Source organism: Chenopodium quinoa, unplaced genomic scaffold, assembly GCF_001683475.1.
Source record: "Chenopodium quinoa cultivar QQ74 unplaced genomic scaffold, ASM168347v1, whole genome shotgun sequence".
NCBI lineage: Eukaryota > Viridiplantae > Streptophyta > Magnoliopsida > Caryophyllales > Amaranthaceae > Chenopodium > Chenopodium quinoa.
The window spans coordinates 3,242,000-3,530,357 of record NW_018744626.1 but is presented as its reverse complement, the minus strand read 5'-3'; the positions used below and the strand labels follow the sequence as shown (position 1 = coordinate 3,530,357).

Below are 288,358 nucleotides of genomic sequence, written 5' to 3'. Positions count from 1 at the left end.
ATGTGAGATCAAGCAATACTTTTGTTTTGGATGATAGGACCAAGCAAAACTTGATACTCCATTAATTATGCACGACCAATGTAAATATGATCGTAACTATAAAACATAAACAAGTATTTATATCAATTTCAAAAAATTACAATTATTTTATACTCCCTCCGTATTTAAAAACTTGCTCCATTTTTCTTTTCCGGCCGTTTTTAAATACTTGCTCCATTTCCTTTTATGGAAATATTTAACAATATTTAATTCATTTTTTACACTTAGTGGACCTAACATAATACTCTCTCTCTCCTCTTATTCTTCCACTATTTTTGCTTTTTACAATTTTTTATTTTCTCAACTACCTCATTACCTCCATATTTTAATACTTTCTCCAATTTCTCTTAAAACTCCGCGCATGGAGAAATGGAGCAAGTATTTAAAAATGGAGGGAGTACACGACTAATACTATTAGCGTGAAAGTGTTGCAATTATTTAAAAACAGATTAATTCATGGAGCATGAGCACAAGTGAGTTTGAAATGATGGATAGTTTAAGTAAAATTGTTAACATCCAGGGCTACAAAGAATGGTTGTGACAGCCCATCAATCACATGCCAAGTGTCCTAATCAATCTTAGCTAATTACACTTTATATGATTTGGTCCACTTTCGTCTCTTCAACACCAGCCGTCTGATGTTCGCCACGTGACCATAACGCCGTCGACCAAGCTATTCTCTCATTGGTTGTACTCTTCCTATTTGATTCTCTCTTGGGTCCCACTTTTTTGTGGAACCTCTTATATTGCTACGAGTATCTGGCGTTTCTCAATGGACTACAAACAGCCGACCACTAATTATCTTTTAGAATTAGGTGTAAGACATTCGTAAAAAACTGAGCCGATCGATCTGGAAAAAATAAACCGATTCAAATTTCAACTGGTGTAATCTTAATAATTAGGCATAAATCAACTTTAAAATAGTCCCGACCTAATCGACTTTACTAAACCGACTCAGTTATCCGAATTGACATCTCATTAAGACTGTCACATGTGCTAGTATAGAAGTTTGACCATTAATATCTTTAATCATCATTCCTTCCGTCTCCATTTCGTATTTGCTTGTTCCATTTAACTTTTACAAAATTGTAAGTTAATACTATACTTGAGGCACTTTGGAGTTAGGAACTCCCTTAATATTCCATAGTAAAGGGGTCTTACTGGCTAAGGGCATGTTTAGATTAACTAAACTAAATTGAATATTTTATGAGAGAAGGAAATTAATTAAGAAATTGGAGCTGAACTGAAATGAAAATAAGCTGAACACAATAAGCCCTAAGTAAAGCTGAATTGACTTGTGCATGGTTCTAATTTGATAGGTTACTTCAATCTCCTCACCTACCAAAAAACAATTGTACTTTATATAATTATATTACTTATCTTGTATATTTCCAATGCTTCAAATCATCAATCATACGTTTAACATACTTGATTCAATAGTAAAGATTACGAGTATTATTTTGTATATTCCATGACGTTGTGGCATTAATATCACAGAATCGATCAGTATTGACAAGTTTATAGAGTGTAACTAAGTTATGTCCTAACAAAATTTCTAGACAAATCATCATGGTGCTTGAAGATGTTTTACTTATTTTAGTTTCTAAATATATAAGTCAACATAAGCTTAATTAAATGAGATTTAAACTCAATGGTCCATACTCCATATGTATCCCATATCCATCCTAAGACACTTTCCAGAGAAACAATCATTGTGCCAGATGATGTTGTACTTGTTCTGTTTCTCAAATTACATTAAATAAAACCCCAAATAGATGAGTTTCTAGAGAGGGAAATAAAATCATAGTGAGAGAAGTTAGAGGATGTATCAGAAAGAAAAGGTATAAAAATTAATATTAAATTGTTTCTTTCAACTTAAGAAGCTTATGATTAACAAGAAAAGTTATACAAAGTACGTACAAACTAAGCTTATCAACAATCATCTTACATCAGATTTCATTAGGGCTAACTGATTCAAGTACATAATTTAAAAATCATGCATGCTTAATCATCCCATTAATTCTACATATTTCATTTAAAACTTACTTTTTTTTGAAGTTATTACCCTTTTACTTATCACAAAGACACAAATAAATATAGTTGTTATCATGAAGTATTATATATAGAGAGTTTATTTTTCATATAATCACATCATTATCAAAAAAATAAATAAAATTTAATGTACGATAGGAACTAATTAAGATCAATTTCATAATAACATCATTGCCTTTTGTGTACTTCTTTATACAAACTCGTTGTCTTTCTTAGAAACACAAATTCTGGTACTAATATAAGATCACAACAAATAAAATATAATATCTTAACAAGTGAATCGTGAAGACGATAACTAAAAGTATTAATTTTAAGAGTCAATAGCTAAATTTTCAAAAGATATTTCTCCTGCTACCTACGATTCTATGAACAAGACATGTACATATAGCCATTATAAAACATGCATAAACAAGCAACTATTTAATTTTAATATTTATTAAAAGTATGTAATGTAAAGTTGTGTGATTTAGATGTGTAAAAATGTTAGTATTCTTTTTAGAAAATAAATTAATTAATTAAAATCACTTTCGATTTCACTAATATAGGAACAAGAAGTCAAGAAGTGTTGCTTTCGTTGGACCCATTACACATGTGTAATAACTTATTAAATAGTTTTAAGGTCCTATTTAAATTGCATCAATTTGTATAATATACTCAAGGATGACTTTTTATATGAACTTTATATTTTGTGGTCGAATAAAATCGTCAAAAATTGATTGGGTGAGTGGTCCCTCCATTAAAAATAATAATATATAAGACGACTCATAAATTTGCTTCAATATCTTTAATTTGATTTGGTAAGGTGGATAAATTGGAGTAATGAATTTGATAGCATTGTCTTAGGATTCAATTTTCAAATATGTTGGTATATTTTGGGCAGCAATTGAAATAATTTCAATGGACTATATGGAGTACAAATGGAGTAAAAAGAAACAAATTATAATCATTTAAAACATAGAGTTCTAATGCAATTATAAGAAATTTTAATTAATGTGGAATTGTGGATACAAGTTGCTTCAATTTAGAGGAGAAATAGAGGAATTTGAATATCCGATTGGTGAAGTAGTTTTATTTAGCAACTTTTATTTTTTGGTCTCACCCTTATTCCTTCTTTCAAATACACCCTTTTTTTTTTTTTTTTTTTTGAGATACCAATAATAATTTCTATGCTCACTTTGGCAAATGGCAAGGATTCCTCATACACTTTGAATTGATACTGAGAGTCTGTTCACATTTACTGAACTGAGTTTAACTAAATTGACCTAATTAGAGCTGAACTGAGCTGAACTATATATTTTATGAGAGAAGGAAATTAGAAGCTAAACTGAACTGAAATTAAGCTGAAGTGAACAGGCCTTAAGTCGAAGTTTTAAGAATCAAACAAATAATTAATAACTATAACAGTTTAGCTCGTAAAAGACTAAATAAAAGACAAATTTTTAAGTCCCATTTTAAGAAGTAATCACACCTTACCTAAAACAACAATTAATAATTTTACTTTTACTTTAACAAATAATTAAATAGCATTACTTTTACCAAACACTCATATTAACTTATCTATCTTCACAACAAACAATTTGTTGACAGTTAACAAAACTTTTACAACTATATTTTTCTGAATAGGGGCTAATAAGGGTCTGTTCTCTTCCGTTGAAATTCAGTTCAGTTCAGTTCAGTTCAGTTCAGCTCTTAATTTACGTCTAATGATATTGCTAATGATATAAAGCCAAATTTCATTCTTTTAAGCTCTTATTACAACGACGACAACAACAACAACAACAACAACAACAACAACAACAACAACAACAACAACACCAACAACAACAACAACAACAACAACAACAACAACAACAACAACAACAACAATAATAATAATAATAATAATAATAATAATAATAATAATAATAATAGTATTAACAATAATAATAATAATAATAATAATAATAATAATAATCAATAAGTAATAAATAATAATAATAATAATAATCATCATCAATAAATAATAATAATAATAATAATAATAATAATAATTGAAATAATAATACTAATAATAATAATCAATAAATAATAATAATAATCATCAATAAATAATAATAATAATAATAATAATAATAATAATAATAATAATCAATAAATAATAATAATAATAATCAATAATTAATAATAATAATAATAATAATAATATTAATAATATGTACATTCGTATATACACATATGTATAGTAATAAATAATCAATAAATAATCAAAGATCACTAATCCGTAGTTAAAAATCACTAATTAATAAGTTCAGTTCAGTTCAGTTCAGCTGAGTTCAGTCAATCGGAACAGGCCATAAGTAGTGCAATTCTTAATTTAGCTCATTTCAACCTTCTTTAAAAATCCATCTTTATGAGATTGATCAAGTGTTAGAAAACCCTCATTTGAAAAATCTCACATGTTTTTATCACAGATTGATACATAAAAATCTCCTTACTTTTTATGAAATTCAATTTTACGTAAATATAGAGAAAAATAATCTTCTCCAGGAGGCTATTCTAAAAGCTTTAAGTTTATGAATTAATGTCCTTTCAAAAAAAAAAGTTTATGAATTAATGTGAAGATATCTTTTTTTTTTTTTTTTTTTTTTTTTTTTTACTTTGTTAATAAAAGCTTTTTTTTTTTTTTTTTTTTGATAACTATAACAGTTGAATGAAAATCGAATAAGATAGTTTTGGGCTTAGATAAAGTTTAGGATTGATTCATTGATTGGTCCATTAGCCCTATTTAGAAGGTTTCTTGGACTGGAGGCCCATATTAACCACACTAAGTAACACCTTAAAATTAATCCAAATTTAATTAACAAAGTGGCTGTAGTTTAGTGGTAAGAATTCCACGTTGTGGCCGTGGAGACCTGGGCTCGAATCCCAGCAGCCACAAAATCGGATTTTAGTTTTTTTGCACACCCTAGCTACATAATATGATATTGTAAATCTTTTTAATTTGTATTTGTTTCTTGTATGTATTGATGCCGACTTTGTGTGCTTATAATTACAATTAACATGGTATCCTTCACATAAGGTATAAGCAAGAGAATGCAAATATAACAATGACATATACATAACCTACATAAGGTATAAGCATGTATTACTAGCATTAGGTCGATCAGGAATTCAAAAATATTTTGGTGAAAAAAGTGCAATTTAACTTTTTCAAAACCTTTAAAATTTAGTTTTAAGCACTAGATTTCTTCATTTTACAAGTTTTGGGTGGTAGCAACACCAAGAATAAATTCTATGTTGGTGTACGAATAGTCCAATAATTCATATGAGCATATTGACCTCATACACTAGCATGTGTGTGGTACACATTAATAAAAGCACATGCTCTACGATGCACAATATAGGTTTCCAGATTATAATAACAATCACAATATTCGACATTTTATAATACGATACATTGTACATGTGATTATACAATAGCATATGTGTGGTACATATAAATATAAATAGAAGCACATGTTCTAGGATGCACAATACAAGTTTTCAGATTATACGAGTAAATAACAATCATAAGATCCCCGACATATTTATAATGCTATACATTGTACATTTGATTATGTGATGACTGATGATATTACTGGCAAATGATTTCCTTGGCATTCACTAGGAAAATCACATATAAAACACCCAAATGCTCTCAAGGCATATGCTGCCATCAAAAACCGCAAGATGGAGCCCATTTTCAACCGCATCAATTGATACATTTTCCTTTAGACGGGACGTACACCATAAAATGGATGAAGCAAATGTACTCTTCCAATGAAATATACAAGTATAATATTACAAAGCCTATCAATGATAAAGAACTTACTAGTACAAAATTAATGATGAATCTTTATTTATACAAAGAATTATATTTATCAATTAATTTACATCGAGTGCTCGAATCCAATTCAATTTCCTGTACATTTTGTACGGAATCTTCATATTTGCAACCCTACTGTAATCCGTCGTCCAAAACTTTCAGAAGTGCCTCAAAAAAATCATGAAATGCACTCCTTATTTTGCTTTTTGGAGGGTATTTCCTTACTTAAATTATCAAAAATTCGCCCTTTTCAATTCAAAACTTGAAATTCTCCTTCAAGTAGTAAACAAGTTCTTGCTGCAATATCACCAAAAAGAAAGAAAATTGCCCTAGTTAATATGTGCACCACATGTAATATGTACTTACTTATGACTTATTTTTGCGAAATGATCCACATTGTCAATGAAATTACCGGTAGCACTCCTAATGAATTCAAAGGTGTATTCAGTCCATTTTTTTTTTTTAAAAAAGGTGTATTTAGTTCAATTTATTTTAAATCAAATAAACTAAACACGAAAATCCTTAGATTATACGAAGTATAAGTTTGTACAAAGTCTAGGAAAAATATGCTTAGGTTATTGATCAAGTCATTCTATTAAATCGAACACACACTAAACAAAATTGATTTCCAAATTTGATTGTTTGATCAACCTAGCTAGCCAGTGGACATGCACGTACTATTTTCTAATTGTATGTGATGAAGTTTGGATTGGTGGAGAAACTTACAAGGAAACAGAGGAGGATGCATCCAGCAGCACCAGGAAAAAACGCGTACCAATAGTTGAGTCCATGAAGTTTAGCTCCATCAATAAATAGTAATGGCAAACTTGCAGCTACACACATACATACATCCACTCTAGTTAGATTAAATTTGGACTATACAATAACTTTGTACAAAGTATACAAATAGAGAAGTATATAAAGATTACCGGGAGGGTGCGTAGATTTGGTGTAAATCATGAAAGCCAGGGAAGCAGCAAGGGAAGCACCCCTGGCTAGCCAACCTGGTCCCAACAGTGTGAATGCTAACACTCCTATTGCTGCACACCCTATTTGAGCCATGAACATGTTGTATTTCTGCACATATGTAGTTGTTCCAAATAAGTTAAGCTAGAATATTTCTTAGCATGCTTAATGTTAGGAGATATAGGTATGTACTAATGTACTATGTAACTATATAATTAAAATATCCGAAAAGTTGCCAGTTTGAAATACAAGCACTTCAACCAAAGAAAATAGAATAAGTACTATAGAGGAAACCATGCACACAATATGCTTAGTCATTTCAAATCACATACATACAAAGTATAAGTCGATCTATTATGGATGACTTCTAATATTTTTGGCGTTAATTAGCAGATTAGGTGATAATTAGCAGATTAGGTTTGATGATGAGGTGATAACTCTGTTGTGTAAAAGACCTACAAGAGGAATATATGTGGTTCCATCAATTTATTGTTACTTAAATACTACTAATAAAATGTTGTGCTGCCTGCAATAGTTTTTTTTTTTACCATACTACCAAAGTAAACAAAATTTAAGAAAAGAATAGCTAAGGTATGCATGTGAATGAGAAACACAATGTCAACAAAAGGTCAAAAATTAAAGGATTTTTTTTTGTCAAAAATTACCTTATAAAACCCAGATTTTATGAGAAACCATCTAATAAAAAAAATGTTGTAAAAAACTACATTTTTTTTTTGAAAAAATTGTAAAAAACTATATAAGAAAAGATAAAATATTATAAAATACTACCTATTTCCACCGTTGACCGACCTCAAAATTATCTCGAAACCACCACTTTCATTCCCAAAACTAACACAACTTGCTTTAAATCACCTCACCACACCTAAAACCATCTTTCAACCTCAAAACAACCACATCTAATCCCAAAAACCACCATCCCGAAGCTTTAATTTATCATCGATCACCAACTCGAAATATCCTCCAACCACCCCGAATATAACCTTACCACCTTGAAAACCAACCCTCACGATGATTTTGAGGGTGTTTTGAGGTGGATCAACGTCGTAAAATTGAGTCAACGGTAGAAATTCGGTCAAAGGTAGTATCTTGCAACATTTTACCCTTTTTTATGTACGTAGTTTCTTACAAATTTTTTTTAATTAGGTAGTTTCTCACAAAATATAAGCTTTATTAGGTAGTTTCCCACAAAAAGTCCAAAACTAAATGAAATACAAAGTAACCTATACACAATGAGGCTAAACAACCTACATATATATAGTCATTGTGATTAATTAAACTTCCTTACAAATACCTCATATTATGTCTAGTATCTAATTATCTATTTTTATGGTTTTAAAATTTAATTCCTATGTACCTTTATTTCCTAGTAATTTTATAAACTTTCTAGTTATTTTCTAGTATCTCTTCTATATCGAGGTTACTCTATGTAGTTTCGATATCTACCAAGTATATGACAATCTCAATTATTGTGCTACCAAACAAATTAAGTGTTCGTTGCTACACATCACACAAATGGACAAATTTGATGATATGATTAACTAGTAAACTACTACCTACCAAGCTAGTAAGCTAGCTTAATAAAAATTCTAAGAAATTGCAAGAAAGATCTTAAGCCACACACAATTGGTAAGAGGATAAAATAGCGTGTGAATGTGACCAGGCTAAGCCAATCAATAATGTGCAATACAATAGTATAGTATTATTATACGCACAAGTAGATATATAAAGGGACCCAAAAATATAACACCAACCAATGAGATATGAAACACAAAGATAGAGTAGAACGTACATACCCGAGCAGCTGGAGATTTAGGTGTGATGAATAAAACAGCACAAACAGCTCCTAATGGCGCTATTGTCATTGACAACCCTTTTGGTGCTAGTATCTGGTCCATTTTTCCCAACATTGCCATTCCCGCAAATGCCCCTATTTTTTCACTAATTTGTTAGCTTAGTTAACATAATTATAGGTATGTAGTTATATAAACCGACGAATAAGTGAGGATATGTGATGACGGAAAGATAATTATTTTGAACTTAGAGCTAAAGTCATGTCTTGTTCACTTTATATTCAGTTATTTCATGAGGTTTAAGTTCAAAAAAGATCAAATACAATTCAAATAAATAACTTGAGAAACAATATGTTTTAGATAAAGCCCTAGACACCCTATTCCATTCCCTTTATTTTCACTTACTATGGATAAAGAAAGTTTTCAAATTAGTGAAAATCATTATTAAAATTTGACAAGAAGTAAAATTTCTTGTTTAAAGCAGGAAATTGAGGAGTCTTTTAGCTAGCCCAAACACATACTGTAAAATGCATTTGTTTTACATTCCATTTTAGGTTGTATCAATTTTATAACAAATCAAATGAAACTCCTTTGATTTGCTTTTAAGCATGTATAATTAGCCAAAAAAAAACTACTAAATGTACCAAAAGGGCTACTAATTGGTTAATATATTCTACTACGTTATGTTTTATTTATGCAATTTTAAAGAAGTGCGTGACATGAAAATTTACCTAGAATTCTCTAAGCTGGGCCACAATGTTGTCGACTTAACGACTTTTTTACCAAAGGCAAATTGTAGAATTTTCAAATCTATAAAATTATGTTTTTTATTTATAATAAATAGTTTTCTCGATATTTCATGATAATTTTTATCTCTAAAATTATTGATAAGGACACTAATGATAAAATTAAATAACAAAGATAGAGCTGTACTACTTAAGTATGAAAAGATAATCACTAGTACTGTAAGTAGTAACTGTTTTAATAAAAGTACAAAACTCATAACCAAAAAATAAAATAAATTAAAAACTACATTAATAACATTATTATGGATCCTAAAATCAAGAAACACAAGATTAAAAAATAAAAGTGTTTTCCAAATCTCTAATATTGCACACATTATATTCAACCTAGATCCAGCATATAATATACAAGTAACTTGTAACGAACAAATATGAAAGCACATTTTTGTATGTAAGATGAAGACGTCCTATCAAATCAGAATTTAGGAATTCACGGGTCAATATGAAGGATTGAAGGGTATTGGTTGAATCGGATTTGATTCTAATCTTAAAACAATACTGTTTTAGGAATTCCCCTCGTGAGGCAGGTTATCGGATTACCAAAAGAATCACAAAAGGAAATGAATGAAAGGGAACAATACATACCAAGAGAAGGCCAAAGAACATCACTAAGAGAAGGAGAAGGGGTGGCTTTATCAGGTGACCAAGTGTCCCAAAGAGGTGCAGCCACGTTAGATGAAGAAGAAGCAACCACCTTTAAACTCTGTCTTCTCTTAGAAAAAAATGTCGTGAATAATGGTCGGTCCAAAATATATGATCCATTATTCTTATTATATGAACAATTCTTGATTAAATTCAATGGTGGTAGAGTTGGAGAAGCGGGTAATAGCAAGGGAGAAAAGAGAAGGTTTTTAGAGGAGAGAGAAAATTGGGTTATCATTGTATAAAGTTTTTTATTAAAATGTTTAAGGAACGATTTCTGTTCTAGTTTGTCGTGCGAAAAATGGAAGAAACAAAGGGAGGAAAAAAAAAATGTGAAATGGACCGACAGTTGAGAATTAAAATAGGAGAAAAGGGGTGGAATAAATTGAATTGTGGGGGAGCTTTTGGTGAAATGGAAGGGTCAATATCCATTATCATGTGGCCATATGGTGTTATGTTTAGCTATTGCATGCATTTTTATTTTGTATACTATGTCTATCTCTCTACTCTATGCTTATCTTACTAGTATTATTTTGTATGTGGGGGACTGGGGGTAGGGGGTGTGAGTTACATGGTGTCCTAGTCTACGTGTGCTTCCACGTTGGACGTTCCCCCCAAACATCCTTGATCGCTTTTGGCTTGGAAACAGTGGCGGATTCAGGATTTTCAAACTTATGAGTCACCATTAATTAATCACTTGTTTCAATCTAAAAATTATATATAAAAAAAAGGAAATTTCACCAAAATGATTTCAATCCAAAATTAGAACATAAAAATACATACTATAAAGCTATTACATTAAACTAACTTTATGATTTTTTACTTAATTAGTTTTGTGGGAAAATATTAAAATTAGTTGCACAAATATAGAATAAATAGAAACAAGAATTATTAAAAAAAAAAAAAAAAAAAAAAAAAAAAAGTGAGATAACTTAAGAAACCAGTTATTAAATATAACAGGTTTCTTTGATGAAATATGAAAGCGTGGCTGACAAAAAGAGACCTATTATCTAGATAACAGGTCTCTTTAATATTTTTAAAAAATGACGTGATGCTAAACTCATGTACCAATAGCAACAACAAAGAGACCGTCTATCTGATATTTTTATAGGTGGTCTCTTTGATATTTAAAAAAACTGACAGTGGTCTACACTCAAATAGAAGCAACAAAGAGATCTCCTATCTGTAATAGGCGATCACTTTTTTTGTTTTTTTGTTTTTTTTTGTTTTTTTTTGTTTTTTTTTGTGCCGGTGAGTCACGTGACTCACTGTGCACATGAACAGATCCGCCCTACTTGGAAAGTCTTAGGCCCTGTTCATATTTATTGAACTGAATTGATTGGAGTTAAACTACACTGAATAGAGATGAAATGAATATTTATGAGAGAAAGAAATTAAGAGCTGAACTAAACTAATTGGAGCTGAACTAAATTGAAATTAAACTGAAGTGAACATGCCCTTATTAGCTTTAAGGCGTGAAGCTCAATCGCACCTAACTTTGGATCATGGGTTTATTTCATACTTTTGCCTTAACTTGCTCCAACCTGGCTTGTTAGATTTTGTAAAGCTAGAATAAAAAAAAAAAGTAAAAACTGATTAATAGAAGTACCAATTACTCTATGGGTCAATCATTCTAATTAGGTCTAGTTTGATCACATTAAATAATTGATGCAATTTGTATTAAACTCTTAACCAACTTTTTATTCAAATTATATGTAAATGTTTTTTTTTTTTTTTTTGATAGGAATTATAGGTAAATGTTGCTTAAACTAGTTATATTTCATATAGTAATTTTGTGATTAATATTATGTAAATGCAAAATTTTCATATTGTTATTTTATGATGAATATTTCCATTATGTAAATGCAAAAAAATATATATTATTAAAACTCATCATGACTCTTTATTATGTAACATGATTATCTATATGTATCGGGTGGATGAAGGACTCCTACAACAAAGAGTGGTCACTATGCCATAGTTCTAACTTTAATTATTGACCCAATTCATATTACTAAAATCATCCGGAAAGCTTAATGACTCAATCTTCAGCCTAACCTGATCCCTAAAGCTTAATGACTCGACTTCCAGCCTAATCTGATCCAAATTTTTCGTCGAACTAATAATTATCTAATATAGAAAATTATATTAGCTTTAATAATAAGCTCTTTGACAATAATTTTGAACCGACGCAACCCAAATTACTTCTTAGCCAAATACGACCCGAGTTGTATGATCCCAATCCGTATCCAACTAAATCACCAATTACCCTCTCTAGAGCTCAGGGCTCGAGTATCACATTTAATTAGTTCTTACGCTACAACAAGTTTTGGTCATATTTAATAGCTAAAGTTCCTACTCCGTATCTTAAATTCTTTAACCTTCATCCTCCAATTATTATCAATCTCATGATTTTCACTCTTAAATAAAATAGAATAAAAATATGCTTATTAGTTGTAAGCTACGTCGAATTAACACAAGGTCTATAAAAGTGCACTAATACTATAATGTACACTAATATATAATCACTAATCACCCAAAACATAAAAGACAAAAGTAATTAAACCCTGAGTAGCCGTCAAACTAATTAAACAATATAATTAGTAACACAATTAGTACAAGCTTAGAAAAGATGCTAAATGATCAATTGACACTTGCACTTTTATTATCTAAAAATAAAGTTGTGGTATTGCATGTTGGGCAGACCAAAGTATATAATATTAATCCATGAGTATAAAATTAATAGTATATGCTAGAATTAAGGTGGTAGCAGAGGAATAAAGATTTAATCAAAGGTTCCTGATTTCAAGTTTTTCAACCATACGAACCATGCAAGAGACCATATATGTGATATTATGACTCAAGTGGCTTATCAGAAGTTTAGTTGACTCTGACATCATATCAATTTTTTTTTAATTGTGGTCTCAATATTATTATACTCTATAGTTGATGATTTGATTAATTGGGGGTGCCTATGTAACTAATTTAATTGTATGTAGTATGGTCAAGATAGTAGACTTTTCTAAGGACGGGGAATTAGAGCTAGACAGTAGACACTAGTCGAACTGTGCAAGCTCATGTTATGTGCCAGCGAATCTTGATACGGTCAAATAGACGTGTTTATAAAGGATCCAAAAATGTCGTTTGGATTGTGCAAGCCAATGTTATATGCCAGCGGGCCTTGTGCTCAAAAGGTCCAATAAGTCTATTGTGTACCCTGGTCCACCTAGGATAGCTGGACCACAGGCGATTGTTCAGATTTTATTACCAAATGTTCAAAAGTATGGACGTGGTGCAGTGTTCGGATTTTTTTTTACAAAATATTCAAAATTTGCAATTGTTCAGATTTATTTACGAAATGTTTAAAAGTATAGGCATACATTGAGATTGTTCAGATATTTTTACTAAATGTTCAAAATTTGCGAGGTTCAGATTTTTTTACTTAATGTTCAAATTTTGCAATCGTCCAGATTTTTTTTACTAAATGTTCAAAAGTGTAGGCGTGGTCATTGTGATTGTTCAAATATTTTTACTAAATGTTCAAATTTACGATGTTCGGATTTTTTTACTAAATGTTCAAAATTTGCAATTGTACAGATCTTTTTACAGAATGATCAAAAGTATATGCGTGGTACATTACAATTGTTCAGATATTTTCACTAAATGTTCAAAAATTTTGATGTTCATATTTTTTTTTTAATTTTAAAAAAATATTCAAAATTTATAATTGTTCAGATTTTGTTTACTAAATGTTCAAAAGTACCAGGTAATCGATCATAATATAACAGATACGAATTGATCGATCGAATTAACTTCAACAAATTCAATTGATATTAGAACAATGATTTCATCTACAATTTCATCTCAAAATCAAAAAAATACGTACAACTTAACGAGAACAGTAAAAACAATCAGTTAACCGATTACGAATTGAAATCAATCAAATTAGCTTTCACAAATCCAATTGATATTAAAACAATTATTTCATCCACAAGTTCATCTCAAAATCAAAAAATAAATTAACATTAATCACAATGAGTTCATAATAACAAACCTGGATTGATATCTTTCGGAATTTAAAATTGTTCCATCACGTTAAATGCAGAAATTTAATGGAAAAAAAATCAAAGAACAGAGGAGAGAGAAAATAAGAATTTGAAAAAAAAAAAGAATGAAGTAATTCAATAAAGAAATAAAAAGATATTAGATTAAGAGAGAGAGAGAGAGAGAGAGTTTCTGTAAAAAAAAGGAAACACAATTTTGTAAAGATGGTGGGAAGAAGAAGAAGAGAATGAAGTTGTGTTTCATTTATACAAGGTTGTGTTTTAATAGGGGTCTAGCTATTTTAGATGGACTAGGGTCCATAGAAGAATTTGTACAAAAGGTCCATGTCTTGAGCTCTTGCCCACTAGTCATAAATGGAGCTTATGTGTGGCCCAACTCATGTGCCATGCCAATGGACATTAACTTTTATTTTTTGATCAATTGGTATATAAACAAGTCTGTCGTACTGGTTGTTAGATTATGGAAATAATCTTTTGTAATTATCTTTGCATATATTTAGTGTACGTGTATATCTTTCCTAGTTTAGCGTAGCTAACCTAGACGCCTAATCTTGCATATATACTAAATATATGCAAAGATAATTACAAAAGATTATTTCCATAATTACAAAAGAGAATATGTGAATATTTGTCGTAGGCTTCTCATTCATCAAAGATTAGTATATATACAAGAATAGGCGTCTAGGTTAAGCTACACTAAACTAGGAAAGATATACACTAAATATATGCAAAGATAATTACAAAAGATTATTTCCATAATCTAACACACCCCCGCAGTCGAAACTACGAACGCTGAGACTGTCCCGAAAATCATCAAATAAAACCTTAGGCAGACCTTTAGTGAAAATGTCTGCAATCTGGTAACGGGATGGAACATGTAATACACGAACTTCGCCGCGTTGAACCTTCTCACGAACAAAGTGAATGTCCATTTCAATGTGTTTAGTGCGCTGATGTTGTACCGGATTACTAGAGAGATAAATCGCACTAACATTGTCACAATAAACCAACGTTGCTTTCGGAATAGGAAGAAATAGCTCTAGCAACAAATTCCGAATCCAGCAGGATTCAGAAACTACATTAGCAACCCCTCTGTACTCTACTTCACAACTGGATTTAGACAAAGTGGGTTGGCGTTTCGAAGACCAAGAAATCAGATTATCACCAAGGTACACACAATACCCTGATGTAGAACGACTAGTGTCCGGACACCCGCCCCAATCTGCATCCGTGTAAGACACAAGAGACGACACAGGAGATTTATGTAGGTGTAAACTAAAATTTGTCGTACCATTAATATATCGCAGAATGCGTTTCAACGCATCCATGTGCTCAACACGGGGTGAGTGCATAAATAAGCATACTTGCTGAACTGCATAAGAGATATCTGGTCGAGTGAAAGTCAAGTACTGCAACGCCCCACAGAGGCGCCTGTAAGAAGTAGGATCATTATACAAAGCACCCTCCTTAGTACTCAATTTGCCTTTGGTGTCAACAGGAGTAGACGAAGGCTTGCAATTCGCCATTCCCTTTTTCCAAAATTTCCTGCGCATATTTCTTTTGAGATAAAAATAAACCATTTTTACCTCTAGTAACAGCAATACCCAAAAAATAACTTAGAGGACCCAAATCTTTCATTGCAAATTCAGAACTGAGCCTAGAAATAATATGTCGTCGGAGAGATTCCGATGAAGCAGTAAGCACAATATCATCAACATACAGAAGGAGATAAGCAGTATCATTACCATGGCGATAGATGAACAATGAGGTATCAGATTTTCTATTAGAAAAACCAATAGTAGCCACAAAATCTGCAAAACGTTTGTACCACGCTCGGGGTGCCTGTTTCAGACCATAAAGTGACTTATCCAATAAACAGACATGATCAGGTTTATCAGGATCCTTGAACCCCATAGGCTGATACATGTAAACTGTTTCATTCAAATGACCATGTAAGAAAGCATTTTTCACATCCAGTTGATGAATTTGCCAAGACTTAGATAGAGCAATGCTAAGTACCACCCGAATAGTTGTCGGTTTAACAACCGGGCTAAAAGTCTCATCACAATCAATTTCTTCCCGTTGAGTTTTACCATCACCAACAAGACGAGCCTTATCTCGTTCAAAAGACCCATCAAACTTGGGCTTATGCCGAAAAATCCACAATGACCGAATAATGTTCACATTCGGTGGCCGCGGAACCAATCTCCAAGTTCCGTTATCAATAAGAGCATCATATTCTTCCTGCATAGCAATTTTCCAATTATGGTCACGAAGGGCATGAACCGGTTTCTTTGGAATGGGTGATATGGAGGTAGAGGTGTGATGGGATTGTTCTCGGTATTTGGGATTTGGCTTGACAATGCCATGTTTACTCCGAGTAACCATGGGATGGGATTGAGAAGGTGAGGAGGGAGGAGAGGAGTGAGAGAGCTGCTCGTGGTGTGGAGCAGGGGCTGCGGGCGCAGGGGAAATCCCGCGACCTGGCAGTGACTGCTGGGCAGCAGCTGGAGCAGGGGCTGCGGGCGCAGGGGAAATCCCGCGACCTGGCAGTGACTGCTGAGCAGCAGCTGTGGGCGCAGGAGTGGGAAGCTGCGGGCGTGCGCTGCTTGGCAGTGGGCTTCGCAGGCACCCCGCGGCTGGGGAGATAATTCCGCGGCTAGGCTGCGGACTATGCTGGGAAGAGAGAGCTGACACCAGCAGCTCGGTCGGCCTCGACGGTGGCGCCCGCTAGTGACCCGGCGGGGATAGTAGAGTGCGGCGAAGCCACACGCTGCTGGGCGCTCGTAGGGGTGGACCGATTTGCGTGGTGCGTGCTAATAGAGGAAGGGTCGAAGCTTGCTTTGTGAAAATGGTGAAGCAACGGATGAGGGCTTAAATCATCTCCTAAAAAATCATAGGTATGGGGTTTAGGAGTATGAATGGTAGAAAATGGAAAAACCGATTCATCAAACCAAACATGTCTTGCAATAATTATTTTCCGACTCGAAATATCATAACACTTATAACCTCTATGATTACTTGGATAACCAAGAAAGACACAAGGAGTAGAGCGCGGTTGAAGTTTGTTAATTTGAGTAGAAGAGAAGAGAGGGTTACAAAGACAACCGAACACCCTAAGATGAGAATAGTCGGGGTTATTGTGATACAATATTTGAGTAGGAGACTTATAATCAAGAATTTTTGTCGGCAAGATGTTGTGTAAATAGGTAGCCATTTCTAAAGCGTGATGCCAAAAAGAGGGAGGCATAGAAGCATGACAAAGGAGAGTGCGAACGATATTATTAATTGTCTTAATTTTACGTTCGGATTTGCCATTTTGAGGAGAAGAGTATGGAAAAGACATTCGGAAAACCATCCCATGTTGGTGACCAAATTTAATAAAAGGATCATTTTTAAACTCGGTGCCATTATCACATTGGAAAGCCTTTACTTCCCGTTCAAATTGAGTACGGATATAGGTTCTAATTCGAAGAAACAAGTTAAAAACTTGAGACTTAGATGCAATTGGAAAGGTCCACAAGAAATTTGTGTAATCATCAAGAAATAGAACATAATATTTGTGCCCAAGAGAACTAGAAACTGGAGAAGTCCATAAATCACTATGAATAATATCAAAGGGCATAGTAGTATGAGATTGAGAGTCATAAAAAGGCAATTTTATTAATTTTCCCAAAGGATAAGAGTGACAAACATCAATATTAGCCTTATTACATTTGATCAATTTACTACTACGCAAAGAACCTAAAATTGCTTTTCCCGGATGACCTAAACGGGAATGCCACACACTCGGAGAGAGAACTGCAAAAGCCGATGGAGAGGAATAAGAAAGAGCTTGACGATCCGAGAAGAAAGGGTAAAGATCGCCACTGCTATTACATCTCATTATTTTGCTCCACGTCTGCAAATCCTTCACAGAAAACCCAAAGGGATCAAACTCAATGGAAACACTATTGTCAGTAGTGAATTTTCGAACAGAAATAAGATTTTTGATAAGCTTTGGGACATGAAGGACATTTTTGAGTTGGAGTGTGTTTTTATTAAGAGATTCGTGACCATAACCTTTAATTGGAATTTTGCTACCATCACCAACAATAATAGAATTATGAATGCTATTATTTAATTGAACATACGAAGACAATTTACCTTGGGAATTTGTCATGTGAGACGTAGCACCCGTGTCCATGTAGTAGTTTGGATCGGGAATAGACAATGTATGCATTGCTTGCTCAATATTGGTTGGTGCATAACCCATAGAAGAAGGTGGATTGGTCACATAGTAGGCTTGTTGAGGAAGAGGCCCAAGAACTCCGGGTTGAGGCTGCCTTGCGGACCATTGCTGTTGGGCTGGTCCCTGAGATGGTTAGGGACATGGAGGCATGGCCCAAGACCCTTGGTTCCAATAGGCCCATGGAGGGGGAAGTAGCCAGGGAGTCTGCTGTGGAGTGCCCTGCTGCTGCTGCTGGGGTTGGCCCGACCAGCGTTGCTGCTTGTTCTACGGCGGCTGCTGGTGGTTTCTCCGGCTGGCGGCGGCTGGCGCGCCACCCCCTTTCCCTTTACCACCCTTGCCCTTGTTTTTCCGGCCACCTTGACGAGGCTGCCCCCGAGAAGAATTTTGTGAGGATTCTCCTTGACCCTGCTGACCCGTGGAATTGGCATGAGAAAGAAGCGCCTCTTCGTGGGTGTCGTGGGTGATGTCGGTGGCATTACCTTGCTCTTCAAGCTCGAGCATGGAACGGAGAGTATCAAAGGAAGGCAGAGGGTTCATATGGCGGACTGATGTTCGAAAGGGCTTATACTCCTCTGTTAAACCCTTTAAAAGCTGAAGTGCCATACGATTATCGGAGACTTGATCCCCAACATTTTTCAAGCTATCCGCGAAAGACTTAAGATGAGTGCAATATGCCTTGACGCCATCAAATTGCTCCAGCCGAGTATTTGTAAATTGAGCATCAAGTTGCAAAGCTCTAGTAGACTTGTTATTGAGAAAGAATTCCTCCAACCGTTTCCACGCATCCAACTCTGAGTCATCATTGTCAATAATCGAATTCATAAGGTCCGGGGAGATGGTATTATAAATCCATTGTCGAACGATGTCGTCAAGGCGTTGAGTAAGAGCTTGTTCAGCAGGGGTGGGTTCGGTTTTCTTGGCCGAAGGATCCACCGGAGGTGGAATTATGTGCTCGATCACCAAATTCGCACGGCAATGAAGTTGGAAAAGAGTCGACCAAGTGTTAAATTGCTTGCCCTCATAATCTAGAGTGATGGGGATACAAGACTTGATGTTGTTCACAAGAGTTGCAGGATGAATCTTGCTTGATTCGGCCATGGAGGAAGAAAGAATAGAGCGGAAGAAAGAAGAGAGAAATAGGGTTTTCAGGAAAGAAACCTAGACTCGTGATACCATGAGAAAATATGTGAATATTTGTCGTAGGCTTCTCATTCATCAAAGATTAGTATATATACAAGATTAGGCGTCTAGGTTAAGCTACGCTAAACTAGGAAAGATATACACTAAATATATGCAAAGATAATTACAAAAGATTATTTCCATAATCTAACACTGGTGCCAAATTTTAAATATGATGTCCTTGCAAGTTATAACTTATAAGGCATGTCCATTGGCATGCTAAGTGCTTACAGACTTGTCTACTTGTGCTTGGTTGGGTAATCTCTTATAAGTTGTGGAATATTAAGTAAAATTTTTGGGCTATATAATGAAAGAAAAAAAAAACGTAGTATAATAATAATTCATGAGCAAGTTTTTACTTATGTGATTGATAGCTAATCATAGTTAAAACATTACACTCTAGAAATAAAAAGATTTTAAATGAGAAAATAAAAGAGAACATAGAAAGGAGAGTATACAAAATTGATTGAATGAAAATTTCTAAAATTTCATGCCTTAGACAACTGGGCTGAGATATGGGCTTGACAACTTGGCCTAGTGATTGCCAAGCTTACTTCATCTCTAATCCTAAACTATATAAAGAGAAAATTTTGGTGAGATTGGACAAACTTTTCTACAAAATTCAACAAGTTATCTTGGTGAACTTCTTGTTGGCTTTTGAATGAATGTTGAATTGAATTGATTAGTTATCAATTAATTTATTTACTTGTGTTTTATTCAAAACAATATATACTACCTTCGGTCCAAATTACTCGCAACTTTGGGGTATTATTTGTGAGATATAAAATATTCCAAAGCTACGAGTAATTTGGACCGGAGGTAGTATATATTATTCACTTGTGTGTGCACGCGACTGAGCATATGTAGTATGTTCGTGTTTGTGGCATATCGACTATAGTAAGATCCTTTAGGGGTTTAGGTCATGCTCAAATGTGCTAGGGTAAATGCTACAGTAAGTAATAACCTTTCGATTAGCAACACATCACCTGAAAACTTCTGCAAGTACAAAAGCTACTACAGTCTGAAGGCTTGGACTCAAGACCTCAGTAATTTTGCTAAGTGCTATATCACATAATGTCCTGAAAAGGCTCGATAAAAATTCGATTCTTGGGGCAACTTGTTACAGTAATGTACTTATCCCCTCTGTTTGGTAGTAACATAATGAAAGTTACTGAGTAATTCTTTTTTCGAAATGTGATCGATCCATTACCAGAAGTACACAAATTGCGAAAATGATCAAGACAAAACAAGATGATAGATGGAATGCGAATGAACATTTGAACACGGAATGCTATTCTAATGACAGTATTTTTTAAGGGTTGCATGACAAAATGCACAGATTAATCAATTAATTTAATATACAAAATCCCAAGGCAGGATTACAAGGACAGTCCATCATTTAGCAATGATCAGACTGAGACTCATAGAAATCGCTAGGGCAAGGAGACATGACCTCTTGTTCTAGAACCTGCAAAACCTCGTTCATTGATGGCCTACGCTCTGGATCTGCATCAGTACATCGGGAAACTATATCGAGTATTGCCTCTGCTGTTTCCTGATCCACATCACGGCACCTTTTATCCACTATATCCTCTAATCTGTTGTCTTTCAATAGCGTGTTCATCTGCAACAACATTTGAGACATGGTTTCACTTATAACCTTTAAGGCTTTAACCAAGTTGGGAGTAAAATAGAATTCATTCTACTAAAGGGAAAGATAAGAGAAATAAGGACTTAGGAACTCACCCAACCAACAACATTCAAGCCTTTTTGAACAAAGCACGGATCAGTCGGTCTTTTTCCAGTCACAAGCTCCAACAGAAGAACACCAAAGCTGTAAACATCTGACTTTTCTGTGGCTCTTCCACTTTGTAGATACTCTGCTCATGAAGTGCATATATTTGGATTAAATTGTTTGAACACCGGACTACTTCCCTAAGGTTTTGTTCTTTTCACGTTAAAATTTTGTGAAAGATAAGAGAAGTTTAGAAGACATACCAGGTGCCAAGTAACCAAAAGTACCAGCGACAACTGTTGTGACATGAGCCTCTTCGTCTTTCAAAAGCTTGGCAAGGCCAAAATCTGACACATGCGGCTCCATATTTTCATCAAGAAGTATATTGCTTGATTTTATGTCACGATGAACTACTCTTGGGCAGCAGTCATGATGCAGGTAAGCTAATCCACGAGCAGAACCAAGAGCTATCTTCAAACGAGTACTCCAGCTTAATACTTCATCACTATAGCCTTGTTCTGTCAATTGCAATTAAGCATTTAACATCAGAAGATAGATACTCCATATTTTAAAATAAAAAATAGTATGGCCTGCTGATATTAATCAACATATTATCATCCACAGTCATGTTCCCCTAATAATATACATCATAAATGCAATTTCTTTCATACAAGGGACTTCATGAAGAGCTTACTAATCAAATGCTCTACTAAATTTCGTTTGCCAGCAATGCCAGGCTTCTTATGAATGTCGTTTATCTTCAAGCATGTATGCAATATATGTTCATGTATTTCAGGTAAGATTCCATGTCCAATACATACAGCTATTCAGTTACTTGGATATATAATCTAGTAAACAATGCATAATTTTTTGGGAAGAAAATTACCATGCAACAAATCATCTAGGCTGCCCATTGCCAAATAATCATATATGAGAAGTTTTGAAGTAGGCAGTCTACAGTAGCCTCTCAAGTTTACTAAATTGATGTGCTTGATGCTGCCCAAAACCTCCAATTCCCGCTCAAACACTTGATCAGATCCTTCACGAGTGCGATCTATCCTTTTAACAGCAAATGTGCCACAATCATTCATGACCATTCTGTATACAGTACCATAGCCTCCCGAACCCACAACATCTTCTTCATCAAGAGCCTCCAGCTTTTCGATGATCTCATACGAGGGATATGGAAGATCACCATGAAACGTTATAAGCTTGGTTCCTGTCCCAGAAGAGAAATGGCTTTAAGATAAATAAAATATTTGATAGAACTCAACCAAAAGTTCCTACAAAGATCTGATGAATGTATATTCTATTCTACCTGCTTCAGGTTCGACTTGTTTCTTGACTTCTGTGTATTTCTTGGCAGCTCTTTCTTTCTTTGATACTGACCAAACCCAAAGGAGAGCAACAACGACTAAAAGAGCCACTCCTAGCATGGACATTGCCCCAATCAACAACCCCTTGATATAATGAGATGACCGCTTAGTTGGAACTGTAAGATAATAGAAGATGTACTGAGCTCAAAAAAGTTTAGATGAATACTCTATGGTTAGATAACAGAAGCAGATACATGTTATTGACAGCAATGATTGCTGCTTACCTGCAGCTTGATCACTCTCAGCATGAGGCAAGACTGCAGGGAATCCAAGTGAGGTCCGGCATGGTTTATGCACTTGTCGCCCACAAAGGTCCAAGTTGCCAATAAATCTGTTACCGAGAAAAGTGATTTAGAGCAGGCAAAGGTACTGAATCCTATAGCACCAGTTAATCTAGCGAAAGCCTACATGACTTATGATGCTAAATCAAGGTCTGTCGAGACAATGGTGGCATGAGTAATACCTCCACCAATCTTTTTTAGTTGACACGATTCTTTTATTACGTTTGCCAAGTTTAATATCTCTATTCAATAATTATCTATAAGTAAAAATTATCAAAAGTTGATATTATGAAAAAAAATACATTAAGACAACGCTACAGTTTAATCAAGCGCCATGATAGACTATAATAAAAAAATTCTACTAACAAGAGCATGTTCAACATGAGTCAACTATTAATTTACGACATAAATAGTCAATTGGGAGTTTACAACTTCACATAGAGCCTCATATCAGAGGGAAACTTATTCAAGTTCTAAAAGGCTAAGGGAGTTCGTATAAGCAGGTCAGCAAGCATGTGTCAATCAAGGCATGTCATTATAGCTTTTGCATTTATGTTCAAATGCACGATGTACTTGGAAAAAAATCTTGTTAGCTTCTTTCATTTAAGATTCAAACTTAGCTTTGCAATTCTGTGAGTTAGGCTTTGACATCTACAATCTTTTGTGATTCAATCAAGATGTTTGGTTTGATTCTCTTATTTATGTTCTTTTCTTTTCAACATGTGGGAGGGAAATTATTATTTAAAAACAAGCTAAGCTCAAATATGATTGTAATTCTGTGATTTGTCCCTAATCCTAAGAATTTACTTGACCTCCGTTGAGGTAAACACACCCCTTGCGGAATAATCAACTGACCAAACAAACCACAAGCACGTTCTACATACTAGTTTGCTCGAAGTCACACTAACCCAAGCAATATAATATGTTATGGAATATCTACACAACTCCAGCTATATCAACACATAAACGCAACAACACAAAGCATATGAACTAACACAATAAACAAAGCAAGGAACACACGACATCTACATGGAAAACCCCTTCAATGAGGAGTAAAAACCGTAGGACAGTTAGGGAGTCCGCCCAAATTGCTCTTATTGTAGTAATGGAATGATACCCAATCATTATTTCAAGTCTTAAAAATGGGTACTCAATTTACCCAACTACAACAAACATAAGAGCTAAACAATGGAGGACGAAATTGAGAAATATCACCGGAAAAAAAGGGTTTGTCCAGCAACCGTAAATCACAAACTGTAGGAGCAAATGACAATCAAGCTGTTGAAAATTAAGCTCTCATGTCCTAAAAAAGATGTCAAAATTTGAGCTAAATCGAACCACGGATGAGCTTCGATCGGGACTGCATACTTGAAAAATGTGAAGTGGTTGCTATTGTAAACTCTATGTGCTTCTCTCCTTTCTCTCAACTAATTACCCTAATATATTTACTCACCTTACTGGCAGCAAGTAAATGATAAATAATACCACCGAGACTTTGTTACCCACTCTCTTCCACGATAAGGCACACCAAAGTCAATAAAACACTTGGACCAAAACTAGACAAGTTGCCCTAAAAATAATCATGATATAATACGGGTTTCTCCACATAGAAAGGGACCCATAGCCCAAGAAATCTCCCCCTCCCACATGGAGGTGGTTACCATTCCGGCAATCAAACAACGAGTCTCAAACTTGCCTCTTGGTAATGCCTAAATCATCATGTCGAAGCCATTATCATCGGCATGGATTTTCTCAAGCTCAAGGAACTTAGCATCAAGAACATCCCGTATCAAATGATATCTCACTTCAATATGTTTTGACTTTGCATGAAAGGTAAAACCCTTAGCAAGATGAATAGCACTATTGCCCACACATTTCTATAATCTAGATTGTCAAAAACTGCTCCCACCAAAAGTGATCAGTAACCGAAAGTAGACTTCCTCGAGTCAATATCACCCACCATGTTAGAATTTGAATAGACAACAAGAATAGGCTTATCACTACCAAAGCATAGCTTCACATCACTATTACCTCGTAGATATCTCATAATCCATTTAACAGCATACCAATGCTCCTTTTCCAGATCAAAGAGAAAACGACTAACAAAACCACTATTACAGGCTTAGTGCAAAACATTGCATATATCAAGCTACCCATAGTTGAAGCATAAGGAGTATGCAACATGCTTTCCTTCTCTTCCAATGAAGAAGGACTCTATTGAGAACTCAACTTAAAATGCAAAGCAAGAGGAGTACTCACTGGTTATGTTTTCTAACCTTTGAAGAAACCCATTTGTGCACATGCCTACCCACCGTGCCAAGAATTTTTAGGGCAACTTGTCTAGTTTTAAAATATTTTACTTTGGTGTGCCTAACCGTGAAAAAGAGTGGGCAACAAAGTCTCTCGTATCATGTACTTGCTGCCAGTAAAGTGATTAAATAGACGAAGGATATTAGTTTAAAGAAAGGAGATAAATACGGAGAGTTTACAAGAGCATCCACTTCACGTTTTCAAGTGCACAGTCAAGAATTCCTAAAATCAACCCTGATCAAAGCTCATCTGTGGTCTGATTTGGCTCAAATTTTGACAGTTCATCAGTGGTCCGATCCAAGGCTTCATTTTCAACGGTGTGATTGTCATTTACTGCTTCGGTTGTGATTTGCCGCTACTGGTGATATTTCTTAATTTCATCCTCTATTGTTTAGCTCTTATGCTTGTTGTAGTTGGGTAAATTTAGTACCCACTTTTAAGACTTGAAATTGTGATTGTGTATCATTACATTACTACCATAATAGCAATTTGGGTGGACTCCCTAACCGTCCCACAATTTTTAATGTTCTCTTTGAAAGGGTTTTCTACGTAAATTGGTTGATTATATCTGTTTATATACTTTATGTTGTTGCGTTTATTTGCCGATAGTGCTAGAGTTGTGTTGATCTTCAAGAACATATTATATTGCTTAGGTTAGTGTGACTTTGAATAAACTAGTAGCTAGAATGTGCTAGTGTTTGATTGGTTAGTTAATTATTTCGCAAGAGTTGTGTTTACCTAAACAATCTGGAATCCGGTAATATTAATACTATTAGAATGATTAGTTTGAATAAAACTAACTATCATCTTCGGAAGAGGAAGATGAGAGACTTGTTGTATGTCAAGAGTTGACATTTACTTGTGTTTAGTGCTGAAAAACCAAAAGGTAAAAGTGAAAAGCCCTTGATAAGTGAGTGCACACTCCATTAGTATGAGGCCATTTAGGAAAGTGCCCAAGAACAGCTCCGTACGGGCCGTGCCCAAAGTGGACACTTATACTAATGTGGAGTGGAGTATGCATGCGGCACAATAAGGTGGATGACACGGGCCCAACAACCTCTTTGTTTATAGTACGCTTGACCATCAATACTTAGCTAGTTAAGTAGTTATTGAACCTTAACTTAAAGAAAAGTTGAATTCTTTTTATCATGAATGCCTAAATAGAGCAAGTTGATTCTACTATGTCAAGAAAAGTGTTCTTGTGGAACTTTGTATCGATGAAATGTCAAACTCTATTGTATTTGATGCAGTGAAAATATCTTGAACCACATGTTAGTATAGAAGAAAAAGCATCAATTAAGATGCATATGGTTTTAGTCATATCTTGAACCATAGGCATGAACCACATGTTAGTATAGAAGAAAAAGCATCAATTAAGATGCATATGGTTTTAGTCATATCTTGAAATTTGGGGTAGGGCTTATTGATTGCATTGGGACAAATTGGCAAGGATACTTAACTGAATTTTCATACACATTCTTGTCATTCGAATGTTTTGTATGTAGTTTCTCAACTAGATTAATAGTACATCATTCAATTTTCAATATCTCGGATAATTACAATCTAGGTTTACTAGTACTTGCTGATGCTAACTACAATCATCCCAAACATATGGTACGAGTACATATAAAAAGCTACTAACAAAACTCGAAGAAAAACCATTCGTTTCTTTGCAACTTAAGTGGTGGACTATTTGTGGCTGCTCATGAGAAAATTGCGACATATTGTATTATTGTGAATATCCTACCTCTCTAACCTATTTTGCATTAATAACAGCACTGATGCTAGATGTATGGTCAATCAGAAAGTCCTGGTGGGATAATTTATTTAAAGTCTATACATCAACAAGTTCAGAATTGTCATGCTTAAAAATAGCAGGCACCAAAGAGTCAAACTGTCAAAGACAGACAAATACAAGCAATATAATCAACAGAAGCTCAAGAAAAAACATTAGCCATCCTAAGCAATGATCTTTCACACATAAATTATAATATGGGCAAGCATAACATACGATTTATTCCCAAAAGAGCTGAGAGAACCAAAATCCGGGATCTCCCCTGAGAAGAAATTAGTTGACAAGTTCCTGTGGCAAAGTAGTGAAATAAGATATGCATAGTAAGTATTTAACAAAGCATTCTGAATTTGAAATTAATTTTCAGACATCATTTCAGAACTTACAGATAGCGTAGCCTTGTTAGCCGCCCTAGGGAGGAAGGTATAGCACCCTTTAATGAATTACTAGACAAGTCCCTGCATCAACAGAAATAAGTATTGTAGTACTATATAAGAATGTAAAAGAATGCAAGGTTTGAAAGCTAAAAATATTGAAAATTGACAAAATTGCAAGGCTATTAGCTAAAAGCTTAGATTGTAATCTTACAGTATGTTAAGAAAAGAAAGATTTCCAATCTCAGATGGTATGCCACCCTGCAGATAATTGGCTCTCAAGTACCTGGAATTGAAGGACAGTTTAACAATAAGACAGTGTCCAGTTTTTACCACAATCTATGCTCTACACGGGCTCTTCATTTCACCTCAAGTACCCGTTTCAAAACCTCGACACTTGATATAACATTGACCACATTAAGAAAAAAGAAAGGGTTTCACTTACAGTGCTTTGAGCTCAGTACAGTTTGCAATTTCATGAGGAATAAAACCATGCAGGCTGTTCTGATGAAGTGCTCTGAGTCACCATTCAAATAAAATATATATATAATTTAAATTTAGGTTTTACATAAATATGACAGAAAATAAAAACAAAAATCAAAGTTTAAAGTAATACTCACAGTCTTTGAAGTTTAGTAAGCTTCCCAATGCTTGGAGAAATTATCCCCCCAAGTTGCATATAAGGTAAATTTCTGAAGAACCCCAAAATCACAAACATTACCAAAATAAAACATGTTTCAAAAATGAAGAAAATTAATAACAAAATGAAATAAAGTAGACATACATAGAAATGACAGTTTGGTCTTCAGAATTACAAGAAATCCCAATCCATTGACAAGGTGTATCATCAGTATCTCTCCAATTACCAAGGGCATTATTGGTATCATTCAAAACATTCTTCAATTCAAGCAAAACCATGCCTAAATATACAAACAAAAACAACCAATTAATTACAATAAATTAAAACTTATAAAAACAATTAACGCATCAAGAAATAACCCAAAAAAAAAAAAAAATACTGTAAATTTTACCATCTGGTGTGAGGGCAAGAGTACAAATGCTGAAAAGGGTAGTCACTAAAATAAGTTTAAAGATCAAAATCAACAAACCCATTTGAAATTTCTTCTTCAAGATTGAATTTTTAACCTTCAATTTGATACTTCTTCACTCATTAAATATAAAAAAGAAAAAGAAATTCAATAATGTGAAGAAAAAAAGTTTCTTTTTTGGGGGGTACTAGTAAAGTTTTGAACTTTGGACAACCATGATAACTGTGAAGAAAGAAAAGAGTGGAGTGAGTAAGTGTTATCATGACAGTAGATTTTTCAAAAAAAAGTTAAAATAAAGGAAAATGCACAAAAAAAAATTAAAAAAAAAAAATTGAATAATTAAATGGGGTCCTTAAGTTGAGTAGTCTATAGCAATGGGGACAGTAAAAATGGGGTAAAAGACAATTGGGAAGTTGTGCTTTGCAGGGAGGAAATAGAGGGTGACTGTCTCTATTTTAATTGGGTTTTTCAATTGGCGGGATTTTTTTAATAAAATACCAACGTTCATTAATTCAAATAAATAAAAATATTTGTAGTGGTGTTACTATTTGAATAATCATTATTATTAGGTTCAAATATTGGTACGAAGTATTAATGTTGTGTTGAAATTTTGAAACCGGGGGAACTAGAAAAAAGAGTTGGAGTTTAGTGGTTGAATATTGGATTTTGTCTCTTTGTTGTTGGTGGATAAAGGATTCGAAAAATAAAGATTGTTTCCTTTTTCAGTGTTTAGTGGGAAAAAAAGGGTTACTTGAAATAAAACGAATTGTATTACAAACTTCTGTCGTAATAATCCGTATTTTAATTGCAAAGTAATGGACTAATGGGTATATAGTGTTTACGGAGAAGATTAATCAAAAACTATTTCAAAATGTTGTTTCTGTTTCTATTTTTGGGTAATACTACGTAAAGATCTTTCCTCAAAAAAAAAAAAAAAAAAAAAAAAAAAAAAAAAAATTACTACATAAAGATCATTATATACCCTCACTTTTTTAACTTTATTCATTGTACTTCTTAAATTACCTCTTACTTTTACACCTGTCTTGTACTTCTTTCCACTTCATATCTCTAACTTTTGTCTACAATTGTATTTTTACTTTTTATTAATGTACTTCATCCACTTTTTCTCCTATTTCTTAAATACCGTGAAAAAACACAAATAACAACACAAATAACATTATGGGACGGAGGGAGTAGTGATTTTTAATCGGTTGAAGGCGGTCACTTTCAAGGAAAAATTTAATCTCAGTATGCACTTGTTTGCACACATTCTAACAATCTTACCCCATTCTGTCCACACAACCAAACCAAGCCCAAACAGCCAGCATCACCTTCAATCTCGAAGAATTCTTCAGGTGGCTGGCCTAAAACTTCTGCCGGCATGTAAAGCTTAACCAGAAACAACTATCATGCTTGTATTCTTTCAAACTCATGCTACTCTCTCTAGTCATAGCAATTAGCAAACCTGGTTTCTATAAATCATAATGAGGTGCTTATCAGCTTATAGGCATCTAGCATCATACTCTGATAATTTGGAAAAAACAATTAAATGGTTGGCTCTAAACATACTGTATATTCTCCGTTACTTGGAACACGTCATTAGGACAATCATGGATGGCACAAAATAGCTTATAGCTGAGTCAAACGCTTGGCCACTTTACAGTGTCTAACGTAGTACTCAAGTTTGGGTAGCATAATCTATATGGTTGTTCAAGATGCATCTGATGTAGCCACATTTGATAGTTAACATTCGATAGTCAAAAAAACTACTTCCTAAAATTACAGTGAGATGGATTCATAATATGCAAGCAACAACGCCTGTATGGCTGCATAACGAAAATTGTCTTCTCTTTAATCAGTCAGATGAATGCAGAATATATCAAAACAGAAAAAGAAATAGTATTCGGTCATAATCAATCTATTTTGGTTTATTCATGCTCAAGAGTATATTCAATGACTCAGAAATTCAGTCCATGGAAATTGAACAGACCAAACTAATCAGGTAGAAAGTACCTGACAAGAATTAGCTTCAAGACGTAGAGAACATTGCAGATCATCAGTGCACCTAAGATCGATTCATCTAGCTCATTTCTGGAAAAAGAAACATAATCCAGAACATGGAACCTAGAAAAGCAAGGACAGCAGCTCAGTAACACAGAAAATTCTAAGCGCGGACAACAGAAAGGTTTAGAAAACAGAACATAGAAGCTGAACGATATAACAAGGAGCAGAGAGAGTATAGAAGGCATGAAGCTATATAAGTGCATTGCCTGTTACGTTCTGTTCTATTAAACACGCTCCCCCAAACAGATTTACAGAAAAAGGGCAAAGGTTGCAGCATAATTATGAGCAATGTCAGAGCCAAAGTAATATAAAAACTAAGGGCAAAAAACAGGTTTTCTGCTATACTACATAAGAAAATTAGATACCATTACCTCAGATTAATTGAACCGGTTTTTAAAGAAGCAAAATGCATAGGCAAGCTGAAAGGACTGAGAGGATGTTAAGGTTTTGCACAAATTTCTCAGCTTACACAGTAATACTACCATACGGATTCGTTCAACTCATTGCTGGAGGGTAGGAAGGCATTAGGCAACTCCATACCATCCTAGCATCCCTGTCCTACAAAAATACCAAGACAGGGAGAGGTATAACCGTACAAGTAACTGCACAAAAGACACAGTCTTTCGTATGTTTGTTTGTACACTAAGTATATAATCCAGGTAGACATAGGCATCCTATGAAGGACAAGGCTCATATTCCATATTATATGAATACATGAATACCAGATATAAATTATAGAATCCGCATATTGAAGAGGCTGCTTCAATAGGCATGTCATGACACCATCTAAACGAGGGTAGATGTTGGAATTGTTGCATAACTACTGACTACCCATTTTATAGCTTCAAAAGCAAAGCAACACAGACCAGAAGATACCAAACTCGGAGCAGCCACAAAATTTGATCATTCTTGAATGAAATCAATGTATAAGTCATAAACTTTTACACGTAAGATGTAACAGCTATTAAGCTCCTTCAATCAAAATGCGTATCCAGAAAATGAAAATAATTACAATACAACCTCTACATGAGAGACGCCATAAACATTAGAATAAAACATGGACCAAAAGATACCATCAAAGACATAAAACAGGAATCCGGAAAAATTCAAGCATAATATAAATTCATGACCTCAGGTAAGTTACAAAGGGAAAGGATAAAACGTAAATGAATTCTGAAATCTATGAAAATATAACATGGACTTGAGGGATTCACCGAACACCTTACATAGATTACAAACATACATAAAGGTAAGGTCAATCCTGAGAAAATTCAAGTTTGGACCTAGAAAATACGAATGCTACAAAGAAAGAATATAAACTAGCTGAATTCTGAAATCAAGGTCAGGATTTCAAGTCTTCAAGAGCCTTTTCCACAGCATAAAGAACCATCTTCTTTATCTCTAACTTATCCTCCTTCGCCTTGTGATTTGGGGGAAGGACTCGAAACTCTTCTGTCAGGCGCACACATTCTGGAACATTTTCAGGTGAGACAAAATCCATAGCAACCTTAATACAGGACTTCAAGTTCCGAACCTGATGGGGACACCCAGCAGGTATGAAGACAGCTTCGCCAAGCTTTTGCACAAATGTCCATGGCTCAACTCCATATTCCTCCTTCAGCTTCCTTTTGTGCTCTTCCGTCAAGTAGAATGTTTGATCGTGAATTGGATGCACAACTTGCTGCACAAGAGACCCATATATGTGCCTGAATTCCTTAAAATGCTTCTGTAGATACTCTTGCAGCTTAGGTGTGTCTTGTCTCCGGAAGATATCCCATAAAGCAGCACCCCCGGATTCTATCTCTTCGTTTAACTTATCATCACTCCTTGGCTGTGCAGTCGGCATATCTATGTCACTCTCCCCATCGCCACCACAACTGGATGAATTAGTCGCTTTCACAGATTTCCGGGAATTTATAGCTCCGCTTTTCTTCTTCCTGCCTCTTTTTCTCCCAGCAGCGGGCTTAACCTCTTCAATCACATCATCATTATTGTTCCTATAGTTTTCTTCATCATCAGCCTTTTGCTTCACTTCAATCTCAACATGTATTTCAGAACCTCTTCCTTCATGATTTCCGGTACAAGACGTATCTCTTTTAGGCCCTTCAGTGGAGCAAACAGCCACAGCAATTTCTTCCTTCACGCCTGTAAGGCCATCACATAGCTTATCAGTGTCCACAGGCTCTGCAGATTCTGCTGCTAATTCTATGTCCCTCGAAAGCAATGATTTATCATCTTCCAGCACTGGTACATTTGAAGGATCTTGGTTAATCAAAGAATTACCAAATTGAAGCTCCACTCTAGGGGTACCATCAACACCACATTCCCCGTTAATTATTCTAAGCTTTTCTCTATCAGTTTCAGTTACATTTCCCTGCCCCGATGTGCAAGCAGACTGGCAATTATTAGGAAATTCAGGAGCAGCATCAAGCGACTGACTACTTCCCAAATCAGTCACATAGCTATTGTCATTGGCAATCGAACTGCCATTTATTTCTTTAAGATCTTGGGCAATGTGCTTCTGCTTCAATCGTCTGATCCTCTGGAGCTGACTAGCATTGAGCTTCGTTTCTGCAGTATGTGTCAAAATGTTCACTGCATCAGACATATCACAGTGTAGTTTAGTCACGGAATCTCCTCGCCCCAGCTCTTGCGCAACCCCGTAAGCAATGTAAGTCTTTGGCCCCAAATCTGGCTTCAGATAGTCGGTTGGCAATTTGGAAGCAAGATTAAGAATGCCACTTAGGTGATGAGTGTACTCCTTGAATGGCAAAGCCTGGACAAATTCAGCACCATGCCTTGGTAAATTTTGATCAAATTCAGTAGATGGTGGCCAGTCTTTCAATTTCAATAGCAAAGGCCAGTAGTAGGGATCAAATTGACACTTTGTGTACCCATCAAAGAATTTATGAATATTGATATCTAACTCACACCAATTAAGGCAATTGATGGCCCTTACATTCAACTGCCTGTCATGCTTTGGATGTTTCAACTGACGAAAAGCACGCCACATGACCATTGGCTCCCAGCTCAAACCACTTGTGGTCTCAAGAACGTCTCTGACAATGATAGGCTCAGCTCTGGCCCAATGCCATTGAAAATGTTCCAGATCTTCATTTTTTATGTCAATGGCAGCAGGGTAGTACAGATAGTTGTCATCAGAATCTTCTCGGGAGGCTGCTTTCCTCGAATTATTATTTCCAAAACCTCCTTCACCCATAGAACTGGTGCAAGAGCAGCCTTGTGAAGTAACTGCATTCATACTAGCAACATTGCAGGTTCCTAATACTTCTTCTACATTTTTAACCAACTCTGAAACTTCTATTGGAAATAAACGCCTTAGTTTCAGCACCCCATTTCCACACCCACCAAGTCCCTGTGGAGGGCAAGGTATGCTACCGTCTACATTTGATTTCCATTCGACTGACACTGGCTGAGAAGGAATGTTATTATTTTTCAAGGGTTCTGCACCAGCATCATTACTAACATCATCAAGAATGTTCTCGTTTTTCAGAGGATCCGAACCAGTATCCAATCTAAAATCAGGAATGTTTTCATTCTTCAAATGTTCTGAGCCAGCATCCATGGTAACATCATCAGGAAGGTTCTGGTTTTTCAAAGGATCAGAACCAGCATCCACACTAACATCATCACAAAGGTTCTCATTTTTCTGAGGTTCAGCACCAGCATCATCCAAACTAACACCATCAGGAACATTCTCATCTTTCAAAGGTTCTAACCCAGCATCTATGCTAGCACCACCAGGAATTTCCTCATTTATCAAAGGTTCTAAACCAGCATTCACGCGATCATTGTTAGAAATTTTCTTATTTTTCAAAGTCTTAGTTTTCAAAGGCTCTGGTTCTCCTCCAAGCATATAACTATATCCTCTATCTACAAAATCCACAACCACATCCTTACCACCCCCTCGAAGATTACCATCCCGAATTTCCCGACAACAAACAAGACATAAATCATAACAACAATCCACACAGCTCCTATGCATATCAGCAATTGAAGTTTTACAATTATTACAAAACATACGTTCATTAAGAGGACAATCAATGCGTTCAACTATTACCTCAGATGGCAGCACACCTCGAATTCGAGCCTCGGCCTCTTTCTCCATCAACTGCTCCTCCTCAAACTGCTTCAAATAAGGCAAAACAGTTTGCAACAAATACAAAGAGTGTTTCTTCTTTTCATCATCACTGATCTTCATCTCTAGTTTCTTCAACATACCTTTAATCCCCCCTTCTAACCTCAAACAAGCTTTGCAATTACAATTCCCTCGACAAACCGGACAAGATTCAACAAAATACTCCTCAGCCTTAGTAGGATACCAATTTTTGATACAAATCAAACAAAATCTTTTCCTTGTACATTTACTACAATTCACAGTTCTTCCCTTATCATTCCTCTTACACTGATGACAAGTATTCGCTCCAATCTCATTCCCATCTCCATCAAATACCTTCTTCCTAACTTTCACCATTCCCACTCCCCTTGTTTTTCTAACATTCCTGTTACCCATTTTCTCAGAGGCATTTTCACAAACACCTTCAGTGCATTCCACTTTCACCCCAGAATCAACACCTTCTACCCCAATACTCAATAACCCTCCTTCAATCTTCACTCCCCCATCAAAACCCACATCCCCTTCATCATTTCCCCCTTTTCTCTTCCGACTTCCACCCCCATTTTTCTCTCTCTCTCCTCCATTACTACTTTCTTCCTTCGGCTTCGGCGGTCGGCCTCGCTTCCTCACAGAAGGCTCCGACTTCGGCGGTCGGCCGCGTTTCCTCACCGGAATCTCAGTGTTTTCCGGCAGATTTCCGTCTATTTCCGCTGCTTTAATCGACGGTTTTCGACCCCTTTTGGAAGTCAACGGCTTAGTATGATCTTCAACTGGGTTCATGGTGAATTGGATGTAGTGAGAAATTACAGGGCGATTGAAAGAGAAGGAAGATTGAAGGATTGATTTGGTGAAAATTGAAGTAGAAGAAACATGAAAAATGGATGTTGCAAAAATTCTAACCGATTTGGGTAATTGGTTTATTTCTTGGATTTGGAGGTAGTCGTGAAGTCGCACCCGGTTTTGTTTCCCACTGTTTAGAATACATCGTACTCGTGTTGCCAAAAAGATGATTTGTTCTTTGAAAAAAACATTGTCAACCGTGCGTTTTTCTTTACACAAACTATTAAGTCACTTTAGCCTCATCAAATATTTCATCTGTCTAGCGGGTTTTTTCTTTAATCCAGTGATCGCTTCCATTGGCGAAATTGTTATTGGTGGTGGTATCATCGACAGCCAGAAACTTGTTGATTGTTGATTATATTTGTCCATGATTGACTTAATAATTGATTGAGATTCTTGGATATTTCGAAAAATGCCCAAAATATCGATTTGGGGCTTTATCTGATGTATAATAGTTAAAATTTACTGTCCTATGTGATTGTATGTTGAATTGTGAGCGTTTTGATAACAAATGCATGTATTTTGGTTAAGAAATGAGCATGTTATGTTATACCCATAGTTTTAGTATGGGACCTTCAAATCTTCAATGGTGGTTCTGTCATTGTTGATCTTTTAATTATTTTTATAAAAGAAATTGTAGTGTCTATATTATATCATATACTTCATCCGTCCCCTTTTGATAGTCACTTATGCCATTTTTGGTAATCCAAAATGTTAGTCACATTTGTTTTTTTCAAATACCATTAATATTACTCCGTATTTTTTTAACCAAAATTATCTCCTATTTGCAAAAATATTTGTGCAAATTTAACTTTATCATGTAAATTTTACTTTCCCATATACTTTAATTACTTTCTCTCTCTGCTTTTTTGCATACTCGATGTAAATTTACTCTTTCAATGTACTTTTGCTACTTCTTATTTATGTTTATTAATTCCCGTGATTTTCTACCAAAAGTGACTATCAAAAGGGAACGGAGGGAGTATAATAAGTTGGATGGTATCATCTATAACAGGATGTGATATCATGTATATCAGGTAATAAAATGAACATATAGTTAACAAATAAAACATATTAGCCAACAAAATGAACATATCAGCCAATAAAAAAATATTACCTCCGTTCCATATTATTTGCAACGATTTGACATAAAGTAGAAAGGAAAAATGTCTAATCGTTGCAAATAATATAAAACGGAGATACTATATATCAACTTACAGATTTAAGCATATCAGTCAACAAAATGATAAATAAATTAATATGAACCATATCTAATTATCTATCTAAGATTTTGTATAAATTCGTATTAAGGTCCTTTAAGATGGACATACCAATATCCCTCATGGCTTATGTAATAGAGATAAAATAAATATATAGACATAGATAAGATTCTTCATTATTACAAGAGTTAATTACAAAAATCAAATCAACTGTCTAAGAATCATATCCTAGCAAAGGGTATTATACACAGTCATATAGAGGTGTAAATATATACTCCCTCCCATCTTTTTAATTTGTACTAACCACAACACTGAATTAGTCTTTAAGTATTCATTATGTTAACGTGGTATTTTCTTAATAATATATAATTATAAATATTAATATTCAAAGTTGTGCATTGACATATCTGCCACTACTGCCAATCAAAGTAGTGTTGCGATTATTATGAAATGAAGAGAGTATTCTAATACTTGCCTAGCAGAAGACAATCATAAACAAATGCCGGTAAAAGATATCACATGTTTCTAATCAAGGGAATTATCTCAGATTCACATATAGCCATCGATCCACTTCATCAATGAGATACTCCCACCGTTTTTTTAATGCGTCAATTTGACTTTTGCACTATTTTCATGTCGTGTATGACTTAAATTTTTTTGCTATTATAAAATAAATAAATTTTATTACATAATATATCATTAGATTCATCACAATGTCTACTTGCATAAAATAATAGAAATATAAATTTGTTACAATTTTTACAAATAGACAATTATTAAATATGAAAAATTGTCTAGAATAATCCGACCTTTGGGTCGTCCGCGTAAAATAATCTCATCTTTGAGTTGTTTTTAAATAATCTCACCTTTCATGCCAATCTTCTTCAAATGGTCCAAACCGGTCAATTAATTTGTTATAACAAGTTACTTGACACGTGTTAGCACCTGATTGGTCCAAATAATAAAATTTAAAAAAATCAATTAATTAATTTTAAAAACACCCACCAGCCAAACCACCAACTCTGCTGCTACTCCCAGCTGTCAACCTCCCTAAATCCGGCCGCAGAACTCCATTGTCCCAGGAATCCGGCCACGCGCAAACTCCCTTGTCCCAGAATTCCGGCCGTCGAACTCCATTAACTTGTCTCAAGAATCCCCCCCCCCCCGATTTCGACCTTGCTGACCACCCCGATTCCGGCGTCCCTGACCTCCCTCATCCCCCAATTCAAGTCGCATTGAACTCCCTGCCCCGATTTCGCGCCAAACCCAATGTCGGGTTTGGTTTGGTGGGTTTTCAAATGGTCTTGACGTTGGCTGAGTTTGGGTTAATGGGGTTTTGGGGTTGGGTTGGCTGTGGTGATTCCGATCTTGAGGGTGGCGGTGGTTTCGAGTCTAGGTGGGATGGTGGTTCTAGGGTTTGGGTTTGGGTTTGGGTGGTGGTGGGGATGGTGGTGGCTGAATTAGTGTGGCGGTGGTGGTTTTTTTTAAAAAAAAAATTGACTAATTAAGTAATGACACCTGACCCCGAAACCTCCAATATTTCTCAAAAAGCGTGGATATTAGCCTTCAATTTTGGAATTTTTTGACTTTTTTTCGCCCGAAAATAAAAATTGCCGAAATGTTTACCATGGTCCCTAATATCCTCCGAGAGTCCAATTGGGTGGGTGGAACCATCCAATTTGCCTTTAAAAGGCCAATTTACCGGATTAAAACTTGCACGGATTTCATTAACTCAAGCCTACCACGAACATTTATGACAACATATAATAATCATTTATGGTTCCAAACGGCATTATATGACCCCGAGATGTATCTCCTAAAATCTCATTTCTTTTCGATACCGGGCCCCGAAACCATCGAAATTTCTAAAAAAACATGGATATTAGCATTCAATTTTTGAATTATTTGACTTTTTCGCATGGAAATAAAAATTGCCGAAATGTTTACCATGGTTCCTAATACCCCCGGGGAGTCCAATTGGGTGCGTGGAACCATCCAATTTGCCTTTAAACGACCCATTTACCGGTTTACAACTTGCACCGGTTTTATTAACTCAAGCCTACCACGAACATTTATGACAATAAATAATGATCATATATGGTTCCAAACGACATTATATGACCCCGAGATGTATTCTATAGAATTTCAAGACTTTTAGGGACCGAGCCCCGAAGACTCCGAATTTCTTAAAAAGTGAGGGTACTCGTCTTCAATTTTTGAATTTTTTTGACTTTTTTTCGCCCGAAAATAAAAATTGTTGAATTGTTTATCATGGTCCATAATAACCTTTCGGAGTCCAATTGGGTAGGTGGAACCATCCTATTTACCTTTAAACGACCAATTTACCGATTTACAACTTGCACCGATTTCATTAATTCAAGCCTACCACGAACATATATAGCTACATGTAATGATCATATATGGTTCCAAACGGCATTATATGATCCCGAGATATATCCCCTAAAATCTAAAGGATTTTCGACGATGGGCCATGAAACCTCCAAAATTTCTCCAAAGACGTGAATATTAGGCTTCAATTTTGGAATTTTATTTACTTTTTTTCGCCCAGAAATAAAAATTGACGATATATTTACCATGGTCACTAATACCTTTCTATAGTCCTATTGGGTGGGTGGAACCGTCCAATTTGTATTTAAACGACAAATTTACCGATTTACAACTTGCACTAATTTCATTAACTCAAGCCTACCACAAACATTTATGAAAACATATAATAATCAAATATGGTTCCAAACGGTACTATATGACACCACGATGTATTCCCTGAAATTTCAAGACTTTTCAACACCGAGTCCTGAAACCATCAAATTTCGCAAAATGCGTGGATATTAGTCTTCAATTTTGGAATTTTTTTTACTTTTTCCGCTCGTAAATAAAAGATGCCAAAATGTTTACCATGGTCCCTAATACCATCTGGAAGTCCAATTGGATGGGTGGAACCATCCAATTTTCCATTAAACGGTCAATTTACCGGTTTACAACTTGCACGGATAGATTTCATTAACTCAAGCCTACCACGAACATTTATGACAACATATAATGCTCATTTATGGTTTAAAACATTATTATACAACCCCAAGATGTATCCCCTAAAATCTCAAAGATTTTCGACACTAGGTCCCGAAACCTAAAAAATTTCTCAAAACGCGTGGATATTAGCCTTCTAATTTGGAATTTTTTTCACCCGAAAATAAAAATTGCTGAAATGTTTACCATGGTCCCTAATATCCTCCGGTAGTCCGATTGGGTGGGTGGAACTACCAATTTGCCTTTAAACGGCCAATTTACCGGTTTACAACTTGCACCGATTTCATTAACTCAAGCCTACCACGAACATTTATGACAACAAATAATGATCATAAAAGGTTCCAAACAACATTATATGACCCCTATATATATTTCCTAAAATAGTTCCAAACGGCATTATATGACCCCCAGATGTATCTCCTAAAATTTCAAGGATTTTCGACACCAGGCCTCGAAACGTCTAAAATTTATCAAAAAACGAGCCTTAATTTTTGGAATTTTTTGAAATTTTTTCGCTTGTAAAAAAAATTGTTGAAATGTTTACCATGGTCCCTAATACCCTCCGGGAGTCCAATTAGATGGGTGGAACCATCCAACTTGCCTATAAATGGTGTTTTACCGGGTTACTACTTGCACCGATTTCATTAATTCAAGCCTACCCCGAACATTTATGACAACATATAATGATTATTTATGGTTTAAAACAGTATTATATGACCCTGAGATGTATCCCCTAAAATCTCAAAGCTTTTCGACACTAGGCCCCGAAATCTCAAAAGTTTCTCAAAAAGCGTGGATATTAGCCTTCAATTTGGAATTTTTTGTCTTTTTTTCGCCCGAAAATAAAAATTGCCGAAATGTTTACCATGGTTCCTAATACCCTCCGGTAGTCCAATTAGGTGAGTGGAACCATCCAATTTGCATTTAAACGACCAATTCACCGGTTTACAACTTGTACTTTTTTTTTTTTATTTACTCAAGCCTACCACAAACATTTATGACAACATATAATGGTCATTTATGGTTTCAAACATCATTATATGACTCCGAGATGTATATAATAAAATCTAATTTCTTTTCAACACCTGGCCCCGAAACCTTCGAATATTCTCAAAAAGTGTGGATATTATATTATTAGCCTTCAATTCAGGAATATTTTGAATTTTTTTTTGCCCGGAAATAAAAATTGTCGAAATGTTTACCATGCTCCCTAATACTCTCTGGGGGTCCAATTGGGTGGGTGGAACCATCCAATTTGCCTTTAAACGACCAATTTACCTGTTTACAATTTCCACCGATTTCATTAACTCAAGCCTACCATGAAAATTTATGACAACATATAATGATCATTTACGGTTTAAAACGACATTATATAACCCCGAGATGTATCCCCTAATTCTTAAATGTTTTCGACACCGGGCCCAAAACCTCCAATATTACTCAAAAAGCGTTGATATTAGCCTTCAATTTTGGAATTTTTTGACATATTTTCGCCCATACATAAAAAATTTCCGAAATGTTTACCATGGTCCCTAATACCCTCCGAGCGTCCAATTGGGTGGGTGGAACTATCCAATTTGCCTTTAAATGACCAAATTACCGGTTTACAACTTGCACTGATTTCATTAACTCAAGCCTACCACGAACATATATGAAAGCATATAATAATCATATATGGTTCCAAACGGCATTATATGACCCCGAGATATATTTCATAAAAGTATAATACTTTTCGACAACGGGCCCCGAAACCTTCAAAATTTCGCAAAATGCGTGGATATTAGACTTCAATTTTGGAATTTTTTTTACTTTTATTCGCCCGAAAATAAAGATTGTCTTAATGTTTACAATGGTCCCTAATACCCTTCGGGAGTACACCTGGCTGGGTGTTACCATCCAATTTGTCTTTAAATAGCCGATTTACCAGTTTACAACTTGCACCGATTTCATTAACTCAAGCCTACAACATACATTTATGACAACAAATAATCATCAAATATGATTCCAAATGACATTATAGGAACCCGAAATGTATTCCTAAAAATTTCAAGACTTTTCTACACCAGATTCCGAAACCTCCAAAATTTCTCAAAAAGCGTGAATATTGGACTTTAATTTTGGAATTTTTTAACTTTTTTTCGCCCGAAAATAAAAATTGTCGAAATATTTACCATAGTCCCTAATACCCTTCGGGAGTCCAATTGCGTGGGTGGAACCATCTTATTTGCCTTTAAACAGAGACCAGTTTACAACTTGCACCGATTTCATTAACTAAAGCCTACCACGTACATTTATGACAACAAATAATTATCATATATGGTTCCAAATGATATTATATGAACCCGAAATATATTTCCTAAAATTTCAAGAATTTTCGACACCGGGGCCCGAAACCTCCAAAATTTCTCAAAAAGCGTGGACATTGGACTTCAATTTTGGAATTTTTTAACTTTTTTCGCCCAGAAATAAAAATTGCCGAAGTGTTTGCCATGGTCACTAATACGCTCCAGGAGTCCAATTGGGTGGATGTAACCATCCAATTTGCTTTTAAATGACCAATTTACCGATTTACAACTTGCACCGATTTCATTAACTCAAGCCTACCACGAACATTTATGATGACAACATATAATGATCATATATGGTTCCAAATGGTATTATATGACCCCGAGATGTATTCTCTAAAATCTCAAGTTTTTTCGACACCGTTCCCAACCTCAAAAATTTCTCAAAAAGTGTGGATAAGCTTTCAATTTTGGAATTTTTTGACTTTTTTTTTTGCCCGGAAATAAAAATTGCCGAAATTTTTTACCGTGGTACCTAAAAACCTCTGGGAGTCCAATTGGATGGGTATATCCATCCAATTTGCCTTTAAATGACCAATTTACCAGTTTACAACTTGCACCGATTTCATTAATTCAAGCCTACCACCAAAATTTATGACAATAAATAACGATCATATATGGTTCCAAACAGCATTGTATGACTCCGAGATGTATCCCATAGAATTTCAAGACTTTTCGACACCGGGCCCCGAAACCTCCAAAATTTCTCAAAAAGCGTGGATATTAGCCTTTAATTTTGGAATTTTTTTGACTTTTTTTCGCCAGGAAACAAAAATTGCCGAATATTTACCATGGTCCCTAATACCCTTCGAGAGTCCAATTGGGTGGGTGGAACCATCTAATTTGCCTTTAAACGACCAATTTACCAGTTTATAACTAGCATTGATTTCATTAACTTAAGCCTACCACGAACATTTATGACAACAAATAGTGATCATATATGGTTCCAAATGACATTATATGACCCTGAGATGTATTCCCTAAAATCTCAAAGCTTTTTGATACCGGGCCCCAAAACCTCCAAAATTTCTCAAAAAGCGTGGATATTAGCCTTTAATTTTTAGACTTTTTTCGTGCGGAAATAATAATTGCCGAAATGTTTTCTATGGTCCCTACTATATCCTTCGGGAGTCCAATTGGTGGGTGGAACCATCCAATTTGCCTTCAAACGACCAATTTAATTACCGGTTTACAACTTGCACGGATTTCATTAACTTAAGCCTATTACGAATATTTATGAGAACATATAATGATCATATATGATTCCAAACGACATTATATGACCCCGAGATGTATCCTCCTAAAATATTATTACTTTTCTACACCGGGTCTCGAAACCTCCAAAACTTCTCAAAAAGCGTGAAGCCTTCAATTTTGAAATTTTTTGATTTTTTTTTCACTCGGAAATAAAAATTGTCGAAATGTTTACCATGGTCCCTAATACTCTCCACGAGTACAATTGGGTGGGTGCAGTGGAACCATCCAATTTGCCTTTAAACGACCAATTTACCGGTTTACAATTTGCACCGATTTCATTAATTCAAGCCTACTACGAACATTTATGACAACAAATAATAATCATATATGGTTTGAAACGACATTATATGACTCCGAGATGTATCCCATAGAATTTCAAGACTTTTCGACACCGGGCCCTGAAACCTCCAAAATTTCTCAAAAAGCGTGGATATTAGTCTTTAATTTAAGTTTTTTGACTTTTTTCGCCCGTAAATAAAAATTGCCGAAATCTGTACCATGGTCCCTAATACCCTCCGGGAGTCCAATTGGGTGTGTGGAACCATTCAATTTGCTTTTAAACGGCCAATTTACCGGTTTACAACTTGCACCGATTTACCGGTTTACAACGGCCAATTTAATTAACTTGCAACGAACCCGACTTGAACCGAAATTGACCCAAACCCGTTTTAACCCTTCAAAACCCGAATTTAACCCAACTTGTTACTAACTTGACCTGAATTCAACCCAACCCGCTCCTAATAACCCGACCCGAATTTAACCCAACCTGTTACAAACCCGGCCAGAAATCAACCCGACTTGTTATTGACCTGACCCATATTCAACACGACTTGTTGTTGACCCGACTCGAATTTTTCCATACCTATAACTTATCCAACCCAAAAAATCAACCCGATCTATTACTAACTCGACTCAAAATTAACACAACTTGTTATTGACCCGACCTAATTAAATTCAACCCAAATTGTTCCTGACCCGATTTTAAATCACCTTAAATGTAATTTAGACCACCTTATTATTGTTGATTAAAGCATTTTGTCTTGGGAGACCAAGTCAGTCCAGTCCAGCAAAATTAAAGAAAGGAGCATCATCTTCAAATTTAAGAGTTAAATATAGTATATATTTGTTGTATGGTCTTGTCAAAAAAAATAAAAAATATTTGTTGTATGGTCAAAGGAGATAATTATCTTCCTAAATTATAGACTATATATAGTTCCCTAGTATATTGCCATATATATTATAGTTAAAGGAAATAATTAGCTTGATAAAAATGATAATTATCTATTTATAGTTAGTTGAACCGAATATGACCTAACTTGGAAATGACCCGACCTGATTGTAACCTGCAAATTATTGTCGTGAACATAACTCGACTTAGAAATGACCCAACCTGATTATAACCTGCAAATTATTTACTTGAACCGAACCCGACTCAAACCCGAGAATGACCCGACGTGATTCTAACCCGCAAATTATTGACTTAAACCGAACCCGAGAATTACCCTAACCCATTTTAACCCGTGATAACCCGAATTAAAACCGACCTATTGTTAACCCGACCAGAATGTAACCCAACCTAAACCCGACCCAAACCCGATAAGAAGTATGACCCGACATGACCTGACTCAAGCATGACCCAACCCAAACTTGACCCGCATAGGTATGGAATTAATCTGAATTGACCCGATCCGAGTTGACCCAACCCATTCTTACCTAACCCAAACCCGACCCGTTTACCCGAATTGACTGCTGGTAACAGTATTAATTGCCAACTTTCTTCAAAAATAAAAAATAAAAAATTGCCAACTTCCGTGTCAACAAAAAAAAAAACAGAAAAGTAATTGCCAAATAGTACTAGATTAAAATGATAAAAGTTGCCCCGTCATTGTTATCGCCTTGGTGGTGCATGTTGTTGTTAATCCTCAGCACATTAGTACATTACTACTTGTAGGGAATAAATTCAGGCGTTAACCTCTAGCTTGAAACCCACTGTGATCATACACTAAAGTACGGTGGCGTCCAAAAGGGAAGAAGATAGAGCAAAAGAATCGCCAACAAGTTTTTAGGAACTTGTAAACCATTCACGAGGTGAAGGTTACACCCCTTAACGATCCAAGAGATCGTCAACTCCATAAGGTCTAGAACCAAATAAGGGTTCGGGGATGAGGGTACAAATCCAACCTAAAAGAGATTGAACCTGTCCTAATAATAGGCCTCTACTTTATTCTGATCGTATTCATGTGCGCTTTTTGACTAACATACAATCAATAGGATTAACCCTAAACCTGTTTATCTATGTTGGTTGAATATTAATGCACAAATAAATCTATTATTGGCGATCACTTGAAATTATAATCACATTAACCCTAAACAAGATTATTAATTATCTTATTAAGCGTGATTACAAGTACCAATTCCCTTTAAACATGCAAAGGTGTGATCAAGCAATAACAATAAAAATCAAGCAACATAATAAATAATCAATATCATGAATAATAATTACAATAATCATAACAATAATCATAATATCATCATAGATAAAATAATAACCATCAAAATAATAATAATAATAATAATAATATATTCATAATCATCATAAATTATAATCATCATAATCATAAGCATATTCATGTTAATATTAAAGCATAATAATAGCAAGATCCTAGGTATGATACTAACAAGATTAATAGCAAATCCTAGCATGTCACTAAGCAATGAAAATCACATCTTTAACCCTAACATGATACTAACAATCATAAATATTAGGAAGAGAATAGGAAGCATCGCAGGAATCATAAAAAACATATTTGATATTATAACCTTTTCCCTAAACATGATACTAGGAGTATCATAATAACAATATAAACATGATTTCTACATCATAACATCAATAAAAACCATTAAAGTACTTACTTTGATGCCTCGTACCTCTTTCTAATAACAAAATACACACGTTAGTAACTTCAAAGAAAATAATAAAACAAATAATTAAATTAAATAATGGAAAGAGAGATTTGGGACCAAACCCTCAGAAATTAAACCTTTCACGTCTAGGGTGAAGGCAACTTCGAATATGGCTAGGTGTTTCTAGGCCTAATGAATGCGGAATTTTGTATGTGAAAAGCAAGTTTAGAAAAAGAAAGAGAGAGAGATGAATGAATTAAGAGAGAATTAGGGAATTAATGATTGCGAATGAAAACTGATTGTAGGTGAATGAAAACGGAGTTTTTAATACGTTATTTATAGAGAAAATCAGTCAAAAAGATAAAATATCAAAACAGAGCACTTGGCGCACGCAAAACAGAGCTGGCGCCAGGCGCCAATGGCTAGCACCAGGCGCCAGGCGCCAATGGCTAGCACCAGGCGCCAGGCCTATTTTTGACGCGTTTTCAAAAATCAGATAAGTTTGCCATACTGGAGGATAAAATCGTATATTTTTCTCGAAAATGCTTTTTGATTTTAATTAAAACTCTGAAAAGTCAACAAAAGTCAATTTATCAATGCTAATTGAATTAGGAATGAAAAGAACCTTCTAGAAGAATCTAGAAGACTAAAACCATTCCTAATTGCATTAGGAATGATAAATCATATTAGGCCCTCCCCTAGATCATTGGGCCGTATATAAAGCTCAAACCGGGCCCAGTTTAGTAAATTGGCCATAACTTCCTCAATATTCATCGGAATTGGGCTTATAATATATCGTTGGAAAGCTCTTGTCAAGCCCCATACAACTACACTACTATTGGACCCATATCATGGACCAACCAAACTGGATTGACTGTTTTCTTTAAAAATAAGTTTTCAAAAATAGAGAGAAGATAAAAGAATTTAAAACTATCTGCAATACTAGACTTTCCACACTTTCGCTTCATTCGATTATGATTCGACGTGAAAGGTACTCATCACTGGGTTTGGTTTTGGGGAGACACAAACAGGTGTCTACACTACTGATATGATAGACTCATGGTCTCCTCCCCCAATAGGATATTGCAAGCTTTGATGGTTCAGCAAGTCTTCATAATTCTACTGCTGGTGTTGTCATTCGGGATGCTATTGTCAAATGTCAATCATATTGCTAGTCGCACTTATAACTTAGGTTCTTGCTCGGCTTTTCTTGCGGAAGCAATTGCCCATCGAAATGGACTTCTTTTGGCCAAGGAGCACAATACTTCCCATATTTTCATTGAAGGTGATAATTTGAATGTTATAAGTATTTTGCAGGGACACTACAACTGCACGTGGAAGCTTCAACTCCTTATGAAAGACACCAAGATCATCTTGGATTCCTTCTCAGCCTTTAATTCTCAACACATCTTTCGTGAAGGAAACAGAGCAGCAGACTATGTTGTGTCTCTAGGTTACTCTACTCCGACCCATTAGAATATTGATCCCTTTTTGGATAGCAAGTTTTTATATTTTTTTACTACAAATTAAGATAGGTTAGGATACGGTGTTGTGAGAAGGCGTTCCTAATTTTTTCCCTGTATGTTACTTTCAAAAAAAAAAAAATGTTGTTGTTAATGTGGTTGATTAAATAACCCTTTATTATTTGTAGAATACATAAAACGCCAATAGCATTAGGATTGGAGCTACTCTACTTGACAAAGAAGGTATTTATAGTTGCCAACCAGCAGAAGATGATAATGATAAAAATTGTCAGGTTCCATTTTATTGATTGTGATGATGGCGGATGTTGTGTTGTTGAATGTGATTGATAAATATATACGGGAGTAACTTTTTCCAAATTTCCAACCATAGATAAGGGAGGGAACTTGTTTTTCTATAGTGTTGTCGACTCTTGGGCTAATTAGGGTGCCAGTCTATTACTTTTGCCGGATAATATCGAATTTTCTTTGCATTAGAATTTAAGAGGGAACTATTGGAGGAGATTCTATGAAAATTTGTCTACTGTCAACCACTTCAAGATTTTTAACGGATGTCCAATATATTTTGGTCAACATATTTTGTATTATATTTCTTTTTAAAAGTTACTGATTTTAATTAACTAAAATTAATTTTACCAAACTGAATTTATTTTTACTGAACTAAAATAATTTTTTTGAATATTACTTTTATACGGTGAAATGAACAATAATTAGTGATTCATGGAGGCGGATGTACTATGCACATGGTACATTCGTTCAGGAAAAAAAAAAGCGGAAAGAACATTATTGACACATTATAAAGAAATGTAAAGAACATTTAGTTAAAGTGAAAAGAACATGGTATAGAATCGTAAAGAACATATATCTAAAGTGCGAAGAATATATTGTTAAAATGTAATGAACATGATAAGAGAACATAAGAGATATAAAAAAAAACAACATAAAGCTATTAATAAGAATGAAAATGACACTATTTTATAAAGAACACATTGTTAAATAATTTTCTTTATCTCTGTGTTATTTGATTGTCAGCGTAATGAATTTTTATTTGTGACATAACAGTCATTGTTTTACTGTAAAATGTTCTTTAAATTTTGTCTTCAGATTGATGGGTGAATATAAATAATGTTCATTACATAATATTATTATGTTCTTTATTAATATTATGCATGTTCTTTAGATATACAAAAAGAACATAAAGTTGGATATTCTTTGTAAAACAACTACGTAGTATATGTTCTTTACAAAATAGTTATATGTTCTTCATAAAACAACTATATGTTCATTCCACCTGTCTTTTTATCAAAAATCCGAATGTACCATACTTGGTACATCCGCTTCCACAAAGAAAATTTCAAGTGAATAGGGCCTAAGCTAGGATTGGGTAAACTTTTTTAGGTCAACTTTTTTTTAAAAAAAATTATTTTATTTTTTTACATTGTATTACACATTGTTAAAATAAATAAATAAAACATTTGGAGACTTTTTTGTTACGATGGAAACTCTTGATGCACTTTGTACGAGTAGTTTGTATCATTTGTTGTGGACAATCCTAAAGCTACAATGAACTAAATTAAATTTTACTGAACTGAAATTAATTTGACTGAACTTTAATTATTTTAACTGAACTGAAATTATATTTATTGATTTTTTTTTCTTTTAAAGTTATGATTTTTACTGAACTGAAATTATTTTTGCAAAACTAAACTTGAACTAAAGTGAAATTAATTATACGCACTGAATATTGTTATTTTATAGTGAAGTGAACGAAGCCTAAATAATTGTTCTCTTCATCTTAAGTGCAGTTCAAATTTGTTCAGTTCAGTTCCTAATTTTTTTCTCTCATAAACAATTAATTTAGCTCGGTTCAATTCATCAAATCACAACAGACCCTACGTGTTTCCTTCACCAAAGAAAGAGGCTATGCAAGTGTGTTTGACCCGTTTGTTAAGGACATTATATCATATCCACAACAATAGTCTCAATTTTTGTCCTGCATAAGCAAGATCTAAAGTATACTTTTCTGGCTCATTGGAGTTATTGCAAGATTTGGAACTCAAAATCAATCAATCAATCAATTACATATTTCAATTAATTACAAATATGATAATATCAATCATTAGACTATTTAACAGCACTACTTATTGCAAACATTGGACGCACTCTCAGAATAGTAATTAGCTAATTTCTTTCATGACTCATCTGTCAATCAATATCTAGTCAATGTTTAGGAAAAATATTGCATTCACATTTTACCCAAAAAAAAAAAAAAAAAAAGCGCATCAAATTAATCTTACGTTCACATTTGAATCTAATCTTTGCCTGAACCCAATATTATGTTTTGCTTGAAAGCCTTGAATGCAAGTATGCAACTTGCATCGAATGTATAGGTATATATATTTTTTAAGCCTTTTCACTTTCTTAATTATTATTCTATGCTAAATTAAGTTCAGGTTCTCAAGTCTTAACCTTTTTAATTGGGAAAATTTGTCTAAAAGGTACTTATATGTTTACCTTTTTGTGAAAAGGGGCCTTATATATTCAAAGTGGTGAAAAAGGTCCTTATAAGTTACTTTTGTTGTGAGGAGGAACCTTGACATCGGAATATGAACGTTGACTTCACTTTTCCGGCATTAACCATCATTTAATATGCACGTGATGTTTTAAAAATGCCTTTTCCTTCTTTTTTTTTTTCTCTTGATTTTAAGGAAGGAGAAGGGATTTTGTGAGAAAATTTGGGAATAGTAAGAGAGAAAATGTGAAAATGTGGGGAAAAAATGAACGAAAGGGCCTTTTTTAAAACATGACGTTCCACCTGAGAGATGGACAACACCGGAAAAGTAAAGTCAATGGTCATATTCCGATGTCAAGGTCCCTCCTCACAACAAAAGTGACTTATAAGACCTTTTTTTACCACTTTGAACATATAAGGTCCTTCTTCACAAAAAAGTGAATATATGAGTACCTTTTTAACAAATTTATCTTTTTAATTTGACACTATATCCATGTTCTCTCTATCTCAAATACACTTATTTAATATAACTAGGTTAAACTCCCGTGCAATCCACGATTGTTAAATATTTTTGACAATAATATTACAAAAATACTACATAAAATATATAAAAGATATTTGGAAATATTTCATCTAGGTATGTAAATATGGAATATGATTGTCAAATTAGAAAGAAAATATCACAAGGTATAACAATTTGTGTAAAAAAGAGAGTGAGAGAGGGAGAGAAGTGAAAAAGGAGGAAAAATTTTCCATCAGATAATGACAAGTGTCATGAAAGAACTTATTTTTAGTATAGGTTAATTGATGATTTGTTCCGAGTATGGAATGGACGATAAGAACAATGCAAGGAACCGTCTTTGGTCCAATATCAGTCTTAGCACAATCAATATATGGAGTGTATTAACTATCTTTGGAGTGATTTGAGGTTTTTTTTTTTATTTTCTTTTTTTTCTTTTTTTTTTTTTTTTACAAATGTGATTAGAGGTCTTGAGGAAACCCATCATATCATATCATATAACTAATATATAAAGCTAAACTTTTAGCCAGATGGCGAGGCAGCGACATTTGGCGTTTCAACTTTTCGCCAAGTGTCGTGCCACATTGGATAGATTTAAGTAGACTTCATAAGATAAAAAAATTAGTTTATAATTCTATTTGGATAGTATTTTAGGATAAAATTGTTAGTTTAGAATTTTATTTTCGATAAAAAACCAATATTTCATATGTATAAATTGAATTATAATTTTATTCAAAAAAATTATTAGATTATAATTTTCAAAATTTATCAAATAAATTTATTTTTTATATCATAATATTTTTTTTGAGCGAATGAAGTAGTTCAAAGCGTAAAACATCAATTTATAATATATACTAATCGGTTAAAATAATATACTTCACAATCTAATAGAATTTTATTACTATATAGACTTGTCAATTAGGGTCGGTTTATGAGTCATCTCGGATTAAGTCACTTTAGGTTATGAGTCAAGAAATGTTCAACCCTTACCCAAAGTTTTGGGTTCAGGTCAATCCAACTGGTTTTGTACATTTATTTTATTTAATTTATTTTTCGCTAATTTTTTTTATATTTTTAATGTATTAAATCGAACATTTTGGAAAGAAAGTCAATGTTCTTCCCCCTGATTATAAAAATTGTTTATTTTTCTTAGACCCACCTCCTTTTTCACGCTTTTTTTTCTCAAACCAAAATTTCTCTATTAAAAGTTCACCATAAAGAGTACATGAATAGTCCATAAGTCAAAGCGTTACGGATATAGAAGACATAATTTCTTAACATTTGTATAAGTTTCAAATGTTAAAATCAAAGGAGGTAGCACAATTCACTTGACACGTGATTTTAATTCATCCAATAAAAAAAATCATAAATAACAATAAATTTGTAAAGCAATTGAAGAAAGACAGAGAAAATACCTGGATAAGAAGGTTGAGGCCAAGAAGGAGGCTGAAATGGAGGAGAATTAGGGCTTTCCAAATTACGAAGCCAAATAACATCATCAACTTTAATTTCTTACCAATTTTTGGAACATGTAAATGCTCATTTGCCTAGAACTCTCATAAATTATCATATAAATTTATTTTTTGTATCATAATATTTTTCAGGAGTGAAGGAATTAGTTCAAAATGTATCGCATCCATTGTTTATAATATATTCTAATCGATTAAAATAATATACTTCACAATATTATATAATTTTATTACTGTGTGTAAATATGTAAAGGTCAGGTCACCAGTCATTTCAAGCAGGTTCATTATTTCAGGTTAAGGGTCAAGAAATATTTTTCACCAATATTATTATTAGTCATTACATGTCTACAAGCAAGTTTAAATCGTCACAAAAATACATCAATTCCTAACTAATTTTGTATCAATGATATGTTTTAAAATTTGACATACAGATTAAAAATATATTTTAAAATTCAATAAATAACCCGGGCATTGCACGGGCAAAAAACTAATCAATATATAATTTTAGGAAACTTAGTGTGATTTTTTAAGCTTCTTAAGGCCCTATAGCCCTTATTCAATTATCTTCACTTAAGCTATGTACTATTCACTTGATTTTATCTTATTTAAACATATTTGAACATATTCGAACTTGATAAACGTTATCAACCTTGAATAAGCAAGCTAAAGGTTGATAAGGCCACACAATTTCAATCAAATAAATTCTAATAAGGTTTGATAAATTTATGTGACGTACTAGATAAACTTAGATAAATTTTTGTAAGATTAGATTAATAAGTTTAGATAAATAGAAATGAGTTAAATAGAATTCACCCTATATGATATGATATTTTTTGATAAAGATGTCTTTGGGCTGGGTAGCGCAGGGCAGGGCTAGGTAGGCCAAGGTAGGATAGTGCATTACTGGGATTTGGACCCATGGGCTCAAATGGACCTATAACAGGCGGAGGGTTGAGCCCAAATCACAAAAAACTAGGCCTCGACCCAGGACTATAGGCCGGCCTAGCCCAAAGCCATCTTTAATCTTAGGCTAGCAACTATCTTTTTCTATTTTATTTAAAAAAATATGTCTTTATTTATTTGTTTTTTATAAAAGTGGGAGAAACTATCATCTTTCTTTTATCTGATCCACCAATATTGTTACGTAGGGTATCTTATATACACATCTAACTAATTGGTCTTAAAGACGTACTTGAATGGTTCACAACTCACAAGCATAAAAAATAAGAAGTATAATTTACCTATTATGTTTATGGGTAATGCTATATATGTAGCCCTAAGGGCTGTATATAAGCATAAATTAACTCTTGGAAATTGTATAAAATTAGGAATTCATGACAAAAACATGCGTAAATCAGTGTAATTAGGGTCTGTTCTCATTAACTGAACTCAACTGAACTGAACTGAACTGAATTGAGCTGAACTGAACTGAACTGAATTGAGCTGAACTGAACTGAGCTGAACTGAACTGAACTGAAATGAATATTTTATAAGAGAAGGAAATTAGAAGCTGAACTGAACTGAACTGAACTGAATTTCAACGTAAGAGAACAGACCCTTAGTGTTTATATTTTGATGATTTCTTAACTTTTTACGATTTTCAAGTGTAAATTTAATACTTATAAGTAGCCCTAAGGGCTAATGTATAACATTTTCCTTTATTTGGGAAGTACTATTGAAATTTGACTCCACTACACTATAATACTAATTAGTGGAGCTTAAGAGAGAAATTAGTTGGATCCATCAAATTGGTTTGTGGACAAGCAAACAATAATTAGCCATGAATTTCGTCCAAATTGATAGCCGTAAAATATAGTTAATTAGTGCAAATTAAATCTTCAATATTGTAAACAAATTAGTGAATTACAGATAATTATGCATCATCCATGATGTCAACAAATTATTAATGATTATGCATCATCCATGCATGATTTTACACGTACACATTAGTGACTTGGATAAGATCAAATAATGTTAATTGTGTTAGCTACATAAGGAAGTATGGGATCATTTTTCCATTCCTCGAATAAAGAGTTTCTTTTGAAATACACCGTATAAAATTGTCTCACATTATATTATTAATACGGAGTATAAAATTAAAAAAATGTAGTCATATTTGTTTCATGCATTTAAAGACGGATCCAGGGGGTGGCCAGCTCAGGCCACGACCCCCCTATGATCCAAAAATCATATAAGAAGTTTAAGCTGCATTGCAATAAGAGCCTGTTCTCTTACGTTGAAATTTAGTTCAGTTCAATTCAGCTCAGTTCAGCTCAGTTCAGTTCAACTCAGTTCAGCTCCTAATTTCCTTCTCTTATAAAATATTCAGTTCAGTTCAGTTCAGCTCAGTTTAGTTCAGTTCAGTTCAGCTGAGTTCAGTCAATGAGAACAGACCCTAAAACGCAAGGTTACTTGGCTGATTTGGTTTTGGCTCACATCTCATAACATGTAGGTTAAGAGATCAAAACCCAAACGAGCCCATTTATTACTTTTTTTTTTTTAATTATTTTTTTTATACTATTCTTTTAATCTTTCTTATTCTTTGTCAAAAAAAATCAAACGTTAAATAAATATTAGTTAATTTATACATAAGCTTTAGAAATTTGGCTCCGTCTACATATAATTCCTAGATCCATCCTTGCATGCATCTTTTCTTTACTTTTTCTTTTTTTTTTTTTTTTTTTTTACTTTTTTCTTTCTTTTTTTAAAAAAAAAAAGTTCATGCATCTTATTTTAACTTATTTTATACTGTAAATAAAATTTAAAAAAAAAGTTAAAAATTTATGATCTTTATTAAGATTACTTATTTTTTTAAAAGATAATTTTAGATGATAAGATAAATAGGTTCAGAAAATTTGTATTTTCTTATTCAGATGATTAAGACAAAGTAAGTTGAATCAACACGACCGGCATTATAATAACACATACAAGATTGTACCCTACAAGAATTTTTTTTTCTTTATTAAAAAAAAATTTACATTTTATTGCTTGAATCTTTAGTCGACTGGTCTTCATCAATCATCATTCATGTTATATTAGGACAGCAACACAAGTAGAGTTGATGTATGAAAACCAATACACCATTTAACTCTGTATGTGTTGAGATTCAAAGCCATAAACAAATGTACCAATAGGCACACTGATAGAAACTTCCTCTCAAGTTAAGATTTGGAAGGTCCATTTTCTTAGTGAGATTTAATCACACATATTTTTTCTTAAAACAAGTTATTAATTAGATCGAAATAAAATTATAAATAGTAGTGGTTCATGTGGTTGTATGCACACACATAGATCTCTGTCCTAAATTTTATTTTCAGGTTAAAAATGTTGAGAATATATCCTAAAGTTAATTTAAAGGAGTAATTAGTAAGTATCGTAGAGTTTAAGTTTTTAATTAATTAGTTAATCAATCAATGTTCCCACCTAAAAGAATTAGTGCTAATATGCATGGTGTGGCTAAAATGTGACCATTGGATCTAAATTTTCGATACAAACATGTTTCTCTCTTACGCAATTATTATAGAGACTCGAGCTTCTCAATTCTATTCTTCCATCTAGTTGACTAGTCTTGCTTATTAGTTTTGCACGTATTCTCAATGACGAGAAAGTATTATAGAAGTATGCGCACGTGGTGAGACGGGTATAAGTTATTGGATATTTTATACGGAGTATAAGTTTTTAAACAATTCAGTTTATAAATATAGATATAGAATTTAAGATACTGAATTGGATATATCAAACTCATGAAAAAACATACCGACTCTCCTAATACATTTTGATTCTCATATTGTAGTGAATTTACAGGTAGTACTCAAAATAAGCCTGTATTTTTCCGTTCCCTTTGAAACATTTGTTTTATATGGATAAAAATTCTCTCTATCCTTTTCCTCGTCACATGAGTTTCTTTTTATCATCTCCCTTCATTTCCTAAAATATCATGCTACTTCACGTTACAATTAAAAGAGAACGAAAAAAAATACTTATGTTCATCTGCCAAACATTAAGTGAGTGACAATCGTCTTGCACAATTTGTACTATACGTTTAACCACATTCTTGACCAAACTAATCTATACTTAGTATTTAAAAACTATAACCAAGGAAAACACACGTCTCCATCCTATTGCACTTCAATATCTTTTTCTCTAATCCAAATGCCACATGTATTCTTACATCATTAATTAATTTTTTATTACACTATATTTCTTTAATTCTTTCATGTACATTTTATCTTCATCTTCCCTATTCCATTCAAGCTTTTGCTTTTCTCTCTTTAATTTAACCACTCCACCCTTTTCTCTCTTTAATTTTAACCCCTCCCTTATTTAATCCCCATTTTCAATTACAATTCCAAAGATTAAATTTCTTTAATCATATTATTTATCACACATTATGACCATAGTGGCTTATTGATATTTCATAATTCATCTTTCAATGCAATTTTTTTTATGAATAACCCGTGCATTGTACGGGTCAAAAGACTAGTTAATAATAATAAAAGTATTCTTAATTAGGTAGATGGTTGGAGTTTTCCATATATACATGTCGACAACAAACGCCTAATACTATATATGATTAATTGATTTTTACATAGGCAGGAATTCCTCATTCACAAAATATATATGATGGTTTAATTTATAATATCTAGATTGATAAGACATCTAAAAGCGTGTATATGTTGTGTTCATCCCATAGTCCGGAATTCTCATTCACATAAAATCATTCATATGCAATATTGTAATATTAATATTGTTTTAAGCAAAAACAAAACAAAATTTGAATTCCTGCATTAATTGTGATGTTTTAACTAAATTTCCCTATTTTATTTTTTTAAAGATTGTCCCACGTTTTTTATCAAGTTGTCTCTAAACGATTGTTGGCATGGTAATCACGATTTCTTTCTACTTTATATACAATCATACATGCTAAATAACATATTTTCTCATCTTTTTAACACAACTTTTTTTAAAAAGTTAAAACTGAAATAAGAATATTTATTTACTACGTATTATTTATTTTAAAAATGGAGTACTAAATTACTTGTGTATATCATACTTCAATCATGCATGCATTATTGTGGACCATTATATTGGAAATGACAAATCCCAATTGGAGACTATTATTAATCCAAAACTTAGATAAATAATATGCACCACATTACTGCTTGCTATAAAGTGACAACCAACATTAATGTCAGAATAAATTTCAGGATACTTGTTCATTTTCCCATCTATATAAACCGATCTACATTTTCAAATAAAAGTATTTAGGAAGCAATATTTCTTAACACTCTCATCTCCCATAAATAATATATAAAATAAAAAAAAGGGAAGAGTTCTTTGCATTGCTAGGTTGCAATAATATGGAGATTGATAAAAAAGAAAGCATGGAGGAGAATAACAAGAAGAAGATCGTGTATAGTGGTGTCAAAGCCATGCCATTTGTTATAGGTACCTATGTCATACCCTCACCTTTTTCCGTTCTCTTTTACAATATTTTTTCTGTCTATAAAAATTCTTCTTGTTTGAACGGTGATTGTCTCAATTAAAATAAAACTTTTTAGAGATAACGGGAAAATTAGTTTTTGGTGAAAGATAGCTTGGAATATAAATTTATGGATAATTTATAAAAATTGTTACACATTAATTTTTACAATAACTGTAGGAAGATTATCTATGATTTACAATGAAAAAAAAATATTTCTTCGTTTTTTCTTAAATGCCGTTTAGTTAGTATTAAAAAACGAAGGAAGTGTATACAATTAAGTAGTTATGCTTTTGTGACCTTGTCTTGGTCTAGTGGTACGAGCTGAACTTTGTGCATGTGACATCAAAGGGTGGAGAAAGTGAACATGAACAATAAAAGTGGTGTTATTTTTAGTAAATTATGCAAAAAAAAAAAAAAAAAAAAAAAAAAATTATGCTAATAGAGTTTCTAATTTGTTATACTTGTGTACAGGAAATGAGACGTTTGAAAAGCTAGGAACAATAGGAACATCACACAATTTATTGGTGTATCTAACCACAGTGTTTAACATGAATAGGATGAATGCTACAAATGTTCTTAACATCTTCAATGGATCAGCCAATTTGGCAACCCTCCTTGGTGCTTACCTTTGTGACACCTACTTTGGCCGGTACAAAACCTTGGGGTTCGCAAGCATCGCCTCTTTCTTGGTAACATACGTTACTTTACGGATTTTTTAAGTGGTCGTTTGGTTGAAATTAGGAAATATTATTTCTAAAGTTAACCTATGTCAATTTTGATTGTAGGGAATGCTATTTCTTACAATGACAGCCGTAATACCATCGTTACACCCTCCACACTGCGCTACAGGCGAAAATTGCGTGGGAGCAACAACAGGGCAGCTAGCATTTTTGCTAGGAGGATTAGCATTTTTGATCATAGGAGCAGGGGGGATTAGGCCATGTAACTTAGCATTCGGAGCAGATCAGTTTGACCCGGAAACAGAATCGGGTAAACGAGGGATCAGTAGCTTCTTCAACTGGTACTACTTCACGCTTACATTCGCAATCATGATCTCTGTAACCTTGGTTGTGTACATTCAGACTGATGTTAGCTGGGGTATAGGCCTTGCAATACCGGCTTTTTTCATGTTTCTTTCGTGTGCGTTGTTCTTCTTGGGGACTAAGTTGTATGTTATGGTTAAGCCCCAAGGAAGTCCCCTTGTGAGTGTGGTGCAGGTCATGGTTGCTGCTTTTAAGAAACGCGGCTTGGAGTTGCCGGAAAAGCCTTCCCTCTCCTTGTTTGATCATGTTCCTCATCAGTCTATCAACTCCAAGTTCCCTCATTCTGATCAATTCAGGTATGACAGTTATACTTGATACTATTTTTAGATGTCCGGAAAAAAATACCGCCACGATTCCTTATGATAACTCACTAGTGGAAACAATACTATTAGTAACTGGCAAAAAATGACTTTTAGTAACTGGCATTGTTAGTTGCAATTAACTAATCTGATGATGTTTTTCTGTGCTTTGTAGATGCCTTGACAAAGCAGCTATCATCACAAACGACGACAAAATCAATCCAGAAGGATCAGCAGCAAACCCCTGGAAACTTAGTCCTGTACAGCATGTAGAACAAGTAAAATGTGTAATCAGAGTATTTCCCATTTGGATTTCTGGTGTCTTCTACACCATATCCATGGTAACGACAGGAAACTACGTCGTATTCCAAGCCTTACAGTCCAACAGAAGCCTAGGAGGAACTAACTTCAAGATTCCAGCTGCGTCCTACACTATATTCTCCATGCTAGCAATGACAATCTGGATACCTGTCTATGACAGAATCGTAGTTCCGAAACTCAGAAAAATGACAGGAAAAGAAAATGGGATAACAGTCCTGCAGAAGTTGGGGATTGGTATGGGTCTTAATATTATAGCCCTTGTTGTTTTCGGGCTAGTTGAGCAGAGGAGAAGAGTATTGGCTCTGACTAAGTCGAGTCTAGAGGTTGATCCTCACAGAGGTGTGATTTCATCATTCTCAGCAATGTGGTTAATACTTCCTTTAGTACTTTCAGGACTGTCAGAAGCATTTGCTATGATCTCGCTTGTTGAATTTTACTATAAGCAGTTCCCAGAGAACATGAGAAGCATTGGTGGCGCGTTCTTGTTCTGTGGGATGGCTGTTTCGAGTTACTTAAGCAGTTTCCTGCAGTCTGTTGTTGATAAGATGAGTAGGAACTCAAAGAGTGGAAGTTGGTTGAACGAGGATTTGAACAAAGCAAGGCTAGATTATTTTTATTATGTCATTGCTTGTTTACAGTTTGCTAATCTTTTCTATTTTTTGGTGTGTTCAAAGTGGTATAGGTATAGAGAAAGTATTAGTACCTCTACTGATGAAAGTATAGATGAAATCAAATCCGAAATATCTCTTGTTTGAACATGGAAGATTATATAACAAGTACTAGCTTAGTTTAGTTATGTCGTCTTAGCTTGATGCATAAATTTTAGTTCTTGATCTTCTAATTTGTACTAATACAAGTAAAGACAGTAAGAGGTTCTCTAAGTTCAATCTTATGATGTTACGTCTTTTTTCCACTTGCACAAAACCTATAAGAAAAAGAGGATGCCCCGATTTCTCATGGTTCATAATGACATTTTTGTGAATAAATCAACAACTTTTTCATTATTGTGAGCTCCACAATTGAATAAAGTTGTTAATTTATTTACGAAAATGCCATGTGAGAAATAAAATTTGTTTCTCACCATGAGAAACAGGGAATTTCCCTAAGAAAAATATGTTAGGATCGGGAGAAAATTTCTAAGTCCAATCTCGTGATGTTACATTTTTTGTATTGTAAACAACATGTTAGGAAAAATGAAAGATTACAAATTACTACAGTTCCAAGATTAAAGTTTTTTATTTTTTACTTACTCATCAAACCCTAAAAGAAAAACACGTTTAGCAAGAGGTTTCTAAATTCATCTTATGATGTTACAATTTTTGTGTTGTAACCACATGATTGGAATTGAAAAAAAAATGAATGATTACAATTCTACAATCCCTACAATTCCAAGACCAAAGCTTTGATATATATTTTCTTAGCCGGCCTATAAGAAAAACATGTTTAGGAAAAGGCTTTATCGAAATTCAATTTTCAATTAAAATAAGCTCAATCAACCAGAAAATATAACGAGTACATATTTAGCTAAATTCAAACAAAAGTAAGTTTGATCAAAGAAGTATATAAATCCATACAGTATAAAGGTTTTTCAAGTGATAAGAAGGAAATTTTTACGGATAAAATAAATTTTGATGCCAATGAAATTCACCAAATAATATCTAGCTAATATTGTGCTTTTGCACCACGAAAATGTGTCATTTTCTACTATAGCAACACATGACATGGGGACCAAAAAAATATTAAAAGTGATGTCACTAAGTGTAACATAATTGTACTAGAATTGTTTTTCACAAAGTTGGAATCTTATCATCTTAAGATGATAGATAGATACTATCTTGTTAATGGCAATAGGGGATTTATTTAAATTGAATGCATTTCCCACAATTAATGGCTATAAAAACTTAGGGGACCATAATAACATATAATTACTACAGTAGTTGTCAATTTAATTAAATAGGAACAAAAATTTGATGGAATATCCCATTAAATTCCTACAACTTTTTGTTTGTTGAGGGGATGTAAGAGGAGTTGATTTAGCTTTTGTTTGAGAAGAAAGATATTGTAACCAAAGGAGGAGGTGGAACCAATGCAAGGGGTGTCTTGAGAATATTCACGGACACAATCAAGATAGAATTTTTGTTCATGCACGTACAAGAACCACATAATTAAATAAATAATAATGATTATAACATGTACAAGGTACAACCAGTTTTACAACTTGATAATCATGAAACTTGAAATTCGTTTTATTTAGGATGTACTAAGACATGTTGCACTCGATCTAGGATCATTGATAGATTGAAAAACCGCTATTCAAACTCCATAGTAGTCGCGTACATTTGAACTTCCAAATCTTATCGTAATTCATAATTTCGAGGGGGAGGAGGAAGCCAAAGTCAAAGAGAACCATCCAAGCTGCTCAAACACCATTACTAGCTAAGAGACATGGAAAATGGAATGTACCAAAGAGGCGTAACAAAGCATTCAACTACAAGGCTAGATAGGCCGCGTAAGAAGATAAATGAATAGCGGCATAATAGTATTGAGAAGTCACTATCAGCCTATACGGTCACATAAATAGTCTACATGAATTGATTTATGTGATAGTCATCTCCAGCTATAGCCTAGCTAGAACTCCAGAAAGAGCTTCTAATTGCGCACATTCAACTAATTTAGTCGGTAAAGTTTTTAATTTAATATTGATAAGTGACATGCTAGTAAAACCTTTTCAAAATCCACCAACTTAATTTAATTTAAGACCGAATATCATCTACGCCATATCACCTTGTCTTGCTGACACCCTTAGAAGTTAAAATACCTTTTAAAAAAGATGTAAAGGCGCTTTTTTAGTTTAGAACTTTTTTTCTTCATCTTTTTTGACAACCACTATTTCATGTTTCAATCATGAAATGTACTTGTATGAGTGTATCTTGTTTGATAGTGCATGTTCACTAATCAGTAAGTGATTGCCAACCTTATACTATAAATCTAGAACACAACAGAAAGTGAGAAAGGTGAACATTATAAACAAATATTTGATACTATATGATATCTTAATTGTTATTTAAACCAATTTAATATACTATCTAAGATTCTTTGGATTTGGTTTGACAGCATAAAATACCATTAACAATCTAACATGTCATTTGCAAATCGGCGGTCATAGCGATGACTTTAGTACTCATATCGTTGTCAAGCAACGTTATCATAGTGTGAGCGCAAGGAAGTAGGAATGGCAAGCTGACGTCTAGTTTGTCTCGTAACACTAAAAATGTCTTACTCGACGTACTCTCAAACCAATCATATATTTATACTCCGTATTAGAAACTTTGTTTTCTATTACAGAGTATAAAGAGAATTGATTCAGTTTAATTTAACCCTTAAATTATTGAGCAAAATCCGTTGAGAATGATATATGATGTGTGGTTGTGACCATGATAATGTGGCACTCTTAGATGCAAGGGAATTTATTGTATGAACCCCAAGAAACAAGGTAGGGAAAGTTGTTTTCTAGTCCAAGGGATAGATGTGTCTTATTACTCCGTCCTATCATACTCTAAATCTAGCCAATTTCGGAAAATAACAATAATTTCATATAAGCTAAAGTTTGGGGTTAGTAATTTCAAATAAGTTGAATTCAGGTTAAAAGTTATACGAGTTTAATACACAAATATAACATGTCGTAGTTAGTTCAAATGTGTAATAGTGAAAAATTACCTAGGTGAAGATAATAAACACTAGATTGTTCTCGTTGCTAAAGGTTTTAGTCGTCGTTCATATGACATATTTTTAACCATCTATACAGTATTGTAAATTTTGAAAAAATCAAAGAGCATGATGAGGTATAGAAATTTTCTTAAGGAAGGTTCACTTCTCTTTTTGGAAAGAGGTCAAGGTAGGTAAACATTATATCAAAGAGCCTTCAATAATTAAACTTAGCACCAATATTTCTGACTTATAAAGAGCTCACTCAAGCAAAGCACTATAAACTTAATAAAAACAAAAGAAGCAACATAATCCTCAGGAATAGCCATGGAAGAACCTAAAACAGTTGTAGATAATGAAAAGCCAAAGCTCAACTACAAAGGATTAAAGGCCATGCCTTTCATCATAGGTAAGAATATACCATTATCGCGATTTTTGTACTACTGTAATCAAACTAATCATTGTGTACAAAATTTCAGGAAACGAGACATTTGAGAAGCTCGGGGCAATTGGTACCTTGTCCAATTTGTTGGTCTACTTAACAACAGTTTTTAACATGAAGACTATAACAGCAACAACTTTGATCACTGTCTTCAATGGTACAACCAACTTTGCAACTCTGCTAGGTGCTTTCCTTTCTGATACTTACTTTGGCCGCTACACCACCTTGGGATTCGCTACGATTGCCTCGTTTTTGGTACTTTGATCTGCCTCTTGCATCCTCTTATCAGAAAGTATTTCCATGTTCAAAGAGCAACAATTGAACTAAGGTGCAATAGTACAGTAATATAGCAGGATTTAGTGTCAGATGCTTGCAGCTTACCTTTGCAGTTAGACTGTTAGTTCTAATTTCTGCAGTCCTTTGACAAAATTAACATAAGTAGTAAAAACTATACGTATGACTAACTTAAGGTTTGTTATGCAGCTTAAATCATACGATATACAATTTCCGAAATCTCATAACTGACAGAGATTCTGAACAAACTCTTAACATCAAATTTAGGATGTTTTAGTTCCTGTTTTTTTCTGCTTCATTTTCAAGTTGCAGAGTTTTATTTCTTGAAATAATACTATAACTAGCAATGATTAAGCAGATGATTTGGACAACAGAAAACTCGAACAGTCGAACTAAAAAAAAAAAAACCTTTTCAAACTTTACAATTAAGTGCCTGAATATAAGCAAAATCTTACTCTCTGCAAACTGTTTTCAGGGATTATTTGTGATAGACTTAACATCAGTAATCAAGAAACTTCATCCATCCCCTTGTGGCGACGAAGCAAAAGTCTGCAATGGACCGTCACAAGGGCAGTTAGCATTTTTGCTGATGGGGTTCGGACTGCTGATAGTAGGAGCAGCAGGCATAAGGCCATGTAACTTAGCCTTCGGGGCTGATCAGTTCAACCCTAATACAGAATCAGGAAAGCGAGGGATCAACAGTTTTTTCAATTGGTACTTCTTCACTTACACTTTTGCACAGATGGTGTCCCTGACACTGATAGTTTATGTGCAGTCTAATGTGAGTTGGAGTATTGGTTTAGCCATTCCCGCGGCTCTTATGCTGTTAGCGTGTATACTGTTTTTCATGGGCTCGAAGATCTATGTGAAGGTTAAGCCTGAAAGTAGTCCTATGGTGAATTTAGTGCAGGTTATAGTTGCTGCTGTCAGAAAAAGAAAACTGAAGCACCCGAATTCTCATCAGTTTGAATCTGTACTCAAATATTTGCCTTCTGATTCTATCAACTCCAAATTACCTCACACAAATCAGTTCAGGTACGAAAAATGCACTAGATTGGAAAGTTGACAGCATTGTTTAGATTTTCAATAGATATTGTGTTACACCTACTGAAAATGTAATGAAATCTTTTCAGATTCCTTGAGAAAGCCGCGATTATAACCTCTGAAGACCAAATTAAACCGGATGGGTCAGCAGTAGACGCCTGGAAACTCTGCACGATGCAGCAGGTAGAAGAGTTGAAATGTGTACTAAGAGTGTTACCTATATGGGCATCAGCCATAATATACCATGTTCCTGTTGTGCAAATGCACACGTACGTGATATTCCAAGCACTTCAGTCAAATAGACGCCTTGGAAAAACAAATTTTCAAATTCCAGCTTCATCCTACATTGTTTTCATGATGATAAGCCTCACTGTTTGGATCCCAATCTATGACCGAGTATTAGTCCCATTCCTCGAAAAAATCAGGGGAAAAGAGGGGGGAATCACAATCCTCCAAAGGATGGGAATCGGAATAATATTATCTATTCTAACCATGCTTGTGGCAGGGTTAGTAGAAAGTCATCGCAGGAATCTTGCTCTTACACAACCAACTCTTGGAAATCTCCCAAGAAAAGGAGAGATTTCTTCAATGTCAAGTTTTTGGCTGGTTTTTCCTTTAGGCATAGCAGGGTTTGCTGAAGCATTCATGGCAATCGGTCAAGTAGAGTTCTACTACAAACAGTTTCCGGAGAACATGAGGAGCATTGCTGGATCCATTTTCTTTTTAGGCATCGGAATGTCAAGCTACTTAAGCAGTTTTCTGATCTCCATAGTTCATAGAACAACAAAAAAAGGCGCATCAGGTGATTGGTTAGACGAGGATCTTAACAAAGGGAAACTAGACTACTTCTATTACATGATAGCTGCACTATGTACCTTCAATTTTGCTTATTTCCTTGTCTGTGCTAAATGGTTTAAGTATAAAGGCAGTAGCGAAAATGCCAAGAAAATAGATGCAGAGCCTATTGGGTGTGTAGAGCTTAGTGAGTCTCATAAGGGAGCTGTATGATTTTCACAATAATAAAATGCAGAAACAAGAAATTTCCAACTTTTACTTGAGTACTTCGTATATACTTGTATAATTTAAATCGAATTCTACGATGCCTTATCATAACAACATACATTTGGGGATGAAGTTGCATTATTGTGATCCAAGTACTTCTTAGAAAAATAAGATTCAAAGCTATGAGAGCGAGCGACGACAAAATAGAGGTAAAGATGGTCCCTAACCTCCTACTCCTCTAGTAGAGAAAATGTCAAGGCACAATTACTGCAGTTTTGGCTTTAAGAGCCAACTTTCTACATGTCCTGTTCCACATGCTTTAAACTACAAAATGTGAAAGAAATGGATGGAATTGATAGAAAAGAGTCAAAAGACAAGTGCATTATCAATCACAAGAATACAATCCAAAAATAAAGTAAGACTTTTATAAACTTGAAATTTATACAATCTTTGACAATAATAAACTAGAAACAACAAAAACATTTAAAAACAAAAAAAGGTCTATTTATACTCATATATGACTAATAACAGTGGACGAAAAGTTATAAATGCCAATTAGTGAAATTATTGTTATACTGGAGTAAGCACTAATGACATTTCGCACCTTGTTAGTTGCCATAGGTGTTATAGGTGATTACAATTCGTCTGAAAGTAGACGTATTTCCAACTCTCCAAAGAACGGTATGGAAGGCTTTGAAAGTTATAGCATTGTAACAGAAGCATCAAAGAAAAATCTGCTTCAGGAATAATCGTGCAGAAACAAGCCTCTTAACATTGTTAGAAAATAAGCTAGTGTTATCCACCAGCAAATGCACTTACAATGTCAAAAGACCGAAAAATACTCATCTAAATCAAATGCTGATGCAATGATGCTTTAACCGTTCTTTCTGTTTTGCTAAATCATTTTAATGATGAACATACACTCATTATATACCTGAATTCAATTCAGGTGCTAGTAATGTCATGTAACTTTAGTTATGTTACAGTTTAATTGGGGTTAATGAAGATCGGTGTTGTCGAGTCTACTAGTAACTTGTACGAGGTGTAACCCATAAGTTCTTTGCTCCATCAGAAGCAATCAGCATCATTCTTTGCTCCTCGTCGAAACCCTCAAAGCACAAGTGATCTTCTGAATCACAAATAAGTTCCTTTTGAGTATAAAACCTCTCTGTTAGCTAATTTAACAGATGTAAGTGACAATTATATACGAAGTACTTTTTACCAATAGCAATGGAACTTCAAGGACAACGACAAATCTAAGGCGCCCGACTGTAACAGCTTGTACAATTATGTTATGTTATAAGCCGTACTTGCAAGTTGCAACAGCAATGTAGAGAAGACCATGAATGGGAAATGGATGGCAAGAACCAACCATGAGAACTTTTCATTTCATAATAGCAAAAGCATGTTTACACAAATAAGGAAGTTGTTTGTAAGGGGAAAAAAAAAAAAAAAAAAAAAAAAAAAAAAAAAAAAAAAAAAAAAAAAAAAAAAAAAAAACTAACTCACAACTACATGCTGTACTTATCTTTACGCTCAGCATTTTATACTTAATGCTATTGTATAACCATGGGTTTAACCTCAAACAGTGTATGATCCCTGGATAGTCTCGATGTCGAGCCCCTTTAGTTTCACCACTGAATCCACGTGTCCTTTAAGAGTAAGAAGTTCCCTCAACCTGCAACAAGGTAAGTTCAAGTGAGCAAATGAGAATTTGTACATCTCCATTGTATGCACCAGGTCGCACAGCAAAGTACTTGTTCGGGTCAAAATCTGTTTTTTTTTCCCCCTTTATGTATAAGCTATAAAGTGTGGTTTAGTACCAACTTTTTCATGCATCTTACTACTATCTAGGGCATACACAGTATAAAAAAAATAATAAAAAAAAAAAAAAAAAAAGAAAGAAAGAAAACCAAGGAACATAGGGAACATTGAATGACATCCTTCTTCACAAAAAGGTTACCTTGCCATTTCTGCTCTTCTCTTGGCCTCTTCAGCCATTTGATTGAGTTCATGATAGCTTGTTCGTTCAGTGAACATCTTCGCTTCTGGTGCTTGTAGTCCATGGAGAGTTCTTTGTGCATGTGCCCACTTAAGTTCACGTTCTTCCTTTCCAAAATCTTTCTTTTTGGTGAAGGCAATCTGCAAATATAGAGAAAACAGTAAGTAATTGCAAAAAAAATAACGTTTTTCCTCAAAGTTTACACCAGCAATAACTTGCTGCCAACCATACCCTTTGTTCAATAACAAGATCCCAAGCTCTTCCACTCAATACATAGCGGATGAGGAATTTGACAAAATCAAGTGGAATGTAGAAGATGAGATTGTATAGCCAAATGACACCAGCCCAACCCCAACCAATCCCTTCAATTGCAGCAAAGGCCCAATTTGCATATACTGCAATCAAAGTAGCAACCTGCAAGGTCGAAAAGCTGAATTAAGATCTAACCTAGGAATCAAAGCAAATGAACTTAAAAAGTCAGCGAAGAAATGAACATTATGACATAAAAACTACTTACCAGCTGGGCGATTATGAAAGCACCAACTAGAAATAGACCAGGACGCTCCACAAATGACCAACTTCGAGATCGAGTAACAAAAATAAGAGCCTGACTAATTGTGCTGACTTGAAGATATATAGCAGATGCAAGCTTGTGCGTGATAACCAAACGTGCACTTTCAGTAGTAGCTGATTGTCTGTTTAAGTGTGAAACCCCAAACAATCTCTGCAGAATGGCCAGAAAACTTAGTCAACTTAATGGGCTATGAAAACTCAATGCAGAAATGTGGATGCAACTACACAAATAAAAAATTATAAGAGAAAAAGTTGAAATTCAACAGTCAACACTATGTTTAGTCAAAAGCACAACCACATACCGGAAAGAAATCAGTCTCATATGCTGCCCAGAAAAATATCACCGTCATCATTGCCAAGTAACTGCCAATGACAATTCCAGTGGCAAAAATCTCAGAGAGCTTCCAGCTGTCTGGCATAGGAGATGGCTTCACCCTATCCTTCGATATGGTCATAATGGTACCTGAAGGCCGAAATCATAGTCAATCAGCAAGAATAAGTACACCATATGTATTTGAGAAGCTCTTCAATGGAACAATTGATTTTTGGAATAATGTATAAACTTCCACAGAAAAGGATCAGAGTTTCAAAGTCATCGAAGTTGGTTTTGGAACAATTTTCCATAGTAATCATTCCTTCCTCTGATAGGGAAAAAGGAGTATTCATCAGTAGTACTGGAGAGGTGGGACTTATGTCGGTTTTCCTTTTAACAGATACACAGTGGTAGGGTATTGCTTCCCTTTTTCCTCAAACCACCCAGAGTAATGTAGATTAGAATGAACTGAGAGCACAAATGAGCAACAGAATCCTGTAACTCAATACAATTGGCTAATAGATGAGAAGCCAGTATTACATGCTCTGCTAGTCTGCTGAAACTTACTATTCTACAGTGGTAAAGCAGAGTATCTAGATAGAACCCAATCAAAGATTTTACACCCCAGCAGTTTCATGATTAAAGGTCTTCTAAAATTCTATTACCAACTATAAGCCTCTATAAATCAACAACACAGGGTTTGCATCTTCAAGTGAAAAATTGATAAAAATAATATGAGATTTAAAAGGTGAAATTAACATCTATAATGAACTAGAATGAGATCTTGTCAATAATTAACATTATTTTGAAAGAGGGGAGGAATCAGATAGAGAGAAAATGACACATGAGAACACATAAAACAAAAGCAAAAGCATACCATCATTGAGAATGGCAATGATAAGAACCATGAAGGGTGGAAAATCAAACTTCCATATAAGAGCCAATAGCATGAAGCCAAGCTGTCATTTAGAAAGGAAAACTGTAAGAAAATATCTGTGAAATAATCACATATATAACAGCCACAGGGACTGTACAACAAAATTCTCTCAAAACACAGACAGTAACTTACCACAATACGAATGGTAATAGAAACAGCATAAATCTGCAAGGCAGGAAAGAAGAAAGGTAAAGCCACGGAAAGTTAAAGTGGCATTTAAGTAAATACTGCCTCCTTATTGAATAGACCACAAAATGTGAAGAAAATATTCCAAGAAAAAACTTACGGTATAATTTTTCATTCTCTGGAAGATTGCTCGACTAGTCAAAACAGCACTAATAATAACACTAAGACCAGGCTCAGTAAGAACAATATCTGAAGCACTACGAGCAGCATCGGTTGCATCAGCAACAGCTATCCCAATATCAGCCTTCTTAAGAGCCGGAGCATCATTCACTCCATCACCAGTCATTCCACAAATATGTTTCCGAGCTTGCAATCGCTTGACAATTTCATATTTATGCTCTGGATTAATTTAAAATGTCAAAAAGCCACAAATATATATGTCGATAAATCCAACATGCAGATAATCTGCCCAAAAATGAAAGTAAATGGAAGAGGCTTTAATGCGGTTGCAATAGTAGTAAATTACCAGGGAAAACACCAGCAAACCCATCCGCTTTTTCAATCAGATCATCAATTGGTAAAGAAGTAATAGAATCATCCTTACTCTGCCCAAGTAAAGACGATGAAGGGTACATGTTAGTACCCATACCCAAACGACGACCAGTTTCCTTTCCAATTGCCAGCTGATCACCTGATACAATTTCAGCCATTGTGGCAATGACATTTGCATTAGCTTCCAGTGCATACACCCCAAAGGCCCAAAAAGAATGTTCTTACAGAGTTTAGACAAACTTACCAGTGATCATTTTTACACTTACTCCAAGATTCAAAGCTCTCCTTATAGTATCTGCACTGTCATGTCTTGGTGGATCAAAGAGAGGCATGAGACCAATGAATTGCCATGGACTTCCAGGACTTTCTTTCCTCCCCTCTGGAACTTCCTGAAAGAGCATGTACAGAGTATTAAAAACTGTCAATAATTTTTCAACAATAATTAGTTATCCCTTTTGGAAAAAACTCCTTTCATAAGGGATAGAAAATCACCTGGTATGCAACAGCAAGTGAACGCAAGCCTCGTTCAGCAAACTTGTCTATAACAGCATGAACTCTTCGTTCGATGTCTGACTTATTGTGAGCCAGATTCAAAATCTGAAATGCAATAAAAAAAATTAAAAAAAAATATTTATGATGTGTGTCAACAAACTACATATAGTACCTGTTATTTGGATAAAAGGGATTTTACTAACATACCTGCTCTGGAGCACCCTTGCTGACCCTATGCATTTTACCATCCCTGTCAATATAAGTCAATGCTGTTCTTTTATCAGTGGGGTTGAAAGGCAGAAAGTGAACCTCTTGAATGCCAGCCCGAGCCTATAAAAAGTGATCATATCAGCTAAAAAAAGTGCAGGAAGAAGCAAAAGAATAAAACAAACACAACATGAGATCAATAAATCAACCTCTTTTGGATCAGCCAGCATGCCAACTATTGCAGCATCTATTGCATCCTGGTTTTCTATCCTGGAGGCTTGAGCAGCCATAAGCACAACAGTATCTGCATCCACTCCTTTGGCAAATACCTGCAACAGATTTCACTTGAATATGAATAGCATGAACTATGATGGGTTTTCAAATAAAGTAACAGAGGCTACAGAACTTGCCTCGATCAGATTTTTGTCTACTGTGAGCTTGTTCAATGTCAAAGTTCCAGTTTTATCACTGCAAAGAACATCCATACCAGCCATCTCCTCTATTGCAGTCATTCTCTTTGTAATGGCACCCTGCAGTTCATTACGTAACTTTTAGCATTGTACAGCAATAAAGCAGTAAACTAGTCAATATGAATAACACTTGCTAGGGAAAACCAACCTGCTGGGCTAGGCGATGTGATCCGATTGCCATCGTGACTGATAGAACAGTGGGCATGGCAATAGGAATTCCTCCAATGAGAAGAACAAGCAAATTGTCAATTCCAGGGCGATATGCACGATGTTGAATAGGATACATGACGATGATTTCAACTAGCATTCCAACAGCAATAGAACAGATACAAAAGTTCCCTATTGCTGTTAAAACCTACAGAATTGCACAACATTTCAGCATCACCACAACTGTAGAAAGGGCAATGGTGCTAGACTGCTAATCACAAATGACAAAGTATCAATAACAAAATAAACACATCATATTTGTTGTACTTGCCTGTTGGAAATGACCAACTTGATTGGTGGAATCAACAAGGTGAGCCGCCTTTCCAAAAAATGTGTGCACACCAGTTGCAATGACAACAGCTTCAATTTCTCCTTGTTTGCAAGTAGAACCAGAGTATACACCATCCCCTGGGCCTTTTGTAACTGGAAGGGACTCTCCCGTCAATGAGGACTGCAACCATACAGGTTCCAGTTACTAATTGCAACTAATTTATCGTCTAAGAATATTCTATCCTTTCAATAACATCACTAAAATGTCCTACCTGATCAATCTTCAAAGGATCTCCGTCCATAAGACGAGCATCTGCTGGAACTATGTCCCCTAGTTTGATACTAATAATGTCACCAGGAACCAATACTGCTGCATCTTCCTCACTCCACCTTCCATTACGTAAGACCTTTACATAGCAATTGTTGCAACCCAAATAAAGAACATAATCGATTATATTAACATCAATACATCCCATTTATAAGGACGAATTACGACTTCAACAAAACAAGTAGTCTAGTGAGTACCTTAGCTTTAGGAGCTAAACGAGCCATGAGGGCAGCGGCTGCATTACCAGCATTGTTCTCTTCGATAAAGCTAATTGTCGAGTTAATCACCAACAATGTAATAATTCCCACAAAATCTTGCCAATCAGGAGGCTTGCCCTGATGAATTTAGAAGGTACAAATCACGATTCCGAAAACACTAAATTTTCCTAAGCAGTACACTAAGCAAATTAAGAAATTCTCACCCCTCCATTAGCAAGAGCAATTGCCATAATAGCTGCAGCTTCCATAACCCATGATAAAGGGTTCCACATAAACCCCAAGAACTTCAAGAATTTGCTCTCCTAAACCACACCCATAATTTATAATCATGAGTAAATATATCAACAACATTACACATTAATTAGTAGCAACATAATCCATAATATCATTAAAAATAATCATCATAATTCAGCAAAATTGTACTATAATACACAAATTATATATAATTAATATGTAAAAAAATGATTTACTAAAAATGGCAAAAAAACAACAAGAATCTTACCCTTTTCTCCTCAAGTTTATTGGGACCAAAAATTGTTAATCTTTCTTGTGCAGCATCAGTTGTAAGCCCCTCTTTGCTACATCTTAGATTCTCAAAGACCTCTTCCAGAGGTATATTCTCCTGCACCCACAAATTTTCCAAATAAAATTAAAAATTACCAACAAAATGAGCAAATAAAATTACAAATTTTAAGCAAGAATAATTAGCCATAAATACCCATCAAAAATAAAAAATAAAAAAACAGATCCATTACCAAATCAACAGCTTCTTTCAGCACTGCTTCCAAAACTTCAGACTTTTCAGCCATTTTTTCTGAACTCAAAACTTAACTTCACCTTTATTTTTGGACTAAAAACTTAATTTACAGATCATAACCATAAAGAAAGCTGCAAACAAAAAGACCATGAAAACTATAAGAAAGCAGAAAAATGGTAGGTATGATAAAATAATATATAAACAAATTATAATTATAAAAAAAAATGAGATTTTTAAGGATCAGGTAGGGTTTGGAAGGAAGAAGGCAGTATACCCAGATAACAAGTGAGATAACCCAAATTCCAAAGAAGTGGAAACGAAGCAGTAACAGTTGATAACATCAAATCATAATATGGGTCTTTCTCTCTCCTAACTTATAAATATACTAATTTCATTCATGTTTTTTTTTTCAAAAATTCTGCTAATTTTTTTTTTTGTTTATTTAAATAAATAAATATAATTAATTAAAAAAATAGAGGGAAAAGCCAAAAATTAATTTAGAAATTGCTAAATAAAAGTTATAAACCTACCAAAAGCCATGTGCTTCCAGCCTTATTCAATAAATGGCCTAATTGATTGATTACACTTCACTTGAATTATTTTTCTTTCCTTATTGTATCGATATATTCTTTTACTAGAACCCGTTAAAACTCGAAAACTCGCCTCAAATAAAAATTGAGTTTTTAAAAAATACTCTCAGATTCTTTTTTATAAAAATTGATACTCCAATTTCAAATATGAGGATAATAAGGAATTTGTTAAATTAAATAGGAAAGGGTTGCTAAATATTGTGCCTTTTTTTTTAGAATGGCAGGAAGAAAATTGTTGTTAGTTTACCTAACCTTTTAATTTTAATCAAATATTTTAATGATAAAGGGTCAATATATAGTACTGTAACTACTGTCAAAAATGACATATGAGGTGTTTAGATTCCGTACAAAACGGCACTTATAACAGTCATTAGTCCAACCATAATCAATTAATTAATTACATGTAATTATTAATTAATGTTTAAGCCGTGGATTTATGTGATTATATTTATTTGATTTTTCTACAGGTGCTTCATACTCTATTTCATGTCGTACCAGATGAAATCTCTTATACTACTATTATAATCTTTTTTGTGATTACTTGTTCTCATGTACTCCGTAGTCATGTGCACCAACGGTTGATTGTCGTCGCGGTGGTTGCTTTTGTAATACTTCGTAATTAGGGTCTGTTCTATTCAGCTTAATTTCAGATCAATTCAGCTCCAATTAGTTTAATTCAACTCAGTTCCTAAACTCCTTCTCTCGTAAACAATTCAATTTAGTTCAGTTTAGCTCCAATCAGTATAGTTCAGTTCATTTCAACTCGGTTTACTAAATCAGAATAGGCCCTTGTCATAATTATTGTCAAATTCCGTGATTTAAGGTTAGTTTGGTATCACTGTGGTTTTCAAATTTTGGTTTTTTGTTTTTCAAAATCATATGATATATGTCATATAATGAATAAAAAAAAAAATTAGTTAAATTTATTAAATTCATGCTAATTTTGAAGTGGAAAAAAAAAACGATTGTTTCTAAGTTTGTGTATGTGTCACGTGTATCCTTACCTCATTGAATGAAAACAACATGTATTATATTACCATCTTAGCTAAAAATAAATCATGTTCTGTTAATTCACATTTATATATAAATACAAGTATTAAAATATAGAATAAAAATAAAACAAATCCAAAATAAGTTATTTTTGTCATTGTATTCTAATTTACCCATAATATAAAAGTTAACAAGCTAGACTTTTAAAACGTCTATTATAAAAATGAAATACTATAAGTAAAGTCTTGTAAAAAAAAAATACTCTAAGTAAAGGGCGAAGCCCAGGTCACACACTTGTTACCATATGAAAAAGAATTTCAAATGAAATAAAGAAAATTTAACAATATTAAATTATTAATGATAGAGTATTGGATATTTACAATGTGAATGTGAGATATTAATTTTTTTAACCATAAATCGATGTAATATTTGTAAAACTTGTAGATGGACAAATGTTCTTTCTAAAAAAAAAAAGGACAAATGTTGGAATATGTTTGAAACAAATGTCATTATCTAGCAGACTTTCACACTTTTTAAATAGAAAGTGTTGACAGTAAGGGATAACTCAAGTGGTTAGAACTCTCTTTCCAGTTCTAGATGATTTTGGGATCGATTCTCATCAGCCGCCTTTGTGCCTATCTAAATACACCATACTATGCATTACGTACATTGGTGTGTATCAATAACTAATTTTTTTTAATGCAGTAGGATTTGTAATATAACACTTAAAATGCCAAAGACTATACTCTTCTTTTGATTATACGCAATTAATTTAGGTTATTTATTTTCTTTTAAAATTCTGACTATAATTTTATAGTCAATTGATTTTCAATATATCGCATTATTTTGTTTCATTTGAATTATGCAGAAGTTGTTATTATATTTTTAAAAATTTATATAACAAATAATTTTAGCATATTATCAGCCTCTTTACTCGATAGTTTTACTTGGATACACATCTCGTGGATGGGGAAATAGGAAATTAGCATTTTGTGAAAGCAAAATTAACTGTAAAAATCATTAAAATGGAGAGCATGAATTACCTAACATAGATCAATGCATGAAATATACTATCTTAAATCGATCTATTAGAATGTTTTTAGTTTTAACTTTATATCATTTAAGTGATTTATTTCTTGATAATGTTGATAATGAAATTATTATCGTTATAGTTGTAATACAATTTATTATAACGTTGTATTATCTAAAATAAAATAAAAAAACTTGTATCAAGATGAATGGTTGAATAATTTTTGTTTACAATATAAATGAAAAGGAGATTAATTATCATTTTAAATGAAATAAAAAAAAATGGATTTTTATTTTTTTTATTTTTTAAAAAAACAAAAGTCTCCTATTTTAGTTCAAAGTTGATAATATAATTCGGGTTGTTTGAAACGCTTGATACTATTTACTGTTGATAAATAGTAAATTCGTATATTTTACTAAATTATTCTTTATCGTATTAAACAACTCTATATATGACATAAAAGTCTTCCAATTTGTAATTATAAATTTATAATATAACTTTAGAACATAAAACTCACAAGGAATTACCTAGACAACACGATTATATAGAGAATAGAATCTAAAAAAAAAACATCATTCCAACTACACAAAAATGAAATACCAAAAGATCCAATAATTGAAGGGAAACATTGATGGTCATGTGGCTTGTATCTTTAGTTAGACATAATATCTGTTTGGTTGCACATAAACAGAAAGAGGGAAAGATTTGCCTCCACTCACTCATAAACCCATCCAAATTATGTATGCAAATGCCAGGCTATCACATTTATCTACACCCACATGAACTTTGTCTTGTCCAAACAACACTTAAACGTACCAATCCGTACTATTAGTCCTTCATCTACGGCAACTTATTTACTTTTTTTGTTTTTTTTGGAGTATAGTGCCACTAGTTTTGATTGGCGAAATCAAAATTAATTAATTATATTTTTAACAAGCAGGGTAAAAGCCATTTGGTAAATTTTCTGGTGATCACAAGGTAAGAGAAATTTCTAATACGTGATAAGATACAAAGAAAGGAAAATAATTGAGAATTTTTACAGTGTAATTTTCAATAATTTGGTCAATTTTATATGGAATGTGCCAAATATCAAACGATTTGATAACACGTAGGTTGTCGCATTCAATTGATTTAATTTTTGATGTCTCATCCAATTGTAATTTTGTAATTAAACTTTTGATGTCTCATCCAATTGCAACTTTGTAGATAAGGTGGTGCCTCTTAATAAGCAGCTATATATTGAAGTTTAATTTTTTCTTTAGACAAAAAGTACACATTTAAAGAAAACAACAAAGAATGCTAACAAGTTACACTACGAAAAAATCCCTTTCGTTCGAGCCAATTTTTTTTTTTTTTTTTTTTTTTTTTTTTTTTTTTTTTTTTGACAAAGGGAACAAACAAACACTAAAAAGACCACGAAATTGAAAGACGACGAGGAGCTTGACCCGCAAGCCAGTGTGCCGGTAGAACCCAAGACCTAGAAACCTTCTGAATCCTGCAGACAGAGAAGTTCGTGATGGCATCCCTGATGGCATCCAAAAGCCAAACACAAGAAATATCATTAACGTTCGAGCCAAGTTGAAATACTTGAAGTCGACACTAAGCTCTCAACTACGCTTAGAACCCACGAGCTATATTGAAGTTAGATTGAGAAAATTTGTACAAGTTTTGCATGTGCTGTGTTGAAACTCACATATAGTGATTGCTTTAATTTGCTTCCATACGTCCATGTATGCTACTATAATACCGTAGTATTTTAGTTAGAAACTTAAGAATTACTTTAAGTTCAATTTGCAATTAAAATAAAGTCAATTAAGTTGAGAAAACACTTATGTTAATGTTCTATCTGTATCATATGTATGATACAGATAAAATGTTATTTATTTTTAGTAGTTAAAGTGAAGGTCATATCTGAGAATTGGATCATATTCTCTCACAATTCAATTTAATTGGATAAAAGCATAAAATATGAAGTGGAGCAACATACTTGTAACACGTACTCATATGTTACTTAACACCAATGTGTAATTGAAAAGTTAATCACATAAAGTGACAATTGGTATCAATAATAGTAGCAAACTCTAAAGTCACAAGCAGCATAATTGGATACTTCGCATAATCCTATAAATCAATATCAATTTTCAAAACAAATAGAGAGACAATATGCCTAGTTGTAAGGTGGGTTGATCCATTTAAAGTATAGTGTTTGTTGAGTGGGTATACTATTTATTGTAAGGGATAGTTTATCCAAATTATATTATATTCATCCAATCTTTTAGATAAAAATAAAGTAGAAGAATAGAGAGGTAAGAAAATTAAAACAAATTAGAAAGAAGATTCAAAAAAAAAAAAATGGACAATGATTAACCTTGTTGAAAAATTTAGAAAATAAAAAACTAGATCTATATATAAAGGTTAGATGAGAACACTATTTCTAAGAGAAATACTAGCTAATCGCCATGATAAACAAATTTTTATTAAAGACAGACCCACAATTGTCATTAAAGATGGACCCATAATTATTCAGTTAATTGTTTTATCAAATGATAAAACTATAAATAAATCAACAATTTTTTATTAAAGATGGACCCATAATTGTTCATTTAATTACGAAAACATCATTTTATTTTTTGAAGGAAAATTACAAAAATATCATTATGATTGAACATTTTTATTTATGATTTTGACACTTGATAACTAAATTTTATTAATAAAATACAAAGGAATATCTTCTTGTGTTGTGCTAGACGTTATGGTGTATATTATTCTTTTACTACTACCTCTGTTTTATATTAGTTACAACTTTGGGATATTATTTGTAAGATATAAAATATTTCAAAATTGTAACTAATATGAAACGGATGTAGTAGATTTAATTTCAAGTGGTGTTAGTAGGAGAAAAAAAAAAGACGATTAAATAAGGGCATGTTCTCTTACGTTGATCAGTTCAGTTTAGTTCAGTTCAGCTCCTAATTTCCTTCTTATAAAATGTTCATTTCAGTCCAGTTTAATTCCGCTCAGCTCAGTTTAGTTCAGTTCAGTTCAATTCAGCTCAATACAGTTCAGTTCAGTTCAGTTCAGTTCAGCTGAGTTCAGTTAACGAGAACAACCCTAAATCATTCTTTCATATTTAGATAAAGTAGGATGCATGAATATGAATAGTGCATGTATTACATTTTCTCATTGGTTAGATACTTAGCTCCTCAACATCTACTACGAGCGAGGGTCACATTATGCAATAATTGTTTAATAATGTTGTCAATTTGCCACATAATTAAGTGTTTCTCCAATGAGAGCCAAACACATCACATGCAATTTCAAGTTAAAAGGGGTTATAAGACTTGATATGCCACGTGGATTTTGGGCTTTTAGAAAGTTGTAATTACCAAAAACCCTAGTTGTAGCCTTCTAGGCGCTATAACAAGAAGAAGCACTAAAATGTGCGATAATGCTTGCTTTGTCTTCATTGCCTGATTGCCTCCCAACATTTAATCAATCAACATATCAAATATAATCTCCTTTTTAGGGTTGTGTTTAACAAGCTCAACTGAGCCAAATACTCAAATACCCATGTCCGTTTATAAAATAAATTAATAATTAAAAGGAAAGACAAACTCGTATTCAATTATCAAATTAAATTATTGTTTTTTATTTGAATTGTAAGAAAATAATTAAGGTGGGTTTTAATTGAATGTGGAACAAAATCGACCTAGTCTTGTTCAACAATTTTTACTAACAATCCCGGCTAGGGAGGGATCGGACTAGAAATTACATTAATTAATTCAAATCAATGTATACTTTGAACTTGGTACTATTATTGTTATATAATTTGATGCAATGTACTTTGTGATCATCTCTATATAGACTCCCTCTCTTTTTTGCATCTATATATATGATGAGGATGATATTGTCAATCAGTAAAATTTTCATCATAATTAGAGTTGACAAATAAAAAGAATTGTCTACATGCATTCTTATTATTTCTACATATAATAACTTCACTACAAGAAATAAAAATGATAAAAGGGGTTAGAATTTAACATTTGCATTTCATATCTAAATTATGAGGTCCACATTTTTGAATAGGACACAAGTAGTACATAATGGGTCCACTAATATAAGGTTGTATTATTGTAAAGCGTACGTAAATCACCAAAAAAGTAAGGCTTTTATCCTTTTCATCTATATTTATTTTATGCATGTTATGTTTATTACTCAATTATAATACTATGGTAAGATGGATTGTGAAGATATTAGCTTAAGATTGATTGTTTGTACGTAAAAAGATATAAATGTGTTTATCACGTCGTGCTCGGATCGGATTGTCTTTGGCTTTATTGGATGGTATTGCCGTAACCTCCTATCTCTTCTTCTTTAGTGAAGTTATTGTTTGTCATGTTGATAGTGAAGCCATCAATTGATTGGCCGGCCGGTTTTGTACCAATTCACCGTCCAATTGTCTGTAATAGTCATGTATACCATTTTGAGATGTTTGTTTGAATATTCTCTAATATTTTTGATGTTTAGATTGAGAGCCACAAAGGCGGGCGATGAGAAAAATCAATCTCTATCAGGATCTTTTAAAATTGGGACGGAAATTTTAACCACTTGATCTATCCCTCACTCTTAGAAAATAATGCTCTCATATAATTATGAACCATCCACTTACTTGAGGATCTATAACTAAGGCATTAAAATTATTAATAGTTTAACATTGAGGATCTTGCTAACGAATGTCCGGGGGCGTTGGGTAAACATTTAAAATCTTACCTAAAGTGGTATTAATCTGGAAAAGCATGACAAAATCACGCGTCGATCGGTGTAATAATTAATGTTAATTTTAATTAAATTCTCTACTTTTAACTAGCTTATCCAACGCCCCTGAACGTTCGTTAGCATTTACCTAACATTAAATAATTAAATATTACCGATCCTCGCTAATGGAGAAAAAATGAACTTATAGAAGTGTGTAGGCAGAAAAAGTCACAAAGGATAACTAAATATATAATGTTGATAAAAGTCAATCACAGTGTCATTGAGACATTGATCTTTGATACCTCATCTTTAAAGCTATTACAAAGACGGTCACACTTATTGGAGTGTCATAACCAAGGTAGTGAAAGTGTTATCCTTAGGCAATAGCTAAACACCTACCGCATAAAGTTCTTGATGTTGTATCCAACGTGTTTTTAATTTTCTAACATATATGTACAAAGGTTTTAATAATCTAATTTGATTAGTATAACAATGTACGCTATATAGAAATATTATTGTTCATGCTCCGTGAAGATTATTGAATCACAAATCTATTAACTATTACTAAAATAGAGTATGCTGACGTCACAACTACTTAGGACATGTTCTCATTGACTGAACTGAACTGAACTGAACACTGAACTAAACTAAACTGAACTGAAATGAAATGAATATTTTATAAGAGAAGGAAATTAGGAGCTGAACTGAACTGAACTAAACTGAACTGAACTGAACTGAACTGAGCTGAACTGAACTGAACTGAACTGAATTTCAACGTAAGAGAACAGGTCCTTACATGTCGCTCTCCCAATAAAAAAAATTCTCGCCTAAATCCAAGGATGATGTCACTTTTTTTTCTTTTTTTTTTGTGTGGAGCTATCATATTTAACATTTTTAAAATTTAAATATTGGAAGCTTTTACGGAGTACATTATAATTAAAACTACATGTTAATTTATCTTAGGAAATTGAAATAATTTTAAATAGCATACTAATAAATGATCTCATACATTGAAAATATGTATTAGGTGACGTTGACCTGATACTATACCATAATTTTGATCTTAAGTTACTTTTTTTAAAATACAAAGTGCATAATTCTGATCTAGATTTTATATAAGACGTGCATCGCATGAGTTTTAACCTAGTTCTTGATTAAAGCAAACTTTCATTAAGTTATTACAAGATTAGTAAAAGTTATTATAAAATTATTTGAAGTTACCCTCATATACTACAAAGCTACTTATCATGTTCATAATATAAATTTTACCCACAAAAAACATTCATAAATTATTGTTTAATCATATTAGCCTTTATATAGCAAGTATCCATTAGAAATTACACATTATGAATACAATCAAATTCATTACAAATTAAAAGTATTACTTAAAGGGATTAAAGTTAGCATAATATTTATTAATATTACACTCATATTTACCATCTTACAATAAAACTACTAATGTAAATATATATTAAATAATATTAAATCTGTTTCATAAAGATGCAATTATTCAAAAAGATTTTATAGAAAATTCCTCAAACTATCCAAACTAATCAAAATTTGGCATGTTCATAAATTGGGGTCATAGACACAACCATTATAGAAGAATAATCGATCTATATATATTATAATTCCTAAAAATGTACTTGTACTACTAGTAGTCTAGTACATGTTACTTCTCATTCGAGACAATAACATCTATATAATACTTTTTTTTAAAGATGTGCAATTTTATTAATTAGGGGCGGTGGCGGATCCAGGAATTTTAAGTAGGGGTAACATTTAGCCATTAAGCAATAAGAGAAAAAAGGGTATGTAAAAACGAGTTATTACATATATATTAGCGTCAATTAGCCTTTAAATTTTTAAGATTTGTTTTGTTTGATCAATTTTCATTTTACAAATATGGAACTATGTATATCAGTATATGTATGGTAAATTATACTACTATGTACTATAAATTTTCTTAATTGCTTTACTCATATAAAATTCTATTCGTTACTAAATATGTGTATTGAAATAAAAGTGCAATAAATTGAGAAGAACTTCGTCAAATGAAGGAGTGAATCATAAGCTACTCATTTTAAAAAAAAATTATGATTGATATCATATACGAATATCCGATGAATAAAAAATAATTAAATTATGAGTACATATTTATTTTATAGGTTTCAAAAAAAATAAAATATTTTATAATTTAAAAATGATAAATTCTAGTACTTGATTTTTCATAACTTAAAAGAAAGACATCAAAATAAAAATAGTTGAACACATAATTAGCTATGCAAACATATAAAGTAGAAGCAAAAGCAAAAAAAAAAAAAAAAAAAAAAAAAAAAAAAAAGCCACAACAGGTTAAAAAAATATATAAAAGAAACAAAAATAACCTAAGAGACCTGTTGTTATACAAAACAGGTTTCTTTAGTTTAAAGCTAAAAACAACAAGGATTGGTACGGAGACACGGAAGTTATGGCTGAATCAAAGAGACCAGCTTTCCAAATAACAGGTCTCTTTAATCAGCAGTGTTTTTTTTAAAGGGGTAGCATGTGCTACCCCTTGTGCCTTCTTAGATCCGCCGTTGATTAGGGGACAAATTGTGAAAATTCTACAGTGGTTGTTTGAAATATGACTATCATAATATTTTAATGAATATATAGTTCATAATTAACATATTTTTATCCAAGTAAATAATTATATTACTCTATTTTTGCTATAAAATATTATTATCAACATTTTTTTAATTCATCAAATTTTTAGTTTTATTTATGTAATTTTTACTCTTATTTTATAGTTTCTCGAAAAATATTTATTTTATGTTGGATTAAAATTTTCAAAAATTATATTTGCATTGTAGAAATTAGAATACTAATTGTGTCCAATTTATAGTGTGAAAGAATAGACCGCTCGTATTATTTATCATTAAAATAATAAGGTAGTCATATTTCCAACGACCGCTGTACATACTAAATTGTTCATTAATACATATGGGAAGACTTTCGATGGATAGTGGTTCTTCCAAATTTGCTTAACACTAAACGGCACAACTCTAGCTAAATGGTGAGCTACATAATTCCCACTTCTTTTAACATGCGACCAATTAACAAAATCAAATTTGAAACACCATGATAGAACATACATCTTCTAAGAATGCATAACAAACCAATAGCGCCACATGTCACACTCTTCATTTAATTTTTCTCATTCTTTTTTCATATAAATAATTTATATTGATATTAAAATCATTAATTTTAAAGTTAATTTATTACGTGTAATTAAGGTTATTTCTTTTACATTCTCATTAACTTATTTAGATTATTATTATTATTATTATTATGTAATGTTAAAGAATATGTGCATAATTTTAGTAACAAAACAAATGAATTGTTTCATTTTCTTCATTAGAAAAAAACGAGTTAACATTAGTGCACATTATATAAACATTTTACATCTAAGGTATTATTATCATCTTTAACAGTTACATTTTATTATCACGTGAATAACCATGCAATTATGCATAAAACTAACAACACACCTCAATGAAAAAAAGAATACCCTATAAAAAGACTAGTTGATGCAGTTGTATAAATTATAAAAACCTCTTTAAATACACGCAACCATCAACCTAAATAATTAAAAGAAAATAAATTATATTGTAGAGTCAAACCAAATCAAATTATTAAAAAGTAAAAGAAAAAGGTAAAGAAAAAGCTTTTAAGGTATCTAAATTCCAAATAAAAAAAAGTCATGCATGTTCCTTTCAATCTGAAGATTCTTAAAGCCACAAACTCACAAAGTGAACCCTAGGGCCTTGTACGTAGACTGATAACCATCATCATACAAAATGGATAGGTGGACCTTAATAAGATAGTTAGATGTTTTTTTTTTTTTTTTTTTTTTTTTTGAAAGAAGATAGTTAGATGTCTATATACTCCTAATATTTTATTTTCTTAATCCAAAATATAACACAAATAAATTAGCTCAGATTTAGATTCAATTCAAATTAGCACAAATTTTTTTACTTTAAATATTTTTTTACACAACAATAATAAGGTTGTTAGCTTGAGAATCAAAATCCGTCTGTTGAAGGTAGTAACGACATGTTTAATAAATAGTTTCGATAAATACTAATTAATTGGTTAATTTAAGGGTGATAATTATAATTTGACATCAAATTTCTTTAACATTATATCATTTGTGATTTGCTCAATACCTAAAGTAATCTACGGTAACTCACCTATATTTTGAGAGAGGTTTCTAAAATTTGAAAAGGATATATCGAATATCATATTTAGGTTAAGGTTAATGATACACATTACATTCAATTTCTCATTCCTATTTCTATTTTATTAAAATATTCTTGGTCTTACACAATTTAATTATAGATAGCTTAAAGTATGTAACACCAAATAATTGACTAGGAGTTTATTCAACTAAATTAACAAGTACTCAAGCATAATAAATTCTACTCCGTATATATAATTTGTAGTCTATATATCTTCTACCAAAATCAAACAACTTGATCATTTATTTATATACTAACCTTGACTAGTAATTACCTCGATTGGTCTAAATACAAACAAATTAAAAAAAAAAAAAAACAAAAAATTAAAGGAATATTGGTATAGAAAGGTCTTAATACTACAAGATTATACCAAAAAATCTTGTTGTCATTTGCACAACGTAACCACTCGTGTTAGACATACACTTATTCAAAACATACAAACCAATCATATCATCATATTTCGACAATTTGCCTTAAAACATTACATCATCCCAACCTCACCAATTGAAACTCCCAATTAACACTTCAATTCAAAACGAAGATTAAACTTGAAGAGATAGAAAGTTCAATAAATTAATGATGTGCTGATTAATAAGGTGGAGAAAAAAAAAACAAGTTGTTGAGCTCAACAATTTCTATAAAAATTCCAAAATTTCTCAACAATTCTATCCACCAAAACCATGTGATTTGGATTTGGTCAAAAGAAAATTTGAAACCCAATCACTCAAATACTTTAGAAATGTTGTAAATCAAATTGAATGTTGCACGCTTCTCTCACATCACTTTAGTTTACTATTCATAAGAAAGTAACGTATGTTCTCGGTAAGTAACGCTAATTTGTGGTTGGTAAAGATAAATTAGATGTTTATATTAGGATTTAGAAGTGTACAAGATAATGACATTAGGCTAGGAAATTAAGGTGATACTAGCAATTATGAATAATGTAAATCAAGCAAAAAGTAGATCAATGAAGTGGACATTCACATACTTTAGAATTAAATTCTAGGCATATATGTACAAGAGTACAAGACTCGTGGTGTTGTTACAATTTTACGTTACCACAAAGAATTTGGTTGGAAAACGGAGTTTGTGTTGGAATCAAATTCAAAAATTGGGTTTTAAAAGTAATTCATCCTTTTCTAAGCATTACATGGTTTTTTTTTAATTAAAATAATAATACTACCTCCGTTACAGGTTATGTACAACGATTAGACATTTTCCCTCTCTACTTTATGTTAAATCGTTGCACTGTAATAGATGTAATAATAATAATAATAGTAATAATAATAATAATAATATTATTATTATTATTAGTATTTTTTTTTTTTTTCAATCTTAAAATTTTATCCAAAGATTATCAGAATTTAGATTGAGCTATCAAAGAACAAAGAGTCTTACACATTTGTCTATAAAAATTTACCCCGTGCATGTCCACTTAAACATTACCTTTACACGTAAAGATCGCTTACAGACACAGTAGTAAAGTTATCACATACTCAATACTCCGTAGTAAATATAAACTCATCCCATTTCTCTATAAAAAGTTATCTGATGTCTACGTAAAAGTTAAATCTTTACTTTAACACATAAAGATCACTTAATAAAGTTTTTTCATATATCTTGTAAAAAGTCACATTGTGGTATGCAAGTGTCTTGCTTTACAACAAATCACTTGCAAGTAATATAGAATACAAAGTAGCACTTGTACATAATAGTTCTTATAATTTTACCAAAAAAAAAATGCCATTATTTTCTACCTAAATTCTTTGGACAGATAACCCATTGCGTACGAATGACAGAGGTCATGACTCTGAGAAATTTGGTATAAAGTATAAGTAGATCCGACTGGAAATTGCATATGGAAAAAGCTCGCTATTTAAGGGCTTGTTCAGATTTATCGAAATGAGCTGAAATGAACTGTTTATGAGAAAAGGAAATTAAAAACTGAACTGTTTATGAGAGAAGGAAATTAAGAAGTGAACTGATTGGAGCTACACTGAACTGAAATTAAGCTAAAAAGAGAACAAACCCTAATATTGAGTTTTACATACTCCATAATATGAAAATTAAACGAAGTTGGTACCCAAAAGAATATTAAAAGTAAATGGGAGTTAAAAAAAAATGAGGTTTGAGATGGTGAAGGACTAGTATTACTGACATCGCTCCCACCTCATATCCCAACATCCGGTTAACCAAAGAGTATATTTTCACGGTTTCACCTAATATCTACTGTATTACACATTTACACCCTCCAAAGTCCAAACAAAGCATGCAAGATGACATCTGGGCGTCGCTCTCACCCAAAAAAAAAAGAGGGGGGGGGGACGACTAATCATTTATATACTACACTGGTCATAAACCCTGTTACCAAATTGCCTAATTGTAATTAGGCCCATTAATGCCATTTTATTCTAAAGCCAAGATAATCCCTGCAGGATATAGACTGACACCCAACAAAAACATCCTATTAATCATTAACATTCATAAATTAGGTTTTGTTCTCCTCAACTTATTAACAATGTTCACAAAGATAGAAGTTAAGCGAATACGAATTTAGCACAACAAGAACAGAAAACAAATTAAGTTCAACACAAATATGCAGAAAACTGGGCATGAGTAATTTAGCTGCAAATAATTTAGAGTTTCAAAAGCGCATTATTGTATGACTGCAAAAGTGCAATCATAATTGAGCATCTAGATTGAAAATCAGTTCTGAAAGTAAGCACAAAACTGTCCAAAATATTAAAAAACCAATGAAAATTTAAACTCACAAGCACCCTTGAATTTCCAGTTTCCTTGTACAAAAATAAAAACCTGAGAATAGAGTTTTCTTTTCGGGCTTGAAGAGAATACAGAAGAAATCAATATTGCAAGCAGCAACGCACAAAATCTGCAGTAAAAAAAATCTAAATGTTCGAGTCAGACTATCATCTCTTCCCATATTTTCCAGGAGAAACGCTATCAACATAAATAATACTGAGCTTCTGATGATAATAATACTACTACCTATCCTATTCTCCTGGGTGTGGAATTCAGAACCTTCAATTACTTTCATGCTAGTATTCACAATTTGCATCAGTTCTGTATTTACACGACAGCAATGGAAATCCTTAGGGATCCTCACTAGCTTCCACCCAAAACTCTTCGTAGATCAGCCTTCTGTTCCTCGGTCAGCCTTGGTGGGTACTTCACATTAATTTTAACTCTCAAATTGCCTTTCTTATTAGGTTCTTTTGAGATTGGCATCCCTTGATTAGGTACAATCACCTCATCGCCAGGTTTAACGATATCGTTTAGAGGGATAGTGATACTCCTTCCATCTAAGGATGTCAGTTCAATATTTTTTCCAGTGAGGGCCTCCAGAAGGGTTATCTCCTGGTCAACCACCAAATCATTACCATCTCTCTTATAGAGGGGATGAGGTTTCTCATCTACCACAAAAATAAGGTCTGATGGAATGACACCGGGCCCCTGGTTGCCTTTCTCAGGGAAAGTGATCTTAGTGCCCTTCTTCCAACCCGGCTTTATGTCAATGGTTAGTATCTCCTCTACAGTACGGACCCTACTGCAACAAGAAAACCAGCAAATTTGAACCATACATTATCTCAAGAAAAAGGCATATTACATTATTGTGCATGACAAAGATAATGCAAGAGAATAGCCTTTTTCTCTTTTTTGGAGGAATATAAGGTAACAAAAGAAACTATTCAGTGAATAAAAACATCACATACATTTATATACATACTTCTCCCTAATACGCTAGAATTACTTGACAAACAAACGATACATTATACATAAACTAATATACTTTGAATGCACACACACAAACACAAAAGAATAAACACGTACGATGGAGAAAGTGAAGTGAACAAGCAGAAGTAGGTGAAGATGCAATTCAAAAATAATTAAAACTCAAAGTCCACAGTAAACAGATTAACTGCAAGATGCAACTGAGCAAGCAAAATTGAGGATGCTTATTTATACAGCCAACATCTTCCCTCTCGTTCTGGGGGTAGTCTAGGTCTCTTAGAGGAATGTGCATTGATGGTAACAAACTCTTAAAAAAGCATCAGCTCCAACAATTGCTATTGGTCTCACCAAGTCAACCAGAATCACCCAGTAAAACAAAAAATCTACGTGCATTTACCACTAAGACTCTGTCATGAATAAGAGCCTTGCTTTTGTAATAACAAAGAAGCTATTTCTATAAGACCCTCAATCTAAAACAAACTGTCAGCTAAGTAAGAATTGCAGACAAAAAATTGAAAGTCTTATTTTAAACCTCTACACTAAGAGGTTAGGCAGGGCTTGTCTCTCTGTTCTCAGAGACAAGACGGCTCTCTCTAGCATTAGAATGTAAAAGCTGCAACAGATTAGAAATTGTCCACAAACCAGAATCATCTACATTAGCACATATTTAACTCCAAATGTCGCCCAATGAAAATTAACTATCAAAAGTCACAAAGTGATTGTATCAAAACAAATTAAACAGAAAAACAATCTACACTACCACATAATTCATGTTCATCATCACCTTTCAAAAAAATAAAAAATGTTCATCATCACTGATACCAAAAAGTTGAACAGCAGCATAGTTTAGTAACAAATAAGGGCAAGTAGAAAGAAGGAACAAATATCTTATTCAGTAAGGGGTCGATGGAAAAAAGAAAAAAGAGCAGGTCTGCACAGAACCGACAAGTTATAAACCTACTGACAGAGACAAGAAGTGAGTACATGAATACGGTTATACTTCGAATTAACTCCAGTGCGATATATTAGTTGACTTTACTGAAAAGTACAAGATGTGATGCAGTGCGTGAGGGCGCAACCTTACAGCTGGAAAAATGCTTATAACTTGTGAAAGAGGCTGGTAATCAGCTCAATAGTGGCAGAAGACAATGGGCCAAGAGTGCTAAGTGAGCTCACAGAAAAAAGCGACGCATTGAAGGTTGTAAAGGGAATGATGCAATGGTATGGGTTAAAGAGCAATCAAAGGGTTTTAAGAAGCTTAAAACTGTCATACAACTGTTATTAGGGCATTACCCAGTACCAATCTATTGATTAGGTAATTAAATAGCACCAATCTTTTCCAAATGTTATATAGGCAATCTACTTTTGCAATAAGTCAATGGCCAAATAAAATTGAGAAAATACAAGTTGATATCCTATATTATCAGAGTTAATTTTGTAAATTCACAGCCAATTCCCCCTTTCTCTCTCTTCTATGTACACTGCTACACGCCTACACCCTTTCTCTCTCATCATCTACACTATCGGACCACCGGAGACCATCATCGTCACCACATAACCACCACCTAAGCGACCACTGTACAACCACTAACCACCCGACCACCGCATGCCCATCAACACCATTGTGCGACCACCACACGACCTTTAGAGCCACCCCATCGCACCACATCACGACAATTAGCACCACCGCACAGCTATGAACACCATTTCACAAGCAAATTCCAATCCCTAAGAGGTTAATATGGGCCCACTTTACTTGCTTTGCAACTAGGGTGTCTTTTGTCTGGCCGGCCAATTTATAGTCCCCAAGGTGGTCCATTGCCGGCATAGCCATGGGAGGGGAGGAGAGAGAAGGAAATATTGGTGATGGTGGAGGAAAAAGACTATACTACACTAGTATTTTGGGGGAAAAATTGGTGATATTAACATAGTTTGTTAATATAGGATATCAATTGGGTTTGCCTCAATAAAATTATCACAAAAAAATCATACGAATGCAATCATAGGTAGCTAGCTGTTGATTTACACATAATTGTCAAAGAGAGTAAAAAAGGACCCTAAGAAGATTCGAATGTGTCGATTCTCTCTAACACTAACAGTCTAGCACAACTAAAAGACACACCATATGAAACCTCGTCACCTCAAGGGACTCATATTGTTGCATTTTAATTTGTATATGAACCAATATTGTCTCTAATGAAAAGCGAATACAGCCAAAGAAACCATCACACCTCAAACTGCCTGAATTATTCACAAGTTTATGAACTTAAACCCATCAAGAGAATGAATCATGAATCATCTTGTGCAATTAACCGAGAAAGGAAAAGTATGGCTCATAAATCATAATGCAATACTTGTGGCACCAATATACAAAACCTCATCACCTCAAGAGACTCATATTGTAGCATTTTACTTTATAACCAATAATGTCTTTGATGAAAAGCAAATGCAGCCAAAGAAAACCCTCACACCTTAAACTGCTAGAATTATCCATAATTTCATGGACTTGATACCCTGAAGGAATTAATCATGCATCATCTTGTCCAATTAATCGAGAAGGGAAATAAAGCTCATAATGCGGCACTTAGGGCACCAATATACAAGGGGAACAAAAGAACCAAAGGTCAAGATGCAACAAAAAATTACCCTAAAACAGATCCACACATACCACCAGCTAGATCATACCCCATACTAAAAAATCCCATTTTCCCCCATCCTCATAAGCCCTCCAGCATCAAACTCAAGTGAGCTCCCAGAGATAGAAGAAAACTATCATTTATCAAACTCTTGAATCATCTTAACAAGTTAACCTGATATAGAGCACAGCCACTCTCTCCATCCACTTCTCACCCAAAGATCGACAAACCAGTCAAAATAACAGATCAAATCAACCAAAACTCTACCATATCTTACATTTTCACGGCTCGATTAGAAAATTTCTATAATAGATGTAAAAGGTTTAAAAACACTTCATTTTGGCACCTCTAATTTTATGCTGCCAGTTTAGGTATCTCAAGTTTTGAATTTGAACATTGAAGGTGTCTGACTAACAAATTTATCTCTTCATAACTAAGGCTATGTATCTATCATCTACAATCCCTCCATTTCTTACTAGACTTATAAATCCCTGTTTGGACACCCTTTTGCAAATTTTTTTTTTAAAAGCGCAATTTTTAAAAAAGTGCAGTTGAACCACAACTTATTTGGGCTGAATTGAACTGGATAGTTAGTTCCCCATCTGAACTTATTAGGATTTGAAATATTAGTATCTTTGATCTAATCTAAGTGCTGACTTATTCTGAAAGTGATCAAATATGAACTTGAAACTTTTTTAAACCTAAACCTTTAGTTTTTTAAGGAGAAAAAAGCATCACCTAAGAACATGATTGGCAGAATTAATTTAAGGGACAAAACAACACTTCAATATTTTCCAAAAACACGAAATGCTAAGCAATTTGAAATAACTTCTTGGCTAAACTACTACACACCGGGATCGAAAGAATCAGTTACTAATTTGATCTATCACATATTTCTGCCAATTCTAACCAAGTGGATCTCATATGATAACTTTTCATGGCATACGAGAAACAATACCTTTACTAGCGCATACTGTAACATGCTAACATCTGACACTCAAAAAAGATTGTCTTAATCTTTCCTAGAGAGAGAACTCCAAATTCTACATTTAATTACCAACCTAAAGTTAACCACACTGCCACCATAGAAAACAAGTCCAGCTGAGATTTTTGAGAGATAATCAAAGATGCATTAACCTATAACAATCATGTATAGTACCAACTCTAAATCTCTTAGAGGTTGTAATGACACAGTTCATACTCTTCTTAGTGTATACCTGTGGCTGTAGATGATTGACAACATACCAAACTATCACTAATACCAGCCATTGCTCAAACTTCCCATGGTAAATTCTAAATCCATCTTAGAAACTCCTAATAAGCTATCATACAGCCACATTATGCCTCAGGTAGTGAAACTGCAAACTCCAAATTCCAAACTTACCATAATAGATAGGGATCAAAGATTTACTCCTAGGGGCATAAAACCTTTGATATTCTCCAAAACTGTTTATGTTGTGCTGCCCATGCTACCAAGTCCAAACATGTACTTCTTAACTCTAAGACGTTGAAGAAACTGCTTGAGATAACAACCACAAAAACCAGGACCAAAAGAATCATTTAATGTCAAACCACCATCAAAAACTGCAAGTCCATTGAGAAACTCTCCAAGTGTGCAAAACCTTAAATAAATGACCCCATAAGGATCCAACAATATATCTCTTGAGGTTGTAATGATACAGCTCATGCTCCTTCTAAAGTATATTGATAATTAGTAACCTCCTAGACAATCACCAAATTCATCAATTGTTTACTTCACACAATAAGTTCCATATCCAACCTATAAATTCCATGATAAGATACTATCAACCACAATAGACCTCAGATAGTGAAGGTGCAAACTCCAAATTCCTAATTTGAATAATCTATCAGCTTTACAATGTCAACACTCCATCATAATTCCAACCCCATCCACATACTTCAAATTTAACCACAATAAAGACTCATCAACCACAAGCACTGTTAATCAATAACTACCATAGACACAAACTTAGACATCATCATTAACCAACTTGATTTCCAAGCACCGCTTTCACTCATTGAGAAGCTACAAACTTCCTAACAAACATGATTCTTAGGTCATAATTTGGCTTTAGCCTATAGCTGTTTCATTTACATCTCATTCTCATTGAATCATAGCAAAAACTCACCAACCTATCTCATGGTTCAACAAAGATACAGCTAACCTTCTAAACAAACAATAATACATTTAGCTACACTAATTTCAATGAGCCACCACTGTACCTACCCTCAAAAGACTATCCCTTTCTCGGGTATCAGTTTTCATTTTCTTATTCTGCTGTTGCACAGAAATGCACAAACACACAAACACTAATACGCGCCTAAATGTCCTTACACACCCGTATAAGAAGCATACAATACACCGACACTCATTTTTTGTACAATTAAAGCTCCCCAAATACGCAAAAATCAGATATTCCCAGCTGTACGATCCACCCGGATGTATAACAAAAATTGCAAATGCCAGCCGCTAACAAGACCCATAATTCAATCCATAACAACCCCAGAAAACCCATAATTGATCAATTCACTACACCTCAATACCCCACATAATACTCTCACAATTTCACAAAACCACAAAAAATAACAAGTATTACCAACAAAAACGATCAAAAATATCAAACAAATTCCAAACAAAATTCAAAATTTAATAAACAACATTACATACCCAGAATCATCAGCAACAGTCCTAGAAATCTTCATCTTCTTCTTAGCACCCTTATACAAATCCTCCAAACTACAAGGCAAATTATTCTCAACAGGAGGCCCTTTCTTCTGTACTTGCGGAGCCACCCCTTCTCCACCTACACCATTCGATGTCCGAAAATACCCATCTCTGTAACTTCTCCCTCTACTAGGAGCTCTACCACTTGGGTTCGAACCCCCTCCATCCCCAAACAATTCCGCATAAATATCATCAGCATCTCTCGGATTAAACCTAAAAGACGAGAAATTAGGGTTAGGGTTTCCATTATGATGGTGGTGTCGATTCCGGTGGTGTGAGGCTGACGCGCCGCCGTGAGAGGCGGAAGGAGGCGGCGGAAATTGACCGGATTTGAGAACTTCTTCACCGTAAAGATCGTAGATCTGACGTTTCTGGGGATCACTCAAAACATCATAAGCTTCGGAAATCTGCTTGAATTTCGCTTCAGCTTCACGCTTGTTATTAGGGTTCTTATCTGGGTGCCAAGTCATTGCTAATCGACGATACGATTTTCGGAGATCATCTTCGCTTGCATTTCGATTAACTTTGAGAATATTGTAGTAATCAACCCCCATTTTAGATAATCAATTTTTGTTTGAAATTTTTTGTGGGGTTGATTGATTGATGATTATAAGGGTTGAATTTGTGGGAAATGCATGAAGAAAAATTAGGGATTTTTGATTTTGGGGGGATTTTGAATGTTGTGTTACCGTTGGGTAAGGGAAGACGTGGAGGTGTGTAAGAGGAGGAAGAAGAAGAGGAGAGAGGAAAAAAGAGTTTGTTAATGGTGGATTATATGGAATGGAAGAAAATATGAATGAAGATGACACAACGTGTGTTGGTGGGCCTACAATAGATACGGTCGTTGAAATGGAATTTTCGTGGAATTATTTTCAGTTTTCCATACTCCTCCGTGTTTAGTTTTGGACGATTAATTACATTGATTTGCTTCTGATATTGTCGTGAATTCTCAATTGGCAAAATTTTTATATGTGGTTGGTCGCCGTGTGATAAGGAAAATTCGAATCCACCGGTCATGAGTTACTCAAATTTTTCCGGTCATGGGTTACTAGAGGGGTTCGGTCAGGGGGGAACTCGATCAGGGGTTACTTGAAGGGTTTGGTCAGCTCTTACTCGGTCAGAATTACTTGAGAGTTTACTCGGTCAAGGGTTACTCGAGTTATTCGATCAAGGGTTACTCGAGTTACTCGATTATGAGTTACTTAAGGGTTTACTCGGTCAGGGGTTACTCGAGTTATTCGATTAGAGGTTACTTGAGGGTTTACTTGGTTAGGGGTTACACGAGTTATTTGGTCAGGGATAACTCGAGTTACTCGATCAGGAGTTACTTGAGGGGTTTGGTCAATGGTTACTCAGTTAGGAGTTACTCGATCAGGAGTTACTTGAGGAGTTTGGTCAGTGGTTACTCAGTTAGGAGTAACTCGAGTAACCCTGGCCACAAAGAAAAATCCCCTTTCTCAATTTGATTTTATTTTAAGAGGTCTATTTAATGTTTAAAACTACATATCATTATCATTTATTAAAAAAAAGATTACATTCCAATAATTATGCAAAATCATTATTATTATTTTTTTGAAAAAAAAGTTATTAAAGACACTAATTTTTATTAATTAAAGGCATACGACATCTACAATTGACAAGTAATAACGACAAAGGAAATAGATAACAAAATCAAACAAGAATTAGCTGAGGAAGGATTCATATAATCCAAATACATAGATATAACAATTTGGCACATTCTCAATTTGTTGTCTCAGGATGTTAATAGGCATGATATCTATAAAAAAAACAATTTTTTTAAAAAGGCCAGTGTACAATATTTAGTGTATGGCGCACGACCCAATTTGAGGAATTATTGCCCTCTTCTAGTCTTCTCACGTGCAATTTCTTTTTTACCGCTTTCTGATTTTGTCCTCTCCTCCTAAAACACTTTCTGATTTTTTTCTCTCTCCTCTTTTCTTTTCTATATTTTGGTCTTTATACAATTATAATCTCCTTATCCTCTCTCTGTCCTCTTCATTGCATTTTCATCTTACCTCTCCTCCTTTTTTTTTTCTTTCTGGTGTTTATTTTTATTAGGCCATATTGTATGTATAGCTACCCCCCCGGCTGCCACTGCACACCGCAGCCATGCCGCGGACAATTCTGCCAGAGGGGGCAGTCCATCGACTACTCCAGATTCTTCTCCTCATGATTTAGGACGTGGTCATCGTCCTAGGCATCCTCCAAATTGGCACAAAGATTATGTCGCACATGTTATTTCTAGTCCATCTATCTCCTCCCGTTCACCGCCTGCTCCATGCTCCTCAGGTACTCTATATCCTTTAGCACATTTTGTAAATTGTGATAAATTTTCTATGCGACATCGTGTTTTTATTGCAGCTGTGGACTCTGTGGTAAAGCCCCATAATTTCAAGGAGGCTATGAAAGATGTAGGGTGGAGAGAGGCAATGCAAAAAGAAATATCTGCTTTAGAACATAATCAAACATGGGTAATGGAGAAATTACCTACGGGGAAGAAAGCTCTTGGGTGACGATGGGTTTACAAGGTCAAGCTCAATTCTGATGGCTCTATTGAGAGATTGAAAGCTCGTCTTGTTATTTTTGGTAACCATCAGGTCGAGGGTATTGATTATAATGAGACATTTGCTCCTGTTGCTAAAATGACCACTGTTCGAGCTGTTCTTGTTGTTGCTGCTGCGAAAAATTGGGAATTGCACCAAATGGACGTTCACAATGCTTTTCTCCATGGTGACCTTGATGAGGAGGTTTATATGACACCTCCGCCTGGTTTTCATGGTTCTCAACCAGGTTTGGTGTGTCGTCTTCGCAAGTCTTTGTATGGTCTTCAGCAGGCACCTCATTGTTGGTTCTCTAAATTGGCTACTTCTCTGAAAAGGTACGGTTTTGTACAATCGTACTCTGATTACTCTCTCTTTACTCTGCAATCTGGGTCTATTCAACTTAATGTTCTGGTGTATGTTGATGATTTGATAATTTCTGAAAATAATTCTTCTGCGATTTCTTCTTTCAAGTCATATTTGAATGACTGCTTTCACATGAAAGATCTGGGTGTTTTGAAGTATTTTCTTGGTGTTGAGGTTGCGCGAAGTCCGGAGGGCATATTCTTATGCCAACGAAAATATACACTTGATATTATTGCAGAGTCTGGTTTACTTAGGGCACGCCCGACAGGTACACCCATTGAGCAGAATCATACTCTGGCTAGATCAGAATCTCCTTTTATTTTTTATCCTGAGATGTATCGACGACTTGTGGGTCGTTTGATTTATTTGTCTTTTACTAGACCTGATCTAGCTTATGCGGTGCATATTTTATCTCAATTTATGCAACAACCGCGACAGGACCATTGGGAGGCCGCTCTTCGTACAGTGCGATACTTGAAAGGATGTCCGGGTCAGGGAATCCTTTTGAGTTCAGATTGTGATTTACATATTACAGGATGGTGTGATTTGGACTGGGCAAGTTGTCCCTTGTCGCGTCGATCTATTTCTGGCTGGTTGGTGTTTTTTGGTGCTTCTCCTGTATCTTGGAAGACTAAGAAGCAGGACACTGTGGCCAAGTCTTCTTCAGAGGCCGAATTCCGCTCAATGTCTAAAACTACTGATGAGCTGAAATGGTAAAAGGCTCTTCTTCTCAGTTTGGATGTCTCACATCCCCGCGCAATGAGTTTGTTTTGTGATAATCAATCTGCTTTGTATATTGCGCAGAATCCGGTTTTCCATGAGCGTATCAAGCACATTGAAGTGGATTGTTATTATCTTCGTGATGCAATTCAGGATGATATATTCACAAAGGCTTTGAGTAAAAGTTAATTCATGTACTTACTTGGCAAGTTGGGCATTTGTGATTTGCATGCTCCAACTTGAGGGGGGGGGGTATTAGGCCATATTGTATGTATAGCTATTGGGCCGATGATAGATTACGAGCTCTAATCTCTTTCTAGGTTGTATATATACTTGTGCATATGCTAATACAACACACACTACTCTATTCTCTCTACACTCAATATTATTGACAATTTTTTTAGTAGAATCAACTAAATTGGTGGATAAAAAATCTTTGAAGAAGAAAAAAGTTAAAGTGAAAATGTGTCCTATTGAAGATTATAATGGTCTAATGGAGACATATTTTTCTCATGTTCAGCGTTTGGTCTAATGGAGACATATTTTTCTCATGTTCAGCGTTTTGTAATGAAGGTTTGATAAAAAAATTTATATATATATATATATATATATATATATATATATATTGTGTATTATAATGGACGATTAACTTGTGTATGTTTAAGGGTAACTTATACGAAGTATGTGTTTGTTTGAGGATAACTTTTTTTAGATTGGGGTGACTTATGTGAGTTTAAAGGTAACTTTTTTCAGATTGAGGGTGACTTTTGTGAGTTTAAGGGTAACTTTTTGTAAATAAAAGGGTAACCTTTTGTAAATAAAAGGGTAACTTATACGAAGTATGTGTTTAAGGATAACTTTTTTAGATGGAGGGTGACTTTTGTGAGTTTAAGGGTAACTTTTTGTAAATAAAAGGGTAACTTTCGAGTGTTATTGTGTTTTTATTTCATTTTTTAAATAAAAAATTTAATATAAACAAAAGTTAAATATAAGCATTAACAATTTGTTTAAAGTGACAAAAACCTCAGTCAATTGGAGCGAAAATGTGAAAGATGAATGATGATAAACTACTCTTGAATTATAATGTATTGATGTATTGTGATTTGATTTTAATTTGTTACAAATCCACCAGATTTTCGCTAAGATTTGGCTCAATTACTAGTTGAGATAGCAGCTTTGAGGTTGGATTAAATCATAATTTTTTGGAAAATCTCAACAAATTTCTGGTTGGAGATAGTGAGCTGACATAAAAAAATTAATAATAATAATAATAATAATAATAATAATAATAATAATAATAATAATAATAATAATAATAATAATAATAATAATAATAATAATAATAATAATAATAACAAATTTTTTGGTATTTTTTGGGCTGTTTTGGTCAGTTTTCAGGCTGCGGTTTTGGGTGCAATTCTGCTGTGTTTTCAAGCGTGGTTTTGCTCTGTTTTTGGGTGCGCTTTGGGTGCAATTTCAAGCTGTTATTGGGTCATTTTGAGGGCAGCTTTTCTTGCGAATATTGGTGTTGTTTTTGGGGCTGTTTTGGAGCAGTTTGGGTGCTGTTTTTGCAGCAGTTTCTGGTGCAGTTTCTGGTCCAGTTTCGGCAGCTCTTGGGTGCAGTTTTGGGTGCTGTTTTGCGGCAGTTTCTGGTGCTCTTTCGGGCGTATTTCAGTTTTGGGTGGTGCAAGTCAGCTATGTCGGCTGCCGTTGTGAAGTTTTATTGTCCCTTTGTGGGTCTTAGTGGTTGTCAAGATGGGAGTGGAAATGGCCTTACTCGACGTTCTCTAATCAAACATCTTAGTGATCGTCATTGTTGTATCGGTGCGCGAGATATCACCTGACATTCTCTTACTTCTAATTTGGCTGTTTATAATGAGGCAGAAGTTACTTTTAGGCGTATGGGGATTTGGTTATGTGGAGTTTGCTATAAAACGCACACGGTACGTATTAAGTGTCGTCATGGTGGGGATGAGGATGTGTCACCCCCTGATGAAGGAGATGGTGTTATTCGTTTTGTGCTTCATAATTTCACCAAGTCGCAATCTCCTTCTTCTCCTGCTCGAGTTGATCGTATGGATGGATTGGTGCGAGATCATAACGGTGGTTTTGATGTGGCCCTCCTTGATTGTTTATTCTCTAAGGGGTTTCGCTCTGTTAAGTCTATCCCTCCCAAGTGTCGTTTGGGGTTTTCTCGGGTTCTGAAAGGTGCTCTTGATAAGGTGATCTCTAAGCCTAATGACATTTCTAATTGGGTCTCTTTGTTGGTGTTACCTCTTTGCATCCTTAAAATCTTTCGCCCGCGGAGTAGTCGTGAGTCTCGGTCTTCGGTAAGACGTCGTCATCAAGAAGAGAGTATTTCCCGTGCTATTTGTTCTTGGAGTGTAGCGGGTGGTAATTTGCAGCTTGTGAGGGAAATTTTGGCAAAGGATTCTCCTACTTTGTCGATGGTTGATGATGAGGACATTGATTTGGAAGAGCGTAATATTAAGCAGTGTCATAGGAAGATTTGCGATGGCCATTACACTGCTGCAGTTCGGGTTCTTTCTTCTTTAGGCGTTGCACCTTATAATGACACCACTTTTGCAGATTTACAGTTAAAGCACCCTTCATCTCCAGCTCCTTCCTTGCCTGATATACCTATTGATCACCTTCATCTCGTTACGACTTCTGCTGTTGTTTTGGAGCGGATTAGGAGTTTCCCTCGTGGCACATCATGTGGTAGGGATGGTTTGCGTGCTCAACATCTTATGGATTGCTTGAGTGGTGCAGCTGTGGTAGTCTCAGATGAGTTGGTTGACTCTATTACTGGGGTGGTTAATCTCTTTCCAGCTGGGAGATGTCCTATGGAATTAGGAGAGTACATTGCTAGTGCTCCTCTTACGCCACTTGTCAAGCCCGGTGGTGGTATTCGTCCTATTGTTGTGGGTACGGTTTGGCGGCGTCTCGTTTCGAAGGTGGGTGCTGTTATGGTTGGTCAGTCTTTAGGGAGTTACTTTGATGGCCTTCAATTTGGTGTTGGGGTTTCTTTAGGTGGTGAGGAAATTCTTCATGCGGTGAATCGGTTGATTGAGGACCGTGGTTCTGATGTTGGTCTATCTATGTTGTTGGTGGATTTTCAAAATGCCTTCAATCTGGTTGATCGTTCGGTCATGTTACGTGAGGTACGTCGTCGTTGTCCGGGCATTTCGCGATGGGTAGAATTCTGCTATTCTAATCCAGCCAGGTTATACTATGGGGACCAAACCTTATGGTCATCTCAAGGGGTGCAGCAGGGTGATCCCCTTGGTCCTTTGCTTTTTTCTTTGGTTTTACAACCCCTGGTATGTAAAATTAGAGAGACTTTTGATGTATGTCTTCAGGCTTGGTATTTAGATGACGGCACGATTATTGGTGACACTTTGGTGGTGGGGCAAGTTCTGTAGTTGATTATGGAGGAAGGACCTCGTTCTGGGTTATGTCTTAACGTGGAAAAAACTTAAGTTTTCTGGCCTACGGAAGACCCTCGAAGCAGGTTGGTGGGTGTCTTTCCGCCTAATATTGCTCGACCTTTACGTGGTGTTAGGTTGCTTGGAGGTCCCGCTAGTTCCGATTCTGGTTTTAGTGGTGAGCTTGTGATGCAGAGGGTGACCAAGACCATTGCCCTTATGGATAAGGTCGTTATGCTCGATGATCCTCAGTGTGAGCTGTTGTTACTTAGGGCATGTACCGGAGTTTCAAAACTCTACTTTGCATTGCGTACTTGTCCTCCTAGTACTTTTGAGGTGGCTCAGCGCACTTTTGATGGAGCTCTTCGATCTTCCATGGAGCGTATTGTTACTGCTTCGGGGCCTGGGTTTGGTGATTGGCAGTGGCGACTTGCCACCTTACCATTTGCGTTTGGAGGGCTTGGTGTTTATTCTGCAGGTGATGTTCGTCACTATGCTTTTCTTGCTTCTCGGTTACAGTCTGCTGGGTTGCAGACACAACTTCTTCGGCATGCTGGCATTGTTGGTCTTGGACGAGCCTTTGAGGATGCGTTGAGTCTGTTTAATGGAACAGTGGAGTCTGACATTTTGAGTAATCCTAGTGAGGTCGCTGCCCCTAAACTCATGAAGAAATTGGCAGATATATATTTCACAAAGGTTACCACTTCTGCAGAATCTGCTTATTCTTTAACTCCTCGACAATCAGCATTATGGAAATCACAGCAGGGTGATCACACCTCTGCTTGTCTTCGGGCGGTTCCTATTTCAGGGTTGGGTAAGACATCGCTGTGTGTTGTTCTATCGGTTAGGTGTTCCATTGTTCTCTATCTCGACGTTGTGCTCTGCTTGTTCGAGGGTTTTTGCTGGAGATATTTTCGGTGATCACGCAGTGTCTTGTGCTGGTATTGTGGGTATTAAACATCGGCATAATGTTGTTCGGGATACCCTTGTTAATGTTTGCTATCGTTCTGGGATTTCAGCGAGAAAAGAGGTTGACATTGGGTTGGCCGGAGGGAACGACGAGGCCCTTAGACCCGCGCATGTGTTACTTTATTCATGGGATCGTGGTCGCGATGTCTGTGTTGATTTGACAGGGTCTTCTCCTTTGACACAGTCAGGGCTATCTGACTTCATTCCTGGGCGGGTTGTGGCTGATGCAGCTTACGGAAGCGGGTTAAGTATGAAGCTCGATGTCAGGAGATTGGATATGGTTTCATTCCCTTCTCCTTTTCTTCGCTTGGGGAATTAGAGAAAGAGGCTGTTGCGTTACTGAAGCGGATTCAGAGGTTCTCGACGACGCAAGACATTGGGGCTCGTGCTGCAGCTCATATCTTCACTAGGGTAGGATTTGCAATAGCTAGAGGAGTGAGGGCCCAGATTGTATCTCGGCTTCCCACTAATTTATTGTAGGTTGTATGACTTTTGTTTTTGAGATAATAATAATAATAATAATAATAATAATAATAATAATAATAATAATAATAATAATAATAATAATAACAAATTTCTGGTTGGAGATAGTGAGCTGACATCATGTGGTAGGGATGGTTTGCGTGCTCAACATCTTATGGATTACTTAAGTGGTGCAGCTGTGGCAGTCTCAGATGAGTTGGTTGACTCTATTACCGGGGTGGTTAATCTCATTCTAGCTGGAAGATGTTCTATGGAATTAGGAGAGTACATTGCTAGTGCTCCTCTTACGCCACTTGTCAAGCTCGGTGGTGGTATTCGTCCTATTGCTGTGGGTACGGTTTGGCGGCGTCTCGTTTCGATGGTGGGTGCTGTTATGGTTGGACAGTCTTTAGGGAGTTACTTTGATGGCCTTCAATTTGGTGTTGGGGTTTCTTCAGGTGGTGAGGCAATTCTTCATGCGGTGAATCGGTTGATTGAGGACCGTGGTTCTGATGTGGGTCTATCTATGTTGTTGGTGGATTTTCAAAATGCCTTCAATCTGGTTGATCTTTCGGTCATGTTAAGTGAGGTACGTCGCCGTTGTCTAGGCATTTCGCGATGGGTTGAATTCTGCTATTCTAATCCAGCCAGGTTGTACTATAGGGACCAAACCTTATGGTCATCTCAAGGGGTGCAGCAGGGTGATCCCCTTGATCCTTTGCTTTTTTCTTTGGTTTTACAACCCCTGGTATGTAAAATTAGGGAGACTTTTGATGTATGTCTTCAGGCTTGGTATTTAGATGACGGCATGATTATTGGTGACATTTTGGTGGTGGGGCAAGTTCTGCAGTTGATTATGGAGAAAGGACCTCGTTATGGGATATGTCTTAACGTGGAAAAAACTTAAGTTTTCTGGCCTACGGAAGACCCTCGAAGCAGGTTGGTGGGTGTCTTTCCGCCTAATATTGCTCGACCTTTGCGTGGTGTTAGGTTGCTTGGAGGTCCCGCTAGTTCCGATTCTGGTTTTAATGGTGAGCTTGTGATGTAGAGGGTGACCAAGACCATTGCCCTTATGGATAAGGTCGCTATGCTCGATGATCCTCAGTGTGAACTGTTGTTACTTAGGGCATGTACCGGAGTTTCAAAACTCTACTTTGCATTACATACTTGTCCTCCTAGTACTTTTGAGGTAGCTCAGCGCACTTTTGATGGAGCTCTTCGATCTTCCATGGAGCGTATTGTTACCGCTTCGGGGCCTTGGTTTGGTGATTGGCAGTGGCGGCTTGCCACCTTACCATTTACGTTTGGAGGGCTTGGTGTTTATTTTGCAGGTGATGTTCGTCACTATGCTTTTCTTGCTTCTCGGTTGCAGTCTGCTGGGTTGCAGACACAACTTCTTCGGCATGCTGGCATTGTTGGTCTTCGACGAGCCTTTGAGGATGCGTTGTGTTTGTTTAATGGAAAAGTGGAGTCTGACATTTTGAGTAATCCTAGTGAGGTCGCTGCCCCTAAACTCATGAAGAAATTGGCAGATATGTATTTCACAAAGATTACCGCTTCTGCAGAATCTGCTTATTCTTTAACTCCTCGACAATCAGCATTATGGAAATCACAGTAGGGTGATCACACCTCAGCTTGGCTTCGGGCGGTTCCTATTTCGGGGTTGGGTCAGACGATGAACGCTAAGACTTATCACTGTGTGTTGTCCTATCGGTTGGGTGTTCCATTGTTCTCTGTCTCGACGTCGTGCTCTGCTTGTTCGAGGGTTTTTGCTGGAGATATTTTCGGTGATCACGCGGTGTCTTGTGCTGGTATTGTGGGTATTAAACATCGGCATAATGTTGTTCGATACCCTTTTGATGTTTGCTATCGTTCTGGGATTTCAGCGAGAAAGGAGGTTGACATTGGGTTGGCTGGAGGGAACGACGAGACCCTCAGACCTGCGGATGTGTTACTTTATTCATGGGATCGTGGTCGCGATGTCTGTGTTGATTTGACAGGGTCTTCTCCTTTGACACAGTCAGGGCTATCTGACTTTATTCCTGGGCGGGTTGTGGCTGATGCTGCTCATCGGAAGCGAGATAAGTATGAAGCTCGATGTCAGGCGATTGGATATGGTTTCATTCCCTTCTCCTTTTCTTCGCTTGGGGAATTAGAGAAGGAGGCTGTTGCGTTACTGGAGCGGATTCAGAGGTTCTCGACGACGCAAGACATTGGGGCTCGTGCTGCAGCTCATATCTTCACTAGGGTAGGATTTGCTATAGCTAGAGGAGTGGGGGCCCAGATTGTATCTCGGCTTCCCACTAATTTATTGTAGGTTGTATGACTTTTGTTTTTGAGATATAATAATAATAATAATAATAATAATAATAATAATAATAAGTAAATCTGTTTTCTCTTTATTTTGGGCATTGTAGAGTGCAGACACTATAGCTAAATGGCACGTGGTATATATTGTGGTAATTACTGATGGACAATATTTTTATTTTGCACCGGGGGTATACAAAAGGAATTGAAATAAAAAAATGGAAGGAATATAGAGTGCAATTTTGTTTAGTTGATTCGTCATCGCTTCATAATATTAGGAGGAAGAAAATTCTTGTGATGATTTCGTAACCTAATCCGAGCTATTCCAAGCGCTAAGAACAACTTGTCTTCAAAGGATTGTAAAAAAAAAAGCATCGTAATTTTTTGACGAAATTAAAATCCGTCGAAAGCTTACCCATTTCCGATGGTATTTTCACTCGAAAAAGAAATCTCCGTCGGAAATTTGCAACGAATTTTAAACTTTGGCCCAACCAAGCTTCGACAAAATATAATCCGTCGAAATTACCTTTTTTGATGGAATTTCCATCGGAAAATGATGAATTTTCGACAAAGAGGTTTACGAAAGACTTCTACGACATAGAAGAGAGGAGAGATATGGTTCTTTTGGGGGAGAGAAAAAAATATTGCATTTTAACTTATGCAAAGTTATTAATGGATTCTTGTCAATGTATAGTTTAATAATGTCATTTTTTTGTTTAAAATATAATTAAACATATTAATGGTCAAAGATACGTTATAAAGACCATATACAAAATAGAAATAAACTCTTGGGGGGGGGGGGGAGGAAGGAGGGAATAATATAACTATATTTTAGTATGTATTAAATCAATTGTGTAAAAAGAAATAGAACAACAGAAGGTTTTGCGTGAGTCCGTTTCACGTGAGTCCGGTTTATAATGCATACACCCATCCCCTACCCTCTGTCAGCTTTGTCGGCGGCCGGCGACCTTCTCCCTCCCAAACCCTGATGTCGACGACCTTCTCAACGTCGATGGCGGGGAAATTACCTAAAATTGGCAAAGAAGAAGATGCAGAGCCGAGCAATAGTATCTAATTTCTGCTACTGCTAGTGTTGGCTATTGCGAAAAATGAAAAGGGAATTTAAGATATGAACAAAACAAAACAACTTGACCAATACTATATAAAATCTTACCAATATTATCTAATTTATGATACTTATTATCTAATACCTGACCAATATTATTTAAGTTCTGACACTTATTATCTAATTTCTGATACTTATTATCTAAAATCTGACCATTATTATCTAATTTTGGATACTTATTATCTAATACCTGACCAATATTATGTAATTTCTGGCACTTATTATCTAATTTCTGATACTTATTATCTAAAATCTGACCATTATTATCTAATTTTGGATACTTATTATCTAATACCTGACCAATATTATGTAATTTCTGGCACTTATTATCTAATTTCTGATACTTATTATCAAAAATCTGACCATTATTATCTAATTTTTGATAATTATTATTTAAAATCTGACCAATATTATCTAATTTCTGACACTTATTATCTAATTTCTGAACATTATTATCGAATTTCTAACAATTAGTTTTTTTTTGTATAATTGGACTCACGTGATTCCGTTCTACACAATACTTTTCCATAAATATAAAGTGTTGTAAGTATACAAGAACGAGTTAAAGAGAGTAATACTTCCTATCATAAATTATTCCAAAAATCTTTCATTGCACATGAAACTTCCATACACTATCTAGTGGTTACTCCCTCGGTCAACTTTTATTGTTTTCTATGAAAACTTTTTGGTCAAATGGGAAAAATGAAATTGAGAATAAGGGTGCATTATTGTATTATTTTTGGTGTTGTAAGTATACCGAAGTACATTTTTATGCTTGAAAGACCCTATGACCTAAGTACTTGAGATGATGAACAGGCAGCAGCACAATCCATAGGATTAAACCCAATTCTCTCATTCATCAAGTCATAAACAACCTCAACATTTTGTTGTTGAAAGTTTCCAAAAATAGCAGCCGGACCACCACTATCATTACCATCATTTTCGTCGTTCATACCTTGGTATAACAAGCATTTCACCACACTAGAGTTGCTTGGAGGGCGAATGGCGTAGAAGTTATTAGCCCTTGGCAAAAACAAGCTCACATTATCTAAGAAATGGAATGTAATCGAAGGAAGATCATCATCATTCCCAATGCAATTACTACTTCCATTGTTGTTAGGGCATGGGATGTAATAACAAAGGTCAAATCCGGTTTGTTTCTCTTGCTCGATGGCTCGAGGATGTTGGATGGCTAATTGGAGGTCTAGGAGGAGTTGTGAGTACAAGGGTTCGGGCAAATGTGTATATGTGGTTCCGGAGTCAATCATCATCCCTCCGTTGCCCTTACCATCGAATTCTCTTAACTTCATTGGGACTTCTTTCATGCTCATATTGCTTATTGTAATGGCTTCTAGGCCAATGTAGTAGTAATTAGGGTATGTAGGGTTAGTCAACAATGGAGTAAATTTGGATGACTCCTTGGAAGAAATAGCCTCATCGCCAATGATTAGAGGGCTCGAAATATTAGGGTTACTAGCAAATTTGAAGGACACAAAACAATGGGAGAAACCTTTGTTAAGGTACCCTAATTGTGATAGTAATGAGAGTGAGCCTCTTCCAAACCCGGCTATTCCTAAAGGTTCCTTATAAGCTTGCCTTATACATCCAAAACGAAATCGTTGAGTCTCTTTTGTGGTACTACTACTAAGGCCGGTACCATGAACTCTTAGTAAGTCCTTGGCTAATGTCCCGGACACTACACCGCCACCCCCATAGGTGTAGGCAAATGAAGGGCATGGCCTAGAACATGTGCCCTTTAGAAGGGTATTCAATGAGCATCCTGCCATAACACATGGATCATAAGAGTTATCAGAATTATGGATTTGAGTACAAAAAGGACTAGAACAAGAAACCCTAAGAGAGGAAGATGAATTTAAGGGAGAAAATGCACTTGTTAGCCTATTTATCCTATAATATTGATCACATTCTATACAATCAAAGGATACATTTCCACAAGGAACCCAAGTAAGGTCACTTCCTGTGTCCATATAGACTTGTATGACTTGAGGCGGCGTCCCTAGGTTTAAGGACATTAAATATCCGTCCCTAGTTGCTCTTAGTGGCTCCACCATATCGAACATAGGTGGTTCTGGTTGAATTTCCTTAGCCATAAGAAGAGCATTAGAGCTCTTTTGAGGGATGACATTCCTTGAATGAGTTAGGCCAACGATTAAGGTACTAGGAGTGGTATAAACTTTTGCAAAGGATTGAGAGGAACAAAGTATTAGAGCTAATATAGTGAAAGAGGATATTATTTGAGGCATGTTTTGTTTATGTGTTTTTCTACAATTAAGTGTATGTTTAGGTTGTATTATTATTGTCATAGCTTATGGTTTCAAGAGGTTATATAGCTATATATACTTTGTACAATGAGAATATGGGCATTTTAATGATATATTAAGGGAGAATTAACAAATACAAGTATTATTTAGGCTTTAATTTGTTATAAACAATAATTAACAAATAGATAGTGATATGAAGGTGTGCTTGCTTGGCTCTTTGCATGGATGAAGATGCAAGCTAACTAAGTCTGTTATAAATTAGTTGGCAATGATTGTCGTTGCTAATGGAAACCCAGCCCGTCAGCATGCCAATTTTTTGTAATTAGTAATCAGCAACAGCTTAAAGATGCCGGTTATATTCTTTAATAGTTCGTATAGTTTTATTTTCCATCTCTTTACTTAAAATATGTTATCCTGGCTTCCAAGATAGAGTATTACTCTTTTTAGGGGGTTTAGCCATCAATTAACATTTTAGATAGAGCATTAATACTTTTTGGGGCTTCAGCCATCAAGAGTTAGAGCCTATTTTGATACGATTATTTTCAGTTCAGTTCAGTTTAGCTCCTAATTTCCTTCTCTTATAAAATATTCAGTTCAGTTCAGCTCTAATAAGTTCAGTTCAGTTCAATTCAGTTCAGCCAATCAGAACAGTACAGGCCCTTAGCATGTCAAGAGGATCATGGATTCAAATTTCATTTATCCCACCTTTCAAAAGTGAAATATGTAGCTTTTAGTGTACATTATATTCACCTTAATTAAGCTTATTGTTAAACCAATATCACTACCTTTGAAATGCTAACACTACAGTTACTAGCCTACCATTAAGGCATTAACCAGCTAACCGCTACCATGTCTAATATTCTACTCCATAACTTTTTTTTAATAAAAATTTTAACTTAATCAAAATGTTAACGACTACTTAAAAAAGCTACTGCCAAACAAGCCGAACTTTAGACTCAGGCCCAAAAAGTAGCAAGTACTTAAGACGTCAGCACTTGTAACTTTTGGTGGTTAGCAATAGCCAAATCTCAAGAACTCATTATTATAACTTAATTATTCTTAGATAGTGATTTCCATGTCAATTAGTCAATTAGACCTTATAAGTTGACCCAACATCCCTTGAATCATGGCTCCTCACTTTACGTATATGTGTTCGTGAGTGACACCATCTTAATTAGTACTAATACAATATCATTTTTAGCTAACTAAGGAAAAGGTGATCCTTTTTGGTAGGTATGTAAGAAAATATAGTATAATATACGAAGAATATGAAGAAATTAATTAGTGCAGAAATTTCAAGACTAGCTAAATTAGTACAAGGTTTCTAATTTAAGTAAAGTGTAAGTACATAATTAGGCATGTTATTAAAGTGGGGCAACTGGGTGTTGCAATTGATATCTAGCTGTATATCCACGACAACAATCGTGTGGGCGGCAGTTTCTAATGCTTGATTGCTTGAAGCCCAGTTTCATAACGAAACGGGTTTGTTTAATCATTTATTGGTATGTGCGACTGTGTCAATTTAGTGGTCGCTTGGTTGCACATAAAAAGTTACACTTCTTTCAAATTTGCAATTCTTTTGAAATTTTCCTTCATACATAGTGAGTACAATATATTATTTGGAGGAACACGTTATCATTACAAGTGATAATAATTTTTATCATCATACCTACATCTTGGTTCCTTTATATATTGATAATCATACACAAAATACACTTCAAAAGTCACTACAAGTCTATAATGAGTAATGAACTATGATACTCGTAACAAAGTTTACATACGTATTTACATCACTAACATAATCACATGCATCACTATTTTTAGTGGCATTTGGGCCAAAAACCAAGATATATACATAAAATTGGAGCAAAATACAAATCAAGAAATCTCTAATACTATATAAAATGGAAAACCAATAAATCATACTTATCATCTTGAAATTCAGCCTCAATAATTTAGGCATAAGAGAAATACAAAACCAATAGACAATTGATAATGTTATATGCTATAAAAAGAACTTGAATCTCTATACAGAATTAAGTATGGAATAATACCAATTGATCACCATATAAAAACAAAAAAAGACATATACAAAAACCTTCATCTATAAAAATTACTTACGAAAACTTCAAGACCAACACTTTTTCCCAACCTCAGAAGCCTCCTTAGTTGATTAAGATGGATGCTAGTAAACACACTTGATCGACATACATACAATCCGAGACAACGATCTTATGGTTCGTTCGATGCTCCATGAGTGAAGTTGTGTAACTGCTTTGGTTGGTGCAGTAAGAGATCAATTGAGGTTAAGGAACAATGCAAAAAAAGAAGCAACCCGAAAACCTTCTTGCTCATATATTACACTACAACAGCATGACCAGTCATTCCGTCATGAAGTTGTAGAGAACCGTCTTTCATCAAGTTAAGGCTCAAGCTCTTGAATCTTTCTCTTGAGTACTGCCTTGAAGCCTTCCTCCAATCAGTCCCGGTTTTCATCATTGCCACGAACTCTTCGTAACTAATTCGTCCATCCTAAGAAAAACATTGAATATGTCAGAAACAGAACTGATGGACTGATGTTTAGACAGCATCATATGGAAAAAAAAATCGAACAGAGAAAGGGAGAGTTACCTTGTCTGTATCAACTTCGCGCATGATCTCAGTTAGAACATCTGCATCAGTTTCAGCTGATTCATCAGTCAATGCATCTCGAAGCTCATCTAGCTCAATGTAACCACTTCCATCTTTGTCAAAGTACATGAATGCTCGCTGGAAGTGTTCGTCGTTCTCCATTTTCTGCAAGTGGATTGTCACTGCTACAAACTCTCCATAGTCCAAGTAACCATTACCATCAGCATCAGCCTGCACCAAAAATTTGTATTGGCAACACATCAGCAATTAACAAATGGGAGAAACCGAGAAAGAAACTTCTTGCTTAGATCATTTGTGTATTTATGCTGTCTTACACACACTTAATTTATACAAGCTGAAATCTCAACATTCGGACATGGGTAAGAACACTTGACACTTCATTACGTACCACAAACTTGAAATTAAAGGCAAGTCTAACAGAGTTGAAATGCTAATTTCTTCAAGAACACTAGATTTTCTTTGTTTATTGCTCATTTATTCAAGAACAAACTAGCGCGTAGCTTTTTCTCATCCAGCACCCTAACTAGACCTACTCGAACCCTTCTATAGACCAGAATCACTACTCACTAGACTATTCGTGCTTAAGCAAGACTGTAAACTGTAACAATATTAAAATTTCCCTTCATTTTGAGTTGGATGAATCATTACAATGTCCTTAAAAGAGCAAAAGGGAAAATTTTCTCAAACAAAAGCAGAGTTCATAGCACTAGAGAATTAGATTGTAAAGGCTAGAAAACACATGAAAACTTTTTGAGGGGAAAGCACATGAAAACTTTCATTACAATAACATTTCAAAAGGTACACAACATAAAGTAGATCCTAGCATATGTTTTTCAAGAAATGGTAATGATAATGACACAGTTTCAATTCATGAAAGCTTACCACTTCCATGAGGAGCTTTATCTCTGCCTCACCAAGTTGAGAACCGACCTTTCGAAGGCCAGCCCTCAATTCTTCATATGTTACTTTTCCATCACGGTCAGTATCCATCAGCATAAACATATCTCTGATAATTTCTACTTCTTCAACTGTCAAATGTTCTGCTATAACCTGTATAACATTCAATATCCCAAGTTTAGTAAACAATATTCCTTGGTTATCTTAGATGATGTTAACGATCTCAAATGCTTACTCTTAGCGCCTTCTTCTTGAATCTATTCATCCCGGCAAACTGCTTGAGTCTTGTCCTGACAATATCTCCCAATGGGACATTTGAAGCTTTCTTTGCATTCTGTATCCAAGGGTGTTCTACATATAGATAAGAGATGCACATACGTTTCGTTTCAGAAGAAATGCACAAGAACATACAGGAAAGCGAAGAAAGTGTATCTTATAACAGACTAGCTAAGATGATAAAAAATAAGGCTCACCTAGAACTTGTTGAGCAGTTAATCTCTTTTTAGGGTCTGGATCCAACATCTGTTTCACAAGACTCTTTGCACTTTCTGATATTTGAGGCCATGGTTCTCTCTTGAAATCGAGTACCCCTCGTAAAATTGCCAATGCAACACCTTGCTCGGTTTCTGCAATTTAGAGCAAAACAAGGTTAAAATTGCGCAATGTAACTTCTAAGGTCAAAGTAATTCTCAATTTATACTAACCCGTCTATCCAAAATTGACAGTCACACGTACTTTTTCAAGATATCCTGAAATTTTTTTACTCAACTATAATTAAGGTTGGTTTTCTATAATCTAATTGTAGATTCAGAAGTTCAAGGCAATGTAACAGCTAGTTTCGGACACAAATTAGCAACATCTTATGAACCATTACTAAAGTTTTGAATAATATTAGCAACATGTCTATTATACAACCGAATACCCTAACGCTCCTTAAAATAAGTACACCTACACGGCCACACACTCAAGTATATATTCAACGTCACATAACCAACCTTACATAACACATAAAATGAAATTGTTGACTTCTCCAAATTCTTTATTATAACTTACACAAGAAGTACAACACCTATCAACCCAAATTCTTAATTTTAATTCATAATACAAAATATAAAAAACAAGAATTAATAACGATTATATTTAATAATTTCCAGCTAAAAAGTTAGTAAATTGAAAAAAAAAACAGTAACATGATGAAATAGGTGGGAAGCAATAAAAAAAAGTACCTGCCCAAAAAGGAGGAACACCGCAAAGAAGAATGTACAGAATAACTCCAGCACTCCACACATCCACCTCTGGCCCATAATTTCTCCTTAACACTTCTGGGGCCATATAATATGGGCTCCCCACTATTTCTGTAAACCTTTCTCCTGTTTTTTTAATATCACACCAAATTAAAAAAAATAAAAAATTAATCAATATTATAGAACAAAATTATCAAAGTTTAATTTAATTCCTATTCATTTGAACATTTCCACTATTCTAGTCAAAGAAATATATTCAAATTAGATCATGAAGTAAGATTTGAATAATTGGGAAAATTGATTTAGAATACAAGTTTAATGAAAATAAAAAGGGTAGATATTGTGATACATTTACGGTCGCAATCATATCATATTGTATTATATCAAATTATGTGTGTTGGTTATTTGACCATGACAAAATGTATTACAAGAATGCAAATTAAGGCTTCAATAATAGGTTAATGTGGATAAATATCATGTAATTAAACTAAGAAATTAAAACATGAATTAAGATGTATATCATTGACATTTTCCAAATAATTTGCTAATAATAATTTTTAAATTAGGTTGGTATTAGCTTCCTTTTACTCGTTTAGGAATTCCTTAATTTATCTAATTACACCATTAACAAAAGATCTTATGAAATGTTGATCATATTATTTACACTCTCCCTTAGCTTCCTCTTTTAACACTTCAATTAATGAAAACATTTATAAGTGCTTAATTTTCACTATTTACCCCACTTATATTTAGTACGTACTTCAAATCGTAGTAATTTCAAATCAAAACAAACACGTAAAATCAATCATCTAAAACTAAAATCACATTCACGCGCAAACAGAGAGTGAGGGATAGCTCAAGTGGTTAGAGTTTCCCTCTCGATTCCAGGAGATCCTGGGATCGATTCACACCCCCGCCCTTGTGGCTCTCTAAACAACAAAAAAAAAAACATTCATGCGCAAACAAGCAAGGAAAGTCTATGTTAAACATTCAAACACTAACATAGACCTTTCTCACTTTAAATTTACACTTTTATATTATATTCATGTATGTGAGACTGATCAATCTCGAATAATATTAACAGAAACAACATACTAACCAGGTCGGAAGAAAACGGAGAGACCGAAATCGATAGCCTTAAGGGGAGAATTCTCCTTCTTATTAGCAAACAAGAAATTCTCCGGCTTCAAATCTCTATGCATAACACCATTATCGTGACACATCTTAACAACCTCAGCAACCGTCTTGGCAACGGTAGCCGCGGCTCGTTCCGAGTAATGTCCGCGCGCAACAATCCGATCAAACAACTCACCACCCTCACACAACTCCATCACCAAATGAACCGCCTCATTATCCTCGTATACCGCCTTTAGACGTACTATATTCGGGTGAACCGGAAGAGTAGACATGATCGCTACTTCCCTCCTTACATCTTCTACGTCAATCGCGGTTCGTAGTTTTCTTTTCGATATCGACTTAACCGCGAGCCGGTCTTTAGTCTCCCGGTCTGTACATAAATAAGTAACCCCGAACTCGCCTCGGCCGAGCTCTCGGCCAATGACATATTTATCACTAATACGCGGTCCAACCGCGGGAATAATATCTTTTAAAACTCGTACCGGAGCCGGTTGAGGTTGGTTTAATGAGTATGGGTTGGGCTGGGTTTTTTTCTTCTTATTGGTTTGTGGGGTTTTTTTAGGGAGTTCTTCCGGTCTAATACAAACGTTACAATTTCCCATTAAAATTTGATGATGATCACTTAATTTTTTTTTTTGGTGGAGAAAAGATAGAGAGGAGAAAAAATGAGGTGAGAAGGGAGAAATTGAAGAGGTTGAGAAGGCGGGGTCAGTTGAGAAAAATGGTGATGTTATTCAAAAACCAACAAAAGTTGGTGACATTTTATTTGGTTTTTTTGTTAAAATAATTGGAAGTTAGATTAGTAGGCGCTACTTATCTAAGGTTCTAAGAATGGATGATGTGTACTAATTAATCAACTATTAGTATTATACTTTTCTTATTATAATAAAACTTGCTTGTTTAAGAATATAGAGTAAGGAAGGGTGTACTAATACTTATTCATCTAGATGGTAATAGTTGGCATGACAATGTTTAAGATTGTGTGTAGAGCTAGGTAAGAGTCGGGTTGTGTAGGTTCACGTGTTGTATTAAGTTAGTGAATATATTATGCTACAAATTATTTGATAGATCAAGAATAGAATGCATTTAGGGAATTGTTGGGCAGTGTCGGTCAACTTGAGGAGATCTATATTACATGGTATAAAGGAGTCTCATACAAAATCTCATACGAATGTTAAATGAGTATTATATATAAATCATACATAAATTATCAAGTATGAGTATTTAAACAGGGGCAGATCTATCTTGTATAGAAGAAAGAAGACACTTGTGCACCTTGATCGAAGTAATGAAATTATAGGTTGGTTATGTTGTTATCATTATTGATTAATTAATTAATATGTTGGTTATGTTGTTATAAATATCATTATATACATTTAATTTTAAATCTAATTTGAATATATACAGTTTGTTGTTCTAGAATAGGGTTCCACTTTGATGATCATATAACAAAAGTGAAAAGTCTAATGAACACCAAAACAGATGAAAATTATACTCGTAACATTTTGAAAGATATTAATAGGCTCGTTAAAATTGATAGATCGAATTAATTGTTCTCACAAATAAAAGGGTTTGAATTATGATTTTTATTTTGTGCACATACACCATAGTGGAAAATCCACAACATGCTATTATGTGGGTAGACTAATAAAAAAACAACATAATTCTGCATATATCTATACTACGGAGTAATATATTAAAAAGCGTTTATAAGAACATTTATGTTCCATGCAAATCCTCTCATTACACTAATTGCCAATAATATTCTAAACTTGCACCCAAATTAATAATATACTATAAAAGTATTGAATACACACATACAAACTTTTAAATGTCTTTTAAAAATTAACAGTTATACAACTATAAAAGTAGCAACTTGGAGCAGGCTACTCAAAAGTAATTTGTTTAAAGGCAGAGTAATGTATTCCATATTTCCATGGAGTAATTAATTTATTGGTTAATTTGCTAAATATTCGTATAATTTAATTTCCTAAAAAATCTACTACTCTATCCGTCTCTTTATTAGATGCCTATTTCTAACATTTATACTTACATAGTAAAGAAAAGTAGACATTTAATTAAGGGACAGAGGAGTACTAAATTTTTTTAAACAAATAAATGAAGGTACCAAAGTAATAAATTTGAATATTATGTTCGAGCACATACCAATAAATTAAACAAAATTAGTTCATACTCCTCAAACACAAATCATTGAATTGTAGCTTACAAATTATTCAACAAAATTTTGACCTTTCTATTTTATATTCACCACTTGATCAATTTGACTAATACTACACACATTGTTTGAACTAGTTTACAAGAATTGGCCTTTGTGTTATTTTGTAGGTTATTTAAATACCAAAGAGGATGATGAAAGAAAAATCTTTAAAAAATGTGAAAAATATTGTTAGATTCTAGCTTAGAAATTAATGTTCATGTTATTTCCTATAGTTATCCATCATATAATTTGATTTATATTGACATGAGTCAAAATTTATAAACTTCCTTAATATTTTCAAATGCGAGTGATACAAATTTTTATAATTAGGCGGGCGGAAGGAATATTAATTTGGTTGAAAGTTTTGGTAATGGTGTTTATAGTATGGGTGGATTAGCTAGAATTGGTCAAAAAAAGTGGGGCCCTTCTTAATTATCCCTAATATAGAATTAAGTCATAAACTAATAAATAATTACTAATTTGGTTGCTTTTCTCTGTTGAATTGGTGGAATAATTTTTTATTTGGGCAGATGGATCACGCTATAATTAAGATATATTATACTTGCTACCAAACTTATAAAGCTATATATTCCAACTTGGAAAATATGTCACACTAATAACGAAACTTTGTAAGTGATGAAAATTTAAGGAAAAACTTCAATTTAAGCTGACTAGTATAGGTGTGAAATGTGTTTTTGAGTTCACAATGTTAAACTTTAGTTAGGTAGGTATCATCAATGTTAAACTTTAATTTCAATCACATTTCATGTTATATTCTATTCAATTCGTCATTTTATAAGCGCGTCGTGTAAATGATGGTGTTGCTATTCTGGAGTATCTAAATGATTTAGTTTTCTAAAAATAAATTTATGTATCTTCAATTTAATTCAATTATCAAACAAGTAGGACTTGTCTGTTTTGGAACTCCAATTTAAGTGTCTTCGTAAAAATGGTTTAAGACGCAAATTTATCCATTAAAAAGCCGCAATAATTTGTTGAAAAAGCATGAATAAGAGTATCAATTCAATGGAGTACGTATAATCCTATAATCTAACAATTCTATTATATGTTACACGGCCAAATAAAAGAAGGTTCCGTAGGAGTCAAATTGTACTTGTGAAATGCTGAAATCCACGGATTTCATCAGCATAACTTGAAATTCTTTGCATGGAAGTTTCGTGTTGCCAAATGTCAAACATCTTACAGAAACACCAAAGACTTAACTAAACCATTTTTGTTGAAGTTGTTTACCAATAATGTATTACACCACAATTTGGCCGTTGACCTAGACCATTTTTTTCATGTAATAATAAATATTTTTCACATTCATAAAATATTGAGTAACAGATTTTAATGATCTTTCAGATATTTTTAAAAGCATGACATATATATGAAATTTAGCAGTTAATTAAGGTTACTACTCACTAAGATAGTGCCTTGTTTTAATTAATGTAATTCTTTAATTCTTTCTCACCAACTCACTATATATTGAGGGATAAGACCTAAATATTTAATTTTTGTGTCAATTATCAACAACTAATCTTTTAATGCAGTGGTTGGATTTTGGAGTTTGCGTTTTACTTCTAGTTCTAAACTAGGAGAGTAGATTGGTTGTTTGTTTCATAAATACGTCAAATAGGATTATAGGAGTATATATATGTAAGGCGCCCAAGTAGAATTGTTTATGAACGAAGTAATTCTTTTGTCTTATATTAAAGTGGGTGATCGACCTGTAATTAATTAGTGTACTCACTTTGCTCTAAATAAACTGTAACATTTGACTTTTAACAGTTTTCACGCATAATTTTGACATTATATACTTCATTACAAATTACGGAGTGCTAAAAAAATTTATAATATATTCTAATATACGCATTAAATAAATCTAAGTACTCGTATATCACAATACACTAGAATTGATAATGTTGATTTTTCTGTATATATATATATATTAGTTACGGAGCATAAATGCGATCAAAGTACAAAGTATATAAGAAAGATAGAATATAGATAGAGAAAGATTGATTACTATGGTTTTACCAATGCTTTTGTAAAAAAGTAAAAGTGATTAATTATTCTCTTAAAAATAACAAAAAGAAAAAAAAAAGAAGTAATTATTTAGTACCTAGGGATAAGGTTTCACCTGGTCCTAAATAATTAAAGTTGATTACATTGATGATCTGATTGAATCATTTTTCATTGTTAAATTGTTTTATGTGGCCTTGGACATCAACATGATAATGATATGCAAAGCTCCTTTGATTAACCAACTAACCCATTTTTCTTTGAATTTCAATTAGCTTAGAGATGAAAAGCAAGCAAATAATTTAAACAGATAAGACATCTTTTTATCATTTTCTACATAGGTTACTTGGCTTAATTACAAAGAAGACAAAATAAACCTTCATGTTGCAAGTATAAGGTGTAACAATTCACTAATGAGAAATATCTAGATTTTTTTTTTTTTATTTAGAAATTAAAGTTGTTTGTTACTTTGTGTGTATTTTTCTCATTTATTAGCTACTTGTACTACTAAAGAGACAATTTTCTGTTTAGAGTAGTACTTACTTGCATAATAAAATTAGAGAAAAGAGATATCTAGGATGCATCATGCATGATTACTCTTGATTGTTTAAAGTAATAGGTATATGTGCATATGATTTTACTACTTGTGTAAGGGAGTGAGTATGACGATTTCATCACAAAAATCTTCTACTTACAAAAATTTAGTAATACAAAATAAAATGAGCTAATCATAAGTCTTGTTCAAATCATTTTTTTTAAGGACTAGTTCATCTCATTTGATTTTAACTTAAATAATTTCTTTTAGAGCGAAATAGATTATGTATTTAAAAACCAAGAAATTCTTATCTAATAACGAGAATATAATGGTCAAAAAAATTGCACCAAAATAGAAATAGGACTGTCTTTTTTAAACACCCAAAATGAAAATGTAACGAAGTGAGTTATTTTTTGTATGAGTTTATTGATGTTTTATTATTAATTACAATTATTTATTTTACTTATTTAACTACTTTATACCTATTGTAAATTATTTATACTCCTTGCTAGTAAAACTAACTTAATGTACTAACCCAAGATTATTTTTACGAAATCATAACTTTTATATTATGGTGAAAGAATGGAACATGGCCTAAATTATAAAGTACAATTATTTTCATATACATATATTAAGGTCGTGTGTGACAGTGTGAGTGTGTCTATATAGAAAAAGAATGTATCCTTCTACAAAATAAATTTATAAGCTTGGGAGTTTCGTGCCACCACAATGACATTGAAAGAGGGACATGATGATCAATTAGTAGCTAGATTTCAATGTAATTATATGTCTCATTAAATTCAATATATTAGTCAAATTTTATTGTCTAAATTTGACATTAACCACATGAACTACCTAAGGATCATATGTATAAACAAAGAATAATTTCAACTACCATGCTATATATATCTAGGTTATTGAAAATTGGTGAATTAAAAAGAATAATTTCAACCATGTTACGTACCCACTAAAACAGCAATTCTAATATTGGAAAATCAAGTTTTCACATTTTAATCAAAATATTCAATATGTACTCATTTGAATCCTAAGTAATGAATATGAGAGTGTGCACAAGTTGTGTCACATTTACATTATGCTAAGTCCAAATAATAATGTATCATGTATGCATAATGTCACATACATTATGCATGCTAAGTCTAGCCAAAGTCGTGTTTTACTGTAGGGAATGTTCGGCGCTAGCTTTTGAGTAGCTTTTAATGGTTTAGTAGTAGTTAGGGTAGCTTTTAATGGTGGAGGTAGGTTTTATGAAAAGTTAGAAATAATAACTTTTGAAGTTAGAAATTAAATAGCTTTTGAGATAGTTGTTTAAAATTTAATCTACAATTTTAAAAATAATTAGCTCAATTCATACTGGATCAAGATATTGCATGGAATCTTACATCAAAACGTAATTAATTCCTTCATTTCCAAATAAAACAAACTACATTTCTTTTAAAAAAACGTAATATCTTAGCTTAAAACTTCTCATACATTATTCTTAAAATTAAGTACCTTCATAAATTATACGACAAAAATATTTTTTTTTTATGCAAATATGACGAAAATATATAGCTACGAGATCAAATACATACACTACGGTCTCTATAAATTACTAGAAGAATTTTATATACGAAGAGAAAACCAATTAAATTCTCGGACATCCGAAAAATGCTTGGCAAACGCGACCATGCAAGTACTAGTACTTCGGCCAAAACATGCGTGCAAAAGGATGAAAAACAATGCAAGAAAAGAAGGACAATGTAAGAGCAATGTGTAGGACATTATTATACACAAAATTTACAACTTTATACCCTGGCAACGTAAGGCTGATTGCCAAAAACGCTAGGAGAAAGGCTTAATCATTTCATGCAAAAATTTAGGGGAATTCAATCAACCAAAAAAGGTTGTAACAAACGTGAGTGCATAATTATGCTAGCTTCATCATCATAATTATGGGATTTTTTTTGCAACTATAAAGTTCCTGTTGCTTTCTTCTTACTTTACAGCCTATTCATTTTTTTCCTGTGATTTTTCTAATCATAAAAGGTCTAATTGGCCCTACTTTGGTACAAAATTATCTTCATTTACATTTTTTTTTTTTAGTTTACGCCTTTTACAATTGTTTTTTTTTTCAAACAAAAAATGTGAATACTTTTGGAATTTTATATACTATCCTGTATCTTCAATCCTCCCTATATCAGTAGTTCAGTACATCTTGATCCACAATTCCACAGCACATGTATGGCAAAAGCAAAGGAACTGGTGGAACTTGGATAACATAACAAAAATAGAAACATTGAATTAAAATGAACATAAATCTATTAGAGATTTGAGATATCAAAAAAATAGAGAATAATATATTTAGGTTTATTTTATGTTAAGATATTATTTTTCGATATCTCATATGTCTAACATAATCAGTCCGATTAATGCGTAATTTTGACATGCATTTCTAAATTAATATTATTTTTGAAAATATTGTAAATATGATGTAATTTGTAACATAATTGGATATAAGAGAATTTTGCTTCATTGTAAACAACTTAACATTGTATAACGTGCAAATTAAACTAGTTAACTAGAACAACTCTAGGAAACAAGGGAGTATACAATTAAACTTGCATTGAATTAAACTTGCATTGTTTTGGAGTAGTCATTATGATGGTACATAAAGCACAACAAAGCTACAAATTTGACATGAGAATCAAGAATGCCATAATTTCCTTAATATTTCATCTATTTTAAATATATTTTCATACTCCGCCTTTCTTAATTTCCGAAGAAATGAGAAACTAGCACTGTGTTATGGGACGGAAAGAGTAAAAGAGTATTTAATAGCTTGCCAAACTTGAGTGCCCAGTATTTAAAAACCACTAAACATGCTGCTCCTCCTTTCCTATCCATTTTTCTACTAGTATCATAAATAATGTTGCAATGTAAAGCAGTAAACTGATGAAGACATTAAGATGACAACTTACATTTCAGTAAGCTAAACATTTTAGTTTCTTAACTACTTATATCTAAAGTCTATAAGCAAGTAATTCTATGTTATTGGATGTATTGTATGTTATAAACGAAAAAGGCTGAAAAAGAAGCAAGTTGGATCAAACAGTCCACGCCTAATTCGATCAACATTTAGGTGTATAAATCATTGTCGTTTTCATAGATAGAATTTCGAATTACAGCTCAAGTGTGAAGGTTGTTAATGGCCCTAGTTTTATAACTCTCTTTTACTGTTCTAGCATGTCTTTAGGAAAAAAAAAATGAGAAGTTGATAAAACAAATAATCCCTCACAACATCATAATAATATATACTTTGATCATACCAGTGATATACTGCAAGTAATCCCAACATTATTGTATTCTCAAACGAGTAAATGACTATCGATACTGAAGTGAGGAATGACATAATATTAAAACTTCAGAGCAGCAAACATTTACTAATTTAATTAAAGCAAATGAGCACCTTAATTCTTCACTTTCATCATTATCCGAAAAACTTCTTAAAAAGTCGCAGCCATCCGCTATTAACCCAGACATGTTTGCTATGATAGCAACAAGATCATGCAATCAAGCATCATTCGTTCATTTGGGTTCTACTTTAGTTGAAATGAACAGTAATTTTACCTCAGTTTGATTCATAAAGGGGTGATAAAATTCTCTTGGGTAACAAATAGTTTGTCAAAGGGTAGAAAACAGTCCGTATTTGAGAAAGGGATGCCACATTTTCCTTCTCATACTCAGATCTTTCATCCATCCCCTCCATCTTTCTTCTTCCTTTCATGTCTTTAATTTTCTAGCAAGAAACCAAACCAGATAATGAAATTTGGGTTTGAAAAGATTTTTTTTTTTCTAAACCAAACATAACCTTGAATTTCAGTAAATACTGCAAACCAGGATGTCAAGAATCGGTATTGCAGTCTCAAACGCTGACAGTCATACGCAAATTCCAAAAGTAAGCTCATAGCCCTTTACATGTGTCTTCCATAACGAACTACAAGATGAAATCTGAGTAAGAAAACCATAAGCTAGCTCCAGAAGCAAAATTTGCCTGTGTGAAGAAAAAGGTAAATTCTATAATAAGGAAACAAAACAACCATGAAGGAAAAGGACGTGATTGCTCACCAAACCTTCACAAAGAACAGGTGACAAGTGATGAAATAATGTGACTAATCCTCTTTCCAATTATGTCCACACCCCTCATTCAAGCATCTGTAATATATTGTCATGGGTTCATCAGCTGATCTGGTTTGAACCTGGTTAAATTCTGCTTGACCATGACCACATTTTGGACAAGTAGCTGAAAATAAAACATATTGTTAGTTGTGATTTAGCTAGTCAATTTAATATTTTGCATGCACGTTACATACTACTGCAAGAAACTAGGGCGAAGCAAGCATAAATGAACAATAGTGGAGCCAATCATTAGATACAAGCATACTTGTCAGTTTCATATTACCCCATAGCTCCTGCATAAATTCTCAACTCGCAATAGTTTACCAATCATCTTTGCTTCTATAAGTGTGGCTAAATGTAAGCCAACTGAAGCAAACAAAATTTGATCAAACAAACCATCTTCAATTTAACAGGAGATGTGGCCATATGAACCAAACACAACTAGATCAAACAAAATGTTGCTAAACCAAAGGACTGAAAAAACAAAAATAAATCATGGGTAGATTTCAACCTATCGATGCAATTATACGCACATAGTAACATTATTATTTACCAGCAGAGTTATTGGGATACTATCAGCAGTATCATCAAATACACTCCAAAGTTCAACATGGGTGAGGCAAGTTTTCTAAAGAGGGTTCAGTCCGATGTACTAGACTAATTCATCACCCTTGATGAAGCAATATCCTAAATTTGAAAAGCAAGTAGCATTGCTGCTTAACGTTTTATAACACCACCTCTCATGTACAGGTAAGACATTACAAAGGTAAGACATTAAAAATCAAATTTCTTTACAACGAAATTCATACACCATTACTGCTCTTCAAGTATTTTAATAGCTGAAAAATAAAGTAATAAAAATCACATAGGCCTAGAAATTCTAGTAGAATCTATACAAAAAGTTCTTGTTTATTAAAAACTTGTTAATTACCAGCATGTTAAGTTACTATGTAGAGGGAACACACTATATTGCCACTCAGAAGTATAGAAAAGGATTTGCATACCATCAGTAGTAGCCCCAACAGGTTTTTTCCCCACGATGATAGGTGTTGCCGCTTTATTGGTCAGTTGCACCCCTCTCTTAATTTTCACCTGAAACCATTAAGGAGTAATGTTCTAACTATTAACACATATTTACAGAAATAACAAAGATCTATCAGAACAGCTGATACATAAATACATACCTTTCTCTCTATAGGAGAAATGTAATGGCAAGACCGACAAAAGAATCTAGCAGGATTTGTCATTTCATATTGCAGCAAATTCGCACAAGTGGGACAAAATTCCATTCTTGAAGAAGAATTTAGAAGACAAGAATACAAGATGGACACCTGCAAAATCAAAAAGTGAAAGACATACACCGCAATTGCTCAGTGTTCCACCAAAATCATAGCACAAACTGAAAATTGTGCAGTTTGAGGACAGAAAAGTTACTCCTCATTTAGAAACTCTCTTTCTGCTCATTTTCTCTTATCACATCTTTCTGTTTCTGCATTTCCCCTCTATGGACAAAGGTAAGGTTTTTATTCCCTCTTTACCCCTTTGCCCAGCCAAAGCACCAAAAAATCAATGAACGAGGTTAAATTTGAACTAATTTTTACCCTTTTTACCTTATCAATACTATTGTTCGAGCAAAACCAAAGCGACCTAGTCTGATATTACAAGGGTACAAAATTGCATCCAAGAATCTCCAAGTCAAATTGTGGGGCTCAAGGGCGAAGCCAAAACTCTATTCTGGTGGGGCCTAATGTTATATGTTATCAAGTTATACACTTATTTTTCTTTTTTACTAGAAACAAATATATGAATATAGTAGTGATCCATGAAAATAAGATTAAAAAAAAAAGCAGCAAACCGAAAATAATATTCCTTATTTTAGGAAAATGATATACTTGTAGTTTTATTTGAAGAAAATATAGATAAATAAAATGAATGCTCTTCTAGATAAATACACATATTTCATCCATGCAATTTAAAACCAAAGGCATCATTTTAAGCGTGCTCCGCTACCACTCTAATAAAAACTTTCATTATGATTGTGGTCAGATTGGTAAAATTTTAATACGATTTAAGAATGTTGACAGGGGCCTTGGCCTCCTTAGGCCCCGATGTAGCCCCGTCTCTTATTTGACTCCAAAAAAAGCTACACTATACATAATCTTGTTATACAAGCACATATGAAGCACAGAAAAATCAAAGATTTGATTTTCCATAATAAACTTCCTAACCAATGAACCCCAACCAAAAGAGCAAGGCAAAACCCAATGTCAGAGAACTAAAATGAAAGAAAGGTTCATTACTTCATGCAACAATTAAATATCCCCGGTAAACAACTCAAAGATCCTACCTAAGTGAGTGAGGGAGAGCGAGGTAGGAGGAGGGGGAGATTTTTTTTTCCACATCAAAACAGCTAAACACAATCAACCACTTACTCTAAATTGTATTCTCGACTTAAATAAAACACTAGAACACTATCAACCAAATCTCCAATTCATATTCTCAGAGACAAAACACAATGATAACTTTTGAAAGACTTCAGACTTCTCTGCTAAGAAATATACCCTGCGAAGCCAGGAGCGGAAGGAGGGACTTGAACCCTCAACCTCAGCCTTGGCGTTGATTTACAAAATGTCTTAAGATTAGGATTTTGTAAATTAACAGCCTTTGTTCCTTGCGGAAGTCTAATGGACAACTTTTTGCTATCTCAGGAGTTGCCGTTTTACCTTAACCGCTTATAAAAAAATGTTAGACGATTTCAACTCAATTTATCATCTGATTTCAGAATCACAATCTTGCAGGGAAAAACTAGAAAGAGGGACTTCGTTTAAAGAGGCACGAACTATAAACACTCACTCAAAAGACGAACAATTAAAAGCTGACGAATGTAAAAGTACAACACATTTTCCATCAGAAGATGAGATATTTAATTCTTAATATTTCTGTCTTCAGCCATTCTAATTTCAACCAGAAAAACCTTAGCACACAGAATCAGTACATTGCCAATTAACTAAACACCGAGTTCCAAAATCATAACATGAATCAATTAAGTGATGCTTTAAATAAACAAATGTATGCATTATTAGATACTCTATATTATGCAACGAAACATCACTCTTCCCCTCTACTATACTCTTTATGTTCAAATTTTCTTTTCGACATTTGATCATTTCATCGATTTATTCTTTCAGAATTGCTTTCAATAATTATTAGGATTGATCAAACCAGCTCCAATGAGTGTGAAATGTTCCAATTTCATACTTTCTAACTAAAATTGAAAGATTATAAACAAAAGAAAGCAAATGCAATACTTTAGCAACCAAATTTGACCCAATTACCAAAATAGGGTTCATAATTCACCGAAAAATCTAATCTTTTTCGTTATAATCTTCATAAATTCAGATATAATAACCAATAGTTCAATAATCCACCTTAGAAAAAGCCCTAAATTGCGAAAATTAACTATAAACCCTTAATTAAGGAAGTTAAGTTAACGATAAACCTTAAATAGTGAAATTGATACTCGATGTTTTTTGTTAAAAAAAAAACCAGAAATAAAAAATTACCTCAGAAATTGGTTGAATGAAGGAGATAAAGCTGAGAAGCCACTTCAATAGAAAACGATTCAGAGGCGATACAAAATTACAAAGTAAGGTGCAGCGTTAAAACTTAAAAGAGGCCAAATTTTAAGATTTATGGATCGGACTGGATTAACAAGTGATGGGCCTTAGGCCCAAGGCCCATTTATCGATAACGCGTAATAACGTAGCCACGGTCAGAGCTCTTTAACTGCACAAGTGGTTAGCTGTTAAGTTGTACGGAGGTATAATTGTGTGAACAACAAGATTGAATACGTGATACACGACACTGACCACAAATTACAAGAAAACTACACCAGAAATTTAATTAACCATTGCTAATTAGCCACATAAACAATCAATTAGGGTGGTGGGCTCACTGCAATAAACGAGAAAACTTTTGCAATAGGATTTCTTTTTTATGGTTATGCAATAGGGATTCTAATCAACGTTTAATTTTAGGGTTATTTGGATAATTTTAAACCTGTATTATTGTATATTAGGAAGTTAGCTTTATACAGTAAATATAATCACTGTATATTACGAATGTCAATGACTAAGGGCATGTCCTCTTCAGCTTGATTTCAGTTCAATTCATTTCATTTCAATTTCAATCAGTTCTCTTCCTAATTTCCTTTTCTCATAAGCAGTCCAGTTAAGTAAATCAAAACAAATCTAAATGTCATTGTAGTGAATTTTGATCCTTATAATCATGACAACTTTACATCCATATTACAAGGACAATACTATTGTATACACGACTATGTCATGATATATTGTACATCAAAGATAAAACCTCTATCCACAATCAAAAGTTACCTCGATATGAAATTAAATTTATAAATATTTTTTTAAAAAAAGTTGCTATCGTTATTAAAATTTTAACTAAAAAATAAAACGCGGAAAGTATGATAAAAAATTACCTTTGTCAATTTAAATATTATCCCAAATTAATTAAAAGTTACACCCTATCCTATATTTGACTGTTTGCGAGAAAATTATTGCATACCAATTTGTGTTTTAAAAATTACAAAAAGGTGTAAATTTTTGCCAAACAAACAAGGTCAAAAGGTTAAAAAAGTATTATTTTTTTTTTTTTTAAAAAAAAAATCCCCTTTTTGAAAAACAAATAAAAAAAAGTAGGGCAAACAAAATCAATAAGAATCTGAAGCAAAATCAGGTCTTTGAGCACTTTACCTTAACAGCCTCCCCAGCTTGCTTGGAGAAAACTCTAAGAGTTGACTGCAAGCGGGCGAAGAAGAAGAGCCGCCTACATTATCACCCTTTCTTTCTCTCTCTTCTCGTGAATTTTTCATTACCCACATGCGAATTCTGGTAATTTTTCTTTTTTATTTTGCAACAACTTTCTACACTTTCATTGTTCTGTTCTTGGTTAATTCTAATTTTGGCCTACATTTTATTCAAAAGTTTCAATCTTTTTGTTATGATTTCATAATTTGATCAAATGGGTGTTCTTGATTATTGCATTTACCTTTTGTAATTGATAGATTTTCATGTTTTTAATGGGGGAATTGCGAAAGATTTGATTGGGATTTTGATTGAATTGTGGTTTCTTGCGTGAATTGTTGTGAATTTGATTGAAACGTCCGAAATTATAATCTTTTTGGTGTAAAATTGAGGGATTATGAAAGAAAAGTCCAATTTTACTGATGATGCCCTGTGTTTTTGCAACTCAGGGTCCAATTTTATATATTATTTTTCTTGGGGTACAATTCATTTGGTAACAATGGAAGATGATCGTTGGTGGAAGTCGATTTTTTGAGAGCTGCTATCAACATAGTGTTTGGATCTCTTCCATTTTCTCCGATTTTCCCCCTTTATTTATGTTCAAAATTTGGGTTTATTTTTTGTGTGAAATTTTGAGACTGACTGACAATATATGGTTGTATGCTTGTATCATAAAAGATGTGATAGCATTGGACTTCTGGTCATGAATGATATATACAAACTCGGATTTATTCACGCTACATTCGGACACTCATATTCACACATAGACCTGATCTTCATCCTCACGTGGAAGAACACAGATATATCATACCGTGGATATGTCTGTGGATCGAGCTTTTCCTTGGGATAGATGACTATGGGTCTTCAATAATTAGGATCTTGTGACTGACTTCTAAAAAAAAACTTTGAGCTAATTTCTTTAGTAAAAAGTATGAGTTTGGTCTTTTGTTGAGTTTGGGGTTATGTCATTATATGTGTGTGTGTTACAGTTCAAGCAGAGATGCGGTGATGTCTCTGAACAAGATGTTTTAGAAACTATAGAAGATTAAGCTGTCACAGGTTTCTGATAAGCATGATACATCTACTTCAATTCGCCAAAACGTTAAAACGTTTTTTTTTCCCCTTCTCCTATCTTCCTGGAGTCATTGCTGGGGGGAAATTAGCTGCAGCACAGACAATTACACTGGATACTGTTATTTGAGTTTTTTTTATTAACAGCTTTGTGGATTAAGTTTTCTTGTGTTATGTATTGCACACAATGCTAATGAATATTTTCCAGACAGATTCAGCCTAGTTGGATCCACATAGTGATTATGTGATGTTCTGGTAACCTGTCTCATTAGTTAAGTTATATTGGTTGGAGCTGTTGGACTTATAGTTTATTATTATACTATTTAGGATTTGATAGGGCCTAAGTTTAATTCATTTGCACTGTTGTTTTAATGTTGTTTGCTGGCCTTAACCCACGACGCCCTTCTTGCTGCAGGTTTGACTGCATTTTAATGCTATGCTTCGAGCCAAGCAGATCAGTAGCTTTTCCAATTGTGCTAGATCCTTATTATATAGCGGATCACGATGTAGTACAGCTGATGGGAGCTCATGCTCATGCGCTGATGATGATAAATGTGCTTCAAGGAGACAGACTACATTGCTTCGGCCAAAACCATCGGCCATAGTGCCTTTGCCTGCTGCAAGGATAGATTCTGTAGTCTCAAGGGATGCAGGGAAAGCTTCTCAAAAACCAGAAGATGGCAACTGCTCTACTTCTCGTCCACAAGTTGTCTCTCTTTCGAGCGCTTTGGGGAAACCAGACTGTGTAAGTTATTCCACCAGCATTAATTCTGAGCAGAATGACGTGTCACAGTCTTCAGCTCACATAACAGACCAGTTGGTCAAGGTAGGTATTGCTGCAGTAGGTTTTATATCAGATGTTGTGAGTTATAAGATTCCTCTGACAGATGGAAGTGAAACAGCTTCTTCTGCACAAACTTATATGGTTGGTCATAGTAGACCCCGATCAACTGTCAAACCTTCATCTGTAAATTCTGTAAAGAAAGAAGATTTTTATGAAGTACATGAGAAACCTTCGTCGAGAAAGGAGTCTGCTTCTAGCCCCTCAGTGAATTATCAGGGTCCTAAAGGTAAAACTGATCATCATGGGCCTGCAGAAGCTTTCAGCCACGAGACTACCAGAAATGTAGGAGGTTCGGTAGGAAGTCAGGCTGTAGCATCAGATAAGAAAAGCTACATAGGAACACAGGGTGCAGCTTCAGAAAAGAAATGCTATGTAGGAACTCAGGGTGTTTCATCGGAAAAGAAGAATTATAGCTCTCAGAAATCCAAAGCATATACTAATAGCCCTAATGTACAGGCCTCAAAAACAAAGTTTACTGGCAGAGTTCCCCACTATATCAATAATTATGCTAGGGATTATAAATCTCAGGCCGGAACTGCTCCATTTTCTAGGCAGTTTGTGAGCACTGGACAAGTTAATATTGTTCTAGATATATTGAAAAGGCTGAAATGGGGTCCTGCAGCAGAAGTTGCACTTGAGAATCTCAATTTCTCGATGGATGCTTATCAAGCAAATCAAGTTCTGAAGCAGATTCCAGACTATGTTGCTGCACTTGGCTTCTTCTACTGGTTGAAACGCCGAGTAGGTTTTAAACACGATGGGCATACTTATACAACTATGGTGGGCATCTTGGGCCGGGCTAAGCAGTTTGATGCAATTAATGTCTTGCTTGAGCAGATGACCAGGGATGGATGTGAGCCTAATGTAGTGACCTACAACCGTCTGATTCATAGCTATGGGCGTGCTAACTATCTCAATGATGCAGTTGGTGTTTTCCACCAAATGCAGGAAGCTGGTTGCGAACCTGACAGAGTCACCTATTGCACACTTATTGATATCCATGCAAAATCAGGTTATCTTGATGTTGCCTTGCACATGTATCAAAGGATGCAGGAAGCAGGCCTTACTCCTGACACATTTACATACAGTGTTATGATCAACTGCTTGGGAAAGGCTGGCCACTTGGCTGCTGCTCACAAGCTGTTCTGTGAGATGGTTGATTCAGGCTGTATCCCAAATCTTGTTACATACAACATCATGATTGCCTTGCAAGCGAAGGCAAGAAACTACCCTGTTGCCCTGCAGATCTATCGTGACATGAAAAATGCAGGATACGAGCCTGACAAAGTCACATACAGTATAGTGATGGAAGTCCTCGGACATTGTGGATATCTTGAGGAGGCAGAAGCAATATTTTTTGAGATGAAAAATAAGAATTGGGTTCCTGATGAACCTGTTTACGGGCTTCTTGTGGATTTGTGGGGTAAAGCTGGGAATGCTGAAAAAGCTCTGCACTGGTATCAATCAATGCTGCAAGCAGGCTTATATCCTAATGTGCCAACCTGTAATTCTTTGCTTAGTGCTTTTCTTCGAGCTCACCGACTTTCAGATGCTTATAATGTGCTCTTAGGGATGGTTAATATGGGACTAAATCCTTCACTCCAAACTTATACTTTGCTCCTCAGTTGCTGTACTGAAGCTAAATCATCCTTCAATATGGGATTTTGTGGGCAACTTATGGCCATCACGGGCCACCCAGCTCATGTTTTCCTGCTGAACATGCCAGCATCAGGGCCTGATGGACAGAATGTTCGGGATCACGTGGGAAGGTTCCTGGACGTGATGCACAGTGAAGACAGAGAAAGCAAACGAGGACTCATTGATGCTGTGGTAGATTTTCTTCACAAATCAGGATTGAAGGAGGAGGCTGGTTCTGTGTGGGAGGTTGCAGCCATGAAGAATGTGTACCCTGATGCTGTGAGGGAAAAAAGCTCTTGCTATTGGCTAATCAACTTGCACGTCATGTCAGATGGAACTGCAGTGACTGCTCTTTCTCGGACACTAGCCTGGTTCCGCCGCCAGCTGCTGATGTCAGGGGTGGGTCCTACCAGGATCGATATTGTGACTGGTTGGGGTCGACGGAGTAGGGTGACAGGAGCATCATTGGTGAGGCAGGCTGTTCAAGAGTTGCTCGATATGTTTAGCTTTCCATTCTTCACTGAAAATGGAAATTCTGGGTGCTTTGTGGGGTGTGGGGAGCCTCTGAACAAATGGTTGCAGCAGTCATGTGTTGAGCGGATGCATTTGCTCTAGCAACATCTCTGCATGGTATGTTAGTTGCATTTTTGTGGTGGATGCCGGATAGAGCAACTAGCAGTCTAGCACTATCTTCGAGTTTAATAAATTGATGTATTTAGCTATGGCCTGTATGTAGTTGATTAGCATTGCCATTAGGTGCCTAGTTTATAATTTTTATATATATTAGCTGCAATTTTAGCTAGGCATTTTTGAAGTGTTCATTTTATCGCGGGTATTAGAAGCTTGTTATGGCTGAGATGCAGGTTTGCAGGATGCATTTAACTTAGTATTTGTAAATCTTATCCATATTTTATATGTACTGTGGAATATTTCGAGGAAGGATTCTGTTATTTTAGCGAAAAGTCAATGATTACTCTTCTCTTTAGTCTGGATATATCGAATACTCCGTAAGTTTTTAAATTTTTAAGGTGTTAACTATTTTGGATGAAATTGGATCCAACTATAAAGTCGATTTGGTGCGGGTTATATTTCTTTTGTAATGGGTCTTATGTTAAAATTGGATTTCTGGTGTTCATATCATAAAGTGAGTCACCAATTATATTTTTTTTTTGCCAAACTAGAGGTTTCTATCAAGTTTCAGATTGTCTTCATTGAGCTAGTAAAAGGTGACAAACGAGTTGAATGCCTAATGATTAAGCTGACTGATTATTTTACAAGTGCACTAGCTTTTTGATCAATCTGATTTTTGTACCAAACAGAAGAGATTTGCCTGAAATTTGAACATATTGGTTCGTGATTTGGGTAATTTCATGTTTTTCTTCTTGATAAACATGGAATGTATCTCAAGGTTTATTTACGCTGGAAATTGAGGGTGTTTGGGTACTAAAATAGTCATACCCATTTTAGTCTTGGGTAATTCTACCCATATAAGCCCAAAGGGCATAAAAAGGTCTAAAAGGCCCCAAATAAGTCAAATGCATCAATATGGCCTACAACGGCCCACATATGTACTAATAGGGCTCACAAAACCCACTCATGCACTCCTATTAATACCCCTCAAAGGGCATAAGGTAAAGGAAGGTCACTCTTATCATCTAAGATGACCATACTCCTCCACTCTCTCCCCTAAACTCCTCTCAAAATATGCATTGTTTGGCGACTAACTTGGGCGTCGGAGGCTCTGCCCCGGGGTCCACCCCCGGGGCTCGGGGTTCATTTTGTAGGTCCATTCAAGGCCCAAATCTGTGGTCCTCAGCCACCCCTCCAAGGACCGGTTAGCTCATTTTTTGCCGAAACAGAGGGTATATTGGTCTTTTTGTATATCTGTCAATTATCACATGGTCAAGTTGGTAACGGGGTTAATAGACGATGAATAGGATAAGTGTTGGACTTAATGATTTTGACGATGACACGACCTAACTTATTTACAAACTAATAAGAGCTTGATTGTTTGAGTGTGTGATCAGTTGCAATGACTAGGAGAATTGAGTATCTTGCGAAGATTTATTTACAAACTAATAAGAGCTTGATTGTTTGAGTGCGTGATCAGTTGCAATGACTAAGAGAATTGAGTATCTTGCGAAAATTCCATGAGGAACAAGAAAGCCAGGAACAAAGCAATCCAAAAGAGAAGAGTTCCCTCACAGGAACTGGTGCTTCAGAAATGAAGACTTGAGAAGATAAGTTTCCACTAGGCAACAGAAGCTTTGGAAGAGAAGTTCCTTCCAAGGAACAGAAGCCTCGGAGTAGAAGCTTCATCAGAGAATCGTGAAGACTAAGATATTTTTATATTTTAGGATTTATGTAAGTGTAAGGATAATATTACACTTGAAAATATATGTGTGGAATTGGTCTAAAAAGATAAATATTGTGCAATATTTTTTAGGAAAACAGTTGATTTTAAAGTTTTATCTATTTATTTTATGAAAGAGGATTTTATTTTATTTATTATTTTCGAAAATCAGCTAAACAAATAAAATCTGCCTTGTTTTTCAAAACTTGCGGTATACTTCCATGATCTTTCTCAAGTCATGGTCTTGCACATTGAGGAGTTCATGTTCCTTGAATTTAGGACATGATCTTCTATTGGGGTGGAGTAGTGGCGTTATGGATTTGCTGCATAAAGAGGTTTTTTCTAAACGGATTTTGGTCTATAAATAGCTATTGATTTCAATTAAAAAAACTCACCCTTGCTCAAATAGATTTCAATCCTTGTTTTCTTTAATCGAGTCAAGAGTCAATTCCACACTAGAGAAATAGAGTGTTATAATGTTCTTATATTAGAGTTATTCTTTCGAGTTGTATTTTGGGGAATTGGGAAGGTTGACTGAACTTTTGTTTGTGAGAAGTTAGAAAGAGAAAAGAAAGAAAAGAGAGTTAGAAAAGAGAAGCTACAGTAACAAGTTGTGTGACTTGTTCCTCGGGGCTTCGGTTTGTAATAGGTCCATTTGCCCTATTCTAGTAAAGATTTTTTTTTTCCAAAATCCCAAGTGGTCGCGGTTTTTCTCCTTGTTTAGGACCAAAGAGTTTTCCACGTAAAATCTCTCTTGCACTTTCAGTTCCTTTAGCTTACTTAGATTTAATTCCGCAAAAAGATTGACTAAACTATCATACTACAATTTAACTCCCCTTCTTATAGTATTCATTGAAACTACAATAAGGTATTCACTTCACGGAATTAATCCAAACATCCTCACTTTCTCTCTACTCAAACCCCTTCTCTCCTCATTCTAACCCACCACCCCTTTCCTCCATGGAAATACCACCACCACCAAATTCTCTCTCCCTCCTTGATTCTTCGCCCTCTCTCTATCCACCTCACCACAACTTCCTCCGTTCCAGTCATCAATGCAAGGCAAAGTTGTCTGCGCCACCAACGTCCATGGGTTCTTCTTCTTCCTCCATTCTCTCACCTCCATTAATGGAAATTAAAACCTTCAATTCAAAAATTGGAACGCATGAACAATCTCAATGGAGGAGGAAGACAAACCTTGCTATAATTTCTCCAATTGAATTTTAGGATTTTTCATTTGATTCGGTGGCGCTGCTGAAAAGGCGAAGGAAAGTGAAGAAGATAGGGGCAACAAAGGCGATGGTGGTTTTCGAGCAAAATGATGACGGAAAAAATGGAATTCGCATCTGTTTGATGAAGTAACTTTGATTGTAACGATAAATTGGATGGATGTTGAAGAACAATGTTAATAACACTAAATTCACCATTTCACACCGTCTAAATCGGTTCACATCAGCAGTTTGGATGAATGTTACATTTAGCACTTCTTTTCATTATAATATTATTACTTTACAATTCCCAATGCACTATAATTTCATAAATGTCATAAGAGAAATGCTTCCTATTTCTTAAGAAGAGGAATTGGGGCACGCCCCATGATTTGTTCACGACTCATGGTTGTATTCACTCATTAGCATCTTTTTTTTACGTCAAATATATGGATGACAAATCATGTCTTAAAAAGTATATAACCCTAGCATATGAGTATTGTCGATAAGTCTTTCACGAAGATTTGTAGTAAAATAAGTTACTCATCTAAAAAATACAACTAGAAGGTCGGTCAAAATAAGAAATGTTTTCGAAAGTGTAAAAGCCACGTACATTGACACACTAATCAAGTCACTTTTCAAACATTGATTTTGAACTCATCATTATATCTTATGTAAATCAAAATCAAAAGAAAAAAACAAAAATGTACAAAGGATTGCATTCAGAAGGTACAAATCAAAAACCAAAACACATCAAAGTGTAAAAACAAATGTGTTACCACTCGTAATAGGCCACTTATTACATAATTAATCTTTAATGCAATTATACCACATGCATATAGTGAAAAAAAAGAGCACAAAAGAATAAAGCAAAAATGGTTCAGACAAAAAATCAAAACCAAAAATGTAAAAGACATACTCCCTCCGTTCCTTATCTACAAGCCTATTTCTAATTTTTCATGGGAATCAAGGAACTTAGAGATTCCTTAAAACCCATGATTAAGAAATAAAAATATGCATGTGGAGTTAGATAAGGAAAACCTTGAGTTTAGGGTACATCTCATAGAGTTTGATGTAAAGCGCCTCTGTGTGCAAAAATCACAACATGCAAATTCAATTATTAATTGTAAAATTACTACCAAAATTGAAAATTTGACTAAGTGAGACATAACCCTCCAAGAAATTGGACGCTAGAACTAATAGTTAAAGGAGAAAAAACTACAAATGTGAAACCTTGAATTCAAAGATGAAGATTGAATGAAGAAAATATAAGCGGAAAAAAATGGAGTGTAGATGAGGGGTATTGTTTAAATGTTCCACTTTTGAAGTGATTTCAAAACCGTTGAAGTTAAGCTAAGTTAATAACTTACGAGCTTGGAATGAAGCAAGTGGTACCACATCAGCTACAAGTTTATATGCTTTGTTTAAAGACCTTTTAAAGCTAAGGCTAGAACAATTAATAGTTATTGTACGTTTGTTGATTATTTACACACAGAAAGACTCACATTCAAAGTATGTAAGGTAGATAGAAAGAAAAGATAGTTAGTAATTATTGAAGAGATGAAGAGAGAAACTAATAATGATTATTAGAAAACTATTAAAATAGTACAAAAAGTACTTTAGCACATAAAAAAGTAAGGACTTTTGAGTATTTAAATTGTAAAACAAGGGTAATTTAATTTTGTCCAAAGTTTTATGACTTAAAAAGGGAAAATACCAAATGTAAGGAATTAAAAAAAAAAAACACCTAAAATGGAAATGTAAAAAAAAAAAACAAATGGGAATGGAGGGAGTAAGAAATAAAATAAACAAAGGATACGATGAAAAGGTTGAAACAGAAACTCAAAACTGAGAGTGTAAAAGATATAAAAGTATGTGTTATCACTCGAACAGTCACTTATGAAATCATTGATCTTTGATGCAATTATGTCACGTGTTAAAAAAAAACACAGGATTACGACCAATTGAGCACAAGGTTCATGTCAAAAGCTAAATCGATTGTGTGAAAGATATGTATGGTACCACTCAAATCGATCATTAACATTTAATTCAATTATCCCACTTGCAAATTGAAATCAATCAAAGGTTTAATTAGAAAACTGAATCTAAGAGTGTAAAAAACATACTCCCTCCGTTCGCATTAGTTGCAATAGTAGGCTTGACTAATAGTTTAAGAAAATTATAGACTAGATTTATAATATAAAGTATTGTTAGTAAAATATAGAAAATAATAATAATAAAAAAATAGTGTGTGGGGATGGTAAGAAAGAGAAATAATAAAATATTTGTAAAAGTGAGGTTAGTGGGAGAGAGAAATTATAAAATAATGGTGACTCCTTTCCAAATATAATAGTGTTAAAACCAGGGGTGTATAAAATTGGATTGAGACCGAAAATCGGACCGGGACCGGAATTGAACCGTTAGATTCCGGGTCGGTCTTCATCCTCACAAATGGGTGATTTCGGGTTTCCGGTCCGGTCCGGGTAAAAAAGAGAAATAATAAAATATTTGTAAAAGTGAGGTTAGTGGGAGAGAGAAATTATAAAATAATGGTGACTCCTTTCCAAATATAATAGTGTTGCAACCACAGGTGTGTAAAAATGGATTGAGACCGGAAACCGGACCGAGACCGGAATTGGACCATTGGATTCCGGGTCGGTCCTCAGTCCTAACAAATTGGTGATTCCGAGTTTGTGGTCCGGTCCGGGTAAAAACCGGAAAATGTTTTTCTTAAAAAAAATATTTGGGTTAAAATTTTAAATTTTATGTTTAAATTTCGAAATTTTTTTTGTACAAAACTTGTAGTTTGTAAACTCGATGTGCAAAATAGCAAAACACGCAAATAAAAACAAGACGTTTAAAAATGATGTATATATGAAGATATTAAAATGCAAATAAGAGAAAAGAAAATAATACAACCGACCCATTTTGGTTCAAAACCGAACCGGAAGAACACAGGTCTAGACCGAAACCCGGACCAATTGATTATGGTTTGTTCCCCGGTCCTCAAAAATAGGCGATTCTGGGTTCCAGCCCTGTTTTGGACCGGTGCACAACCCTAATTGCAACTAATATAACACGGTCGAACATGAAAAATGTTGCAACTAATGCGAAATGGATGGAGTATGTATTACCATCAAACTAAACCACTTTTTCAAATTATTGATCATCAATTAATACAATTATACCACTTTCTAAATTGATTACATACACTTCACCACTCAAATCACGCCACTCATAATAATTAATACAGAGTATCATTAATCTTTATTGCAATTATACCTCATTCAATTCAAAAGGCACACAAAAAAAATATGCCAATAATGTACAAAATATCCTCCCCCCCTTGAGTCCTTGACCACAACCAACAACAAGACCACTCACTCATTCCCTCACTCAAAATTTGTTTGGTAGGTGAGATTGTGTATTTGGTAGTACAACAAATAAAAAAAACACAACATTAAAAAAATAATAAAAAAATTATTACATATAAAAACCCTTCAACATCCACCTTTTTGCCTCTTCACATTTTCATTTCTTGTTCTCTGCTATTACATCTTACCACCGAAATCTCTGCTACTTTTTTTTCATTTTTTTTTGGTTTTATTTTATTTTAGTTTTCTCTCTCTAATTTTTCTTCATATGTTACAACTCAACTGAGTCAGACACACACACACACAATCCCCACTCTTCTCTCTACTGCCCTAAACAATGGGCCACAAGAAGCGCGCAACCACCACAACCTCCGCCGCCTCTCACCGGAATTTAACGTCGCCGCCGGCAAAACCGCCGTCGAAGGACACCGGTTCTCCGGCGACGGAGTTGGCCGAGATGAAGCAGGAGTGTGAGAAAGCCCTAAATGCGCTTCGTCGTGGTAATCACAACAAAGCGCTGCGATTGATGAAGGAATCGAGTCAGAAATTCGAGAGTTCGGCGGTTTTTCATCGTGTTCATGGTACTATTGCGGTGAAAGTTGCGGGGATAATCGATGATCCGAATACGAAGCAGCGGCATTATCGAAACGCGGTGGAATCGGCGAGGAAGGCAGCGGCGTTGTCGCCGAATTCGATTGAGTTTGCGTCGTTTTACGCGAGTTTGTTGTTTGATACTGCGAATGATGGCAAGGATTACGAGGAGGTGGTTGCGGAGTGTGAGAGAGGTCTGTCGATTGAGAATCCAATTGATCCTATTAAGGATAATTTGAATAATCAGCATTTGGAGGATAAATCGTTGTTGAATTTGACGCCGGAGGCGAGGATTGCGCAGGTGCAGGGGGAGTTGAAAGGATTGATCCAAAAGTCGAATATCGCCTCGATTTCGACATGGATGAAGCATTTGGGAGGTCCGCCTGGGGAGGAGAAGTTTAGGTTAATTCCGTTGAGGAAGTTTGCGGAGGAGCCGTTGGATTCCAGGTATTTTTCGACGAGTAATTCGAATTCGAGGAGGCCCAATGAGATCAAGAAGGCTACTAAGACCACTGAGGAGAAGAGGAAAGAGATTGAGGTTAGGGTTGCTGCTGCTAGGTTGTTGCAGCAGAAGTCTGAGCAGGGGGAGGATGTTGAGGAGGGGAAGAATGGCGCTGGTTCGATGTCGAGTAGTGTGGTTTCTGGGACTGGTGTTAGTAAGGTTGGTGATAGGAGAAGATATGGGAGTTCTAAAAGGAATTCTAGCTTTTCTGAGCGGAAAGATCAGGTAATTTGGTTCTTGGTTTTCTTTAATCATGTTGTTTTGGCCATTTTCATTCATGTTAAGAATTTGATTATAGCTTTTCTGAGCAGAATGATCAATTAAATTTGTTCTTGATTTTACTTTGTGATGCATATACTTTCTATGAAAATAATCATGTTGTTTTTGCCATTTTCATTCATGTTAAGAATTCAATTGAGTTTGATTAGAAGGCTGTATTGGTAATTTTGTATTGTATATTGGGTGTTAGTGTTTTATGAGATTGAATTGTGGACAATGTATTAATTGCAGGTGAGGTCATTCTGGAACTCATTGAGTTCTGAAACGAAGAGGGGGTTGTTGAGTATTAGGGTTAGTGATCTTAGGGCGCATTTTAGTGGCCCGACTAGTAAGGATAGAGGTCAAGGGTGTGAGGTTTTGTCAGAGGCTCTTGAGTTTGGTAAAGCTAATAAAACTTGGAAGTTTTGGACTTGCTGTCGTTGTGGGGAAAAGTTTTCACAGGCTGATGCTCACATACAGCATGTGGTTCAGGAGCATATGGGGAACCAATTGTCAAGAGTGCAGACTGCTGTGCCACAGAGTGTTTCCAATGAGTGGGTCGAAATGCTTAGTAGTTGTTCTTGGAAACCCTTGGATTTGACTGCCTCTGTGAGGATGCTAGAAGATCAGTCAAAATCCGAAGACACTGAGTTTTCTGGAATGGAAAACCACAAGGAGCGAATTGATGACTGCTGGAATGACACTTTCGAGGAAGTGTGGGACTCATTACCGGAGAAAAAGAGCTTGGCTGATGGTTTCTGTGAGAGTAAAGAATATGATGGAGATTCGAACATCGAGTGTAAAACATGTGATAGAAAAGAAAGCTCCAAGGTGTACAGTCTTACAAATAGTTGGCCTTTATCTGATGATATTGAGCGGGCGAAATTGCTTGAGAAGGTCAGCTCTTTATTTCAAGTTCTAATTAGGCACAAATGTCTTGCTGTGACACATCTCCATAGGGTGATACACTATACCATGGAGGAGTTACAGGGCCTTTTTCCTGGCTCAAAGATTCTAAACTCTGGTGTGGATGATACCCCTTTATGTATATGCTTTTTGGGAGCTAACCAGCTTAAGAAGTTAATTAAGTTTCTACAAGATGTGTCTCATGCTTGTGGTGTGAGTAGGTATCCTGAGAAAGTCACCACAGATAATGCCAGTAATCGCTCCCAAGTTTCTGACTGCGAGGAAAGAATCATGCTTAGTGATGATGGATCATCCCTCTTATTGGATGAGAACTTACTGAATTTTGATGGCACGAGAAATGACTTGGGTTTAGGCTATTCTATTGGTGTCTCTGAGAAGAGTGTTCAGCCCGGTTCTGATTCTTTTTTGTCCTGGATATATGCTGGATCTTCTAGTGGGGAACAGATAGCAACATGGTGTAGACTCAGAGAAGAAAGATCACAGCAAGGTATGGAATTGCTGCAGATGCTTGAGAAGGAATTTGGCCATCTCCAGAGCTTATGTGATAGGAAATTTGAGCATGTTAGTTATGAAGAAGCTCTGCAGGGATTGGAGGAGCTTTGTCTGGAAGAAAGCAAGAAGAGGGAACACAATTCTGATTTTTCTTATCGTAGCTATGAGTCGCTCCTCAGGAAGCGCAGAGATGAGCTTGTTGAAGGAGAAAATGTAGTTATGTCTGTCTGCAGTGATAGGATGGAGCTGGATGCCATCGCGAATGTCTTGAAGGAGGCGGAAAATATCAATACTACTCAGTTTGGATATGAAGAAACGTATGATGGGGTAACCTCTCATCTATGTGATTTGGAAGCTGGTGAATATGACTGGAGGTCTAAGGACTATCTTCATCAGTTGGACACATGCATTGAGATGGCTATCCAGAAACAAAAGGAACAGATGAATATGGAGGTTTGTGTTTGGTGCTTCAAGATTCCTGTCAAACCAAAATTTATATATTTATTAAATTTTTTTTTTTATTAGGATTGCTATCTTACCTTTTTAGCTATGCAGCTGTGCAAAATTGATGCAAGTATAATGCGGGATGTGGCCAGCATGCAGCAACTGGAGCTAAAGCTTGAACCTGTTTCTTCTCTTGATTATCGATTTTTCCTATTGCCACTTGTGAAGTCATTCATGCGGGTATGTGCAGTCCTTGTTTGAATTAGTTTTATATGCTTCATTCCTGATTTTTAACTTACTAAGTCTTGTATAACCGTTATAGGCACACTTAGAAGATCTCACAGAGAAAGACGCCACTGAGAAATCTGATGCAGCAAGAGAAGCATTCTTGGCAGAACTGGCTCTGGATTCAAAGAAAGGCAGTGGAAGTGGAAATGATAACTCAAAACAAACTCAAGATAAGATGAAAGACCGGAAAAAAAATAAAGATTCCAGGAGAAGCAAGGATTTAAAAGTATTCTTTTTAACTATACCATTCTCTAAAAGTACTTTAGATTTCTATTGAGTCTGCTCTTATCTAGATACTGTAGTCAAATCTTCGTACTTATTTGATACTGTTATATTTATGCAGGTTGGAAGCTATAATGAGCACCTTGAACCTTCTGAACAATTGTATGTCTATGCCTAATTATCATCATAATCTGTCTATATAGTCACACTTTAGAAGCCTTTCATGCCTTGTATATTTTTCCTTCTCCCATTTAATATACTTTTGTAACACCAGTGATTGTTGCAGGCTATTATAATTTGTTTATTTTTGTTTGCTGCAGTTCTCTTAGTGTTTCCTCTGATGTTGATATTGTGGATAGTGACCTAGTGCCTTTGGAAAGTAGTGATAACCTGAAAGACCTGGAGGAAGAATTTCGAAGAAAGATTGAGCTTGAGGCAGAAGAACGGAAACTTGAAGAAACTTTGGAGTACCAGAGACGGCTGGAAAATGAGGCAAAACAGAAGCTTCTTGCTGAGCGGAAAAATGTTTCAGCCCCTCAAGATGCTGAGCAGTCTGTGGTTGATGTTCCTTTGGAGCCTGGCTTCTCTGTAGCTGCACCCTGTAAGCAAGTATGATCCTTAATACTTTCTGGTTTTGTACTTATGTTACTGTTCTGGTCTTGTAAATTTGAAGGAATGCACTCAAATTCGGATATGATCTCTCTCCTATTATCATAAAAAAATCCTAGTGACACACTCCTGTTACCTTAATGCAGGACCAACTGGTATTGAAGAGTGAATCTGAGAAAAACAAAGATGGTCTGGATAGAAACCTGAGGGATGGCAGTGATTGTGCTGGTGTTGCTAATGATGAATGTAATAGAAGTGATAAAAGTTATCTTAAGCAAGGTAAGCACCATAATTCTTGTTTTTTAGAACTTCCCTTGCATAATATTCCTTGAAATTGCCTTTTGGATCTGAATTCATGACAATGTGAGACTCTCATTTTCAGGATTATCTGATGGAGAAATTCCAAATGAAGTTTTGCCTTCTGAACGACGAACTGCAAGGAGAGGGAAGCGTAGGAGCTCAACAAAAATATCAGAAGGAAAGTATCACGCTGTTTCTTCTGGAAAGGAAGATATTAAAGTTGAGAATTCAGCTGCCGATATAATGCAAAAAGACCAAGTCTGGGATCAGGATGATGGTGTCAGTTGCAATGGTAGGGTTTTCTAGGTCTGCTGCTAATCAGGATGTTTTGTTTATTGCAGTTTTGTTTTCCTCATGCAGTCCTGCATGACTACTGACAGCTGCAAATAATTTTTTAAATTTTTTTTTATTTAGTTTTAAATTTTTTTATTTAGACACTTATTTAATTCCGTGGATGTTTTCAAACTTATTAAAGTACCTCTGATGACAATAAAACAGTTCTTGTGCCTTTTTTCCCCACAATTTCTTCAATAACTTGGTTCATTTTGTCCATATAATGTTTTAGTGTTACTATGATCTTGGTGGAGCAGTTAAGAGCCCTCATATCTCCTAATATTTTCATGTTATTATGATGGAGTTGATGGCCCCTATTAATAGTGCTGGAGCTTTCATGCAGAATTTAAATTTGATTTTGGCATTATCTATAATATGTATAGATATATGAGGCTTTGCCAGGACCATAAGGAGCACCATATAGGATTGCCATTTAACACCAATTAGAGTTAAGGAAATAAATAAATTTGCCAGAAATAAATAGGTTTTTTGAGTTTGGGAATTGAATATTTACTTTATAGCATTAGCTTCTAGGAATTTTTTAAATAAATCAAGCATATCTTAAGCTACATAATTTAAAACTTTATAGTAATCTTTTATTGGAAATTGAAATATGCCTTAAATTACCATTCTCTTTTTCAACTTGTAGAACTTGGGATTTTTTGAAGGGAACACTGAGTCACTGATACTCAAGTTTTTTTGTTTTTTCTTTCTTTTTTGTTTTTTGCCTCTTATTTTAAACTGGTTGAGCTTGTAATCTAATATGAATGTGTCTGACAGAACATAAAAGAATAGATTGTTCTTGCTGGCAAATCATGTTAAAAGAAAGGGTCTTTATTTTTTTATCTCTTGGCTCACGGGGTTTAATTACTGGTGATGGGAAAGAGACTAACTAACTGCAGCATTATGTTGTTAGGCCTGTGTATGAGACAAATGTTCATGAGTTAAGGCTGGGTATGTGCTTCTATCTCGTGGTAGCTAGAATGACTATTTATATTCATCCTGTTGTTTTCACTCACCATACTTATTTCTTCAGGTTGTTGCTCACCTTTCACAGTTATTGATGAAAAGATGACATTACCATCATACTGTTTTGTACCCTCACCACGATCAACAATGTGATTTATATAACTGTGAAAAGTGATCAACAATGTGACAAAACCATCATACTACAGTTGATGTTGGCTGAAGTTGAAATTTTATTGGCTAATTTGAACCCTGAATCCCTGATAGGGTCTATTGTTGTGCTCGGTAATGGTCGGTCATTTTTCTTTTTTGTCTCTCCTCAGTTAGGTGGCATCTCAGATATGGTTTGTTACCTTGGACCAAACTTTGCAAATTTGGCTGCTTTGAGTGGTTGACTGGTTGTTTGTTCTTTCTTGCTCTCTCTGTCATATCTAAGTGAGCTAGCACTTGTGAAGGTATTTCATTGCATGGTACTGGTAACTGTCTTATGGTGGGATGTGTGGTGGTGGGTGATGTTGACTTTATGGGTTGAAGGTGATGTTTGTTGAGGGCTGAGGAAAGACACAGTAAAACCACTCCTGAATTGGACTTGAAATGAATGACCTGATGAGAACCTAATAAAAAATGATCTGACCCGACCTTGATCTTAAACCAATGTCACTGAAATTTATCAACTTTCCCTTAGTAAATTAATTTACAATAGACATGGCCTGATGTGGTGTTGACTGTTGACCTGATTCACTTGAACTGAATAGACTCATCACCTGAACATAACCTAGAGCAAATTGTTCCGGATCAAACCTGATTTAGCTAATCCTTTTTCCACCTAAAGTTGGTAGTGTTGGTGGATGTGGCATCCAAAGGAAAAGGAAAAGAAATAGTTTTTGCCCACTCTGTACTTTGGAGATTGAATCTTTTGTATTTCCTTTTATTACTTCAGTGAGAAATTGAGGATGGGATATAGGATGCTGGCTATGTAGTGGTGAGATCGAGCTTTGAAATGTTTGTTTTTTTCTCAGTCCTTGATGGTGCCAGGTGGTTTAGGATGGTGATTATGGTAGTGGTGAGGATTAAATCATGCCTTCATGGCCTTGGGTGAGGTGATAGAGAAACTTGTAGGAATTATTATCCTTGAGGGGAGAGATTGGGTATAAGGAATTCGGGAGTTTAGGTGCAACCAAAAAAGAACTATGGAGATTGAATCTTTTGTATTTCCTTTTTTTACTTCAGCGAGGAATTGAAAATGGGATAGGATGCTGGCTATGTAGTGGACTAGTGGTGAGATCGAGCTTTGAAATGTTTGGTTTTTTCTCAGTCCTTGATGGTGCCAGGTAGTTTAGGATGGTGATTATGGTAGTGGTGAGGATTAGATCATGCCTTCACGGCCTGGGGTGAGGTGATAGAGGAGCTTGTAGAAATTTTTATCCTTGAGGGGAGAGATTGGGTATAATGAATTCAGGAGTTTAGGTGCAACCAAAAAAGAACTTTGGAGATTGAATCTTTTGTATTTCCTTTTATTACTTCAGTGAGGAATTGAGGATGGGATAGGATGCCGGCTATGTAGTGGACTAGTGGTGAGATTGACCTTTGAAATGTTTGTTTTTTTTTTTTTTCTCAGTCCTTGATGGTGCCAGGTGGTTTAGGATGGTGATTATGGTAGTGGTGAGGATTAGATCATGCCTTCATGGCCTTGGGTGAGGTGATAGAGATAAACTTGTAGAAATTTTTATCCTTGAGGGGAGAGATTGGGTATAAGGAATTCAGGAGTTTAGGTGTAACCAAAAATGAACAGAGGAAAGTGAATGTTGATAAAAAAAAAAACTTAATACTAACTAAAGGAAACAAGGGTGTTTTTGAAGTGTATAATCTCTGTCTAAATCACTAAATTTGATTTTAATTTTTATAAATAGTTGCTGTACATAAACTGAACAAATAGGTCATATTGAACAATTGCACTATAAGAGACTCAAGTCATAAAAATATATTTAATGTTGCTGAAGTTGGTTGTGAGGCATCTTAAGACCAGATAATAATAATATAAAATGAAGGATTTTTTTTTAATCCTTCCATTCTGCCTTCACCAAGTTTTTTGAAAATGCTTTCCCTAACAGAAGCAACTGATTGGTTACTGTAATTTGCAATTTTCTTTTTAATGTTCTTGATTTATTGTCTAAGGGTGCAATTATTGTTGATTAAGCTGTTTATGCAAGGTGCTTGGAGACTATACAGTGCATGTATATCATTGCCTGACAATAGCTTCGGTGTGGTTCTTTTGGTGGCAATTCCTTGAACATGAATTCTTGTGTTTGAATTCCCACAAAGGCTTTGTGTTACTTCCTCTCTTATAAAGTGTAACTCTGTTTATTTATATTTTTTTTTAATCTTTATTTATTTATTTATTTATTTATTTTTTATGAAACATAAAGTGTAACTCTGTTTCTTATACATGAAAGGATAGTGGTTATTATTGTTAGTCAGGGGTTGTCCCATGAAATATTTAAATTAGGGACTTGGGAGTAGGGGTTAGATTATAAAACTATAGAAGTGATACTATATTTTGTATTAATCCATCATCCCTTCACTGCTCTCTTCAATCATAGGTATTTGAACTGCGATTGCTGTATAACTGTCAGGTTTTCTTTGAATTTTGATCTGATGAAAAGCTGCTATTAGTGGGTAGAAACTGGGAAAACACTGACCACTTTATCATTTTCATGATTTCCTTAAGTTGCCATTGTCATTACTTTCTGAAGCTTTATTAAATTAATTTATAAATATATAATTTATTTCTTGGAGAATGAAGTTAATGATTATGTGCTTGCTTGTAAATCAGTTGTAGATGGTGGGTCAAAAACGCTTCGACAATTACAAGCTGAAGAAGATGAGGAGGAAAGGTTTCAAGCAGATTTGAAGAAAGCTGTACGGCAAAGCTTAGGTAGTGGTGGTTTTATTTGTGCCACTGGTGTGTTGTAAACATTTATAATCTTTGAATTCTTTACTCCCTCCATACCCAAATTTCAACTCAATTTTTGTTTTGGGATTTTTCAAAAAGTTTGACTCACGTTTATTACATTCCATCTTTTTGGCAAACCTCTTTTACAATCTTACCCCTTTTGTCACACATTATTAACACCTTTCCTCACCCTTTCTTACGTTATCCAACTTTTTCTTACACCCATCCAATTTTAAATTTCTCTCTTATTTTATCGTCTTTTTCCTTGCACCCTCTCCATTTTTTCAACTTTACCTAGAAACAAGAGCCTATAGGCCTATAGTAAGTAAATCAAACTTATGGGAATGGAGTGTGTGTGTGTGTGTGTGAGTGTGTATCCCTAATTATTATATGTATATATACTTCTATTTCTGTTAGTTATATGCATACATATGGATTGTGAATGTTTTCATATGTAAGGTGCAGGTTGGTTTTGTATAACATCCTCTACTTGATATTGGTGATTGTGTTATTAGATATTGTCACATTACACATGGATTCACAATATTTTATTGCTTTTTTGAATATAATGAGTAGCTGCTTTCTTCTTTTTTTATTTTTATTTATTTATTATCCTCGTGTTACTTTATTATACATTACACATAGATGTGGTATACATGGGTAAGGGATATTCAGTTGAACTATAAAATTTGTTGTCCTTTTTTCTTTTCTTTTTTTTTTAAAGGAAACGATGTTTCATCTTTGTTGCAGAGCCTTAAGCTTATGTTTGTGTTTCATCCTAGCTTAGGTCAGCCTTTCCTTTTTGTTTATTTATGTTTGAGGAGTAAGATGTTGGTTAGGTATTCTTTAGACTCAGTGTATTTGTTATCTTATTAAATCAAACATATCTTTGTGTTGTGATATCTGGTTGTTAATCTAAATGTCATATGATATACACATTGAGACTCATAAGTAAAGTTCATTGAAAAAAATACATTATTTAGTTACATGAATCTAAAAAAAAAAAAAAAAAGAGAGAAAAAAAAAAAGGGAGATCATGTATAAATTCTATCCTTTGAAAATGGGGTTGGACAGAGTATCCACCAGTCTAAGATGGCATAGAAGACTGAAATTGCTTATAGCCTGGCAACAAGGAACATTATATGATATAAAAATGGCCTTGCTTATTTTAACTATTGATTGAATTAGCTCTGTGGGGTAAGTGGTTTGTGTTAGTTCAGAATTTCTCTTGATTTTAAACATTGTGTTTATTGATGCTCTCTTGGCTCGATAAGATGAGGACCTCAGTTTAACTCTTCTGATTTTTTATTTTTTTTTTTTAAATTTTTATTTTATTTTGCCAGATACATTTCAAGCCCGTAAGAAGCTGCCTTTGGTTCCTAATTCTAGGGTAGTACAACATACCTTGCAGAATGCAGATGGTTTGGGAACAGAAACTGGTGATTCGATTAGCGTAAATGTGAATGAAATGGATTCCTTTGGTGCAGGACTGCAAAATGAAATTGGTGAATACAATTGCTTCTTAAATGTGATCATTCAGGTTTGTAACATAACTCATTTTTCATTATACTTCACTTCATGCTGCCTGCAGCTATTTTGGCCTGATTTTTTCAAGTGGCTTGTCGTAGTCACTGTGGCATCTAAAACGGTTCCGGGAAGAGTTTTTGAGGAGATCGCCTTCTGAGCATGTTCATGTGGGAGATCCTTGTGTTGTTTGTGCGTTGTTTGATATCTTAACAGCCTTAAGTGTAGCATCTGATGATGCCAAAGGCGAGCCAGTGGCACCTACTGCTTTGAGAATTGCTCTGAGTAATAAATTTCCAGATAGTAGTTTCTTTCAGGAGGTAAGTGTTTGTAAACTAATTTTTCTTCTTATTTATATATTTTTTAAGACTGATCCAATTTACTGCAATTAACAGGGCCAGATGAATGATGCTTCTGAAGTGCTGGATGCAATATTCGAATGCCTGCATCAATCATTTATTTCAGGTCCAGGAGGTTCTGACAGTGAGTTACTTGTAAATAACCGCTTACAGTCTTGGGATTGCTCCAGCCCTTCGTGTATAGCACACACTCTTTTTGGGATGGATATATTTGAACAAATGAACTGCTATAGTTGTCATTTGGAGTCCAGGCATATGAAGTACACTTCTTTTTTTCATCACATTAATGCCAGTGCCCTGCGAACAATGAAGGTATAACTTTTAGAGTGTTATATTAGACACTATCAATCATTTTCTTGTTTTATGCTTCATAAGTTCATTAGGACTTCAACAATTTTATCTGTCCATCATATCTACTACTTGACTCCCTATTATTTTTAGGTAATGTGTGCAGAAAGTTCATTCGACGAGCTGTTGAATTTTGTTGAAATGAATCATCAATTAGCTTGTGACCTAGAAGATGGTGGGTGTGGGAAGCTTAATCATATTCATCACATTCTCTCAAACCCTCCTCACATCTTCACTGCAGGTGACTTATAGTTCCTCTTGTCCTTTGAATATACTATTTCTTTTAAATTCAACATCTAGGTGTTTTGTTAAATGCTCTCATTGAAACCCCTAATTGGATTTCTATCATGTCTTGCAGTTCTTGGTTGGCAAAATACATGTGAGAGTGTTGATGACATTGCAGCAACTTTGTCAGCCTTGGCTACTGAGATAGACATCAGTGTGCTTTACCGTGGTCTAGATCCCAAGAATGTGCATCGCCTGGTTTCTGTGGTATGTACCTTGTCTTGATGGAAAACCTTGGATAATGTAGAAACATAAGTACTATGGTTCTGTTTGCCCATAATAAATAAATAAAAGCATCGTTGGATTGCTGTGGAGTTTGACTGTTCAATTACGAGAAAAATGTTGCCTATAGAAAAACGAAAATCTGTCAAAGGCATCTTTTTCTTTTTGTCTGCTATTGCCTAGACTTATTTGGGCGATATAGTTTGCACCTTATAAGACCTTTATTTTTTTTATTTTTTTTTTTTAAATCATGTTATATTCTCCTTTGAATGCATATTGGCACGGGTCTTCCCTCTCTATGCTTCTGAAACTTCTAAACTTCTTCCTTCTGACATGATATATTTATTCTTCTGTTATGCTCCTCAAACCTCTTTATTTTATCCTTTTAGTTTTAATCCTTGAATTTTTTTTTGCGGTGTAATAAAACATAATCTCTTACCTAGAATCCTGTATTTGTCTCTGAAAGTCTAAATTAAGAATTTCCCATTACCGGCTTGGATCCATAATCGACCTTTATGAATGACCACATCATTAAGTATATCTAGGATTTGGTTTTTTGGTGTATGAATGACCCACATCAGTTAAGTGGGCAGTGGCTTTGGTTGATTCCCTTGAGATCCTGAAGCAGATTTGTATTTGAATGTATGGATGTGTTGGGCAACTATTTCACGCTTTTAAGCTCTATTTCTTAGAGAAAGAGTGAGAGTATAATTGTTAGTTGTTGTGATCTTTATGCTTGATGTGCATCGCCTGAAGACTTATTCAGTAACTTTAATTATAAGTCAGTTTTTATTAGGTAATTGGAAACTTCTTATTTCCTGAATCATGCAAATTGCAATGACAACATTATCCCTGATCTTTGCGCCAATCGTTTGAAGTGGCTTTTGAAAGATACCTATCTGCATATGGTAGTTACTTATATAAGTGTACTCTTTAGTCTTTAATGTGCCTTAGATCTCCCTGCAAAGCATGGCAATAGCTGAATAGTGAAGATAATTATCCTTGAAGTCTTGAAGGGGACACCCAGTCCCTTGACTTCCTTGAAATCATTTATGATACTCAATGGAAGCATTTTCCACTTCTCTAGATTTTGGTGGGTATCCTTTATCACTGCCTGGCTAAATCAAATCTGACATATATCTATATCCTCACGATGTGAAAAAAATGTACCCTTTCCATTCTGTAAGGAATCTAAATGAGTGGGGACTAGGAGAAATCTTTAAGCTTATATTCTTAACAGACTCAAGATAGAAGGACCTTCTGGTGGTTGATGCTTCATGGGTTTTCACTCATCAGTATTTTTACTTTTGTAGCCATGCACTGAGACTCCTAGCTTGCAGTCTCTCTTTCCTCTTTTAATAATAATTATTACTCGTATTTCATTAGGCCTTGGATCCAAAGTGGGCTACATCGTTTGTGTGGGGTGCTAGTTTGGAGAAGTTTAACACTTGTGAGAAAACCATCTGGTTGAAACCCAGCATAGCATTGCTGTCTCATGTGTGTATCTTATGTAATGCCAGTGTTGTGGCGGGAATCACTTGTTCTAGTATTACAAGTTGGCGAGTAATCTGTGGCAGACTTTAGGTATTATCTGATTGGATAGGCTACTCCAACTATCGTTCTAGATGATTTGTTCGGCCATTATATGACTTTTTGGAGGTATGAGGAGTATAATATCTTTGGTGGTCTGCAACTTTCACCGTTATGTGAGTGCTTTGGTTGGGAGTGTATGATATCTTCAATTTACTTATTTTTGTGAAAACCAATTGTAGCCTTAGGTAGTCTTTGGGCTTATACATTTATACGGTTATACCGCAGGGTCTGTCATGTTTGTCTTAGATGTGACATATGAATGAGCTGTTACTTTCCATCTCACTTGATTTCGGGATCTAGAGTTCTAGTCCCTAGGTTCATATTGTGTTTTACTCCATGAGCAAAACGTGTTCTTATCTTAAAAAGTATTTCACTTGGTTTGCAGGTTTGCTATTATGGTCAACATTATCATTGCTTTGCTTATAGTCATGAACGTCAGAGATGGATAATGTATGATGACAAGACAGTGAAGGTAAATTTTACTTTCTTCAGCATCCACAGTTAATTGGTTCTTTTCGTCCCTTTAATTATTGATAAACATTTTCTTGTCAGGTCATTGGCACCTGGGAGGAGGTCCTTTCCATGTGCGAAAGAGGGCATTTACAACCCCAGGTTCTCTTTTATGAAGCTGCAAACTGACTGAATGCAGGGCCTGGTCCATTATAGCTAGAGAATGAGAGGGTAAACGGCAAAATTGTCTGTCGTTATAAATAATGCCTTTTGATTAAGTCATTGATATCTTCCAGAAAGTTGAAAAAGTTCGATGATTGAAATCCTAATTTCTGCTAGAAAGAGGATTAGAGAGAGAAAAGTTTTGCTCACTGAAGAGTATCTGACACAGCGTCTTCCTGGAACGGAGTCAAAACAACACTGAAATGATACTGGAAGATGCTTCATTGAAGGTCCATGTACTTGAAATTGGAGGAGCATCTGCCATCGGTGTCTTCCTCAAAGGAAATTATTGGCAAAGGCTCATTGTATACAAGTATATTTGCCTTTTGGCCACCCCTTAAGGTGGTTCTAAGGAAAGTTGAAGAATACCAACTGGCTGCAAATATTATGGGTTACAACTTACAACAAAGATTATTTACCGCCTGCAATAGGGAGAGCTAAAACAGCAAATATGTATCTTACTCAAGCTCGATTCCTCTGCTCCCTACTCCCTTTTTTAGCGCTAACCGATAGAAAAGAGCATACCTTTGGAAAAACGAAACAAGGAAATATGAGGAAATTTTTTTGTATAGGTAGTGCGGTATCCCATTGAACTTGTTGCAGGCTAGAAGACTATTCAACATGAGAATTTTGACGATGAATAGAAATTGGCAGATTAGATATTGTGGTAATTTCAGTTCTTGCAGCAAAATCCCCACTCCCTGCCCCGTTCTTTTTGTGAAGAAGAATGCTGAAAGCCCTGTAATTAGGGTCATCTCATGCAAAGTTCTGGTAATCTGGTCTGTAAGCTCATTTTGCACTGAAATTCCCGTCTTCATTCAATGATAAATAAGAAAAGAAAGCAGGGAATTGGGGAAGGGGATGGGCCGGATGGGAGTGATGAATTAATGCACATTTGATGAAATGGTCTATAACTACTCCTTCCGTCCCTAAATAAAACTTCCAATTTCTTATTTCTTATTTCATTGGGTAATCATAGAACATCCAATTAAGTTAAAATAGCTTGAAGAATGGATATCTTGCATGAAATATTTAGGAATAGCTTGAAGAATGGATTAGATCAGAATGGCTTTTGGATAACACTCTAGCCTTCCAAGAGGTTAATATAGCATTCTGTCGATGATGAAATTTAGCTTTTTACATGTCTCCCAAGCTTTTTACATTTACGATTTGCTTTTCTCTTCATTCATCTTCTGTCCGGAAAGATCAAAAATCAGAAAGTCTTTTAGGACATAATACAACATGGCATATTTGAGTTTCAGTGTTTGCTTCCTGAAGAGAACTAGATCATTTAAGAACAGAAGATTATGAATGTCTTTCCCCCTTTGCGATTACTTTGTTAGTATTATAAGGATTACTCATTTAGTGTTACAAACCTTACATGGGTTACTTCTTTAGTATTACGGGTTAGTTAATCAGTGTTAGTTACATGGGTTACTTTTTCAATGTTATAGGGGTTACTTTGTTTATTTACGAGCAGCCATATAGTGTGGCCAATCACACACAAAACGCGCTATCATAACGGAATGTGTGTCACAATTAACCTATACATTAAACTAGTTATTGACAGGCCACACACAAATTTAAGACGGATGTCTCTTAAAGTATTACTTATTACCTCCGCTTTTTTAGTTGACGTGCATTTCTTTTTAGGAAGTTTTTTTAGTTGACACATTTTCTTTTGGGGTAATTTTTTTTACCTTATATTTACAAGCTACTCCACTTGCTTTATTATTATCTCTCTCCTCTCCTTCATATGTATGGCTAAATTGATTGCGTTAACTAAATAGAAACAGAGAAAATATTATTTTGGGATTAATAATTAAAATGTTGTTTTATTTATTGAAGTCTAGAAAAGGTAGTATTATTATTCTTGAAAATTTTTCCAAACATTTTTTTTTTAATTTTATGAAATTATTGAAACATAACAACATAGAAAACACTAAATATATTAATATAATAACACAAACTTTCATATGTGGTTGACCACAGTCTGGCTTGCCACTTTCTTTTTTTATTTTTTTTTTCTTTTTTTTTTGGGAAAGAAATGGACAGAGGGTTATTTCATTATTTGGTTAGGGCCTCAGGGGTTTGCTCACTCAGTCATGACTTACTCAGTCAATTAGGGGGAACTCGATTGGTCAGGGGTTACTCAACTAGTCATACATTACTCAGTCGGTCAGGGGCTATGCGCGTGTTAGCTAATCACACACAAATGTTGCTAATATAATAAACGTTCATAAGATACAGAAGGAGTGATTAATTTGAAATTAGATCTAATTATCATTTTAAATATTTTTTGTTGTGTAAATATTATTTACATTTATCTAAATGTTTAATTATCATTATGAGTAGTCAATATCTTTAATTTTTCAATTAAGGGCTTGTTCTGTTCATTTTATTTACACTTATTTTAAGAGAGATAAGTTCAAGGAAAAATAAGTTCTGATAAGGGTTATTCAAGTTTTAATTACAATTAAAACAAGTTTGTTAACTTATTTCAGGATAGATAAGTTTAGGAAAAATAAGTTCTGATAAGGGTTATTCAAGTTTTAATTACAATTAAAACAAGTTTTAATTACAATTAAAACAAGTTTTAATAAGTTCACTTAGATTAAGATAGTATAGAAATAGTCATAAATTATTGTTGGATTCACCTAATGTGTATTTTCTAATTTCATAATTTTAGCTAATACATAATTAAAGTTGACGTTTTTTTTTTGAAAGAATTGAAGTGAATAAAATCATATACGTATTATAAGTTTTGAAGACGGTAGGAAGTCAAAATAAAAACAACAAAAGCAAAACAGATATAGTACATGATAATGATGCCACAATTATAGTAAATGCCTCAATCTATATTACTACATTCGGTCCAAATTAATCATAATTTTGGGATATTATTTATGAGATACGGAGTATAAAATATTTCAAAGTTACGAGTAATTTGGACCGGAGATAGTATGTTGATTGTTGAAGTATTAAGAAGAATTTTCAAACAAGTTTAGATATCACGTGTTACTTTTCACTTTTGGTTGATTTTATAAACTAGGAATGTACTTGTAGAGTTGTAGACTTGTAGTTCAAAATTCAATAACTAAAAAAACAAAAATTCAAAAATGTTAAAAAGTTAAGATATTTGGTACTTGTAGACTTGAATTCAAAATTCAATTACTAAAAGCAAAGACCATTTCATATTTGATAAATGAAAAATTAGATGTTCTATCTATATACTCCCTCCGTTTTTAAATACTTGCTCCATTTCTTCATGCGTGGATGAGTTTTAGGAGAAATTGGAGACAATTATAATATATGGAGCCAGGGGCGATGCCAGGATTTTAAAGCTATAGGGCCCGACTAAAACTTTAATAAAAAAATTAATGTGAAAACGGGCTTATCCTAGGATCTAATTAAAAGTTTAAAACCCCAAACAATGGGATTCAAACCACTGCGGCAATTGTTAAATACAACTTAAGTTATAACAAGAATATTACTACTCCCTTTGTGTTTTAATAAGTGTTTTTACTATTCACATAATGGTTTTGAACTTTTGACTTAATTAATTTACCAATATATAAAAAAACAAATGTCATTGTATAATACATCGTTAGATTCGTTATAATATATACTTTCATGATATCAACTTTTCTATAATTTTACAATATATAATAACATAAATTAATGGTCAAACTTGTGCCTCGACGTGTTTGGTCAAATTGTAAACTTATTAAAAACACGAAGGGAGTACATCTGTTTCATATTATTTGCAACGATTAGACATTTTTTCTCGATGCTTTATGTCAAATGCAAATAATATGAAACGGAAATAATATTTATTCGAAAACTTATAGGGGCCAGCAGTTAAGATTAAAGGCCACGAAATTGGTCCATGGGGGTCGGGCCTCCACCCACCCCCCATGTAGCTTCGCCCTTGTATGGAGCCATGGAGGTAGTGGGGTAAGTGGAAGAATAAAAAATTGTAAGAAGCAAAAGTAGTGGAGATGATTGAAGGAGAGAAAATATGTGATGGGTCCTCTAGGTGAGAGAAATTAGTTAAATATTGTAAAAACTTTCCAAATAAGGAAAAGAAGCAAGTATTTAAAAACGACAGAAAAAAAAATGGAGCAAGTATTAAAGAACGGAGGGAGTAATACTACACGTCGCATAAATAATGAAATTAAAATACTAATGCGACAATAACATTAATTTTTCTATAGATGTTCATAGAACAATAAAGATATCTAAACCAAATACTCGGTTGGTCTATTAGCTAGCTTTGATAGACTTTATTTCATTCAATCTTTTACAACGTTAAAAAAAAAATTATCCTTACTTTTTCAAAAAAAATAAATAAATAAATAAAACGTTGACGTTTTTTTTTTTTTTTTTGGAATGTTGTAATGTTATCTACTTATCTCCCACAAGGCCACAACTTCTTTTTTTTATTTGTATTTTTGTTTTAAATATATCTTGTTCTTTTTTTTGAGGAATGTGTTTGAATATATCTCCCACAAGTTCATCTACACCTTTTAATTTACGTTTGGTCCTTTTGTTTATTTTAAATTAATTATGAAAAAATACTTATTTTGTAAAGTTGATACATTAACAAATAAATAGTAAATGTTCCATACTGAACAATATGCTAGATAAATAAATAAAAGAGTGTATAGCTTAGTCCAAACCTCCAAACTTTTTTTTTTTATCCTTGATGACATTGACCGTTCATTAAAAATTAAATGTTACAATAATTGTGCAAGAAATAGTAATGTGACAACATTGTTAAATAAAATCTACTGTAAAAAACATTAACAGAAAATTTAGTGCATGCTTTGAAAATCGATAGCCAGCCAAATTACACGGTTACACCTCTACATTGAGAGATAAGAAAAGATATTCATTTTTTTTTTTTTTTTTTTTGACGAGATATTCATTTTGTTTTAATTAAACGGAAAGGAAGATATTTTTTTTTTATTTTTTTATTTTTGAATACAGAAAGAGGGAAGGATATTCATAGAAAACAATTTAATGGTAATTATAAAATGTGACAAAGCTAATTGACTAAGTCATCATTTTCATAAATCTCAACAACAACAAAGATTAAAAACAGTGATAACTTTAACCAAGTCATTTTATCTCCATCTTCTTCGGTTATAAAGACTGTTTCATATCACACACACAAAAAAAACAACAAATTATATCATTGATTTTGTTTCCAGAAACTCTCTTCTCCTTGTATTTTTAAACTTTTGTAAGGCCTGTAAGGAGGTTTGGTAAAATGACCCTTAAGAGTGGCACCAACCAAGCGTGCGCCGCGTGCAAACACCAGCGGCGGAAGTGTGCACCGACGTGTGTTCTTGCCCCCTACTTCCCTGCTGATCAGCATAAGGTGTTTCTGAATGTTCACAAACTCTTTGGAGTTAAGAAAATTCAGAAACTACTACATGAGCTACCCCCAAGCATACATGGTGAAGCAATGACCTCTATCATTTACCAAGCAAATATGCGGGATCGTGACCCGGTGCATGGATGTCTTGGAGTGATTTATGCTTTGGAAAATCAATATTGGCAGTGTGTGGCAGAGCTTTTTGATGTCCAGTACATGCTTAATGTATTCCGCCAGCAACATGAAGAGCAGCAACAGATGCCATCAGATGGTTTTCCGAATGAAGACTTTGATGGGGCGTCACAAATACAACTGGGGTTGGCGAATATGGTGCCAATTTCCCAGAGTCACTCGTTCTCGAGCAGTAGTAGTCCTTGTAATCCTACTTTTCTTGACGTCAAAGAAACACTGGTGAACTCCTTGTGGAACCAACAAGGAGAAGTTAATGATTGTAAGAACAGTGAGGATGAGAAAATAATGCCTGCACAGTCAAAGTTGGTGGTCACTCCAGAACCACGGGCTGTTCAGAAGGAATCCTTTCAGGATTACGACAACATGCATCCGTATTTTGACACCATTGATGACAGACAATCATATGTTGACACTAAGGAAGCATATGAATCAAGGTATATAACAAATTACATACTGTATAATATAATACATATAACATTCATATGTTAATGAAAAAAAATGCTAGAAACATTGCATATAGAATAGGAAAGAACAGAATGGCAAAATCTATGCCAGCAGATGAAAGAACTCTTTTCGTTTTTACTTTTCCAGCTAATATCTTTTGCTGAATGTGTATACGCAGAAATTGCAGATCAAAATCATCGGCAAAAACAACAGCAAAGTGCAACCAGCGTTTTGCTAAGAAAAAATTTATGAGAGCTGCTATCATCTAATGATATTGATAAGCACAATTTTGAACTGAGAACATTTTTTTGAGTCTTTTTCTTCTATAGTCGGGTAAATTTTTCGCAATTCTTTATTCAGTTCACACTTGTTATAATGTGTATGATAAAACTATACTCATTACATAAGCAATAATAAAATGAAATGAAAAGAGTTTATGGCCTTTATGCTGAAAGTGTTATCTTCTACTTCCTCCTCATCTAGCAAATTAAGATATGGTCGCTCTTTGCAAGGATATAATATAACAACACCATAGTCATAAATTTTTTGGTAGTCAGCATATAGTAAACCATTCTACATTACTGTCATTCATACAGAAAGAATTTTGTTATTATAGTCGTTGAACATGATATTATTCATTGGGGATCATCCTAATATCTGATGTCCCATGAACTCTCAATGTACTAATGAAGATAAGAAGTGTACTTACGACGTGTAACTAAGATACTTCAAGGAAGCATGACCTATCATTATTTAAAAAAGATGTCGCCTATTCTATTTCCTCAAAACTAGACGGCTAGACATGTGCTCTAATTGTCTAACCAACTGAATGTGTCAAAATTGGTTGAATCATACATAACATACTATTTACAAGGTTGTTTATGCATTTACCCATTTTCCGTCTTGTATTTAGGGTAAATATCATAGAAGCCGAGTGTTGTAAGATCCACAAAATGGACACTTGTGATGAAGCCAGTGGTAGGCAGCAGTTCCTTTCTTCTCACAATCATTGCATAATATGGCCTGAAGATTTTTTAAGTTAATTATAACTACACAGAGTATTAATCCAGATGGACTAGTCAAAGATTGCACAAACCTGAGTTCGGCCTACATACTCCTCTGGTATGTTCTCTTCAGCTAAAAGTGCATCCAACATTCCAAATAACACCTGCATAACATCCCATTTTAAAAATAAAAATAAACAGAATTTACATCACTAATTTTTTATAATTTCAAAATCGACTTACGTCTTCAGCAAACTTAACTAATTTTTTTTGACAAATTCAAATTCCATTGCAAAAAAATAATTGCTTAGGAGAGACATATACAAAGCGAAATGTTGAGTGTGGCCAATGTGCTGGTAAAGAGTATGTGCACACACATTCTAAAAGCTTCAAAATAAATCAAAGCAAGAAAGGTTAATGCTTGTTCATGATATATTCGAATTAATCTCCTCCCTTTGTTCTTTTGTTATCTTCTACTTTCCATTTTGAATTTTTTTAGGCCAAAATTGAATTCAGCAGCACCAACTACTACAACTTGGGTGCACCTAATAGCACGATTTTTAGTGGGTGTAGCCCACATAATGAACTAAACTTGGGTGTATGAAACACATAAACGACACTGGAGGTGAAATAAAATACAAAACTATATCCTCTAATCTAAGTTATTTTTCCAACCTAAGCCCATAGAATTCATGAAATGACATAGGTCATCAAATGAGAAATAGAATAGTAGATTATGTCATTTCATCTATGCCATCCATTGCAACAAATCTGTATTTTGTGTTGTGGCTACACCCAAGCTCATAGTTCATGGTGTGGGTTGCACCTTTTTTTTTAAAATTTTTTTAAAAAACGGTAAGATACGCACTGGGGGGTGAATGGGTGGTCACACCTGGGGGAGATGGAGGGACTAACCTTGTAATTTTGTATTTTACCCCCCTCTCTCTTCCCTTTTCCCACTACTAAAAAAAAAAGCGTGTCAACCTCTATGGTGCAATAATAAAGAACGGTGGAAGTAATTAATAATACTAATGTCTCTAAAATTTCTCTTCCTTCCCAAAAAGTCAAATTAGGGAACCATTTTCCACCAATATTTTCAAATTGCTATAGTAAATAAGAAGGGAATACAAGGTTGTATCATGCAAGAGATTACTTTAAAGTTGGAAGCAACTAGAGAAATGACTCGTGAACTTTTTAGAACATTATAGCTATAATAATGATAAAGGAATTTCCATCATCTTCTAACCATTTCTTTCATTCACGATCTTTAACTAGGGCATTCATTCACAAGCATGGACATTAGAAGCCATACTCAAACTACAAGCCTTTGTACATATTATTCCTCTTTGTATACCATCCATCATTCCACTCAATTTACTAATCCACTTTGCACAACTCCGATATGAGGTTTTATCTTTTAAATAGTGAGTGTTAATATTGTATGATTTAACCCCTAATATTTCAGGGTTCTTGTCCTCTCATATACTATCATATAATGGATTTCCGGGTACTTGTCATTCATGGGTTTTTTTGCCTCTATTTGAGGAGGAATTTTTAAACATTAAACAGTGCATAGCCATCACATACTCTCATCCATAGGGTTCTTGTACTCTCATATACTATCATATAATGGATTTCCGGGTGCTTGTCATCCAAGGGGTTTTTTCCCCCTCTATTTTAGGAGTTTTCGGAATTATTAAACATAAAAAACAGTGCATAGCCATCAGCTTTTTATAAAATCAACTAACAAGGCGTCAAGGCGTTCTAGTGTCCTGAATTTCACAAGGGCGTGTTAGCTATATGTTACAATAAATATTGATTATACCCCGCATCATACACCAGTGACCAGTGTTATGTTTGTCAACATCGCTCCAAGTCCTTGACAGATCACAAAGCTTTTTGAGGGTAAAAATATTGAAGATTTTTTTTTTACCCCTTGTATTTTCTCTAGTCTAACTAGCCTGATTTCACTTTCGCACTTTACTTTGCCTTCTTAACTGATTTTTATTCATCACTTTCACAAACAGTTTTGAATGATGGTTCATGTTAGCCAAATCCTCCTGGGATTGTGGCTTTGTTGGTGTTGTTAAAATTAAGCCCCTTGAAAGCTTCAGTAACCCCATCTTGCAATTATTCCAATTTTTTAATCAGAATCATCTTCCTATTCCCTAATTTCAGTGCTTCTAAGCTATGTTATCTCATACCAGTTACTAGTTTAAGTTGATGCGGACATTAGTTTCCTAAATATTACCTTTTACTCCAAAAGAGAACAAATATGAAATATGAGAAACTAAGATGGGCAGATTATTCATAAATAGCAACAATAAAAACAAAAGATTTATTAAGCATTAAAGCATATCTCAATCAACAAACTGACGAAAATTTCTAGGCTATGATGTTGCAGAAGTGATTAGAAGATTTAGGTTTAAAAAAAAGGTGGAAGTAATCTACTTAAGTTTAAAAGCTAAACAACTAAAGCTATTAATTGTTAAAGAAAATTACAAACCTGCATGTCACCGAGCGACTTGCTGCATACTGGACATGTGTAGCGTGTGCAAGTGTACTCCTGCACACCAGGTGAAATAATTCAGAATTTGTAACATTTTGGACAAATAAAACTATCAAAGGGTCATGGCATATTTACAGATTTTGGTGCCTCAAATGAAATGTTTTTAGAGTTTACAACTTAGAGTCTTAGAAGAATGAAAGTGTATAGAAATATGTCACTCTTGCATTTTACAGAAACTCTATAGCAGGGCATGTTCAACACTTAAAACATAAACAGTTCTGTTAAAATATAACTGTACCATTAATTTACCAACTTATATGCAAAACTGCAAAGGTATTCTACATATATTATGCAAATAAAAGAACAAATCAACAAACACTTAATATGTTTTGCATGAAAAAACAGGTTTTGGCTATTTTACTACTCCGTATGATTTATTATTCTAACAGACTACAGGGCAGGCATTTTATGTTAATAATGAAAATTTTAAAAACTACTATTCTTTTGTTCAGCTTGAATGTACAAATGTACAATGTGTTTTGTCACTTTCCACTAACCTTTTTGACTTTTTGTTTTTCTTATACATTGGCTAGAGTAGCTACATCAAAATTTCAATCCCGTTTTTTACTTTTAATATGTGTGCGACTGTGCATAAGCCTAATAAGAAGTTTATTTGAGGAAAAGAGAGGGTATCATTATATCATAAATTTGATAAATTTACTTATTATAAATTTATTGTTGGCATTCAAATTGAGGTATTCTTTATGAGTGTCCTTTTAAAAAATCATCTTAATTGTCTACATGAACCAAAAGGAGCACAAAGGAGGCTTTTCAATACCTCAAAGCATGATGAGTGCATCAAATGACCACACGCAAGGGCTTTTACTGGATCACTTGAAGTAAACATGTCCTCATGGCATATAGGGCACTTATCCTCAATACACTTCTCCCTGCATACATGTGAGGACGAAAGAGACCGGTTCATGCATGCATTACATTTCATGCAATGGAAGTAGTCAATCCCCAATCCTTTTCCAAGTCGGCATAAGTTACAATAGGGGCAGTGATAGATCTCCCTGTCTAATAAATTTTGTTAGAGACATCAGAGACCACAGGTTTTTAATAATAAAGTCATAGAGTTCTCCCCGGTAAATTAACCTGTTGTCGTCAAATAATCGACAAATCTTGCAATAGTGTCTTGCCATAGAAAACTTGTTACAGGAAGGAATCTGGCAAGTGGGTCCAATCGGTTGAATTTCTAAGCACATCATGCACATCATTTGGGTAGTGGATTTCCTGCAGAAGAGCTCACTAATTGAGGAAAGGACGACTTTTTCATTAACATGTGAAGGACAAAAATTATTACAAATTACCTATCCATCTGGTGATCAGAAACCTCATCATCATGGCAGCGTCTGCAAGTGAAAATCTGGTTGCAACAAGCTGCGACAAGCTTGCAATTTTGCTTGTAGTGTTTGCAACCAAATACAGAGCCTCCTGTGTCTCTATATGAGGGAAATTGACCTGGAAGCCTTCCAGACTCACTTGTAATCAAGCCATTTGAATCAGGCAGTGATTGTGCAACCCAATGGCTAAAGAATGACAGAGAACAAGCATGAATTAGAGGCCACTAATAATTTAGATTTAGAGATGCAATGAGGTCAATAACTTAAGAAAGCCTACTATGAGAATGCAAGAAAAATACTATGTTAGCTTAAAGAGAAATCACAAGAGTAGATTTTAATTTACACAAAATATCAACACTATATATCTTTTTTGTCACTATACAGGTCTTCATTTTAACCCTCTTTATCCTTCAAACAACCAAACTTGGGTTGAAAACGGAGATTATGAACAGTAGATACAAAGACAAATGGCAAGAAAATGTGTGGGGAGGGAGACTGAGAAAGTTCAAAAGGAAAGGGTGAAGTTTTTTGGGACATTTTATTGTGGAAGAATGAGATCTATTTAACAAAACCAAGCCATGCTAGAAATATAATTTGTGCGGGGTACGTTAAAAATGGCTCCAAGTAAGATTTTTGAGGATACCAAAAATCTAATGTCCTTCCTATGGGTGTGAGTACTGGATCACTGGAATACTCATAATCCAAGTAAAGGTACAAATTAAACCTGACTATAAGAAGGTTCTTTTCAGATATTGAAGTTTGTACAATCTCAGATAAGTGTTCAATGTTCATTGAAGCAATGTAGGTATCACATACAAGGGCCATGATATTAAGAATTCAGAACCAGGGCCTAATAGGACAAGAGAATCATACATAATTTACAACCAAAAGAGGATAAAGGCGACTAATTGAAACAAGATAAAGTTGTATTAAATATGTCACTGCATGGTTTAGATGAATTCTTGTGAGCTCATCCCTTGAAAAAGCGTAAGAGGGAATAAAAAGAGAAAAGTGAAGGAATGAAATAAAGCCAACCTTGTCCTCAAGTCCTGCATTATTCGTGTTTTTTCTTGCAGATCCAAAGAAGAGTCCTGTGACACCTTTCTTATTGCCGCCTCTAGTTCACTTACTGAATTATTGAGATTTCCTTCTCTCTTGTGTTTCTCCGTTTCACCAAAGAGAATTATATTTTCAGAAGACTTGTGCTTCTTGTTTTCTTTATCAAGACCTTCCATTTTCTTAACCATGTTGATAGTGCTGGCCTCGTCGTAAGGAAACTTCACATTTCCAATTTTGGAGTTTTTCCCTCGGTCAGAAACACCCATAGATGAATGCTTCGTGACAAGATCTAGGGAGCCCATTGCTGATGAACCAGGAATTTCTGGTTTCTCTACCTCAGCACAAACATAGCTCTCCATTCCTTCCCACCATTCCCCTAACCACTCATCAAACTTTGTATATTTTGTAGCTTTGCGCCAGTAGTTCATCATAGCCTGTTGCTCTTCCGATGTTAAGCAGGCCATAAGCCACACTATCATTTTTTGCAAAATCTCTGCCCGTGTTCTTCCAAGCATGTACCCTACAATTTTTTCCTGTTCTTCAGTGGAGAAATACTCTCTAAATAAAGGCCAAAGTTCAATCTCTTCCCGATGAATGTGATCATTTAATATCCTCTCCAGCAATTTGCAGCTATCTTGGAGTTTTAAACACAATTGATGATACTCTACACACGCTGGACCTACTTCATTGATACTAGAACCAGAAAGTGTATTATACAATTCAGACATCTGATCCAAAATTTCTGAAACTCTATTAAAGCAATCATCTTCCAGTTTGTGGTCAAGTGAATAAGACTGAGTAAGATTTTGGACCTTTTGCTTAGCCTCCAGAGCTGGAAATGCCACCTGATCCTCGGTTTCACTATGAAGCTCATACAAAGATCGTACTAGACGGAAGTGTCGATTAAACTCCACAAAAAATTCTAGGTTTTTAGATAGCTTATTCGAGTCAAGAACTAGGGACTCAAGGTCTTTTTTAATAGCTTTGTGGAAATAATAGATGTGGTCCATTGGCCGTGGTTCTCGGTGATTAACAGAAACTGCTTCAAGGGGAGATCCAGAAATGTTATACACCTGATTTAAAGCTCGTGAAGAAAACACAAGAAAATTAATGCCACTAGAGTACAATGTCCCATGCTTCTCAGTTCGCTGGAAAGACTTGCTTAAAGCATGGGGAAAGAAGTTGGAGCTGTTAACAGAGATATGATTGGTTGTGGCATGATGTAATTTGTTTTCGGGATCTTCACTCTGTCTAAACTGCTCAAACATGTAAGATACTCTGCTATTGAACATCTCCTGTAAATCTTTTATAGTAAATTTGGCTGAGTAACCTATGCGGATCCACCTATGTAAAAGGGCTGCAAAAGGTTTAGCAAAAAAACCAGATTGCTTAATTCCATGTAAAATACACTTCAACTTATCCTTGGGCAAATGAGAAGAAAACCAAGTAGTCACACACTTTAACAGGCCAAGGGGCAGCATACAAAGACTTCTGAAGATTAATTTCTGTTGGGTTTCATAGTCATAGTTCTTGCTGATGACGGGAAAAACCTGAACAAGCAGTGAGACAGGAACGATCATTGTTTAGTTTCTATTTTCAACTGCTGAAATTCTATATATATTAGTCAGTATAACTTAACAATTTCAGGCATACATGCAGTACAAAAATATTTACCTTTGTTTCTTGGAAAGACAAGTGCTTACTAGTCACCAACACTAGATCCTCCATCTTATTACACATCATCTCAAAAAATCTTGGATTGGCAAAATTAATCTGAGTAGCATTGAATATGATCTTCTGAAATCCTTCAATTTCATTTTTGCAAGGAAATGCTTTATATGAGGACGATGTCGGATGTACAGAGATGTCTTCTAGCAAAGGATAGAAGATTCTTTCCAATGCATCACTGCAAATATAAATTATGTTTTCAAAAAAAAAAGGTCTAATAAGAACTCAAGACGGTAAATAGGTTCCAAATATATTTGAAAGTAGTTACCTATAAAAAATCAGCACATCTGTTAGGAAGTTGATCCGAACAAGCAATGATGACAATCTTGAGGATTCCTCCGATCCTATTTTGTATAATTTGTCCAGAATTTCTTTGAAGTCAGATCTAATGGCAGCATGCCAAAGAAGAAGGCCATCAAATGGGCTATCCTTAAGAATTGACAGCAACTCTGACTGACAACTTTTATCAAAAGAGGTTTTGAGCAGGCTGTCCCTCAAATCATCCACTTCATCAGGACAGTCCTGAGATGATGCGTCATTATTTATGCAACCTCCTGAAGATGGTTGAGTAGTCTTATCAATCCAGGAAATCACCACCTTCAGAGAATGATTTCTATCATTAGAGTCAGAAAGAAGACTTTAAATAGGAGGTACAGTTCAGTGAGAAATATACTTCTTGTAGCATTTTATCTTGGGGCACAATTTTGTTCATGGTATGTTTCAGATCGAATTGTTCTCCTGGAGCAAGAAAACAAGCTAACCACGGAAAAAGGTCCTCCATGAGCACCACAGGGACGCTACACATTAGTTGCCAAAGGAGGAAGCCTTGCTCTTCATCAGAAAATTGGCTTACTAGTAGAGGGAACACCTGCCGTAAGAGTGGTGAGTTACGGTATACAGGTATAGTGGTAAACACAAGCAGAGAAACATCATTATGCAATTACATGAGTGAAAGCAAGCATGCAACTTGAAAAAAAGTTATTTTTATCCAGTCCCATGTTTGGTCTCTCTTCAGGATGAATTTTTTTATTTGGCATCTCGTCAAACCATTTATGACATCAATTCTAAAATCAACAGAAACTTAAAGAGAGAGGAGGCGGGGGAGAACGGTCCATTACAGTACTTAGTGTCCACATAAAATCTAATATATATTGGAATGCCATAGTTAATAACTTAATACTTCTTCCATTCCTTTAATACTACAACATTGTCGGAGTGCACAAGATTTCAAGTAAAGTGACAAAAAAAAAAAAAAAAAGGGAAAGACAATATTACAAACCTGTCTATGTGGTTGCAAACATTAACTAAGGAAACAAGTATTGAAAAATAAGAGTATATTGGATTATTGGTATTTGCAACTTATTTTCTTTGAAAGAGTACGTTGCAATATTTGTAAAAATTCCTATAGAGGTAAATGTAGTAATATTAAAGTATCTGTTGGCTCCATGGCCCAAACCTTGGCCCTTTGTGCTCTAGAAGTTTCCAAAAATACCAAGAAGGTTAGGATTTTGTATCATGCAAAATATTTGAATATTCTAGAGAACAAACTTGAAATTGCAAAATAAAAGCAATCATGTTTTATGAAATTTCTAGAGCATTATAGCTCCAAGAATAATGAAGGAAGATCTTCAACCTTTTAGCCATTGCTTTTAACCACCATCCTTACACAGGTAGAGAAGGGTTGGGTATATGTTCAATATTTTTATAGTGGTTGTTTGAAATATGACTACAATAGTATTTTAATGATAAAACAATATGATTGGTTCATCTTTTCACACTATATTATGGACACAATTAGTCTTTTAATATCTACAATGCAAAGATAGTTTTTAATATGAATGAAACTAAAAAATTGGATAAATAAAAAAAATGTTGATATACTATTTTATACCAAAAATAGAGAAATATACTCTATTACTTGAAGAAAAATAAGTCAATCATATTTTGTCGGGGGGAAAGTCTTTGAGTGTATTTTTATATTGGGGTGTGAAAGTTCGTGAGGATACTCTTCATTATAGTAAGAGAGTGCAAATGTTTTTAGAGTGCGAGTGAGATAATCTGAATTTAGGATTCAAATTGGAAAAAATAGGAGTAGTGTTTGATGGGTTATGGTATACAGGTCCAATGGTAGTAGGTTGTAACTAGAAGAAAGAAGTTTTGGCCTACTGTAGTAAAAATGTTCATTTAGGAAAATCCCTAGGAAATTAGAAGGGTTGACTGTTTAAGTTCCTTTCAGGCCTTTCTGTCTTTTTTTTTTAATTTTTTTTTTTCGCAAAAATTAGGCATTAAGGAACATCCAACAATTCACCCCTCTTGTACTATATCATCCAAATAACAACATTTCTTTCAGTATCCACTTATATAATACAAGTCTAACATAATCTACAAATCCTTCTTATACAACCTTATCTTCTTATCCTTTAGTCCCATTGGCCTCCTTAATTCATAAAAGCGCATTTATTCATTGATATGAGTAACCTCTGATATAAACTATTCATTATACAAGTAACATCAATTAATTAAATTAAAAAGTTTAGTTATGGTTTAACTATTTTAAAAACTAGTGCCTCTCGTTTATAAGAGTACCCATTTCTTCATTGGAGTAACCCATCCATTTGATCATCATTGTAATCTTATTGCTCAAATCATTGTTTTATGTGAAGTGGTCACTAGAAAAGAAAAGATGGATCGACGAATACATCGTATTAAAGAAAAGAATAGAGAGTTAGAGAAATTGGGGGAAAATGAAAGAGAAAAGAAAGGAACATGATGTGCATTTTAAATGAGAACTAAAGAAAACAAATTCACAACTTAAAGCATGATGAGATGATTCATGATGTTTTTATATTTACTTTTTTCTATTCTATATTCGTGGTTTATGGTTTTTTTTTTTAGAAAAAAAATCTATATTAGAGGTGATCATTGGCAGTCGGGTCAAGGACTAAAAAATCAGCCAATTCCTCGGGTAGTGGCGGTTCTAGTATGGGTTCAACCCATACGGGATCCGAAAAAAATCGCAAAGGTTTTTTTAAAAGAAAAACAGGTTAAATACAAAACAAAGTATGAAGTATTTGTGTATGCACAATAGTCTAGTGGTTGAGGTCAATTGTCCGCTTATTCCTCCCCAATTAAATTCAAATTGATGTCTCCCTCAAAATGAACCTGAAACACTTCAAATTGACATATATAGTGCACACCCAAATTATCAGTATAAAACGATTGGAAATACCCACAAGAGCAAATTCCTGAAACCGCCACTATCCTCGGGTCGGGCCAAGCATCGGGTAAAAAATTATGTGCCCAGGCGTGGCTATAAAATCAACTAAAACGCATAAAATCCAATTCCCAAGCCCGCCAAAAATTTTAAAATTTGGGCCAGAAAAATATGCCCAAAATCGGGCCGAACGGGCTCACTTTGATGAGGTAATTATCTTATCAAATATTTTCGTAATTGGAACTACATAAAATTTTAAAAAGACGACATGCAATGAATATAGACTTTTAAAATTGTGTGTTATGAATTTAGATATTTATTGGCATCACATTATATTATTATCCATGTAGTTGTGCAATTAAGGTAAATTTAACAACATAAATAAATTACTAGTACTACCTCCATTTTTAGTTGCAACAAAGAATATTGTATCTCACAAAATACCCCTTTGTTGCTACAAAAAGTTGGAGGTAGTAGTTGAGATTCTGCAGTATAAAAATATAATACATGTTAATATATAGTTAATTTTAAATTAGCTTAAATGTATAAAATTGAAAATGTGAAAGTATCTAAATCATAATCCCATATACTTTTAACAATATAGAATAATATAGAAAGATGAAAGAGGATAAAAGTAATGAAAACATGCTCATTTTAGATGCAATAGGTTAAAAATGAAAGTTTTTTTTTAGACAACGGATATTGTCAAATTTCATACCTGTTGTTCTTCTTTCAACATATGCTGACAAATTGACCCTTGTAGAGTGCTAATGTGAAAGGTAAGTTCTTGAAATTCTTGACATGAATTCTCATGGTTCTCCAAAATGCCATTTAGACGGGAAAAAATTGATTCAAAAATAGAATCAATTATATGGTGTTCTAAGTAATATGTACAAGCAATGTTTTTCACACGTGCATCCAAAGCAAAAAATATAACCTGTTGGAAAATAGTAAATATCAAAAAAGTTTTGAGCTCAAAGACCTTGAAGTACAAAATATTTACAAAATTTTAATAGTATATTCTCGGTAACAAAATCTTTACACTAACAAAACCATATAAATATATAATTGATTCTATTTTTTATTCAATACATTAAACTTATTATAGTATATTATGTAATATGTATTCATTTAATCCAATTTAATAGATGGATTTATCCTTCATCATTTAAATAGACACAGTTTCCACCAATAAGATGTTCTTTTAAATTAAATCTTCTTTTCAATATGAAGCCAATAGGTCAAAATCAGTATTCACAAACAATATTAACAAGCACTATAACATTAAAAATAATTGCAACAAATAATCTTAGCATTATAAAAATTTTTTTGGGCATACAAAACAATTTTGGGATACATGGCAACTAAGTTTTCGATTACGCCACACCTAGCCATTATTTTCCACCTTCATTTTCATGCCAAATGAAAATATCACTATTATCAAGAAACATACGAAAGTCTGACTTTACTACATACACCTTAAACTACTTACAACATTGCAGGATAGAATTTTGGGATATAATAATTGCATCATCATACTTGTAAGTTGCATTAACAAAAAAAAAAAAAAAATGTGTAGGTAAATGGATATATCAATTATAAATTTATAATCACTTCCTAAAATACTGTGCATTAACACACCTCTTACCTATATTTAAGTTATTGAGATTAATTTGTTCGCTTACCTACTCAAATCCCTCTCTCAAATTTTGCTCGCAAATATTATCACCAAACAGCTGAAGTATCATGAAATTATTGAAATCTACCAAGTAATAGCAGATAATTATACATACTTCTCTATCCAAAAAATTTGACTTCAATCAAACAACTTACTCTCCCCACAATTCAATCCAATTAAACAATTTTACCCTAATTTCTTCCCAAATTGCATTGCAATCAAAATCGAGCTAAAATTAGGAAAAAAGAGGGAAAATTAAAAGGTGAATTATACCTCATCTTCAGCAGCGCAGTGATACCTAAACACAGTCCTGAAGAACTCAAGCCTCCGCCGAAGTTCAACCGCCGCCGTTTTCCGGCGACGTTTATCACTCTCGTCGCCGTCGCCGGTGGCGGAGACGGCGTCTTCAGCGATACGCACTAGCTCGCCAAGCTCACCTCTAAACGCTTTATGAAAAAACACCAGAACTCGTATCGGAGAACCGGAGCTCCGGTCGCCGGAAAAGAATTCCGGCGACGGCGAAGAGGAGGATTCATCACCTCCCATGCGCAGTGAAAGAAGAAAGAGAAAGGCATGAAATAGGGAAGGAAGATGTTCATATACTAGTAGCTAGCTACTTAGGAGAGAGAAAATAATAACTTCTACAAAACTTTTTTTAATTTTTGATTATTAATTTTTTGAATTTTAAATTTGTTTTGTTTGTCTTGTTTCTGTTACAGATTTTGCAGATTAATTAAGTTTAAGTCGTAATTAATTAATTAAATTAGGGGTTGTAATTAAAGAGAGAATGAAGACATTAGATGTCGTTTAGTGTTATAATTGTAGGTGATGATGAATGATTAAGACGTGGCTTTATATGACTGCCCGCTGCCCGGAAGTCTACCGTTGACTAATTGTGGCTTTGACACTTTGTTGCGTTGGCGAAATGGTGAATGTTTATTTTAGTAACTACCTAATTTTCTTTTGGGTATGGAGTTAGTTACATGTTTAATAAGAGTACTTGTTAGGTCGAGTTCATTTCACTTTACTTTTGCTCAGATAATTTAGTATGTGGGTGGTTATATCATGTGATAGAGATTATTTAGTTACTAGTTACTCGATCAAGAATTACTTGGTCAGGGGATTCGATCGGGCAGGGATTACTCGGTCGATCATGGATTACTCAGTCATTCAGAAGTTGTTTGGTCAGTGTTTTGGTGTGTCAGTCGGTCACACGATGTGGCTAGTTACACTGAAAATGCGTTGATTTTTGGGCATGTTCACATTTACTGAATTGAGCTAAACTGAACTGAACTGAACTGATTGGGGCTGAACTGAACTGAATTGAGCTGAAATGAATATTTTATGAGAGGAAAATTAAGAGTTGAACTGAACTGATTGGAGTTGAATTGAACTGAACTGATTAGAGCTGAACTGAATTGAACCGAACTGAAATTAAGTAAATGTAAACAGGGCCTTTGTTGAATTGAAATTATTTATACAAACTAAAAAAATTTTTGTTGAACTAAATTTTTTTTACATTGAACTAAAATTATTTCATTTGTCTAAATAAAGTAGGGCAATTGTAAAGAGGAAGCCCCAGTTAATCAATTTGATAAACAAAATTTGTTTATCAAATGGCAAAATGGTAAATGAAACAACATAAATGCCCAACCATCGTGGTATTTTTGAAAATATATCAACAACGGTGGGACTCATATTTACTAAAAAATTGCTAATTTACTTACAATTTTGTCATTTGATTAACAAATTTTGTTTATCATATTGATAAACTTATATTTTCTCAATTGTAATTTGTAAATAACAAAATGTTTGTTGCTAATGTTTTAGTGAGAAAGAATTAAAAATAAATTTAAGGATAAATTCTTATAGTTAATTGTCTGGTGAACCTTTCTTTTTTTTTTTTTTTTTTTTGGACCATAATAAAACTTAATTTCTAATAAGTGAAATACATTCATTTAATAAAAAAAATGTTGAAGAAAACAACCCACATATTATATATAAATTTATTTATTTATTTTTTATTATTTTTTTTATTCCCCTCAAAAAAAAATTTATTTTTTTTAATGATATATATGTGGTCAAAATAAAATTTAAATGAAGTATAGAAGAAGGTACGGACTGATATCATACTTTTTTTTTTCTTTTTTTTTTTGAAAAACTGATATCATACTTAATTGACGTACAAAAATTAGACTTTGAGCAATAAACAGAAGATTAAAATCTATAAATTGCTCATTTATTACAATTTGCTCCTCTAAAACACGTATTAAAGAAGAAAATTCCTGATTTCACGCAACTTATTTTATTTTTATGTACACAACCGGAAGTGGACACATTATTTTGACAAGTTGTGAGACACACACAAATTGCGTGTGCAACATAGGAAATTAATATGCATGGCTCGATTCTTTTTTTTTTTTTTCCTAAAACATTATCTACCTTATTCTAATAAAAAAAATATTAGTGGGTTTATAAATTGATGAAATCATAAAGGTTAAAAGGTAAGATATGAGTACATTATAATGTCCATGCAAAATATGATTTCCCTAAAAATCTAATATATATATATAAAGGGGAGTTTTTTCCCGAGTTTTTAGAGAGCCACGTAGGATTTAATTTTCTTAGCGCGCCATGTAGGATTATAAATGTAAGTGGTAGCCAATTAAATAAGAGATTATTAATTTCTTTTACAATTAAAGAATTCAAATGCCACGTAAGCAAAATTGGCGAATGAGATTTTAAAATTTAAATTAATTAAATACAAAATATTATCTTTTAAGATTAGAAATTTTTATCTAATATTTTAAAACTAATATAATAACAATTTTAATCACATAAATATGAAAAATATTTTTTGATAAAAAATACTAACAAACCGTGCATCGCACGGGTTTCATCTAGTAAAAATTTAAAATAAAATAAATTAAAGGGTGGTAGTTTTTTTTTTTTAATTTTTATTTTAAATGGTAGTTATATATATATATATATATATATATATATATATATATATATATATATATATATAATATATATATATATATATATATATATATATATATAATATATATATATATTATATATATATATATATATATATATATATATATATTGGGAAAGAATTCCTAAAGGACATTAAATTTCATTAATAATAGCCACATGGCATCTACAATTGACAATTAACGATAATGAAAACGAATTTAACAAAATCAAACAAGAATTAATCGGGGAAGGGCTAAGAATCCAAATACATAAATATAACAATTCGGCACATTCTCAGTTGGTTGTCTCATACAACTTTTTGAGTGGATCCGTCGCCGCTTCACAATTTTTTGAGAAAGTAAATTCTTGTGTTGATTCCGTAACCCGAATCCGAGCCATAATCAATAGTAGCCCCGCACAACCAGAGATCAAATTAAGCGCAAATAAAACCTTGTCTTTCGAAGGAGTCCGAAAAACCTTGTCTTTCAAAGGAGATAAACCCTTTCTTTCGAGGGAGACATTATTGTAACTTAAGAAACAAAAAACTTAAAAGAAAATAAGATTGGGGCTTTCCACCGGTGAAATCCGATGGAAGCCCCTTCAAAATTGACAATGGAGGCTAAAGTTTAGGAGAGAGAAGAGAGAGGAGGCTAGGGTTTTTTTTTTCCAGTGTCTGTTTTAATATATAGTTATTGGTAGTTATATTTTTTTAAATTATGGTAGTTTTCTTTTGAAAATTATAAAAGATGAAAGGGATATTTTAGGAAAGTGAAATTTATCACCCAAAACCCCCTTTCACTTTATATATTACTATAGATAAAATAGTTGGCAATTTCATCATAAAATCTGTAAGGCAGGCATCCAACAACTTATGATTTATAGTTTTAGTATTGCACATGAACACATCTTACGTAAACATAGTTTTAAATGATGTGGAATTCACAACATATATACAAGTATATAATACAGAATAGTTATATATATATATATATATATATATATATATATATATATATATATATATATATATATATATATATTAGTTTACAAATCGATGAGATCTTAGCTTAGTGGTTAAAATTAAAAGTCGTAAATGAATTTAAAACTTTTAATCCCCGCCTATCTATAATGTGTATTGCCTCCGTGACCCATATATATAAATTTAAGTTAGACTACTATAATTTTATAAAATATTTCAATGACTTCATTTAGGGTCTGTTTTGATTTACTGAGTTGAGTTGAGCTGAATTAAATTGTTTATGAGAGAAGGAAATTAGGAATTGAAGTGAAGTGAATTGAATTAAATTGAACTGAAATTAAGCTAAAGAGAACACGTCCTTATTCATTCATGTAGCCACTCTTAATTTTGCTATGACTATTACAATATAATTTTACTTATTATAATTTATAAGAGCAATCCCAATTTCCCTTATTTGGGGTGAAGCTTATAAGAGCAATCTGGATTCCCCTTTTTTGGGGTGAAGCTAAGGGGCATCCCATTCTATATGAGAATAGGGTCTTATACGTTACACTTATCTATAAGGGTTAACTTGTTTGATCATATTTGTAACCCCTGATACTGAATTAATTATCTTATATGTGAAGTGATCATAACATCAATTAATGATCTATGTGACTGACCACATAAAAAGTTTGAGTAGTGTAATTAAACTAATTGTAATAATATTATAGAGGATAATTTTCCTTTTAGTCATTATATTAATAATAGTCATGAAAAAGTGTGTTAGGCAGGAGCTAGACACGTGCTATACTCATGTCTACACGTTCCAAGCTAAACTAACTTCATCTCCACACTAAGCATGATTTATTAATAATTAATTAAATTTCCACCTTTCAACATCACAAAGAGTTACTTCCAATCATCCATCATGGGTTGTTTGATTATAAGAATTAAAGTTTAATTATATCACTATCAGTAGATTTTATTTTATTAATTAATAGTAATACTTTAGTTTATTTTGAAGAAGTACGGAGTATTTGGTAAGAAATTAGAGTGGCTGCACTAAAAATGTGTATCTGAGTGACTCATAAACAGTATATTCGAAGTTTAGGAATTAAACCATGGAATATTTCAGTAATTAAGATTATTTTGTATGTATGAAATTATTTGGACTGTTAGAATTAAAATAGGGTTGCCAACTTTCCTAGGATATATGGCTTAATATATGTCTACTTGTTGATTTTTTGTATTTCTATATGCTAGTGTTAGCAATATCAGCATGTTAGGTTATTCAATTTGCAACTCGTCGGAGTGGTCGTGGACTCGTGGTTTACATGCGCTGAGGAATGCTAATATTCCATTCGTTGAGATTAGAGGTGATCAAGATGAGTCCGAACTGATTTTGAACAAGCTATGGAGTACGGACATAAAAATTTGGCCCAAAATTATTTATTTTTGGGCGGCCATGGAAAAGCATTTTTCTTACCCCGATTATAATTTTATGGGTTTGGACAATTCGGCCTGAAATCTTGGCCCAACTCACCGGGCTGGTTTTATATTGGCCTTCTACCCGGCCCATGATCATCTTTAGTTTTGGATATAATATAGCTTAGCTGATTATTAAATACTGTATTAACAACCCTAGCCTACTAGAAAAGTAGTAAGAACTAAGAAGTGTGGGTTTGGGCACAGCTCAACAATGCATTTTCATGCCAGAAGGCCTATACAGTATGTACGGCAACTCGGCAGTACTTACATCAAAGGTTAAAGACATCAAACATTTACTGGTAAATTAGCCAATAACAAGCAAAAGTCAAAAAACAAAGTTAGTGTGCATGTTAAGTGTAAAGTAGAGCATAATACCACAAATTTCATTTGTTTCTTGTTTTTATTAGCAAATCTTCCACTGAAATGTTAATCATATCAGTACTTCACAACGATGCTAGAAAGCACCTAATCTTTTGAGAGCGGATCTTTTTAAACCTGTTTGAACACAATAAGAGTTTCCACCCTAGGCCAGAATGAAGCAATAAGCTTCGCAAGAACAACTATACAAAAACGAAAGCATACTTACAAGGCCGACCCCTAACCGGTGCAACCTGTGCCACTGCACAAGGTCCATATATTGATAGGGCTAGTACGTTTGAGGATCAACAGCAGTAAAGCTTGAAGCTTATGCATTTTATCAATGTTCTGAAGTTTCATTTTAGCCCTGCCCTGTTGCCTAAGAAATTCCACAGCAAAAGGCAGGCTGCACTTATCAGCACCGCTTCATGAGGTTTCAATTAGGATCAATCATTAGCAGATAAGGAAAAGGCAATCGTACCTTGCCCTGATTGACGGATGGTACAAGGAAAAGCCTTCTAAAAACTTGTAACATGATGGAAAAGAGAACAAGATCCAAAGCATATTACTGTAAAATCTTTTTAGCTTCACAGAGAATGGCGTAAATTTTTTATCACAACAGACCGATAAAATGCCCTTGTTCGGAAGAACAATGTCAGAGCAACAAGAAACCCAAAAAAGCTAACAAATGCCAGTATAACAAAGGATTCCATGAAGCAGTGAACCCCATAGCACGAAAGGCCTCCCTTTGCTTCTTTGTCATATATGTGTCCAATAACCCAGACGGAGAGAATGTAAGTTCCTACAGGACTTGCTATTGCAATGGTATTAAAAATGGTACCCATATGCAGAATGCCGAATATCTCTGAAGTAATCGTGGGCATCAAACTCCATTGGGCTCCATAACAAATCCCAACCAAGACGGTTCCTATGTACAAATTACCACTAAAACCAGAGCCAATTGTGATGTGTCCGGCAGTCATAATTGCTAGAGTGATTGCCATCAGTAATGGCCTAGGCCATTCTTTTCTGCGTAATAAGATATCAGAAATGTATCCTCCTCCAAAACGGCCAAGGAAATTCCATATAGACCATAATGAAACTAATGAATTGATCTTCACTGTATCATAACCAAGTGATTGTCCTATTTGGCTCATGTTATTTATAGTGGCAAGCCCTGATCCCATTCCACATGACATAGCAACGAATAATAACCAGAAATTCAAGCTTTTCATTGCTGCCCACAGATTCATGCTTTCTGCAGCTGGAGGAACTTCATTGGAAGTACCAGGTAGTTCATCATACCCTCCATATTTCTGGCCCAGAAATTTCTCGGGCTCATTTGGATCAACTCCATAGACTAGTGGGTCCCTTTCTGCTGGTAGTGCATCAGTGTTTTCCTTGCCAAAAGCTTCAACAGAAATTTTAAGAGGTGAAGAAAGCAAAACCAAGAGACCAACAAGTGTAACAATGTGTGCCCATTTTGGGAACACGAAAATGTTCTCCAATATGATGATGAACATCAGGTAAGCAGCAAGAGCGAGGGCAACTACAGAATAACCATTCAAGTACTTCTTGTCATCAACTTTGCTTCCTGGGCAAATTCTGACCAAAAACATTAGTGAGAGGGAGACTAAACTCGGCAAGAATGCAAGCAGTAGGATGAATGTGCTTGGACTTCCTTTGAAAAATGTTTGATAAACTTGTATTAGAATTGCTCCACTCAGTCCAAGAAAACCCTGACAATAAGAATCAAGAAAGGAAAGAATGACAGTCACATTACATTTAAAGCTTTTCAAACATCAGGTATACTTTTCAGGTATCAAAACACAATAAAGTGTACCAATAAGACCGGGTCTTGAACTGAGCATTATAGCTTCATGAAACATGCTCATTTCCAGACGCCGGAAATGATATTATGATCCACATAACTATGCTGGACTAAGGCCGGGTCTTGAACTGAACAATAGCTTCATGAGACATGCTCAATTCCACAGATGCCAGAAATGATATTATGATCATCATAACTATGCTGGAAAAAAACCCCAATGAATGAAATGTTTATAAAAAATGAAGATTGGTTGCATTGTTTTCCAACTTAAGTTAGAACGGTAGGCCATTTTCCGGTTCTTCAGGGTTAAATCACCTAATAAATTCTCAGCTATTTTTCGGTTCTTCGGGGTTAAACCACCTAATCCATTTTTCAGTTCTTCAGGGCTAAATCACCTAACAAATTCTCAGCTATTTTTCGGTTCTTCAGGGTTAAACCACCTAATCCATTTTTCAGTTCTTCAGGGTTGAATCACCTAATAAATTCTCAGCACAGTGGAGCGACATATTTCTTAGATGCATATTGCATGATTGACAATTTGACATATTCATTCCTATTTTTCTTTTTAATTCATCACAGGAAACTATAATTCAAAAGTCCCAAAATGCCTCAAACAACCCCTAAAATAAGCCAAAAGAAAGAAAGTATAGAGCATAAAGTCCCTACAAAAGTACAAAACAATGCTGAGATTCACACGGCTTTTATATATTTGAACATACATTTGCAGTCATGAGATTCATGACCTACCTCTAAATTAACTAATTAAGAGTAAATGAAATTTTCGATTTAAGTGCAACTAAACCAATATAACATGTTCAAGCCTTAAAATTTTTACTCTTAATACCCATGTCACCCTCCACAACGTGTCATTTGTTCGTTTAAGTGACGGATCTCTTTGATTCTCTTTCCTTCCCCTTGGACCCTCCCATTCCATGTCCAAACAAGGGAAAATAGGTCCCTCGCTTTCACTCCCCTTTTGTCCCAACTAAACCCCTTTAACACACAATAAATTATCAATGCTTATTACTTTGTCATTTTGAAATGACAATGTAATATTTCTCTCCGAATTTAGATGTCAATGCAACAACCAATGACTCCTTAAAGTTGTGTTTATAATCCTTGAAGAAAATCCTAATAAAATCAAGAGAGTTTCATAACATAGATTAGAACTTAGCTCAACTACACATGTCCAAAATCAACAAACTTACAAAACCTATTCAAAGCAAATTAGGGAAGCTACATTGACCTTACACTTAACAACAAAATCCCCGGCCCTTTTAGAAAATAAAATTAATTGACATGATATTCAACAATCAATTAATACATGAGAAACTATATTAAACAACATCTACTACTTCCTACCTTCCATATTAAAAATGACTACTTCAAAAAGCCACACAAAAATTTAAAGCAATATCAATCAACTTGTTTACCAATAAAAATGTGAACTTTACTTAGATAAATAAGTAAATAACACTCAAAAGCATTAATCACTCAAGTTAAAGACAATAAATTCAAACATATTTTAAGTTGTAGTTGGCATTTATCAAACAATTTGCCAAACCACCAATTTAACTCCAAACATTTTGACTTTTTGTATTATTCATATACTTCACTCTAACCAAATTGTCTCCATATATACTTTTCAAATGCCTAACATTTTATATTGTACTCCATATATTAACAATTAAACAACCAAATCAACTAAAAGCAACGGATAATTAAACATATTCCTGGACCTCAACCATCTACTTAAGCTTAATTTCGCAAACAACTTAATGAAATAAGCAGTATAAAAGTAATTCACCTTCATAATGCCAACAATAGTGCCTTTATAATCATGAAAATTCTCAACACCAGTAACAACATTAGCTGTATTAAAGAAAGTCTGAGCATGAGCAGCCAAAAACATAAACCCACACATAACCGGGACAGGAGGCGGCGCAATGAGCCCAACAACGGCGAGCCACATAAACAAATACCCAACAAAACACTGCGCCGCCCCGACAGCGTGGACCACCCATGGACCACCAAGACAGCACCGTCGACGGTGGGTTAAGACGGCGGCGTAGAGTAAACCGGAGAGAACGCCGGCGTTGGCGCCGATGTCTTTGAAAACGGAGATTGTGTCGAGTGTTGATTGGTCGTAGGATTGGGAGGATTTGAGGGCGGGTGAGTAAATGCTAAATGCGTAGGACCCACCTGTTGTTGCTTGTATCCATATGCTTGATGCTGTTGATGTCCATCTGTTGTTCATCAAGGTTCTTTCCATGGAAATTGATTTTGATTATTATCAATTTTTGATGAATTGATGATGATGATGATTTTTTTTTTTTTTTTTTTTTTTTGGGTTTTGATTTTTGAGAGAGGGATGATTATAGTTAATTGATTATTAGGTGGATGGATAATGATTGTAAGTTGGAGTGAGGATAGTTGGATAATTAACACGTTGGTTTGTTGTCTTCTACTCTCCTTGTCATTTTAAGCCCTATTTTTTTTTTTTTTTTTTTTTTTTTTTTTTTTTTTTTTTTTTTTTTTTTTTTTTAAAGTTCTTCTGTTTTGCTTTGTCAATTCAAGCTACTATGTGATATCTATTCACTATCCTGCGCTCCTACCCTCCTGTTGGAGGCGGTAAAGAAGAAGTCCTTCGGGCCTATTCACATTTACTTAATTTTAGTTCACTTTAATTTAGTCCAGTTATAATCAGTTCAGTTCAGTTCCTAATTTCTCTCTCTCATAAAATATTCATTTCAGCTTAGTTTAGTTCAGCTCCAATCAATTCAGTTCGTTCCTAATTTCCCTCTCTCATAAAATATTCATTCAGTTCAGCTCCAATCAGTTCAGTTCAGTTGAGCTCCAATCAGTTCAGTTCAGTTCAGTTCAGTTAAGCTCCAATCTATTCAATTCAGTAAATATGAACAGGTCCTTACTTTGACAGTTATACTCTTTATTCTTTAAAATTTTGGGTGATATATCCATATATGGATCTAATAAGATATAGTTTATCTTGGGTGATACTACCTTCATTTTTAAATACTTTTCCATTTATCCATGTACGGAAATTTTAGAGAAATTAAAGAAAGAAATAAAAAGTGAAACAAGTTTTAAAAAACGGAGGGACTATAATGATCGATATCATTAAGGGCTTGTTCTCTTACGTTGAAATTTAGTTCAGTTCAGCTTCTAATTTCCTTCTCTTATAAAATATTCATTTCAGTTCAGCTCAATTCAGTTCAGTTCAGTTCAGCTTAATTTAGTTTAGTTTAATTAATGAGAACAGGCCCTAAATGAATATAGGCAAGATCTTGGTAATCTTGAGTGCCATGAACCTGAATTTGAACCTTGTCCCGGCCTGACTAATTTTTAGAATTTTAGTTACAATTTTGGGCCAACCCCACAAGCCCGGTCTAATATCGTGAGTTTTAACAAAACATGGACCTTAATAATTTGAAGCCCACTAATGAATAAAAAAGTCCTTTAATTTGACTTTTTAAAAGCAACCCAGAGCTACTTCAATACTTCATACGCTTGGCGTAACCATAATCACCATCTTAAAATAAGGAAACTTATACTTAGCACTGTCAAAACGGTTTGACAGTTCGGTTTTGGTTCGGTTTGAAATCGGTTCGGTTTGAAATCGGGTCGGTTTGAAATCGGTTCAAATGTCTTACGGGTCGGTTTCGGTTCGGTTTAAATAATTATCGGTTCGGTTCGGTTTCGGTTTATTCTTGAACGGTTTAAATTCGGTTCGGGTTCTAAACGGTTCGGTTAGTAAACGGTTCGGTGCAAACGGGTTGCGGTTTGTTAACGGTTCGGTGTAAACGGTTTTTAACCCGGTTTAAATTCGGTTCGGGTTGTAAACGGTCCGGGTTGTAAACGGTCCGGGTAGTAAACGGTTCGGTGCAGACGGGTTGCGGTTTGATAACGGTTCGGTGTAAACGGTTTTTATCCCGGTTTAAATTCGGTTCGGGTTGTAAACGGTCCGGGTTGTAAACAGTCCGGGTAGTAAACGGTTCGGTGCAGACAGGTTGCGGTTTGTTAACGGTTCGGTGTAAACGGTTTTTATCCCGGTTCAAACAGTTTCGGTTTAGAAACGATTCGGTTCTTTTTTGGTTCAGTTTCATTTTAGTTCGGTTTATAACTGGTTCGGTTCGTTAACGGGTTCGGTTCTTCTACGATTTAACATTACTTGGATAGGTTTTATTTCAGCTTTACTAAATTACAGTTCGAGTCTGGTTTTGATTCAAAAAACCGGTTTTTTATCGAGTCGTTTGGATTTGGGCAATCAAACAGTTTTGGTTTGAAATTTTATACTACTTTCTAACTTTTTGCTAGTTAACAAGTTTTATATCAAGTCGAGACTTCATCACTTCATATTGAGGCATCATATTATATGCAAATTCTCATTAATTTTATAAATACATATCATGTTATGTATTTAGTTTAGCCATACTGATCTTACTAGTTTATTAGGAAGTAGATTATAAAAGTTTAGTGCATTAATGTATTATTGTTTTACTATCAGATTATTATCTGCTTCTTATTTGATCATTTAGTTAATTAATAATGTCATAATCATGATTTGATGAGTAATTGTGACATCGAAATTTTCAATTTGGTATTCGATACTTAATTAGTCAACAAGACTGATAATTAAGACTTGTTTATCATTATATATTTGCATAAAGTTATATATTACAAAGTAGTTTGATTTGTATAATCAAATAACACATTAATGAAGAAGAAGGTAATATTGACTCTTTCAACCGATTATACATATTAACATATAAATAACATATAACCATCTCATATTCTCATAGTTAAATATTATTAGTATAAAGGGATGAGAATCATAAGATTATTATATTTTTCTATATCCTTTATTGGTTTACCCCTAAGGCTTATGTCACTAATTACTAATTAGTAATTAGTAATTACTTAATTAGACTAACAAGTTAATAAGAAAGAGTAGCGTTTAACTTGAGTCTAATAGATCAAATACTGAAATGGTATTAGTATATTACCTAGTAGGATAGTCTAGTACACTGCTAATCTGTTATGCAACTATGCTAAATTGACAATTGCTGATATAGTCATATTAGTCAATCACTCATGTAGTCATAACTCATATCTAAATAAGTAATTTGTATTTATGTACTAATCTACTAGTCAATTATACAATTTATAAGTTTACACGATTACAAGTGTATTTGCTTATAGGTACAACTAAACTGATATAAAATAACCATATAACTAATCCGTAGTACTTCTTACTCTCTAAGATATATGACGTCATTATATTATTAAACAGTGTTCGATTTTTTATTAATCGCAACGCTAGACATTTACACGCTAACCGATTCACATTTTATAATTTAAAGAACTTAATATTTTAATGTGTGTGTTAAAAAAAATTATAAAAGCTGATATTATGAAGGCATATTTCGTTTTATCGGGATTCGAGAAATGTAATTAGTTTTTTTTTGAAGCCATGTAATTAATTAATTGTATAAAATTTCGTTTAATGTTATTAAAATAAAATTAAAAATTTTGATTTTTACAAAGTGGAAAATTGATTTCATTTTTTTGGTTGACAATTTCATCAAAATATGAAAGGTGGGAAATTTCCCTCCAAAACTAAAAGGAAAAACAAATTTTAAATTTAGAATTTAGATATTTTGGTTGTTAAATAATTAAATAATATATTGCAAAAGAGGAAAAAAAAAAAAAAAAAAAAAACAGTGGTGAAACGTGAATTGAATTAGCCTGGTTAGGTCATCTCCTCTTCATTCATCATCTTCAATTCGCCGTTTTGCTCCACATCAAACACTGATTCTTCGGTTCTTCTTCTTCATCCTCAAGCGCTGAATCCTTACTCACTCTGAAGTTCTCCAGTTCTCCATCTTCAATTCTTCCTCTCCTTCAAGCCGTCACAGCTCAAGGTAATTTTCAGTTAATTTTTTTTTTTATTTCGGTTTTTTTTTCGATCTCGAGTTCTCCATTGTCGTTTTTTTTGTTCGATCTCCAGTTCTCCATCTTCAATTCTTCTTCTCCTTCAAGCCGTCACAGCTCCAGGTAATTTTCACTTAATTTTTTTTTGTTTTTATTTCGGTTTTTTGTTCGATCTCAATTTCTCCAAATGTAATTAGTTTTTTTTTCGATTTCCAGTTCTCCATCTTCAATTCTTCTTCTCCTTCAAGCCGTCACAGCTCAAGGTAATTTTTCAATTAATTTTTTTTTTTTATTTCGGTTTATTTTCGATCTCGAGTTCTCTATTGTCGTTTTTTTTGTTCGATCTCCAGTTCTCCATCTTCAATTCTTCTTCTCCTTCAAGCCGTCACAGCTCCAGGTAATTTTCACTTAATTGTTTTGTTTTTGTTTTTTGTTGTTCATATAATTCCTGAACTATAGACCAGGATGGCATATACTAATCACCCTCTATTATGAATATCTAAGGGACAGTGGGAGACAAATCTTGTGGTTATAAAAGCATTAGAATTTTTGTATGGTAGGGAACCCAATAAATCATTACACTATTTCAGTTTAAAATATCATTCTAATGTTATGATCAGGTATAAACACTAAAGAATTTTTGTGTGCTAATTATAGTTTAATGCAAGTTGGTTTGTTTCCAATAGAAAGAGAATCTTGTCATTTTAATCCATTGTTTTGACTTATTGAAGTAAATTAGATAAAGCAACTACTACTAATTTTAGTAATTTATAAATCTGGTAGTGTATCACTACTAAATAGTATGATTGGTTGGAAATTTTAGTGTGAAATAGTCAACACTAATTTGGTTCAGATTAGATGGTTTAGTTTTGGGTGCATGGTATTAAATATTAATGGTTAATTAATAGAGTTATTTTAAGTTACAGTATATGTGAAAGTAATTTGCTTGCCAATTGATTTTAGTAATAGTGCCTTATTGGCTAACTTAACAGTTGTACTTTGTCTTCTTGGGGCATATTTGGATTTAGGCTGTTGTGTTTCTGTTTTTTCAGCAATGGAGCAAGAGTTTATCGGTTTTGATGAGGATTCTACTATTCAGAATCAAGATTCTACTCAACATACCACTAGTGGTAGTAAGCGTGGACGAACATCAGATGTTTGGAGGTATTACACCTTTTTTGATAAGATGGTTGGTCTTGCGCCGATAAAATATGCTCGATGCAATGTTTGCGGTAATGAATATAAAACACCAGGTAAGGCTGGTACTTCAACTTGTAAAGCTCATACTAAGACATGCATGGGTAAAAATCCACACCATCCAGGAAATCATGAAATTGGTGTTGAGCTCCCGTTTAATCAAACTCGTCATTTACAATTGCTTGCTAGAGCTATAATTTTGCATTCTTATCCTTTAAGTATTATGGAGCATCATGGCCTTAGGGAAGTTTTTACGAATCTGAATCCCAACGTGAACCATGTGTGTAGAAACACTATTTTGAAATATTGTATTGCTGAGCATGATAAGTTTAAGTCTTTGTTGTTGCAATCTTTATCTGGAATTGAAGGTAGAGTTAGCTTCACTTGTGACTTGTGGACAGCATGCACTAATCGAGGTTATCTCACTTTAACGGCACATTATGTTGATAAAGATTGGTGTCTTAGGTCTAAAATTCTGAATTTTCGTTATTGTGGTCCTCCTCATACTGGTGTTGAGGTAGAAAAATTTGTGTTAAAACTTATTGGGGAGTGGAACCTTCAGGGTAAAGCTTTTGCAATGACTGTTGATAATGCTCGATCCATGGATGTTATGGTTAACCTTTTGAAGAAAGATTTAATGTTGACTTCTCCTCTTCCTTGTAATGGTAAATTTTTTCATATTCGATGTTCAGCTCATGTCTTGAACATTATTGTTCAAAGAGGTTTAAAAGAAGTTGATAGTAGTGTTCAAAAATTGCGTGAGGTTTGTAAATATATTGATTCTTCAGACTCTAGACTCACTCAATTTGAGCATGCTCTTCATGAGGTTAACTGTGTGTTTAATGGAAAGTTACGTCTTGATGTTGTGACTCGTTGGAATGCCACCTATACGATGCTCCGAAAAGCTTTAGAAGCAAAGGAAGCCTTGAAATTGGTTATCGATAGGTTTATGGGTTATGAATTCAAACTTTCGGATGATGAATGGGATACCCTTACTAAAATATGTAATTTCTTAAAGCCATTTTATGAAATCACTGTGTTATTTTCTGGTTCAGAATATCCTACTGCAAATTTGTATTTCGCTAGTGTTTTAAAAATTGAGCACACAATAAGTAAAGCGCATATAGACCCTAAACTTGCACCCATGGCAAAAGTTATGCTTGAAAAGTTTGAGGGCTATTGGGATGAATATAGTTTGATCCTTTCAATTGCTATTGTTCTTGATCCACGCTATAAGCTTGTTCGAGTGACGAAGATGTTAAAAGTGCTTTATGTTGATGAGGCATGTGTTGAAAAGGCGAAGGTAATTAAAGATGCTCTTTTGGAGTTGTACAACTTTTATTATTCTATGTCTTTCGGTGTTACATCAAGTACAATTGTTCCACCCTCCATCCCAGCTGTTATCGATAAATCAAATAGTCACTTGGATGATGACATATTCAAGGTAATCAATTTCTGTTTATTGTGGTTTACAAAATTAATAATTGTATGTTTTAATTTTTATTATTTAATAAAGCATTTTGTTTGAACTTTTCTAGTATGTTGATGATGATGATGATGAGGATGGCCCATCAAATCGGCCATCGATGGAGATTGATTCTTATTTGTGTACTCCTCGGCAACCAATTTATGAAGGGCAGAAATATGATGTTCTCAAGTATTGGGAATCTCAAATTAGTGTGTACCCCATATTAGCTGTTATGGCTAGGGATGTTTTGGCCATTCCTATTACATCGGTAGCCTCTGAGTCTTCTTTTAGCATGGGTGGTCGTATTTTAAACAAGTATAGGAGTGCGCTTTTGCCTAAGAATGTTGAGGCGTTGGTTACAACACAAAATTGGTTACGTGGTTATGATTGTGATATTGAAGAAGACGTCCTTGACATTGGTAAAGAAGTGATAGATGAAAGTTTTGCATCTAGTTAAGATATGGAATTGTGGTTCAGGCTTTTGCTAAAATGTTTTAATCTCATAGAACAAATATTAATAGTTTTAATCACATTACATTATTGATATTTTGTTCCTTATTTGTCTTGAATTATTGGTTATTATTTTTGTTGTAGTTATATAATTCTACTGTAATGAGAGTCATCAAACTAAAAAAAAGTAGTAACGATTTGCTTGACAAATATTAAGAGCATTCTCACTGGCAACACAGGAACTGATAAAAGAAAGTAGAAGTTAATAGCCCGTTTCACTTTTATCTTGACCCTGACTTGACCTTTACCCGCAACGTACTCGCCCCGCTAATGACCCGCATTGACCCGCCCAATAACCACTCCTAGTAGTAAGTGGTTTGTAAATGGTTTGATTTATAAGCGATTCGGTTCATAAACATTTTGGTTTATAAGCGGTTCGGTTTATAAACGGTTCGGTTAATAATCAGTTCGGTTTATAAACGGTTCGGTTTATAAACAGTTCGGTTTATAATCAGTTCGGTTTATAAACGGTTCGGTTTATAAACGGTTCGGTTTATAACGGTTTTTATGGCAGTTCAAACGGTTTCGGGTTAGAAACGGTTCGGTTCATTTTCGGTTCGGTTTCCTTTCAGTTCGGTTTAGATTTTGGTTCGGTTCTTAAACGGTTTAACGTTACTCGAATCGGTTCGGTTTCGGGTTCACTAAAATGCGGTTCGGGTCGGTTTTCGGTTTAAAAAAAGCGGTTTCTAAACGGTTCGGTTCTCATTCGGATCGGTTTGAATCGGTTCGGTTTCCCCGGTTCGGTTCGGTTTTTGACAGTACTACTTATACTCATTAAAATCTTACAAAGTTACAAATATTGTCTCGGCTGAACCCACATTACTACGAGTACCATATATTCCAAATTAGCATAACATTAATCAATTTTGTGCAACGTGCAGTGTCCTAAACATATACACTGTATGATAATAATTATATAATTACATAACATAGTTCGAAATTTGAATTTAATAATGAAAAGTTGATATTTGAATACCGCACAATAAAATGAATACAATTAAATCTCAGGGTTTGTTCTCATTGACTGAGCTGAGCTGAGCTGAACTGAACTGAACTGAATTGAATTGAACTTATTAGAGTTGAACTGAATTGAATTGAACTTATTAGAGCTGAACTGAACTGAATATTACATGAGAGAAGAAAATTAGGATCTGAGCTGAACTGAATTAAACTTATTAGAGTAAAAATGAACTGAAAATAATTTGATATGACCAGTAAATAAAGGGTCTTATTATATGACTTTAGTTATGTTTAAATAAATAAAAATCACAAAATACAGTAAATTTTTTCTCAATTAATTTAAGGCAGTACTTCGTACGTGAGTTGAAGGTAGAGCGTAGCATCATCGATCATTCGATCATCATGATGAAATATATTTAATTAGCTGATTATACGTTTTGTATCTAATTAGATTGTAGCTTAAAAGCCAAGCAAATCAACTAAAAATAATATAATTGTTGTACTTTAACGTAGTTGAATTGTGTTACCCAGGATTCTTGTACGCGACAATTACGTATGTTTTTTTTTTTTTTTTTTTTTTTTTTTCTTTTTCACCAGTAAAGGTCATGCTTGTTGACACAAATCATGCATTAGTATTTAGTAGTGTATTACGTGCCATTTATTGATGGAAAAATGGCATAAAATCATCATTTCAATTACGAATTAACGTTAGTTAGATGATCCATTCCATGTTTCCTGATATAGTGATACTGATGTTAGACTAAAACTACTGAGTTTTGTCCTGCTTCTATTTCCACTCTCCTGGTCTCGGACGTTACTACTACCTTGCATTATTTTTGTCTTTTGGAACACAATATGAATCCAATATGGAGTACGGAGTAGTTGATAGTCTGTTTTACACGTATAAAGTACTATTTTAAAATGTTTAAAAATATTTGTCTAATTAATCAAGTGTTGATTTCTGAGGCTGAAGAGACTTATTAGACAATTGACACAACTAATATTAAAAAAAAAAAAAAAAAAAAAAAGGTTATAATCTTATAACATTAGTAATAATGAAAGGTCGTTCAATGAGAAAATTAAAGAATTGAAGTAGATCATGTCTTATTTTTGGATTAACTTTTAGGCGTTTGGTTGCATTAATTATGCCCTAGGCAAAAGATCGTTACTTACGGAGCCAAATAGCTAAATTGTTTGAGTAATTGGGCCAATTGACCAGATTGGTAAATAAAAAAGACCCCTAGCAACAATTTGGTAAAAAAATTTATTCCGGCGACAGTTTGGTAAAAAAAGCTAACAATATGTGACAATTTGGTAAAAATAATAAATTCCGGCGACATTTAGACCAAAAAATCTATTTTTTTCCCGACAAACTATTTAAAAATCCTATTTTAATTTATTTTGTGTTCTTAAATTTATTTTTTCCATTTAAAATTTTGAATTTACATGTCATCCCTTTTTATTTCCAACCCCTTTTTAAAAAAAATTCGTGAATAAGGGGTATGAAACGTAAGTGAAAATTGATACTTAACGTTTTTTTTTTCTTCAAATTGTTATTTCCGTAAAAAAAAAGGGTTGGTAAAATAACAAGAAAAACGAACTATATTAAGCATTCGCGAGTAATTTATCGAAATTTTTTGTATTTTTTGAGTTAATTGTCGCCTGAGATTATTTTATTTACCAAATTGTCGCTTAGGGTTAGTTTTTTTACCAATTTGTCGCCGGAGTAAATTTTTTTACCAAATTGTCGCTAAGGATCTTTTTTATTTACCAATCTGGTCAATTGGCCGAGTAATTGATATATAGTTTGGTTATTTTTTTGTACCCCATTGATTATTTTGGTTTATAATTATGATTGACTAAGTGCATTATTGGAGTTTATTATCGTGTTTAATTAACTGATAAAATTAATAGTAACCCCTATAACTTTAATTTTTTTCATTACCATCAAATGTGCTTATCATAAGTTCGATATCCATCACTTTCGCTAAAAGAAAAATCTTCTTCCCGTAATCCTACCACATATACACATTAATTGTCGATGACCTAGAGGACCGCCAAATTCTAGTGAACAATGCAAAACAAAGTGTCACATACACTTAGTAATTATTATTATTGTACTTGTAATCCTTAAGTCTTTAGTGTCACCAACTCTAAACCAACTATCAAAGTACCTTAGCTAAAAATCTTTCATACGAAGTAGATTTTAAGAGTACAAGTTATATTACAAATAGCTAGGTTGCATGCACCACCATATTAACCCAAAATCAAGAATTTACATTGAGATTAACACAAAAATTCTCCCAGCAATTAAGGCAGAATAAGATTTGATCAACTAATTATAAAACTTATAAGTCATCATATAGTCAATTATATCAGGTTCCTTTGTCTTCTTGATAGATAATGACTAAACATAAGAGAAATTCGATCTTTTACTCCACTTAACAATTATAATACTCCACTTAATTAATTATTTAACCAATCAATATCATAAACAGTACAATAAACATACCACAATTTATACGACATCCATAATTATACACATTTTAATGTAACATAAATAAATCCATCTCTATTTAATCCATTCCAAATTTCCTGCCTCATAAACAGAAATTAAAACTTGTACATGCAATCAATGGAAAATTCTATGATTAGTAGTAATAGTAGATGGGCAGCAACAGCAGCTAGCATATGGATACAAGCAATAATTGGTGGGACGTACACATTTAGCATATATTCACCAATCCTTAAATCATCCCAATCCTATGATCAATTCACCTTAAACACCGTGTCGGTCTTCAAAGACATTGGTTCAAATGCCGGGGTTCTATCTGGCTTTTTATACTCCGCCGTATCCCCAGGGCATAACCGCAATGCGGGTGTGCCCTGGGTGGTACATACGGTGGGGGCGGCCGAGGGGTTCTTGGGTTATTTCTTCATGTGGTTGGCTGTGGTTGGGGTGATCCCTCGGCCACCCGTGCCTATAATGTGTGTGTTCATGTTTTTTGCAGCACATTCACAAACTTTCTTTAATACTTGGAATGTTGTTACGTCTGTTCAGAATTTTCCTGATTATAGTGGGACCGCTGTTGGGCTTATGAAGGTACATACGTCGGTCTTCTCATTTATTTTGTTGATTTTGTATATATAGCTTTCAACTTAAGAATCATGCATTAGATGTTTCTTATGCTAGCTATTCTGTTTGTCAAATGTCAATGATGGTTTTCTATGTATGAATTGCCCGAGTACAAAAATTTTAACAATTAAGCTAGTTAACTACTTAATTGTTAGCATTCATAGATTATTTCATTTGTTATTACTTGACCGGCTAAATTAGCTAGTTTCAAAGAATTTATTGTTGCATATATGCTAGTTTACTACCTTAGTATAAGTTACACCCAAGGGCAGAGGATGGGCTACAAATGCTAACATTGGAAATGACCCAATGCAATTTTGTTAAATTGGGCCCTAAAATTACTTCTTTAAGGAAAATTATTTTAATTAATTATTAATTTTATGATAAAATTGAAGAATAGATTATTAATTTACAAGTTTCTTTGCCGTCCAAAAAAAAAAAAGGGACCCTTTTATAATAGTTTCACTTAGGGATCCTGTGTGATCGACCACCCTGCACATGCTTAGAACCACCCCTGCCCAAGGATAGTTAGCTCATTTGGTAATTTTTGCTTATATCTCTCTGAGTGGCCAATATACATTAACAAATACGAAGTAGTAAATAATTATAACACTAAAAACCAACGTTTGTGCACTCTGGTGCATAATAGAGATTTCGCGTAGTTTCAGCATGTAAACATATATAATTGCTCTATTTAAACTATATTTCACTATACTAAGAGAACTTGCTAAATTACTTCTAAAATTTTGAAGGTCGGTATATGCCGAGGTTGATTAAATAATTATTTTTTTTGGCCATGTTATCTTAGCACACACTAAAGAAGAAAAAGTGAGGATAATTCGAGTGGTTGAGCTTCCTTACTTTATTTCCATGAATAATAGGATCAATTCTCATCATCCGTCCTAATGGATCTCTAAACCACCCCCAAACAAAAAAAGGAGTACTCTCTATGTCCCTATTCGTTACCTCAAAGATCATTAAAAGTTAACGGAGACAACAAATTTAAGGGAGTAACGGTTTACAATTTTTCAAAATATAATCGTATGTTAAAATGATTGAGTAATGATGAAATATTGGGTATAACCAAACCATTGTACCTTAGACTGTTGAGGACATTATAAATATTTGTGCAACAACATTCTTAATCACAAAGAAATTGAATTTTCTTATACACGCCTAAAACCTATGATATTACTCATATGTTGCTAGTTTTCTTAAAGAGATTAACAACCTGTCTCATTAACTAAACTCAGTTGAGCTGAGCTGAGCTGAACTGAACTGAACTGAAATGAATATTTTATAAGAGAAGGAAATTAAGAGCTGAACTGAGCTGAGCTGAAAATAAACATATGAGAACAAACCTTAAGAGAGCATGTATTGTTTTTATAGGCCAAAATCTAGTACGGGATAGAAAAGAGTACGGTGTTCCAATCAATTATAACTTAGCAAAAGAAAAAGAAAAAGAAAAAAATACATATTGTACTGATATTTTGAACTACATTTGTCCTATAATAGAAAAAATGGTGAATGTTGAAAGGCTATATGAAAGTACACTTGGCCAAATTTGAACCAATACAAGCATTAGTAGTTGTAAAATAAATTCAAACATTATTGGAGTATGAAATTTGTGTAGCTCAAAAGCAAAGCAAAAATTTGAGTTCTTGTACATGCACCAGGCCAGTTGTAATTTTCACCAGTTGACGCCTATGTTTATGTGTGTTTTTATTGCTACTATCACGCCTTACGTGCTTATCCTTCTTGATGGTAATTCGACCTCTAAAATTGCATGTTTCAATCTCTAATACGCGTTTGTTTGGCGGTATATTGACAAGTGACCACTTTGTCTTATTTTTAGATAAGGTGAAGAAGGTGTAGACTATAGAGTAGTGAGTTGAACAACATTAACGGCCTTTCCAGGTTGATTTGCCTCTTCGATAGGATAGGTGTCAATTTGAATGTTTGAGTCGGGTTTGAAGAGGTTGGTTTGAGTCAGGTCTATTTTCAATAGAAGTCATGCTAAATTAATATGTCCATACAAGTTAAAATCTGAATTTGGTTTTTTCGGGTCAATTTTAGGATTAGTTTTTTACACCTCTATTCTCTAAGTTACTAATCTCCCCATATCCCGATGATTGTCTTGTAAGGAGTATAGAGTATATTAGTTTGGGATGTTCCTTTGAGTTTGTCATGTGTACCTTTTTGATATAGCGAAAATTGAAATTGCATGTACAATCTTTAAATGATAGATGGAGGGAATACAGTATGTGTTTTTCTAGAATTATATTCACTTTTTTTTTTTTTTTTAATTGAGTGAACCATTGAAAATTAGTTTGTTCTCATATCCGTAATATGTCAAATCAATTTTTAAAGCGAGAAACTTAATCGTGTGAATTCTGAATCAACTTCATATAACTTCTTACAAAGATTGATAGTAACTTTGATTAAATAGACGAATGAGGGATGTAAATTTAAAGATTTCACATGAACTTATAACTTCTACACCAAGGGATCCTTTTGTTTTTGCTGTCACATACACATACACCCCTAAAGAACTAAGATCATGTTAGATGTAACGTTGAAAGAAAAATAAGACTTGAGACCACAAGGGTAGATATGGTCCATATAAATTATCTCAAAGGAAATTATATAAGATATTAAGATGGAGAAGGCCAGAAACTCTTTTACTACTCCTCCCTACAATAATAATGTTCACATGTAGGCCATGCACAAAATTCATATCGATCATATCATAGGTTATACAGTTATATGTACGTTGTCCTTATTCCAATTCTCATAGCATACGACACTATAATATAAGCTCCTACCATTTCTCTCAAATCATAACCAAAATCAGAAATTTATCAAAGAAAAGTTAATGAAGTACAATGGATGACTCCATAATTAGTAGAAGCAGTAGTAGATGGATTGCAACAGCTGCAAGTATATGGATACAAGCAATACTAGGTGGTACGTACACTTTTAGCACGTATTCTCCTATACTTAAATCCTCACAATCCTATGATCAGTCCACCCTAGACACCGTCTCGGTGTTTAAAGATATAGGTGCAAACGCCGGGGTCTTAGCCGGTCTCTTATATACCACGGCTACCTCGGGGAACAACCGTGGTAATGGCGTGCCCTGGATGGTTCATGTGGTGGGGGCGGTCGAGGGGTTCTTGGGTTACTTTCTTATGTGGTTAGCTGTTGTTGGAATTATCCCACGCCCACCTGTGGCTTTGATGTGTGTGTTCATGTTCCTTGCTGCTCATTCTCAAACATATTTCAATACTTGGAATGTTGTTACGTCTGTCCAGAATTTCCCTGATTGTAGCGGAACTGTTGTCTTATGAAGGTATGTCTTTTTCGTTTACGGGTTTGAAAGGGGTTATTTCATAAGTATAGGACATGTTTGACAAAAGTAGTTGTCATAATAATTGTTCGTTATTTTAGTAATTAATCTAGATATAACTAATAATTGATGAACTTGCAAAATGAGAAGAATAAAGACTTAACTGTGGTAAAATTACACTTGAAATCTTGAATTCTACTTTTAATACTTTTACCCGCTAAATCGATTAATTGACACACACTACCTAATTTTCATTAGGTGATTTTGCTGTTGGAATAATTCACGAAAAATTTAAGTAAAAGCTGGAGAGAATATATAAAAGGTGCTTTTGGATAAATAATGTCAAACACTAAACAAAAAAATGCTTTTATAGAAGATAACGTTTAATTTATTCCTTTTTTTTTTTAAAGCACGTTTAATTTATTCCCTTCACATTTTCACAATAAAGAGAAGGCAAGTTGAACAACAGACCAACAGCAAAAGGTACTGTTGGAGGAAATTATCAAACGCCAATCGTATGTTTGATTGAGCTAAAAAAAAAATAAAAAAAAATAATGTTTTTTTTTTTTTTTTTTTTCAAAAAAAAAAAAGTCGTAAATCGTATGTTACATTGTTATTCTTATGTAAAGGATTCGTTGAACAGTCATATAAGGCCTAGTAAACAAATAGTGTTTTAATTATTCCAAAGCTACTATCGATATTTATACATTCTTAATGACTTGATCAATTTCAATACTCGTATTTTCCTAGAGGGAAAAAAAAAACTTCAATACTCGTAATTTTTTGAATATAATTTTAAAGTTTAATCATATCCAATCTTCATAAAATAAATTAATTTCTTGACGCGATCTAATGAAAAAGGCAATAATGAGCTATGCACTTTTTTGAAAAGATGAAGTACATTAGTACACCATATGTCTAAAATTCAAAATAATAAAATGTTTTATGTTTCTAATTCTGCAATAAAAAAGAAACACTCTACTTTTATGTTTCTAATTCTTTAATAATTACTCTACTTTTTGCTTAATTTTTATTGGATTCGTCTTGATTAGGAAAACCTATTAGAAATTAATATACAACCAATTAATTTAACCATGGGCACGAGTTAACATTTGATAAGAAATATTTGAGTGTTAACTAAGTCGTATTAGTATCTTAATACAAAATTATGTCGATTAATTGCTCATCTAATTCTAGTTTTCGAACAGGGTTTCCTAGGACTAAGTGGAGCAATCTTAATCCAAGTATACAAAGCATTTTTCAAGGGAAATCCAAGCACATACATACTAATGCTTGCATTGTTACCAAGTATAGTCTCATTATCTCTCATATATTTAGTGAAATTATGTCCAAATAAAACATCAGAAGACAAAAACCACCTAAATTCTATGTCCATAGTCTCAATGCTTCTTGCTGCATATCTTATGATCATCCTCATCTTAGAAGACATTCTAGTGTTCCCCCATTGGGCGCGCCTTCTAAACTTTCTAGTCCTTATATTATTCCTCTCTTTACCTCTAAAAATCGCGACTGAGGCAAACAAGAAGGAGAAATCTCAACCACTTCTCCTAAAAACAGAACCATTACTCTATGACTCAAATGATTCAAACGAGCCAGAGAAGAGCCTAGTGGGTGAAGAAAACGTCGAATTGTGTCAAGAAAGCATGAATATCTTGGAAGCTATGGGAAGCATCAATTTTTGGCTATTGTTTCTTGCTATATTATGTGGAATGGGTTCGGGTCTTGCCACTATAAACAACATGAGCCAATTAGGCCAATCACTTAGTTATAACACAAGCAAGATTAATACATTGGTGTCACTATGGTCGATATGGAACTTCTTTGGTCGATTTGGAGCAGGATATATATCTGATATCCTACTACGACGAAGAGGATGGGCTAGGCCATTGGTCATGGTTGTCGCGCTAGGAGCAATGACTATAGGACATGTGATCATTGGTTCAGGATTCTTTGGAAATTTGTACATAGGTACAATCTTGGTGGGAATATGTTATGGTGCATTGTGGAGTTTAATGCCTACTATAACTTCGGAAATCTTCGGTGTTTTGCATATGGGAACTATATACAATGCCATTGCTATGGCAAATCCTTTGGGAACTTATGTTCTGTCTGTTTGGGTGATTGGCCATATCTACGACGAAGAAGCAGGGGAGCATAATTCATGCCTTGGTGTTCATTGCTTCATGGTATCCTTCTTTGTGTTGGCATTTGTTAGCTTCTTGGGGTTTATTGTTGCTCTTACTTTGTTCTTCCGAACAAGGGTGTTTTATAGGTCTGTTGTGCTAAGAAGACTACACTATTCTCTAAGACGGTAAAGAAGATGGATTGATGGTTCAACCATAAGTTATAAGATAACGCATTGGCACACACTTTTAGAAAGAGATTTGTATCGTTAGTTCGTTACTAAGTACACTATGAACTTGTTAGTCCAATTTCATGAAAGTATATATTCTTGTTTGCTTATTTATATTTTATATGTAAATTATTTGAACAAAAAGGTTTGATTTTGATATTTTGTGAGTACATCTATGTAAATAATTATTCTCCTTGTTACAATCCTTGGTATACTAGTATTGTTCAACTTTATGTTTATTTGTTTTTGTTTGATTGTCCTTGTTCTATTTGTAAGTAGTTTCTATTTCAGAGACAAGTGTTCTATCACAATCACATAATCCAACAAATACGGCATCACCATCCACATCATTGTAATGGATTTTCAATTCTTGCAATTCTGGCTAGTTATTGTTTTCACCAGATGATGCCTTTGTCTAGTGTAGTAAATCACGCTTGTACGACGTCCCTTCCATAAATAGATGTCAAGATATGATTTGATCTCGTCTCTAGCGATTATTTAACAATTGAAATAACCCGTTAAAACTCATTTGATTAGTCATTTTATATCCGTTACTCAAACATAAAAATCACCGTACCCTACTTGTATTAAAAATTCAAAATAGTTTTTGACAAAAGACCCATCTTATTTATCCATTGTTATGTGGACTCTTTGTACGATTTAGATTGATACTCCCTTCATTTCACAATGATATTTCAATTTGAATTCTTTTGATTTTAAAAAATATGAGAAAATCTTCTAAATTTCTCTCAATCTATAAAAACAAATATAGTTATATGGATTCTCTTATAAAAAAAATAGTTATATGGGATCAAGCTAAGTTTGATTCATCTTGATGAGTTCATTATTAATATCTCGCTTTTATAATTTTTGTTAGTGTGAGATTAAAGATTTGCAAAAACTTTTATCGATTTACGTAAGGTGATATTACTTTTAAATTTTTGAGTTGTACCCAGTTAATTCCCCATTTGTTTATCGGAGGGTATAATTGTCTTTTCAAGTATCAGGGAAGGGGTACATGCGTATTTTCATGTACTAGTTGAGGGGTACATGTGTAATTTCCTTACCAAACAGTATAAGCAAGTTGTAAACAGTAATTAGACAGCTCACCAAAAGTACTGAATAAATAACCACGCTTTTTCAATATATTTACATAATTGCCATCAAGATTAACAAAAAAAAATTTATGATTTAAGTGACCTAAAAAGAAGGGAATTTATATCTGTGGTCACTTTAATTTCTCCACTCATAGAAAATGACTAAAGCAAAGAGAAATTATTTTACTCCTCCCAACCAGATAATTTAATGCTTTACGTAGGCCATGCATAAGATTTTATATCAAATTAACTTACATCCACAAACCACAATAACATAAAGTTTCTCAACATTATATTGTACAACGTCCATATATATTGATTAATGATTATATTCCATGCAGCATACTTTACCAAATTAAGTATTTTCCATTTTCGTCCATCTTATCCTTAACATAAAATAATCTAAAGTTGAAATTAATTAATAATTGTCATGGAAAGCTCTGTAATTAGTAGGTACAATAGTAGATGGATAGCATTAGCTTCAAGCATATGGATAGAAGCATTACTAGGTGGTATATACACTTTTAGCATATATTCTCCTGTACTAAAAACCTCCCAATCCTATGATCAGTCCACCTTAAACACCGTCTCGGTCTTCAAAGACATCGGCTCTACTTCCGGAGTTCTCTCCGGCCTCCTCTACACTGCGGCGTCCTCTAGGTATAGCGTACCATGGGTGGTACACGTGTTGGGGGCGGCCGAGGGGTTCTTGGGCTACTTCTCCATGTGGTTAGCTGTGGTTGGTGTCATCCCTCGGCCACCCGTGCCTCTTATGTGTTTATTTATGTTTGTTGCTGCTCATTTTCTAACATTCTTCAATACTTGGAATGTTGTTACGTCTGTCCAAAATTTCCCTGAATGTAGCGGTACGGTTGTAGGGCTTATGAAGGTACATATATATATATATATACTCAATATAAATGAAGCATTGAAGTCTATATTCAACTTTATAAAATATGTTTTAATGAACTTTGAATATGATTTTCTACTATTATTACATGATTTCAAGAAGATGATTGTATGTTTTACTAATTTATGATTCGTATATTATATGAGCAGGGTTTTCTAGGACTAAGTGGAGCAATCTTAATCCAAATATATAAAGCATTTTTCAATGGAAATCCAAGTACATACATACTAATGCTTGCATTATTGCCAAGTATAGTCTCAATATCACTCATATATTTTGTGAGACAATACCCTGATAAAACAGTTCAGAACAAGAACCCCCTGAATGCTATGTCCATAGTCTCTATACTTCTTGCTACATATCTAATGATCATCATTGTAATGGAAGCCATTTTCGTGTTCCCACAATGGGCGCGCCTTCTCTCGTTTCTAGTTCTTCTTTCATTTCTCTCTTTGCCTCTAAAAGTCGCTACAGAAGCTAACAATGAGGAGAAATCACACCCACTGCTCGTGAAAGACGATGCATTACCACCTTGTGATGATGCTGATTCAAATGAACCTGAGAAGAGCCTTGTGGGTGAAGAAGTTGTCGAGTTGTGTCACGAAAACATGAACCTCTTGGAAGCTATGGGAAGCTTTAACTTCTGGCTTTTGTTTCTTGTTACGTTATGTGGAATGGGGTCAGGACTTGCCACCATAAACAATATGAGTCAGTTAGGAGAATCGCTTGGATATGATACAACCAAGACTAATACTTTGGTTTCCCTATGGTCGATATGGAACTTCTTTGGTCGTCTAGGAGCAGGTTATACATCTGATATCCTACTGCGCCAAAGGGGATGGGCTAGGCCGTTAGTCATGGCAATCGCGCTAGGAGCTATGACTGTAGGACATTTGATTATCAGTTCTGGATTTGTTGGTAATTTGTACATAGGAACAATCTTGGTGGGAATATGTTATGGTGCATTGTGGAGTTTGATGCCTACTATAGCTTCAGAAATTTTCGGTGTTTTGCATCTGGGAACCATTTACAATGCCATTGCTATAGCAAATCCTTTGGGAACTTATGTTCTCTCTGTTTGGGTGATTGGGCATATTTACGACAAAGAAGCAGCAGAGCAAAATACTTGTCTTGGTGTTCATTGCTTCATGGTATCCTTCTTTGTATTGGCATTTGTAAGCTTATTGGGTTTTCTTGTTGCTCTCACGTTGTTCTTCCGAACAAGGGTGTTTTACGGGTCTGTTGTGCTAAGAAAACTACACCGCTCTCTAAATAGATAACAAAAGGCAACCGCCATTGCTATTGCCAAGAATCGTCGACTCCACCTCATAAGTTGTGCATTAGCAAGTATGACATTTTAAGGAAGAGATGAGTATGAAGAACAATTCTCAAGTACACCTCAAACTTGTGCGGACACGTATATGTTTACTAAATAAGTACACTTCGTATTTTCGTAAATTATTATTGCTTATTGTTTTCTTGAGAATTATTCAATTATAAGTACAATTAAATATAATTATGTATGCTTCACGATAGCTAATTTATATATTGTGTACAACTTGCATATCTAAAAAAATGGCTAAATAGTACTATCTATGCTTTAATTATGTGAAAAGGGTTATTTTTCCAAATCTTTCTGCTAATACGATCAAATCTTTTAATAATTTATAGTACTAATAATGCCAAGCAACGTGGAAACAGCAACCAAAGACCTACTCCATGAGTGCATGAACTAACACAAGTCCCTTAAATTTAATCTCAAAGAAAGAAAAGAAATACAGAAGAACAACACAAGTCCCTCAAATTAATCTCAAACAAAGAAAAGAAAAACATTAGAATTTCATTGAACACAAAATAGATGCAATGGACAACATCGTTGGCAACCGATGGGTGGCAACTGTGGCTAGTATATGGATACAAGCAACCATGGGAGGTTCCTACGCCTTTGGTGTATACTCCCCTGCACTAAAATCCTCTCAATCCTATGATCAGTCCACACTTGACACAGTCTCTGTCTTCAAAGACATTGGTGCTAATGCTGGTGTCCTCTCAGGTCTCCTGTATGCAGCCACTGCTGCCTCATCTGGACCTCATCGTTGGCGATGCTTCCATGGACCATGGATAGTCCTTGCTGCAGGGGCAGTCCAGTGCTTCTTGGGATACTTCTTCATGTGGCTCGCGGTTGTTGGCCTAATACCTCGGCCACCTGTGCCCCTTATGTGCTTCTTCATGTTCCTAGCTGCCCATGCTCAAACTTTCTTCAGTACAGCTAATGTTGTTACAGGTGTTCTGAATTTCCCAGAATATAATGGGACTATTGTGGGGATATTGAAGGTCAGTTCATTCAAATTTGAAGTTACATATGTATTTTTTTTACCCTTAGAATATTGTGTATTTGTGTGCTTTTGTATAACAAATCCAATTTTGCTAGCATGGCACAAGACATTAGATAACACCATCCTTCCAACAGATTGTCGCGATTGAAAGAGCCATAGATTATACCTTATAGAACGAATCTCTCTAAACACATAAAGCACTCAAAATTAGATATAGAGCATGTCTTCCATGCAAAATCCAAGCAATTTCTAATATAAGTTTTTCTAGGATCCATGGAGGTGAACTATAAGATAGAGATTGAGCCATAGATTGTACCTTATAGAACGAATCTCTCTAAACACATAAACCATACTTGCAAGTTGCAACAGATTGAGCCATAGGTCTACACTAGAGAGTCCCTCCAAAAGCAAAGAAAATCTCAACAAACAGATATTGAGCAAGTCTTCCTAACTCTAATCTCTAAAAATTGGACAAAACCCATATTGAGGAGTCGTATCGGTCCACAACACCATTGATAGCACATGATCCCAAGTCATCCAGATAATCAAGACCATTCCAAAGACTACCCAAAAGATCTGTACAAGGAAACTACATAAAAGTATTCTTGGGTTGCCTATTTCAACTTTAAAAAAAAATTGAACACAAACTTCATACTAGTCATCTAGACCTTAGAGTACATAATATTCAAAAAATTATCTCAACAAATATCAGAAGTTACAGCTTATGCTTACATAAGTAATCTTCTATTGTTAATTGAATGTTATTGAGTGATTTCGTAATTCATATGGTCAGGGCTTTCTTGGACTTACCGGAGCAATGACAATCCAAGTTTATCAAGCATTTTTCAAGGGCAATCAAAGCACATTCATACTAATGCTAGCTTTGTTGCCAACTACAGTCACTTTCACAGTGATGTGTTTGGTGAGAATCAGCCCAGGAAGCAGACCGGATGACAAAAAGTACCTCAACCATTTCTCTGTGGTTGCCCTGGTCCTAGCTGCCTTTATAATGATCATTATCATATTGGAGAATGTTATCGAATTTTCACGATGGGCACGGTTTATTACAGTTGCAGTTCTTATAGTACTGCTCTCATTACCTCTCAAAACCGCCATTGAAGCTACTAGAAACGAAAATATGTACCGAGTGCTTCTGGAAGGCGAATCACCAGCTGAGAGTGTTGTTGCAACTGAGGAATATAAAGTACTACCTAGTGCTTCAGATGAGATACAACCCGTTGAAGAAAGCATGGATATATTAGATGCCACATGTAGCTTAAACTTTTGGTTATTGTTTATTGCTATGTCATGTGGAATGGGTTCAGGACTTGCTACTATAAACAATATGAGTCAGATAGGACAGTCACTTGGCTACGACATGGTGAAGACCAATACATTGGTTTCTCTATGGTCAATATGGAATTTTCTAGGCCGTTTTGGAGCAGGCTACATATCTGATATCTTATTGCGCCAAAAAGGTTTGGCGCGACCATTAATGATAGCAATAAGTCTAGCAACCATGACTGTGGGACATCTTGTTATTTCATTAGGATTTCCGGGGAATTTGTACATTGGAACTATTTTGGTTGGGATATGCTATGGTGCACAGTGGAGTCTAATGCCTACAATCACTGCAGAGATCTTTGGGGTGAAACATATGGGTACTATCTTCAACACCATTGGTATCGCGAGCCCTATAGGAACTTACTTCCTCTCGGTTTGGGTGATTGGAAATATATATGACAGACAAGCAAGGAATTCCAATACTTGCTATGGAGTACACTGTTTCATGTCATCCTTCTTTATCTTGGCTTTTGTTAGCTTTTTGGGGTTTCTTGTTGCTTTGACATTGTTCTTCCGAACAAGGGCATTTTATAAGTTTGTTGTCTTAAGAAGATTACATATTCTTTGAAACTGTAAAGCTTGGATGTATGTATCAATTCTTTTTCCCCTCAAGGAAGGGGTTTCAATGTGGCTTCTTGTTTGTATTGTTTGGTCCTATAGTTACTATTGATTACTCTATTTGTCCCTTACTTTTTCACTATTTGACCCAAAATACTCTCACAAAAAATAAGTCCTTAGTGCAAAAAAAGGGATAGAGGGAGCACTTAGTAATTAATCATTTGGTAGCATATAGGAAGTAACAAACTAACACTTTTTACGAAGTTGTAGTTACAAGGACTTTCATTGTATAGGAATGGTGAAAATTGTTTGTTTAAATAGCCCCTTCCATATTTACCTCAGAAAGAAGAAAAAAAAAAAAAAAAGAAACCTACAATGGAAACAAATCACATTTATCTTAAATTCTATTGTAAGTTGGAGAGAATAGGAATGAATTGAATTTTAAGCCATTGCTTTCATATGACAAAGATGTCAAGTTCCTATCTTGGCTTTTCCTTTTTTAACCACTAACACTTATCTATGACAAAATGAGCCTTAACAATCACCCCATCCTCACCCTCACCACAACTCTGTCATCTAACTTATCTCTTTTTTCTCCTTTGCTATTTATCCTTTCTCACTTCACCTCCCTTCACTCTACAAAAATTGTTCTTTTACGGGTTTTTAGGGCTCGATTTTCATAATTACTCCGTAGTACACATCCTTTAAAATGTTTAAGTCAGCCCAGCTTTCTTTCTTTCTCCCTTTCCTCCAACTCCAATCATTGCTATCAAAACGCACCATTAGTAGTCCCGTTACCGGTCGCACTCCCTAGTAAGGGCAATATAGGCATGCAAAAATAATTTCAACAAATGTATTTATCACCCTCCCCCTGCCTTCCCTCATCTTAGTCATCTAGTGTTATTTAAGCAAGAAAATACTCTTCCCTTGGCTTCCTAAACTCGATCCTATTCAAACGAGTTGTAAGAATATCACCTATATCAATATGAGCAGTAGTGAAAGATGGATGGCAACAGTGGCCAGCATATGGATACAATCAATCGTAGGAGGTTCTTATGCCTTTGGTGTATATTCACCTGCAATCAAATCCTCCCAATCCTACGATCAATCAACCCTGGATACTGTGTCTGTGTTCAAAGACATTGGTAGTAATGTAGGAGTCCTTTCTGGCCTCCTATACGCTGCCGTCACCGCCTCCTCCAGACCTCACCCCTGGCATTGCTTCCACGGGCCCTGGGTGGTCCTTGCGGTAGGAAATATACAATGCTTTTTAGGCTACTTCTTAATGTGGCTTGCAGTTGTCGGGTTCATCCCTCGGCCTCCTGTACCCCTCATGTGCATCTTCATGTTCCTAGCTGCCCATGGTCCAACTTTCTTCAGCACTGCCACTGTTGTCACTGGTGTGCTGAATTTTCCAGATTATAGCGGGACCATTGTGGGCATCTTGAAGGTGATTTGAACTCAATTGTTTTAATTTTTAAATTTATATGTTTAAATTGTTTGTTTTTCATGTGTCTGCAAATATCCTACAGCAGTACATTACAATCAATGCAATGTCAAAAATAGAAGACCTATATCGTTAGACTTTATTACTAAGTCAAAAATAGAAGACTAATATCTATAGGTTCCATAAGGTGTAAGGTATAGTAATAGAGCAAATTGTCAAAATGGAAATGAATTTGATAAAATTAATTAAATCAACGAAAACAAAAGGTTATAAAAATTTAAAATTAGAGAAAAAAAAAAATTGTACAATTGATACAATTACTTTATAGTTTACGAAAAAGCATTTCTTCTTTTTTTTTTTTTTTAAACCAACGAACGCAGGCAATGAAATTGTCTATCAATAAAGGGAGCAAAAAAGGGGTCTAATTTTGTGTATCTTTCTTAATTATATTAAAATTGATACATGTACCTTTAACCCATCAATATTGTGAAAATTATCAAGAGAAAGATTTTTTTTTTTTTTGAGATCTAGATAAAGATTTTTGTTCTGATTAGTTCTCTATTAAGTTTTAAAGGATATACTGTATTTTGGATATAATTTAGCTATGCACTAACTACTCAAGTGGGACCACTTTGTCCCATATTAAAATCAACAATTCTCAAAATTAGGACCACTAGACAATTTAGGAGATCGATGGTTCAATTGTCTTGTTTCATGCACTTAGATTTTTTAGTTACTAATAAATCCTATAGCCATATCCCATATGACTTCCTTAAAAAAACATTCATTCAATCTTCACTCTACAAAAATCACATTTCTTGGGGGCATACTTAATAATATGGCCTCTTTCAGCTATTCTACTCCGACCCATAAGGACAACAATCCTTTTATAAATAATAAATTTTCTTTTTTTTTTTTTTTTTTTTTTTTTACTCCTGCATACTTGCATAGATTAGGGCACAATTTTCTAAGAAGATGCTCCTAATCTTTACATTGTATTTACTTTTTAAAATAAAATAAACAGAGTAAAAAGAAAAACATTAAATCTTGCAAATTGATGAGTTGGAAAACTATTGAATGCCCTAACTAAAGATGTCAATTCGAGTAATTAGGTCAAGTCCAGCAAAGTCGAGTGAGGTTAGGTTTATTTCAAATTTGAGTCATGCTAAATTATTGTATCTATATAAATTGAAATCTAAATCGAATATTGTTCGGATCAATCAAGTCAATTTTTGACACCTATACCTCTAACTAAACAATCTCTTTTCAAATAAGAAACCCATAGATTCATCGGGCAACTCTTTTTCTTCTGACTAAAAAAAATCATAAATACTTATTTGATTGGTTCTAAAATTTCGAAGATGCAAAAGTATACTTAGTATTATCAATTGTTGATTGTTACGTTAAACAATTAAGGACTCCCAAGTCCCACCTCACAATCTCACATAGAGATCAACAACCTTAGACACTCGTCAACAAATCCGGATAAACCATAGGTAAGCCACCCAAATAGGCCAGCAATTTCGAAAGCGATATTACTTAGTAATACAGTTTTGAAGGCTACTTATAACTTACTCAATGGACATGTAATATAAATATTCCTGGGATAGCCTGTCCTCTACAGCTCCACAAGATTGGCTGGACCACAAACCCACAATCTAAACCAAAATCAACTCTATTGATACTAAAAGCAGGAAGCTCAAGCAGACATCAAGTCATCAACACATCATCGAGTGACACCTACTCATAATTCATCTTTTTATGTTAAGCAATAAATTGAAAGAAGAGTTGCAATTAAAAGTGAACATAGGAAGTATTACTTGTTTGCCATGGATTCAAACCTCTTCTATGTCATTCAAATCTACGCCTTCCAAGCTTTGAATCAACCTCACCAGAGATCAGCAGTCTTATTAGTCAGCTGTATCACAATAAACAGATAATAAAGGATTATAAACCCTTTAGTAGTCAATACAAACTTTGAACTAAAATTACAGGCAAACACCCGGCAACCTATGTCCACACTGCACAAAAAGCCACAAAGATCATGGACAATATTACAGTACTAGACAAAGGTCAGAAATCATGCCAGGTAGACCTGTAACAAACATAGCAATAATCAAAGGAAATTCATTCTAAGTGCTGATGGTCAAAAAATCGTCCATTTATGAGTGTAAGATCTGACAATACTAACTTTTTTTTTTTAAGAAACAAACTACAGTAAAGATGCATATTAGATCAAATATAACGGCATAGTAAAAGACAGCAATGGTAATAAAAGAGAAAGTAATGAGCTACAGCCAACATTTTACGAGTGTATACAGTATATTTCAAAAAAACAAAAATAAAAATAAAACTACTATCAAAATGTAACTCATCTAGGCGTCTATATGGCACCAACACTATTAGTGCCATAAAAGACACTTAATCAGAGATTAACTGCATTAACAATGGTAATAAGCAATGCTTGAGACTCTTTTTAAGACTCTAGAGTCTATAATTTCTCAAGTAGATAACAAATTAAGTTATTAACAACTTTTCAGCACAAAACTTTGATTTGTTATAAGTTGTGCACATACATGGCTTTTCTTAACTTCCAGTTCAAATAAAGTTACTGATACTTTCCTTTTTCCCCTAATGGCCAGGGATTTCTTGGACTGACTGGAGCAATTTTAATCCAAATATATCAAGCATTTTTCAAGGGCAACCAGAGTAACTTCATTCTAATGCTGGCTTTGTTGCCAACTACAGTCACTTTCTCACTGATGTGCTTGGTAAAAATCTGTCCAGCAAGTGGATCCGACGACAAAAGGCACCTAAATCGCTTCTCACTAATTGCCCTGATTCTGGCTGTGTTTCTTATGATCATCATCATACTGGAAAATGTACTCGTCTTTCCACAATGGGCACGCCTTTTTGCACTGGTAGTTCTATTGTTGTTGCTTGGTTCACCTCTTAGAATTGCCCTAGAAGCTATTGGCAAGGAAAAATCTCAGACACTGCTTCTGGAAAAAGAGCCACTGGCTGACAGTAATTATTTACATGCATCTGATGAGTTTGTGGGTGAAAAAGATTACAATGAACTATCCATTACTTTGAATGAAATACCACTACCAGCCGAAGAAAACATAGATATTATGAAGGCCATGCAGAGCTTAAACTTTTGGTTGTTGTTTGTTTCCATGTCTTGCGGAATGGGTTCAGGGCTTGCTACCATAAACAATCTAAGCCAGATAGGGCAATCACTGGGTTATGATACAGTCAAGATCAATACATTGGTTTCACTTTAGTCAATATGGAATTTCCTAGGTCGTTTTGGAGCAGGGTACATATCTGATATATTACTGCGGCAAAAAGGATGGACACGACCGCTGATGGTTGCAATCACTCAAGCAACCATGATTGCAGGGCATCTCGTTATTTCTTTGGGCTTCTCAGGAAATTTGTACATAGGAACTACCCTGGTTGGGATATGTTATGGTGCTCAGTGGAGCCTAATGCCTACTATTACTGCAGAGATATTTGGTGTTCAGCATATGGGTACAATTTTCAATACCATTGGTATAGCAAGTCCGGTTGGCACTTACATCCTCTCAGTTTGGGTGATTGGACATATCTATGACAAACAAGCAGGGGAGGACAATACTTGCTACGGGGTTCAGTGTTTCATGGTATCCTTCTTTATCTTGGCATTCATAAGCCTATTAGGATTTCTTATTGCTCTAACATTGTTCTTCCGAACTAAGGCATTTTACCAGTCCGTTGTGCTAAGAAGATTGCGTTTCCTTAAAAAGTAAAGCTTTTAATGTAAGGGTTCTTGTTCATCTATCATATGTTGTTTGGTCCACTTTGTTCTATAAGATATAATGATGTCATCAATAGGAGCATAAGAAATGAAATAAGACAATGGTTTTGATTATTATTGATAGAGTCTCGGTCTCTTGTAAGTTGTAAGAAAAGTACAGTATGCATAGCAGGTTTAATCTAAAGCATGGAAGTACTCCCTGCTTATAACAGTTTCATACCGCAATCTCTTTTTCCTCGGGCATTAGGAATTAGGATGTGTAAATGTGAAGCCTTTCGTAGTTGGAGGCAGCTGAGATAAAAATGGATGTCACGATTAAGATCTAAAGAATTGGATACACTTCCAATGGTGCTCAATGACATCATTTTTCTCCCTCCTGGCTACCTAAAGTTGGTGTAAGTGATATATAGTATTGCCTGATGCTAGACAGGATTTTGTGAAATTTGATCAGCTGTTCCATTTGGATTATTGTACGAGACACATATCAGAATGCAGAAAAAAATTAAATTTCAAAACTGATTGAACAAAATTCTAAAGCAAGTAAAAGAATAACGTCATCTTCACAAAATGAGCATATAACAACAAACTACAAATTATCCACTAATCTATTGATGTTTGTGTCAATGAAAGCATGATTACAAATTAACAAAATGACACTATTTTGAAATATATAACTAACAAAACAAAAGCAGGGCTTTCAAGAGGGAAGGGGCAGAAACAATTCCAGTTAGCAAAAACACATAAAGCTAACCTTAAACTCTAAGCAGTTAGCAGTTTAGCACCACTTGCCACAGATTTTCTAAGTTTCCACCACATACTCCAATATATGGTACTTCGGTCAAGCTTCAGATGCACATCAGACATTTTGTGTTCCTAGACAAGAAATACACAAGAAGAGAACTTTTAGCGAAGAATTCAAGTTGGCGATCCAATTTCGTAAACCTGCCTTACAAGAATCTTACATGATTAGAGCATTCCAATCTGGTAATATACTAGGGAATTTTAAGCCATATACATTTTTTTTTTTTGGCAACTGCAACAAAGACCAACAAATGTCAACAATATTACCTATAAAGATTCCACCTGTTTAATGGCACATGTTTTTGCTTTTGCACTATTAATATACTTCCTCCGTTTCTTTTTAGTTGCATCACTTTCCTAACACGAAAGTTTCATATTTGTTGCATCACTTTCCTTTTTAGTTAACAAACTCTCTCTATCTCTCTTCTATCACTGTGATGCTTTAAAAAAAATAGAGGAAGTAATAATTTTGTCCACATGCTTTTAATATACTAACTTTGTCCACATGTTATTACTTATATATCATTGGGGAAGCTAAGTGGAGAGCCTATTGTGTACATCTGGGTAATTTACTCATTAATTTTTGCTCATTTAATAAATGAGCTGAATATTTTTGGTCATTTAGTAAATGAGCAAATTACCGTATACCCGGGTGTATATAATAAATTCTAAGCTAAGTGAGCCATATTTACCAGAATCTCAATGTGTTCAATAGTGGAAAGAAAGAGGTAGAAGCTCCACAACATCATCAAAGTTAAAGACTCGCCCATACGACATTACTCCCTCCGTCTCTTTATTAATGTCCACTTTCTATCAATTATTACTCACATAATAGAGAGAGAGTGGACATTAATAAAGAGACGGAAGGAGTACAAAACTCTGTAGGTACCTTGGCACGAAGACATTTGCTACAAATTCCATACACAACAGTTGCTGACAATATGACATTACGAGTAAAGGCACTATTTCCATGAAAGACTCGCCCATATTTTGATAATCCGTGGTCAAATTCATAAAAAGATTTCAAAGTGACATGAACAAGGACACCTCAAAATATGTAATTTTTTTTTTTTTTTGAAACCCCTCAAAATATTTAATCATATTAAGCAACTTCTTCGATAAACATTAAGGGAAAGGGATAGATACATAAGATTAATGAAAAAACCATCAATAATATGATCATTAAACCTTAAATTGGTGTTGAGATTTCGGATACGTATTTGAATAATAGAATTACGAATTCAAACTTAAACCCAAAAAATAATACACACTTGAATCGAAATACATCCTGTTCATGAGTTCATCCATTACAATTAACGATAAACTGTGAAATTGATATATTCGATAATTAAAAAAGAAAAAAAAAATTACCTCAGGAATTGCTTCAATGGAGATTGGAGATGAGAATGCTCAGAAGCCGCTTCAATGGAGCTTTCAGCGTGCGCGCTAAAGTGTAAAGGTCCAATTAACAAATTGGGTCTATTTTTTGGGCCCGAATTTGGATAATGTTAGGTTAGTGTGTGAGCTAGTGAGTGTGTCTATTTTATATAGTAATGTATAAAATTAAAAGGGAGATTAACAACAAGCATAAATTCATAATACTCGCACTTCGTAAATTATAGAGATGTTGAGCTCAATAGTGTGGGCTAGTTAGGTTCGGGCCAAATTAGATTTTATGGTTCAAGTTGGATTCAGGCAATGTTAAGTCCGAGTGTTTACTTGTTCGAATTGTATTTATTTGGGTCATGGGTTAACTTGGATCATTTACTGTTTCGAGTTTGAGTTGATTCCAATTCGGGTCGTTTTGGTTTCAATTTATTTAGTTTAGATTTTGGGCAGGTTTGTACCCGTTTACTTCATGTTTGGGTTAATTTTGGGTGGGTGACTTTAGGTTTTGGATTGACTCTTAGCTAAATCTGGTTATTGAGTAGGGTACCCCAATAATAATAGGGTCAGAGTCAAGTTTAAAGGGCTCTTAATGGATAGGGTCTATTATGGACATGACCCTCATTAGGTAGGGTTAATATAAGGCTAAAATGTTTGTCCAATTTAATAGATAAAAAAATAGATAATGTAAAAATAAAATAATAAAATTACATAGATATTTTCGTATTCATATATACTTAATAATAGTTTTGTCCACATTTATTTTAATTGATAGTTTATTGGCCCGCCTATTATTGACCCCATATTAGCCCGTAACTCGCATTGGCCTGACTTGCTATTGACCCAATAAAATGTGACCCTTTTTTACCTAACTCGCAGCTGACCCACACCGTCCATGACCTAACCTGTCCAATAACTAGGTTTACTCTTAGCTAGTTTACTATGCAAATGAGTCAAGTTCGAAACAGATTGAGTCTTAAATACGGTTAATTTTACAAATAAGCATAAACTAGATGAAGCCCGTGCGATACACGGTTTGTTTGAATTTTTAAAAACATTTATTTTATTTATGTGCTAAAAATTGTTATATATTAGATAAAATTCCTAATATCAAAAGATAATATTTTTATAATTAATTAGTTTAAACTTAAAAATCTCATTCGTCAATTTTGCTTACATGGCATTTCAATTAATTAATTCTAAAAGAAAATAATAATCTCTTATTTGACTGGATACAACGAAAATTTATAATCCTACATGACGCGCTAAGAAAATTAAATCCTTAAATCTCGTGTCATGCACGGTCATAATTAAACTTTACAACAAAATTTATAAAGAATGGTGTTAATTCAACAAATTTATCCAAAAAAAAATATTTGTAACAAAATAATAGTCTCTAATAAAAGATATTGTGGTCAAAGTTGTGTCTCAAAAAATGTGCAAATTCAACCATAACTTATAAATAAATAAAGAGACAAGTCTCAACAAATGATTTTGTTCAGTTGTTCTTATAGACGTTATGTATATTTGTAAGATTTATACAAAGTATCCTACCAAAATTATTATTCCTATTTTTAATTAAAATAATTTTTAAGTCGGAGGAAATAAAATTATAATAATATTATGATAATGTTGGATGATGATATATGTCAATACCTTAATTTTAAACTATGTTAGTATATTTGTAACTAAAAGATTTATAATATATAAAATATATGTTGAAAAATAATAAAAAAAAATTTAAATTGAGTATGATTGGATTAAATGTGTTGTCAAAATGGAAATAAGTATTATGGTAGGTTATAAAATGAAAGTAATTAAAATTTGGCAAAAAAAAAATAACAAAAAAAAAAGAAAAAAAAAGGAAAGATAAAAAGGCGAGAAATTTTTTTATAACATCGTGACAAGTGTCACTTTAGGTTCGCTTTTAGTATAGGTTAATTGATGATTGATGATATATATTGACAGGGTAAAGTCGTATCCCCTAATAAAAAATAATTCCTAAGTCCTCTAACTAAAGCAGATAGGGAAGTAGGGTCGATCTCTACAGGGAAACAAGTCTTTCTATTCCTAATTAACTAAAATACTCTAGATTATGAAGTAACCAATATTTATATTTGAATAAGAAACTAAACTACAAAGAATGAGAATAGGGAGAAGATAATATATAAAAGGATTTAGGGCATAGGTTCACCAATAAATAATACTCTAGGGTAAAACATAGTAATCAATCATTGACATTGCATAAATAACATGATTAACAGGCTCTCGCAATTTATTAATTAACATAGATCTAACAGGCTCTCGCAATTTACTAGATCTAAGTTCTTATTGAAAATAGCCTTTAATATCAAATTAACATCTGCTCGATTCATCAATCCAATATTGCTATACTTTTACAAGCCATAATTGTAAAGCATTAAAACAATTCAATAAGAAATTATCATGCAAAATCAATAATAGTCAATCATCAATGCATCAATTAACAGATCGTAAAGGGCTTTCGCTATGTATTACAATCACATAATTAATCTACCGGTATTAAATCTCATCTCTCGAATCTCGACTTAACCATTTATAAATTAATCTGCATATTGAAACTAGACCTAAACATCAATTCTCATTTGTCGAATCTCGAATCAATATTGTCAAACTCATGCATAAAAGATCAGGCCTAATCTAGTCACAGAGCATTAAATCAATCAATAGGAAATTAATCTAGCATTGATAATTAACAACAATAAATTACCCCTTCATATTATTTATGGATCCCCATAAACCCTAGAAATAGAACTACTCACACATGGTAGAAACTAAACTAATCAAAGCAATAAGCAAGACATGATTAAATGAATAAAATAAACAACTAAGATTAAGAGAAGAGAAATCGTTACCAAAATAAATATGGAATTAAGAGTAGATTAAGAACAAAGGTTTAAGAGAAAGAAATCTAAGAAACCAATTAAGAGAGTAAAGAAAGAGTAATAAGGAAAAAGAGAGAGTGAAAAGAGGAGAGAGTCCTAAAATCGTATTACGGAGGAGTATTTATACTCCGTACAAATCCTAAACTAAAACAAACTAAAACGACGCTAATCATCTCTTAATATATGCACGCGCCCGATCGGGCGAGGCACCACCTGATCGGGCGCGCCTTTTTGCTTACTAATACTAATCTCGCGCCCGGCCGGGCGCGTCACCGGGCGCCAACCTTAGCTTCTCCCGCCTGGCCGGGCGCGCCTCCGGGCGCCAGCCTCTTTGGCCGGGCGGCTCACTTGGGCCACTATAATTCTTCGGGCCAATCTGGGTTTTCTCTTCCGGTCTTGAATACTCGGTCCAAATGCCCCGGTATCACCTATACCGAGCCCTTAATCACCGGTTCGATGACTCTAACCGACCCTGGGCTATAGAATCTGGTCGTGCTTCTCCAATGTTCGTGATTGCTCCAAAATATCTCGGGAAAATACTCCACAAGCATAAATCCCTGCAAAAGTCAACCATATCTACGAAAACACCAGAAAACACCAATTAGTAATAAAAGTGGCTCTAAAGAGCCAAAAACCCTACTAATTACGACCAAGGGACGGGGGTAAAATACTATATAAAATAGACACATCATATATATATATATATATTAGATTTGAAGTAGAGGTGATCAATTAGCTCGACCTGTTAGCCCGGCCCAATCCATTGGAAAAAAAGGATGGTTTAGGCAAGCCAATATACACTCATATAGTTAAAACCCTAAACTCAATCCGAAAAAAAAAAACCTTGAACTCAATTTGAATAGTTCGAAAAGCCTGCTAAAGCTTGCGAAAAAATCCACTTTTTACGGGTGTGGGCATGACATTTGATATTAAGGACTAATCGGGTGTGGGCATGACATTTGATATTAAGGATTAGTCCGGTCTGACCCAAATTTTTTTATCACCTCTAATTTGATGTTAAATTCATAATTTGAGACGACGAGATAGTAAAAGTTAAAGGTTTTTAATTGTAAAAGTAAAGGAGAAAAAAAAAAGAAAGGAGAGTTATGCGAATTTACGAAAAGACCTATGCACCTATAGAAAGGTACACTCGAAGCTCGAAGGCCCGATAACAATAATATGTACTCCAGCAAAACTACCAGAAAAATCGTTCCGTAACCGTTCCGAAAATAAGGGTACCCGATCTGATAACCATAACGGTTCGGGTACCCGTTCCGATAATTTGTTATCGGATATGTTAATTGGGTATCATTTTAAAATTAACATTTACCCGATCCGATCCAATATGTGTTTTTTTTCCCTACTTAAATATATTTTTAAAAAATCTAAACTCTTACTTTACTTCATAATATCAATGATTAGTAATATTATTTATAATTTGGTCAAAATCATATGATATTGTTGTTAATAAGTGGTAAATTATATCATAATAACTACATATTTAAGTTTAATTATCACTATTGGATATCTTACTGCGTACCCAATAACCGATCCGAAAATCCGAGTGCCCGAAGTCCAGATACCCAAACTTATCGATCCGGGTTATGAATATCACTTTTAGGGATTTTGGTTATCGGGTACCCGAACCATTAGTACTAACGGTACGGATACCCGTTCCATACTCATCCTTAAGTGCTTGAGTGCTTGTACACTAAATTGTCGTGGTGACGAAAGTGTCAAATAGACAAATACTCTCCAAACCGGGAGTATTAACAAGTCAATATCAAATCAAATCCGTTGTATCTTGTACTCTTGTATGATATGTTTACACTTGATACCTTGCCAATCAAAACATAGATTTTAATCAACCCAGAAAAAAATCATGGAAATGATGAACAACAAATGGGTATCAACAGTAGCAAGTATATGGATTCAATCAACTAGTGGCACACCATCCACTTTTGGTATTTACTCTCCTGCCCTCAAATCTTCCCAAGGTTATTCCCAAACTACCCTTGACACTGTTGCCCTTTTCAAAGACTTGGGTGCCAACGTCGGCATCCTCGCCGGCGTACTTTACGCCGCCACCGCCTATCGCCGGTCGTTCTTCGGTGGTCCTAAGGTGGCTATCTTAGCCGGGTCGATCCAATGCTTTACTGGCTATTTCTTGATTTGGTTAACGGTGACCGGAATTATTTACCGGCCACCGGTTCCGGTGGTCTGTTTTTTCTTGTTCTTGGCTGGACATGCTATGCCCTTCTTTAATACCGCGGATGTCGTTACAGCTGTTCATAATTTCCGGGATTATAGTGGCACTGCTGTTGGTATCATGAAGGTTTACATTTACCCTCTTTTTTTTTTTTTTTTTTTTTTTTTTTTTTTTTTGTTACTTAGCTTAATTTTATGTTTTTGATTGATTATATGTTTTGTTTAGTGATTGGTGGTTGATTATGTAATTGAATGTATTGTTGTACTTTGATAATTTTTTATGAGTTTTGGCCAATTTCGGGCTATGATTGACCACTTAAGTAAGTAATTGAAGTGTGCTCGCTACTTGCTAAGCTCGATGATGACTTTGCTTGATTCGTGCTCGTTAAAGTTTCAATCTTTCATCATTTTATTGTTTTACAGGAATATTAAGTGTCAACTTTCTATTTTTTCTATTGAATTGTTCATGAGATTATTGAGTCGAGTTATTGCTTGCTCAAGTTTATAGTTTATAGTCGAGTTCAAGTTGTTTGATAGCTGTTTAACTCAATTAGTACCCCTAACTTTAACTTCTCCAGTTTTCCATATTACCCTTAATGGAGAATTCCAAGTAGTTTTATTATTCCTTTGCTTTGGCAAGTCATAAGGGTAGAGAAAACATTATACTAGAAAATGTATTCTAGAGTAGTAGAGTGTGGATTTGCAAGGTATTAGTGGATTTGTGGCCTTAAGGTTCTATTTGGATGCATGAAAAACAGTTTCAACCGGAAAATGTTAACAACAGAAGATGCAATTGAAGATTAATTTTCATTTGTTTGTTAGAGTGAAAAGGAAAACTGGAGATGAAGGAGACGGGATGGAATAGAGGGGAGTAACTGGAAAGTAAGAAAATGAGAGATTGAGAGGGAATAAGGCATTGTGATATTTGTGACCAAGGAGATATGCAAAAAGTATGATTATTGTGTTTAGCAATTCGTTAATCACAACCCTTGTGTTATGATCATCGTGAATAAACAAGCATGATAATTAGCTCAACTGGTTTTTTTTTTTTTCTTTATATCTTCTTTTCCAAATTCCATGGTGTGCTTTAAACTTTCTATGCTTGAAGAACAAGAAGAATGTTTGCTGTCTGTTTATGTAGACATTAACTCACTGTCATCAGTTGCTTTGGGCTCTTCTTGGACTGAACATTAAAGTAAAGTTACTTGTTGAGGCTTTGGGCAGGCTCTAGATGTTTATGCAATTTTCCATTTTAGCTTTACTGGGCCTTTTATCTCAAAGCAATTATCACATGGCTTAATGGTGAATTATTTCTTAAAAATGCTTTGAAGAGACATATGAAAAACTTTATTTTTTTGTGGCAATTCTGGAAAACAAACATGAGACAATAATTGCAGGTTCCTCACGAAGTTCTAATTTAAAGGGAAGACTTCGTTATAATTTGATCTGCAGTAACCTCCCAAGATTTCCTAATGCAGACTACAAAAAATTAATCTTTCTCCAGCATTCAAGTTTGTTTCTTGATCCCGTGGATTTTTTGAAGGAAAGAACAATCTAAGTAAAGTTGTGTCATCCCATCTAAGTAAAGTTGTGTCGTCCCATTGTATAATGCTTTTATTAAGTTCTTCAGTAAACTAGATACTGTTGTTTGAATTGTATAATATTCTATGCATGTTGTTAATCTTGGTTTATTTTCATTTTCTTGGTGGTCTGTGCTTTTGATTATTTTCATAAATCCAATCTGTCATCAATATATCACTGTTATAGTGTTGATCAATCTTAAAAAAAAAAAAAATGTTTTGCATTGCTGAATCTAATCAATCTAATTCGTGATCTCCCAGGTTTTGCTTGATGTTTTCTGTTAACCATGTTAGCAAATGAACTACTGCATTTGCATGTAGTCTTGTAACACATGGTTTGATTTCTAAGACGGGTACAATTTTCCATTTCAGGGTTTTCTGGGTCTGAGTGCAGCGATGCTGATTCAGCTTTATCGAACCATATTCCCTGGAAATCCTGCTTCATTTCTTCTAATGGTTTCCTTGTTGTCTACAGTAAATCCATTACTGCTCATGTGGTTTGTGAAAATCTATGATGCTAATGCTGTAGATGAAAGACGACATCTTAACAACTTTTCATGGGTGGTGGTGGTAGTTTCTGCATATCTAGTGGTTGTTATTGTCTTGGAGAATGTGGTTACTGTTCAATTATTAGCTCATATCCTCATAGTTATTGTATTGCTATTCTTGCTCGCCTCACCCCTGTGGATTGCTCTTAGAGCTCAGCAGAGCTTATCCTCTGAGGGAGTCACTGACCAGGTAGACCCTGAAAAGATACATGGGAGAGAAGATGATACCTCTTATCAGAGACTGTCAGAACATCCGGAGGAAGATGCAGAAGCGAGTAGTAGGCCATCAGAGTTGGAAGGACACTTCAATTTGTTCCAAGCCATGAGGACTATGAATTTCTGGCTTCTATTTTTAGCCACAGCCTGTGCACTTGGATCTGGGCTAGCAACATTGAACAATCTCACCCAAATTGGAGAGGCTCTTAGTTACACACCTTTAGAAACCACAACTCTTGTCTCATTGTGGAGTATTTGGAATTCTCTTGGGCGGTTTGGGGGTGGATATGTATCAGATTACATCCTTCATATGAAAAGCTGGGCAAGGCCTCTATTCATGGCTGGTAGTTTGGGAATCATGAGTATAGGGCATTTGGTGATTGCTTCTGGTATGCCCGGGTGTCTTTATGCTGGTTCAATTTTGGTGGGCATTTGTTATGGGTCACAGCTCTCTTTGATGCCAACCATTGCTTCCGAGTTATTTGGGGTTGTAAATATGGGAACCATATTCAATACTATTACTATAGCAGGCCCTCTTGGGTCATACATTCTGTCAGTTAGGGTGGTTGGTCATATCTATGATAAAGAAACATCCAGCGAAACCAATACTTGTGTGGGTGTACATTGCTTTATGCTGTCTTTTTTCATCATGGCAGCTGTTACTTTCCTGGGATCTCTCTTTGCCGTAGTATTATCTTTGAGGACTAGAAGCTATTATGAACGCGTTATATGTAGGAGGTTTCTAAAGCCCTGAAGGCAGTTAGGAAGCAATATGTGACCAAGAAATTGGTCTCTCTGAATGTGTGGAAAAGTTTGGTTCTTGTTATTTCTCTTATAATTATTCCGCATTTTGCACTCCATAGAAATGTATGATCCTCGGTCTCTTCTAATGTCTGATGGAAATTCTGTATTCCACCTGACACTACAGGATTCTCAGTTCATGTAAATATGAATTACATATTTGGCACATTCTTGTACCATTTGCTTTATACTATGAGGTAAACCATAGTCTACTTTATATTTTGTAATATGAAGCAGTAACTCACTCTATCATAATTGAAAGTTGTGACCAGAATAATGGATTTTTCATATGCTTCAGAAATTGATGGAACTTTTCGAAATCAATTCTTTTCAATGGCACAGTATGAAAAAAAAAAATAAAAAAATAAATTCATGATATGGCATTGGATCATTATTTTTCTATTTATGTAAAGTGGCAAGATTTTGGCATCCACAATGGTTCTTCTCACTCTCTATCAAATTTAACCACTTTCTCGACGAAGGCTGATATAATTATAATCGCAGCAAAGCTGAAATGATGTCTCGAAAACTTACTCAAAGAGGGGAGCAAGACGGAGAAGTCAGGTAAGTGGGTTAAAATTTTACTACCATATCAATTAGAGTTAAATAGGACAATTTGTTGCTTGTTACTTGGTCTCTGCAAGGTTCATACTTCATACTTTGTGTAACCTCAGCATAATTCAAAATCACAAAAATACCAATATGATGTCATTTCACAGACAAGAAGCAGACACCCAAGATTTCGTCCCATTTGCTGCCCTCCTTTCCCGGATTCTCTTTCTCTCTCCTTTGACTTTCTGCTGGTATACAATTCTTTTGACTGTTTTGCTCTTTCTGTGTTAGGTGATTCTCTATTCAATAGTTTAGCATTTTTTGAGTATTTTGATACAATTATATCTTGTGATGCATTAGCCTCGTGCAATTTATCTTTTTTGCATTTTAAATTCCTTCTTTTTGCCGCTGTTTTTGTCCTTTTTCAACTCTTAATTGAAGCATACTTCTCGGGTTCATCAGCTGTTTGATTCCTCTACAGCTGGTCGTATTCTGGCTCTTGAGCGCCCGAGAAGACCGATGGATGATTTTGTATACTGGAAATATTCTAAGGATGGGGTTTTTTCTACTAAATCAGCCTACGCCATGCTGTTACGTCATCTCGACTACTCTTCTAGGGGTTCTAGCTTAACCTCTTCATGGTGGAAGGCTTTCTGGGGTTTGCCGCTTTTGCCAAAGTTACAATTATTCTGTTGGAAGCTCCTTCAAAATGCGCTCCCCCTCAATGGTATTCTGCAACGGCGAGGGATCCCAGTGGAGACTACTTGTGTTCTTTGTCGTGGTTCTTATGAGTCTGTTGATCATCTGTTTCGTGACTGCTCTTTTGTTTCGGATATCTGGACGTCTGTTCCTCTGCTTTCGTCTCTTGTCATTCGTTGGGACGTTCATTTTAACGTCTGGTTTACGGATTTGATTTCTCAGTTGCGGCAGAATAAACTTTGGGACACGTTAATCACCGTAGTCTCCTTCTTTTGGGCCATTTGGATAGCTCGGAATCACAAGGTTTTTCGTTATGCTGTTATTTCTCCTACTGTGATTCTTCATATTATGCAGGACTGGGTTTCTCGATGTTCTGCGGTCGATGATTTTAGGGCCTCTGCTCGTCTTACTAGGGTTGCCTCTATCAGGAAACCTCCTCTCTCGTCATGTTATCTTATGGGATCTTTAGATTCTTCCGCTGATGTCTTTCTTTTGATCGATGGTGCTTACAACTCCCGTGATAATACTGCAGGGGCTGGTTGGATTTTTAGATCTCCACATTCTGCTACTGTTCTTGGAGGGGGTTCTAGAGCATTCCTTTCTTCTTCGGCCTTTCAGTCAGAGTTGCAGGCTTGTTTCTGGGCTTTACAGGCAGCAGATCATCTTGCTTTTCAACACCTGCTGATTTATACGGATTGCTCGTCTTTGTTATCTTTCCTCAGTAATGACGGGTGTCGGGATATTTCTTGTTTATGGATGTTGCAAGATATCAGGAATTTGGTCTCTCGGTTTTCGTCTTGTGTTGTTCAGAAGGTTCCTCGACAGTTGGTAGCTCCTGCTCATTGGTTGGCAACTCAAGCGCGTCAGCGTCATCTGTTATTGTGGTCTTTCTAGTTTTTTCTGTTTGTGTTGTATTTTTGTTTTTTTAGTTCGTCTTGTCAAAAAAAAAAAAAAAAAAACTAGTAGGAATATAATATTACCATAAAATCAGCATTTAAATACCTGCACAAAACACAGTGAACCAATCATGATCCATACAATTTGGTTTCCTAGATAAAACAATTACATTTAATACATTTTTTTACTCTGAAAATTGGACGAAGTCAACTTGTAAGATTTTATATGGGCTGGGTTGTTTGGTTGGAATAGGCGAATAGCTGGTATTAAATATGAATTTCTTGTAGGAGCTGAATTGAAATGTAGACAAGAGTGAGATTTAATATATTTATATTAATCATATACACCAATCATAGAAGATGATGACTTAAGTTTAGAGTTTGTATGATCTGAGCAAATTAAAATTATTGAAAACCCATACAATTTTATTCTGTATAAAATCTTAAATCAACTGTATCTTTTTAGTTTCTTCACCAATCATGAATCATGGGGGTTTCATTTTCTAGTAGAATCTTCAAGAGTTGATAGAAAGAAGGCGGTGTCTGTTAGTATCTTGGATTGTAGAGAATTGACGTTATTTGCGCATTATTTCTAAAAATGGGTGTTCCATTTACTACTATCAGCTTCTATCTTTTTAGTGTGCTATTTCTTGCTGATAAGTTGTCATCTCATCCTCTTTGCATTGACTCGAGTGAGTCCTTTCATTCATCTTTCTTCGCTTTTCAATTGTTTCTGCATTATGGTATCTTAAAATAATCTCATCTAGTGTGGATTTTTTTCCTTGGTTTTTTAGGTTATCCTATAACTTTGAAGAACCCTTTGAAATTTTGCCCTTACAATGGGAGTTCATGCTGTAATTCCTCACAGGATGTGCAACTGCAGAAGCAATTTCAGTCCATGAATGTAGCTGGTCCCGTCTGTGCCTCTATTGTGAAATCAATCCTTTGTGCTGTAAGACTGTCTTCCCTTTCATTAGAGATAGTTTTTTGCCACTTCATGCAAAATTGAATTGCATAACTTGTTTTGCTGCTTAATTATTTGGTGTAATTGCTCTTCCTCTCTACGGGTTATTTAGGAAGTGTAATTCTACCTGTCTCTACTTGTTACAATTGTATACATCCTCATCACCTTCACTGGGGTTGGTAAAAATTCAGTGCTGTAGTACATAACTGTCAGTTGTCTACTATTTAGCGGGTAGCTGAAAAAGATTACCTGACAGAGGCGGCACAACTAGTTGTTGAAGTAGTCAAACAAACCAAAAAATATACTCTCCTAAAGGTTAATTTTTATAGATTTTTGCAAAACACTACTCAAAAGCAGTTTTGAAAGCTTTTTCAGAACACTACTCAATAGTAATAGAAAGTAAACAGATCAATGACAAGCCTATCCAGATATTTATTACAGTTCTATTAAATCTAGAAGCAAAGTCTGGTACGTGGATATCATCATATCAATGCTCCTTAGTAGTACACTCCTCCGAGGATATTTTTTACTACACTGCACTTTAACACAACCTACATAACATAAAAATGGCAACAATTGTATATTTCTATTAGCACTCTTTCCCAGAAGAAATTTCTTAATCATTGATTTGGGTATAGTTTAGTAAAGCTTGTGAAGACATAATTTAGAGGAGAGAAAGTGAGAGAAGATTTGAAACAGCCACCACCACCACGCTGCCACATAATGCTGCTGCCACCACCACTTCAACACTACTGCCGTCGCTGCCGCCACTGACCTCAACATCACCACCAGACCAAAAACGCAGAACCACCACTCACGCAGCCAATTCGATCAAAACCCCTAACCATCCTTCCCACCTCCAATTCGCAATCCTTACCATCGCCAAAACCTTCACCCTAAGCACCCCAAAATCTTTACCCTAACCACCCTCTATTCATGGTCCTAACCACCCCCAATTCGCAACCCTAAATACCCCAGGCTTGAAGTTCAAAGGTTTATGGAGTTCGTTGTGGTTGCAATGGCGGTTGTCTTAGAGTTCGAAGGATGCTGACGGTGAGGGTGGAGTTTGAAGGATGATGGTGACAAGGGTGGAAAGAGGATGACAGTGACATGGGTGGACAAAGGATGCCAATGGTGTTGGTGGTGGAGTCAATGTTGCGGTGGAAGTAATGGTGGTGTTGTTGGTGGGCGGTATGGCAATGGTGGCTAGTGGTAATTAGTAAATGGTGGTAATTATTTTATTAGGAGTAATTAGTTTTGGTTAATGAGGTTTAGTTTAATTTGTAATGAAAATTAAAGAATTATTATTAATATTTTAATTTGATAAGTAATGGCATTGTCGTAATTTTTGTGATTTTTTTTACCAAAGATGGAAAGTATAGAAACGTTTCCATTATTTTGTTACACCCATAAATGGCAAATGTTGTCATTTTTATGTTACGGAGGGAGTATTTATTTATTTTTAACTATCAGGAGATCCATTTGAGAGGGCTTTCTCCGTTTCCAACTAGTTGCATGCAACAAAGGGCCTATGCAAATTCTCCTAGGTAAAATTTTGTTTTTAAAGTGGGGCATGTGATGAAGAGAGAGGTGGAAACTGGAAAGAAATGAGATCCAAATAAGGCAGGGAGACAATAGTGGCATCTATTGTGCATCATCCAACTTTGGCAGATGCTGCAACTAATGAGAAACAGGGGAATTATATATATTATTCTACCCTGCTGCAAAGGCTAACTAGTAGAGTAGGGCACTTCTTGTAGGGAAGTAAGGAATGGAACTCGAATACCTCCTCCGTTTCAAAAAGGATGTCACACTTTTTTTTCACGCATATCAAGACGCCGATTTAAGGGTGTAAATTAGCATATTTTTTGACGAAATTTTTATACAAGCAAGAATGAGATTTTATATTACTTGTATTAAAATTTTGTTGAAAGATATGCTCGTTTACCACCTTAAATCGCTTTCTTGATATGCGTGAAAAAAAAAGTGTAACAACTGTTTTGAAACGGAGGAAGTAGACTTGAGCTACAAAGTATCTAAGCTTCCACCACTAGACACTAGGCCATGATTGAGAAATGAAGCTCTTGTGTGTATGATATCACTTGTTTGGTATGAAAATCCACCAAGGCACCAAGCTAATCTAGTTCTATGAGGAGCAAGTGTAACCAAGCCAAAAAAGAAAAACATATTCTACAGAGAAGCTTGTGTAACCAAGTGCAAAAGGGAAAAAGTAACACACACACACATGAGTACATACATACAGACATATACAGACAAGCAATAAATCTGATGAACTGAGTTGAAAATACCCCCTGATTGAATGGATCAAATACTCTTCAAAGCTTGAAAATAATACCTCCCAAAACAGATGATAGATAATAGATGTAGTGACTGCAAACATGCATAAGGCTACTTTTGTAAGTATTAGACCACTCCAAAAGATTTGGTGAGTCCCAAAGTATAAGACCACTAGCCAAACAAAATATTTATCAATCATCACCACCACAGACCCCAATTAGTTACAACATTTATAATTAGGTTAATTTTAGTTACAAACAGGTAAACCCCTATTAGATCAAACTGCCATCGTAATGCTTAATAAATTGCAGACGAAGATAATACAAAGATTTAGGAAACAAAGCCTTTAGGCTCCGTTTGTTTCGAAGGAAAACAATTTTCATGGAAAATCATTTTCTAGGAAAAACAATTTTCAACGGAAAATATGGATTCAAAGAATGTTTTCCTTTGTTTAATTAGAGGAAAACTTATGAAGGAAATGAAAAATGAAATAGAAATGAAGGAAGGATGGGAGAGTGAATAATGGAGAAGTAAGGAGTAGGCAGGAAAATGTGGCATTCCTTCTCTACAAAAGGAAAATGATTTTCCTATTCTAAAGTGACGTTTTCCACCATAAAGAAAATTGTTTTCCGCCCCTTTTTAAAACAAACAAAGGAAAATTAAAAGATGGAGGAAAATCATTATCCGGGAAAATGTTTTCCATCGAAACAAATGGAGCCTTAAGATTGAACATTACCGAAGCTATATAGCATTTAATGCCAAAAATCTGTTGCAAGCAATGATGACAATTCAATCTACAATAGGCACTCTCTTTCAAGAGACAAAGACTCCAAATTTTATTGGAGTAAACCACACAAATCTTTATATAATTCCAACTATTTGTTACTTTCCGGCAGTTATATAACACGTAGCTAGCAGCATGATAGGGTTAAGCTACCTATCAAGCCCTACACTGTAGATGCCCTATAACATGGTCATTCAGAATATCACATAATAATACATGAAAATCTTGACCAAAAATGCAACCACCACAAACAACTTGAGAATCAAAAAGAGAGTGACTGTATTGGCGGAAGGTAAGAAGATCTGTGTGGATTTCCAGTGTACCAATTATAAGTGGCTTCCAGTCTGATAATTGGCGGGAATGGGATACCAGCATCAGCATCAGCATCAGGGTTAGATGCTTCCACCACAATACGCCGCACCAAGCGATGATAAGTATCAACTACTCTCACCACCCTCGCAAATTCCAGCTTCACCTTCTGCCCACTTTTTATACTCTGCAAATTAATTAAATGAGACAAGTACTAAATGCAGTACAAAATAACAAAAATAAATTAATGATATTAATACAATAAAGACTGAAATACCATTTTTCAAAATTTAAAAAAAAAAATGACTCAATAATAAATTTAGTAGTTTTAGTTTCTTACTAATGCTCTTCCAAGTTTTTCTAGTTTGCCTAGTACTTTTTACTTATTTTGCTTCATGTATTGGCTTCTTTAGGGACTGGGTTACGGTCCTTGGGATTCATGCTTGCTAATTTTCTTACTGTAAGTATCATGGCGTTCCATTTTATTAGCAGCAATTTACTGTAATTCTCCAGGGTGTTTTTTAAGCACCATAATATAGTATAAGTTCCTTTTTGATATCCGGGGGTACTGTTGATCCCCGGGAATCATTTCCGGGGTACTGTTGCGTAAAAGATGAAAATTTTTATTTGTTAGATTGTTCATCTATAAATTTGCGGAAAAAAAAAATTTACAACACATATTCATACTTTATAAAAAAATCATTGCAGTACACTGTACACTTCATTATTGTCCACGAATATGTATAGTATTGAATACTAGTATTAAATAGGATGAAAGATTGATTACGTTAGAATATGCTTGTAGATTAAACGGTAGGGATGATTATATAGTTAGGAGTGTAAAATATTCGGTTAAAACAAGGGCAAAATTGGGATATAAGCTTTTTAAAAAAATTAACTTATTAAAAAACGAATTTTTTAAAAATGAATGAATAAAGCAAGGAACCAACCTGATCCTTGTTGAATCGGTTGATGATCTTGTGAGCGATTTGGAGAGCTTGTTTTTTGGGTTTTTTCAGCCAATTCGTTTTCGTATGGTTGAATTTCAGCAGGATTGAAATGGGGATTCATATCTTTATTGTCCAAGTTGAATGTCCGAAGATGCTGCAAATACTCTTTCAATGACTTGTAATCGTTGTTCCAGAAACAGTGGTGTTCATACTGCGATAAATAGGGGCACTCTTTGTCAATTGAACAGGCTATATCAACCTCGTCCCAGATTTCTTCCCTAAGTCTCTGCATATTACTATGGTGTTGCACCGATGCAAGTTTCCCTCGATCCATGACCATGCTGCTCAATTTCCAATTCTTCGCTGCAAACTCTTCTCGTAAACCCCTCACCATTCCCATCTTCCAAGCCATCCCCATCTTCCTAGCCATCGCCCTTGCCATCGACATCCTTATAAGTTACTCGTACAATTACAAACAAACCTACTTCGGTTGGTTGATTCAAGCCCTAGCTTCACTGCTTTCGTTTTTCTTTTTCTGATACAAGAACAAGAAGATCCCTTTTTTATCTTGAGAATGGACTACAAGTTCACTAGATAATCGTTACATTGTGCTCTATGGGTATGGGCCAAAGCCCATAATTCAAAGTAAAGGCCACACTCTTTTAATCAACTAGGTTAGATCATGTGTCATGCACGGTAATTTCTATTATTTAAATTAACATTGTAATTTTAATATGTTATATTTTTTTTAATCATATAATTTGAATGCTGAATAATATATATATATATATATATATTAAAAAAAAAACCTAAGAATAATCAACATGTGTCAAACTTGGCAGTATTTATTAAAGTGTCCATAGTTAATTATAGATTATAAATTGATTAAAATTTAGATTATAAATTATCTAAGGAAATAACAAAAATATCATTTGTTGATTTGATATTTGCATTTCATTGTAAAAATTTTTAGCTTCTATTACATAATTGTTAAAAATAAATAAATTCAAGAAAAAAAATATGATTTTTTTAAGGGAAAAAAAATATATATGATCTTGTTGTTTCCTCAAACAAAAAAAAAATGATCTTCTAGTAAACGTAGTACATAATTAATATATACCTTCCCAAAATACAAAAAGCTTCATATTTCACAAATTATATTAAAATTATATATTTTCCCAAAAAAAAAAAAAACTAAATCTTCTATTATACTCTATAAGTAGTTATTATAATATATATGTAAAGATTTGTTACTTAAATATAATTTATTTAAAAAAAAAAGACTAAGGACACACCAGGAGATGACACGTGTCATTGCTAGTGTGTCTTTTAGTATATAGTTATTGATTCACCGGAATATTATTTTAACTTTTTCTTGTACAAATCATAACAATCTATGGGTTCGTTTGGCATTGCTGTGTTTTTCTGTTTTTTGGTTTTTTGTTTTCTAAAAGTACATGATATGTGTCCCATAATGAATCAAAAAATATATAAACTTATTAAAATTATGATAATTTTGAAAACTGACAATAAAAAAAATGGAAACACCTTTTTCTTGTTTCCTGATAAGTAGAAGATTTTTACCTCACTGGTTGTAGCCCTAAGACCTCTTTTGTAAAATAACACAATAACAAGAATTTATGTTATAATAAGAGAAAAATCTTTAGATAATTGTTTAACAACTAAGGGGTCTGTTCACATTTACTTAATTTCAGTTCTAATAAGTTCAGATCAGTTCAGCTCCAATCATTCAGTTTAATTCAGTTCTTTTCTTTCCCTCTCTCATAAAATACTCATTTCAGCTCAGCTCCAATCAGTTCAATTCAATTCAGTTCATTTCAGCTCACTTCAGTAAATTTGAATAGACCCTAAGACTTATAATTATGATAAATTTATTGATTATATCGTAGTCAACATGAATTATATAAAAATACTTTTACTAAAGATATATTGTGCTTGATTTAGAAGGGGGAAGGGAGGGGTTAGGGGAAAAGAAAGAAGAAACCGATCCCTCTATCTCTCCCGACTTCTGTCTATCTCCATCTTTTTTCCGACCTCCCTCTCTTGCTATTAACTTTCAAATTTTATTTTATACACTTATCTCAATAAGTATTTGTATTATATAAAAATCACTTATCCTTAAATTATGAGTCCAACACTTACTTGTATATGTTCATTTTAATTTGAGTAAGGTATATATCTTACATTAAACTGATGCAAGCACCCTTTTACCAATCTTCCAATCGCCTTGATCGCACCACCTAATTTGTCAATCCTCCAATCGCTTTGATCGCACCACCCATTTTGTCAATCCTCCAATCACCTTTAATCGCACCACCCAATCTGTCAATCCTCCAATCACCTTGATTGCACCACCCAGATTGTCAGTCCTCCAATCGCCTTGATCGCACCACCCAGTTTGTCAATCCTCTAATCCCCTTTATTGCACCACCCATCGTAACACCCAATTTGCCAATCCTCCAATCGCCTTGATCGCACCACCCAGTTTGTCAATCCTCTAATCCCCTTTATCGCACCACCCATCGTAACACCCAATTTGTCAATCCTCCAATCGAACCACCCAGTTTGTCAATCCTCTAATCCCCTTTATCGCACCACCCATCATAACACCCAATTTGTCAATCCTCCAATCGCACCACCCAGTTTGTCAATCCTCTAATCCCCTTAATCGCACCACTGACAGGGTAAAGTCGTATCCCCTATTAAAAAATAAATACCTAACTCCTCTAACTAAAGTAGATAGGGAAGTACGGTCGATCTCCACAGGGAAACAAGTCTTTCTAATCCTAATTAACTAAAATACTCTAGATTATGAAGTAACCAATATTTATATTTGAATAAGAAACTAAACTACTAAGATTGAGAATAGGGAGAAAACAATATATAAAAGGATCTAGGGCATAGGTTCACCAATAAATAATACTCCAGGGTAAAACATAATAATCAATCATTGACATTGCATAAATAACATGATTAACAGGCTCTCGCAATTTATTAATCAACTTAGATCTAACATGCTCTCGCAATTTACTAGATCTAAGTTCTTATTGAAAATAGCCTTTAATATCAAATTAACATCAGCTCGATTCATCAATTCAATATTGCTATACTTTTACAAGCCATAATTGTAAAGCGTTAAAACAATTCAATAAGAAATTATCATGCAAAATCAATAATAGTCAATCATCAATGCATCAATTAACAGATCGTAAAAGGCTTTCGCTACGTATTACAATCACAGAATTAATCTACCGGTATTAAAACTCATCTCTCGAATCTCGACTTAACCATTTATAAATTAATCTGCCTATTGAAACTAGACCTAAACATCAATTCTCATATGTCGAATCTCGAATCAATATTGTCAAACTCATGCATAAAAGATCAGGCCTAATCTAGTCACAGAGCATTAAATCAATCAATAGGAAATTAATCTAGCATTGATAATTAACAATAATAATTTACCCCTTCATATTATTTATGGATCCCCATAAACCCTAGAATTAAACTACTCACACATAGTAGAAACTAAACTAATCAAAGCAATAAAGAAAGACATGATTAAAGGAATAAAATAAATAGCTAAGATTAAGAGAAAAGAAATCGTTACCAAAATAAATCTGGAATTAAGAGTAGATTAAGAATCAAGGTTTGAGAGAAAGAAAATCTAAGAGAACAATTAAGAGAGTAAAAAAAAGAGTAAAAGAGAGAGAAAAAGAAGAGAGTGTTCCTAAAATCGTATTACGGAGGAGTATTTATACTCCGTACAAATCCTAAACTAAAACAAACTAAAACGACGCTAATCGTCAACTAATAAATACACGCGCCCGATCGGGCGCGCCTTTTTGCTCGATGTACTAATCTCGCGCCCGGCCGGGCGTGTCACCGGGCACCAACCTTAGCTTCTCCCGCCCGGCCGGGCGCGCCTCCGGGCGCCAGCCTCTTTGGCCAGGCGGCTCACTTGGGACACTATTTGGAATACGATTGGGCTCCAATTCTTTGGGCCAATCTGGGTTTCCTCTTCCGGTCTTGAATACTCGGTCCAAATGCCCCGGTATCACCTATACCGAGCCCTTAATCACCGGTTTGATGGCTCTAACCGGTCTTGGGCTATAGAATCTGATCGTGCTTCTCCAATGTTCGTGATTGCTCCAAAATATCTCGGGAAAATACCCCAAAAGTGTAATTCCCTGCAAAATTCAACCAAATCTACGCACTAGAAAACATCAATTAGTAATAAAAGTGGCTATAAAGAGCCAAAAACACTACCAATTATGACCAAGGGACGGGGTAAAATACTATATAAAATAGACACATCAACCACCCATCATAACACCCAATTTGTCAATCCTCCAATCACACCATCCAGTTTGTTAACCCTCTAATCCCCTTTTATCGCACCACCTGACAGGGTAAAGTCGTATCCCCTAATCAAAAGTAATTCATAAATCCTCTAACTAATGTAGATAAGGAAGTAGGGAATCCACAGAGAAACGAGTCTTTCTATTCCTAATTAATTAAAGTAATCTAAATTATAAAGTAACCAATATGTAAATTTGGATATGAAACTAAACTACGAAGAATAAGAATAAGGAGAAAACAATGAATAAAAGGATCTAGGGCATAGGTTCACCAATAAATAATATTCCAGGGTAAAACACAATAATCAATCATCAATGCATACATTAATCAAATCATAAAGGGTTTTCGCTACGTATTACAATCACACAATTAATTTACCGGTATTAAATCTCATCTTTTGAATCTCGACTTAACCATTTATAAATTAACCTGCCTATTGAAACTAGACCTAAACATTAATTCTCATCTGTCGAATCTCGAATCAATATTATTAAACTTATGCATAAAAGATCTGCGCAAATCTAGTCACAGAGCATTAAATCAATCAATAGGAAATTAATCTAGCATTGACAATTAACAACCATAAATTACCCCTTCATATTATTTATGGATCCCCATAAACCCTAGAAATAGAACTACTCACACATAATAAAAACTAAACTAATCAAAGCAATAAAACAAGACATGATCAAAGGAATAAAATAAATAACTAAGATTAAGAGAAGAGAAATCGTTACCAAATAAATCTGGAATTAAGAATAAGTTAAGAACAATGTATAAGAGAGAGAAACTAATCTAAAATCTAAGTAGAGAGAGAAAATCTAAGAAATAATTAAGAAAGAGTAAAAGAAGGTGCCTAAACTCGTTTTACGGGAAAGTATTTATACTCCGTAAGAATCCTCAATTAAAACAAACTTAAACGTCGAATAATTAACTCCTAACAATAACACGCGCCCGATCGGGCGAGGCACCGCCCGATCGGGCGCGCCTTTTTCCATCAGGCACATTTCTCGCGCCCGGTCGGGCGTGACTTCAGGCGCCAGCCTTTGCTTCCCTCGCCCGGCGGGGCGCGCCTCCGGGCGCTAGCCTCTTTGGTCGGACGGCTCTCTTGGGCCACTATTTGGACTTCGATTGGGCTCCAATTCTTCGGGCCAATCTGGGTTTCCTCTTCGGGTCTTGAATACTCGGTCCAAATGCCCCAATATCACATATACCGAGCCCTTAATCACCGGTTCGATGGCTCTAACCGGCCCTGGGCTATAAAAACTGGTCGTGCTTCTCCAATGCTCGTAATTGCTCTATAATATCTCGGGAAAATGCTCCAAAAGTGCAAATCCCTGCAAAAGTCAACCAAATCTACGAAAACACTAGAAAACACCAATTAGTAATAAAAGTGACTCTAAAGAGCCAAAAACACTACTAATTATGACCAAGGGACGGGGGTAAAATACTATATAAAATAGACACATCACCACCCATCGTAACACCCAATTTGTCAATCCTCCAATCGCACCACCCAGTTTGTCAATCCTCTAGCTAATCCCCTTTATCGCACCACCCATCGTAACACCCAATTTGTCAATCCTCCAATCGCACCACCCAGTTTGTCAATCCTCTAATCCCCTTTATCGCACCACCCATTGTAACACCCAATTTGTCAATCCTCCAATCGCACCACCCAGTTTGTCAATCCTCTAATCCCCTTTATCGCACCACCCATCGTAATACCCAATTTGTCAATCCTCCAATCGCACCACCCAGTTTGTCAATCCTCTAATCCCCTTTATCGCACCACCCATCGTAACACCCAATTTGTCAATCCTCCAATCACCCTAATCGCATCACCCAGTCTACCAATCCTTTAATCACCCTTCTTAGACTTACACCGGTATAATTTTGTATTTGTTATTGATTTTAATCAACATACCCATATATTACATTAATTCCTTTGCAGCATAATCTATTCCATCAGATTTCAACTTTGATCAATGTTAACAACTATACTTAATTTCATTACAAATAAAACATTAGAATTGAAATCAACTACACATATAGAATCGAATAATTACACATTAATCACCAAGTATAGATCACCAAATTGGGGGACCGCTCGCGTAGCGCGCGGGCCAACAACTAGTAAAGCATAAAAATAGAAATGTGCCTAGGCTTTAGTCAAGATGATGTGCTAAAAGTATAACAAAGACATATTTGGGGTGCTTAGGTAAAAAGGAGTCCAAAAATGGAGCCTCCTTAACCTAACCTGTAATACTCTGTATTGTCATACGTATTTTCTAATTAATTAATTAGGAATTATTTTATAAAAAGGGTATTTTAGTAAATTTATTATTTGAAGCCAAAATGATATTTGAATTTAGACTCCAAAAGTATTTCGAAATCTAATTATTACTTTGGATAAGATTTATTATCCATTTATCTTATTTTAAAAACCGGATTATTTTTATATCTCGGATATTTTAATTAAAGCAAACTTATATTTTATTAATTATATTAAATGGCCGGAAATTCTTATTTATTTAGCTATAAAATTCAAATTTTCTATGTATATAAAATATGATTTTCTTAGTTAATTATTGGTGAATAATTGGTAATTTAATTAATTAATTATTCTATATTTTTTACATAATTATTTTTATTCCTTAAACCGAGCAAAAAGCCAAAAATCTTCCTAAATACTGAGCTATGGAAAGCTCGAGATTTTCGGCCCTCTTGTATTATTTTGGGGGAAATTATTTTGGTAAATTGTATTTTTAATTATCTCCCAAAATCTCTTATTTTCCTTAATTCTATTTCTTTATCTTTTTAATATTTGATCATCAAATTCTCTTGCCTTTTATTCTCCTTAATTATTCCCCAAGCAATTCCAATTTCCTTATTATTTTTCATGACAATCATACCTTTCATATTTAATTACACACAATCACCTTAATATCAAAATCTTCCTTAATTCTTTTATTCACTTCTCCAAGTAATTCCATAAACCCTACTTGCCATAATTCTTCCTAAATTCTCTTGCCATAATTCTTGCAATAGCTAGCTTATAAATACTCATACCTCTCACGTTCTTCACACCAATTCTCTTCTTCTCTTACTCTCCTTCTCCTCTTTTCTAAATTAAAGGAAATCAGCCCGTACATCTTTGGAGCCAATTTTTGGGCACTTCTATTCAGTTTTGGGGCATTTCTATTTCACAGAAAATTGTTTTTGTTAGAAAATCCTTGAGGTTAGACTCAAGAATCACCCAATTCAGAGTTATATCGAAGGAATTACAACCTCTTCTGCCTATTCTTTCCAACGCAAATCCAATTCTTCTCTTTTCCTTGGTTTCTTATCTTTTCTTCTTCTCTTCTCTTATTCAATTATTATTATTATAGGGGATTTATAAATTATTATTATGAGTACTTTTAATTAAATAAAATCAAATTTTTAATGATGTTTATGAGAAATTAATTTAAAAGGTTCATGTACATATAGTTAGGGTTTTTTTTTTTAATTATTTGTTAACCTTATATTGATTAAGGTTATATTTATTTGTAGGGTGTGTTTGATCAAGAGTCTTGAGGTTTTAAAGTAATTGGATTTTAATGAGGAATTGGTTTTATTGAATTTGACTATCGATTATTATTATAGTTGAAATTGGTTTTGGAATTATGAGTTGGAATTATTGGTTTAATTATTGGAATGGATGGAATTGATTTTAAAATCATGTTTGCTAATAAGTTGAGTTTACATTATCTTGCACTTATCTAACTTAGCATATTTTGCTAACCCTTATTCCTTATTTTGTTTTGGTTCGCCCTGTTTACCATAATGGTAAGCAGTGTTAACTAATTTCAGGTGGAGTCAATGATTGAGCATTTGGAGTCCCGGGAATGGTTTCACCTAGATTAGGAAATGTTGGTCTTTATGTTTATTTTTGAGTACTCATGACTATATTTACTATTTATGGTTTATTATTAATAAAAGAAGAATATTGAATTTTTCCTCTGCAAAGTATTGATTTTGTTTAGTAAGTTTTGAGTAGCCTTGCGTAATCACGTGGCGGTAATACGCCCAAATCTATCTCTATGGTATAATTATACGTATTATACTAGTATTTCCAAATAGGGAGATTTGGGGGTGTTAAATAACCCCTAGTAGAAAATTAGTTGTGTGAAAAGTGTTTTAAGAGGGTTGTGACATCTTTAGTGGGAAGGTCAAAAGTGACAACCACACTAAGATAAAACCTCTTTTATGGGCACTAGTTGTGATTAGGGATTTCCCTAATCACAACATCATCGAGGCCGAAACAATGTTGCAAAATAGTGGAAAAGAGGAGTAAAATAAGAAAATAAAAGTAATAAAAAGAAGTTGTTCGGAGGTTCTCTGTATTTACCGATTAGGATGCGGCGATGTCGAACATAAGGTGCTTGCAACGGAGTTGATGAACCTTGTCGAAAGGTTCTTGAAATCGCTTAGCGATGCTTGGAAGTGTGCTTGAGATTTCTTAGCAATGCTTGGAGTGGGTTTGAGTGTGTTTACAAGCTTGAAAATGTGGAAATGCTCTTGGTTTGCCCTCCGTTTTGTGCAAAATGCTCTCGTAAACGTGGCTAAGAGGTACGGAAATGGGTGAAAAGGGGGGTATTTATAGCCCCGGGGAGCTGCAAACCTTTGTGGGATGCATGTACCCTACGTGCCACGCAAGGCCACGTGTCACCCATGTGTTGCACGCAGCAAGTCTGCGTGCCATGCAGGACTTGTCCGGCAGCGCACGCTTACATCATCCCACTTTCTAGCCAATGAGAGACTAGATGCATGATTTGATGTCAGGATTTGATGGTTCTAAGATGATTTTTGATGGTTATGGACCCGAATCGGGATTTAGGTCCAATCCAGCTCAATTAGGGGCCTAGTTTCATGATTCTGACCCTCGAGACTTCGATATGGCATTAGACACATCGCTGGAGACCTTTAAAATACTACTACAAAAAGTAGCAAAGAGACTCGTTGAAAAATGCTTTACAAACCGCCAAACAACGGGTCTCTAGCTATGAGGTCTGTCAGATAAACAAACCGCCTCTTTGGAGGGGTCTGTTTAAAAAACATAACAGACTCGTTAATTAAGAAGTCAGGTTTGTCAGACTAGTAAATTGAAAAATTATTTAGAAGGATAAGAGACCTGTTATCTAACATAACGGGTCTTTTTGGTGGGGTATCAAACATACCCCATATGCGACATAACATGTCTCTTTCTTCTTTTTTTTTTTTGTTTAAAAAAAAATTCTCGTGATTTTTTTTATTATATATAGTATTTTGAAATTTAATTTCATTGTGTTACTTAATTGACTGAATAAAATGTAAACTTTAAATATATAATTAAACAAACCAACATAGATTAATTATTGAAATTTACAAAATAATTACTAGAATTTACAATTGGTAGCTTATTGAATAATTTACAAGTATATACTCCATACAACCTGTTTGGGTCCAATTTAGTCCAATTGGGCTTAGGCATTAAATGATCTAATTAAAAGCCCAAAGTCAAGGTTCATCTCTCCAATTGTGCTAAAGTCAAAGATCAGTCCTCAAGGCAAGCCAATTGGGCTAAGGCCCAACTTCTCCATGTATGCAGAGGTATAAAAGCCATCAATATTACATTTGTACATTCATTCAAGCAAAGCCTCAAGCAATTAATTATCTTGCATAGTGTTCTCTTTCTACGCACTGTACTGACTTTAGCATCGGAGGGGCCTTCCTCGGCAACACACCCGAGGCTAGTTTACGTGTGTTTACTGTGCAGGAAACCTTCGGCCCAACATTACTTGGATCGAATCTAGTCTTCTCCACTTCATCGGACCTTCGACAAGGTCCCATTGTTTTCACCCGAAACAATTTGGCGCCGTCTGTGGGGAAGACTTTCAAAAATCTTTAAGCCAAATTTCTAACCAAGATCATCTTGCAATTATCTTAGTAGCAATGGCTAAGAACCGCAAGAGCAAAGGCCTCCGTCAAGGAGCAGGCGAAAAGCCTAAAACCCCTACACCATCACCCTCGCCGGACCGGAACTCTCCTAAGGGTGCCAGCTTGGGGGGAGGATCATACAGGGAGGATTCCCTTTCTCCCGTAATTCATAACTCTCATCATAGGCCGAGTCACTCTCGGTCTAGCAGGGGTGAGTCCGATCATAGGACACATTCAGTGCCCCAAAGCCAGCCATCGACTGTGCGCTCTCATTCCCATACTTGGCCGAGGACCCCTTTGACGGGGCCCAGCTCGGAGGAGGTGGCAAGAGCGCTGGCAGTGCTCATGGAGGCAATGAGGGCACAAAATATGCCACCACCTCGTGATCGAACTCCTCCGCATACCCGGCGTCAACGGAGGAAGCTAGACCATGATGGTGGGAAGCTTCCTTCCTTCCGGGAACTGGAAGAGTGGGAAGAGGATACCTGGAAAACTGAAAAAGAGAGGAAAAAGAACCCTCAATTTTTCAAAGGATCCTCATCCTCCCGACCAGAAACGCATAAGAGCAGATGCTCAGCTTCTCGGCCGGAATCTACTCACCGAGAACCTGAGACTGTTCGCCGAAGCGTCCTCGACCGACTTGGCGGCAAGGAACCGAGCGTGCACAGTCGCCTCTCGTTCCCTGCGGCCGAGGCCCAGACTTCCCAGCCAGGGAAGAAAACCACTCCTACCTCTCTAAGAGGGCGGAGCGCGGTCCCTTCGGCCAGGAACAAGGGCAAGGCCGTTATGCTACCGTCAGTTCGCCATTCGAGCAATGGATACTAGAAGAGCACGTGCCCACGGTTAAAATACCGTCGCACATCACATATGACGGGACCTCGGATCCGAAGGACCAAGTGGCCTCGTATGAGACTCATATGCATCTTTGCCCCAGATCCGAAGCGACTTGGTGCAAATATTTCCCAACCACTCTCAAAGGGGTCACGCAAGCGTGGATCTCCAAGGGAGTAAAGCAAGGCTCCATAACAAGGTAGGATGATCTGTCCTCCAAGTTTAGGAGCAAGTTTTCCACGGCAAACCGCCGAGAGAAGACTACTGCAGAACTCATGAGTCTGCAACACGGGGAAACCGAAAGCCTCCGAGACTATCTGACCCGTTTCAGTAACGAGTCATCCAGCGTCTCTCAGCTGGACCAGGGGCTAGCCGTTTTTGCAATGCAGAATGGCCTTCAGCCCGGGAAGTTCCTAGACTTCATGGTCATGCATACCCCGCAGACCTTGGAGGAAGCTCTGAATGCCTCGGATAAGTTCATCCGAGCCGAAGAATGGAACAAAGCGAAAACCTAACCTCAATTCGGGGGAGGGAAACAAAGACAAATACCCTTGTCTGAAGGCCAAGGCCATAAGGCAAAGGGAAAGTCAAAGGCCTCGGAGCAATCTTCGGCCAGCGACCCAAAGAAGGAAAAATCTGCCTCATACACAGGCAGATACGAGTCCTACACTCCGCTCTCTCTTCCACGCGCCAAAATTTACAGCGTGACGATGGAGGAGCAGAGTTACCGAAAGCCGAGACCACTCCTAGAATGGTATCAGCGAAAAAATAAAAATCAGTGGTGCGAGTTCCACGAATCTCCGGGACACAACACTGAGGAGTGTATCCAACTGAAGGACCAGATAGAGGACATGGTCCGGAAGGGATACTTGAAAAAATACATCGCGGATCACCGCGAGAAAAAAGAGTCCGAGAAGTCAGCAAAGGACTCTCGGCAAGACCTCGACTTCCCCCGGAAGAACAGTAAAAAGCCGGAGGGGAAATTCTCTCCGATCAATGTTATCTCGGGAGGAATATGCTCTCGGAGGGAGCACAAGCGACACCTTAGGGCTTTGACTCACCAGGTGAACAACGTTGACATTCAGTCTCCCCAATCGCCGGTGCCGAACATGACGTTCACAGCCGCCGACTGCCGGGGGATAACGTTCCCTCACGAGGATCCGTTGGTGATCATCGCCACGGTGGCCAACCACGACGTCAGTAAGGTCCTTGTTGACGGTGGCAGCGGAGCAAACATTCTGTTCCGAAAGGCCTACAATCAAATCAAGCTGAAGCCCAAGCACCTTACGCCGGTACCCTACCCGGTATCCGGGTTCAACGGGGCTTTAACTTATCCAGATGGGAAGGTGACACTTCCTATCACCATCGGCTGCGATGAGGCAGCCAGGAACGTCATGATTGAATTTTTGGTCATTGACGCTCCTTCAGTGTACAACGTGATTTTGGGGAGACCCATAATTCATGAGATCCAAGGGGTCGTCTCAACTTATCATCAGCTGATGATTTACGTCTCAGATGCTGGCTTCCCCGAAAGGATACAGGGCAACCAAAAGGACGCCCGAAGGTGCAACTACCTCAAGCCATCCAGTAGTCGCCCAGATGACGACAAGGATGAGGAGGAGAAAGAAAAAGAAAGAGAGCCAAGCACAAAATAGCCGAAAGGCCTAAGTGCTTCGGCCCAAGGATCTGTACCCAGAGGTAAAGGGCCCGAAAGGGAAAAGGCTAGCTCTTCAGCTGAACAGCAAGACTCAGAGAGCCAGCCGAAGAACAAAAAGACTGGGACACCTGCTGACATAGGCAACAGACCAGATTATGAAGAGTCCAGTCCATCAACAATGGACATGGACCAACAGACTGAAATAGTTGAGTTGGCCGAAGGAGACGTTGAGAAATGTGTAACAATCGGGATGGACCTTGATCCGAACACCCGTTGTGAACTTATTCAGCTCCTTTGGGACAAAAGAGATGTGTTTGCTTTCTCGGCAGCTGATATGCCCGGGATAAGTCCAGACCTCATCTCCCATAAGCTTAATGTTGACCCAACGTGTCGACCAATTAAGCAAAAGAAGCGGAATTACTCCGCTAATAAGAACCGAGACATCGCAGCCGAGGTCAAAAAATTGCTGGAGGCAGGCTTCATCGAACCTTGCCAATATCCAGAATGGCTGGCAAATGTGGTGATGGTTCAGAAGGCCAATGGTACCTGGAGGATGTGCGTTGACTTCACGGACCTAAATAAGGCTTGTCCGAAGGATTTCTATCCCTTGCCGAGGATCGATCAGCTAGTCGATTCGACAAGTGGCCATGCCTTGCTTAGTTTCATGGACGCATTCTCGGGGTATCATCAGATCTTCATGCACCCCGACGATCGAGCAAAGACAGCATTCGTCACGAACGCTGGGGTGTACAATTACAAAATGATGCCCTTCGGATTGAAAAATGCGGGGGCAACCTATCAAAGGCTGGTGGATCAAGTTTTTTCCGATCAAAAGGGCCGAAACATGGAAGTCTATGTCGACGATTCGATCGTCAAAAGCAAAAAACCTGAGGACCATGTTAAGGACCTGGCTGAAACTTTCGCCACCTTAAGAAAGCATCAAATGAAGCTGAATCCGAAGAAGTGTGTCTTCGGCGTGAAGTCAGGGAAATTCCTTGGGTTCATAGTCAGCAAAAGGGGGATTGATGCCAATCCCTCCAAAGTCAAAGCAGCGCTCGACCTTCCTGAGCCGAAAACAAAGCGGGATGTTCAGCGGAAGAATGGCAGCCCTCTCGAGGTTCATTTCCAGAGCTTCGGATAAGGGGTTACCTTTCTTCAAAGCCCTGAAACTCCCGAAAACAAAAGAGCTCGTTTGGGAGGAAGAGCAAAAAGACGCCTTTAAACAGCTTCAGGAGCATCTGGCTCAACTCCCAACGCTGGCTAGCCCAGCAGAAGGAGAAACTTTGTACCTGTATGTGGCCGTTAGCCCAGCCACCATCAGAGCAGTACTGCCGAAGGAAGAAAGTAAAAGTCAGCAACCGATCTACTTTGTCAGTCATACACTGACGGATGCCGAGACTCGCTACCCTCTACTCGAGAAAGTCGCTTTTGCGGTAGTAGTAGCTGCTCGGAAGCTGAGGCCCTATTTTGATTGCCATCATATAGTGGTCTTAACTGATCAGCCGTTGGAAAAAGTTCTCGGCAAGGTTGAAAAATCTGGTAGGCTAGCCAAGTGGGCTTTTGAGCTCACCGAATTCAGCATCAGCTACCGTCCGAGGGCTGCCATTAAGGCTCAAGCTCTAGCGGATTTCTTGGCCGAATGCTCATACCAAGAAGCGCTAGACAATGAAAAGAAAGTCTGGACCGTGTTTACGGATGGATCTTCCACCGAAAACGGTTCGGGGGCAGGAGTAGTGATAACTTCTCCCGAAGGCAAATCCTTTGAGTATGCACTAAAATTTTCTTTTAAGGCCTCGAACAACGAAGCCGAATATGAGGCAGCAATCGCCGGCCTAGAATTGTGCATCTCCCTGGAAGCCGATCATGTCTGCCTGAAAACAGACTCTCAGCTAGTTGCATATCAGATTAGCGGCAGCTACGAGGCCAAAGAGCCCTCCATGATAGCTTATCTTGCCAAGACCAAGTCAGTCATTGCAGAGCTGAAAACTTTTGAGGTTCAGCTGATCCCAAGGGGTCAGAATACTCAAGCCGATGCACTCTCCAAACTTGCCAGTTCAACTCTTACCGAGCTGAACAGATCTGTATATGTAGAAGTGCGTCGAGAGAGAAGTGTCGACGAAGCACCTGAAGTGTGCTGCGCTGACCCAAAGCCTAGTTGGATGGACCCCATCCTAGCTTTCAAGCTTCGGGGAGAAACTCCCGAAGATAAAGCTTTGGCCTCCAAGATGAAGAGAACCAGCTCAAGGTTCATTGTCTTTAGGGGGGAAATTCTAAAAAAGTCCTTCTCAGCCCCATTGCTGAAATGCGTGGGACCAACAGATGCAGATTATATCCTACGGGAGATTCACCTCGGCATCTGTGGGAACCACATTGGGGGAAGGACCTTAGCCCACAAGGCATTGAGGGCTGGATATTACTGGCCCACCATGATCGCAGATGCTAAGGAGCTGGTCCGGAAATGCGAAAAATGTCAAAAATACGCTCCAGTTATCCACCAGCCAGCAAGGGATCTTCAGCCGATCCTTAATCCACTCCCGTTTGCCCAATGGGGACTGGATATACTAGGACCATTTCCAGAGGCTGTGTACCAGAAAAAATGGCTGATAGTTGGTGTTGACTACTTCAGTAAATGGATCGAGGCCGAAGCAGCCTCGAACATTACAGAGCAAACTGTTAGAAAATTTATCTGGCAGAATATCATCACTCGTTTTGGCATCCCGAGAGCATTTGTCTTCGATCATGGGAGGCAATTTGATAACTTACCATTGAAGCGGTATACAGATCAGTTCGGCATCAAACTAGCATATTCAGCGGTATGCCACCCGCAAAGTAACGGACAAGCCGAAGCTGCAAATAAACAGATCCTAAATGCCCTCAAGAAGAGGGTGGAAGATCAAAAGTCCAAGTGGCTGGAGGAGCTCCCTAGAACCCTTTGGTCCCTTCGGACAACTGAAAAAGAGGCAACGTGCTATTCACCTTTTGAACTGGTGTATGGTGCCGAAGCCGTTCTTCCAGTAGAAATTGGCTCTGAGAGCCTACGAGTGCACCACTTCTCGGCTCAGAATGAGCGACTGATGAGGGAATCTCTCGATTTCCTCGACGAAGTAAGAGACTCAGCCCGAGACAGAATGGCCGCTTATAAGCAGAGAATCAGCAAATTTTATAACCGAAGGGTCCATGCAAGGCCTCTTAAAATTGGAGACCTTGTCCTTCGGAATGCTGCTGCAGTTCAGAAAGGCCGAATCCATGGGAAACTCTCAGCTGCATGGGAAGGGTCTTATGAAATCTGTGATGAGCTTCAGCCAGGGACATACCGACTTCGGCAGTTGGATGGAACTGAGTTGAAAAATCACTGGAACGCTGATGTACTGAAAAAATATCATGTGTAAACCCTTCGGGGAAGAACAATCTTTGTAAGTACATTTTGAACTAATGAAAGGCCTTGGAGCCGCCATTTATATAAATATTTGCAACTTTTTATCCTTTCAAAGTTTTCTCGATTCTATCTACTCTTTAAGGGTTTTTTATTCAGCCTCGTCTGAAACCTTCGCCTTCGGGTAACTGGGTTTCAGATTGCTGACAAAACTCGTCTTTTTAAAAAACACTGGTCTTTCAGCTGAAGTCAAACTTTAGTAAGACTTGTTCTCCAAAGACATGAGTTCATGGACAATTCTGGGATATTGCCTTAACTGAGCCTTGTATCCCAGAAAGCCATTATCCGAAACATTGCCTTCAGTTGGCCCTGTGTTTCGGATATCCATTTTTCAATGATAGACAGAAAATCAAGGATAACAGCAACTGTTGGAAATTGTTTATTCAGCCTCGTCTGAAACCTTCGCCTTCGGGTAACTGGGTTTCTGATTGCTGGCAAACTCGTCTTTTTAAAGAACTCTAGTCTTTCAGCTGAAGTCAAGCTTCAGTAAGATTTGTTCTCCAAATGCATGAGTCCATGGACAATTCTGGGATATTGCCTATCCCAGAAAGCCATTATCCGAAGCATTGCCTTCAGTTGGCCCTGTATTTCGAATACCCATTTTTAAGAAATACAGAAATTGTTTATTCAGCTGAAGCCATACTTCAATTTCTATGGGGGGGGGGGGCAAGAAGCACTACCAGTGCAAGTTTATGTTCAGCAGAATTGAAGAAACAGTAAAGCACTCAAAAACAAAGTAGCTGAAGAAAAGAACATCAAATTAATAATTTATGCTCAGAAATTGAGCTACAAGTTCAAATAAGTTAAGAAACTATATCGGCAGCCGCCCACAAGCGTAAAATAACAGCTGCCGAAATACGTACAGAAGCAAAAAAATAAACTGTTTTGTACGACAAGGCAAGCTGAAGCAAAAAACAAACAAGGCAAAAATTCAGAAAGCGGCAAGTCTAAAGTTGAGCGCATGATGAACCGCAAGATTCTGAAGGCGACTGCCCGAGTTCCTATGCTTCAGCCCGAGGATCAGACTGGTCAACATTGTTGGGCCCCATGGTGGTCTCAGCCCCAGCAGCAGAAGAAGCAGGCTTTGCACTCTGGCGAGCCTCCCTTTCCCTCTGTTCAGCCTCCAACTCCATTCTCTCAACTTCTTCTTCGGCTTCCTCAGCCTTAAGGATTTCAGCTTCGACTGGAGTTGCATACTTCATATGAGGGTCTTCGGGATCCTGGACCCATTCAGCACATTGGGACCTGTCCAACTTCGGCTCAGCATGAAGGCAGACTCTTCGGCACACTCTGAACCCGTTTCTGAAACCCATTTCATATTCTTCCTGGGTATAGACACGGACTTTGAGTAGAGCCTCAGCATCAGCCAACTTCTTCTGGGTCTCCTCCAAGCCTTCCTTGGATTTCTTCAGCTCATCGGCGAGCTTGAAGGAGGAACCTTTTAGCTCATTCAGCTGCTGCTGAACTTGGGAAGTCTCTGTCTGGGCCTGGGCCACTTCTTCCTTTTTGGCCATCAGCTGATCCTCAGCTTCTTGGAGCTTAGCTCTCTGAGCTTCAGCAGCAGCAGCAGCCTCTGAGAGTTGGACATCCCTGGCTTGGAGCATCTCTTCAGCAGCCATTCTGCTGGCTTCAAGAGCTTCTAGCCGTTGCTGCACTTCAGCTTGTGCAGCAGCTCCTTCCTGGATTCGGCTCTCAATGGTAGCCTTGAATTTGGAGATGTCCACTCCCATGTGCTCTTGGAGGAATTTTTCCCCTTCCATCAGTGGGGGAAAAAACTTCCTTCTCCATAGCATCGCAGAAGGTTTTGAAGGCTTCAGCAGCTTTTTTCTCATATTCTTCACCCTTCTGCTGCTTCTCTTCAGCTGCTGCTTGCTTCAGCTTAGCAAGCTTTAACTCCTCTTCGGCTACCTTTTTGTCGTGCTCGGCAGCGTCTACCCTATCTTGTAGGGTATCTATCAGCTCTACAGTGAGAGTCTGATTGTGCACGAACTGAAAACAGAAGCACAAGTTAAAATAAAAAATAGAGCTGAATTTTAGAGGAAATAAAGGCAAGGAAAATCACCTGCATCATCAGCAGTTGGTTAGACCTGGCTGGGTCAGGAACTGATCTGCTGGATTCGCCCATCCCAGCAGTGGCCTTCAGCGACCAGATTCTTGCCCTATCTACTTCGGACATGCCAGCAAAATCGCCGAAGTAGGCTGCAACACCTTCTCGGTTCTGACCCCATATGAGGTCCCAGATGTGATTTGGGATTGGAATTCGGGGGGCTGAGAAACCCATTTCTCCAGATTGCAGAGTCTGGAAGGAAGGAAAGGATGACGACGGAGCTTCTTTAACTTTGGATGGCTCAGCATCCTCCTTCTCAGAAGAGTCAATTATTATGACCTCTTCTTCTTCAGGGGTGAGGACGAAGGCCTCAACCTCTCTTGCAATGTCTGCCGTAAAACCCTCAGCACTGGGCATCACGGCATCCTCATTCTTGTGCTCAGCAGCACTCTCTTGAACTTCTTCTTGGACCCCTCCCTTAGGTTCGGGAGTTTTCTGATCCACCTCCATCTCGGAAGGTGGCAGAGGGGTCTTCGGAGGTGATTGAGGTGGTGGCCGGGGAACCCTCGGCGATCCATTGCCTTCCTTGGGTTCCCTTATTTCGACGCCGATGGTCATCGGCCTCCGCTGAAAGTCATGGGGGCCGATGATGGCCATTCTTCGGCGCCTTTTCTGAAGCGGCTGCTCGTCCATGTCTGAGTCTGAGGACTCTTCTTGTATCTGGTCTTCGGGACGAATAGAGGCTTTCCCTTCTCTATGTCTATTACTCTCTTCAGACTGTAAAAGACAGGGGGGGAGGAAGAATATGAGTAAAAACAAAACAACAAACAGAAACAGACAAAATTAAGTCTGAAAGCTCACCGAGGTCTTCAGCAAAGCCTCGTCTTCTTCAGCTGCCCTAGCTACAGCTTCTTCTTCAGCAGCCATGGAGGACCCTTCTCCTCCTTCGCAAGCTTCAATAACCCATGCAACCTCTTCGGCCGTACGGGCAGCTTCAGCTTCTTCGTCCAGCAGCTGAAACCAGGGATCTCTCTTCTTCCACCAAGGCTTCTGCCTTTGATACAGAGCAACAACCTCAATTTGGAAGTGGGAAGAGTCTAGATGAACTTCTCTATGCCGCGGTTCAGTGATAGAGGGGGCCCGATCAGTTACAACTCGTTCTCGGTTGACGCCAAGACGAGCGTAGTTAATGCCGACATTGGTCTCGTCCCGCTCTGAAAAAGAAAAGGGGAAAGGTCAGTTCAGTTAGGTTGGCACAGCATAAAAAAGCGAAGTGAGAGGAGAAAAAGAGATAATTAAAAAGCCTCGGCCCCAGCCGAAGAAGCTTACCATCCTTAAACTTTCGGCTGAGGCCGACAGCTGCTAGCATGTTCTCTTGGAAAACATAATGCGTATCGGGGAGCCAAGTCTCCGGGATATGCTGCATTCGGCCGCTGCCCCCCCCCCCCCGGTTCAGCAGCTTGCCGAAGATATTCTGTTGATTAAGGTTTGGATCTGGGCCGTTATCTGCGGGGGGACCTAAACTTCCCATGTCGGGATCAGGCTCAGCAAGGTACCGGGGAGCGCTGAAGACGCAAGGGTGGCCCGGGTCCGTGGGTGCCCTAACCCAAATCCATTGACCTCTCCAGTCCTTGTCTGAAGAGTCGTTCGGCCACATGGTTAGGTACTGGGGCCGAGACTCAATCCGGTACCACCCAGAACCATGACTTCCGTGCCCACTTTGAATATTTGGCACTAGCCGATGAAGCTTTTTGAAGCAGTGCAGGTTCGGCACATACCTGAAGAACTTGCAGACCCATAAGTATGTCATCACCCTTCGGATGCTAGGAGTTAGCTGACATAGGTAAATATTATAATGGATCAGCAAGTCTCGGACGAATACGTCCAAAGGGAACCTCAGCCCATACTGAAGTTGTCTTGTGTACACCCCCACATACCCCGGGGGTGGACGATGGATTCTATCGGATGCCACGGGCATTCGACACCAATACCCATCAGCTTCAAGGATGCCGTAATGCAACTCAATTTGTTTGGCAAACCGATACTGTTCGGCATTCTCCACCCACCATGAGTAGGGGCGGTTCTTTATCATGGCCGAAGCTACTTCGGCATCCTCCCACTCTGAAAACCCGGGAAGGATATCCCAAAGGACAGCGGGAACTTCATCGTCCCGCCCAGAAGCGCTCGACCCCTCCGTTCTCTGAGGAGGAGCCGAGAAAATTGGAGTCGCCCTAATCCCTTCAGCAGGGTCAGACTCTGCTCTTTGTCCATTCCAGGTCTCAATCATGTTCCTGGAATCGGGAATTGACCTTGCTTTTCTTGGAGCACGGGCTCTACCCCTAACTCCTCTCGCCATTGATAATTTCGAAGAAGAAAGTCGAAAAAAAAGGGAAGGGGTCCAAATTCGAAGAAAAATAAACTAAAATTAAAGGAATTTACCTTAATTTGAAGCGAAAGTTGCCGATTTACGAATTGGTAGTGGCGAGTCTCAGTTTCTAAGCTTAATGCTCGGGGAATTTGCGAAGTTTTAATGCGGGTTCTTGGGTTCTCTCGAGAATTCTGGGTTTGTGTTGGTGAATAAGTGAGGAGAGATGACGCGCCTCTAATTATATCTCCAGAAATGGGAATACGGGGAGTCCGCGTTTCAATTTCTCTTAAATACCTCACTAAGTAACCGTTAAACACACGACCTTGCGATTAAACTGCTCATTATCCGTCCAACTTCCACAATTATCCGCCTTAACTGTTGTTATCTCATTAATTACGGTTTAAATTCAAATTTTTGGATTAATTAAATCATTCACTTCCCTCATTTTCTGATTAAATCAAACCCGACCCGTCATCCTTCCAAATCGGGTCTGGGGGGCAAGTTGTTTGGGTCCAATTTAGTCCAATTGGGCTTAGGCATTAAATAATCCAATTAAAAGCCTAAGGTCAAGGTTCATCTCTCCAATTGTGCTAAAGTCAAAGATCAGTCCTCAAGGCAAGTCAATTGGGCTAAGGCCCAACTTCTCCATGTATGCAGAGGTATAAAAGCCATCAATATTACATTTGTACATTCATTCAAGCAAAGCCTCAAGCAATTAATTCTCTTGCATAGTGTTCTCTTTCTACGCACTGTACTGACTTTAGCATCGGAGGGGCCTTCCTCAGCAACACCCCCGAGGCTAGTTTACGTGTGTTTACTGTGCAGGAAACCTTCGGCCCAACATTACTTGGATCGAATCTAGTCTTCTCCACTTCATCGGACCTTCAACAAGGTCCCATTGTTTTCACCCGAAACACAACCATACATTAATAATGTATCTTGTACTCTGTATTCCTTCCATGATTATCAATAGCATAACCTGTTCAATGATATAAACAATATTAGGAATAATTATGCCCAATAATATAACAGTAGTAGGAACAATTATGCAAAATGTTACGCAGTTATATGAAATTAAAATATAGCTTGCTAAATTAAGAGCCCATAAACAAGTTAATATTCAGTAAAATAAAGAGCAATAATCTAATTTAACATTCAAACTAAAAAAAATCAAAAAATCAGATAAAGACCAGAACACCAACAATTCAACACGACTAGACTACCTCCACACCCATATAAAGTATAAACCATCCTTAACGGCCTAACCCTCCTAAATACCCTAGCCGTCGCCACTGCCTCACCGCCAAAAGCAATCTAAAGCTAAACCCAAACAACCCCCATAAAACCATACTCACCCACGAAAAAATCCAAAATCAAAACAACCACCATGAAAAAACTTTTAAAAAAAACTGCAAATTCTACTACACAATCTTCAGACCTTTCTGATATAGATCTTCGGACCTTTCTTATATAGATCTATCTTCGGACCTTTCTTATATAGATCTTCGGACCTTTTCTCGAAAAACTCTAGATCTATCTCAATGATTAGAGCACAAATTACACAATCACATAATCTTTCAATAGATCCAACAAAAGGATTATAATCAATATAATGAAAATTAGAATTCGAGAGTATAAAAAGAATCACAAACCTGTTTTCATTATTACCAAAACAAATCGAAAATTAAACAAAAACCAAATCACAAAAACAAACCAAAAATCAAACGAAAACACAAATCACAAAACAAACCAAAAACATCTACCCACCACCATCGCTAACCCAAAGCAACCCAGAAAAAAAAAACAATAAATTTCGAACAACCTCAGTGAAATTCACAAAAACTGTACCTTGAATGATTAAATCTAGATCTAATTGCACTAAAGCACTTTGAAACTGTCGTCGGAGGATAAGCAAAGAGGGATATTGAAGGTGGAGACTTCTCAAAATACAAGGAGCATGCATATGCTCGAAGAAGTCGTTGATGAAGGTGGAAAATAAGGAGATGAAGCCATAAATCGGAGGTGAATGAGAAATGAGTTTTTGAGGAAAAAAATTAGCAAAGGAATGTCGGTGATAAACAAAGAGATGCAGAGGAGAGAGATTGAGCAAAAGGATGGTACAACAACACGCATAAATAATTGAGAAGTGAAAAAGGAAGGTAAGAGACCCGTTGCTCTTACAATGGGTTTCTTATCTCACTCCTATCAATAAATTTGTGGGCCCAAGGGCTTATAAGAGACCCGTTATCTCTATTAAAGGATCTCTTACATCAAACATACCTGTTGGTTAAGATAACGGGTCCGGGTCCTTTTTCCACTTTTTGTAGTAGTGAAAAAGGACAAAATGACCCTCGAATAATTCCAATAGGTTTGGAACCATGACTGGATGTTCGAGAATGAAGGAACAAATCCAACCTAAAAGAGATTGAACCTGCCCTAAAAATAGGCCTTTACTTTGTTCTTCTCGTATTCATGTGGCTTTCTAACTAACATGCCAGGTTCGATTTTTATCTTCAACCTCCATTTCACCATCCATTAGATGGCTGGATGTAGCATGCAAGAGAAGTTTAAACTAAAACTCGTCCCATTAATATCCCTTAATTATTATTTTTTTTTTTTTTTTTTTTTTTGAGAAAGGAACATCCCTATAATTAACATCATGATAAATTTATGATCCAATATCCTAATACAATGTATGAGTATTCCATATATGCATAATCAATTTTAACCATGAATGAAGAAAAAGTGTGGACTTAAGTTTGGTCCTTAATACTTACTGTAAGGCCTCGAGGCAGGTGATTAATCAAGATAAATCAGTGTTACTCTCTAGTCCTAGTATGGATGATAATGAGGCTATGAAATACAGTGAACTGCTAGGCATAAAAAGGAGTAGCAAGTTTAGGGTTTATCTAAGCATCCCAGCAGACTTTGGTGTGAATAAGTAGCAAATTTTTGGTGGTTTAGTTGACAGGGTAAAGAGAGATTAAATGCTTGGAATTCCCTATTCCTCTCCCTTGCTGGTAGACTTACCCTGATTAAGTCTGTTCTCTCAAGCCTGGGTACTTATGTTCTCTCTGTCTTTAAATGTCTTGTAAATATTCTCAAGAAAATTAATAGCATAGTTGCTAAATTTTGGTGGCTAGGGAATAGGATAGGTAAAGGTGTATATTGGAAGAAATGGACTCATCTCACCCAGATAAAAGAAAAAGGGGGCTTGGGAATCTTGGATGCTCGTTTTTTCAACCAAGCTCTCCAAGCAAATCAAGGGTGGAGAATCATTCATGATACAGATTCCCTAATAAGTAAGGTTTTTTGTCCTAAGTATGGGATTGATAAAACAACTCTTTTTTATGAGACTTGGGAAAGTAGGAATGCTGGTTCTTGGGGCTGGAACTCTGGAAGGGTGTTAAGTGGGGTTTACAGGTTCTAAAGCAAGGGTGTGTGTGGTCCGTAGGTGATGGGTGTGTTATGCTAGAATTCACCATCCCCGGGTTAAGTGCAAGGCACCTGAAGGGAAGAATTAGGATACCTACATAACTGAAAAAGTTAGCAGCCTTCTTCGAAAGCAAAATGGGGAATGAGACTTGGATAAGTGCAAGCTGTGGTTTTCTGATGATACAACAAAACAAATCCATAACATTAGTCCAATGGAAGCAGGTTTTGAAGAATCAATAATTTGGAAGGGAAACCATAGTGGTTCATATACTGTTTAAAGTGGATACAGACTTTTGTTTGACTCAAAACATAGCTCTGATCCAAATCAGCACTTAATTAAGAAGCTCTAGCAGCATAAATTGGAAGAGCTTCTGGAATTATACTGGCACTCTAAAGCAGAAAATCTTTGTGTGGAAAATTCTGAAGGGAGCTCTACCTGTGGGGAGTGAAAGGAAAAGACGAGGATTGGGTGACAAGCATCATTGCCATCTTTGTTTCGACAGTGAGGATCAAGGCAACACCCAACTTGAAACTTTAGAACAGTTATTCAGGGACTGCTCCGTTGCTAGTCATGTTTGGAAAGGCTTCAATTTGGGTATGAATGTGGCTTTTCAAGACAATGTCCCAATTGTTGAATGGGTGCAGAAATGGTTAAGAATCCTTGGGGGAAAGGATGAGAGTATGGAGAGAAGCTTCCAAACCTTTATAGTAGGACTAGAAAGTATATGGGAAGCCAGGAACAATCAAATTTTCAAGAACACGAAGCTGAATCCATGGGCAGTCATTAAAAGAATGGAAAGTAGGGTGGTAATGCCTATTAAGAAGAATATTTCGAGTGAGGACTGCAGTATTACACACAACATTCAAGGTTATGATGGTCCTCTAGGTTTTGGTCCTAGTTGTATAGAGGAGAAGCAAGGGAATAACAATCTGGTTCTGAATTCTGGAACAGGTATTTGCAGATTTACAATTGGATCTGCGGAGAGGGAAACGGAAGGGGAAGCAGAGAAGTAGGTGTTGGCACTTGAAGACTGACGTAGCCATCTTAGACCAGGGTGAAGAGAGCTTTCACCACGGGGGAGGAGTAACCAACATGCTTACTGCTATTTTCAAGGGACTGAAGTCTGCTCTAGGAAGGCTGAAGGCATAGCTGGCATCTGCAGGTCTGCTGCCAAGATACAAGGGTTGTCAAATGGATGCAAGGACAAAATCCAGGGCCACAAAGTGATAGAATGTTACTAAACAAGATTTCTATGCTTATGCCTAACTTTCATTGTTTTTTTGTAGGTGATCTAAATATTGGAGATTAGGGCCCTGTTCTTTTGAGCTTGTGGGCAGAGCAGAGCAGGGGTCAGCACAGCAAAGCAGATTAAATTTCAGCAGAACAAATTTCAGGATAGCAGAGCAGAGTCGAGTACATCAGATTTCAACATTATTATTAATACTATTATTAATGTTATTATTATTAACGTTGTTGTTGTTGTTGTTATTATTATTATTAGTAAAATTATTTTTAATATTAATAATTATTATAATTATTCAAATAATAAATTATTATCATCAATACAATATTAATTATTATTACTGAATATTAATTATTATTGTTGTCATTATTAAATATTATTTAAAAATTAAGCAGAGCATAGTAGAACATATTTTCTTTTGAGTAGAGCAGAGCAGCTCTAAAAAACAGGGCCTAGGTCTCTTTGTATCAACTGTCCAAAAAAAAAAAAAAAAAAATTTGTGGAAAAAAGAAAGAAAAGGAAAATTGAAGAAACAAGAAAGAAAAGAGACCGTGGAAATAAGGCAAAACCTCTCCCTCTATTTCCATGCTCCTTGTCATATGCTCCTTTGAAGACTGCCTTTTTTACCCAGTTGCCCTAATTACCCAAACCCTTCTATTTCTCCCCTTTTTCCCCATAAACCAAAACTCAATTAACACAAAAAAATCCAAAAAATCCAGTGCACTCAACAAAAAAAAAACCCAAAAATACTCCAATTAAACCCCCCCATTTTTAAAACTACCCAGAAGAACTGGGGTTAAGCTTAACATCAAAATTGCCAAATACCCACAAAAATCAATCCAATTTATTATTTGGGTTTCTAAATTTCTTCCATTTTTCTCCCTGTTTTCTTGATTTTTCTGGGGTTGAAGAGATTTACAGAGAAGAGTGGTATGATGTAATGAATGTTGGATTATTCATATTTTCTGGGGTTATTTTACCTTCTCTTGGATTTTTCTAAGTACCCAAAAACTTGGGCTTAATTTCATTGTATTTCTTCAATGCAAAGCTATGATCTTTTGCCAAATCCCACCTTAATTAGCCCTAACCCTCACCTTCTTGATCCTCCTGCTATGGAGGACACCGTATCGTCCCCGATCCACCGATCTTTGGCTGAACCGGAGACTAATGGTGATACCCAAAAGCCTGAAACCAACAATAACCCTGAACCCAAAGCCGAAACCGAAGCCGAAACCGAAACTGAAACCGGAACTGTAACGCAAGAGGGTAGTAACCCAATTGAGGATGAAAACAAGATAGAGCTGGGTGGTAATGATGCTCTTAATAAGAGCAATAGCAAAAGTGGAAAGAAGGATAGCACTAATAATAGTAATAATAATGTAATAGTTAGGAGAGAAAGGCCAACTCGAGCTTGCACGGCTCGGCCGGCTAAGTATGTGGACCCTCCGGTGATCGAGCGGAGGGCGAGGCCGCCGAAGAGGGAGAAAGTTGAGAAGGTGGTGGTAGAGGAGGAGGTACTTGAAGAGGAAGATGATGATTTGCCAAAGGAGCATAGTAGTAAGGTTGTAACTTCATTGGTGAATCCACCTACACCGGAGCAAATGCCGCGGTGGCACTTGAGGTCTATGTGGGAATTGGCTTCAATACTCAATTTTCTCCATGTCAGTTAAGATATAAAAGAGATGGAATTTTGTTATTTAATTTGGTGTTTTTTGTTGTTTATTGAGCTTGATTGAGGTGTTTGTGTTTGTTGATTGTAGTTGTTTAGGGCAGTTTTGAACATTAATGCTGAATTCAGTGCTGAGGAGTTGGAGTCTGCATTGCTTACTCCCAATAGTACATTGAGTGATATACATATCCCATTGTTGAAGGTTGGCCCATTGCTTTCTAATCTATTTTAAGTGTGGAAAATATTTTAGCGTTTGGTATGTTTGTTTGATGTAAAAGTATTAGTTGTTTGCTTATTGGATTGAAAATTTGAAACTAGTTAGCGTTTATTGAAAATGCATGTGTGCTTACTATGATATATGTTTCATTGAAACTGGTTAGATGGAAGAGGATTCAATACCGCAAATGTGTAATTTTGATATCAGAGGGCTGGTTATTGCGTGTATGCACCTGCTTGAATTAATGTATCTACTCCTTGGATTCCATTGATTTAAAGTTGAGTTTGATTGTCATGTTCTAGTTGTATAAAAACTCTTTCGTAGTTTGAAGGCTTTTGATGCTCAGGTAAGAGACTTCGTTGGTAATATTGTTGTATTATTAATTTTTATAGGGTGTCTGTTAATGTAATGAAGCTGTATGTATACATTTTTTGGGCTTACTAATGAATGTGACTGAACTCGCTAAACTCAAAAAAGAAGACAGTGAGGAGGATTATGTTAACTATGATTACATGGATTATTAATTTTATTATTAGGCTGACAAGGTATGGAACTCAATTTGCTGGAATTTTGTAATGGGTGAAAAGCTAAAGCTTTTGGGCATCTTTTTTGTGCTTATTGATATAATCTAGGGATGTGCAAAGAAATTGAGAAATTATTCCTTTTTAAGGTATTTTGGCAACACAGTACCCTTTACTAGGTTAGTAAACAAGTGTATAAATTTAAAGCTGAATATTTTTATTCTTTAGGCTCTGCTTGAATATAGGATTGATCTATTGGTATAGGAAAATGGGAACTGCTTATTAAGACTTTTAAGTGTTTTATATTTTTGGTGAAGCTTGAGCCACTAAGCTCAGGTCAAGCTGGTTTTGGATAAACCGGGGTAATAAATGTATAACATATCTGGGAGTAGAGAAGCTACCTTAAATTTTTCAACAAGTAAAGATAAGACTGAGCCATGACCTATGGGTTGGTAAGTAAGGTTGCTTACTTGCTTGTGGGTAAATTAGTAAACAAAAATTATCCTTGGCTGGATGCCTAGTAGTTGACTTGATTTTTCTAATTACGTGTTTGAGATATAATAGGGAGAGCAGTTGGTCTGTGCTGGATTGTGAAATAGCATATAATTAAGTGTGGGTGGTTTGTTCTTTTTGTGATCTCATGGAATGATCTGTTGAAATGGTCTTTTATATGTTTATGTACCTTTTGTATTAGCATAGTAGCCCTATTTAAAAGCAGTAAGTCTCTCTGAAGTAGTTGTTTGGCTAGATGTTTCAGTTTATAATCACGCTTAGTAGCTGTCGATCTGGTACATGATGTTATTAGAGGAGTTGGCTTTGTGTATGTGATTTTAGAGAAAGAAATTCCTTTTTCATCAGGGGCATCATAGGTTATCATCTTTTATTTTGCTAATTCTATTGTTGCACAGGTTAAAAAAATAAGGTAATTTTTTTGTCCTTGAACACTTTGAATGTGCTGATAAGGTTGTCTAGTGAGCTTACTTAGCTTAATACATCTTGGGTCTTGAGGAAATTCTTTCTGCTCTGCTTTTGTTTTTTTGCATTTTGCCCTCTCATACATTGTTATTTTAGTTTAGACTTTACTGGTGATGGTAAACCTTCACAGCTCTCCTACTGGACTTTGTAACCCTTTTTTCTTGGTTTTAGCAAACCTCTTGTCTATTCTCCTTGAGTATTGGATCTAGGATTCTGACCATAGTGATTCCTGAATTGATTATTGGTTTAATGTGGTCTTATTGTGTACTATTGGTCATTGAATTACTCTGCTTTTTCTCCAAGTGATCTAAAAATATTTCTTGATGCTGATAGGCAATTCCTCCAGTTACTCGGATGGCTTGTGGACGTGAAACTTGGGTGACCGTGCTATGCAGAAAGTTGCGAGACTGGTGGCATTGGGTAATTGTCCTGCTTAGTTATTTTTTATGGACAGATATGCTGCCGCATTGCCCCTTCTGCTGGATTGCCTTAATCTTATTTGAATTTGTATTTGTTTGAAGGTTGCTGAAGGAGAGTTGCCTATAGTTGCTAATCATGGGTGAGTGTCTGATTGCCTTTTGAGCTCTCTACTTTTTGGTGATTATGTCTTTAATGTGCTTGCTTTATCAATCTGTAGGGCTGAGATTGAAATGTACAAGACCCTTGATCCAGCAGTGCGTGTGGTGATCCTGAAAGCCCTGTGTGATATTCGAGTAGAGGTATCACTATTATCTAATCACAAGCCTTCTTTATGCTTTTATTTAGAATTGACTTTCACAACTTCATCTAATATCTGTTAAAATTCATGCCCATCGTCTGGAGGACTTGGTGTCATGAGCAATATTCCTCATTGTACCAAGAGGCATGTTATGATCGCTTATATCTCAATTAATTTTTGGTCAGTTTAGAGACAATAGTCATGAGAAGCTCACCACTTATGTTGGTGTGACTAACAAATATTTTGATCTATTTGTTTGTGTTGAATTTTGTGTCCGTCCTGTCCATGACCCCTAGATACTTACATTTATGTGTTTTGCTTGTAATCTGTAGCAAGATGATATCAGGAGTTATATTGATAATTCACTCAAACATGGAGCTCAGCTTTCTGCATTTCGGAAAGAGCGAATTGGCGGTGATTCACATGGAACTTCGTTTTGGTATTACATCTGATCACTTATCCAAGTTTCTAAATGTCTTTCATGCTGCAAACTAATAAGATGATTTTGTTTATTGTCATCTGTATACGAGTACTTGTGATTTTGCACTGTTTTTTAAGAAATTAAGGTTTGTGTCACTTTGCAGGTATGAAGATGATGAATTTGTTGGCCATAGGCTATATCGGGAGATCAGGAAAGTTGAAAGGAAGGTTGAGATGAAGAAGGGAAAGACTAAGGGCTCTAATGTCCTTCCTTGCACAACTTACGAGTGGGAAACAGTGGCAACTAATCTGGATGAATTCCTTGATGTTTCTGTAAGCTGTTGGAATTACTGTTTTTTGCTATATTTCTCTCATGAAGGATACATCCACGTTGTTTTGTTTCCTGTCACAACCAAAATAGACATTGATTAATGCACCATTTTTTCTGGAAACGGTTATAGTTTATGTGCAACCCAAAATACAAATAAACAATTATTTCCCACTTCACTGCAATCTTCAGAATAGCAGCTTGGTCAACATCAGTACTAGTCTTTAAATGCTACGTATGAATAAATGAGAGATAAAAGTATGGCCTGCATGTGCTCTTGTTTACCATTCCTGTGTGAATAATCTTTTGGAAGATGAACCCCCTGTTTTTTTCTTTTCATTTCTTGTTCTTCATTTCTCCTTTTTGTTAGAATTGTGGCCTTTGCTGCCTTTTTATTAGAAGAACTTTGTTTTTATTACTTCCAGAGCTGTAGGGTTTTCCACATTGCTTTTATACCTTAGAAAATATATCAGTTCATTGGTTCATTCTGCGATAAATTTAATAACTGATATAGCTAGTTGTTTCTAATTTAATAATGCTAGCTGACAGCATGAATTTCATGTTAGTATAAACTTGCTAGCTTTCCTTTACACTCCTCCTTAATCTATTGGTGTTGGAGTTTTGAGAGATGATTAATTGTCAACTCAGTGCACACATTTGAGCTTATATAGTTAGATACATATTATTAAATATTTTAAAAGCTTATGTTAGTACATCAAGGCAAATCAACGATCCTAGCATGCGGATGTTTTTTCTTATATATTAATCTAGAGGGTATCAAATTTCATTTGCATTGGAATTTATGAAGATTGCAAACTTGAGTACTGTTAATCTTGTTTGATTCAAGCCTTTCAGTGTAGAAGATGATGTGTCTTATTAGAGTGAAGTGATTTATGTGTAGGAAATTTTCTTGTTTGAAGATCCCATTGAACAAATACAGTAAATAAATAATGTTTGAAGTAAAATGTTCCTGTAATCCTTTTTACTTTCTGCCCATACAACCATACCACACTTAACCTTTACCAGTTCAAAATGTCCCAAAATATATACTTCCTCCGTTCTTTTTCAATTGCAGCTTTGGGGTTTTCATGTTATATAAGCTTTTTTAATTGCAACGTTAAGGAAGTATGTATATATGTATTAAGCTTGACAACATTCTTAATCCCTGGATCTGACCCAAATGCAAAGCTCATGTGTCGGAGGGAGTATTTGAACTTTTTGAAGATATAACTGTTTAAATGAGTAAACAAGGTATGGGAGATGAAGAAAGTAATTAGAATAAAGGAAGTAAAGAAGTAGCAAGGTTTGAGCAGTAGGGCTAAGTATTGCACATTTCTGCAACTAGGATATAAAGGTGCATTGGGTTGTAGAAACACACACCTGACTTGTACTGAGAATTCTATATGTGAAGGAGTAGTGATTAAAAACAGTGGTATTAAGCTACAACTATGAACAAAAACTATGCTGCTGGCTTTTACTTGTATGAGAAGATACATTTGTTCGTTAGGATGTATATTTTTGTTGAGTATGAGAGGGAAAGCAGAGAAATGTTGAATGAGGAGAGAACTAAAAACATGAGAGAAAGAAGTGTTGGGTGAGTTGACAAAATAAGGTGAAACATATACGTCAAACTTTAGCTTTTCCTATTAAGATTTCTTTCTCAATTACAAATCATTAACTTTAACTGTTAACCTTTGATCTATATATATATATATATATACATATATATATATATATACATATATATATATATACATATATATATATATACATATATATATACATATACATATACATATATATATATATACATATATATATATATATATATATATATATGTATATATATATATATACTCTCTGTATTTCATTGAGAGCTGACCTTTCAAGTTATAAACTTCTGTGAGATTAGTCTGATACAGCTGATCCTCGAGTTGTATGCTGCCTTCATTCTGTTAGAATTATTTTTTTTTTGCTAGAAAAAATTGAATTTTCATTTGATGTGTGAAGTGTCACTGGATTTTGGCTGGGATTTGTCATCAAATTTTATTAAAAAGCTAATGTCCATGTGCCTGTCTGCAGGAGAAGCTCTTCTCAAGCAAGAACAGAACAGAAGCTTCACTTGGAAAGAAGTTAAAGAACGATATGCTTCCTGAGATTGAGAAGATTTACAGGGTAAAGCTTTTTAGAATTGTTTCTTCTTTGCTAATTTCCACTTTCATGAGTGGGAAAGTTTGTACTAATTTCTTCAGAAGAGCCTGATTTGCTTATGTTCTCTTGCCTTGTTTGCTGCTCTCTCTCTCTCTCTCCCTCTCTCAACAGAGAAAAGAAAAATTGCTGAAAAAGCAGCAACGCCAAGCTCTTCTTCTGGATAATTTTGTCATGGATGGGCTTGCTGGTGGCCGCTCTCTTCGTGACAGGAAACCTGTCACTTATACATTTGGTAAGAACTTTTAAATTCTCTCCTGGATGCATTTGCGTCTACCTTGAGGGCTTTCGCCTATGATACAATGCTTTATGAATCAGCCTTTTACCAATATATTTGGTAGGGTGTGCAAGAGTGCCAGAGAATTACATTACTAGTGGCTGTGAACGTACAATTATCAGGATTGCCTAATGGGATAAGAAATTGAGAAGTATTGTTATTTTCTTCATGCCCAGTCAGCCCAGACACCAAATTAGTTGTTTTCTGGGACTTTTGGGGGGTGGAAGGAGGAGGGGGGGGGGGGGTTGAGAAATATTAAAATATATACTTCCTCTGTTTCAAAAAAAAAAAAAAAAAATTGCCACACTTGGACTAAATATGTGAGAGCTTTTTGGGTGGAGTGTTGCAATTTTTATGAAATGGAGGAAGTAACAATCTATGGAAGGTTTAAAGTTCCAGCACTTGGTTGTAGGACATGATAATGAAATCACCCTGATTTCCCCAAAGATATTGTCTTAATTTGACTGAGGATCAACTTTAAATTTTTGTCTATATATTTTCTTATAGTGAAGCTGAACTATTAAATTTGAATAGCCTTCGCAACCTAAGCTAAGAAAGTACAGGTTTTATACTCTACTATTTGTGTATGCAAACAATTTAGTTCCCATTTTGCAATTAATGGTGTGAGCAGTTTTGTGTTATCAAGGAGTGGTGAGGCGATTATAGTTGGCTCTAGATAGCTTGCCACTATTTCTAATAGACTTCACCTCATTACCACTTTGTAGTAATAGAGCTTGTTATTTGATCCTGGATCTTTGATTTTATCGTTTACCTAACCTTGGTGCTTGCTGAAAGATTGAGTGGTTTTTTTTATACTCTTATGCAGATGATTTCGATCGTTCTATCAATGAAGCTATCAAGACTACCAAGTATGGAAATGTTTTTGGACATATTCTATACATGTATACTTTGTATTATATATTTTTATGCTTTCTTATCTTCACTAATTTAATCTCCTTTTGCTTCTTTGATTGTAGGCGCAAACAGCCATCTCCAGAACCTGGTGTTAAAAGGGATGTTATCAAACCTGAACCATCTGCCAACGGTAGATGGAATGGCTCTTCACACTCCTCCCTGCATGTGTCATTTAGTCCCCCATCTCCAGCTGATTATGATGAAATGGATGTAGACCACAATTCTGAACCATTGGATCGAGGGTTAGATTCTTTACACACTAGTTTTTCTTTTTAATTCACTGCAATGATAGGGTTTTCTGACAACTTTAATTTCTTGTGATATTTAGTAATCGGAGGAGACAAAGACCTCAGAGATATTCAGAAAAAGATTATGTTGAAGGGATTTCAGACAATGAGGAGGGATACTTAGATAGTGATGACGATATTGTTGGGGAAGCTGTTTATGACGAGGCATATATGCAACAGCGTAAACATAAGAAGAGAATGACTAGCAGCTCTGAAGGTGAAGGAGATGAGGAATACCAATGGAGTGAGGAAAATGGAGAAGATGAGGTGGAAGAAGAAGAGGAAGAAGACTTGCTGAGCAATAGTGATGATAGTGACCGACCAAGAGAAAGGTTTAAGAAACCTGAGGGTCGGACTCGAAGAGGAACTAAAATAAGGTCAGTTGATGACCTAGACTCGGGTTTGAGGCGTAGTAAACGCGCTACGAGGAATCGTATAGATTACCGGAAGTACGAGCTATCTGATTCTGAAACTGAGACATCCACGAAAAACAGGAAGGTAAATCATGATAGAACTGGTTATCCGAATTACTCGACTGAAAGTGAGGACTCTGATGAGGATGATCACGAGGAAGAGCAGCTAGAAAGAGGAGTTAGTGAGTCTACTCCCATGGATGTTGAGAAAAGTGAAAACGGGCCCTTGCCTAAGCCTGAAAGTCCAAAGCAAGTTGATCCTGACAGGATTGAAGCGAGGGGATTTCTTGACCTTAATGAACTAGCGCCTGGTTCCGGTTTTGATGATGGACCCAGTGCTTTAGCAAAGGATGATGATCAGAAAGGTGAGTGATCTCATTTTTAAAGGATCAAGGCTATGGAGTTTTTCCTAGTCTTTGTTTCCCATTTTGGGTGGTTAGTTGTATCATATATGGACATTATGAGTTTACAGTCTAGCCCACGAAGGTCCATGAAGGATATTCAGTTCTACATTTACTGTTGGCGGATTTTATTCTGTGGGATACTCGAGGGATTCCTGTTGTGCAATATTACTCTGGATTTTCTACAAGGGAGCAACACAATGCGGAGGAATGGTAGATTTATTAGTCATTTGTCAGAGTTCGTACATCTACAGGGTTTGAGAGAGATGGGCAAAATTGTTGAGAGTTTGTTCCGTGTACAATAGCTTAACCCAACCGGTAACCAAGTTTCCTAGATTAAGAGCCCTGTTCTTGAATTTTTGTTGACTGGGACGACAAAAGTATCTATTATCTAGTAGTATGTAGTTGGGTTGACTAGGTTGGTTGATAAATTGTCTTAAAAGGGAGCTGGGATCACCTTGTTGTAATTCGATTCTCCTCCCACTTAAGGGCTTATTCTGCTGCTTCTTTTGTAACTTTATTACGATACTTGTAATTCTTTGCCCTGTTGCTCCCTTTATAACATGCACATATGCTGGAATTCCCTCACTTGCTTTCAGCTTGTTATCCTCGCCTTAACACAGGTTTTTTTTTTTTTTTTTTTTTTTTTTTTTATTATTTATTGTAAACAATCAATTTGAATGAAACGAGCAAGCTAGCGTATAACCTATTGAAGGTGCATTTTGTGTAATTTATTCTTTACGACCTTACTTGAGGATTAATTTTCAAGTCGGAAAATTTGAAGTTAATTTAGAACTCCGGATTTTTCACCAAATAACACTGAGTTAAAGCTTAATTCACCATATACCATAGAAAACTTTCTAATACACCGTATAACCTTCAGTTTAACTAAAATGTCACAACATGCCATTAATGACTAACGGACGTTAACACCGTTAGTCATTAAGGCTAATAAGGCCACGTGGCAACATATGATTGGTTCCCTTTTAAATTACTTAATTTTAAAATAATTATATAATTTTAATTAAAAAAAAGAAAAAAAAAAGAAAAAAAACCCAGCCACCCACGTCCCTCCAGCTAGCCACTACCATCCCTCCAGCCACCCACGTCCCTCCACCCAGCCAGCCACCATCGGTCGGCGAAAAACTCGACCATAACCCTTGCGTTGGCGCCGAATTCCGACCACAACCCCCGCACTGACCTGAAATTCGACGAGAATACCCCCGTCGGGCCGCCGTACTCCCTTTCTCTTGAACCACCAGCGAAATCCTAGAAGAACAATCGAACCACCGGTCACGAAACAGCCCATCTCCCTCGAAGAACCCTTCGCTAACCATCGGTCAGCGCCCAAACCCCCCTCCCCCGCACCGACGAATCAATTTCGCCCGTATTGGTGCCATTTCCACCCCAAACTAAACCACCACGTATGTCGAAATCCTAAAACCAAAATCTAGGGTTTCGATTTTGGTGTTTTAGGGTTTCGGGGTGGTGGTTTTCGGCAACTTGGGCGGCGGCGACGTGTGGGAGTGGATTTAGGCTGCCGCGCGAAGGTGGTGGCTGGAGATTTCGGGAGGGAAAGGGGAATTCGTAGGTGGTGCTTGGGAATTCGAGAGGGATAGGGATACTCGCAGGTGGTGGCTGGGAATTCCGGAGGGAAAGGTGGTTGGGGTCGGGAATTTCACCGGCGGGGAGGGGGGACGATCGCCGGCCAGCTGGGGGTAGGGTCAGGGCTAGGCTGGTGGCGGCGATGGCTAAGGTGGTGGTGTTTTTTTTAAAAAAAATTTAAAATAATTTCTCTAAAGTTAGTTAATTAAATAAAGAATATTATTAAGAACCAATTATAAGCTGCCATGTGGCACAATTAACGTTAATGACTAACTGAGTTAACGGAAAGGGCAAGTTGTGAAATTTTCGTAAAACTGAAGGTTATATGGTGTATTAGAAAGTTTTCTATGGTATATGGTGAATTAAGCTTTAACTCAGTGATATATGGTGAAAAATCCGAAGTTAATTTAGAACTCCAACTTATGTTAATCCTATCCTCTACCACTGAGCTAGGCTTTGAAACCAGAAGGCATAAAAAGTCTGATATGAGTAATTACCCATCCTCTACCACTGCAATCTTCTACTACTCCATATCGATTCACTAAAATACCTTCAAAATGAAATGAAAAAAAAAAAAAAAACCGTAACTGAATATTGACACAAAATGACATGACTTGATACGAAATTGATATAAGATAATTGTGTTTGGCTCAAGTTTGTGTTTGGCTCAAGTGTTACATAGCGAGTTTGGATTCAGAATTTTCAACCCGTTTATATTGACACAAGTCCGACACAAAACAACTTATTTGACAACCCTAGTACTGTGGCGTATACAAAATACAGAGTATAAACTGCCAACACCAACATACGACTATACGAGTGGGGGAATAGTGAATCTCAAACATTTCCCCAAACCCCTTGAAAAAGTTTGAATCTTGCTGAAAACCCTAGAATCCAAAACAATGACAAAGCATGAACGAACCCTTGCAAAGTGGGTAAACACGAGTTCAGCAATTGCAACCCTCATGTTTTTAATGTCAATTCTTAGAAACTACGCACCCTATCAATTTCGCCGTTTAATGACTCGCTATGCACGCCAACTATTCGACATATTGTCCCCTTACATTCATCTTTACATTGATGAGTTTTCCAACCGAGTTAACCTTTACAAGAACGATGATTTTACTTCTATACAAGCTTATTTAGCCGAAAACGGGTCTGAAAATGCTAAAAGACTATGTTTACCTTACCTTTTCGGCGAAAAACGTATCCTTTGCATGGATGTTGATGAGGAAATGACTGATACTTTTGATGGGATCACAGTTTGGTGGAAGTTCCGATCACGAAAATCGACGTCGAAGTCAAACAAGGGGAAGTTTTATGAGCTTAGTTTTCATAAGAAGCATAGAGAGTTAATAACTGGGAAGTATTTGGACTATGTGATTAAGGAAGGAAAAAATGTTAGAGAAAAAAATAGGACAAGAAAACTTTATTTGAACAAAGTTGGACAGTCTAATAACCCTGAATCAATTTGGAATGCTGTTGAGTTTAACCATCCTGCAACTTTTGATACATTGGCAATGGACCCTGAAAAGAAAAGAGAAATTATTCTGAACTTTTGAAGTTTAGGGATAGTGAGGCCTTTTACTCGAGGATCGGGAAGGCGTGGAAGCGGGGCTACTTACTTTACGGTCCTCCAGGGACCGGAAAGTCTACTATGATAGCTGCAATGGCCAACTTGTTAGAGTATGATGTGTATGACCTTGAGCTAACCGCGGCTAAAGATAACTCTCAGTTGAGGAAGCTATTGATTAACACGACGAGTAGGTCTATAATTGCTATTGAGGACATTGATTGCTCGGTTGATTTAACTGGTAAGAGGGAGGAGAGTGCTAAGACTGGTGGTGGAAAGAATGCAGGATCGTCGAGTCAGGGTAGGAGCAGAGGTTGCTCTGTAACTCTTTCAGGGTTGCTTAATTTTGTTGATGGGATATGGTCATCTCTTGGTGGGGAGAGGATAATAGTGTTTACAACGAATTCTGTGGCGAAGTTGGATCCGGCCTTGATAAGGGCAGGAAGGATGGACAAGCACATAGAGTTATCTTATTGTGGATTTGAAGGGTTTAAAGTACTTGCTAAGAACTATTTGTTGATTGAGGAACACATCAAGTTTGACGCGATTAAAGGTCTGTTGGAAGTTACTAAAATCACACCTGCTGATGTTGGTGAGAGTTTATTGCCTAAGTTCCCTGATGATGGTGTTGATACATGTTTGGAGAATCTCATTCGTGCCCTCGAAAAGGCGAAGGTAGATCAGGATGCTAAGAAGGCAGCCTTGGAGAAAAGGAGAATGGAGAAAAAGGCTAAGGAGGAAGCAGAAGCTGCTGCTGCTGCACAACCACAGGAAGTGAAGGAGACAACCAACACAAAGATTGAATTAAGTTAATGGAACTTGATAGGAAAATTAGGAAGCTAGATATCATCACTTATTTAAATTAAAAGTCTAAAGTATAACTGTATAAATGCATAAGATAAGTTGCCTATAATAATTATACAGTAATACTATTAATATCCTTATGCTTATGCCTTCATTGTGTTTTGCCCTATGTTGGTTTACATTTTACAATGACCTCTTTTTAATTTGCTTTTGTACGAAATTACCTAATTACACGATCTAAGTGTGGCCTTAACTCTAGAATTAAAACACTATATTCTTCGAAATATAATTACAATCTTTATTTTTATTTTTTTGTTTTTTTTTTTTATTTATTTGACAAATCACATTATTTTTATCTTAATAATATTATCATCCCAAATTATTGGTTGTTTGCCCTATGTTTGACTATTTGTTAATTGAGTTATTTATTTATTTAATAAATTAAAGCTAATATGGGTTAAAAAGTCAAACAACCAATAATTTGGGATGATAATATTATTAAGATAAAAATAATGTGATTTGTCAAATATTCATAAATAGTATCAAATATTGTCTAAAATTCTTAAATCACACTTTGTAGATAGATAATCCTAAACCTAATGAAATACGATGTTAAGTAAAAAAAACCTATAAATATATGGGAAACTGAGTTTAATTTGAAGATCGACCAATCTTAAACTAAAACATATTCTTCCCTAAAATTAAATATGAACATGATGGAGTTATATTTTTGGAATGGTAACATCGTTACATATGATAGTCATTATCAAGATCATGAACTCGTATATCCCTACAACCTAACCATGGCGGAATGTTTAGGTAGTTTATACTTTGATGTTACTCGTGTTGATGCTTATGATGATGGTCACTATTATCAAGATCATGAACTCATGTATCCTTACAACCAAACCATGGCGGAATATTTGGGTGGTACATATTTCGATGTTTCTCAAGATGAGTATGATGATGGTCACTATTATCAAGATCATGAACTCGTCTATCCTTACAACCTAACCATGGCGGAATGTTTAGGTAGTCATTTATATTTCGATGTTTCTAGTGCTGATGAATATAATGATGATGGTCATTATTATCAAGATCATGAACTCGTCTATCCTTACAACCTACATGTTGATTATATTGAAAACTATTATCAAGATCATGTACTCGTCTATCCTTACAACCTACATGTTGATTATAATAACTATTATCATCAAGATACTGAAATCGTCTATCCTTACAATCAAACCATGGAAGGTAGTTCATATCTTGATGTTTCTCGTGTTGATGATGATAACTACAATGATCAACATAAAGAAGCCGTAATAAAGAAAGAGGAAGAACAAAAGGGTAAGGTAGTTTATAAAAGTGGTGGCCAAGAAATATCGTGTAGTAACGTCGATGGAGATGGAGATGGAGATGAAGATGAAGATGATGAAGAGTTTTGGTATGGATGCAAGATTCACAAGTTTAAAAGGGAAAAAACAAGATCATCAATGATGGAAAAAAAGAAAAAGAAGAGATACTCCAAAGGAAAACCTAATTAACTAGAGGAACTAGAACCCTTACAATTAAACACCTAGTACATACATTAGTACGTACATACTATTACAAGATTTACAACAAGCAATGTCATTAGAACTCGGATAAAAGTACTAGATTTTTGACACAAACTTATTAAAGTGGAGATAGAAAAATTGAGTTCAATGATGCTTCAATCATAAGTTTCAATTAAGTACTGTATTTGAAATAGATTCGTTGAGTTTTATGAAGTAGAATTTAACCCCATTATAAAAGTACAAAGGTTTTTTTTTTTTTTTTTTTTTTTTTTCCAACTTATAAACCATAATGAACTCAAATTCTGGCAAAAAGTATAAAAAGTTATGATTAAAAAAAAGAAAGAAAGAAAGAAATAAGTGCAAAAAGTTATTACTCCGTATTAGCAAAAATTCTTGGGTGGACCTGGTCCACAATAAATTTATTGTGGACCTTAGGGTCTCACGTGCCACATCCTACTGAACAGCCCATCCTACTGACTTATTTCACAGCCCAGTCCACTAACTTGTTTCACAAGCCATTTCTTCTGCCACAACCTACTAATTTCCTTCCAGTTCGACGCCATTAATAACTATAATAGAGCTCGAATTTTCATCTCTCTCCTTCTAATTCTACTCAATTCTAGGTTTTATTTTCTGCTTAATCAATCAATTTCTTCAAATTTCATGGAGAATTCTTCTATACAATCAATTGAAATGGATCTAAATCGAAGTATACAAGACACTATAGAAAACTTCGATATTAATGTCATCAATTTCGATCTGAACGAAGCTGTTGAAGATGAAGAACAAGCTATTATTGAAGCTGAGGATGAGAATGAAGTTCATGAGGAAAATCAATCTCTAATGAAACCTCAAGGTATTATACGATATATTTATATGCAATTCATATTAGAATTTGATAATGTGAATTAAACGATTATGCAATTGTTTGATTTGAAGATTAAATTAGACATTTAGGTTTTAATTTGATAATTTGAATTAGGCGATTATATTATGCAATTGTGAATTAAGCGATTACGCATATTTATGTTGATTGAAAATTAAGTAATTATGCGTAATTCATGTTGATTGAATTATGCGTAATTGTGAATTAAGCAGTTATGCGTAATTTATGATGATTGAAAGTTAAGCGATTAAGTGTAATTTATGTTGATTGAAAATTAAGCGATTATGCATAATTAAGCAACTTTTAAGTAATATAGTTGCCTTTAATGATAGTATAGTGATCTATTTTTAAAAATAAATACATTGTACTTATATGATGCTTGTTAAAGCTTTTCAAACATGCAAAGCCACTTTTAAGTAACATAGTTGCCTTTAGTGATAGTATAGTGATCTATTTTTTAAAATAACAGGTGCAAGTAATAACGATGAGATTAGTGGTTGGTTAGTAGGAGAAACTCGAGCAACACTTGCGAAAATACATGAATTGTATTGTCAACATGCTGCTGCAGTTGGTTTTAGTGTTAGAAAAGCAAAACAAACAAGCAAAATTGGAACTAAAGATATCATCACCAAAAAGTTCTTTGTATGTTCTGCAGCAGGATTAAGAAATTCTGGTAAAAAGAAGGAAAAAATTGCAGAAGAACTCTTGACAGAGGAAAGTTCTTCAGTTAAAAAAAAAACAAGATAAAGTAGGAGAGTTCCAATAACAAGGACAAACTGTAATGCTTTGATAATAGAAAAATTGAATGAGGAAGGGCAATTTGAGATAGTTCAGCATGTGTTGGTGCACAATCATCCACTCACTAGACCACAATGGAACCATTTCCACCGTTCAGAGCGTGCAATGACTGGAATTAAAGGGCAAGTGATTGAGGCCATGCAAGAATCTGGACTAAGACCTATGGAATCCTTTAATTACATGTCAAATGAAGCTGGCGGAGAAGATGTTACTGGTCATACAGTGAAAGACCACATGAATTATTGTTATAAACTGAAAATAAAGGCCATTGAAGGAGGAGATTCTCAAGTAGTTTGTGACAAACTACAGGAAGCTTATTCTGAGGACCCTAACTTCTTTTTCAGAGTAAGGATGGATTTAGATGGAAGGGTTTGTAACTTGTTTTGGAGGGATTCCATGATGCTTGAAGATTATAAAATATATGGAGATGTCACTGAATTTGACACCACATATAGGACTAATCGTTACAACCTCATTTGTGCACCCTTTGTAGGAATAAACAACCACTAGAAGAACACTATGTTTCCTTGTTCTTTTATTGGTGATGAGACCACAGATTCATTTGTGTGGTTATTTGAGACCTTTAAAAAGGCATTGGGTGGTAAATGTCCTGTATCACTGTTTACATACCAAGATGCAGCCATGGCAGCAACAATACCAAAGATAATTTCTAATTTTGAAGGAACTTTTTGAATACCACTACATCTAAATATGTTTGTAATAAAATTATATAGTTACCTATATTTTAAATGCAATAACCAATTTTGAAACTATAGTAACAGTATAAAAATGTGCAGGTATTTCCAAATACTAGACATAGGTTATGTCTATGGCACTTGATTCAAAATGCTGTAACAAGATTTGGAGTTTTGAAGAGTGATGATACATTCAAAGCTGCTTTCATGAAATGCTTGAGTGGTTGTATTAATGAAGCTCAGTTTGAAGTATGTTGGGATTCAATGATGACAAAATACAAACTGAAAAAACAATAGTTGGTTCAAAAGGTTATACTCACTAAAGCACAAGTGGTCAACAGCTCTAAGTAAGGACTTTTTCTCCGCGGGAATCTTGTCATCACAGAGAAGTGAGAGCACAAATCATGCAGTGGGATTCAAAGCAAACAAGAAAACAAGTTTGACATAATTCTACAACATATTTCAGAAGACAGTGAAGACTTGGAAAAGGAATGAGGATTTTTATGAGTTCAATAGCATAAAATCAATTCCTACTTCGAGCTATCCAATGTCTGCCTTACTAAAACATGCTGCTGAGGTTTATACACATACATTATTCAGAGACTTTGAAGAAGAATTCAACCTAGCCATTGGATCTCAAACTAAACTGTTATTCATTAATGGAGACAAAATGGTTTACCAAGTGTACCTTGAAGGCAGAGATGGCACAACTCAAGCAGTAACTTATGATCCCGTTAACCAAACAATTCAATGTCCATGCAAGAATTTTGAAGAGTCAGGTTGGTTATGCTTCCATAGCCTTAGAATCTTACACATGCATTCTGTTGAAAAAATCCCAGAGCAATACATATCTGTCACGTGGACTAAAGTGGCTAAGGATAAAGTTTGGGAGAGTATTGAGGCAGAGCAAAGGAAGAAGGGGACATTAAACAACTTCACACCCTGGCGGCTAAACATGGTGAGGAAGTATTATAGTTTAATCCTTAAGAGCCACAAGTTTGAAAAAGCAAGGAAAGTCTTAGAAGAAAGCTATGCAAAAGATTCAAGTGCAATTGATGAGATTATTTCTGCTATGAAGTCAACTGACAACCATTCTGAGAACACTACAGGTGTAGAAGAGAATTCAGAAGCAACTTCATCTAATGTGGTTCAAGTACTAGACCCAGCTCGTGCAAAAACTAAAGGAGGCCAATCAAATAAAAGGATTCCAGGAAGCTATGACTACATGAAAAAGGGGAAGAGGAGGAAACATAGAGAATTTGGTGCCAAAACACCAAATATTAATAATAAGTATATGCTCTGATAGTATTAAGACATCAAATTTTATCTTAAGAACAATATTTTTTATAATAGTAACCTGAATTGTTACAAGGTTACCTTTTATTTGTAATTTCATTCTTGGAAACTTTATATCTTTTAAATACTTATATAGTTTCTTTTTTTTTTAAGATATAGTGTCTTTTTGTATGATATAGTGTCTTTTATGATTGACATAGTGTCCTTTGTTATAGTATAATGTTTTTTTATTTGATCTTAATTGTACTTATTGCTTTTCAAAGAAACAAGGAATAAAGCACATGAGTACTGTAATACCTTATACACAAAGCTTTTTTCTCTAAACTTGTTGTTAATTGGTAGTTTGTTGTCCTACACAGAAGGCTCCTTTTAGTTGTTAAAGCTGATTCAATGTTTCCTGTGATCAACAGATAACAAATCAAGAAAATGAAATGCTCAAATCTTAAAACTAAATACTGATTATTATGATATAGTATCTTTTATGATTAACATAGTAACCTTTAATTTTGAGATATATACTTCTTGGAATAGTAAAATTTTTTTACAATATAATGATCTTTATATAATACCATTACATTGTTAGTTTATTACCATTAGTTAACATAGTCCATAATTTTGACTTAGTTACCTTTATATTTAGAATAGTAACCTTATTAATAAAATAGTGACTTTATTTTAACATATAGTGACCTATGATAATTTCCATTAATTTAAAACATAGTCCTTAATTTTGACACTATAAAATATTGAAAAGGAAGTGGCCTTTTTTTACCAAACAAAGACCTTATAAATAATATAGTGACTTTATTTTAACATATAGTGACATAAGATAACATATATCTTTAATAATTGAATTAAACAAACAATATACCATTTTCATAAAATATTGGCAAAAGCTTGTTTACACAAAATGAATATTTTTCCATTCTTCATAACCTACACAAAAGTTGAATGAATACTAATTAGCTATACATTCTTCAAAGTACTTTGCTTAGTTTCAGAAAATTATGATAACAACTAAGTTTAAAAATCAGTTACACAATGTTAAGCCTTTCCTTGCTTAGTTTCAGAAAATTATGATATCTTAAGCCTTTCCTTTCTTCTTCTTGTCCACAGTCTGCTTCTTCTTATTCTTCCTCTGCTCAATCTCTTTCTTCCTTCTTTCTTCAACCTCTTTTGAAAGACGCTGCCTATCAGGTTTGAATTCAGCCACCTTAACAATTACATTTGATCTAGCTTCATTCATATATCAGATAACAATAAAGATGCAGCAATTTGAACCCGGAGAATCTTCCTATTTGAAGCCTAAAAAAGTATATAATCAATATAAGATATTGTGATATTAATTAAAAGAAATAAGTTAAAAGGAATAGAATCATAAATGTTTTTAAAATTTTACATTTAAACTCATCAGCTCCATTGAATAAAAGCATACTCATTATAGTATAAACACTTGAATCTGAATTATCTTTGCTAGATCTCCAATTCAAAGTAGGAAACTCCAAAGCATAGTCAACCATAGCTCCAGATTGAGTAAGTCTTTGATCAAAGAAGGTACTGATCATATCACACTACCAAAAAATCATATAATCAGATCACAGTCACATTAAATGATCTATTAAGAGTCATTATAACATGTAAACTAGTTTAAAAATTTTCCAAATCCTAATTACTAAAACTCACTATCAAAACCTTTAGACAAGAAAATAGTGAAAATATGGAAGAGTGAGAAAGTAATACCAAGAGACTAGATAACTTTTTCAAGAAGTTACGACCATCCTCATCATAATTCAGATTATCAATAAACTGAATTTTTCCTTCTTCTGCAACAAAGATATCATAGTTAGCAGTAAAAAAACACATATCATTTGTAATTGTGATAAAGGTACCTACAACATAAAAAAAAATACAACTACAAAAACAATTGTATAAAAAGTACCAGTAGAAACCAAAACAATTTATAATGTAGACTTTCTAAGAGTATTTTACAATAGGCACTCTCATTTAAATAAAGGTAACTACAACATAAAAAAAGGAACTATATTATCATAGCATCAAAAAAAGAAAGTATTACCAGCTCCACTTCTGACAAATCAAAATTATTGCAAGCTATTTTCATCCACTCCTCCAATTCTTGATATACATTGTCCACTAGTTGTGAATTGTCATCACTGCCGGCAGCTTCTACTATTGTAAACTTCATAACATTTAAACAAATAAAAAAATAAGTGAAAAGTAAAAACATGTATAAACATTGAAATAATTAAACAACTCACGCTAATTGAAGAACCAAAGTACAATTTTCGAGGTCCATCCTTAAGAAATTTCTGATTTTCATTGAGAAGCAACGCCCAGCAATCCAAAATACTACTGCTCATGATTTCAGAAAGCTCTCCTAATGTGTAGAACTCTTGCCTTTGAATCAAATGATTTTCATGAAAGCATACCAATAGTTCACTGTGTCAAAGAATATAAAATAAGAATTAAAAAAGTGTTTCATAAATAAATAAAAAAAAAAAAGAAAATCAATGTAATCAAACAAAAACTTACTTACTTAGGAGGCAAACAAGAATCATTGATAATGCAATAGTCAACAATCTCTAGGACTAATGGATCCAATAGCTGCATTTCCTTGTTATTTGACTTCAAAAAATGTGAAATAACAATAAGCCTTTCATCAGATTTCCAATTAAAAGAAATCAAACACCTGAACCCTCCATTTGTAATAATATTTTCAAAGCCAATCACAGGTAAAGTTCCCCTAATTTCCTCCCTCCCTTCATTTGTCTTGTTGTGGTCAAATGCAGAAACTTGATCCAACACCTCAAGCATTTTTGTCACCCAAATAGCAAGTTCAGAGATCTCATCAATAACATATTGTACTTGAGGATCCAAAAAAAAAAACAGATCATCCTGAGACACATTAATACCAGGAGCATTGTGGATCTCATTGCGGCGTGAAAGAAGAATCTGTTTTATCTTGTCATTGTAAAAACAAGATATCACATTCATATCTCTTTTCATGAACAAAAATTGTTCATGAACAGGCTGCAAAGAGATTAAAAAAATTATGTATAAATATTTAAATCAAATCCAATAATTTTTTTAAAAAAAAGAATAAAAGTCAGTTATTCCTTACATCAATAGCATATGAATGGATCTCCTGATCTGACATCGAACCTGGTGGGAGATTAAACTGTATTGTACCAGGTACATCATTACCCTCCCTAACATTTTCAACATTTCCCACACTTCCCCCTGTAGTACACACAGGAGCATCCTGAAAATTCAGCTTACGACTAACAAGATACACATCACAGAGCAAAATCCCTGACCCAAAACTTTTCGACAATTTTTCCTTCTTAATTCTGTCCCTAATCAACTCATCATTCCAATGTTCAATTAAGGGTTAAGAAGTACTTAATTCAACATTCCTAAATTTCAACCTATGAAAGTAAATAATCTCCAACATCAAAATACAACCACAACAGTTTTGAATTTCTCCTTTTTGGTAACTTTTAACACCTTCACACGGTTTTTCAAGAACATATTTACACCAATTCAAATTTTTAATTTGTCCAACATCATCAAGTGCCTTAGCAATCCTAAGATCAGCAGTTCGGTTAGAAGTAGGAGCCAAAAAAGAGGATACTACATGCATAACAAAGAGTTGCTTAAACTCATCTCCACCTTGATCTAAAGTAGGTATCATATCCTCTAACAAATTAAGTGGAATTTGGTCATTTTCATCTGCCAACCCAAAATTCAACCTCCAATTATGTTTGAAAACAAAGTCAGGATTACTTTTATTAGCAGATCGAGGTATCTCCTCAACATTACTAGGGTTCAAAGGAAGGCAAAATACATCATACATATCATATTCAGTGACCACAAACTCCTTACTATTGTCTATTGAAAACATGCAGCTACCACAGTCAAAACAATCAATTAGCCACCTATACATACTAGTAGGATTCTTTTTCAACTTCAATGATAACAGCCCTCCAAAGTCGATTTCATTCACAGAAATTTTTTTATCATCAGTAAAGTTAGACATCAAATCAACCAATTGCAAAGGCCTACATTTAGTTTTAAATGGACGCAATCTGCAAAATAGAAATAATAATGCACAATCACACAAACATGCATGTTGAATCTAATTTTTTGAGAACACTCCAAAGTAAACAAAGTTACTTACGTAGGTACATCACCACCAGCTTCAACTGTTGATTTATTCATTCTTATCCTTTGCCTCTTAACACTAACAGGAGCAGTAGCTTCAACACTAGGTTCAGGTTCATCTTCACGAGTTCTCTTTTGCCGAGACGAAGGTGAACCAGTTGCAGGAACCTGATGCTCATGAAGCTCTCTGGAAACATCTTGTTCAGGAACATTCTTTTTCTTTTTAGCTCTAGTATTCTTCTTCAAGCCTTTGGCAACATTTGTATACAAAAGAAATCAAAATGTATATTATAGTAACCTTACTGAAACAATAATGACCAGAAAATACAAGATACAAGATACAAGCTCATTCAATTGCCCTTCCCTTGCAAAAGAGAAAGCATGAACAAGATACAAGCACTCAACAAGTATTATGATTGAATAAACAGCTAGTAAATAATCTGGTTTATAAATTGTCACTGAATAATATCATAAACTTTATTCAAACAATTTCAAGCATTAAGCATGAATCCACAATTCCTTAGTTTTACCTAATAAGCCAAGGCCTCATCAGTTGGACAATTTTTATTATTATTGAATATAAAGCACAATTCACAAATCATACATGAAACATATTGCTATCAAGATTACATTCCAACAAATTGTTACTTGTTAGTACTAACAGGAACCAATCAAGTGACAGTTAGCTAGTTTAATGCTCATTCTTTTCAAACTTCTAACTAGATACATTAGACAAACATATAATCTATAAAAATTACTATCCCAAAACATTTAAATATATCATAAAGTAGAAAATAACAATTAGTCAACTCAAAATTGCACAAATCATCATCATGAACAACACATTATCAATAAAATTGAATGAGAAAACAAAAAACAATCAAAATTGAACAAAATAAGAATCAAACCTCACAAAACCCTAGATCTTCACTACGAAACAAAATTCATGCAAATAGTTCAATTAAAGAAAAACAACAATTAATCAGCTCAAAATTACACAAATCTTAATCGAGAACAACACATTAACAATAAAATTGAATGAAAAAACAGGAAACAATTAAAATTGAAAGAAAATAAAAATCGAACATCGCAAAACACTAGATCTTCACTACGAAACAAAATTCAAACAAAAATTCATACAAAATTCATGCAAATAATTTCAATTAAAGAAAACAACAATTAATCAACTAAATATTGCGGAAAAAAAGATATAAACGAAGATTACCCGAAGGTTGTGGTTCGTTGACTTTTGTAGCAGAAGAACGGGGGCCGCGTTTTCATTGAAATGTAGCACCTCCTCTGGTTCTCGCCATTGAAGAACTCGAGCTGAGGAGAGAGAAAATGGAAGAAGGGAAGAGAGAGAAAGTGTCAGATTAATTGAGAAAATAAAGGAAACAATTAATTTGGTAATTTGGAGCAATTAATATGTTAGAAAAGATAGGAGAGGAGAGTAAATAGCTCAGCTGAGAGTGACTAAAGTCACGTGATAAATTTGGTCCACAATAATGTTATTGTGGATCAGGTTTATTTAAGAAAAATACCCATAGTAGTAAGCACAAAATTATTACTTCGTGTTTCTTTTTTTTGTTGTTGTTGGCAGTAGTGTTTTATATTATTATTAGTTGTACTTCATATTTATTAATTATTATTACGGAGTGTTATACACCAAAGATATTTATTATTATTATTATTATTATTTCACAAATTTTCCAAAAAAAAAAGAAGGGTGTATGTTAATTTATTATTGTAAAAGTTATCTTTAAAATTTAAAGTTACCCTTTATACTTTAAAAATTATTATTTGTCTAATAATAAATTTTAGTATGTAATTATGAATCTATAAGAAATTACACATTAAAATAAAATTCAAACCAACAATAAATTAAAAGTTATCTTTTAAGGGGTGAAAATTACCATAAAAATAGTTAAAGTTATTCTCAAACCAACCATATTACAATAAAATTAACATACATCCACCCTACACAAACTTAATCGTCTTACAATAAAATTAATGTACATCCACGTTACACAAGACTTATCCTCAAACTAACCGTCTTACAATAAAATTAATGTATATCCACCTTAATTACACAAGACTTATTGAAAAATTAACGAGGGTAATATTAATTTTAGGGTTTGTTTACATTTACTGAACTGAACTGATTGGAGCTGAACTGAATATTTTATGAGAGAAGGAAATTAGGAGCTAAAATGCACTAAATCGAACTGAAGTGATTGGAGCTAATTAATTTGAAATAAGCTGACGTGAACAGACCCTTAGTGGATTGTTAAACACCGACATAAAAAATGATCATCACCGCCGACATTTGGTGTGAATGGTCAATCATATACATGTCCGTATTACCATCCCTTATCCTCCCTTGCGACTCACCACCTCTTTTGATCGACGACGACCACCACCACCCTGACCGGCGACCATACCTCAATGCAACCCACCACCTTCCCACGCCGGTAAAAGTTGGTGGTTTTCTTTTTATTTTCGTCAATCGCGGTAACCGGAACCAGTTTTGTGCTTCGGTTACCGCGGTTGCTGGAAATAAAAAACCACCACCTTCCCCATCATTAAGGGGGATGTGGTGGGTCGCCTTTCAAGGTGGTTGTGATCGTCGCCAGTCAAGGTGGTGGTGTCAAGATGTTAGTGAATGGTAGCAAAAGGGGAGATAGTGGTAAAATACTAAAGGTATAATTGTCCATTTATACTAAATATTGTCGATTTTGATCATTTTTTACGGCGGTATTTAACACCTCCTAATTTTATTGACTTATTGCTCATGAAAAAACAAAAGAAAATACAAGTACGAAGTAGTCCATAATCTCAAACAATAAAAGTGGAAAATCGAGAAAACCCTAAGACCCTTTTACAACACAGCCGTCCCCTTAGTTTTCTAAAGCTCATTCGACGGCGGTGTGAGCTTTTCTCCTTCAGATCCACCCCAGATCCCCCTTCATCTTTTCCAGGTTTTTCTCTCTCCTCCTCTTTTTCTTAAATTCATCATCTTTTACTGCTTGTGTAAATTCCAAAATTTGGGGTTTTTATGTGCATGATTACAATATTATCATCAGTGTGATTGTCTGGTTTTGTGTGGAATTGGTGATTTTGTTCTTATGGCTTTTGTTTCTGTAGATTTCATGATGAAAGTTTGTATCTTTCTGTTCAGCTTGAGTTGTTTTTGGTATAAAATTGCTGAATTGAATTATTTTTTGAACGGATTCATGTTGTAATTGATTAAATTTGCGTTAAGGGTTGAAGAATTATGGTATATTATTATTGTTATTTGCTTCAATTTTGTTGGTTAAATTGCATTGCACCCATTTGAGTTGAATTTCTGAGTTAAAGATTTTACCTTTTTTAATCTATGCTGAAAAGGGTTTTTTAGCGATTGATCTTATTCTATGTAGCTATATGAGTAAGTTTTTGTGTTGATCTTTGTGATTTGGAGTATTATCAAAGAAAAAAATTGTGGGCGAGAAAGGGATATTGGGTATTGATGCTAGGAATTATTGAAGTATGGAAATTCGGTTGGTAGCAAATCAATTCAGTGATCGATGATTTGGTTGTGTGGAAACCATGAACCCAGATTAAGGTTTGTAGGGAGTTGTGAGAAATTAGGAAATTCAGTCGGTAGCAAATCGATTCAGTGATAGATGAATTGGTTGTGGCGCAATCATAAATCCAGATTAAGGTTTGTAGTGGAGTTTTGGGAAATTATTTTAACTTTAATTCTATTCCAGCCTTCCAGGGAGATATAATCTTGCCGCGTGTTGCCAATTAAAGTTCTTGTTAACCAAGCTAATGATAGCACCAAAGGAGCAATCCCCTATTTTATGAAGACCTGTGTTGACCAATTATTTCCTTTGTGGATTATGTTTGTTATGTACTCGTAACGCTCTTTCGCTGATTATATGAAGTCACCTAGGACACCAACCGTTTTCGATACTGGATTGCTGACTTGTTACCAAATGTATTCGACTTTCTATTTAATGGTTGTTTAACTTCTAGAGTTGGAGATTCTGCTGGTCATCATTACTTCCTTTGTGGATATGTTTGTTATGGACTCGTAACGCTTGTTCGCTGTTTATATGAAGTCACCTAGGATACCAACCGTTTTCGATAGGGATTGATTTGCTACCAAATGTATTGGACTTTCTAATTAATAGTTGTTCAACTACTAGAGTTGGAGATGGTGCTGGTCATAATTATGAGAGTATGCGATCATTGTGATTATATGTAGCTTAGGTTCATCTGTTATTAAACTTTTTTTTTTTTGAAACACATCTGTTATAAAACTTGAACATTTAAAAATTGTTTGAAAATCTTAGCCAAATCAGTAATTAGTAGTTTGCCTTATAATTTTAATGTTTTGGCTTTGTGACCTATCTTTATATTTTACTATCTTGAGAAATAATGCAAAGTATATACTTTTTAGTTCACCATGTAATTGGTACCTGGTGTGAGTGGTTTCATATTACTGATTGAGGGAGGCTTGTTTGTGCAGGTGAATATACCCAAAATTCTGGTTTAAGATGTCGGACAGCCATGAGACTGACAAGAATATTGAAATATGGAAGATCAAAAAGCTGATCAAGGCATTGGAAGCTGCCAGGGGGAATGGAACAAGCATGATCTCCCTCATCATGCCTCCGCGTGATCAAGTTGCTAGGGTTACAAAGATGTTGGGTGATGAGTACGGAACTGCTTCCAATATCAAGAGTAGGGTGAATCGTCAATCTGTGCTAGCAGCTATTACATCTGCGCAACAGAGGTTGAAGCTGTACAACAAGGTTCCTCCTAATGGGCTTGTTCTATACACCGGAACCATCGTAACCGATGATGGTAAAGAAAAGAAAGTAACCATTGATTTTGAGCCCTTCAGGCCAATAAATGCTTCCCTGTATTTGTGTGACAACAAATTCCATACAGAAGCATTGAATGAACTACTTGAGTCTGATGATAAGTTTGGCTTTATAGTCATGGATGGTAATGGAACCCTATTCGGTACTCTGAGTGGGAACACCAGGGAGGTGCTTCACAAATTTACTGTTGATCTTCCAAAGAAGCACGGTAGAGGAGGACAATCTGCATTACGTTTTGCTCGTCTTCGAATGGAGAAGCGGCATAACTATGTGAGGAAGACTGCAGAACTCGCCACTCAGTTTTTCATTAATCCTGCTACAAGCCAGCCTAATGTTTCAGGACTTATACTTGCTGGATCAGCTGACTTTAAAACTGAGCTCAGTCAATCTGACATGTTCGATCCTCGCCTTCAGGCAAAGATTCTAAATGTTGTAGATGTTTCTTATGGTGGTGAGAATGGTTTTAACCAGGCAATAGAGCTGTCTGCTGAAATTCTTGCCAATGTGAAGTTTATTCAGGAGAAGAAGTTGATAGGAAAGTACTTTGAGGAGATCAGTCAGGATACAGGTAAGTATGTTTTTGGTGTTGAAGATACACTCAAGGCTTTGGAAATGGGGGCTGTTGAGATTCTCATTGTCTGGGAAAATCTTGATATCAATAGATACTCACTCAAAAATGCCTCAACTGGTGAACTTATTGTAAAACATTTGAACAAGGAGCAAGAGGCTGACCAGAGCAATTTCCGGGACTCAGAAACTAATGCTGAGTTGGAGGTGCAGGAAAAAACTTCTTTGCTGGAATGGTTTGCTAATGAGTACAAGAATTTTGGATGCTCCCTTGAATTTGTAACTAACAAATCCCAAGAAGGATCGCAATTTTGCAGGGGTTTTGGTGGCATAGGAGGAATTCTCCGTTACCAACTCGATATGCGATCCTTTGATGAGCTTTCTGATGATGGAGAAACCTATGGAGATTCAGATTAATCAATCATCAGCTTGGCATTCCCATGCCCAACAACTTGAGCATCAACCAGACCGAAGTAAGTAGTTGATAAGTTCATCGCAGTTACGTTGCTGCTCAGGTTGTCCTCTGAGAATTTCTACAGAGTTGTTCCATTTAAGGTTTAATTAATCAATTTCAACATATTTCATATAACGTTGTGTGTAATACCTTTCTCGAGATCCCTTTAGAATCTAGAATTCTTGTGCTCCGAGAATACACCATTGCGTCTTGAGGTTGACCATACCTGAAGTGATTTTGATTGAGATGTTGAATGAATCATATTGTTGTTTGATATCATAGAATTCATTGCATGAGGTAATGGTATAAAGATGTCGTTTTTCTTTTGCTTAGGATCCCTTTTTTCTTCTGAGCTTTGTTGATTGATGTAGTGAAACAGTTATCCTAGGTATGTTAGGTCAAGGGGTTGATTCGCCCTTTGCTTTAAACATTTCTATGTTAGTGTTTTGGCAAAAGATTCATAGTTTGAAGCTGAATGCTCAAGTATAGAAAATGTTTCTTCTTTATTCTCTCGCAATAGTCAATTACTTTCAACATAGTGCCGTAGTTGTATATACTTTCGTATTGATCGTTTTGAATTCGTTTATTGTATGCTATATTTTCTTTAATTTTGAAAATAGCCGAAAAAATACTTATTTTTGCTTGGTTCAATTGGATTTAAGGAATGATACTTATATAGCCGACAGTGTATTGGTTAAATCCTTACTTATTTCTAGTTTCACCATTCTCCCAAAATCCTACTCCGTATTTCATTCTTTAGTAAGCATTCGTAATTTACTGTTATCACAGAGGGAACATTGAACAAAACTACATTGACATTGTTTGCATAGTTTTAAAAAACCATTGTACTCTCTCCGTCCTTTTTAAATTTTCCTATCTGAGTATTTGCAATGCGGTCTAACTGGTAAAATTTTGTGGGCTGCCCGGGTTTATCAATTTGATAAACAATTGAAGTTTATCAAGGGGTAAAAGTATCATTTTCAGTTGATAATGAAAGGTGTGTATGTAATTTGATAATCACATTTAACTAGTTATTGTTCCCATCTTCATCTTCTTCATGTACTTCCCACAACAATAGAGACTTTGTCTCTTCCCCACCTACCTTCATCTTCTTTGCCTCCTTCAAGTTGCTGATATGGAGATTTCGCCAACCTCAACTACCATCATTTTCGGCGGCTTTGCTACCAAATTAATCGAAAACCCTAAGATAAAATGGAGAAATTAAGGGTACGGCTAGGTGTTTATAGATTGCTTGTGAGCTTTTCTTCCCCCATTGAAATCTCCATTGAAGTTGGTCTAACCTTCTTCCTGACTAAGTGGATGTTTGTGAGTTTCACTTCCATCAAATAACGCCGTGAAGAGTAATGTTTTGACAGTTGTACATAAGTACTACACTGAGTTTTTTATTATATAAGCTTAAATTTCAAGACCAAATATTTACATAATTGCCATTTGATAAACATGTCCTGTTTATCAAATTGATAAACTTGTATTTCCTCAAAATTTTGATCATTAACATTTTTAAAATCATATTTGTAAAATATTAAAAATACGAAGCAGAAATTCAGAAACTACTCTACATATTTAACCAAATTCCACCATATTTTATACGGAGTATGATATTTCTTCGAGTAAAGCATAAATACGGTCCCTGAACTATTGTATAAGGGTAAGTTTTAGTCCCTCTCAACTCTTTTGGAGAGTTTTAGTCCCTCCCCCACCTTGAAAAGCATTTTCCAGAAAAAAAAAATTTAGGGACTTAGCTGACTAAGCATTAGTTTAGGGACTATGACTCAGCAAATTAGTTTAGGGATGTTGATTCATCAATAGTTTAGGGATGTTTAGTCAGATTTTTATTTTTAAATAATTTTTCAACCAAAAATCTTCTGCAAGCTTCATTATTTAACTGAGCTTGATTAAGACCGATGATTTTTTATTTTAAAATAATTTTTCAACCAAACTTCTGATTTCTGGGCTTTCTACATCGACTCCTCATTCTCTCACTACAAATTCCTTGGTTATTTTATTTGTATTTTAAAGTCTGGATTTTAGCCGAGTAATTAATTTTCTAGATATTTTCAGTTTTTCAATCGTCTGCTAAATGCTACTCCCTCCGTCCCTAAATTACATTCCTACTCCTAGCATTTATTCCTCACATAATAGAGAGAAGTGGGAATGTAATTTAGGGACGGAGGGAGTAATGTTTCTTTTGAGTGATTTTTTTTTTATTCTTCATTTTTTTTCAATTGATTGTAAATTACTTCAAACCTTGGATTTTTGCCAACTAATTAGATTTACTTGGGTCTGACATTGGCATTTTGAGGGGAAAAATTGCAGCAATTGAGGTGGTGATTTTGCATGACTACTACTACTACTATTCAAATTGGACGAATGATGGTGACTGCATCTATGCCGCGATTAAGTGCTAGCAGATGGCGCAGCGAAGCGATTTGAGGTGATGGTGGGTGCCGCTGCAAAGCCTGCAATTGGGCGTGAATCAATTTCAAGCATCATCTTTTTTAAGTCGGCACAATCAAAATAAATTGTTTATAGTCCACTGTCAATCAATTAATTTTACGCTTTTTAATTGATGTAAAATTAACTCTAATATGTATAATGTATTCATGTTACCAACAATCATTCTATTAACATACTGGAAAAACAAATTAATAGATTCAATAGGTTACCCAAAAAAACGGAACTATAAACAAAAATTGCTTAGCTATGTACTGGTTGAAAACATTAATCAATGAAGTCCCTAAACTATTTGCTTTGTCAACGTCCCTAAACTATTTTCTAAATTGATGACTCAACATTCCTAAACTAATTTGCTGAGTCATAGTCCCTAAATTAATGCTTAGTCAGCTTAGTCCCTAAACTTTTGACTAGAAAACACCTTTTAAGGTGGGGGAGGGACTAAAACTCTCCAAAAAGGTTGAGATGGACTAAAACTTACCCTTACACAATATTTCAGGGACTGTTTTTATGTTTTACTCATATTTCTTCTTGTATACATTACAAAATGTGGTCCAAGGTTTAAAGTTTGACCAAATGAATAGTAAATAGGAAGATTATAAATAATTTTTTTAAAAAATTGAGTATAAGATGTTATAGTTTATGTTATTACGAAGTATACATTAGCAATCACGAGCGAACTTTGTTGTTGGATATACGAGTTATTCTTTGATTTAGGCTATGCTTAATTCATTTGATTTTATATGATCTAATCAGATTTTTAAATTTGACCAAATTTTAACCTTATTAATACACTATATAAGATCAAAATTATCAAATGAGTTGTCATTAGATTTTTATAATATGCATTTTCAAAATATCAAATTTTCATATAGTTTTAGCAATAAAGTAAAGATATTTTAACGATAAATAAACCCTAAATGAAAAGGAAAAAAAAATTAAGATCTATCTAATTAATTTCTTAAATGACCAATTATCAACTTAAATAAGTTAGAACTAAACATAGCCTTAGGCCCCGTTCTTTAGAGCTACTTTGCTCTGCTCTGCTCTGTTTTGCTGAAATCTGCTCTGCTCTACTCTGCTCTGCTTCAATCTGCTCTGCTCTGCTATTTTCTGTTATGCTCTACTTAAAATTAATACTTAATATAGAATTATTATAATAATAATTAATATTTAATAATAATAATAATTAATTAATATTTAATATTTAATATTTAATAAGAATAATAATAAATAATTAATATTTAATAATAATAATACTTAATACTTAATAATAATAATAAAAATAATTAATTATTGATATTTAATAAAAAAAATTAATTATTAATATTTAATAATAATAATAATAAATAATTAATAATTAATATTTAATAATAATAATAGTAATAATAATAGTACTTATACTAATAGTAATAATAATACTTATAACTAATAATATTAATTATAATAAAAATAATTGATTTTTATAATAACAATTAATATTAAGATAATAACTAATATTTAAAGATAATACTAATTATTAATTTATAATAATAATAATAATAATAATATTAATTAATATAATAATAATAATTAATATTTAACTTTAAAAATTTAATGATTATAATAATAATACGATAATATTAGTAATAATAATAATAATAATAATAATAATAATAATAATAATAATAATAATAATAATAATAATAATAATAATAATAATAATAATAAAATCTGCTATGCTATGTTTGGCTCTGCTGAAATCTGCTCTGCTATGCTGAAATCTGCTCTGCTATGCCCAGAAGTTCAAAAGAACAGGGCCTTACTCGGTTGACAATGATGATGTTGATGTTATCATATAAGGCTCTAATGCATTCTTAATCTTCCCTAAATAGGCTTCCCTAAACACTTGAACAAACTCTGCATATTTTACACTCTTATATATTGGAGGATTTTCAGCATTAATCAATGCTTTCGCAGGCTCCACAATGCAGTCTCCCTTAGGCTCTATGAAGAAGGCAGCAGTCATCCGAGTTTCATCCTTGTTCGTTACTGCTCGATGCTCCACACTATGCAGCTTACCATTGCTAACAATCTATAGCAAAATTTGACAAGGAACTATTGTTAATACAGTAGTAACAATTTTTGAAGAAAAGAATCAATATATGTACCTGTAATTGGTATCCAATGTTAATAACAAATGCATCAAGAATTGGCTCAACGCCGATCCATTGGCCATCCGTCAATGTCTGAAGCCCCGCGACAGTTCCTTGGAGAAGTATGGTGATGAGTCCTGTATCACAGTGCGGTCTGAGTCCCAAGGTTAAACTAGGATCAGGGCATGGAGGATAACAATGAATGCTCAAATATTGTTCTTGACTCAATTCATTCGCGAAATATCCTACTCCAAGCTTTAGTCCTTCACTTATGAGCTCCAGAATTCTTGTTCCCATCTCATTAACTTCAGTTACATACTTCCCCACAACCTCCCTGAAATAGTATATGTCATACTTCGTACATATTTTTTACAAGCATACTCATAGATTTTATGCAATGTTCAGGAAATAACCTGTATTTGGTTGGTTTTTGTGGCCAAGAATGGATGCATTCTTCCAGAGGAGAGCAAAAATGCCGTAAACTGTCTCTCCAAGCATGAATGTCTTCTTCATCATACACGACATTGCTTGTGTAATATATGCACTTCTGACTGATATCAGATGAACATAATTTCAGTTTTTCCTCTGTTGGAAGATCAAAGAAGTCTTGATAAGCAGTTCTCGCGTCATCAATTACTGTCTGCGGAACTCCATGGTTAATCACCTTTCATACACAAAACAAACCAACTAAAATGAGCATAATAGTAATGAGCTTATTTCATACCATGACATCAGTATAAAAAAAAAAAAAAAAAAAAAAAGGTACACTCTATGTAACAACTTAAATCAGGGGTGTGCAGAAATGGACCTGAAAGAATCCGAACTCCTGGCTAGCCTCTATAATCTTTTGAATTGTTTCTTTGCGATCAAGCCCTACCGCCTTTCCAAGATCAATGACCGGAATATTCTTGGAAACGGGAACATGCTCCCCGGGTCTCATTTCAGTTGAAAATACATAATTTTCAGGCAGCGTCTTACCATCAGACCAAGTAGAAACAAACTTGTCCATCTTTTGTTATGATCTGCAAAAAAATTTACCCTTAAAAAAAATGGTTTCTTGAAAATCTTAACTACTTGTAGCATCTATTTGAAATTTTGAAGTGTTAGGAAAAACATACTAATGCACAAAATTATAGAAAACTAATACTTACTCAAAATAAAAATAATAAGCCGCATTTTAATGTTTCAAAAAAGAGACATGTTAGGAAGTATTGGGAGGAATATTAGGAGAATATTATTCATATTTATCATATATTTAGTTTCCTGATTTATAGCCTTTGATTGACACAAGACAAGATAATTGATAGAATAACGGTTATTTATACAGAGTGTTTGATATATAAAGTTATAATGGTTATTTATACAGGGTGTTTTATATGAGGGATAAGGATAAGCGGAAAGGATAAGGATAAAATAAGGTGTTATTGTTTATTTGGTACAAAGTACGGAGTATAAGTTAGGCAGGTTAAGAGTTGGATAAGTAACAAAGTTACTAATATACCCTAAGTAAACTTATCCTTCTCTTTTACTTTTTCCTTTTTATTAAGAGTAATATGTGGCATTTTAAGCCGGTTTAGCAACTACCAAATGCAAATCACATTAAGAAACCTAATCCAACTACTTAATTGTGCACTCACATCTTAAACATGATATTAAGGACATTTTTGGAGTAAGGGGAATGAACGGAATTATGATTTAATGAGAAATATGATGTGAAAATGTGAAATAAATAAATAATGGTACAAGCCACATTATGGATGGTTAAATATCATTTCAAACAGGATATATGGGTCCCTTCCAAACAAAGGTTGATCTTCTAGCAAAGTATGATATACTTCGTTGGTTTTATGATATATGGAGTAATTATAATGTAAAATTTATGGGAAATTATGTTATATCACACATTAACACTTTAAATTATATGAGCTTTTCTTTTCTTAATTGTCTGTTTTAAGATGAAGCATGAATTTCACCCTTAAAAATTTTCCTTATGTATATATAGAAATTGGACATAAGAATATTATTCACATAAATCATGTCGCATTTGAGGTTGATTTCAGGGCTTTATCTTGCTTTCTTTCCTTATGGACAACAATTTTATTCCCCAATAAAACCAAACACCCTATATGGGAGTAAAGAAGCTTATAAACAAGCTAGGCATTGTGGATTCCAGCTTATCATTTGTCCTCTCAAAGTTCTTTTTTAAAAAGAGATGTTAAATTCATACTCTTTGCTTTAACATGCTCCTTTGATAAATTGACACGTGGTTTACAAATGTACGTAATACGTAATAGTTGGATGAAGATCATGAAATGAGTTGTTTAATACTACCTTCTTTAACTATTATTTGTAATAAATGAATATTTTATATCTCATAAATAATACCCCTTTGTTGCAAATAATAGTTAACGGAGGTAATATAAAGTTAGTCAACTTAATTTACAAAAATGAGTTGTTTAATATAAAGTTAGTGAACTTAATTTAAAAAAGATTTTATTTTTTAAAAAAAATATATGAGAACTGAGAAGTTATTGGACAATGAGGGCTATGGTAAATATAATTAATAAAAGGAATTCCTTGTATTTATAGTAGTTTTAAATTATTTTAAAACGATTAAGAAAGAAAAGGTGTGTCACTT

The 288,358-nt window shown here is 34.9% G+C and overlaps 24 protein-coding genes, 1 long non-coding RNA gene, 1 other non-coding gene and 1 pseudogene across 37 annotated transcripts; 13 read left to right on the top strand and 14 right to left on the bottom strand.

Annotated features, from left to right (window-relative positions):
- The first annotated feature begins 4,935 nt into the window (after positions 1 to 4,935).
- On the top strand, positions 4,936 to 5,007 carry TRNAH-GUG. Its single transcript has one exon. It is a non-coding gene; the product is annotated as a tRNA-His (tRNA).
- Positions 5,008 to 5,809: 802 nt separating this feature from the next.
- LOC110700531 (transmembrane protein DDB_G0273707/DDB_G0273361-like) lies at positions 5,810 to 10,573 on the bottom strand. Its single transcript, XM_021878083.1, has 5 exons — positions 10,101 to 10,573; positions 8,716 to 8,849; positions 6,865 to 7,012; positions 6,662 to 6,768; positions 5,810 to 6,232 (listed from the first exon to the last, which is right to left on the bottom strand). The coding sequence occupies exons 1-5, from the start codon at positions 10,393 to 10,395 to the stop codon at positions 6,191 to 6,193; spliced, it is 726 nt and encodes a 241-aa protein (XP_021733775.1). The 5' UTR covers positions 10,396 to 10,573; the 3' UTR covers positions 5,810 to 6,190.
- Positions 10,574 to 18,716: 8,143 nt separating this feature from the next.
- On the bottom strand, positions 18,717 to 19,550 carry LOC110700894. The gene has a single exon (XM_021878475.1). The coding sequence runs from the start codon at positions 19,548 to 19,550 to the stop codon at positions 18,717 to 18,719; it is 834 nt and encodes a 277-aa protein (XP_021734167.1).
- Positions 19,551 to 20,888: 1,338 nt separating this feature from the next.
- LOC110700530 (LRR receptor-like serine/threonine-protein kinase FEI 2) lies at positions 20,889 to 29,029 on the bottom strand. The gene is made up of 13 exons (XM_021878082.1): positions 28,531 to 29,029; positions 28,284 to 28,419; positions 28,120 to 28,191; positions 27,945 to 28,016; positions 27,714 to 27,785; positions 27,512 to 27,583; positions 27,345 to 27,416; positions 22,967 to 23,073; positions 22,685 to 22,858; positions 22,253 to 22,585; positions 21,630 to 21,884; positions 21,378 to 21,511; positions 20,889 to 21,255 (listed from the first exon to the last, which is right to left on the bottom strand). Exons 1-13 carry the CDS (start codon positions 28,610 to 28,612, stop codon positions 21,031 to 21,033), a joined length of 1,806 nt encoding a protein of 601 aa, XP_021733774.1. The 5' UTR covers positions 28,613 to 29,029; the 3' UTR covers positions 20,889 to 21,030.
- Positions 29,030 to 31,696: 2,667 nt separating this feature from the next.
- On the bottom strand, positions 31,697 to 35,807 carry LOC110700529 (lysine-specific demethylase JMJ25-like). The gene has a single exon (XM_021878081.1). The coding sequence runs from the start codon at positions 35,528 to 35,530 to the stop codon at positions 31,955 to 31,957; it is 3,576 nt and encodes a 1,191-aa protein (XP_021733773.1). The 5' UTR covers positions 35,531 to 35,807; the 3' UTR covers positions 31,697 to 31,954.
- A 21,716-nt stretch (positions 35,808 to 57,523) lies between these two features.
- LOC110700528 (protein NRT1/ PTR FAMILY 2.11-like) lies at positions 57,524 to 60,290 on the top strand. Of its 2 annotated transcripts, none has more exons than XM_021878080.1 (4): positions 57,524 to 57,794; positions 58,388 to 58,520; positions 58,617 to 59,170; positions 59,349 to 60,290. In XM_021878080.1, the coding sequence occupies exons 2-4, from the start codon at positions 58,389 to 58,391 to the stop codon at positions 60,247 to 60,249; spliced, it is 1,587 nt and encodes a 528-aa protein (XP_021733772.1). In that variant the 5' UTR covers positions 57,524 to 57,794; position 58,388; the 3' UTR covers positions 60,250 to 60,290. The 2 variants fall into 2 exon arrangements, with proteins under 2 accessions (XP_021733772.1, XP_021733771.1); XM_021878079.1 differs by having other exon boundaries at positions 58,303 to 58,520.
- Positions 60,291 to 63,289: 2,999 nt separating this feature from the next.
- Positions 63,290 to 66,037, top strand: LOC110700527 (protein NRT1/ PTR FAMILY 2.11-like). Its single transcript, XM_021878078.1, has 4 exons — positions 63,290 to 63,608; positions 63,679 to 63,896; positions 64,411 to 64,970; positions 65,069 to 66,037. The coding sequence occupies exons 1-4, from the start codon at positions 63,527 to 63,529 to the stop codon at positions 65,985 to 65,987; spliced, it is 1,779 nt and encodes a 592-aa protein (XP_021733770.1). The 5' UTR covers positions 63,290 to 63,526; the 3' UTR covers positions 65,988 to 66,037.
- A 1,287-nt stretch (positions 66,038 to 67,324) lies between these two features.
- Positions 67,325 to 74,270, bottom strand: LOC110700526 (ATPase 11, plasma membrane-type). Of its 2 annotated transcripts, none has more exons than XM_021878077.1 (22): positions 73,964 to 74,270; positions 73,432 to 73,564; positions 73,179 to 73,298; positions 72,880 to 72,978; positions 72,656 to 72,793; positions 72,403 to 72,537; positions 72,132 to 72,311; positions 71,802 to 72,008; positions 71,594 to 71,713; positions 71,393 to 71,512; positions 71,184 to 71,306; positions 70,977 to 71,081; positions 70,729 to 70,873; positions 70,459 to 70,623; positions 70,093 to 70,331; positions 69,939 to 69,971; positions 69,747 to 69,828; positions 68,859 to 69,019; positions 68,501 to 68,707; positions 68,215 to 68,397; positions 67,945 to 68,123; positions 67,325 to 67,659 (listed from the first exon to the last, which is right to left on the bottom strand). In XM_021878077.1, the coding sequence occupies exons 2-22, from the start codon at positions 73,483 to 73,485 to the stop codon at positions 67,563 to 67,565; spliced, it is 2,892 nt and encodes a 963-aa protein (XP_021733769.1). In that variant the 5' UTR covers positions 73,486 to 73,564; positions 73,964 to 74,270; the 3' UTR covers positions 67,325 to 67,562. The 2 variants fall into 2 exon arrangements, with proteins under 2 accessions (XP_021733769.1, XP_021733768.1); XM_021878076.1 differs by lacking the exon at positions 73,964 to 74,270 and adding an exon at positions 73,708 to 73,863.
- Positions 74,271 to 87,812: 13,542 nt separating this feature from the next.
- Positions 87,813 to 95,061, bottom strand: LOC110700525 (dnaJ homolog subfamily B member 4-like). Of its 2 annotated transcripts, none has more exons than XM_021878075.1 (2): positions 94,157 to 95,061; positions 87,813 to 88,643 (listed from the first exon to the last, which is right to left on the bottom strand). In XM_021878075.1, exons 1-2 carry the CDS (start codon positions 94,765 to 94,767, stop codon positions 88,205 to 88,207), a joined length of 1,050 nt encoding a protein of 349 aa, XP_021733767.1. In that variant the 5' UTR covers positions 94,768 to 95,061; the 3' UTR covers positions 87,813 to 88,204. The 2 variants fall into 2 exon arrangements, with proteins under 2 accessions (XP_021733767.1, XP_021733766.1); XM_021878074.1 differs by having other exon boundaries at positions 87,813 to 88,646; positions 94,157 to 95,056.
- An 11,738-nt stretch (positions 95,062 to 106,799) lies between these two features.
- On the bottom strand, positions 106,800 to 108,234 carry LOC110700524 (probable aspartyl protease At4g16563). The gene has a single exon (XM_021878073.1). The coding sequence runs from the start codon at positions 108,231 to 108,233 to the stop codon at positions 106,938 to 106,940; it is 1,296 nt and encodes a 431-aa protein (XP_021733765.1). The 5' UTR covers position 108,234; the 3' UTR covers positions 106,800 to 106,937.
- A 2,107-nt stretch (positions 108,235 to 110,341) lies between these two features.
- Positions 110,342 to 114,966, bottom strand: LOC110700523 (calcium-dependent protein kinase 10-like). The gene is made up of 7 exons (XM_021878072.1): positions 114,327 to 114,966; positions 113,210 to 113,353; positions 112,457 to 112,609; positions 112,219 to 112,334; positions 111,969 to 112,136; positions 111,066 to 111,296; positions 110,342 to 110,966 (listed from the first exon to the last, which is right to left on the bottom strand). The coding sequence occupies exons 1-7, from the start codon at positions 114,964 to 114,966 to the stop codon at positions 110,793 to 110,795; spliced, it is 1,626 nt and encodes a 541-aa protein (XP_021733764.1). The 3' UTR covers positions 110,342 to 110,792.
- Positions 114,967 to 122,441: 7,475 nt separating this feature from the next.
- LOC110700521 (DNA-directed RNA polymerase III subunit RPC10-like) lies at positions 122,442 to 126,965 on the bottom strand. 5 transcript variants are annotated; one of them, XM_021878070.1, is made up of 5 exons: positions 126,882 to 126,965; positions 124,503 to 124,649; positions 124,323 to 124,410; positions 123,268 to 123,442; positions 122,442 to 123,150 (listed from the first exon to the last, which is right to left on the bottom strand). In XM_021878070.1, exons 2-4 carry the CDS (start codon positions 124,605 to 124,607, stop codon positions 123,312 to 123,314), a joined length of 324 nt encoding a protein of 107 aa, XP_021733762.1. In that variant the 5' UTR covers positions 124,608 to 124,649; positions 126,882 to 126,965; the 3' UTR covers positions 122,442 to 123,150; positions 123,268 to 123,311. The 5 variants fall into 5 exon arrangements, with proteins under 5 accessions (XP_021733762.1, XP_021733759.1, XP_021733761.1 ...); XM_021878067.1 differs by having other exon boundaries at positions 122,442 to 123,136; XM_021878069.1 differs by having other exon boundaries at positions 122,442 to 123,193; positions 123,273 to 123,442.
- Positions 126,966 to 128,003: 1,038 nt separating this feature from the next.
- Positions 128,004 to 132,688, top strand: LOC110700520 (pentatricopeptide repeat-containing protein At1g18900-like). Of its 2 annotated transcripts, none has more exons than XM_021878065.1 (2): positions 128,004 to 128,228; positions 129,628 to 132,688. In XM_021878065.1, exon 2 carries the CDS (start codon positions 129,649 to 129,651, stop codon positions 132,307 to 132,309), a length of 2,661 nt encoding a protein of 886 aa, XP_021733757.1. In that variant the 5' UTR covers positions 128,004 to 128,228; positions 129,628 to 129,648; the 3' UTR covers positions 132,310 to 132,688. The 2 variants fall into 2 exon arrangements, with proteins under 2 accessions (XP_021733757.1, XP_021733758.1); XM_021878066.1 differs by lacking the exon at positions 128,004 to 128,228 and having other exon boundaries at positions 129,949 to 130,038; positions 130,115 to 132,688.
- A 5,715-nt stretch (positions 132,689 to 138,403) lies between these two features.
- On the top strand, positions 138,404 to 153,188 carry LOC110700519. The gene is made up of 16 exons (XM_021878064.1): positions 138,404 to 139,947; positions 140,233 to 141,852; positions 141,955 to 142,083; positions 142,166 to 142,357; positions 142,475 to 142,515; positions 142,674 to 142,962; positions 143,109 to 143,241; positions 143,345 to 143,554; positions 147,395 to 147,496; positions 148,858 to 149,054; positions 149,143 to 149,358; positions 149,434 to 149,709; positions 149,839 to 149,986; positions 150,104 to 150,237; positions 152,231 to 152,317; positions 152,398 to 153,188. The coding sequence occupies exons 1-16, from the start codon at positions 138,967 to 138,969 to the stop codon at positions 152,482 to 152,484; spliced, it is 4,842 nt and encodes a 1,613-aa protein (XP_021733756.1). The 5' UTR covers positions 138,404 to 138,966; the 3' UTR covers positions 152,485 to 153,188.
- A 4,087-nt stretch (positions 153,189 to 157,275) lies between these two features.
- On the top strand, positions 157,276 to 159,019 carry LOC110700518 (LOB domain-containing protein 27-like). The gene has a single exon (XM_021878063.1). It carries the CDS (start codon positions 157,793 to 157,795, stop codon positions 158,579 to 158,581), a length of 789 nt encoding a protein of 262 aa, XP_021733755.1. The 5' UTR covers positions 157,276 to 157,792; the 3' UTR covers positions 158,582 to 159,019.
- A 78-nt stretch (positions 159,020 to 159,097) lies between these two features.
- On the bottom strand, positions 159,098 to 171,849 carry LOC110700517 (zinc finger protein BRUTUS-like At1g18910). 2 transcript variants are annotated; one of them, XM_021878061.1, is made up of 12 exons: positions 171,408 to 171,847; positions 170,175 to 170,393; positions 166,916 to 167,110; positions 166,511 to 166,839; positions 166,189 to 166,420; positions 164,491 to 166,064; positions 163,423 to 163,641; positions 163,208 to 163,345; positions 162,888 to 163,125; positions 162,047 to 162,106; positions 159,633 to 159,704; positions 159,098 to 159,559 (listed from the first exon to the last, which is right to left on the bottom strand). In XM_021878061.1, exons 1-12 carry the CDS (start codon positions 171,678 to 171,680, stop codon positions 159,458 to 159,460), a joined length of 3,651 nt encoding a protein of 1,216 aa, XP_021733753.1. In that variant the 5' UTR covers positions 171,681 to 171,847; the 3' UTR covers positions 159,098 to 159,457. The 2 variants fall into 2 exon arrangements, with proteins under 2 accessions (XP_021733753.1, XP_021733754.1); XM_021878062.1 differs by lacking the exons at positions 159,098 to 159,559; positions 159,633 to 159,704; positions 162,047 to 162,106 and having other exon boundaries at positions 162,968 to 163,129; positions 171,408 to 171,849.
- Positions 171,850 to 176,927: 5,078 nt separating this feature from the next.
- LOC110700516 (protein NUCLEAR FUSION DEFECTIVE 4-like) lies at positions 176,928 to 181,255 on the bottom strand. 2 transcript variants are annotated; one of them, XR_002507226.1, is made up of 3 exons: positions 180,561 to 181,255; positions 177,404 to 178,661; positions 176,928 to 177,301 (listed from the first exon to the last, which is right to left on the bottom strand). XR_002507226.1 is itself a non-coding variant. In XM_021878060.1 (2 exons), the coding sequence occupies exons 1-2, from the start codon at positions 181,023 to 181,025 to the stop codon at positions 177,510 to 177,512; spliced, it is 1,617 nt and encodes a 538-aa protein (XP_021733752.1). In that variant the 5' UTR covers positions 181,026 to 181,255; the 3' UTR covers positions 176,928 to 177,509. The 2 variants fall into 2 exon arrangements, 1 of the variants encoding a protein (XP_021733752.1); XM_021878060.1 differs by having other exon boundaries at positions 176,928 to 178,661.
- A 10,138-nt stretch (positions 181,256 to 191,393) lies between these two features.
- Positions 191,394 to 197,858, top strand: LOC110700515. The gene is made up of 2 exons (XM_021878059.1): positions 191,394 to 191,943; positions 196,534 to 197,858. The coding sequence occupies exons 1-2, from the start codon at positions 191,467 to 191,469 to the stop codon at positions 197,659 to 197,661; spliced, it is 1,605 nt and encodes a 534-aa protein (XP_021733751.1). The 5' UTR covers positions 191,394 to 191,466; the 3' UTR covers positions 197,662 to 197,858.
- Positions 197,859 to 199,141: 1,283 nt separating this feature from the next.
- Positions 199,142 to 201,161, top strand: LOC110700513. Its single transcript, XM_021878058.1, has 2 exons — positions 199,142 to 199,685; positions 199,856 to 201,161. The coding sequence occupies exons 1-2, from the start codon at positions 199,227 to 199,229 to the stop codon at positions 200,984 to 200,986; spliced, it is 1,590 nt and encodes a 529-aa protein (XP_021733750.1). The 5' UTR covers positions 199,142 to 199,226; the 3' UTR covers positions 200,987 to 201,161.
- An 81-nt stretch (positions 201,162 to 201,242) lies between these two features.
- On the top strand, positions 201,243 to 209,235 carry LOC110700512 (protein NUCLEAR FUSION DEFECTIVE 4-like). Its single transcript, XM_021878057.1, has 3 exons — positions 201,243 to 202,040; positions 202,836 to 205,394; positions 208,034 to 209,235. The coding sequence occupies exons 1-2, from the start codon at positions 201,570 to 201,572 to the stop codon at positions 203,952 to 203,954; spliced, it is 1,590 nt and encodes a 529-aa protein (XP_021733749.1). The 5' UTR covers positions 201,243 to 201,569; the 3' UTR covers positions 203,955 to 205,394; positions 208,034 to 209,235.
- Positions 201,823 to 211,620, bottom strand: LOC110700514. Of its 2 annotated transcripts, XR_002507225.1 has the most exons (4): positions 211,366 to 211,620; positions 209,945 to 210,066; positions 207,212 to 207,309; positions 201,823 to 201,945 (listed from the first exon to the last, which is right to left on the bottom strand). It is a non-coding gene; the product is annotated as an uncharacterized LOC110700514 (long non-coding RNA). The 2 variants fall into 2 exon arrangements; XR_002507224.1 differs by lacking the exon at positions 201,823 to 201,945 and having other exon boundaries at positions 205,389 to 207,309; positions 211,366 to 211,618.
- Positions 211,621 to 216,031: 4,411 nt separating this feature from the next.
- Positions 216,032 to 220,059, top strand: LOC110700511 (protein NUCLEAR FUSION DEFECTIVE 4-like). Its single transcript, XM_021878056.1, has 2 exons — positions 216,032 to 216,639; positions 218,465 to 220,059. Exons 1-2 carry the CDS (start codon positions 216,187 to 216,189, stop codon positions 219,608 to 219,610), a joined length of 1,599 nt encoding a protein of 532 aa, XP_021733748.1. The 5' UTR covers positions 216,032 to 216,186; the 3' UTR covers positions 219,611 to 220,059.
- A 5,696-nt stretch (positions 220,060 to 225,755) lies between these two features.
- Positions 225,756 to 227,656, bottom strand: LOC110700510. Its single transcript, XM_021878055.1, has 2 exons — positions 227,110 to 227,656; positions 225,756 to 226,346 (listed from the first exon to the last, which is right to left on the bottom strand). Exons 1-2 carry the CDS (start codon positions 227,555 to 227,557, stop codon positions 226,288 to 226,290), a joined length of 507 nt encoding a protein of 168 aa, XP_021733747.1. The 5' UTR covers positions 227,558 to 227,656; the 3' UTR covers positions 225,756 to 226,287.
- A 25,185-nt stretch (positions 227,657 to 252,841) lies between these two features.
- On the top strand, positions 252,842 to 262,415 carry LOC110700507 (DDT domain-containing protein DDR4-like). Its single transcript, XM_021878054.1, has 12 exons — positions 252,842 to 254,129; positions 254,229 to 254,339; positions 256,184 to 256,270; positions 256,372 to 256,409; positions 256,488 to 256,569; positions 256,901 to 257,007; positions 257,153 to 257,321; positions 259,399 to 259,491; positions 259,639 to 259,759; positions 260,628 to 260,670; positions 260,779 to 260,958; positions 261,045 to 262,415. Exons 1-12 carry the CDS (start codon positions 253,509 to 253,511, stop codon positions 261,787 to 261,789), a joined length of 2,397 nt encoding a protein of 798 aa, XP_021733746.1. The 5' UTR covers positions 252,842 to 253,508; the 3' UTR covers positions 261,790 to 262,415.
- A 575-nt stretch (positions 262,416 to 262,990) lies between these two features.
- Positions 262,991 to 266,200, top strand: LOC110700509 (annotated as a pseudogene).
- An 11,837-nt stretch (positions 266,201 to 278,037) lies between these two features.
- On the top strand, positions 278,038 to 281,603 carry LOC110700506 (eukaryotic peptide chain release factor subunit 1-3). Its single transcript, XM_021878053.1, has 2 exons — positions 278,038 to 278,193; positions 279,732 to 281,603. The coding sequence occupies exon 2, from the start codon at positions 279,760 to 279,762 to the stop codon at positions 281,071 to 281,073; it is 1,314 nt and encodes a 437-aa protein (XP_021733745.1). The 5' UTR covers positions 278,038 to 278,193; positions 279,732 to 279,759; the 3' UTR covers positions 281,074 to 281,603.
- A 3,734-nt stretch (positions 281,604 to 285,337) lies between these two features.
- Positions 285,338 to 287,040, bottom strand: LOC110700794 (hyoscyamine 6-dioxygenase-like). The gene is made up of 5 exons (XM_021878388.1): positions 286,872 to 287,040; positions 286,529 to 286,742; positions 286,134 to 286,384; positions 285,736 to 286,054; positions 285,338 to 285,659 (listed from the first exon to the last, which is right to left on the bottom strand). The coding sequence occupies exons 2-5, from the start codon at positions 286,727 to 286,729 to the stop codon at positions 285,387 to 285,389; spliced, it is 1,044 nt and encodes a 347-aa protein (XP_021734080.1). The 5' UTR covers positions 286,730 to 286,742; positions 286,872 to 287,040; the 3' UTR covers positions 285,338 to 285,386.
- Positions 287,041 to 288,358: the final 1,318 nt, after the last annotated feature.

Excerpts from the sequence above, each read along its gene's own strand:
- LOC110700531 (XM_021878083.1), bottom strand. The coding sequence starts at position 10,395 with ATGATAACCCAATTTTCTCTCTCCTCTAAAAACCTTCTCTTTTCTCCC. Across the intron at positions 8,850-10,100 it reads TGTTCTTTGGCCTTCTCTTG|GGGCATTTGCGGGAATGGCA; the intron begins GTATGTATTGTT and ends GTGAAAAAATAG. Across the intron at positions 6,233-6,661 it reads GCATCCTCCTCTGTTTCCTT|CAAGAACTTGTTTACTACTT; the intron begins GTAAGTTTCTCC and ends GTGATATTGCAG.
- LOC110700894 (XM_021878475.1), bottom strand. The coding sequence starts at position 19,550 with ATGGCCGAATCAAGCAAGATTCATCCTGCAACTCTTGTGAACAACATC.
- LOC110700530 (XM_021878082.1), bottom strand. The coding sequence starts at position 28,612 with ATGGGTTTGTTGATTTTGATCTTTAAACTTATTTTAGTGACTACCCTT. Across the intron at positions 28,192-28,283 it reads GACCAAACTGTCATTTCTAT|AAATTTACCTTATATGCAAC; the intron begins GTATGTCTACTT and ends GGGGTTCTTCAG. Across the intron at positions 21,885-22,252 it reads CCTAGATGATTTGTTGCATG|AACAAGGCTATAGTGATGAA; the intron begins GTAATTTTCTTC and ends TGCAATTGACAG.
- LOC110700529 (XM_021878081.1), bottom strand. The coding sequence starts at position 35,530 with ATGAACCCAGTTGAAGATCATACTAAGCCGTTGACTTCCAAAAGGGGT.
- LOC110700528 (XM_021878079.1), top strand. The coding sequence starts at position 57,707 with ATGGAGATTGATAAAAAAGAAAGCATGGAGGAGAATAACAAGAAGAAG. Across the intron at positions 57,795-58,302 it reads AGCCATGCCATTTGTTATAG|GAAATGAGACGTTTGAAAAG; the intron begins GTACCTATGTCA and ends ACTTGTGTACAG. Across the intron at positions 59,171-59,348 it reads CCTCATTCTGATCAATTCAG|ATGCCTTGACAAAGCAGCTA; the intron begins GTATGACAGTTA and ends TGTGCTTTGTAG.
- LOC110700527 (XM_021878078.1), top strand. The coding sequence starts at position 63,527 with ATGGAAGAACCTAAAACAGTTGTAGATAATGAAAAGCCAAAGCTCAAC. Across the intron at positions 63,897-64,410 it reads CTACGATTGCCTCGTTTTTG|GGATTATTTGTGATAGACTT; the intron begins GTACTTTGATCT and ends AACTGTTTTCAG. Across the intron at positions 64,971-65,068 it reads CCTCACACAAATCAGTTCAG|ATTCCTTGAGAAAGCCGCGA; the intron begins GTACGAAAAATG and ends AAATCTTTTCAG.
- LOC110700526 (XM_021878077.1), bottom strand. The coding sequence starts at position 73,485 with ATGGCTGAAAAGTCTGAAGTTTTGGAAGCAGTGCTGAAAGAAGCTGTT. Across the intron at positions 71,307-71,392 it reads TGCTGGCTGATCCAAAAGAG|GCTCGGGCTGGCATTCAAGA; the intron begins GTTGATTTATTG and ends CACTTTTTATAG. Across the intron at positions 69,829-69,938 it reads CTATTACCATTCGTATTGTG|CTTGGCTTCATGCTATTGGC; the intron begins GTAAGTTACTGT and ends TCTAAATGACAG.
- LOC110700525 (XM_021878074.1), bottom strand. The coding sequence starts at position 94,767 with ATGGGGGTTGATTACTACAATATTCTCAAAGTTAATCGAAATGCAAGC. Across the intron at positions 88,647-94,156 it reads ACTGTTGCTGATGATTCTGG|TAGGGTCCGTACTGTAGAGG; the intron begins GTATGTAATGTT and ends TTCTTGTTGCAG.
- LOC110700524 (XM_021878073.1), bottom strand. The coding sequence starts at position 108,233 with ATGTTCGATATGGTGGAGCCACTAAGAGCAACTAGGGACGGATATTTA.
- LOC110700523 (XM_021878072.1), bottom strand. The coding sequence starts at position 114,966 with ATGGGAAATTGTAACGTTTGTATTAGACCGGAAGAACTCCCTAAAAAA. Across the intron at positions 112,137-112,218 it reads TCAAGAAGAAGGCGCTAAGA|GTTATAGCAGAACATTTGAC; the intron begins GTAAGCATTTGA and ends AATGTTATACAG. Across the intron at positions 111,297-111,968 it reads TAAAGCTCCTCATGGAAGTG|GCTGATGCTGATGGTAATGG; the intron begins GTAAGCTTTCAT and ends TTTTTGGTGCAG.
- LOC110700521 (XM_021878070.1), bottom strand. The coding sequence starts at position 124,607 with ATGGAATTTTGTCCCACTTGTGCGAATTTGCTGCAATATGAAATGACA. Across the intron at positions 124,411-124,502 it reads TTTCTCCTATAGAGAGAAAG|GTGAAAATTAAGAGAGGGGT; the intron begins GTATGTATTTAT and ends TAATGGTTTCAG. Across the intron at positions 123,443-124,322 it reads TGTTGGGGCTACTACTGATG|CTACTTGTCCAAAATGTGGT; the intron begins GTATGCAAATCC and ends TTTTATTTTCAG.
- LOC110700520 (XM_021878065.1), top strand. The coding sequence starts at position 129,649 with ATGCTTCGAGCCAAGCAGATCAGTAGCTTTTCCAATTGTGCTAGATCC.
- LOC110700519 (XM_021878064.1), top strand. The coding sequence starts at position 138,967 with ATGGGCCACAAGAAGCGCGCAACCACCACAACCTCCGCCGCCTCTCAC. Across the intron at positions 143,242-143,344 it reads TAAAAGTTATCTTAAGCAAG|GATTATCTGATGGAGAAATT; the intron begins GTAAGCACCATA and ends TCTCATTTTCAG. Across the intron at positions 143,555-147,394 it reads TGATGGTGTCAGTTGCAATG|TTGTAGATGGTGGGTCAAAA; the intron begins GTAGGGTTTTCT and ends CTTGTAAATCAG.
- LOC110700518 (XM_021878063.1), top strand. The coding sequence starts at position 157,793 with ATGACCCTTAAGAGTGGCACCAACCAAGCGTGCGCCGCGTGCAAACAC.
- LOC110700517 (XM_021878061.1), bottom strand. The coding sequence starts at position 171,680 with ATGGGAGGTGATGAATCCTCCTCTTCGCCGTCGCCGGAATTCTTTTCC. Across the intron at positions 166,065-166,188 it reads TGTCTTTCCAAGAAACAAAG|GTTTTTCCCGTCATCAGCAA; the intron begins GTAAATATTTTT and ends CTGCTTGTTCAG. Across the intron at positions 162,107-162,887 it reads TGCACTCATCATGCTTTGAG|GAGTACACTTGCACACGCTA; the intron begins GTATTGAAAAGC and ends CCTGGTGTGCAG.
- LOC110700516 (XM_021878060.1), bottom strand. The coding sequence starts at position 181,025 with ATGGAAAGAACCTTGATGAACAACAGATGGACATCAACAGCATCAAGC. Across the intron at positions 178,662-180,560 it reads CTATTGTTGGCATTATGAAG|GGTTTTCTTGGACTGAGTGG; the intron begins GTGAATTACTTT and ends TCTTATTGTCAG.
- LOC110700515 (XM_021878059.1), top strand. The coding sequence starts at position 191,467 with ATGCAATCAATGGAAAATTCTATGATTAGTAGTAATAGTAGATGGGCA. Across the intron at positions 191,944-196,533 it reads CCGCTGTTGGGCTTATGAAG|GGTTTCCTAGGACTAAGTGG; the intron begins GTACATACGTCG and ends GTTTTCGAACAG.
- LOC110700513 (XM_021878058.1), top strand. The coding sequence starts at position 199,227 with ATGGAAAGCTCTGTAATTAGTAGGTACAATAGTAGATGGATAGCATTA. Across the intron at positions 199,686-199,855 it reads CGGTTGTAGGGCTTATGAAG|GGTTTTCTAGGACTAAGTGG; the intron begins GTACATATATAT and ends TTATATGAGCAG.
- LOC110700512 (XM_021878057.1), top strand. The coding sequence starts at position 201,570 with ATGGACAACATCGTTGGCAACCGATGGGTGGCAACTGTGGCTAGTATA. Across the intron at positions 202,041-202,835 it reads CTATTGTGGGGATATTGAAG|GGCTTTCTTGGACTTACCGG; the intron begins GTCAGTTCATTC and ends TCATATGGTCAG.
- LOC110700511 (XM_021878056.1), top strand. The coding sequence starts at position 216,187 with ATGGAAATGATGAACAACAAATGGGTATCAACAGTAGCAAGTATATGG. Across the intron at positions 216,640-218,464 it reads CTGCTGTTGGTATCATGAAG|GGTTTTCTGGGTCTGAGTGC; the intron begins GTTTACATTTAC and ends TTTCCATTTCAG.
- LOC110700510 (XM_021878055.1), bottom strand. The coding sequence starts at position 227,557 with ATGTCGATGGCAAGGGCGATGGCTAGGAAGATGGGGATGGCTTGGAAG. Across the intron at positions 226,347-227,109 it reads ACCGATTCAACAAGGATCAG|AGTATAAAAAGTGGGCAGAA; the intron begins GTTGGTTCCTTG and ends ATTAATTTGCAG.
- LOC110700507 (XM_021878054.1), top strand. The coding sequence starts at position 253,509 with ATGCAAAGCTATGATCTTTTGCCAAATCCCACCTTAATTAGCCCTAAC. Across the intron at positions 254,130-254,228 it reads CAATACTCAATTTTCTCCAT|TTGTTTAGGGCAGTTTTGAA; the intron begins GTCAGTTAAGAT and ends TGTTGATTGTAG. Across the intron at positions 256,410-256,487 it reads CCTATAGTTGCTAATCATGG|GGCTGAGATTGAAATGTACA; the intron begins GTGAGTGTCTGA and ends ATCAATCTGTAG.
- LOC110700506 (XM_021878053.1), top strand. The coding sequence starts at position 279,760 with ATGTCGGACAGCCATGAGACTGACAAGAATATTGAAATATGGAAGATC.
- LOC110700794 (XM_021878388.1), bottom strand. The coding sequence starts at position 286,729 with ATGGACAAGTTTGTTTCTACTTGGTCTGATGGTAAGACGCTGCCTGAA. Across the intron at positions 286,385-286,528 it reads AGGAGTTCGGATTCTTTCAG|GTGATTAACCATGGAGTTCC; the intron begins GTCCATTTCTGC and ends TGTGTATGAAAG. Across the intron at positions 286,055-286,133 it reads CAAAAACCAACCAAATACAG|GGAGGTTGTGGGGAAGTATG; the intron begins GTTATTTCCTGA and ends ATACTATTTCAG.